This window comes from Lepisosteus oculatus, chromosome 13 (assembly GCF_040954835.1).
Source record: "Lepisosteus oculatus isolate fLepOcu1 chromosome 13, fLepOcu1.hap2, whole genome shotgun sequence".
Taxonomy (NCBI): Eukaryota; Metazoa; Chordata; class Actinopteri; order Semionotiformes; family Lepisosteidae; genus Lepisosteus; species Lepisosteus oculatus.
This window is the reverse complement of record NC_090708.1, coordinates 15,468,161-15,756,518: the sequence shown is the minus strand read 5'-3', so window position 1 is coordinate 15,756,518 and position 288,358 is coordinate 15,468,161. Positions and strand designations below refer to the sequence as shown.

General features: G+C 37.6%; 9 protein-coding genes across 18 annotated transcripts in view; 5 read left to right on the top strand and 4 right to left on the bottom strand.

The window, feature by feature from the left end:
- xrn1 (5'-3' exoribonuclease 1) overlaps window positions 1-4,336 on the bottom strand; it is a 30,190-nt gene extending 25,854 nt beyond the window's left edge. Inside the window, exons 1-7 of one of the 2 annotated variants that reach the window (XM_015361300.2) lie at window positions 3,955-4,336; window positions 3,057-3,289; window positions 2,857-2,954; window positions 2,638-2,747; window positions 2,395-2,505; window positions 1,944-2,029; window positions 1,768-1,855 (exon numbers count right to left, since the gene is read on the bottom strand). In XM_015361300.2, the coding sequence (XP_015216786.2) occupies window positions 1,768-1,855; window positions 1,944-2,029; window positions 2,395-2,505; window positions 2,638-2,747; window positions 2,857-2,954; window positions 3,057-3,289; window positions 3,955-4,029 (801 nt within the window). In that variant the 5' untranslated portion in view covers window positions 4,030-4,336. The remainder of the gene's footprint in view (window positions 1-1,767; window positions 1,856-1,943; window positions 2,030-2,394; window positions 2,506-2,637; window positions 2,748-2,856; window positions 2,955-3,056; window positions 3,290-3,954) is intronic. The other variant, XM_015361299.2, reaches the window with a different exon arrangement.
- Window positions 4,337-5,566: 1,230 nt separating this feature from the next.
- On the bottom strand, window positions 5,567-32,197 carry atr (ATR serine/threonine kinase). 2 transcript variants are annotated; one of them, XM_015361349.2, is made up of 47 exons: window positions 32,018-32,197; window positions 31,749-31,840; window positions 30,766-30,909; window positions 29,479-30,368; window positions 28,467-28,645; window positions 27,357-27,545; window positions 26,772-26,980; window positions 26,372-26,524; window positions 25,198-25,396; window positions 24,782-25,032; window positions 24,235-24,422; window positions 23,766-23,866; window positions 23,264-23,435; window positions 22,521-22,691; window positions 21,919-22,113; window positions 21,503-21,688; window positions 20,904-20,999; window positions 20,083-20,213; window positions 19,622-19,765; window positions 19,209-19,302; window positions 18,969-19,094; window positions 18,340-18,546; window positions 18,000-18,113; window positions 17,648-17,763; window positions 17,426-17,543; window positions 16,437-16,574; window positions 15,590-15,797; window positions 15,089-15,267; window positions 14,645-14,809; window positions 13,491-13,582; window positions 13,218-13,309; window positions 12,883-13,060; window positions 12,537-12,710; window positions 12,193-12,352; window positions 11,656-11,841; window positions 11,116-11,258; window positions 10,716-10,813; window positions 10,368-10,600; window positions 10,151-10,285; window positions 9,662-9,862; window positions 8,978-9,121; window positions 8,410-8,560; window positions 7,394-7,550; window positions 7,142-7,295; window positions 6,365-6,516; window positions 6,159-6,264; window positions 5,567-5,942 (listed from the first exon to the last, which is right to left on the bottom strand). In XM_015361349.2, exons 1-47 carry the CDS (start codon window positions 32,071-32,073, stop codon window positions 5,769-5,771), a joined length of 7,941 nt encoding a protein of 2,646 aa, XP_015216835.2. In that variant the 5' UTR covers window positions 32,074-32,197; the 3' UTR covers window positions 5,567-5,768. The 2 variants fall into 2 exon arrangements, with proteins under 2 accessions (XP_015216835.2, XP_015216836.2); XM_015361350.2 differs by having other exon boundaries at window positions 24,782-25,029.
- A 48-nt stretch (window positions 32,198-32,245) lies between these two features.
- Window positions 32,246-53,684, top strand: LOC102697378 (plastin-1). Of its 3 annotated transcripts, none has more exons than XM_069197238.1 (17): window positions 32,246-32,289; window positions 39,016-39,091; window positions 39,829-39,938; window positions 40,279-40,442; window positions 41,544-41,673; window positions 42,012-42,144; window positions 42,542-42,623; window positions 42,973-43,138; window positions 43,477-43,619; window positions 44,178-44,273; window positions 45,846-46,041; window positions 49,409-49,487; window positions 49,621-49,735; window positions 50,490-50,623; window positions 52,273-52,396; window positions 52,515-52,639; window positions 53,207-53,684. In XM_069197238.1, the coding sequence occupies exons 3-17, from the start codon at window positions 39,869-39,871 to the stop codon at window positions 53,343-53,345; spliced, it is 1,896 nt and encodes a 631-aa protein (XP_069053339.1). In that variant the 5' UTR covers window positions 32,246-32,289; window positions 39,016-39,091; window positions 39,829-39,868; the 3' UTR covers window positions 53,346-53,684. The 3 variants fall into 3 exon arrangements, with proteins under 3 accessions (XP_069053339.1, XP_015216568.1, XP_006637877.1); XM_015361082.2 differs by lacking the exon at window positions 32,246-32,289 and adding an exon at window positions 32,885-32,958; XM_006637814.3 differs by lacking the exons at window positions 32,246-32,289; window positions 39,016-39,091 and adding an exon at window positions 32,902-32,958.
- Window positions 53,685-55,384: 1,700 nt separating this feature from the next.
- trpc1 (transient receptor potential cation channel, subfamily C, member 1) lies at window positions 55,385-73,048 on the top strand. The gene is made up of 13 exons (XM_006637709.3): window positions 55,385-55,945; window positions 57,418-57,572; window positions 58,426-58,527; window positions 59,124-59,326; window positions 62,241-62,372; window positions 63,324-63,519; window positions 64,719-65,055; window positions 66,214-66,353; window positions 67,245-67,397; window positions 69,241-69,425; window positions 69,707-69,908; window positions 71,516-71,710; window positions 72,357-73,048. The coding sequence occupies exons 1-13, from the start codon at window positions 55,780-55,782 to the stop codon at window positions 72,582-72,584; spliced, it is 2,394 nt and encodes a 797-aa protein (XP_006637772.1). The 5' UTR covers window positions 55,385-55,779; the 3' UTR covers window positions 72,585-73,048.
- Window positions 72,934-85,876, bottom strand: pcolce2b (procollagen C-endopeptidase enhancer 2b). Of its 2 annotated transcripts, none has more exons than XM_015361348.2 (9): window positions 85,784-85,876; window positions 83,137-83,245; window positions 81,703-81,958; window positions 79,803-79,927; window positions 78,896-79,032; window positions 77,934-78,097; window positions 76,584-76,667; window positions 75,742-75,909; window positions 72,934-74,092 (listed from the first exon to the last, which is right to left on the bottom strand). In XM_015361348.2, coding segments are annotated over exons 1-9 (1,185 nt in total). In that variant the 5' UTR covers window positions 85,786-85,876; the 3' UTR covers window positions 72,934-73,952. The 2 variants fall into 2 exon arrangements, with proteins under 2 accessions (XP_015216834.1, XP_006637876.1); XM_006637813.3 differs by lacking the exon at window positions 85,784-85,876 and adding an exon at window positions 83,700-84,013.
- Window positions 85,877-87,265: 1,389 nt separating this feature from the next.
- u2surp (U2 snRNP-associated SURP domain containing) lies at window positions 87,266-103,436 on the top strand. Of its 3 annotated transcripts, XM_015361275.2 has the most exons (26): window positions 87,266-87,364; window positions 88,782-88,880; window positions 89,689-89,803; window positions 90,052-90,173; window positions 90,292-90,359; window positions 91,380-91,468; window positions 91,601-91,636; window positions 91,739-91,821; window positions 91,955-92,120; window positions 92,649-92,860; window positions 93,637-93,680; window positions 95,898-96,002; window positions 96,221-96,287; window positions 96,391-96,551; window positions 96,945-97,107; window positions 97,280-97,359; window positions 97,446-97,533; window positions 97,790-97,930; window positions 98,055-98,229; window positions 98,806-98,895; window positions 99,768-99,831; window positions 100,257-100,419; window positions 100,512-100,622; window positions 101,273-101,391; window positions 102,117-102,284; window positions 102,916-103,436. In XM_015361275.2, exons 1-26 carry the CDS (start codon window positions 87,320-87,322, stop codon window positions 103,052-103,054), a joined length of 2,913 nt encoding a protein of 970 aa, XP_015216761.2. In that variant the 5' UTR covers window positions 87,266-87,319; the 3' UTR covers window positions 103,055-103,436. The 3 variants fall into 3 exon arrangements, with proteins under 3 accessions (XP_015216761.2, XP_069053408.1, XP_015216762.2); XM_069197307.1 differs by lacking the exon at window positions 91,601-91,636; XM_015361276.2 differs by lacking the exons at window positions 102,117-102,284; window positions 102,916-103,436 and adding an exon at window positions 101,731-101,945.
- A 10,033-nt stretch (window positions 103,437-113,469) lies between these two features.
- On the top strand, window positions 113,470-140,061 carry chst2b (carbohydrate (N-acetylglucosamine-6-O) sulfotransferase 2b). Its single transcript, XM_015361237.2, has 5 exons — window positions 113,470-115,719; window positions 122,721-122,791; window positions 125,901-125,973; window positions 139,260-139,338; window positions 139,414-140,061. The coding sequence occupies exon 1, from the start codon at window positions 114,111-114,113 to the stop codon at window positions 115,500-115,502; it is 1,392 nt and encodes a 463-aa protein (XP_015216723.1). The 5' UTR covers window positions 113,470-114,110; the 3' UTR covers window positions 115,503-115,719; window positions 122,721-122,791; window positions 125,901-125,973; window positions 139,260-139,338; window positions 139,414-140,061.
- On the bottom strand, window positions 117,898-208,360 carry LOC102696986 (sodium/hydrogen exchanger 9). Its single transcript, XM_015361236.2, has 16 exons — window positions 208,058-208,360; window positions 205,573-205,775; window positions 199,961-200,038; window positions 199,548-199,624; window positions 188,365-188,480; window positions 181,031-181,136; window positions 176,627-176,765; window positions 173,915-174,020; window positions 171,567-171,655; window positions 166,210-166,323; window positions 162,963-163,074; window positions 162,473-162,626; window positions 129,981-130,029; window positions 129,091-129,173; window positions 120,758-120,863; window positions 117,898-120,159 (listed from the first exon to the last, which is right to left on the bottom strand). The coding sequence occupies exons 1-16, from the start codon at window positions 208,287-208,289 to the stop codon at window positions 119,962-119,964; spliced, it is 1,962 nt and encodes a 653-aa protein (XP_015216722.2). The 5' UTR covers window positions 208,290-208,360; the 3' UTR covers window positions 117,898-119,961.
- A 5,092-nt stretch (window positions 208,361-213,452) lies between these two features.
- Window positions 213,453-239,562, top strand: dipk2ab (divergent protein kinase domain 2Ab). Of its 3 annotated transcripts, none has more exons than XM_015361306.2 (4): window positions 213,453-213,687; window positions 223,631-224,494; window positions 233,206-233,509; window positions 237,892-239,562. In XM_015361306.2, exons 2-4 carry the CDS (start codon window positions 223,841-223,843, stop codon window positions 238,221-238,223), a joined length of 1,290 nt encoding a protein of 429 aa, XP_015216792.1. In that variant the 5' UTR covers window positions 213,453-213,687; window positions 223,631-223,840; the 3' UTR covers window positions 238,224-239,562. The 3 variants fall into 3 exon arrangements, with proteins under 3 accessions (XP_015216792.1, XP_069053551.1, XP_006637874.1); XM_069197450.1 differs by lacking the exon at window positions 213,453-213,687 and adding an exon at window positions 215,853-216,026; XM_006637811.3 differs by lacking the exon at window positions 213,453-213,687 and adding an exon at window positions 215,853-216,306.
- The last annotated feature ends 48,796 nt before the right edge of the window (window positions 239,563-288,358 follow it).

Sequence of the window (288,358 nt, the reverse complement as noted above, 5' to 3'; positions counted from 1 at the left end):
ACATTTAATTCCACGTTCTTATGTAGTTTGTCACATTCAAAAACTTCACACAGATACACACAATGAATAAGACCTGTTTTTCACCAGTTCAAACTTAACGATAAACTAAGAATCACAATCATATCATTAATGCAGAGATGCATAAGCCAGCAGCCATATCACCCTGCAACTCACAACTGGTAACCCACTGAAGCTAAGCAGGTGTGAGCCTGGTCAGTACCTGGATGGGAGACCTCCTGGGAAAAACTAAGGTTGCTGCTGGAAGAGGTGTCAGTGGGACCACCAGGGGGCGCTCACCCTCCGGTCCATGTGGGTCCTAATTCCCCAGTATAGCGATGGGGACACTATACCCTAAACAGGCGCCGTTCTTCGGATGAGACGTAAAACCGAGGTCCTGACTCTCTGTGGTCATTATAAAATCCCAGGGCGTTTCTCGAAAAGAGTAGAGGTGTAACCCCGGCGTCCTGGCCAAATTTCCCATTGGCCCTTACCAATCCCTTACCATTGGCCCTTACCAATCATGGCCTCCTGATAATTGGCAACATTACTCTGCTCTCCTCCCCACTGAGAGCTGATGTGTGGTGAGTGTTCTGGAGCACTATGGCTGCCGTCGCACACTCGTGGTGGTGGAGGGGAGTCCCCATTACCTGTAAAGTGCTTTGAGTGGAGTGTCCAGAAAAGCGCTATATAAGTGTAATTAATTATAATAAGAGAAAGCACTGCAACAGTTTACAACTTTATTCGAATTGTATAACTAACTGTGGTCTCAAAGCCTGTGACTCGTGCAGGCCACTGTTTTTTTCTAAAGCAAAGCCACGTATTTCTTTTAATTTCCCAAAAGGAATTACAAGGCTCCAGACTGGAACCTGTGACACCATCTATCTTATATTAAAAATTGATTTTACAATGGCAACCACAGACACACATTTTAAGACGTAAAGCTCAGTTGAAATATTCTAAAACTGAAAAGGGATAACAGCGTATGAGAACAGTGACAGCATGCAAGAGATAATGAAAACATCTCTCTGATACAGTTGGGTCTGCAACCACATCTGTCATTTTCCTATTCCTAACCCCTGTTCCAAGAGGAGGATACAAACAGTAAATTCACATGCCATAGCACATGAAAGGTACTGACGTAACTGATATATTAGCAGTGTTATTAGATATATTATCTTGAACTTGGAAAATGTTCAAGATAAATCCTTGCCTTTTCGCCCCAAAAGATCCCAAAGCATTTTACACATCATGAGGTGATACATTTCACGCACCACAGATGTGCACCATCTACCTCTCTGATGCAAGGAAGCATCGCTACATTCCAGACCAGTTGAGGAATTAAGAAATTACTTCACCAGTTAAATTAAATGGAGGCCTTCAGGTAGGCCAGACTGGAGTAAACGACTCACCCCTGTGAACAGTGCCATGGGATTTTATTTAAAGTAGCCAGGACTTTGGTTTAACGTCTCATCAAAAGGACAACTGATCAATATAATTGTAAACTGGTTTGGAATATTCTGGCCAAATGGATGGATTTAGACCCTGCCTTGTTTACCCTCCATACTTATGAGACCAGAATACAGAGTGGCAAGACTGCTGTCAAAGATATCCTTAAATAAACTTTTGCAATTCCAGTTTCAAATAAAAAAAATAAATGAAGCTCTTCTAAATATGCTATGGAAATGCATCACAACGAGCAACCAATATTTTAAAATAATATACTGTGTATATTTCCAAGGTGAAAATAATGAGTTTATTATTACTTACCCGCAGCTCTGAAAATTCATAGTCGATGTACTCTCTCATCAGGGACAAGTGCAACAAGTGAAATGTTGTCTCTTCAGGTGTACTTATTCTATATAAAACAAAACACGCATAAGTGTCAAAAAGAGAAGGAGCAACATGAAATTCAAATATTAAATGGCACTGACTTATGCACTTGCCTTTTCTGTGACTTTTTACCACCAAAACGAACTTCTTCTCTCAAAAGAGAGAAGTGAGGTTCATGGCTTGTCAACCCAAGCATTATCTACATGGAAGAAGGAAAAAGAAAATGGTATAAATATTTAGCCAGCAGGTAAGAAAAAGTTACTTTAATTCTACTGGAAACATTTATAATTATTTTGCTCTGACATTTCATAACAGCTCTTAGGTTTACATTTTGGGAAGACCTTATACTACAATCTCAGTCTGTTAATGAGGGAGGTTTAGTGACAACTAAAGGTACTCATGATAGTTTTATTAGCATCCTAAAATTATTTAATAAGCACTTTTATAACGAAAGTTGTTCAATCCCGTAGTTCAATTTTTTTTAAAGGCAACACCTTTAAATGCTTAAAAGTCATGTACAATCAAATGAAAATGCATGCATTTTTCAAACTAAAAAATACATACCAGATCAGCATCCAAACCATAAAGACAGTGCCTGGTATTGGGGTCATGGTCTGGCCTGGCATTTTCTGACCGAATGAATTCCATGATTTTGTGTTCTCCTTCTCCAGGGGTCTGTACAGTAAATAAATAGCAGATTTGTGATCATAATACCTAGCATGGAAAACTCTCGAGACTGCAGAGGTACACCGGAACATAAATCACATCACGTATCGAATTACTCTGTTTCTCTATTTAATTATATACCTCATGACCGGAGAGGTAAACTCGCACCCTCTGCCATGATTTTTCTGTGGATATTTTGTTATGCACAAAATACTCCAGCTGCTCCTGGAGTCTGGCCATAAATTCTGTTCCTAAAAAAAAAAAGAGAAAAGGCATTTGAGGGGTACAGTACAAACATGTCAGAAAACAAGGCAAAAGATGAGCGAGGTGTCAACATAGCCCCAGCTGTGTAGTAGCTACCTGGAGTAATGCAGTTGGAGTCAAATCTAGCCTCTGTAGGAAGAACTTCTCCTTTCTCTAGGGCCTTCTTAATTTTATCTTCAGCTTCTTTTGCTGACCTTCAAATAAAACAAAAAAATAAAAACACTGCCCATAAAGTATCAACCTCCCAGACAGACTACCTTTGAATCCGTGGTACACGAAACAAACCGTGTTGTTACCTAAAGCGCCTTCCGCGCTGTTGGTTCATTTTTGCGCGAGGAGCCACTCCATCCACGGCCATGAAGAAGACCTTTCTCGGCTTAATGATACGAAACAGCACTTCCAGATAGTGAAAAATGTCGGCAAATATTTTCTCTTCTGAGATTCGGAAGTGCACGTCTTCATCATTGGGGTGGGAGCACTGATGAATAATGCCATTCATGTCCAAGTACAGGTTGTCAAATTCAGGAATCTGAAGCAAGGGACAGAAACAGACTGCCTTTAGCCTCTACCGGGCAATAAAGCAACATTAAGTCGGTCGCCTGCGCCTCAAAGTGAACTGCAACAATGTCGCTGTTTCGGCTGTAAAGTCTACGAGAGTGCGCTCTTAAATGAAGCTTTAAATATAAAAACTAATTTACAATATTTCCCAAAGCAAAATAAACCAACGTGTTAGCCGCCCTGGATAGAAGCTAAAAATAATAAATACATAGAAAAGGCGACCTCTGTAACGAGAGAAAGAGATAAGAATATCGTTTAGATGTATTGACTACAAATGCAACTATGAGGATTATTACTGGTTCTGTTCGCAGCAACAGGACAAAATTACATATTGAGCATGTTTTTACAAATCAAGTAAAACTGCTGTTGTCAGGGAGATACTAAAACCAAAATGTCTTATATTTATTGTATCTACTGTATTCAATTGCAGATGTTTCCGCTCATAAAACAACTTTAAAAAACAATTGCTTCTTAATGACAACAGTCATTTATGCGGTCTAAACTAAACAGAAAATGAAAACTCATACTGAAGCTCAATTATTTTATAGAAAAAATAAACAGACAGAGCTATGCAATTAAATCAGAATCAGAAGGAAGGGTTGTATGGTGTAACTCGTAAGGCCTATATATTCTTACCTGATGTTCCTTAACAACTTCACTCAAACAAGGGTATCTCTCCGAAATCCATCGGTAAAATTTCGGTACACCCATCCTTACCACAACCTCGTCCCGAGAGATTAAAAAAAAATGAATTGCAGTGTTGCAGTAAAAGTTTATATTCCTACGGAGGCCAGTTTTTATTTTTGCTTCTATGCCAGCGGGGAAGTGCGGACGGTCAATTCGAAATTGCTGTGACGTAAGACTGATATGGATACAGTACAATGCTAAAATAACAATTCATCAATTTCCACTAAAAGACTTGTAACGAAATTTCATTTTTTTCCTAATCTTTCGCCAAGATTAAATAAAGCAAGAGCTTTTTGTTCAAACGTTAAATTGTTTCCCTTTCTTATTATTTGTCCGACAAATAATCAGTCCCGGACTGCTTCGACTCACAGTAAAGGTTCCTATGGACTTTAAAACTGTCAATTACTGCCGTTGTGAGATTGTTAAATCTGCGGCGGCGGAGGAATAATAAATAAAAGTAATAAAACCAGTGCTAAATAAAATAAATATTAAGGTCATATTTAATCAAACACGGTGGATTAACAGTCCTTAAAACCGCAGACGACAATACAGTGGCTAGGATTGTCCACATTAGGACAAATAAAACTGCTGATGCGTGTCAGACGATGGGGTAAAGTAAGGCATTCAACAGAGGATAAAATCTAGAACCCCTTAGAATTCGGGTGTTAGAATGACAAAGGGCAACACCTGCACTATTCCGGAAAAGACGGCTCAACCTCGCCATCTCGTCAAAAAGACTGTGTGATACTGTTCGGTTTACTGAAAGTGAACTTTATTACACATACTTTGACCAATTGGGCTAGTATTTTGCCCGCACCAGTTCAACACAACGATGCCGAGTGATTAGCGATTTATTAACTGTATTTTTCGTGATTGAAGTTTTGCCATGTTCAACAAAGTGGATGTCAGTTGAATGGTAACGTTTTAGTGTTTCTGTTAAAGGAACGCGGATGTCAGTTGAATGATTTTTTAGAGAATGTTCCTGTTAAATTAAAATTATAGTAACAATAGTAACATCTTAGAAATGCATTTTGAGATAAACATTTAAGATGCCTTTGTAGTATTTCATTTTTCGACCTTCACTGGAGAATAGAAAATCTGTTACATAACTGGAATAAGAAGGCCAGAATTAAACTGCACTTAGTCAAACGTCGTGTCTGTATAATAACAGAACTTATCCAGGAGATACGGGATATTTCATGAAGTCCTTCAAAAAGTGATGAGGGGGAAATTCATTCAGGAAGGCTTTGGAGGGACTATTGTTATAAGAAAGTTTTGGTAATTTGTGTGGAGCACTAGATTACACTAATTTAAAAAAGAACAGGTTTTCAGTAAATAAAATCAAAAGATAATGTTACTTTTCTGCTAAAAGATTTTTTAAACATGTACATCTCTCAAGAAGTTCACCACAAGAATCCAAGACAGTGTTTACAACTTGTTGAGATTTTTCAATGTCTCTCTGAGCTACAGTATGTCTCAAACCCAGACAATACTTCAAAAGAAAGAGCTAAAGATCTTAGTTAAGAAATCAGATCTGAAATTAAGGGAGGTGCTTTGAAAATTTTTATAGAACTCTTTTATTATTGTGGTTATAATGTAACACGTGAATTTACATAACAGAAATAATGTCAATAATTTCCAAACAGATTTGAACACCGCAAAGAAATGAACACGCCAGTAGAAACATAAATGTTTTTAATAAAAGAAAGTGAGGAATGAATTTGCCCTGAATAATAAGTGCTTATTTGAGACACCAAACATGGTCACAGGTAGGGAGCCCAGCCCAGGTACATGAGACAAAGCAGTTTCTCATTTGTGGCTTCATCGATGAGGTAGTGAACATGGCCTTCAATGGATAGAGGCAAACCCATCACCTTGTTCCTGTTCTTGATAACCCCCTGCAGCCTCTGCTCTATATCAAGGACATGGGTCTTCGCCTACAGAAAACAAAGAGCAAATGTCAACAGTGCAGGTATTTCCAAGATGCTACCACTCGACAATTCTGTCAGAGAAAGTTCAGGTATTGCTGTGTACAGGAAATACAATAGACAATTCAGTGATTGCGTTTGACACCTGTCAAATTCATTCACCCTGGCTTGAAACAGGAATTCAGAATACAACATCACATCACAGTTGTCTGTGAAACGGCATACCTTTTCATTAAGGATTTCTCCGGATTCATTGACGTGGGCTTTTGTACCTCCCTTAACAGGTTTACTCCACTCCACCAACGGATCATGAAGGAAGGTCTTCAAGACACTAAGAAGTTGGAAAGAAACGAGCACAAAGTTCAAACACTGTACTTCATGAATGGAGATTACTCAATGTGTGTAAACCCACAGAGGGAGGAGGTTCCTACCTCATTAACGGCTCCCTCTGATCCCGCATTAGTCGGAGGGTGACCTCACAGGCTTGGCGGAACAGACCCTCAGTTCCCATGGGGCCCATGGCGTGAACCATATTCTGTGTCAGTCGGAAAGGCACTACTTCTGGGACTTCAAATGTTTCACCCTATCACGGAAAAGAAAAGGCTCAAAATTCCCTGCATGCACAAAATGAGCACCTAAAACACGGTTATTCATTGATGTCATTCCTTTTTTCCTTATTGTATAGGGGTTCCCAACCTCCCAATAAGGACAAGCAACATTAGCAGTAAATCAGATTGAAACAAAGAATATAAATTATTCCCTGAAATATATTTGCTGAAAGAAACTGGGCTTAATAACACCTTAAAAACCTTTATAACAAACCTATGCAAAGGACAAAAGTTTGTCTTTAAGGCCTTTGAAGGATTTAAGAATAGAGGAATATGGCTCAGGTGTCACCACTTGATTGTAACAGAATTCCAATTGGAACATACTTCACAAATGAGGGGAGACCATATAGCTAGGTTGGTTTTCTATCACTAGGGGGTTTGAGGATGTTTTGGTGAAAGAAACTTCGGTACTATCTTTGACAGCCCATCTGGGTAGTTTGTTGCAGATGTCTAGCGTATCCACTCCATTTTAAAAGCAATTCCCTTATTTTTGTCTGTGCAGCATTCAGAGGTTGAAGTCATGAGCCAAGTCTTACAAGGCAGGTGCCAGATTGGGTGGGTATATGATAAAAACACACCTGAGGTAATATGCGCACACACCTTATTAAAGAGACAGTTGAAGTCCACATGCACACATTCTCCTGTTAAAGAGTCAAACAGGATGTTTTCTCCATGTCGATCCCCAAGTCCCAGGATGTAGCCCACCATTGACATCACAGCAATGGAGCGGCAATATGCAGATCTACTGCTGTACCTGTAACGAGACACCGTTCCAGGAACTTGCGTTACATTAAAGTGATACGGTTTCCCTCAAATTGTTTGAACAATTTAAACAGATGGAATGGTACAAACCATGAAGTAGGATCAGGGAACGTTCTAAGGAACCACTCATAAAAGACTGGAGGGTGTCGGGGAACGAGAACATTTTTGTGCAGTTTCAATTTTTCCATAAAGGGGGCAGATTTTGGCAACATGTACTTGCGTAACTCCTTTCCACTTAAGTAAATGCCTGAGGAAAAGCAGATCATTAAAATATTTAAGTGAGAAAGAAGAAAATAAGTTAAGGTGAAAGTCTATCATCATTCACATGGGTACTAATAAACTGCAAAATACAGTATGTCATAATATGAAGACCATAAAGATTTTCAAGTCTAAATGTCAATGGTGGTTTACTCATTAGTTTCTCTTCTCAATACATATTTCAGAATTTCCCCTTTAAAAATGTTTAAAATGAGATAATTTTCCTGATACACCCAAATGCCTTTTTTTCAATTCTAGCTTCAGAATCAAATATTTTCTCTTCCCATTTAGTCCCATCTAACTATATAACAATGTAAATATGCAACCATCTAACCATGCACCATGTAATAGCATGACTTTTTAAAATAGTGTTATGTTACACAGATCTAATCATATAAACAAACATCACAGTGTTATGTACAGGTTTTTGATGCAAACTGACTTCTGAAATTATAAGTGTATTCCATGAATTGGCACAATTATAGTCTACATTTATTTTAAATCACTTACAGTATGTGTCAGTTTCCACAATCTAAATTTAAGCATCACTTTTGATTTGCATTACTTCTGAAATAACACATGACTGAGCACGTCCTCACTAATGCCTTTTGATTTAGACTTTTTGCGCTTGTTTTTGTCCTTGTTTAATACCACTAATAGACAATTAGTGAATAAACTTTAGTGAATTTAATTTAAGTTTGTGTACATCCACAAATAACAACTACTTTATTTGTAGGTGTACTGTATATTTACTGCCTTCTTATGAATACTGACTTCTTCAGCAAACAACAGCTTTTCATATGATTCAAATTTCAAATTGCAACAGTTTAGAAATGAATGACATGCACCTTTTTCTTTGTACAATTTGTTGAGGATGTGCCTCAGCCCTGCTGTATTGTTCACCCACTCAATAATCCCACATTCCTCGTTCAAGGGGATGACAGCATAGGTCCTGATGTGCAGCTCTCTCCTCCTGGACTCTGCATCTTTCCTCAGACACTGTAACACAGGGGTCGTGTTTTGAAAAAATCAGCTTACATTTCCCAGCCTTAAACACACATTTTCTGCTTAGAGAAAATTGATCAACAGCTTTAGAAACAAGCATGCTTACTTCTATACCTCTTTGACAAATTCTATCTATAATACAGTTCACGCAGGATAATATGCAAGCCAATTCTTATCATCAGTGTTACAAACTTTAAATGCTGAACACAGAGAAATTTGCAGTGAAATTTGTATAAAAAGTGCATGTATTTATATATTTTTCTGGCCTCCTTTGTTATCAGTGTTAACAATGAGAAAGTAAATCAAACCAGTTATTTAATCAAGAAGCTCTTGACTGAAGTGAAATATTACAGACACTACTAGTCCAATAACAAAGGCTGACTGAATCAATTTTGCCAAATCCTGCCCAACCTTGTTAATGAGGCAATTGAACTCCATAAGCCTGCAGTCCTTCCTCAGATCGTCTTTGGGTTTGCACATCATTGTGTAGAACTTCCCATCTGAGCCTTTCAGCGAGATCTTCTTTGGCTTCTGGAGAGAGGCCAGGATCTCGACCTACGGGGAGCAGAAACATTTGTACACCCCATTTAAAAAAATTGCAACATTAAAAGCATAAATGAGGGTGGCACAGTGGCACAGCGTATAGTATTGATGCCTAATAGCACTGGATCCTGGGTTCGGTTCCTGCGGTGCTATCTGTGTGGAGTTTGTATATTCACGTGGGATTCGTCTGGGTGCTCTGTTTTCCTTCCATGATCTAAAGACCTACTGGTATAATTGGCTTCTGGAAAAATGAACCCAGGTGTGAGTGTGTGCATGTCTGTGTCAGTGTGTGCCCTGTAATGGACCAGCATCTGTCCAGGGTGTATCCCTCTTTGCACCTGTTGCTCACTGGGATAGGCTCCAGCTCCTATGTGACCCTGAACTGGATGAAGCAGCTGGAAAATAGATGGATGGAAACGTGTAAATGAATTTAGGACCAGCATAGCCACAGGAGAAGGGGGAGAAAGCCACTTCACTGAATTCGTCTGTGGTTTAAGAAAACTGGACTGGAGCGCAGGTGGTCCCGACTCTCTCCTACCCTTCTACCCTTACCGTATCATCGAAGCCTGCAAGGTACACCCAGTGGCCGGGGAAAGGGTCATGCTCTGCGTTGGCCCCAGCAGTCGATGGCAGAGTGGGCATCATCACAGACTGTAGCGGAATAAGGATCTCGCTGAACGTGGGCTCCTCCACCAGCCTCTTCAGCATTTTGAAGTGGATGCCCATGCTGAGGGTGGTGCTGTTACCATCAACCTGAAACACAGCAGAAGGACATCTTCATTCTGACCCACCTCACACATGGGGGGGGGGGGGAGCCACGAGATGCTGAATAGCCATCACTGGATAAAAGCATACGGACAGCAGATGACAACTGGGGAAAAACATAGTGGTCTGCTTGTTCACTTTACACAGTAGTAGTTATTCACAAGACCCAGACAAAAGCAGTAGTAATTATCAACATTTGTACTCGGACTGCTAACACTGTTGTACGACTACAGTGAGGAAGACCAGACAGGATTTTAAATGATAAAAGGACGATACCGGTTTGTTGCTTAGCTCCACCAGTTTGTCAGTAAGCTTAGTGGCATCTTCTATAAATTTCTCCAGGGAGTCCTTCAAGACAATCGCCTTTCTGAAGATTTCTTTGCATCTGGTGACACGCATTGGAAAAGAAGACTGCGAAAGAGAAACGGGGACGTTTATGTGAAACACAGTGAAACAATGTGGGCTTTGATTTGTTTTTGACCACTTCACTAACCTTAGAAACCGCAGTCATCATCCACATGGCCTGCTGTGGGTAAGCCAGAAACACTTTGACAATGATGTCCAACAGCACCGTGAAGACGTCGTTATTGGAGTGGCAGATGCGGGAAATCAGCTGAGAGAAGGCGGTCAGAAACTGGTACGGTGCCAGTTTCTTGGTGTGTTCTGTGATCACCGAGTTAATCTGTGCGAGTTCGGAGCACATTTGGTTGCGGTCAGCACGGCCAGCTGCTCAAAAGAAACCAAACACCTTGTCAAATATATTAAAAAAATACATTACAGGTCTGTAGCTACCCAGTAACTGTTACAGCGTACAGCTTTAGAGTAAGAGTAACAATCTTACCTTTCACCCATTCGGAAACCTTTGCACCGAAGTCTAGCCATAGGGAAAGCATTCTTGGCATTGCTTGGTAGATGTACTGATTCCCGAACTGCAAAGCCCTGCAACACAGCAGTTAGATTGGAGAAAGCAATGCATGAATTTATTTTCTGTTGCAGTGTATGTTTGTTATCCATAGTAATTTTCCTCATTAAGCAGAGACTTTTGTTTTGTTCTCGGCATGAAGAATGGGATATTCTGGGACAAAGTCAGACCGCCCTGAATACGTCCGTAATAACCTCTATACATAAAGAGGAAGGAAAATTCTTCAGTTGTATTTACCTGTAGAACGTTATTTTCTGAAAAGACTGTCAGTCCCAATGCAGGGAGGATCCAAGGTACTCTTTAAAAGCTAGCTACTTACTTGCCAAAAAAGGTGACAATGTAACGAATCACATTTCCTTGCTTCTCCATTTTGTTGTCTGTAATCATTGGCATCAGTTTATCGTAGTATTTCGCCAGATAGAAATTCCCATCTTCCCATTCTGGCAAAAGAGTGGTAACATCCTAGAACAGGTAGAATAAATATCACTACACAACTGACTGTTTCCTTATTCCTTTTCTGCAAAGCTAGAAACAAGGCAAAAGAGCAACAATCAACTTAGCATAAGAATGGGAATCACAAGCAGTATCATATGTTGTATATAAAAGCGGCTTCACAAAATGAAATTACTCTTTAGCTATTAATAGCTACTTCAGATTATTAATGTTGTATTTCATCCATAAGAATGAATACTAAAAGGATGTCAGCCAGTAAAAATTAAATAAATTTAAACTGATGTCATCTGTAAATGTTGCCAACACCAAAGGTTCAAACCTTTGCTTGTAATCTGTTATGAATTACTGAAGATCAGAATCTACAATTTGCTGTTACTTTGAGATGCTTCCCAGCATTTTCTATTACCTTAAATACTTTCATAATTGCATTGCTTTCGAAGTTGGCCGTTTCCTCCATGAACCGTCCCACCAGAAGCATTGCCTTGCCCTTGATCTGTGTGCTTTTTGAATCAAGCGCTGATTCATCGTCACCTTCAGGAAAACACTGCTGTACTCCCTTCTGCAAAACGATCAGGGCTAGATGGACATCACCCTACAATGAAATATAAACTTGCTAAAGAATCTGTAACCTGGACGCCAGTCCATCTCAGAGCACACACAGTAACAGACATGCACGCACTCACAGCAGGGCCAGTTTTCCAGAAGCCAATTTTTACCTACCAGGATGTTTTTGGACTGAGTTTTGAGAGGAAACCACAAGTCCACAAGTTAATGACTAATAATCCAGTACCTGGCGTTAGGTTTTCATTGTGGAAAACATCTCTTCCTAACATGAACCTTTCATCATGTATGTGGTTGATAACCCAGAAATAAATTATTTCTTAAATAATGGAGCAAACTGTTCTTTTCTGAAGATGTGTAAGTCAGGTAATATTCAGTTTACCTTGGACCAATGACATTTTGCTTTCTCCATGTAGAACTCTGATAGTCTAGAGTGTTCAGCATTGAGGAGAGCATTGTAGGCCGTCTGGTGACGCCCTGCTTTCCTGGCCACTCGGGCGCTCTGTAGCCAGCACTCTCCTACCAGTTCCTCATAACCGCGCCTGTAAAAAAAAGGGTACATACTGTACTGCCATTGAGTTAATTTAATCACATTATATTGCATTGGCATACCACATACACTGCAATGGGAAAGCATTAATATAAAAACACCAGTGTTGTGTAATTTATTTTAAGAGAAACAGAGATTAGAGGCAGTGTGCAGGATAGTATTAGCGCAAAACGTACTGCTTATTGAAGCTGAGCAGGGCTCGACGCAGAGCAATGATTGGCTCCTTGGCCCGGAAGGAATTCTGGGTCATCTCCAGACGGGCCTGCCAGTTGAGTGTGTGATCCTTCTGCTTGGAACTGTCTTTCTGCTGCTCCATGAAAGCATGCTCCAGTTCACACAGCATATGTAACCTGTTTAAGAAAAAAAAGTCTACCTAAATTAACTCTTTGCTTCTGTTCTTTGATGTTACAAAGGACTGTCTCCAACCACTTTTTTTCAAACACCAAAATCACTCTAGCAATCAGTTTATTAAACAGTTTCATAATGTTCTAAAATGTTTAAATGTCACCTGAGCCACAGTACCTAATAATATACTCGTATCCCCTCTGATACGTCCCGCATTCAAAGCTTGCTGCAGACAATGGAACAACCTGCTCTCTTCTGACTATTTTGAGCTTTTCATAAAATGTTTCAGCATCCTGTTTTTTGGCTGCAAGCAACAACTGACCAAATCTCACACTCCAAGTGCTGGATTTCTGATCTGGAAAGAAAAAATACAACTAATCAGAACAACTGATTATAGAACTGATAAAACATGACAACATATTACAGCACGGTTTATGCATCCCTGTAGTCCATGATGATATTTTTTTTTAGCTTATAAGTTACTTGCAAATATCAGTCTTGGCTCATCTTACCTGAAGCCAGATAATCCTCCAGCAAATCCCACTGTGTTAGTTTCCAGGCTGCTTCAACTCTGTATTGGTTCAGCTCAGACTTCCACTGAGGTCTAAAAGCAAAAGTCAAATTTTTCTGCAATAGTTCATTTTTCAATGTGTACAGTTTCTTACTTCAAGGCATGCAATGCTCTTGGTTACACATGTTAAATTGCAGTCGGTAAAAACAAGATTTGTTACCAAGGACATAATGTCACATTACAATGTGAATAAATGACTTATTTTTATGGTTACCTGTTAGCAAGCACTCCATTGACTTGAGTAATAGCTGTAGATAGCTGCCCCAGTCCAAGCATAGACTTCATTACCCCATGATAATGAACTATCTGCAAAAAAGGAACAGAACTTAGTAAAAACATTTTAAATGGTGTCTTTTGAGCTGTTTTTTATACAAATTATACAAATCAAAAACATTTTGTCTAAACTGTATCATGCTTTATGACTGTCTTTGACACTTAATCCTGTTGCTTTAGCTCAGCCATAAGCACCATCATCATTAAACATGCCTATCCCAAATTTCACACAATTCTGTTGCTGTATGTGCTGAAAAAGCAACCAGCAGAAGGATAAACACAAGAAAAGAAAGTAATTTGATACACAACCCTTGAGAAGACATTTACTGGATTATTTCATGATCAAACTGGTCCAACTACAAAATGCAAAACTATTCATGCAGGTAGATAAAACAAACTATAAATACAGTACATGATGGGAAACTGAGCTAGAAGAATCTCTTAGCTCTTTGTGTAGGAAAAGTAAATGATGTGTCAACACAATGAGGCAAAGTAATTAAAAAGATAAACAAAATGTTAAGTTAAAATCATATTTAATCAAGAGACGTTACGTTAAAAATCTATAAAGTGTCACATTTAGAATATTATGTATAATTTTGGTCACCCATGTTATGAAAAAGATTTTACTGCTCCGCCATCAGTCCAGAGAACAGCAAACGGATAAATTCCAGGGCTTAATCAAATGTCCTACACTGACAGGCTGAAAGAGCCGAACCTTTTTAGTCCTGAACAGAGAAGATTACAGGGGACTAGATTCAAGCATTCCAACCCTCAAGGACACTGTTAAAATACCCCATCCAGCGAATTTCTTCAGAATAAACAATTAAAAAGGAGCCGGAGGGCACAAGTGGAAACTACATGCAAATGCATTTAAAACTGTGAACAAGAGGCTCTTCTTTACCGAAAGTGTCATGGGAGTAAACTACCCAGCCACAAGTCAATAACCCAGTCACCTTTTAAAAAAAAGCTGTATGAGATCTTTGGATCAATCAACTACTCACGACCAACCAGTCTAGATGGGCTGATTGGTCTCCTCTCGTTTTGAAGTGTTCTTCTGTTCTATTCTGAGGCAGTGCAGGAAGAAACAGTTCCTACCTGGTCCGGCTCCAGCTGAATTGCTCTGTCGTAGCAGGCAGTGGCATCATGCAGGAGCCCGATGCTCTCGTGCTCGAGAATCTGCTCTCTCAGAGAAGGCTCCTCTTTCCGAAGGGCATTCACTCCTCTCACCCCGTCAGGCTCATGCATAGCTGCATAGAGTGTCTGACCAATGGCCCAGCAGAAGAAAAGAACGTGAATTAATGTGAATTAACCCGATACCCTAGAACTGTTAAAGATTCACAAGGACTATATGCTCAGAACAATTACCTGCTAGCAATCAAATAAGCACTATGGCCTAGGTGGCCTCCTATCATTTGTGAGCTTTACAAAGCAAGATCCTGAACTGGCAAAAAGATCAAACTTACTTAGATGTAAAAAATCCCCAACATGTCCATGTTTGTGATATACAGTGGTCACATAATTCATTCTATTGTATTTTACCTGCAGGAAGGTAAGATGATTGTGTATATTTTCCTTCTTCTCGATGATGAAGGACTCGAAGTACATGACAGCCCGAGTGTAGGCTTTTGAGCGGAAAGCAGCTTTAGCCAGGACGTCCTGAGGTATACGGTTTAAGAAGGAAACCACATTCTCATACTCTCGGTTCTCTGTGTCAGACACTGGAGGAGGGTGTAAAAAGAGATGTTCAAGGTAATCTGATAACCAGCTTTGTAGGAATTTTCAAGGCTTTGAACAGCTGACCATAAATGTCAGGATACAGTTTGGGGGTAAACATCAGAGTGATCAGTGTTGGAAAAAGAAATAAAAAGTTTTAGATTTGTACCACGAATGTTTATCAGAAGAGAAAAGCACAGATACTTTCACAATGTCTTCTCCCTGTTGTTTTTTCCAAGGATAAAAAATTAACAAATAAATACACATGAAAGAAGCTTCCAAAGATTAGGATCGTCGCAAGAGCAGGAAGGACAGAAGTGGACTCACCACTTAGCTGTCCATGGTCTCTGCTGGAATGTCCAGCAGACTTTTTGGGGTTCAGAGCCTGGGACTTGTGTCTGGCCCATTGTGTGAGGTGGTCAAGCATGGAGAACACTGTCTGAGTGCTCAGCTGACTTAACCCCGAATCATTCTCCTGCAGCTGGGCAATGCGAGAATCACCTTCATCCAGAACTGCCATTATTTCATCATACACCTTAAAAAACACAGAGAAGAAGTCACCAAGTGCAGATACCTGTATTAGATGTATTCTGAGGCCAGACAGGGAAAGTGCAAAGCAGAACACCATTTCAGGCGAGAAAATTCAGAAAGTTTAAGAGAAAGATAAGAGATGCTATGATTTTAATGCAAGTCTGCTCAAGGTTTCTGCTAAACCAGTAAAGGCAACAGACTTCAAGTTGAGACTGAACTACATGGCCTAGATTGGAGTTCAAGTATGGGTCATGTCGTTAGCTGACCAGTGCGATTCCCGAAGAAGAACCATACAATTGGCAACGTACTGCAAAGGTAGGGTTGTGATTAGTCAGCCAGAGTACTTGGGACTGTCCTGCAAAGCACAGCTCCAGTGATTTGCTGTGTGCCTATTGGCTTCCAGTGATTTTAATTAGAAAGTGGCATCCTCTCCAATCTGTGCTTCCTCTCCTGTGAGGTACTGTACAACATGTCAAATAATCAATGGACATGCACATGATCATTTTGTGCCTTGCATGTGTGCAATACCCTGTGTTACTTCTGTCCCTATGAGATGTCAAAGCAAGGTGGCCTTTGACAGTAAGAAAGGGAGGCAGTGCTTTCAAGAACCTTGAAGAGCTAGACACATGGTCTCTCATCATACCTCCTGCTGCTCCTCCTGCGAGCACTGCAGAAGCACGTACACCAATATGTGTGGAAGGAGGTATATGGTCATTGTGTAGTCATACTTGATCACATAACCGCAACAACTGAAAATCTTGCTTGCACGTCCATGCTTGATCTGCAAGCAAAAACAGTCCATAGTTAATTGCAAAAAATCTGTCAATTACGATATTAGACAAAATGAATATAGCACCATACATGTTAAGATACCAATTTATTTTTCACAGAAATCTCCACATGTAATCACTAGCACAAATAAAATGTAGATGTTCTAAAAGCAAGGGTCACAAAGTGAAAAATACCTAGTAGCCACTGATCCAAGTTTTAAACCTGGAATTTTATGTTGCGCAGACAAAGACTGGCTGCAAATTTTGTAAATACAAACTCCAGTCTGGGATTCAGCTGGATGCTCCTACTGAGACTAAAAACTCCACATGGATGTTTTAGGGGCAAGGCCTTAGTCTTTCATCCATTTTCACATGTTAAACACAGATGAAAGTGTGCCAATTGTGTCCAGATTCACAGCACAGCAGATCTATACATTCATAATGTAGAATAAGGAATCCTTTGCAACTCCACAGCCACCTGGTGATGTTATAGGCACGAGGAAAATGAAAACCAATGGCTGCAAAAGATGAATGTATTTTCCTCTTAGATTACACATAGCTTGAGGCAATGTTATGAATAACCACACACAGTGGACTCACTGGCATCAGACACTGATGACTTTCTGTAATGATTCTCAGAGAAAACAAAATCTCAACCATCAAAGGGAAAGATTTGGTGTCATTTGTGGTAGTTTCATGGCCTTTATTATTATTTTTATTACATTGAAGATCTTATTTGAATATTTATGTGCATAACTGAAAAAAAAAATAATTCGAGTTTCAAATCATGATCTACACAATCCGTCCTTAATATATTAACTTATGAACGCATTCAACCAGCAAACCCTGTATGTTGCCTCACCTTTGATATCAGATAATCTGCCCATGTCGCAGACCACTGTGCAAAGCTGTTCCCACGCTTACTTAAGTAGATAGGCTTGTCCAATTTGAATTTCAGCTCCTTCTCACAACCTTTATATCTGCAAATTCAAACAATTTACAAATAGGAAGTGCAGTTCAGTCCTTCTATACAGACACATGAGTCAGTCAGACCAATATCTAAAAACAGCAACGTTGTAAAGACCTGGTGTTGAGATGTGGTTCCAATATTTCTTGAACCTGCTCTGGAAAACGCCTCCAGAGTCTTCTTCCTGGACTGTCACTTGCACCTTCTTGGCATTCATATATGGCAAGGAGCTCCTGCAAAAACATTTCCAATACTTGAGAAGGAATGAAAACTCTGGACTGGAGAGTCCCGATACAGCCATTGCAGTCTTTGCTTTAATCTCACTTGAGCTTTTGACTGCTGAGATCTTAAAAAATCCTGGCAAGGTGAAACAAAGGCCACTGTAACTCTCTGGTTGTAAACTGCACAATGTAAAATAATTTGACAACCAAGAAGTTATTGTTGTGTTTCTTTTTCTTCCATGAATTACCTGCATAGCGTAGGCTGCTGCGTCCTGGGCCTCAGATTCACCTGATTTTGCAAGAAAGAAACCAGTCAGGTCTCTCAGCAGCTCAAAAGCAAAATTGGGATCATCCACTCCACTCTGCAACAGTGAAAACATAATAGGTAAATGCTGTGATAAACACTAACTTTGCACTGTTAAACATGAAAATAACACAGTCTTCTAAGAGTCTTACAATTTATGTTGTCATGTAATATCTATTATTTACTTTGCTATGGTCTTTTAAAAAAATTAAATAAACGCATTTCTCCCCTCAGATCTAAGAGTTAAAAATGACATTTTGCACTCTGGTACAGCATTACAGTACCACGAAGGTGGAGCCCTTGCGCTGCGTCTCGGCGGTAGACAGGTCCAAGCGCCCGGGGTCGATGGCTCCAAGCTCCCCCAGGCACTCCCCGCACAGCAGCTGGGCCTGCGGGCAGACATCCTGGCAGCTCCTCAGCAGCACCGTCACCAGCGAGGAGATGATGGGCTCCACCGTCTCGCTGTCCATCACGTACTTCAGCAGCTTCTCCTGTTGGGCAACGCCAGCGCGGCGAACAGCGGCGGGTCAGGCTCCGCTCGTTTGACAAGCTGATTTTAACGCAGTGAAGAGGAAGCACTGTTTCACACAGGTTTACCCGACTTACACAAATTATATAATAATGTTTCTTTATTAGCCCCTATACAATTTCTTGCATTAGGAATTCATCTTTTCGCATACCCCAGCTTTTCTCCATGGAGACACAGACACACAGACAGGGGGTCAGAGCGCAGGGTCTGCCGTTGTACGGCGCCCCTGGAGCTGTTGGGGTTAAGGGCCTTGCTCAGGGGCCCAACGGAGTAGGATTCCTCTGCTGGCCGCGGGATTTGAACCGGCAACCTTCCAGTCACAGGCCCCATTACACTCACCATATTTTAGGGGGGGGCACAAAATTAAACTCAGCTGGCCATTACCTGGTTCTTGTACATCATCTCCTTCAGACTGGTGAGAGCGTGAATGCGCACATCAACATTTTCATGCTGGATGGCTCTCATAGAGAGTTTAAGAGCAGTCTGCAAGTCTGTACTCTTTAAGGTTTGCTGAAAAAAGATGCAGTAACACATTCATTTTCTGTACTGTGCCGTAAAAGAAACTTTAACTGAAGTATTACGGTTTTATCCAAATAGCTACCTATATAGGTGACAATTACTAACCTCCCTGTAGTCCTGTAGAACTTTATGGATCTCTTTCAATTCAGGATGGTCGGGTAAAAAATAGATCTCATGCAGAAAATCTTGTACCTCATCCCTGTTGGAGCAAAAAGGTGAAAGGTACAAGGAGCAGCATTCTCAGGGTGATAAACATTGTAAGTCTTATAAATGTAGAAATGTAACAGAAAATCAAAATGATTCCCTTCTCAACCTTTTGAGCAGTTTCCTGACTTCATATACTTTTGCATGTCAGGAATTCTGCTATATTGGACGGAAGAATATATATAAATTGATAGAAAATGTACTATGATGCATTATCTCAAACAGGTAAAGCTGAAACTGCATGCTAAGATTATTTTAAAGTGCACACTCTCACAAAAAATAGGTGTCCACACAATTGACTCCATATGACGTACCTGTTTTCAACAATAAGATAATGAAGTATTACAGCTGCCTCTTTGGGCTGAATGGGGATGAGAGGCAGCAGAGCCACAATCACGTGGCTGAGAAGAGGTCCCAAATAAGACTTTTCCAAGCAGTGGACAAAGCAGTCCCAGGACCTCAGAAGGGAAACAACAAAATATGATAAAACACATTTCCTACTACGAAAAAGCACTAAGAATTCATTTTTAATTAGTGCCTGTGACTTGTAAATAACAGGACAAGAGATGAATAATGGAGCATTAGATCTTTTCTTTGCATGTTTCAGTGGAGGGTTGATACAGCACACAAAATTACTATTAACCACATCAAATACAATGTACACTAATATACTCTTTGGTGTCAAGTGTAAGCTTAAGAAAGTAATAGTGTGTAGTAGTGTAAGCTTAAGAAACAATAATAACATTTTACAGATTTAAATATCACAAAGTCTTACTGGCAACAGAGCTCTGGAAAATCATCTTTGTATCTCAGGCCTGTCCTCAGAGTGGTCATCATCTTCACCCTCACTGAGCCAATGTGCTTGGGCCCCATCAGCTTCATCAATGCCACCAAACTCTTTAAAGCCTGGACAAGTGACCACACGCATTTTTTTAGAAGGAGCTACAATTCAGCGCTCACATATATTAAGGCTCCAGAGCACAGAAGTCATTATGTTCCAAGAAAACTATTTTTATTAATATATAATTTGGCTAGACATAGGCTAACACCCTTACTCTTTTCAAGAAATTACCTGGAATTTTGAATGACCACAGAGAGTCAGGACCATGTCTCATCAAAGGACAGTGCCTTTCTACAGCATAGTGTCCCCATCACTATACTGGGGTATTAGGACCCACACAGATGGCGGGTTGAGTGCCCCCTACTGGCCCCACTAATATCTCTTCCAGCAGCAACCTTTCACAGTCTAACACCTGCTTTGCATCAGTGGGTTGCACTCTCTGAAGAGACTGTACCTGAACATTTCCCCATTAATATACTTGCCAAGCTGTATATGTACTGTATTTGTACAGTAATTAGAAAATACATTAACATTTTAGAGTACAGTGTCTCTATATACAGTATGTATTCACAATAGTGTCACCTCTATAGCGTATACAGTATGTATTTACAATATTTTTCTTTCTTTAGTTGCACTTAAAATTTTCACTTTTATTAGGTCTTATAGGCTGTTGCAGATGAAATCTGAAACTGGAAACACATTAAATTTCCACAAATTCTAAACATCCACCCTGACCAGTGTACAGCTGTACGTACCATCTTCTTCTTCACATTCTCCCCCAGATTGGACCTCAGTAGCTGTCTGTTGAAGAAGGCCAGGATGCCCAACAGCTTGGGCTGTAAATAGTCTGCCTGCACAGGAGACAGATTAACACATTAAAAAAAGACCATAAAAGAAACGTGAAGTCCCAACAGACTGAGAAAGTCTGAGAAATGCCAAAGCAAAATCTACCTGTGCAGTGCTTGTGTATTGGACTGTATTTTATTGCTGTCCTGTTTTTTTTTCTGTTCTCTTTCACTTCATTTCTTTGTGGGAGGGGGAGGTCGTGAGAACAATTCAATCCCTTTGTGCTGACGAAGGACAAAAGCAAGTTGACCTCTGCCCCAAGATAAAATATGAAGTGCTAACCAGTAATCAGGGATTCATCTAATCTTAATAATAAAACTCCTCAAGTTTATTCCGAAAATGCTCCTTTAAACGACGTACGGGTGTGTAAACTGCATTTTGCTTACTTGAGAAATGCTGTAAAGCATGTTCACAGGTTAGACGATGGCTATTAAAACGTCTGGCTGCGGTTCCATGTAAACTTTAAGAGCCTGCAGGGTTTCGCAGCCCCTTTCACCCTCAGGTTTACCATAAGCTCCGCTGTGGTAATATCCCGTGGTCCCTGGTAGGGGTCATCACTGGAGGCGAAGGAGGCCAGGATAGCCAGTCCATTGAAGACCTGCTGGTAGTGGTCCCCGAGCCGCAGCAGCAACTCGTTGTGCAGACCCTGGAAATCCTGTCTCAGCAGACTTCCCAGCTCTATCTCCGTCTCGTTCTTCAACACAAGGAGGAGCAGCGCTGTGACTGCCAGCCACTTTCACTTACAGTCTGATGCGATTTAAATTGTCTGATTTAAACACGTTACGTAACAGTAAAACCCAAACCAACATTAGCCATATTTCCATGAAGGCGGAGGCATTTGAAAAATCCAATGGACTTCAATGCTAGAGGCACCATTCAAAATGAGAAAACTCAGTTAAAAATCAGCTGAGCGGATGCAGTTACCTTGAGATAGTGGAAAGCCCTTTCCAGCTCGTCCTTAGCACAGGAACAGACCAGGTGGGAGAAGATGAACTTGAAGTTGTTGATGAGGATCTCCCTGCGGTTGACCTTCAGCTGCTTGGCGATGGTGCGGATCAGCGCGGAGGCCGTCAGGCTGGCTTTGGCAGCCAGGTAAGGCAGCAGCTCCTGCACTGTGTCCTGCAAGAACAGAGCTGCCTCAGATCGCCAGTATACAAGAAATACAAACCGGTGCCGCAGACATACTGCAAAGAAAGGAAAACCATCTACAGCTACTTTAATTAAAAAAAAAACACTATTTTCCACGGATTAAAACTTTAATCTGAGAATAACTTCTTCGTTGCATAACATTCTCTAACATACTAATGAAACTCTTTGTAGAATAAGTGTGTAATCAGAATAAAACCCTGTATATTATATAAGTTTAGTGGGTCACTCCCTAACAAGTTCCTTACAGAGCAGCTCCTGGGAAAGTGGATTAGCCAACTACTTAGAATGTTCAGTAAATGTATTAAAACATGTTCAATCATGTCAAACTAGAAAAGGGTCACCAGTAACCAAAGAATAACAAGCCACTATTCACTTACACTGAGGAAGTGATTGAGATCAGGGAAGTCAAACACATGGGCCACCTGAGAGAGGATGTCAAGAGCTAGCTCTCTCTGACGGGAGGCCTCTTGCTGCAGAGACTCGCTGCTCTGGTCTGGTGTGCTGCTGAGAGCTGTTGCATGTCTGGAGTGCAGAGACTCCACCAGGAACTGCCAACATAGGAGAGGAAAGATATTGTTGTGTCGTTAAAATCCACTGCAGGGGTCTCCAACCCTGAGGCTGGTGTGAACCAATTCAATTATTCTAGTCGTCCTACATCACCTGCTATTTAATGATTAGGAACACTTACTTAAGCAATTAATCAACTATTGTTTCAATGAAGTGAACATTGATCTTTGAGGGGTGATATTCTGGTTTTTGTTCTAACTGATCTCTAAATTACTTAACTGAACATACCACCTGTTTAATCGATCATGGCTAGCTTATTCCAGGCTTTTAGAAATTGATCACTTAAAGGCTATCTATTGAACTGAAGTGGGACTCACCAGGACCAGGGATGGAGACCCCTGCTCCAATCAGAAAAATGTTTTCAAAAGAAACAGCTTTCAGGAAAGCATAACACGGCAATCAATCATTCAGTAACATGAAGTGCTCTGTTTTAGTATCTGCAAAACCCATCTCCAAATAAACCTTGGTTTCCATCATGTTGCAGTAGTAAAGAAGCAATAAAGTAGCTACATTCAACACTTGATTGTGAGCTCATATGTTCTCAAGACCTTACCTTGCAGACAGGGTTTTGGTATTGCCTGAAGAACAGCTTGAGCTTCAAGCCCTTGGAGGCAGCCAGGGCTCTGATCTCAGTGTATGCCATCAGCGAGATGAGAGTGGACTTGGACAAGAGGCAATGCAGGAGATGCAGTAAAGCAAAAGATACAAGATCTCCTTTGGCAGCTCTGCAACACACCAACAGAATAACGTAGCGTGTTTAAAATTCCACAGACCACCGGCATGTTTAAATCTGATGTCTTCTTACCCAGTTGTCTGAGCAAAAGGTCAATCACATTGTGAACAAAACTGAGAATCCTGCAAGGATGTGGGGTGGTTTATATTGGCAAACCGTGCTTTTAACAGCTTTCGAACTCTTCTGTTTTGAAAAATTAAAATGGGGGAAACCAAGCTGCCAGCCCACGTCTTCGATTCACTCACTTAAAACGAAATATATCTGAATACTACACTCAGTTAGTAGTGCTCTCCTTTAACAAAGGGAAACAAATAAAAAATACCTTCCGATTTCTCCCGTGGTGAATATCAGCGTTTTCTTCAAATCATTATTTCTTGAAGTTTTGGAATTTGTATAAGCTTCTTTTATTTGGGATACAAGCAGCTAAAATTAAAACATATTGAAGTCAGTCATGAACATTAATGAGCTGATAACGAGCAATGTCATGCAATGTTGTCCAGCCAAGCCACATACCCCAGTTTCTTGTTTTACTTTTAAAGAAAGCAGGTCTTCAATTACAAATAAATGTCTTCTCACAACCCAACATATTTAAGATTACTTTAAGGCCAAGAAAATTTCTTTTTAACTGCTGTCAAATAAAGTACATTTTTAAGTACATTAGGACCAACTAGATCATACTATGCGATACACAGCAGGGGTCTGTATTCTCCTGCTTTTCCAATTTGTATAACCTTTCAGCAATGTTTAAAAATCAATATTTTAAAACCGTTCAAAAAGCCAAATGAATTTACCTCTTTGAGACAGCCTTCGCTGGACCAGGATTCCAACATGTATTTGATTTTTTTAGCAAACATCATCCTAACCTCTTCCTCTGGATCCTGTATAAGGTTGACAAGAGCGCTTAGAAGGGCCTTTGTGTCCGGATCGCAGTTTCCGAGGTTCACATGCCTGCACAGGTGGGGAATGTTTTCTGTAAAAGCTGAATGGGGGGGAAAAAAATTGACCCACACCGCCAGAAAACATACTAGCACAGGAGAAGAAAAGAAAACAGAATTCCGAGTAAATATAACTTTAAAAGCTACTGTACCAATTCATCTAAAACATACCTAACGAGTCATAACTTTTACTAGAAAAACTAACAGACCACTGAAATCAACTGCTCCAGAAATCATCAGCCCTCAGAGTGGGGGCAGTGTTGTCCATGATGAGCATTTATTGGCAACACCTTTTGAGGTAACTCCAGTAAATGGGTGAACAAGTAGAGGATGCACACATGAATATTTTTAACGGCCCAGAAACATTTTGTAACAAGCTGAGAAACAGCTATATTCCACAAACCTAGTTTCACTGTACTGTCCATCTCAGGCTTCAGAAGTGCTGGGAATGGAGTGAAAATGGAAGCACTGATTGTGGTCACGTTCCTGGAATGGGCCGAGTTCATAGTAATGCAGCTGCAGAGGAGGGTCTGGCCAGTGGGTTCCTTATGCGGGATCCTGAGCTGTGATGCTTCTGAAAGACAGCATGCCAGATGGCCAGTGATTCCAGCCAGTTCTTTCTTCACCAGTACGGAGTTATCCTGGAGTTTACTTCTGCACCAGAAACAAATCAGAAATGATTAATTGGAAACAAACACACAGTTTTGGCTTGTCAAATCAGGATAATCACTGCAATTTCACCCTAAAGTGTTTTTATTTTTAAAAAACAAGGCATTGCATGATATCTAGATCTAGTGCTTTTGAAATGATAATACATACAGCAAAACCTCATGTATGAGGCTATATGACTTCATGCCCAGGTGATGGAGCAGGAAAGGAAATCCTTTCACTGCACTGGCACGGACATCATCACTTTTACTTTGCAGGGCCCAGCGGTACACTGATGACCTCCAGTCACTGCATGTCTTCTTCGGCAGTAAAGACAACAGATACACACAATGTGCCTGTGCCTGAAATGCTGTAAAAAAAGTTCAAAATTAATTAAATACTTGTAAAGAATATTTACACCTAGGGTATTTTCAACAGGAGCTTAACCAGATAAGGTTGTTGATTGGAGAGCCTGTGGAGATAAGATAAAATGAGATAAGATCACTTTATTGGCCATATACAATTTCTTGTACTAGGAATTTGTCTTTTCGCATACCCCAGCTTGCTCTCCATGAGACATACAGACAGGGAGAGAAGCTTGGGGTCAGAGCGCAGGGTCAGCCATTTATGGCCATTTATACAGCGCCCCCGGAACAGTTGGGGTTAAAGGCCTTGCTCGGGGGCCCAATGGAGTAGGATTCCTCTGCTGGCCACGGGATACGAACCGGCAACCTTCTAGCCACAGGCGCAGATCCTTAGCCACAGAGCCACAGCCCTTATTAAGACCTCGTCCAGAGTTCTCTTGTTTGAGTTTGGATTACATCATTCAGCATGGTTCTACAAGTGATGGGATACAGTTTTCTGCAGATGGGTCACCTAGAGTGTCCTGGCTTGCCATGTTGCCAGCGAGAGATGTAGACTGCCCTGTAGCTCCGCTAAGTGATACTAACTCTCCCACGGCATGGTTTTGCTGAATGGAAAATGAATGGTATATAGCTCTGACTGGGCACATTTCAGATGAGAAGCTTACAGTCTTCGTCCCTTCCTTTAGGACACACAGATAGCAGTGGAAAGCTGAGCTAAATAGCTAAGTAATAAAATGCGATCCCAAATCTCGAGTAAATTGAGACAGAATTTGGCATTTCAAAATTAAAAAAAGAAAGGTCTATATCAAGATTCGTTTAAAAAAATCCATTAATTGAACTACTTTACACAGTGTTTATTCAGGCAACAAAATTCAACTCGTAACTGCATTAACAAAAAAAACTGACATTCTTTCAGAGCATTACGAAATCCCTTAATTCTTGAGAAAAAATCACAAAACAAAATTACCCACTGCACTCACAAAAACTGCTGGACAGCTTCTGACTTAAGCCAATGAGGTTGGAGGAAAAGCCCGCTGATTGAAATACAGGCTGTGCGGAGTACTCCCATATCCATGGCAATGACAGCAGAGCGCAGAGGCTCTTATAAAGACCCCCGTCACCCTGGCTGCTCACTACAATACAAGAACAAAGGATGGAAACGTTATTTCATTGTATTTAGAGCAGGCATTTTGAGAGCAGAGAATGAAGAGAATTACAGCTAAAAGTCTGGGCGCCCTCATAGGCTCTAAAATGACTTTCCTTTGTTTGAAGATAGTAAAAAAAAACATTGTAGTAAAAGTATGAAAATCCCTCTCTTGCACTAATACATCTTCCTCATCTTTCAGCGGTAATAGGCCAAACTGGGCTCTGTTACAGTACCATTCATGTAGAGGATGGCGTCAATGATCTGCACAACTCTGTCTGCTGCCAGCCCCAGTTCGTCTGAACTGCTGGCACCTCCCAGCATGGCCCTGCAAGCCTCTACAACCTGGAACATCATCTTAGGATGGACCCAGATCAGTTGTGCTTTAGATGATGGATTGAGAGTCCCCGACGTCGCACTGCTGTAGCCGTTGGCCTTCACACCTCTGTAAAACACGGACACACATGCAGATAGTTACTGAGCCAGTTAGTTAGTAGTAGTTAGTATTCGCTGATGTTACATTAAACTTTTAAGTAATTCAGGTAAATAACTGATACAGACACATAAACGAAATAGGGAGATCTTTCATTTTGTCAATTCAAATTTGTATCGCACCCCTATCTCTGACTCCAAAGGAGTTTTACACAGAAACCTGATATTGGACTGGGGCCCAGCCATCAAATCATAGCACAGGGGCACAAGACAATGTGCTCTTCACAAATCACCTCAAGCTTCATTGCATGCTTTTGCATGGAAGGTCTAGGAAATGGACTCCTGCTACCTCCCCCAGCTGCAAGCCGATTTACAAGTGTCCAGTGTACCTGACTGCGGTGTGAGAGAAGCAGTGACAAGAGCAAAGGGCAGCCAGATGTAGTATGACAGCTACGCCCTCCAAGGTGCTGAGTGGGTCGGGTCTGGACTGGTCCTTCAGTAAGGATACCATTGCCACCAGCTTGCTGTCAATGGCAGCCCAGATCTCGCTCTTCCCCTTCATCTCCACCAGGTCACAGCTGAGCACAGACACAAACATCAGAACACGGCAAGTGGTACTAAAAGCAGCAAGACAATCAGATCCTCATCCACGTGAGATTACAGTATGTCACTAATACATGCATTCCTCAAATACATGACTCCTGAATAGTGTAGTCCTTGCCTTAGCAAGCTGTAGTTTTCGAGTTTATTAAACGGCACATTGATTCAATGACTTGGAAGGACCAATACATCAGTCTATGTTTCACTCATCTAATACCCCACTGATTACTATAAGCTAAACTGTGCCAAACCCACCACCACAGGACCACTGCTTGCATTTCAAACAACGCCTGTTGGACCAGTGGGTTCCAGCATTGTTCAAGAGGACACTTCTGGTTTTCAGTCCCAGAGAGCTCCCATTAAACAAACTTGGATCAGAGATACAGTAATTATATCAAAACAGAGACTGCTAGCCTATTCTGTACTTAGCTTCAAGCCAACAGAAAGTTTATAAATGCTGTATTAGTAGAACAAATGAGTGTTTTACACAAAACAATATCTATAATCACATTAAGTACAATACCAACAGACTATGGGATACAAATTCTGAATTTTTGTATTCATGATGGGCTTATTAGATTCCATACTTGAATCAGGCATTTGTAATAATGGATAAAAACCTTAACACTACTGTATCTCACTGTGTCCTTTTGATTCTAATGATTCTTGCAGGTTGCGAAAGGATACTTTCAATTATTTTCATCACAGATAAACCCTGAAGTAGCCAAAATCTGAATGTCTGCTTTTTTTCACCGCAGATTAAGAAACCAAAAAAACAACTGATGGAGATTCACAGTTGTGGGTATTTACCATAAAAGGGCTTCTTTCTGAAGGACTGACAATAGGATGTAATTATCAAAGTAAATAAAAGCAACACTAAAACAGTGGAGCTGTCTTACACCAGTGAATTGTGGGGATTTTTAGCAGGTAGTGGAGAAAATGATAAGCATGGCCTCTTGGCTGGTTTCTCACTGCCGCTTTGACAATTTTCATCCGAGTCAGAAGAGGCGTACTGGTTTTCCAAAACAGTGTTCATTTCCTCCATCTTCAATGCGACATACAAATAGCTCACCAGGAACTGAACAAAGTACACAACAGAAAATAAGAATTAATATGCTTTATTTTGTCAAATACCAAATAACCCCCTCCCTAACATCTGTTTAACCCTCCTATGGGAAAAAAAACAGTTTGAGCTGTCTACCTCTATCTGAAAACTCCTTCATCAACTACAGGGCGGTTTTCACTACCCCCTAGGTTTGTGGTACATAGGCAGGGATGTAAGGAAATTGTAATTCAGAATTAGGACTGAAAACATATTTCTCTTACTTTGAATTACCCTGTACATTATTTGTAGATTCATTTAATGTAAAAACTCTGAATACAACAACATTTCAAGCAGTGAAGGCATAGTTTAAAAAAGAAAACCAAGTTGCCAAAGTTAGGGAATTGTGCTTTTTCCTGCTTTAAAAAATGTGAAAAACAAGTCACCATTCACAGCTTTACATATTAATGATAAATGATGGACATTTTAAAGTACTGAATTTAATTTACTTGGAATAACGCACCTATGTATTCTAACGTAGTTCAGGTGGGTAGCTGTGTCAGCATGTGTAGGCTGCAAAGGAACAAGTTATAGGTTTATTCCATGCTGAAAAAAAGAAGAAAGAGAACACAACGTTTCGGCCGTGGAGCCTTCTTCAGGTGTGCCTTCTTCAGCACACCTGAAGAAGGCTCCACGGCCGAAACGTGTTCTCTTTCTTCTTTTTTTCAGCATGGAATAAACCTATAACTTGTTCCTATGTATTCTAACACCCAAAACCAAAAATGTGCACATGCAAAGTGTGACATTTTAATTTGCAGAAATATATAAGCAGGATCAAAAAGTCAAATTACAAACAGTGCCTCACTAACCTCCTGGTGCCTCCGAGCTCCAATCATCTCGATCAGGGCTTTGCAGATGCCATGAACGCGTTCTTTTCTGATCTGCTCTGCCGACTCGTATCCAGGGGGAACAAACTCCAGTACGAACCGAAATATTTCGAGGAGGGCCGTCTGGATTTCCTCCGACTCAAACCTTTCCAGCAGCCCGTTCACAACGAGCTCGTGGAGCTTCTCCAACACCACGTTCAGGTAAACCCGCTCGAGCTTTCGGTGCGTCTCCGGTTCGTGTACAAACACTAACCGGGTCAGCCTGGCAAACTGCTTCTCAAACAGCTTCAAGGCCGATTTGTCAGCCGTACTGAAGGAATGCAGCACCTGGAGAAAAGCCGCGAAGAAAAAATGTGCGTTTTCTTCGGGGAAACCACCGAGCTCCACAACGCGAGAGATCAGTTCCATGGCTCTCCCCTTTAATTTAGGGCTTCCATACTGCATAACAGAGCAGCTCAGCTCCCAAATAATGCTGACCTCTCTTCTAAAAAAAAAGCCATGAAGGACGTCTGCCAGAACGGTGAGCACGGTGCCTTCGAGCATTTCAGCAGAAATCACTGATGACAGCTGAAAGACTGTAGGCGTCAAATAGGTGGCGCAACCTTCTGGGATCACTGAAAATCTCTCAATAGCAAAAGGCCACATAGGAGGCTTTCTGCCGCAAGTACTTCGTGCATTTCGCTTATTCAAACAGATCAGATCCTGGAGAAGCGCTAAAAGTTCCTTTGACAACATTCCGAATATAACAGGGCATTTAACTTTAAACAGCTGCAGTAAGGAACAGATGACGCTGGCTATCTTCTGATGCAAGGTCTCACACTTAGGGGCTGCAGCAATCCTCAGAAGTCGAGTAATAATCCACTTACTGAAATCTTTAAAACAAAAAGAGAACACTGACTGAAACCACAGAAATCACCGAACTGTAGTTTCATTTAACACAAAAATAGCTGCAGCTAAACTTTACTGTCACGTGTTTTCATTTACAGACATACTGGAAGTACAGGAACTCAAATCTGGCTGTCTGAACCCTGGAATTCACAGGATGTCTTAATCACTTCTTAATTAAGTAAATGAGTGTTCAATATATCCAGAAGCAGCAAATCAAAGAAGTGCAGTTTAACCAGCACTGTTAACTGCCATTAATAAGTAAGTGACTTTATTGGGTGGAGATAGAGGGGACCAACGATGATGTCTGTGACAATACATTCCAAGGTTCATTCTTTTTGACATTAGAGTTAATATATTCATTCATCAAAACACAAAACTCACCAGTGGAACTGTTTTCCATATCCTTGAATTGGCAGGCAGGGTTTCCAAACATCAGTGGGGATGACTTTATGATGTGTTGTATGAAGTCAAGCAACATCATGCAGGCGGTCTGTGGAACATTCTTTTTTGTCAATTCTAAGGCAACTGAAAGAAGAAAGTTTGTAAGATTACTCATTAAATTGTATTGTTTCCTTCTTCTATTAATTTATTGGCTAATGATGCTGCAGGGATCTTATGTTTTGAGCACTGTAACGTGTTCCTCAGGATTTAAACTCTAATGTGCAAAAATGAGTGCAGTGCAGGAGGTTTAAAGAACTGAGCTTCAGAGCAAAGACAATGTTTGTGTGACTTGACCTCTGAATTATTGGAATAAAAGAGTTATTGTTACAATTAAACTAACAGTATCTGCTGATTACTTTAAAGATTCATTAAAGGCTTTTTTGCGATTTTACATTTTTTATACCTCAATCCGAAATAAAAGTCAACTGACAAATCTCATTATCTAATGCAGACAGGATGTATTTCTGCAACAACAATTTAGAAGAGGGTATTTTTGGGATTAGCACCTCATCTTAGGTCCTCAACATGATTTTAGACTGGAGTGACTTCGTTTGGAATTTGCATGTTCTCCACAAACCCACACTGCTTTTTGCCAGCGGCTCCAGTTTCCTCTCATCTTCCAAAGACCTGCTGCTTTGTTGTCACAGGGTACACAAGCACAGGAACGATTCAAATGCACCATTTTAGGTAGGTGCCTCTAAATTGTCCCCAAGTATGTGGACTGTACAACTATCTGGCGACCTATCCAAGAGTTAGATCCGGCTTTGCTTCAGAGACAGCTGACACTAGCCAGGAACGAGAAATATTTTCTGAAAAACTTCAATAACTATATTTTCGATTTTTAACACTTTCAGGATTTTAAAACGGAAAGCTACGTGCGTGTTGTTTAACCTAATGAGGAGGCAAACACATTTTCCACTTACCCAGATTTACGTCTGTCAATATCCTGTCAATAAACTGGCAGAGTATTTGTCTGGGTTTCTGGACAACACTGTTGTACTCCTCCGGGGGAGCGCTACAGACAAAAAGAAGCATAATTTATTAGCTAAAATACGTGGCTCGTTAAAAAGGATTGTCATATAATGCAGTGTATAAACTAAAAACCAGGTAGTTCACGAAGTTAAAGTTATTTTGTTAGACGTCAGATCTCACAGAATGAACTATATTTCCAAGATGAGTTAAGAACACTTACCTCCCAAGTTCCTGCAAAGCAGGAATCATGGCTGCCATTTCTAAGCCTTGGTCCATCTTTGTGTTTTTTTAATAATGTACATTCAAAGTGGACGTAGATATATTGTGTGCACTCTTTTGTACATTAAGTCAGCAGCATTTCATGACCACACGCATATCTCAAAACTTTCGCTCCCTCGCTGTAACGCAGCGGTACGGCATCCAGCGAGGGACAAATGTCTTCCCAGCAAGAGCAGAAGTGAACTTGAAGTAGTCGTCTGGGACACAAAGCGTGTGAGTTCCGTGTGAGCTCGCATAAGCTTAAACCTAAGACTGTGCAATTTTTGGCTTGTTTTAAGCAACTTTAAATCATGACTGGCAAGTGGAAAAATGTTAGCCTGCTAAAAAGTAACGGACTGATCTGTTTTATTTCGAAGGCACCGAGAGAGCTGTGGCATTTTGTTTTATCATTAAACGTCATACTACCACAAAATTCTTTCTTTCACCGATACCTCATTGGTATACTGTACAGTTCTTTACTAATATGATCCACAGACATGACAGATAAAAAATAACATTTTATATTTAAGAGAATACATACAAAATACTACAGTAGGTTTTATAGGCTGAATCATTTGCATACCTGTATACAGTATGAGTACAAACATTTCCAACTAAATGTAACGCTTTGCTGAAGTCGACACCCTAGCTTCTTTCATAAACTGCTGGATCAGATCCCTGACTAACCACGGACTGAATGGCCTCTTCTTATTTGTAACCTATCTTGTGTCCTTAGGTCAGTGCTGTAATTCAGTAGTCGATGAGGACGTGGAAATCAATGAATAACAGATCAGTGGGTGGTTAGTGTCACACAACGTCCTCATGTTTTGTTCCTTATGTCTCTTACGTGTCTAATATGCTTCAGGAAACATGACAAGTGGAGCAGAGAACTGACATAGACCTGTGAGTTGTGCTGATATTTAAGTGTACTGTCAGAGTCATGTATTTTTTAAAATGCAAATAACTGAGGCAAAGACCGTGTATATAACCAGTAGGAGTGGTGAATGATCATAACTTTGATGTAGAGTTCCTGGTTGTAATAAATTAACATTTCTGCACGCTTTGATAAAAAGTAGGTTGTTAGAATAGATTGCCTACACAACTGAAAGAAAAGTTTACCTTATAACGATACTGATTTTGATGACAGGATAACTACTAACCTTTGAAACCCTTTAGCATGTACTTCACATTCTGTTTAGTATTGCACTAATCAAGCAATGTGAAATGACTGAGATTGTCTACCATTTTCTCTTAATATCTTAACAGTGTCACGCCCTCTGCAGCCAGAGGGCGCTCCTTCTCTGACCTGTCCCTAGTTTTCGGTCTGCTGTCCTTCCTGTCCCTCTCTTTCCCTTGGGCTATATATTTCTGGGTCTTGCACTCTGTCCTGGCTCAGCATTGACGTTCGGATGTCCTGAGACCCGCCTAGGACCAGGGCGCCCCACATCCGCTCCCTGAGGGCATAGGTTTCTATACGGCATTCCTGAACTCTTTGCACTAATGAGCCCGGGCCTTTTCCCCGTCTCGCCGCTACGCATTTGGGTCTTTTTCCGCTCTCCTGTTCCCCACGGTTAGTCCCTTTGGACATCCGTGACAAACAGTCCACTTGTTTTACTTTGTTTTGAGTTTCAGTTGTCTTTGTGTTTGCCCAGGCCCATATGTGAATACAGTCATATCACTTTTCAGTTACTTGGTTTCTCAACTGGCCAACAGGTGTCTTTTCTTTCGGACATTTGCAGTACTGTTTATTGCTGAATCTGAGGGAGGAGGTGTCGTCTTCTTAACAAACATTTAGGCTTCTGCAGAATATGCAGAGATAGAATGATCCTTCAAATTATGGATTTTGTCATTGTCAGCTGTCCATGCCCTATCTCAGTATGCAATGGAGCACATTTATTGATCATTTAAGCCACTTAATTTTACCTTTTGCTGCATGTTAGAAACCCACGTGGATTATGAAAGTGTTCCTGTACAGACAGTGAAAGAGCATTTTCTATTTTTTACCCCCAGTCCTTTCCATTATAATCAGTGAGAGACAGGGTATATACCTGTTGTTTGGACACGTGTACAGCGCATAAAGTATACACATGTTTCTGTTTAGTAGGTTAGTTAGGAAGAATCCACAGTGAAATGGTTAAGTCTCTACAAAGATGTTTAAAAAGTGGTCACTAATAAATCAAGAAGGAAATCTTAAATGCTTCGGTGCAAATCTTTGGAGTTATCAAATAGAAAATGTTGTGGTTTGGAAAATAACATGTATACTTCACATTTTAATGTTACTCTTTATTAGTTTATGCATTTCTGTAGACAATTCCATTAACTGACATCAATGCAATGTCTACCACACCTTTGTTAATTTAAAATACATCTGATAGTGCTTTCTTGTTCTGAGGGAAATTAAGTATCACATCATTATTAAACACCAACTGTTAAGGCAACTTCACCTAAGACGAGGTGCACTATGCAAATATACTGAATTGTACATTTAGTTTTTTCAATCGCTGGCGATAAGTCCTAATAGTGGATCAGAGATAAATAATTTGGCATTGCATCAACCAATTCAACAGGTAACTAAGTGCTAGCTGATATTACAAAATGCTTTATTGCTGACCAGAGAGTAGAAATATTAAGCACAAATATAAAAATATTATTAGCTCAGAAGTTTTTTTTGTTGTTTTATGGCCTATGGTGTAAAATGGATTATTTTACTTATGAAATTCATGACTTGATCCTGTAAGATTAGTGATATAGCCATGTGATGGCTTACAAGGGTGAAATACAGTAGCAGCAGCACTCATCCTGTGGTCTGTGTGGGTCCTGATACCCCAGTATAGTTATGGGGACTATATTTTGCCTGCCTTTTACACTCTACTGTAAAATGGCACTCTCCTTTGGATAAAACATAAAACCAAGGTCCTAACTCCCTGTGGTGGTTAAAAATCCTAGACACTTTTCAAAAAAAGTAGGAGTGTTACCCTGGCCAAATTTTCCCCCGGATTTTACTAATCATGGCCTCCCAATGATCCTCATCTTATTGGGAGGATTGGATCCACCAGGATCATCCTGGTGGCGATACACATTGGTGGTGGAGGGGAGTCCCCATTACCTGTAAATTGCTTGCAGTGAAGTGTCCAGAAAAAAAGGGTAAGGATTAATATTAGTAGTAGTAATAGGAGTAGTAGTAGTGGGAGAAGAGACTTGATTTCTGATACATACATGATGTGTTTCAATTGGCTGGAATAATACAGTGCAGTGTGCCTGTCCGATGTTGATCTTCTCTTGAAAACCACAGAAAGGTGGCTCTGTGAGAGGCTCATGGGCAGGTCTTCATGCCAGGTGTCAATCTGTCAGACTCTGTCCACAGTTACAGTAAGTCTGAGCACTTTTATATATACAGTGGGTGTGGGTTGTGTATCCATGGAATGTGTTCAGCATAAGCTTGTGGACTAAACAAAGTGGCTAGTCTGTGAAAACTATTTTACCTACATTAATTGTGCTTGGGAAGGAAGAGAATTCCTGTATTCCTATAATAGGAATTCCTATAATAGGAAATTACAGTATGTTCCAAACAGATTAATTGAAAACAGTGACAAATGGTGTTGTGTTTTATGTTTCATTCAAGAAATATAATTATGTAGTACTACTTTATATTAGGGGATGCAAATAATACTTCATATGCACATACAAAGGTGATGCAAATGCGTATGGAAGTATTTTGTATTTATTATATTTTATTTATGTATGCATTTATGTATTTGTATTTATTCATTCTATTTTATTTGGATTTGGATGCGTTTTGAGGTATTTGGATTCAAAACATGCCATGTACAGTAAATATTTCTGGTGAATTTATGTGTTAATGGCTCCATCAGGGCCACAAATGGCCAAAGGCAGAGGAAACATTTGGTGTGCATTGTGTGATTATACTGTATTCTGAAGGGAAGCCGTAGGTAACTGATCTGCTCCACAACCAATTAATAATGCATGCTGTCTATAAAGTTTACTACCAGCATCAAATAGCCAAAACCTTCAGTACTTCTTTTCAAAAAGTGAACTTGCTCAGGATTAAATAACAGAGCACATGCACAGCTACTTTGGTGTTTAGCAAGAGCCAGAAAGAAAAAGCTTGTTCATTGAATTAGATGATTTCAAAGGGATTGCTAACGAGGAGGTTGTGGCATCTATGCTGCGCCTGTACAAGCTAGAGTTGCCAAGATAAGATGCCATATTCCAGTCCTTTGTTCCTGAAACACAAGCAAGACCTCAATGCTCTTTAAAGACCTATTCACGGACTTTAACTTTTTGGTAAGCAGATTTTTTTGTAAGCACTTAAAAGAAAAACATGTACTGAACGATGTTATCTGGTTTTCCATGTTCTTTCTTCCTTTTATCTGTCACCTTACAAACCTAAAAATCCACCAACAAAGACAAAATTCTAATCTGTATCAAGTGGTGAATTGCACAAAGTTGTAATTAAAGCTGCTAAAGCCGATTTCTAACAGCGATATCCTTAGCTGAACTTTGGTGTTTAAAATTTGCCTTGTACAGGTCACATCATACAGTATGAACTAAGCTATCTGTGTGTAATTGTTTTGCTGATAAAATAAGAGAGTAAAGTGGCCAGCTGAAGTTTCAATAATTACTTTCCTTTTGCATCATAAGCCTATATTAGCAATTGTTTGACCACAAGGCTCTTTGTGTGTGTGTTCATAATTGTTTGCGTTCTCTTAAAATGTTCCTATGGTAGTTAATTCTGTTTCACTTTCTCCATTTTGCATTAGATTTATTGTTTGTGACTTCTGTTAATTGTCCTTAAATGTCCTATTTTTTCAGATCTTATTCTGTGCATTGGTTGTGCTGTAATTCATGCTATTTAATTTGAACTGTATTCCCAAAGCAGCGTGGTGCATTGTTCACACAACAAGTGTGTGTTTGTCTTTCTTTAGTGTCGTATAAGGTTACATTTTTTTTCTTTAAATAGAACAATGGTGGACAAGTAGTGCTTCTACTTATGAATTATGGATTATGAAGAGAAATGTTTTTTATTTTAGTTTCTCTTCATTTTCACTCAAAGCAGAAGTGGAAAACTTTTATGCTCAGATCAAGAGCACATTACAGCAGGGGTACAGCTCTGGTCCCAGAGAAGCCAGTGCAGCTGCCTGTAGCAAAAGTAAGAAGGGGTTGGTTCCCCACATCGTGAAAACGCATACAGAGCCATCTTATTGTGTCAAGTAGGTTTAATAGTATAAATGGATTTTAAATCAACATATGTGGAACAATTTAATTGTCACTGGCTCATCATGTGATGAGAGCTTGTTTAGAAATAAATTTGAATATCTTTCAGTATCCGTGGATTTTGATAGATTAGTTGCTCAATAATATATACAGTACTGTAGTTATAGGGGTTGTCTTTCTTTAGAAATAGCTGATTTGGGGTGATCTATAAAACCTCCTGGATTAGAGCTATGGATTCCGGTTCACACATCACCACAATAACTTGAGACTTGAATGTTGGATTTAAGTTTCTTGGAAAACACTTACTACTTTGATGGAACTCTAACAATAAACCTAGCCAAGAATAGAGTTTGACCCTAGGGCTGGCCTGTCTTTAGCTGGAAACTTTGGTGTGATCCTGTTCTGAGCTTTTGTCTCTAGTTTGGCCTAACATGTTCTATAGCTAAATACAGTAACTAAGAATACTCTTAATACAAGTGCAGACAAAAACTCTGCAGGCTCCAGATACCACTCAAGTTGCATAAGATATCCTACTTTAAACATCTCAATTGAAAGTTTTTTTTTAACTGATTGTATGCTCTTCCAAAAAATATTTTCTTTGGTGCTAATACATCACATAAGTTTCTAAACATAACTAAACAGAAGGAAATAATTAAACAACAACATCCATTCTCAGTTATGTATGTAAAAATGGTCAGTAAATGGCACATGTACTGTATATGCTTTTGTCATATTTAGTGTTTACCTGAATTAAAATACACATAGAGGAAATGAAGAAGCACCAAAAATGAGCCAGATATCTCCTTTTTTCTCTTAGTTAATCTTTCCAGTTTCAGAATCCAGCACCATCTAGTGCTCGTCTAGAAGACAATACACCTCTGCAGTAGTGGAGGTGAGATATTGTAAATCATGATTCTCTAAAACAGCCATTCTTTTTCTGAACTGTTTTTCCAGTAAGGAGCTGAGCCCATCCCAGCAAGCAACAGGCACAAAGTGGGATACGCCCTGGATAGGACGCCAGTCCATCACAGGGCACGTAGGGACACAAACACCAGGGCCAAATTTCCCAGAAGCCAATTAAACTACCAGCATGTCTTTGGATTGTGGGAGGAACCCAGAGCACCTGGAGGAAACCCACACAAGCACAGGGAGAACATACAAACTCCACGCACATAGCAGCCCGGGTGCGCAATTAGTCCAAGGGCCCCAGCGCTCTGAGACAGAGCTGATAACCACTACGTCACAATACCTCCCGAATCTCTGGAACAGTTATATTAAAATTTAAATGAACAAGTGTAGTCTCATTCTTGGGCATTTCATGTCAGGAAAGTTTGTGTTTTTCTGTCTATTAATCAGCTTACTTTACTACTGTGGGTAAGAGTGTAGACTCTTTATTTGCTTCTGCACACTGCCAGAACACATGATTTCAATGTGCAGTAAATGGTGCCCTTTAAAGCTGTACCGTGGCAGACCCTGCTGACTTAGCGTTAAAAGTTAACTCTTATGACTCCTGCGCTGTTAATGGTGTGTCAGTGCCACACCTCCAAGGTCCAGCGGGACAAAGTTGCTCCGCCTCTCCTGCCTGGCACCGTACCTTCCTGATCAGCAGGCTGATTTAGCGCAGCTCTCTCAGGAGTCGCTAATCCCTCGCCCACTGATTCCTTGCTTTGCTCTGTGTAATCTGGACTTTCTTGTCTCTGGATGTCAATTGGGACCACCAAACAGAACTAGAAGGAAGAAATCATCCCTCACTGTGTAGGAAAGTGGTGTTGCCTGCCTTGGCTTTCTCTGAATACCAAGGGTATGTATGAAAGTTGTGCTTCTGCTGATCATTTCACACACCGTTTCACCTGAAGCTCTGTTCTTGCTGTGTAGATGTTATGGGCTATCAGCATCCATAACTCAGGGGAATAACCGAGATTTCATGATTGATTAGGTCAAGGCAAGTGAACGAACCATGAAACGTCTTCCAGGCTGCATTCCCTGAAAGATTAGCATTATTGTGTCCTTTGTAACGTCAGTTTCAGTTAGTGTTCTACTGTATGGCAAACAAAATTGAAGTTCAGCAGTAAGATAAGACAGTGGATTGGCACCAAAAAAGTGAATCAAAGTACATTTTTATGGCTCTCTTTCTCTTTCTCTTTCTCTTTCAAGTAGAAAGTCATCTGAAACTTCTGTTTTCTGTAAGCAAGTGTAAATTCTACATGCAGTTTAACTCAATACACTAACTCAGGAACTCAGGAAACTGTGGAAATAAACAATTCAGGTCCCCTTTGTGATAGTTGACTAATTTATTTTATAATCTTTACAATTTTTTTTAAATGTTAATCTCAGTGGATAAACAGCATAATAATTTATTGTCTGTAAGAAAAGCAAACAAGAACATAATCTGATTTGTTTGGCAAAACCTATTGCAGTCACTCCCTATGAGATGTGTTTTTCAATTCATGTGCCAAAGACAATTTTTTCCACCACAAACTTCCATCTCCATTTCACATTGTGGTTGTTTATTGAACTCATTGCAATTTTCTGCTTCAGGATTATTAAACGGTGAGGGAAACACTTGGGCTGCTGGAAGATGGAGAACAATGTAACACAAATCTCACGGGAGGACCTGGAGGAATTAAGAGAAGCTTTCAATAAGATAGGTGTGTTAGCTACTGTATTAGAATACTGAAAGCCAGAATACTGGATAAAAAACACAGGCTTGTCAGTACCTTATAATTTTCACTGTTCATTTGCAGTAATATCTTTGTGCATCACATAATTGCTGAATTTACTGCTGTTCAGGAGAGGATATCGAACCTTCCTTAGCACAGTTGCACAGATGTATTTCTTAGTTTGCTTTTCTTGAATCTAAATAGCCATCTATTCATTGGTGAAGAACACCAGCTGTTGCACCGTAACCAATGTATTTTTTTGCTGCCTTTGTCTTTGACTTCAAACATGTCAATATATGCAACCTAATGTGCTATATTTCCTCCACAGACATTGATAACAGCGGCTATGTCAGTGACTTTGAACTCCAGGAGTTGTTCAAAGAAGCCAGGTTCTCTCTTCCAGGGTTTAAAGTTCGAGAAATTGTGGAGAAAATGATGGGGGCTGGGGACCACAATAAGGATGATAGGTTATCTTTTGAAGAGTTTGTATCGGTAATCTCTTTTTAATTGTTCTCCATTTTGTAGTGCAGTGTCTTCTGTTGTATTCCTTGTAGCTTTCTTACTCAAAGCTATTGTGGTGCATGGTGCTACAGTATGTATAAGATTAATAGATTGCCAGCAGCCATATCACCCTGCAACTCACAACTGGCAACCCACTGAAGCTAAGCAGGTGTGAGCCTGGTCAGTACCTGGATGGAAGACCTCCTGGGAAAAACTAAGGTTGCTGCTGGAAGAGGTGTTAGTGGGGCCAGCAGGGGGCGCTCACCCTGCGGTCTGTGTGGGTCCTAATGCCCCAGGATAGTGACGGGGACACTGTACTGTAAACAGGCGCCGTCCTTCAGATGAGACGTAAAACCGAGGTCCTGACTCTCTGTGGTCATTAAAAATCCCAGGGCGCTTCTCGAAAAGAGTAGGAGTGTAACCCCCGTGTCCTGGCCAAATTTCCAATTGGCCTTACCAATCATGGCCTCCTAATAATCCCCCTCTATGAATTGGCTACATTACGCTGCTTAGGGAGTTTTAAACTTAAAATTTGACAGGCCTTCTGATTCTGTGTTTCTTTTCATTTTCAAACTAATTTTCTTGCTGAAACAAAGTTCTAGAACATGACTGTGAGAAGTAAGACTCTCCTCTCTTAGTCCACTGCAGTGCTCAGAGGCTGTGAGTAACATAAGAAACATAAGAACTGTTACAATTGGGAAGAGGCCATATAGCCCATCTAAACTCCTCAGTAGTTAGTAGCTAATTGATCTAAGATTCTCATTGTGCTGCTTAGTGGAAGACATAATGCAGTGATTCCCTGTGAGGTGGGTTTTTTTTCAAATTACAGTATGTGCCAAAAATATTTTTTTTCCCACTAGCATCAGAACACAACACAGAATGCACAATCTTAAGTTTACTGAGGTAGCACTACCAATGTCTTTCACATAGTATCTTGGAAATGTGTCTACAAGACTTCTTCTGATATGTGCTCAACATTTAGGCAAAAGAAAATGGTAAAATCCTGTCTAATATGTTGATAATGTGAAACCTAAGTAAAAATTGCCCAAATATCTATTGCATTGACTTTTGTCATTCTTGTTTTTCACACAGATCTACCAGGAGCTTAAAAGCAAAGAGGTCAGAGAGTCATTTCGTAAAGCCATTAACAAAAAGGATGGAATTAGGTCATTTGGAGGGACCTCTGGTATATCCAGTGAAGGAACACAACACTCGTATTCTGGTAATGACGAGTGAAGAGTGCAAATTTGCTTATGTCTACGTGTGGGTGTTTGAGTTAAATGCAAGGTCAAGCATGAAGAAGTGTTTCTGGAGTAGCCTGTAATTGAGAGCTGAGGTGAAAAAAGTCATTAGGTTGCACTGTGTCATTTGTTACCATTGGAATAATGATGTCCCTTGGGTCTGCTCGTACACTGAATTCAAAGTCATTTTCCTCTGTAGTGTTCTCCTGTGGATTTTTCCAATAGGTTAATTTCATGGTGTGTGATACTTTGTTTTCATATTATCCAGTATTTACAGCATGACCATGCTGATTTTTACTCATGGTCTTTTTTCTTTTAGATGAAGAAAAAGTTGCCTTTGTGAATTGGATTAACAAAGCTTTGGCAGATGATCCAGATTGCAAACATTTATTGCCTATGGCCCCAGAAAATGAGAGTCTTTTTAAGTCTGTGAGGGATGGCATACTTCTTTGGTAATTATACCAGAAATGTTCATACTAAAATAACTTACAGTATAAACCATGTGTAACATAATGAGCACTGGAAACTTACACTTCAAATACGCATGCTGTTTATGAGAGAGATTAGTCTTCCTTGTGTTCCATCTTCTTGTACCTTAAAATCCATTGAAAAAATTAAAGATGATTTATGACCACTTCCTGGTGGCATCTCTAAAAATATTATAATTCCATGGTATTAAATTCTCTGTACATTAGGGTCAGCGGAGACCGAATTCTTTGTCCAATTGCATTGTACTAAATTATAGAACCTTCTTGACTATCTTAATCTTTTTCTCATATCAGATATAATATCAAGGTTTATCATTTATACTTTGCACTGCACTTAAGTATTATGGTGTTCTCCTTTTAGCAAAATGATAAACTTTTCTCAACCTGATACCATTGATGAGAGGGTTATAAATATGAAGAAACTAACAACGTTTACCATTACTGTAAGTATTCAGTTTCACAATCTTGGATAATATAATTTTATCCTAACAATTGAACACACATTAATCTTTTAAATATGTCACTTTTTAAATATGTACAGTTTTACAAATGTACAGTATCTGTTAAATAAGGCATAAACAGATACAGTGACTGCATTCTACTGTATTTCAACTTAATTAATATATAAACTGTGCAAATTGATGTGTTTGCTCATTCTCCATTCTCCATACCTTTACTGATATCATTTCATCTTTTTCTGCTATTAATATATCATTCATTGTCCCACACCAACCAGATTGTGCTCTAGTTTCATCTGGGCAGTGAATTAGAGAACCCCCATTTGTGTTACAGGAAAATTTGGTACTCGCTTTGAATTCAGCTTCTGCCATTGGCTGTACTGTGGTCAATATTGATGCCCAGGACCTGATGGCAGGAAAACCTCACTTGGCGCTGGGTCTTCTGTGGCAGATCATCAAAATTGGCCTGTTTGCTGACATCGAGATATCCAGAAATGAAGGTGAGGCCAGTTTTTTCCTGGCTCATTCACAGTAATTAGGAACACAACTACTCTCGATCAGACCTTCTGAATACCGGACAGAAGAGGCAGCTTGGGAAAATTACCATATGTTTATCAGGAGGTCTCATTAGTCACTTGCTAATGACTAATGTGGGGGGTGACATCACCAGACCCATTGCCTGTCCGCTCAGTGCCCCATCGCTGCCCGACGGGGGCCCTACAATAGCACGCCACTATGTGTGTTTAGAAGGGATGTCATTGAGTAAAAACTCTAATATTGTGGTCCAGTCATGTTGGACGTGGCAATCTGTCTCATCCATACCTCTGCTTGTCCCCAGCTCTCATTGCTCTGCTGGGGGAGGGAGAGGAGCTGGACCAATTGCTGTCCATGTCCCCAGAGGAGCTGCTCCTGCGCTGGTTCAACTACCACCTGGCCAACGCTGGCTGGGAACCCATCAGAAACTTCAGCGATGATATCAAGGTGCTGCCTGAAGGCTTTTGAACTGATTCCATTTCCAGCTCTTTAATTGTCTAGGACTGGCAAGGACTCACGCTTTGTTTCTTCTTTTTCACTTTTTCTAAGAAAAAAGATACATAAAAAGTCTGTTTTGTATTCTTGAACTCCTCTGTTGTTCTCCTCTTATGTGTGTTGGATTTTGTCGCCTTCAGCTTGTGCTTTTGTCTCTCTCTAGCCATCTTTCTGTCTGTTAGGAAAAAATTGTCCCCCCTCCACCACTGAAAATATATACTTACTTAGCACTTAACCAGGAGTGATCTGGGGCTTTGGAATCAACTAACCTGATTTAATGTACCTTATCAGTCTTGTCCTTCCTTTCAGATTCAGCACATTGCACTCAGCAACTAGGTTCACTTAAGTGTAAGTTGTTTCACATAACAGTACCGTGTTAGTTAGTGTGAAATATATTATTCTTTAGAAATTGTCAGTTTGCTATAAAAATGCTTCTCCCATTTAGTCATCAGCAGAGCCAACCTGTGGTTTATCTTGTCTTTTGTCAACTAGTGTGCATGTGTATTTTAGGATTCCAAAGCCTACTTTCACCTACTGAATCAAATAGCACCCAAAGGAAACCATGACGATGAAATCAGGATTGATATTGACATGTCGGGATTTAATGTAAGTGAAGGAAGAATATTTTTCATATGTATCGACAATGTATCGCAGTGAAATATGTAATCTCCTAATAAACTAAACCAAAGAAAGAAAACAGGAGACTATAATAATTCAGGAGACTAATGACTTAGGTGATTTGACACCAGTCCTTGGTGCAGAGAGTACTCTTTGCCTTTGTTGTTTCAGTTCTGTGCTGGAACATACATGATACTACAATAAATTCACCTTGGTCAAGTTCCACAAGTATTAACTCCTCAATTCTCTTAATCAATCCACTTAATGCCTCCACTGGATAAATGTAATATTTTAGGAAGATGTAAAGAAGCTCTCATTGTGATACTGTCATTTGCTAGACTTGGGAGAGTGTTTAGTCTAGGTGAAGGAGGTGGAAGGAATAGTAGAAGATAGTGCAGTGATTAGGGAGCTCTCTGATGCAGCAGATACTGCTAATGACAAGCAGATTGACTGAGAACTGTTATGTATATAACAAAACAGGGTGCCTTTTTGGACTATAGGTGCAGGTGTGATTCTCTTTAATTAGTTCCCCTGTATCTGAAACAAGTACCCTGTCTGTTCCAGAATATACAGCTGCTTAGGGAGCAAATCTTGCCAGGGGATATAACGACATGTCCCACCACACACTATGTCCATTTTCTGAAGTTCACAGTGAACAATGTGTGTGGTGGATGTGTACTGTATCTTTATCACTTTTTCTTCTGCCAGTGCACAGTAAATAGATGGGTGGCTGGATACTGTACATTGTAAAGAAGCCTTTACTATTGATAAGTAATGGTTGATATGCTCAACAATCTTAGAACGTAACATATGACTAATAAGACATTTAAGACAATAACTTTAACAAACAGCATTATGCAAAATCACTTTTAAAAAAAAGACAATAGGCCAGCCAAGCATCCATATCATTTTACGGAAAGAATCGGAAATAAAGTTTCAGGGGGAAAACCATACATGTCATGTCATTTGCCAAACCACTTTAAACCACACGGTGTTGCGGGAAGCCAGAACTTAACCAGCAAGCAACAAGCTCAAGGCAGGGTACGCCCTGGAAAGAGCGCCAGTCCATCACAGGGCAAGTGCAAGCCAATCATACATGGGGACAATTTTGGAGGCCACAGTAAAGGGGGAAATTTGGCCTTTGACAACGGGATAACTCCCTGCTCTTATCGAGAAAGAAAACCATACATATGAAACAGAATTCACATATATTTATTAAGAGTATTTTTATCACATAATTGTAATGTATTTGGAAAAAAATATACACAACTTGAATCTGAAACCGTTTGCATATGTAAAAAAATCTCCTCCCTCCTTTCTCCCTTACCCTGTCAACACGCAGTTCAAATGCCTAAAAAAAAATAAAAATAATAATTGCTTACACTTATATAGCGCTTTTCTGGACACTCCACTCAAAGCGCTTTACAGGTAATGGGGACCCCCCTCCACCACCACCAATGTTCAGCATCCACAGTAAATAATCTGAAAGATTGATTGGAAGGCAGGTTCACTGCCACATTCTGACAGGGTCACCTGCTGTAACTCTTTTCTTCCCTTCAGGAGAGAGATGAGACTCAGAGGGCAGAGCTCATGCTTCAGCAGGCAGCCAGGCTGGACTGCAGACAGTTCGTCACCCCAGCAGATGTCATTAATGGGAACCAAAAGCTTAACATGGCCTTTGTGGCCAACCTGTTCAACACCCACCCTGCTCTAAACAAGCCACTCAACAGCGGCATCGATTATACTTTGTTGGAAGGTAGGGGGATCCAACCATTCACACTACAATGGTCTATTTCTGCTAACTTTTGTTTCTCAGACGTTTCCTGTCATAACACAGCAAACCACAAGAGGTCACACACCACTAGATTAACCTGCACATTAAACCCTCCTTTACAGTACTGTATGTAAACGTAAAGAAAACCAAGAGCATTTTGCTGCAAAGGATAGATTTCTTTCTGCTCAGATTCTTGTTCTTAAATGATTACCACCTGATTGAGCTGTCTTGTGTGCTTGAATGCTGCATGCCCCTTGGAGTTTCATACAGCCCCTCTGATTGGGAAAATCATTCCTGATAAAATAAAGGGATGCAGATTACTTTTGGCAGGCTATTAAAACTGGACTGTTTAACTCGACTGCTGTTAAGATTATGTGCATGAAAAGTACTATGCGATTAGATACTGCATGTTGTTGCAAAGTAATTTTGTGTAAGGAAACTAAGTCTTTACAGCTTTTTCAAAGTCTTCATAGCTTTTAAAGTCCTGAGTCTAGCTGTAGTGGTATGTTGTCATAGACCATATGTTTTAGAATGTCTTTTCAAGTGGAGCTCAGTGATATTGGTTTTCATGTTTGCAGAAGTAGAGAGTTTGTCCAATAGCTCAAATGTATTTGTTTGTCTTTGTTTTTTACCTTGTGCTTTACATCTCCAGAGCTGACCCCTCCCATTGTAGGTACTGTGTTTAGTCGTGGTCTGAACTGATCTTCTCTTCTACTCCTCTTTTCCTTTTCCATTACTATTTTCACAGAGTGAAACCCCATTGGTAGCACAGAGGTAATTCCAAACTGTTAAGGTTTAGGGTTAATATCATGTAAGCATCTAATATTATTTCCAATTTGTCAGGAAAACATACTCTTTGCTCACTGATGGGATATTTCTGATTGGATACTCTGTATACTCTAAGCTTTTACACTTAAGTGTTATTATGTTGGCACTATATAATATACTTAGAGCTATTTTGCAGCTCAAGATGTCAAATAAATATGGTAGTAGATAAACATGCTGTACTGACTGCTAAATAGAGCTTACTGTGTCACATCTATCTTACAGCAGAGGCTGAGACATTTTAGGTTGTTGTTAATGAATCTTAAACTTCCATCATCACTGAGTGGCTCTTCAGTAAAAGATTTGCAAACATCACATTCAGTATACACAGACCTGCCAAAAATGTAAGAGAAGGCTTGTGTATGTGTAGTGCTGTATAATCATTACACTGCCATGGGAAACATCAGAGGTTGCCTTGAAATGCTCCCTAATAATGCTCACACAGACCATTTTGCTAAATAATTATGATTTTACTTTACCGTGACTATATCAATATACAAAATACCAAAAGTTGATGACCATACTGTATATCTTTCCCTTTAGCATGTTAACATGAGATTTCTGAAGCCTGGTGTATGATTTTAGTTTGAAGAAAGTCCTGTTTTCTTTTAGGTTTGTACTAAGCATGAAACAAGGACGTGTTGTATTTTCTGTGTGAGTTGTGGAAACAAGCCGGCCTCTTCTACAACTCAGTTATATCTTGCTCTTGCAGATATTCCACTGCTGTTCTTAATTGGTTTGTACCAGCAAGGGTAAAGGCTCATTAAATATCAATTGAGGCTGTAGTTCTGCTAATCTGCAAAGAGTTCACCATACAGAGAACTTCACGTGTGGGGTTTTAATAAATAGCCAAGGACTATTTGAAGCTTTGAAGCACTATTCTTTAAAAGTCCTTGTCAAGACAGGACTGTTCTTTATGCTTGTGCACATTCATCTCTCAAACAGTTAGCAAAGGTACTGTAGGTCAAGGCATGTCATCCCACAAGTGTGCTTTGCAATCTACTTCAGATACTTTATTTCATCAGCCAGTCACGTATACTCACATGGGTATAATAATTTTGATTGCATGCCCTGGAACAATTTGTTGCTTTAAAAAGGATATTGATTTCTGGTCTGATTTTATTTGATGATGTTCCCGGCATCAATTGTGTGTCAACCACAATCTCTTTATCACACCCTGGCATGGGTTTTAAAAAGACGACTATGTGATACTGTAATTCAGAATTCAAGTAAACTGCAAATCACAACAGCATAACAAGTCCTAATACAAACTAAAAATATGTATTTCTGTAATAGATATGCTAAATGCGGAATTACAAATGAAAGGTGTACACTTATTAGCTCATTTTTTTATTAGCACAATTAAGGTAAAAGAATTACAGAATTTAGATACTTATTATAATTTGAAAGACACGTGGGCATGTAAAATAGAAACTGAAGTCTTTCTTAAAAAAGACATCTGCATTTGTTTTAGATTTGTTTTAATGTCTTACTTTGTACTTACAATTTTAGAATGTGCTTGTGTGCTCTATACTGTAAATTATTAACGTGGTCAGGTGTTGAAACATTGTCATCTAGAGGTGAAAATTATAATCAGGATTCCCCAACCTATTTTTATGGTTACTTTCTTTGGCTCTCTAAGTGAGGGCACATCACATCCTTTTGTAATTTGTAATGCCCATCCCTGCATCATGGTATACAGCTGCATACTGAAAGATTGTTTTCTTAACACCAGTGGAGGTCAAACACAGAGAACTGGAGGTCTAAAATAACAGCTGTTTCAGAGAGCATATCAAGTTAAACCACAAATCTTACCTTTATTTAATTCCTACGGGCCTTAGTTATAATACATCTTCTTTAATGAAACCTTGCTTTAGTAGTGTTAAGTTCACATGACTAGAACATCAAATATCTGCAAAACATACTCCATCTAAAAGCAATGGATTGAAGACTCAAAGCAAGCAGTGGACAGTAGCTGTCCTGGAGAAAAATGCATGTAACAGATCTATGTATGTTACACTCCAGGTTTCTTGCTGTAGCTACATTTGGTGAACCTTCCCAGTTGAGACACATATGAATTTGCTTTGAAGCTCTACAAAAGTAGTACCATTTTCCAACCCAATAAAAACACACAACATACATTTGAAGAGAAAGAAAATAAAGGCAGTGACTGAAAATGAGGCAGGACGTGCTAAATTGTTCAGAAACAAGGCCAATACAGTTAAACTCAATTTCAGTCTTGTGGAAAAAAAGAACATTCCCTCTTTCCTATAGTACAATGAATATCAAAGTACTATTATCAAATATTTCAGTGGGTGAAGCATAACAAGTTTTCACCTGGTATAATACACAAATACACAGTTTGTCAATTCAAAGGCTAAGAAGGCCAAAATGTAACAGAATTTGCTAGCAGGAACAACCGACTTTGATTTGCTCTTGCCTAGCATTCTTCGAGCATTCAGTCTTTCTTTACTCGATGAGCCCACTCCATTCTGAATGTAATACTTGGTGTGTGTCATCGCAGGGGAGACGAGAGAGGAAAGAACATTCCGGAACTGGATGAATTCCTTAGGGGTGAACCCCCATGTCAACCACCTGTATCGGTATGTTACTGCTCTTCTTACAAGCATGAATAAGTCACGCATTTATTCATATACAGTATATAGCAGAGGTGTTGACCACTTAATTATCTAACTGCCCATTGCTGTGTCTGCAATGTTTCCTGACACATCACAGCGATCTCACGGATGCCTTAGTGATCCTCCAGCTCTATGAAAAAATCGAGATTCCTGTGGACCAGCGCAAAGTGAACAGGCCTCCTTACCCTGCGATAGGAAGCAATATGAGAAAGGTGGGCACAGAACTAAGCTAAGTGAGCCATTACCTCTTAACTGCTTTCCATACCTTTTCTCTCCAGATCTGCAGGTTTTTAAAATTACAGCTGTTTCAGGGAGCACACCAAGATCATTTACTAATCTTCCTATGGGCCTTGGGCCTTCCTTTGGGTCTAATGCATCATGTGGTTAATACAACTTTTACATATTTTAACTCCTTTCCTTGATACTGATTGTGTGAACAGTATACATTTTGAATGTGTCTATCCTGCACTGGCTGTTACAAACAGTTGATGCTTAAAATATTAATTCTACTTATTTCCTGGTTTGAGTGCAATGGCCGATAAGAGGAGGCCTTCTTATGATATGAGATGTTATTTTTTAATGTTATGTTTGGCAGGAGAAGCACATTAAAAAAGTCTTACAACTCGCCTCCTTGTTCTGAGTTAATGTAGTTAATTCTGTCCAGAATCCAAGACCTGTAACGATTAAATGTTGAAACTGTAGAGCGATTAGAAAAGAAAACATGTTATACAGGCAAAACCATTGATTGTGTTAAATTAGCTTACATGTTTATTTACATACTTTTGCATAGTCATAAGAGCTGTATTGCTACTTAAACATGTGTCCTGTATTATTGACACTGGTGGTTTTTTCATTTTGTGAAATGATTCAGATCTTTATTTTAGTTTCATCTGTTGATATTCTGAAGAATCCATGATCCTAAAATCATCGTTTGGATTAATGTATTTCTTTTGTATTATTTTTTAGCTTGAAAACTGTAACTATGCAGTTGACCTTGGGAAAAGAGAAGCTAAGTTCTCTCTGGTTGGGATTGGGGGAGAAAACATTAATGAAGGCAATAAAACTCATACTTTGGCTTTGGTCTGGCAAATCATGAGAAGGTATTTTTAATCATTCCTTATAAAATGCAGCTTATTAACTCATTGTAATGTCGCACAAAGGAAAAAAAGATCAAATAAACTCATGAGGCGATATGCTAAAAGAGAGCAATAAAAAAATACATATTCAGAATTTGTGTGTAATATGATGTCTCAGACATCAAATTAATGATTTTCAAAAAGATGAAAATTAATAATCTGAGATATTTTGTTTTTCTAACTCATATCGATTGCATTCCCAAATTCAGAATTAAGATATTACTGATATTACTGACTAGAATCAGGCTGGGGAAGTGCAACCAGACACATTTTCATGCTACACTGAAAGGCTAAAAATTGAATATTTTTGGTCTTGAACGGAAAAGATTGCAAGGGAACCTTTTATCAGGGTTTCAAAATCCTCAGATCTCTGACAAACTTAAACTAGTGGACTTCCTCAGAATTCAGAGAGAAACATGAATCACAGGATACAAGTGGAAACTATAGTGATCTCTATTTAAGATGAAAAAGGGAGACAATATTTGCACAAAGAGTTGTGGGAGTCTGGAAGGAGCTATTCAGTCATGTGGATAAAGCAGACAGGCTGGCATCTTTCAGGAAGTGGCTGAATGAGAGCCATCACTTCACTTGAATGACTTCACAGCTAGCAACCAAATGAGCTGGAAGGCTGAAAGGCCTCCTTTCTTTCGAAACATTTCTTATGTCCTTGTGGAGTAGTCAGTTGTTCAGGCTCATGGTTACCACTCCTGTACTGAACAGGGGAGAATGCGTATGTGCAGCCCATCGATCAGAGCTATTAATCTTTTAATACTTTGCAATGTCCAGAGCTGCAAAGGAGAGGCTAAATCCACCAGCATCACTGCAAGTGTTGTTGCAGGGCAAAATGATTCTAGTAGTAAAAGAATTACTCTAAGGACAATAGGAATAGGAATTTTGTCCAGATGTATTTACTGCAGCTGCTTCAAAGACAGCTCAGCTGGCTTTCACCCTCCCGGCTTCAATGGGAGGGATTGAGACCCAGTAGAATTGTCTTCAAACCTGTATCTTTAACAGCGTGTTGGACCAATGCAGGAGACAGATACAGAATGCAAGTTTTCAACACCTTATACACAAGTAAAAAAGTTACATTTCTCAGTATAGATAAGGGGAAACGGCACATATCAGTTATTTTCCAGCTTCTCTGACCTTGATTTTCTGACTAATGTTTTGATGCCCAAGATTCCTGCTATCTAGCTTCTTCCAGTGCTCCTTTATTTTTTCTTACCCCCCTGTCATTAATTTGCACCATATCCTCCAGTGTCCTCCTCTGCTCTACCTTCAAGAACCCCTTCACTGGAGGAGAAATGATTGCCTAATAATTCGTAAAACTAGAAAGGAGTCATGTTAACATTACACAGCAAGCAAAAATAAGGTTTACCACATAATCCAGGTGAATAAAACCAAATTTACATGTATATTGTATTGTAATTACCAACCAAAATAAATATTTTAGAAGCCAAGATGCAGACCAGTTTAATGGCAATGATTAAACTAGTACATAAAACAGCAGATATAATTCAGTAGTGTTTTGTGTAGAAGTAAGTTGCTGATCTTGGTTCTTAAATGTTAAATTAAATGTAATCATCATTATTATGATTTATTTTTTATTTTAGGTATACTTTGAAAGTTCTTTCTGATCTTGGGGATGGAGCAAAAGTCACAGATGAAATAATCATTAACTGGGTGAATGCAACTTTACAAGAAGGCAAAAAGGAGACCTTTATTACAAGCTTTAAGGTAAATGGATACCTGTGAACCTGGAACCTATCAAATGTATTAAATCAAAAAACATAATTTGCTCATGATAGTGCTACATTTACCTACCAGTCTAACATAATGAATCATTTGTTTTTAGGACAAGTCCATCAGCACTAGCTTGCCTGTGATAGATTTAATAGACACCATTGCCCCCAGTGCTATCCGGGAGGAAATGGTGAAGAGAGGGAATTTTTCTGATGAAGACAAGCTCAACAATGCAAAGTAAGAGTTGTCACTCACAAGCCTTGCTACGTCCTGTACAACATCTCTGAAAAACAAAACAATTTCTTGAGATTTAACTCCTACCGTGGGCAGAGAGTGAGGGTGTGAATTACCAGTTTATTTATTGTTTCTTTTTGTTAGCAAGGTATCTTTAAGCTTTAAGAACAATAGTATTATTTTTTTCATGTTCATTATTTCTGTTGCCAAACTTTTTACATTCATTGCTTATAAATCCACATTTACATGTTTCCATACTGAGCACTATACATATATATTTTAGGATTGTATTAATATAGAAAAGCTGAATATATACTGCTTATACAGCTGAATTGGTGGTGGTGGAGGGGAGTCCCCATTACCTGTAAAGCGCTTTGAGTGGAGTGTCCAGAAGTGTAAGCAATTATTATTATTTCTATTATTATTATTATAATACTGTACCATGAGCAGTATATCTTTGGCTATGTTTTTTTCTTTGTGTGCCCTGAAATGATTTCTCCAATTTTTTTTAAATTCTGCTTTTCCTCGTCGTCTCTTAATTCACTAGATGGTTTTACTCTTTTGGCACAGGTATGCAATTTCTGTTTCTCGGAAGATTGGAGCCCAAGTGTACGCGCTGCCAGATGACTTGGTGGAAGTGAAGCCAACGATGGTGATGACGGTGTTTGCCTGTTTGATGGGGAGAGGCCTGAAGAGTGTCAGAAAGTGAACTGAACGTGCTTTACTCTTTTACTGCCACTCGAAGTCCACTCAAGCATAGGGCCTTTACAGTTTCCTTCACTTTATCACAAACAATTAGCATCTCTCCATCGCAATATTAAAAACACTGACCACAGCAAATCCGTTTTCTGTGTTTGAAAAGAAATCCTATTTTCCATTTGTTTTTCAACTGAAATCTTACTTTCTTAATGAGTCAATATAAGGAACTACTGTATATCATGAAACTGCCACTGATAAAAACAATATATTAAATACTGTATATCCTGCTTTTAATTTTTTTTTTCATGTTGCTTTTGCTCATTAATTAGAGCTCATTAAAATTGAATTTACAGAATGATATAATCTCTTACATGTTCTCCTTTTGAAAGCAGACAAATACCCTAATCCAGGAGTGTCAGAATCACATCCTGGAGGTCCAGTGTCTCCTGTTTTTCCTTCCAGCCTGAGTAATCAATTGAACAATTAACATGATTTTTGTCTTAGTCAGATATAAACATGATATTACTAAAGATATTTTACAGTTAATGACTCAAACCACACTTCATTAAATGCACAATTACCTATAAAACACCATGGGGCCTAGTTAGACACATTGCAATTAAGCTGCAAATTTGATTATTATTCCAACAATGTAACTCAGAGCTCAGGTGGAACAAAAACCAGAAAACAAGAAAACACTATGCCCTTAAGGAATTGAGCCTGAGACCTCTGGTTTACAAGACAGTTCACAGTCCTGGACAGGATTTGTTTGTACAGTAAGTAGATCCTTAACTGTCACATTGATATCTGTTTTCCAAATAAAGTAGTTAGGGGATTGTTTATACCATGGATACGCATATTAAATATGCTTGAAAGGGAGGCATTTTTTTCTGTAGCCTCAATTAGTAACTGTAACTGGCGAAATGAACAGCTTCTAATATGATAATATAATCAATTGTTTATAGTTGTAGTTGAAACATATCTATAGAGGCAGTGAGCATTCCCACTCTTTGAGAGCTTCCACATCAAATAGTCTTCTCCAAAGCCCATCCCTTGCTTCATAGTTATCATTAACTCCTCAATTGTACAGGCAACAGATCAAGTGCGGTCACAGATGAAAAGAAAATAGAAAAACCCATACATCTCTTGAGGCCCAGACAGTCACAGGTCCCTCACAGCACTTTGATATGCTTAGACAAATGATGGCTGGCTCCAGTCTTTCTAAGAGTGTCCTAATACTGTCTCACAGGAGGTTATATACAGAAATTCTCCTCAGATCATCAGGTACTACAGATCTTGGAAGAACAGGTGTTAATTATTAATTAGCTCAAGTAATTACCCTCAGAACAAAAAACAGAAAACACTACAATGCCTGAGAATTGGACACATGTAAAACTATCCCTCCCTCCCTCGACTTAAAGAAACAAAATCCTATTATTAAACTACGAGATATTGTATGTTCTACATTATATTCTTACATAATCACACTATCTTTCAACACGGCCAGCTGCGCTTCACTGTTTACATCTTTTACAGAGATTGAGAAGTGCCGTCTTGAAAAAAACATTTTTCTAATAATTAAACCTTGCGTACCACACACAATCTTTGGTTTTGATCTTATTTTATTCAGTGCAGATTAACCAAAGTTATCGTGAGGGTGAATGAAATAATTTTAAAATATTTTCTACATGGCTCCCTATTCTTCGTGTTGTTGTTTTTTTAGTCCACTAACTTCCCTGAGTTCCAGCCTTGAATCGCGTCCGCAATTCAACCCTTTTACCACAAGAATGAAACAAGATGGTTATCATTTCATTATCAAGGCCAGCATCCATACATGTGGTGGTTCTCTGATTTTGAAAATATGTCTAACCACGAAAATGATATTAGATTTTATAAAACATAATAGATACAAATATTTAAAAACAATTTATAATCGAATCCTTTACACAGATCAGCTGGATCTGTTAGCAGCAGTGACGCTTATCGCCGATATTATATAATAGTCCGTCTCTCAAGATGTTGCACCCTCAACATGAAAAAGCAGGTGAACAATTCACATGCGCAGAACACTGCAGTACCACCATCAGGACCAGTACGTCGCCAGTTCCATAGAGAGAAGTTGCTCGTATCATTTCTTTATCTTGCGCCGTTATATAATAACGTACTCATTTTCAAAGGTAGATTTAAGGTTTTGGTCAAAAACCAAAAAACAGGACCTGCACTGCGAACATCGCCGTGAGGATGAAAACGAATTTCACAAATAAGAACAATTACAAAGCCTGAAGCGTGGATATCTTAATTCTCTTCAAACGGTGTCTTATAACACTGCAACTCCTGATGCTAAATAAGGAGCGTCGTGCTTAAGAGGTGTTTTTCTATATTTTTTTCTTACAACAAAATCTGAAGGGGTTCTTCATTTAATGGACGTTACTGTTTAGTGTGTGATGCACATCAATGTATTGCCGTACTCGTTTTCTGTCATAATGGCTGCTCTGTACCAGAGCACGGATTCTTCCTCTCCGGATAAATATCTCGCACTCAAGGATGTGAGAGAGGTAAAAGAGGAGACGACCCTGGACGAAAAGCTGTTCCTCCTTGCTTGTGAAAAAGGTAGGAAACGTCCTTAACGCAGGTGCGGTTGTTTGAAAGATACTGGAGTGTATAAACAAACGACAACTTTAAATTATTAAAATATTATTGATGTGCAGTCAGTGACAAGCCTAAAGCTTTGGTTAACAATTTTTACCGCACGGGACTTTTAAAATACGGGTGACACTAAGCAGATCAACCTGCATGGACCATTAAAACACTGCAATGCGTTTAAGGTAATTTTTTATTCCCTTTAATATTTGTCCATCCCGAAGTTCATTGCTTATAAGCTTTTGCTTATTTTTGTAATCATAACATACAAGAGTATGATTTTGCGTTGTTTTAACGACACAACCACTGTGCGATCCTGATGCTAACTATAAAGTCGAGAAGAATCAACAGAAGTAATTTATTTAAAGGCCATATGTAAAATAGTTCAGCTCTTCACTTCGGAAGCTAATGGTTCTTAATAAAGAGCTCAGCCTTTTCTTTTCACAATATCTTTGTACACCTCAAAGGAAAGAAAACAACAACTCCTCCTGTAGTTCTGGGGGTATACTACAGTGATTTACGGTATACTGTATATTGAAGCGGCTGCTATGCATTTTATTATTTATTTATTTCCAAGTGAACTAAAGAATATGATAAAATATTGTGATAAGAATGAACATACTGTATGAAAGTCAGGGTATGTCAATTTTAATCACTGCATCCCATTCTAAAGCAATTAAAGTAGTCTATTTGTAGATGAAAAAGTACCTGAATACATTTAAAGCAACTGCACAATATCTATGTTTAAAGTGCATCTTTGTTTACATCTTTATTGCTAATGTTTCTGCACGTGTGTACAGTATGTGTGCAATTCATCTGCCACGTCCAGCTGGTAAACTACTGTGCTGTAGTGAAATTTACCCTAGGGTTAAATGTTCCATGTTTTCCTCACTTTCCATTTAAAATATAGTTTTTGGACGTCTTCAAATAATTACTTGTACCCATGCATATCCATGACATTCAAATATCAGGGCACATTGGACTGTGCTCCTGGTAAAAATATTTCAAGGTAGGTTTGTCAGCAAACCTGCTAGATGAGTTGACTGACCAAAAAAGTGGCTGTTGCAATAAATATTAGACGTCTCCTCTTTTGGAGCCTTGTGAGTGAGTGAGAGAGAAGGTAGGGCCGACTTTGAGGAATAATAGCTGTTGGGTTGTTCTATAATGTTGTTATTGTAGTCTAGCATATTTATATCTAGGAAGTCCTCAGCCAAATGAAGGATAATGACAGAGGGTTTTACGGTAAAACATAATCAGTTTAGGAAGATTAAATTTGGACACTGACCTCGAAGAGTAATGTCTCAATGCTTGGTACTTGCTGCCTATATAAGTGCAGAGTGGAGCACACACAGTGAAACCAGCATGGTTACTGGTACTTTCACTTATCGTACCAGTGGCAGAACTTCTCAAGCCCCACTGACCCTTCTGTTCTTTCTGTGAAGGTGACTATTACATGGTGAAAAAGCTCCTAGAGGAGAAGAGACATGGCGATTTTAACATAAACTGCGTGGATGTGCTGGGGAGAAACGCGGTGACGATATCCATAGAGAATGAGAACCTGGACATACTGCAGCTGCTTCTGGATCATGGCTGTCAGGTAAAAAGAGAAAAAAATGACAACAGTATGTGTTTATAGCCTGTGGAGACATAGCAAACTATTTAACAGCCTTTCATTTTGAGTAAAAAAAATCTTACTGTGAAGATTGTGGCAGATATCCCCCGAGTGGCCCAGAAAAGGAATTCATAAACAACCTTTTTTAAAGTGCAGATAAGCCTGACCCTGGCGCGTCATATACAGGTCTGGTTTTTGTTCGTCTTAACATTTAAAGTAATGTGACTCTCTTGCCCAGACCTTTATTTCAGAGGGTAGACAAAGAAATGTGATTCAGCAGTCGGACTATGCCACATTTGAAAAGAGACATGTTGGAAACTCAAAGGGAGCTTCTTTTATTTAAGTTCAAGGCTTGGTTGGAAGAGAAGTGTGGATTGGGAAATGGACTCTGAAGTTGGATCTCCTGTCCATTTTCTGGGAAGCTACAGGGAATTTCAATTTCATCCCAGCTGAGCTCTCACGTTACAGTCGATGGTTTCAATTAAGTCAAGATTAAAGTGATTTTTAGCTCCTAATTGAAAATCTGTGTGATGAGTGCCCTCTAGTGGTCAATGGTAAAGGGTCCTGTTCTAAGAGTGGGCTAGGCCCTTGTCCAGAGGTTGCTGGTTCCCACATTAGACAAACGCCACTGAGGAGGAATGATGGATTAGACATTGACCACTCAGCAATTTGCCAGATATATGCAAGGTTAGTCCCATTACTGAAAGCTGCACACGCCACACTTGACTATACACACATGGATGATTTTTTGTGTGATTTTGCTTTGTGCGTGCCCTTTGTTGACAGTAATTTCTTTGTTTTTTTTGTTGTTGTTTCTCTTCTTCTTTTTTTTTGATAGACAACAGATGCACTGCTCGTCGCTATTGACTCAGAAGTGGTGGGAGCCGTCGATATCCTGCTCAATCATAGACCACGGAGGTCCTCCAAACCGTCGATAGCAGTTAGTGCTTTCTGTCCCGTTTTGATCTAAGGGGTTTTAAAAAAAAACATTTGTGATCATTATGCAGTAGAGTTATCATCTTAGCAAGTATGCAATGGAAATTGCAGAAACCCTTAACATGGAAAGCAAGGTATTTTCATTAAAGAATACAGTTTAATCAGTTACCCCAGCATTGAGATCAATTGTTTTTTCTCTATATATATTGTTTTGTTTAAACCATCTGTGTGTGAGCAAGGAAAGGCGCCTGGACAGAGTTGACATTTTCCTATGTTCCTCTCCAGTTGTGAGCAGTCAGAAATAAATCAGCCATCTGGTCTTCATTTGATTCAACTGGAAAGAAAACGGCTCTAATCAGATCATCTGAAATCAGGCCCTATGTCAGAGTTTGTTTGCTACACTGGGCTCCACCTTAACAACTGGAACAGGCAGATCGTACTGTTAGCCGAGTTAAGAGGAGAATACAGATATGAAAGTGTGTAGGGAAACTGCCAAGATATGCTTAGTAATACTACCATACTCAAGGAAGGAAGATTAGGCATAGTTCATTACCGATGTGGGTTGCTCTTAACACTGTTCTGGTATTCTTCATTTCACAGAAACTGATCCACCGTATTCAGAACCCAGAATACTCCACGACAATGGATGTCGCCCCTGTCATTCTAGCAGCTCACCGAAACAACTATGAGATCCTCACCATGCTGCTCAAACAGGACATCTCCCTTCCAAGGCCTCATGCAGTCGGCTGTGAGTGCACGCTGTGCAATGTCAAAAACAAGAAGGACAGTCTCCGCCACTCCAGGTGCGTAGACAGTCCCCGGGACACGGTGTTGTCTGTAGGGGTGGTGGTTTTCAAGCTCGGCACACGCAAAGCTTCAACCCAGTTACCAGTCACAAAATATACACTCAAAAAGTATGTAAAAGGAAGTCTGTTGTATTTCCCATGTGATACAATCACTGGCCCCCCTTACAGCCATGGGCTAGATGATAAGGAGCAAATGCTAATGCAGTAGTTGTTGCAGTACAGCTGGTGTAATCCCTTAAGGAAGTTTGGGTATTTAAGGGTTCCAATAGGACCTGGTGGACGCCTTTTGTTTGCAGGAGACAGCCTTCTTCTTCTACTCAAAGGAAATCTGTCACTAAACAATGGATTTTGTAATTTGCTATCTGGGGGTAGGTCAAAGTTATAATTGGGTCCAGGCTTCGATCTCAAAACCAGTTTATCAATTGATTTCCAATGTCATTTTTCAAAACAGGAAACACACAGCAGAGATACCTCAGTAAAAGCACCTGTATCTACTGTCTGACTGACTAGTGTTATTTTTAGTCTGTTTTCCTTTCCAGATCAGATTTGCAATAGCCTTCTTAAATAGTAGATTACAGTTATATTGTATGAGGTTTTTGCCAGTTATGACACACTGAAACTAGTTAAATATTGTAACGGAACGGGGGCTCAGGCGGGCGCCCTTGCCGCATCCAGTCGAGATGGGGCCGACCAGATGCGGCAAGGGCGCCCGCCTGAGCCCCCGTTGCGTTACAATATAAAGGAAATTGTGAAAACAATTAACAGAGAATATCCAAAGTAGAGAAGTTTCAATAAACATTGTGTCCTTAAAGGAAATTTGACATTTATTCTTATTATTCCTTGGCTGAAAAGGTGCTTCCTTTCTATAAAATTGTACTGCTCTTCAAAAGTACACAAGTGTCATAAAAACTGAATTAAACCAGAAGGCTTCACAGGATTACAGTAGCTCTTAAGTCTTTGGAAGAATTTGTTTACCTTCCACCAAAAAGGCTTTCCATCAGCACTTCTTTCAGAGCAACAATGGATTCAATTACTAGATACAGTATGTATGCTTTACTTTCAGCTCTATTCCCCTTCACTTCAAAAGGTAAAGTGAATTATTTACTTCTTTATAATAGACTGTGTTTTAACATGCCTTAGATCATTCATAATGATGAAAACCCTTCTGTTGTTAAAACCATGAAAGAAGATGGCTTAATTAAGCATAGGTCTTTTAAATGTGTCTCTAAGTGTTGCTGAAGTGTGTCCTTTAAGGATTTGATTAAATATCAGTCAGGATACTGTCCAGTTAGATAATGAAATCACTTTTCAAGCACAAGGGAAACACAAATGGCCTTGGTAGAGATTAGATCGAACTTCAGTGTTTATCATTTCTTGAATTTAATTACTAGTTAAGTATCATGTTATTGTGTATAGAATATGATTTTTTTCCATTTAAGTTTAGAAGAAATGTTCAGAAGTGCAGGGTTGCAGTAAGGTTTATACTGGTAGAGACAGGCAGAAACCTTTATAAACATCTACCTTTTTTAGCATTGTGTTTTTGAAACCATGTATACACACAGAGTCCATACTCTGAGGCTAAAGGTTTTTCTGAGGGAATCTTATCTTAATTTCCCTGAATAGTGAAGTGGACAGAGAGCATGTGATACTCATCCCGTTGAGAGAATGCCAGACCATTGCAGGGTGACTTCCTGAAAATGTTTGTATCCATCTGTGTCTCTGGGTAGATTGGAGCAATTATAGCTAAGGGAGCAACAACAGTGACCATAGCCAGGACATGACCCCGTGACCTTGCAGTTATGAGCCCAGTACTATGCTACCCCTCAGTACTAAATACACTGAGGAACAAGTGGAGAACAAAGCTGGATAAGTGATTTGTGTGCTCTTAATGTTGACTTTTCTTCAGGTTTGCTAGATATTAGAAAGTTAAAGTGCTACTCTAGTCTGCTCTCACATCTGAGGAGCATAATAGATTGATTACACAGTTGAGGGTGCAAAAAGGTAAAATTTATTGTCCACCATATCCCAAACCAAAAAAGGGTTTCTAGAGAACCTGGAATATGTTTGCAATGCCTGGTTATCTTTTCAGGTCCAAAGGTATTGTTTACTATGGATCTTGAAGTTCTTAAATGAAATTAATCAATATAAGCAAATGTTCATCAGTAACAAACTTTTAACCTCACAGCTATCTTATCTTTAAATATTTAAGAAACATTTTCATTATAGTTAAAAATGAAAATGTTATTGTCATTCATTTGGATCCTTTCAAAATGTATTCTGAGTATGATTAAAGAGAAGGCTTCATTAGTGTTGTAACAGTTTTTAATGACATTTATAAAAGTATCTGTTTCTTAATTAAAGTCATGCTTGTATTATTTATGACATTTTGTTTATGGTTTTATAATGGACCTCATTAGAACTTTATGATTAATAATAATTTTTAGCCCCTCTAAAATAGCAAGACAGAAGGCAGTCTCTTCCTGTAGTAAATCAAACACAAACAGTTTACAAGTATCTTCAGTCTGACTGCTAGAATGGCTTTAAGCCAAATAGTAATAATGGCTTCCACTTACAAAGTATGCTGTTATTCCACAACACAACAGTTATACTCAAAGAATTCAAGCCATTACCAAGGCATAATGTCAGAGCCTGTTTTTAAGAATTTCATTATGAACCTAGAATACAAAATGGAGGACAGTGTGAGTCATCTATCCACTCTGAGTTGCTGTTAACCATAGCAAATATACTGACTTGCAGCGACAGTACCTGATTCACTTGTTGTAATGCTACATTTAGACAAGTGAACAAAGAATTTGTTGCTTTGTGATTTATTCTCACAAACGCTCTGTCACATGAGGTTAGAAGCTGTGGATATCTTATATATTTTTTATCTATGTTTTGCCTTTATTAGGTTTCGTCTGGATATCTATCGTTGCCTGGCAAGCCCTTCTTTGATAATGCTCACTGAGGAAGACCCAATACTGAGAGCCTTCGAGCTAAGTGCTGACCTGAAAGAGCTCAGTCTTGTGGAAGTGGAGTTCAGGTACTTGTGATTACAACAACAGTGGCAGTTTGCTAGGGAAACACTGCAGGATGGCATGAAAGGGAAATGAAAAATATTGAATTTGCACATGGATGGTGGACTTCTAAAAAATTGTAAACTGCATTTTTCATTAGTATGTTAATTTAAGGTTATACTGTGTGGTGACACAGTGGTTAGCATTGCTGCCTCACAGTGATGGGGACAGGATTCAATTTCAGATTTGGGTTGCTATTTGCATGGAGTTTGTACTGTATGTTCTTCCTGTGTTTGCATGGGTTTCCTTCAGATGTACCAGTTTCTTCCCATAGTTCAAAGACAAACTGGTAGGTTAATTGACTTCTTGGAAAATTGTCCATAGTGTGTGTGTGTGTGTGTGTTTATGTCTGTGTGTGCCCTGTAATCTGGACTGGCGATCTGCGCAGGGCCTTGCACCCATTGCTTGCGGGTACCAGGGGTTAATCCTTCTGGGGGTAAAAGGTTGGCTGGAGTGTGAGGCTGACCACATCACCTCCACCTCCAGTGTCGGATGGTCACGAAAAATGGTGGGCAAAGGCCCCATGGGCCCTGATTGCCTGAAAAGGGACTTATCTGCTTTTTATGTGCAAGTAGTAACCACAGTTGTATCTTTTTTTTTCTTGATTAAATATACAATATAGGACGTTTCTGGATTTCCTTAAAAATATCTTTCAGCATTGGTCTGTCCTTTAGTGAAAGTGTATTGAGGGAATGTGGAAAACATACATTATGCAAATTTATGTGATGCTGGCAGCATATTAAACAGACATTAACACTGTATTCATGTAGATTTCCCACTTTGAAACTGATGCGGCAGTTATTACATTCAAAAGTCCCAAACCCCCTAACTGAAACACTGCTTGTGACTTCTCTCAAAATCAGTCTGGGCTGACAGGATGTAACCACTAAGGGTTGTCCCTGTGATTTTGGTGACAGGAATGACTATGAGGAGCTGGCGAAGCAGTGTAAGATGTTCGCCAAAGACCTGCTGGCTCAGGCCCGCAACTCTCGAGAACTGGAGGTGATCCTGAACCACACGTCCAGCGACGAGCACGTGGACAAGCGGGGCCTCCTGGAGGAGCGAATGAACCTCAGTCGTCTCAAACTGGCCATCAAGTACAACCAGAAAGAGGTGTGTTCTCCATGAGATAGCCCACCTTGACCTCTGCTGACAGAAAACACAGGCAGAAGGTTACAAGTGTTATCATTGAGATAATTTGGAGATTATCATGGTGTTATGTAAAAGATACATGAAACAACAATGCTTCGCTTCAGAGCAGCACACTGCAGAGCAGTATTGTAGAAGGCAGTACAAGTGCTCAAATAACAGACATGGGAAAAGAAAGGATGATTTCAAACAATGCTAAACCCCACCTGAACCGAGAAATGGGATCTACAGTACGTTGATCAACTAACCATCCACCTATGGAAAAACAGCAAACAGCAGGGCCTAAGTTTAAATACAGAAGATGAAAAAACAATTTGTCACAGGGAAAAAAATAATCTGAGCCAAAATAAATCAGCTGGCTTGCCCTGACTCCGTGGAAGAGTCATTTGCTCTCTGTAAGACAGGATAGTGTGGTATTTTGTTAAAAAACTTAATAGGAAGTATTGCTTCCTGCTCTTAATACCCCAAAGCACTGTAAAAATAAATAAAAAAAGCTGTGTTGAGATTGTTTTTCTTTCATGAGGATCATCTTTGGTGCCTAGTGATAATTTATGGATGACCGTCTTTGTTTCGGTGTGTTGTAGTAATATATCACACTGTTGTAAGCACAGTTCAGTTGCCTGCTGAGAGACAGATGCTGCCATGATCAGGTTTTCTATTCGGTTTATGACTACACACATACAAGAATCTCAGCAAAGCCCTTGCAGTAAGAATATTTACCTTAGTTCATCAGTTCAGAGTGTTCAGTTCATGCTGTCTTTGGTAGTTACGAAGATTTGTTGCTCCGGAAGCACTTTTGGTTTTGCACAGAAGTTTTTGTAACAATGGTTTACTGCTTTTCACTGCTTTTCTTCTCCATAACACTGTAGGATAATGAGAGTATTGATATGTGCACATAATTATTTGGTATGTGAAAATATTCAATTTTTTAAAAGGGTGAGGAAAATCTAAACATTTTACACATAATTTAAGAAACCGTGAAATGGCGCTGCACGTGTTATAAGACATCTCTTCTAGTTCTGTTTATGCAGGAATCTGAATTACTGCAAAGTTATGAGTAGAGAAATTATGTAGCGTTTTCTACAATCCAAGGAATGTTTCTAACAGCCTGCCTCTCACACACTCTCTTCCCTTTTTCCCCTCTGTCGGTCCATCCCCTCCAGTTTGTGGCCCAGTCAAACTGTCAGCAGTTCCTCAACACAGTGTGGTTCGGGCAGACGGCCAGCTATCGCCGCAAACACACGTGCCTGAAGATCCTGACAGTGCTGACTGTGGCTGTGCTCTGGCCCATCCTGTCTGTCTGTTACCTGCTGGTGCCCAGGTCCCGTGTGGGGCAGGTCATCCACACGCCCTTCATGAAGTTCATTATCCATATGGCGTCTTACTTCACCTTCCTGCTCCTTCTCAACCTCTACTCCCTGGTGTACAACGAGGGCAAAAAGAACACCATGGGCCCAGCCCTGGAGATGATCGACTACCTGCTGATTTTGTGGATTATCGGTGAGGCACTGGTTATGCGTCTTTTCTCCAGGGCTGAGGGGTTGAATAGTTTGTGATCAGGGAAGGCTGTATTCTCAAGTGTTGAGTACCCTGCAGAATAGGCAGTCTTAGATATCTTCTACTTTGCAGTCCTCTCTAAGACACCAGTATCCGTTACTGTTTTTTGTTTTCTTAACTTGCGAGTTCCAGTGCATATCCCGAGCTCAATGAAATCCCAAATTGTTTGCATTCCCCTTTGCAAAAACCATAATAGGAAACCAAAACTACCCCACATACCTAGAAGGAGAACTTTTGGTTGCTCATGCCCTGTGCAGCCTCACAGTGGTATGTGCCAGATGGGAGAGATTTCCACTTCAAGGGCTCTTCTTACTAGAGCTGTTGTGGCAGCCTTCCATTCGTGTTAGATGTCAGCTAAAATATAAGGTTCAAGTCCTGTGGTGGTGTTCTGAAAAGGAATGGGAAACTAATGCTTTGGGAGTTTAAAGCATAACTATGCAACATTCTGCCCAGCTGGAGATGCTTATGTATTGTGAACATTCCCACTAGACTCAGTGCATAGTATAGAAACAATAATGTGAAGCTAAACCTGCATGAATATTTCTGGATCAATGTGTGCATTGTTGAAGTGGATATTATTAAACTCAGGTGAATATCTGAATAATTATCTTATTAAAAGGGACTGCACGATAGGAGTCACACTTTATGTCTAAAAGTCTATATATATAAACCTATATATGAATTAGGGTGCAGTACCTCACATAAGGTTCAATAGCAGTGTCTGCATGGACTTACTATGCTATGATTTCACCAAATCAATATATAGTTACAAATGTATGTATATATTCTATATGCTATATATAATAATATATTATATGCTAAAAAAATAACCAGAAAGCATCAGATGATTCTTCGGTTTTCAAAGTTAGTTTTTAATAATATGTAAACATCTAATTTCACAGTTTTGAGTGATGATTACACTGACACATACATTTTCCAAATGGCTGTAACTATGGACCCCAAGGTATCATTAGGGAAATTACTTATAGCAAAGGAAGGAATCAGGAAACGATTGCAAAATTTCCCAAATTAAAGCACCGTTGTGAGAAAGTTGTCTTTCGTCATTCTGTAGTATGTGGAAAATGTGTACTTCTCCCTCAGGAATGGTGTGGTCGGATGTGAAAAGACTGTGGTATGAAGGCCTGGAAGATTTTTTGGAAGAGTCTCGCAATCAGCTCAGCTTTGTCATGAACTCCCTCTATTTGTCAACTTTCGCCCTCAAAGTGGTAGCACACCACAAGGTGAGTTAATCTCAGACTGTCTGAAAGGAGCTCAGGGGATTCATAGACCATTACACCTTCTGATGCTTTACACTCAATGTAAAGCCATGCAGGAGCAGTATTCCACAAAATGCAGCATTCTTGCACTAGATTTTTTGTGAAGTTCACACGTATCTGTTTTTAAAGAAACAGCACTCAATGGCTACAATAACAGCTTTTACATTTGAACATTTCTAATGAAAAATTAGGAAAGTTGTAGGAATGCGCAGCAGCTGAAAAATGTATGGAAGAATATATAATAATTGTTATTGTTTGGAAAATGGATAGATGGATGTTATAAGGAAATGGATTAAATGTTATATACATTTCTGAATAAAAGTCTTAAAAAGTACAATAGGTAATTCCAGATAAAGAGAGTATAATATAATTGATTGGCAATTCCAATATCGGTAAATAAAAATGTGTTTAACAAAAGCAGAAAGTAAAAGAAAGGATAGATATTCCATGAATAAAAGGTAGCATAGTAAAGAGCAGTTTTCAAAAACCCCTCCAGTACAAGCAAAAAACAAGGTGCCACATTTTGTTATGACCTTTCTTACTCAGATATATATGCACAGGAACACAGCTGGGTAGAATATCTGCTGTGATAGAGAATTAAGAATAAAATCAGCACACTCTGTAAATGTACTTCTCTTTATTAGGCAGTTTAGATGTTTTGCCGAAGTGCCAGATATGCCAAAACCTGTTTTGGCTTAGTCAACACGCAACATTGTTCTGTTGATTTGAGAAAATAAAATAAGTCAAGTCATATTGATTGTAAGGCTGATTATTTGCTGGAAACATATCCAGTTTTTCCTGAGGAAATCTCAGGAATTTCTGCATTTTTTAAAGGCCTCCCATCTTTTCTCTTAGTTCAAAAACATACAAAACACAGAAGACAGGAAGAACTGGGATGCCTTCCACCCTATTCTGGTGGCAGAAGGACTGTTTGCCTTTGCCAATGTCCTGAGTTACCTTCGCCTCTTCTTCATGTATACAACCAGCTCAATCCTAGGGCCCTTACAGGTAAGGCATTTCCAAATCACAACATGTACGTTATACTCTAACTGGGATAATAAAAACCGTATAATGTAAAAAAAGCTTTTAGAAAAGAATTGTTTATAAACTTGTCACGCCATGATGTTGATAAACTGTAAGTCTTTCTGTCTTCAGCTCTTATAGACAACACATTACACTTGTTGACCTTTCATGAAGGTTTTACTCAAGAATTGATTGAAATGTAACATAATATGTAGAGCAGAAAATAACTATTATTTTGGCGGTCTGAAACTCGTTTGTTTTGAAGTGGAGAGTTGTGTGCCAGGTATATTAATGTACACAGTCCCTGGCTAGAATAACACTGTCTGGCTTCTTTGGACAGATAACAGATTTACAGGGCAGAGACCCAGAGAGGCAATTATTTCACAAAACTGGTGATTTTTATATTCCTAGTGCTGCAGAGACAATTTACAGTTCTTAAATATTTTAAGTGTTGCTTCTTGTCTAAAGAATCACAAAAACGCTCCGCCACCGAGAGAACAATTTTTCCCCAGACATGGTCAAAATGTCTGGACTGGGTGTTTTAGGTGAACTTGTGTGATGTGAGTTAGGATCATAGAGAGCTTCAGGGTTACAGGGAGAGAGAGGGCTTGTATGTGATGAAGACTTAATTCTTGTGTGCAGGATTTGAGTGGAAACTTAAAACCCACAGCTGTAAGAATACTCAGAAAGACTGAATCATTCCATTCTGCATCAATGCACTGCACCTAGGGATTTTTCTTGTGACCCCTACATTCCTTCAATATTTTTTACAGTGGAAAAAAAAGATCTGTTATTGAAGACTGGCAATGACTATAGCTGCAAGAGTATTATTTTTTAAAATGCAACAGAAAGAATTGGTTTGTTAAACTCTATGCTGAGTTAAAACTGATGCCTTTTTGAATGCAGGAATTGTGGAGCGAATATTTAAGAATCAGAAGGCAAATAGAAGGTCTTTGTAGCCTTAGTCAAGATTTTTATTAAAAAAAGAGCAAACCATCTTTGGATTCATACACATGGCTGTTTTAATATAAATTTGTTGAGGCTTCTCATCAGTTAACCTTGTGGGCCTTTCATTGGTTCTTTTAAGCCAGTACGAGTGAGTAACCGCCCCTGTCTCTGACGGGTAAATCGTACCATTCAGAGCTGCACAGTGAAGCTTGTGTTTCTTGAATCCTGCATCTACCCCAGTCAAGCGTTTATGGTCTTTTCCACAAACAAAAAAGTCATGATGCTGTACTTTTCCTACGCTTTATAGTGATTTGTACCAGGAATCTAGAACACAAACTACGGTCCACTGGCTTTTCAGATGATGCTTTGTGTTTTGCTTGAACAGTCTACATTGCATAAGAGTCTTAAGACAGACTAAAAAAGAAACTTAAATGATCACTTCAGTGATTTTTGGAGACATGTCATGGTTACCAAAATCAGATGCTAACAATATTAGTTTATTTATAACATTAAAAACTACGTTCTCATGTGATATAGCATGTTTCTCTTTTTCAGTTTGTTCAGTGGCATAACTTCACTATAAAACAGCCATTGAGAAACAGCTCTTTGCATTATCTTTTATTCTATTCTCTCTCACATTTGTGCTTCTTAGTCTAAAATCAACAGTGCAAATGTAAGCCTGTTTTAGCCAAGATATTAATATTAATCAGATGCTAACAGATGCTAACAATCTGTCAATTAGTCAGAAATTCAGTCTAAATGGTTGCTTGTGTTTTAAAATAGGTAGTTGGAGACTATAATGTGCATTGTGTATTATTGGTTACATACCATTTGCTACTGGGTTGTGATGACTTTTTTCTTTGGTTATAATCTTCAATAGATTTCAATGGGACAGATGCTGCAAGAGTTTGGCAAGTTCCTGGGTCTGTTTCTTCTTGTGCTCTTCTCCTTTACCATTGGTTTGACGCAGCTATATGGCAAAGACCAGAAGGACCCCAGCAAAAGTGGAGGGAAAGACTGTGAGGGCATTTTCTGTGAGCAACAGAGCAACGACACATTCTACTCGTAAGCTGGGATTTCTTTTTATGAAGAAACGTATTTATGTTGAATGGAAAAGCTTCATAATATTGCATTACTACTTAAATCCCCAGGGTCCATGTAGGTGCTCAGGATACACAAAACCACGCGATATACATATTGTATCTGTTGTATTTGGAAATATTAAGAAAAAGTCCATCCTTCAATGTTTCTGTAAGTGTTTTTTGAAGCGTGAGAATGTGTTTAAGATTATTTTAAAATGTCGCTTCATATTCAACACTAAAGCACCTCTTGATTTCCTCTTCCAGGTTCATAGGGACCTGCTATGCCTTGTTCTGGTATATCTTTTCACTGGCGCATGTTGCACTGTTTGTAACGAGGATCAGCTATACCGAGGAGTTACGGTCATTTGTTGGTGCCTTGATTGTTGGCACATACAACATAGTGGTTGTGATTGTCCTGACCAAGCTTCTCGTGGCTATGCTCCACAAAAGTTTTCAACAGATTGCGGTAAGTGAAACAACAGGCCCTAAACGCACATGCCCTGCCTCATGTAACGGAAGCTCACTTCATTGTCTCCTGTTCATAAAAGACATCAGGAAGCAGTCCAGAAAACAGCAACAAGATTCATTCCAGGTTTTAAGGAGATGATAATGAGAAAATAAGATTTTCAGTCTTAGTGGACGACATTTAAGGAGATGCAAATGACAACTCCAAAATATTGCAGGGTCAATAAGCTTGATCCTAATTATCACTTTTTTCAATATAGAGAACATTCAATGTATGAATTGTCAGGGCACATGGTGAAGGCAGAGACACTAGGAAATTTCAAGTCAAGACCTGATACGGTGATTGATTGGCACAATGATGAGCACTGATGGCCTGAATAGTCTGTTCTTGTCATTAGCTTTTAAGTCTTCTCAATGCCTGTGAAAGTAAGTTGTATTAGCCAGCCTGCGCCTCTGTGTAATTGCTTTCACCTGTTATGAATTCCATCATGTTTTGAAGACAGCATTTGAAAACAGGTGATTAGGTAGCACTTGGGTTATTTGTTACAAAGGATTTCAGCCAACTGCTTTCAGTGAACACCACCCCTCATCCTGGAGAGACCCAACCCAGCAATTCATAAACATTAGGAACACTTGTAAGTTATTGATCAATTAAGCAACTAATTGATTTAATTAAGGGAATTGTGGTCCTTTAGGGCTGAAGGGTATATTGATTTTTACCACTTATTATCTCATAATTGTAAAAATCACACTTTAAATTTTCACAATTTAATTGTTAGAGGGCTTCAGAAATTGATGATTTAATGGCTACCCATACAATCTGCTGGGATGGAGCTCCCTAGCAGCTGAAGTATAGATTTCCTGATCTAGCTACTTGCAACACATGTGTCTGAAGTGTCCAGATATTAAGCATCTCATAGATCCAATATCAAATCATTTTGTCCAGGGGACCTGTCATGTAGTAGACAAGGTGTTATTATGTTATGCTGCCTCGGAGCTGTAAGATGTGGTTACTGAAGAGGGATGAATATTTCTTGCTTTCAAGCCATGCGTAGGCACAGCGTTTATTTTTCTTAGTAAGAAGAATACTGTACGTCAAAAGGCTAATGGATTTTGTTTAGCAGTATCAATTTTTAAAGTCAAAACATATTTAGCTTTCTTAAAGCCAAGGTTGGAAATAATGACACATTCAGAACCGTCTGAAGGAGTTACTGTCCTTTATGGGAAATTGGTACATTTTCTGCTTCAAGAAAAAACCTGTGTTCTGGTCATAGATCAGTGCTGAATGACCCAGCTCTTGAGAGATCTTTGTACTATTTTTTGTATATTTGTTTGCTCCTTTGAAGATTTTGAACACATCCAGTAGACTCTCAAGAGGTCTAGACAAGGAATGTACCAAAAGCAATATGAATAGTGGATTGTGGATTTATTTTTTCAGTACGAATCACAACTGCTTTCATGTGTGCAGCACACAAGATGCAAAGTAAAAAGTGGTCTGGTTGAAATGCTATGCAGCTGATGTTAATAAGCCAGTTAAAAGGAGTAATGACATTGCTGTGGTTCATTATAACCTAACTAGTGCTCCCTTGTCCTGTTCTAATGCTTCAGAACCACGAAGACAAGGAGTGGAAATTTGCCAGGGCCAAGTTGTGGCTGAGCTACTTTGATGACAAGTGTACACTGCCTCCTCCCTTCAACATCATACCTTCCCCCAAGACCGTCTGCTATCTCGTCACCAGTCTCAGCAAATGGATCTGCTCTCACACCACAGCGGGCAAGGTCAAAAGACAAAACAGCCTGAAAGTAAGTGTGTGTGTGTGGGTGTGTGTGTGTATAAAAAAGGCCCTAATTGCACGTCTGTGCCTAGCGGCCACCTCCTTATTGCAGCAAGCTGGAAAATCCCATTTCATTTAAAAATCAATGGGGCTTGGTATTTTTCAACAACTTTAGCAAGCCTCTAGCTCCCCAAGTCCCTCCCCTTCCCCCTCTATTTCCTTTGCAGTGGTGAAGATATGATAAAAAACTTTCTGCATTTATCGGTTTCTTTCGTTCATACAACAGCAGAGATTTCATTATTTTCACATTACTGTATATTGTAACGTACTGTACTGTACTACCAAAAACCACTGGATACAATGGAATTCCAAAATCTTTTTAAAAATTCCACGTCAAACACAGTGAACTACACAAAATTGCATCATAAAAGCACATATTGAACTTTAAAATCCGTAACTAACATACCTACTCATCATTAAGAAGAGATGAGTGGGAGTATTGGAAAGTACCTAAATAATTTGATTCTTCAGTAATTTGCGGAAGACAAATCCGCAAGCACAGTTAAAACACGACACCAGACAAGATTTTTTAGATATTTGCTGACCTCCTTATGTAGTTTTCGCTGTGTTAAGAGGTTAATGAATAAAAACTAATACATTTTATTTGTGTCTAGGAGTGGAGGACCCTGAAACAGAAACGAGATGAAAATTATCAGAAGATCATGTGCTGCCTTGTGCACCGATACCTGACTTCCACCAGGCAGAAGCTGCAGAGTACAGATCAGGCCACAGTGGAGAATCTCAATGACCTCAGGCAGGACCTTTCCAAATTTCGAAATGAAATGAGAGACCTCCTTGGCTTCCGAACCTCCAAGTATGCTATGTTTTACCCCAGAAGCTAATTCCTTTCTTAGTCCTCGGTGAGATTAAAGCCAGATTGTCAGAAGATGTCTCTTTGTGCTGGACAGCAGAGAACGTTGAACTTTACCTGGAACTCACTGGAGCATCTTTCTTATAAAGCCTCTGAAGATGCCTTCCTTGTATGACATGCTCGTGTTCCTTGGGCTTTTTTTTAACTCCTACTCTTTTCAACGAAAAGATCAAATAAAAATTTCGGAAAACACTCTTTTCCCACAACTTAGTCTTTGCTCTTTTTTTATTTGCAGGCTTTGGTAATTATTCTGAAAGAGGGATGGAACATTGATTGTTATTAAGGAAAGAGCAAAAAAGAAAACCCCAAAAAACACAAAGGAAGTTTGTGTGGAGTTTAATTAAACATTGTAGAGGTGTTCAAAACTACGTTATTGATTTCATGTGGTTAAACACTGACACTCTGTTGTAAATAAAATATGTTGGCATCCCTATACAGCTTTGAACAACCAGACATTTGTTATTTCCACAGACAACACACATTTACAAACTTCTAAGTCTTTAAAACAAAAAAATATTCTAATTATAATATTCAGGTAATGGAGTAAACTGCAATAGGTGAAGATTAAGACAATAAAGAGAAAACACTTCTTGTCAAAATGAACATTGTGAGTGTTATTGTCAATAACAGCTATTTTAAATAAAAAAATAAAAGCTTTAACAGTTATCTGTATAGGAAAATATTTAATTCATTCTACTAGTCTTATTACAAAAACTTAAAAATAGGTCCTATTGCTGCACACCCCAAAGATGACTTGATGTCTTTGTGTACCTAATAAAACAAAAAGCTTTTTGCCCTGACTGAAACTATAAAATTGCTTTTTTATTCAGCAAGATATGGCAGACGTGATGTTTTTTTTTTAAAGAATAATACACCTGTAGAGAAAACATTGAAATATCTTATATTATTGCACTTTTCATCACCACATAGAATACTTCCCACACAGTGTTCTTTAAAATATCCTGCAGGGAGACTGAGGGAGAATAGCTTCTAAAAGTTGCTTCATAAAATACATACAGTATGTATACAGTACTTATAGGCCTGAAACACACTGGTAGAGGCCCTGACAGTGAAAGAAAGCATAGCTTATGTTTCTTGTTCCAATGCAGTGCATCTGGACTCCAGGTTTCCCCAAACAAACAAATTCATTAGGGAAACTGCTTTACTTTCAGAAAAAAAAATTCATACAGTGTGAACAAGAAGATGACCCAGGGCTTCTTTTGTCTTTTTTAGATTGCTGTGTGAACGTGTTCTTTGAATGTGGCTAAAACCATAGGGACAAGCTCACAGCAGGAGTTATGGTAAAGCTCTGTGAGAGAGGTTTTCAGGGCAGTCTCAGTTACACCACTGGACACCGTTTGTTCTTCAGGTTATTCAGAAGCCTCTGGTTCTTAGCTTTGAATGCCACGACAAAATTATTTGGTGCAATTTTACCGTATCCTTCCTCATCTGCTTGGCCCATGAAGAGGTAATTCAAACCTGGTGAGACAAAGCGTAAAATCAAAGACGTGCTTGCTGCATTACAAATGCATAACTGCCTGATTAAAACAGCGTTGTGAAAACTGGAAATGTTGTACAAAGAAATTTCCTATTGTATGCTATTTTAATTAAATTATAGGAAAACAATTTTTCCTGTCCTTATCCTAGTTAAGAATTTTACATTAGCACATTTTAGACTAGTAGGTGTCACAAGGAGGCTGTTTACGATATTTTCTTTGTACATATCCCAGCTTACTCTGGGTTTACTCTTCAATGCCTGCAACAGCTCTGAGATGAAATACACAGAATTTGTACATTTTTCCAGCATATGAAACAGGTTGTGGGCATTATGGGCAGGAGTTTTCCTCAACCTGAAGCTTCTAGCCGTTTTAGGGTTGCGGAATGGAATGTTTAAACATTCAGATATTTGACATATGCCTGAGAGCTATTTCTATTTTTATATTCATATATATAGGTATAAATGTATGCATATGGAAGTACAGTATTTGCACCCACATTTTAAATGGATTCACTGAAACAACATACCTACCACATCTCAAGATGAATGAGTGGCCCAACACACTTGGAAGAAGTATTAATACAGTGAAACAAACTGTATTCATTGTAATAAAATACTGAATAACCTTGTTCCAGATACTTGGCCTAGCTAAATCTGCAACTGTACATAAAATGTAAACCTTGCCCAAAATGTTTTTGGCTACAATGTCTTAACCTGGGGTTTTACAGCAGTTACATCTGTTGCCAGCCTTTGAAATTGAATCAATTTCTCATTGGGTCCAGCTGGATAAAAACAGCAATGAAGAGAAAATTTTCAAAAAGCCACACACAGAAACATCAGAAACATGAGGTTCTCCACTCCAGCCTGAGGGCTTGTATTGGCAAGCTCTAGTTAGCTCATCTCAACGTATTCAATATAAGCGCACAACTATTACAGACAAGCATCTTTCCTTTTGTTGTATTTTACTGTTTCTCATCATACAGTAGGCGCAAAAACAGGAGACATTTCACTTGTGACTGAAGCACATTCAGACAAAGCAGCTCAGGTCAGTCTTAATTATCAAGAAGGAAAACTCCATCCAAACTCCAAACTCCATCTTGAGAAGACTCCATCTTCTCAATGTCACTTTTGAATGTTAGTAAGAATAAAATGACTTCCACAGGCCCCTGTACTGCTATATATTCATTTATGCTGGGTTATTTTCTGTCCTATTTTCACCCTCGTTCACGCTCATGCATTATTTACATGAAGACTAAAAACAAACCTTTGTATGATTGGATTCTGAACTCAGGACATTCTGAAAGTGCCTCAGATTCACTGTGCTGCTGTAATATATTTTAGGGGCTATTAGTCAGAAATAAGCAAGCGTAATTTTTCTTTTTTTTTTGGTTCTCGTAGTTTGTGGCTTAGAAGACAGACAAATGACCTCACTGAATCCTGTAAAAATAACACCGCTGTTTTCCGAAATGTCTGGGCTTCATTGGGTGACTAAGAGACATAAAAAAATAAGTTCACAGAGACTGTGGGATTCATCAGAGCACCATGCACCATGACGCCGCACCAACAAGCGTACCATCCCATAATAAAGGAAAAAGAGACACCATATGCTTTGCGTCTAGTCTCAGCTCACCCCGTCTGACGAAGGGACACTTCTTGCACAGAATGTGAATTTTGGTGCTCATGTTCTTGCCAGCCTGCTGAATCGCCAGGTTCCCCTCTTTGTAAACATTAATGATGGACACAGTGGCGAACATGCTGCCCCCTCGTGTCACTGCTGTTATGACTGTGCCTGTGATAACTACAAAAAAAGAATAAAGCAGACAACAACTTGGGTGAAAACAAAGATTTTCTGTTGGTTGTTTCTTCAATCCGAATTCTCACTTCACGTGATCACAAATGGTTTTCAGTCTACCAAGTGTGTGGAGGACACTGACAATGGGTTCCAGTCTTGGCTGAAATGTTGCTAACATTTACTGTAAGCTGTAAAATTACTGCTACAGGCAGATATTGAGATAAAAAAAGTCAAAAATAATCGGTGTGAATAAGTAATGAAGGACACCCAAGCGTTAAAACATTTTCCATATGCAAATCCAAGAAAACACTCTCAGAAACGGCAATTACGTATCTAGCACATTTGATAAACATACCCTGGAGACAAAAATATAAACTGTTCCAAGATGAACACTGGCCAGTGTAGTAACTGAATAAACACCTTCATTTACCAACAGTTTACCCACAGTTTAGCAGTCCTTGTTTACAGTAAGGAACTGTGTCTGATATATAAATCCACTGTTCCCACTCGAAATCCTCAAGGAATCTTTTGAGACGCACAGAAGCAAACTGGAGGGCCAAAGATAGTAATGCATGAAAACATGCTCTTGTTCCATATAGAGAAAACCTGTGTACTTTCTCACACATGGACATGCGCTGTCCCGACTTGCCTATCTGGCTGGAAAAGTAGACGTTTCTTACCAAAGCTGCTGGAACAGTAATTGCTCTCAGGGGTACCACTCCTTTTGCATTTTTGCTGGCAGAGTGCTACAGAGTACTTTAATGCTGTGGAGAATCACACACATACATGTAAAGATATTTAGATATATACAAAAAGAAAACAACAACATGTTCTTTCGCTCCATTCTCACCTTGTACATTGTAATCTGCTCTTTTTAATGTTGACTCCCCTGCTATAATAATTAAAAATACAACATATTTACCAAAGTTGCCATTCTTTATTTCTGCTGATTGGGTACTATCAGATTGTTACATGTTTGTATATTTTAAAGGTTGCAAAAATATTTCTGTTATTGCTTGTGGATAAGCAATTTTGTATATTGTATTGTATTTCGTATTGATACAAGGTTGAGCTGCAGAAAAAACAATTGGGATGCTAAATGGAGATTCTGACTTAAAACAGACCCAAAGCATTAAAAAATTATTAAGATAATAAATGGCAGCATTAGTACAGAATGACATCATTTTAGTGGCTGCCAAACTAATGGTATTAATTTGATATGGTACAGTAGGTTTTGGTTTGTACACATGAAAACAAAAGTCATGGGCCAATTTACTCTTCACTGTGATTTACATCAGTCATTCCATTCCAGTGCTGTTGTCCATCATTTTATTGGAGATAGGGCAGACAGACATGGACACGTCCCACACATTATCAGAATAAACTCCAGCTGAGATACAGACACTAGTCACACGGGTCAAAGTTTTCAATAAGTAGCTCTCCTCTTGAGATATAAAATCTTAATAAGCAATTTAGATTACATAGAAGAGCTTAACATTAAAATATAGCCTAAAATCCTTAGCTGCTGCCATTAAATAAATCCATGTCAGGCACAAAACAGGACCTAAATAATAGTGTGATAGAGCATAACATCTTAATAACTTCTACATACTATCTAGGCTCAAGAAACATTGTACACTTTTTACATTTACCAAGAATTCTGTATTTAGAATTCATCCTAGTAAACAAAATTTATCCCTCAGCCTGACTTGGTCACTTGGAAATATTGTTTAGAAAGATTTTTCTTTCCACATTCATAGCAGCAACTGAGATTAAAGGTCCATCAGGCATTCCAGCTACATTGTTTTCATTTGCTTGATTAAACAGAACCCTAGCATATACACTTTATGAAAGTGGATGAAAAGAAAGGATTTTGGAAATTATTTAAGACTTTCTGTTAAATTACATTTTTTTTAACTTTTTGACTCTTTATGGGACCTGACTACTAACTCCCAGAGTAAGATGTTAAGTAGCAAGAAAAATAACCGAACAGAGATGTGAAAGAGCAAAATGAAAACCATAGTACCTACGTGTTGCTCTTGTAGTGGCCAGCGTAGTTGTCATGACAGGAGGTGCTGTCATTGTGGGATATTTCTTGGGCCTGAATTTGTAGTAGCCGATGAATCCATCAGCTGTTAAACTCAAATCTGACAGGAACTGGATTAGCAGCTCGTTTCCATCTGAGAAAATTGGTCTGATAGACAAAACAAAATTGCAGAAGATGAAATGAAATGTACAAATTATTTTCCTGTTGCAGGCTAACGTTTGATCTTATGGGGATTTGAAAAATATGAATCAGTGTATCACAAGAGAATTGAGATTGATAATGTATGTTTAATAACTGGAGATATTTTAGCATGCAGCACAGCTTTAACAAGGAGACTGGAGAAACAGGTGCAGTACAGCTGGAGCAATGCTTGTAGGTCCTTACTTTAATCTTTACTTTAGACGCTAAACATACACAACTGGCACAAAATGTGGTTCAAATACTACTTGTTAACCTGACTCCATATATTATACTCAGCAAAATTGCAAGGAAATGCAGGTGCAGTAACACTGTTTAGCAATTTACTTCAACCCAGGATTTATTGTAATGAGCACTGTAATCTCTGTCCTACAGCACTTTTTTGTCTTGTCTGCGCAGGTGAGTACAACTCAGAGGAGTTAGGTTTGAAAAATGACAGAATATAGTAGGCTGCAAGCTGCATAAAAGGCACAGTGACAGGCTAAACCTTAGGCTATAATATTTCTACCACACAGAGCATTTTATAGAGCTAAGCAAAAACTATTGTAATAAACAAAAGGCAGTCTACAATCCACAAAGCAGCTAATTAATGGAGAAGTGAGCAGATACTTAGAAAGGGGTGTTTGAGGGCTCTGCTGCTTGGGTTGAGCGTGATGTAATTTGACCAGTTTAGTTTGTTGGTGTCATAGGGATCTTCTAGGTAACCAGACTGACCCACCATATTTCAAGTACAAAAACTGGACCTACGGTGGAGGGCTGTCTCCGCAATACTTCCCGATTCTTCTGGCATCGTTGATTTCTCCACCATTGAAAACTGCAACATAGTCGTAGCGGCAGTAGTTGTCTCTCTCCACATCGAATTTTTCAAACTTCACTTCAATAATCTGCGCAAATGGAGAGGAATCATCGGGACAAGTGCAATTTGCAGATGCTATTCAGAACAACTAGCAATGAGAGAGGAACTTACAAAAAGAGACGAGCCTCACGAGTTAAATAAACAGACCTACAGTTTATACAGTTAGTTAACAGGAGCTCTGGTTTTCTGTATGTGTTAATATAAAAAGAACATATCTTTCCCATAATCCCCCACACATAATAACATAGTTCAGCCCAGTCAGTCTGATATCTCCACAATCTCCAACTGGCTGATACAATATGTCAATGCACATTTTATAACACTACTACTTTATAGCACTACACTTCAAACAAACAGAAAGTCAGAAAACATCAGACCAGCACTCGTCTATGAACTTTGGTTGCCTTTTTTAACATTTGGTTGAAACCAATACATTGCTTTCATTCAAGAAATGGCTGGGTAAGATCCTTGGATGAAAAAAAAACGAATAACTACCAAACAAGCTAGATGGGCAACTTACCTTCTTTCACTTGTATGCTTTCATATGTTCTTATATTTTACTTAGCTGTTAACTCTAAGACTGCTAAGGTAATATTTCTAAAAGTACCACATGTTCCTTATTATAACCTCCCAATTTTCAAACATAGCTCCTCAGATTCAGGAGCTGTTCTTAAAATACTGATACCAGAGTTTGTTCAATACTTCCTATTGGATATCTATAAAAAGTTTATATCAAAAAGTTGCATTTCGATTATATGGTTATAATTCATGCAATCAACCATAGTGTAGCTATTTTACCTGGTTTTTTGGTGCCACAATGTGCCAGGAACAGGAAACCCCTGCTGGGTAATCCTTATCTGGCCAGTTTGGTGTTTTAAAAGACCCAGAAGGTTTGTATAAGTGACCTCCACAGTACTGATCGCCTGGAATTAGAAATAAAACAAGAATCTTCTCTGATACATGAAAAACAAATCTGCCAGAATGTTGCTGATGTATGGTATTCTTTTAACCACGGAACCACTGAGACAATGCAATCGGTAGTGGAAAGAATAATGCTAAATTTAAGATTTTCTAGTTCTGCATAAGAGGCCTACTGTAGAAACACACCTGTAAAAATGTAATTTCAGCAGGACAGGTGGACACATAAAAAATCAACACAGAAATCTTGTGTCAAGTGGCAGAGTTTTGAATACGCCATAAAATAAGTTCACTGGTGAAAACTCCAATTAAACAAGAAAAGAAAGATCTTTTTTTAATTTTGCAGAAAACAAGCACAGTGCAAGAAATCCTTTTTATCTCACTCATCTCTATAAACAGTGACAATGAAAGAAAATAGGCTGGATTTCAGTAAACCTCTCCACAAGACCAAGAAAGTAACCACATATAATTTTTGCAGAAGGCGGATCTCTCAGACTCCTAAAAATAACCTTGGGTTCTTCTGGCAAAGACAGTAATTTTTAAAACTATTGAAATACCTCATCTTTCCACAATTTTACAAAAACAAACACATCTATTCCTTGTGGATTTCTGCACAACTCAGAACATGTCTCAAAATAGGCAAAGACATAAGTAAAGAACATTGTTTAAAATGTTTATAGAAGATGGATTTAGGTTCCATGATACTATAAAAAGGCCAGGGTCATAAAAGGAAACAGACCTGTTTGTTGCTGAATAAGCTGGACCGTAAAGTTTGTACTACTATCAGATGGGCACCAAGCTGTCTGAGCTGTCTACATACCGAGCAAATACCCTGGTATTAAAGTTGCTGCAAGCACTGTGAGAAACTGACCAAACTTCCCTGCCCAATGCACATCAGCTTGGCACCAGTGTGCCACTACAGTTCTCTGAAAATTAATGTGAGAAATTCCAAGTGATATAGTGAAGGGTTTGGCCACAGAGTCTTTCCCAGCCACAAACCTCTAAATGACAATTTTTTTAACATGTACCTGTTCCAATCATCTCCTGCACCATCAGCTTCCTTTTACAAAAAATCTGTGCAAATCATTTAATTTGTGCAGTAAATCCACTGGGTGGTATGGTGACATAGCAGTTATCATTGCTGCCTCACGGTAGTGGGGCTTCGGGTTTAATTCCACATCTGGGGTGCTGATCTGTGTGGAGTTTGCATGTTCTGTTAGTGTTCACGTGGGCTTCCTCCAGGTGCTCAGGTTTCCCCCAGACTCTAAAGACAGACCAGTAGGTTGATTGCCTTCTGGAAAAACTGGTCCTGATGTGAGCGTGTGCATGTCTTTGTGCCTGCCCTGCGATGGACTGGCATCCCATCCAAGTTGCATCCTTGTACCCGTTGCCTGCTGGGATAGGCCCTGGCTACCCCACAACCCTGTATTGGATGAAGTGGCTAGAAAATGGATGAATGTAAAACCACCTGTGATCGTCTGCAGCCTTGTGATGACAACTCATGACACTTCACGAGGTTTAACGCTGCAGGATCCCCAGCCATTATTACATTTTGTGCTAAAACATGACCCCTGCTACAAAGTTTACTTACCTATGAGCTATTACCATATTGCTCACATGAACTTGTTGTTGAAATACTTCTCGTTCGCTTTCATATGCTTAATTGAAATAGTAAGCCCACTTACAGAGGCTGCAGAAAGGGAGGCTGAATGAACCGTAGTAGCAGTAGCTGTTGTCTCGCTAACTCCGAACTGGCACAATCGCCAGCGGCTGCTCTCACCTCTTTCGTTAGGCTCAGCAGAGGAATACATGGCAATAAAGCCACTGCCAGCTGTGTTGGCGTCAGAGACCATCTGGACCAACATTTTGTTGCTGCTGGAAACAAGGGCCCCCGGCCTGAAGGTCCCACAGAATCTGCCAAGGCGATGGCCGCTTGAGTGCCCGCTGTACACATCCACATAGTCGTAGCGGCACAGACTGTCACTTTCCAGGTCAATGAAACCAAATCTCAGGACAGCAACCTTCCCTTCAGGGACCTGCACGGGACAAGTATAAAAAGGTATGATAAAGCAAAGCAGGGCTCTAAAAACCAGCAGGCCGTTTTTTTAAGGAGTGCCCTCTTTAAAACTGACAAACCAACAAAAACTCCAGGATCCAACACATTGTCAGTACGTTCAGGAAATGTATAGAAATGTATGCAGGGCTTTATGTACACTATATATCTCCCCAATTAATAGAATGGATATAATGAACAATCCTGATGTTTAATTGAAGAATTCCATAACCTGCTATTAATCCGCATAAACATGCCACAGGCCACCCTCTAAGACCTGGTGAAGATTGATCACCCAAGCAAAATCTTGTACTCGTGGACAAGTAATGGGTATAAAAATTGAAACGCTCAAACTTCATTTTCATTCAGAATGATAAGAAATACGACCTCAAAAATGTATAATGCCTAAAGCTTTAGTTCTTATTCTGCGGGATGCCATTTTTAAATGAGGTTGTAAGTCTACAGCACTTAACGACGTTAAAAGTTTAATCACATAAACCTCAAATATGTCCTCGGGGAAAGAAGGTTTTGCAGCTGGCAACTAACAGCACTTAAAATTACAAAGATATTACAGAAGCAGTGAGAGTTCGCTGGTTCAATCCACCACTAGACAACAAAGCTGCCCTGACATTGCACAGTACAGTACTCTGAGGACGACAGGTACAGAAGGATACAATGTTAAAGAGGTGAAGTGGTTACGTTTTTTCATTCTTCACATAAAGAATGAAGAACCTTCGAACTGCGAGACAGAAGAGATTTCAAGAAACAGATTCTGGGGAGCGTTACCCTTTAAAAAAACAGGAACTCTGCCATCATATTATTAAGGCAATGCATTTAGTTTTCATTTAATTTAGAACCCCCTGATAAATATCCCATGAAGACCGCACAAAGGCCGCATACACTGAATTTACCTTAAGGCACAAAATACCTCAACTTCAAGCTCACTGGAGAGTTCACGGGTACAGTAGCTATTGCCTTTTAAAAGTGACTAAATGCCAGATCAGCACATACAGTATCATATGATGAATTAGCTTCACCCATTATAACGCACGTCCGTTAAACTCCACGTTTTAACATATCAAACTTAGATACTTTAAAGTACTAAAAGAGCAAGTACTTGTTTTGTGTATGGAATGGTAAACAGTTTACAGTCTTGCTCACCGTAATTTTCCAAACGCATTTTGTATTTGGTGGGTATACCCCGGGGTATCCCTCGCTACCAATGAGTCCCGAATCCGCTGTTACATTTCCACCACATGTGAAAGAAGGCCTGCAAAACAATTTTAAATGTGTTAAGTTGACATTTAAGTACTGAATTAAATGTTATACGAGGTAAGAAGCTATATCGGACTAAAAAAGGATAAGATGTAAAAATCGAACACATTTTTTAACATAACTTCAAGGGACATAACTTCAATGTTGGCAAAATGAAACTGGGATTCCCTGTGCATAGGCTGTACATTACCTGCCAGAATATCGAATAATATCACCAACGTCCCGTAAAACGTTTTGCCAATTTCAAATCATACAACTCGGCTCAAACTCGCTTAACTGCCCGTCGTGCCAAGCTATGCCCTTTGAAGCTCTCACCATTTGTATAGCTCATCCAGTCTCGTCCGCTTATTTTTTACCTAATAAACTGTTCGTTCCTTCTAGCAAGTGGCAGGAGACCGAAACGCAAAGACGTTCTAATTCAGCTGAAAAAGCTTTTGTATACAAATTACCTCCGAGGTTGAGACTGCGCAGAGACCCGCGTATGCAGAAGCAGCATTAAAACGCACCAAATGATTCTCTTCATTCTTGGTGAGCTGGAGCAGGCAGCTATAGGTAGGTAGGGTTTAAGCTGCTTGAAGTCCGACTAGTGTAAAGAAAATTGTAGCCAGCTCCACTGTGAACACGAGTATTAAAAAGTTCCTTGGGGGAGTTTCTGCGGCTGCAAACTGGTGTGGATGAATATAGCGTTTGTTCCTAGGAGCAGGAGGGAACAGTCTCCTCACGAAACAGCTGCCTCCGCTTTCCAAAACCTCGGATCAAAGACTGATCGAGACAGAGTCTGAAGAGGACACCCAATACTGTCATTGATGGAAGGACACCTGACCCTATAAAATGAATGAACACATTGCGCTCTGCCCTCTTAAAAAAATACCGCCGGCCTATGTTACTGTGTCCCGGCTTGAGGTCATCTTTCTTTCTTATGGAACCGAAGAGCAAGACAGATTGTCGAAACTCTCTTCTTAATGCCCTTTGTATTATCAATGTCAAAACTGCACACACTATCATATAAAGGAAAAAAATACACTTACAGCTTTATATTTCTGACACTATTAACACAAATGCTGTCCCCTCCAGAAATTCCAAGTAAGCTATTCAGAAAATAAGAATTAGAGCAAGAGTTGTTCATCTTGAAAGTGATCGTTGAATACGATGTGTTCTGACACCAAAATTCAATTAAAACTGTCGTTTTAGGTGCTTAGGTTTAATTACCTCGCTTCCCCGTGGACACAGTTCTCCTAAGTAGATATTTGCGAATAGATCTATTCCAGAGGTAGCATATCTGTCCTGGATGAAAAGTGTATAGGCAAAAGCCAACGTGAGCGTAGTATACTGTAGAATCAGGTGTTTTGCTTCGTGAAAGGCAAGCCGTGTGTTGGCCGGACATGGTACAGAAGATATTTTCAGGCACTTTAACTTTCATCTCGGCATGTGCTGAAAACAGGAAAACTATCCTTAATATTTTGCTGAAGAGACGTGAATGAAACCCAAGTGTTTTATGTTTAATTTGTAAACTATGTGACCTCAGAATAAAAAAATAACATTCAACCATACACCTGCTTGATTATTTATACTTATATTTTAAACTTTACATAATATTTCAGTCGTATTTGCATGATAATATGCAATTACGACTGATTTATTTTACATTATTAAGCAGACCTGAAATATGGGTAAAATAAACATTGGTATCGTCTAAGTTCTTAAAAAATAAATACATTATAAAAGCGCAGAATTTTCGGAATGGTACTGTATGTATTTATAGCTATTTTGCAAAGGCAAACTAACTTGTTTTTCCAGTATCAAACATATTAAGTTGTTCATTGTAATACAAATGGCTCCACCTGGTGGTAGCATACGATAATAACAAGTATAAGCTTTGTGCCAACTTAGTTTCTAAAATTGGTCCTGGAGCCAGTCACAAACCAGTGAGTATGATTGCTCTGCCTAAATCTTCCGGGCTTATTAAAATTAGAAACACTTGGAAGGTACTGATCAATTAAGCAACTATTTTTGTCTATTTTAACTATTAAAACTATTTTAAAGACTCTGGTCCGTGAGATCAAAAGGTTCTTCAGATTTTATTCCTTAATGATCACCATCCATCCATCCATTTTTTAACCACTTCATCCAATTCAAAGTCGTTGGGGGTCAGAGCCTATCCCAGCGAGCAATAGGCACAAGGAGGGGTACACCATGGACAGACCCACTCATACTAGGGCCAGTTTTTCCATCAGCCAAGTTAACCTACCAGCCAGTCTCTGGACTGTGGGAGGAAACCAGAGCACCTGTTGGAAACCCATGCAAGAACAGGGAGAACACACAAACTCCGGACAGCCCTAATGATCACTTTATTGCTTCCTTAAAAAAAATGCATTTTCAGCTGATAGGAGTTAAGTTGTCTTTAGAAACTAACAATTGAATAGTTCACTATAAAACCTACACACAAACCTCTACAGACTGGAGTGTAAACAAAGTGTAAACAGCCTTAGGTGTAAACAAAGAATTACCCAGCCACAGGTCAGTGGACGCTCACATTTGGAATGAAGAGCCCCTCTGTGCGTTCTGGAAAATACTCCTGCACTGGTTCAGCAGGAGAGGAGTTACTGTTTTGCGCTGGTGACCTTTGCCTTGGGGAAAAGCCACAGGCTGTTTACAACCCTTTTGGTCGGCCTTTAATTTGACCCACGGGATGCATGATGGTCAGGGCAGCCAGAGACAGTACCTTTGCCAAGACAGATCTTTTTTCAGCCTGTTTACACCAGAGGCCAGCTGTTGAAAGAGGGACGTTTTTACTATGGAAGATGGTGCCTCAGCTCACACTTTCACCACTGGCTTACAGCAAATTATAAAAAAAAAAACTTCCATCTCAGAGCTTTTCAACAGCCTTGCAAACCAGTATGCATGGGAATTTGTAGATTTGTATTGATTATTATTGATCCCTATACAATCATCCCCTAAACACACTGTATGAAACTGTCTCACCTGGGATCTTACAGGCATGGACTGCAGATGTACCATTTAGGATTCCCGATCTTATTTCAATTTACTCAATGTCTCTAGAAATGTCACATCCTGCCAAGGGTGATATTAAAGTATTCACCCAATTCATACTATGTGAGATTCAGAGAAATGTCAGACCACAGTCCTTGAAGGTCACTGTTCTGTGGGTTTTCATAAACATTTTTATATTATCAACTGCATAGGATTCATATGTGCTAACTTTGTCAAAATGGAGCACATGACCTGATCAACACATACTGTACCCTGCCAAAGATGTAGGTGGAAAATTTAACAACAGATTGGGACTTTTTTAACTGTTCGACTTCATATGTGATATGCCAGTGTCTTATCTGCAGCACTTTGTGGCTGAGAAAAAAATGAGACAACTTAAATTCCTGATGGGAAACAAATAGCTTTTAAGAGAAAACACATTCGAATTCCATTCCATAACCTTCTCTGAGATGATAAGCGGGAGGGGGGATACTTATACAGAAAAATCCATCAGCTCAGTCGTATACCTTTATTTCAGTATTATTTTATTCATACTTATTTACTAAGTATTTATTGATTTATTTCAGTAATGAAAAGTGATCATTACCACGATTACCTGATTGTACCATTACCAGCACTGCTCTCTTATGAACTCTCACTGCTCTCTTATGAAATGATGTATCCGTCATTGTTCTGTGCCCTTCTCTGCTGGGTAGCAATACGTTTTTAAAAGTAAAATCAGATAAAGCGTCCGATTTTTAAACATATCTGTACGGATTTTTATCAATTTGATTCGAGGTCTTAAGACATTAATGCCAGGTGTTATGTTCTAATGTATCCTATCAGATTAAAATAAAGTATACATTATTGCTTTTCGTCGTTCTTGGCAACAGTGGCTTATATTATAAATAAAGGTACCGGGTGTATCGTTAAGGCGCTTGACTCCTCCATGTCAACACTTTGCCCGTCCTCTCACCCATCTATATATCGGCAATCGACTCATTGAAAAAAGCCTCCGCTCCGCCGCGCTGTGATCAAGTATTCGGTGATAGATTACGCGAGTGAAGGAGGAAGGAAGATGGCGGACAAAACGCCTGGCGGTGCGCAGAAAGCTAGCGCAAAGGTAAGTTAATTTCCTGGGGGATATACTTAAAATAAGATGGCAAAGACGAGTCTGAATATTAGTTCAGCAGTGTTTGAATGTCGTATTTTGCCATAGTTGTATTTGATGTTTGTGTTCGTTGGCCTGGTATGTGACAGTCCTGGGACGAGCATTGTGCGGTCGTGCAGGAAGATGGAAGGCCGAGGGGTTTCTTTACGGCCCAAGCAGTAGTAAACGTGCGTCTTTGACCAAGGTGTCCTTGGAAAAAATATTTTCTGTACAGTTTGCGTAACGCTTTCCAAACGCTTTTCTGAAACTAAATAATGTACGCCTGACTGCTGGAAGATCTCCTTTGCAATCTTAGCCCGTATGCTTACCCCATGCCTGTGTTATGTACAGTATGTACAAACGTCTACCTTAATAGTCTCCCATGAATTGATAGTGGGTCTCAGTTGCGTCGTGCAATTTAATTTAAGGATCCGGTCGAACTGCCATACTTTGTTAATTTCAGATTATTTGTTGTGGGATCTTTATTCAAATTTAGCGCCAGGTCGCTGGCTGTTCCGTCTTTCTAGATTGAGTTACTTAAGCTGTTGGCCAGGCTTTACCGTGCATTTAAGGGCTTATGTTTATGTAGCCAAAGGAATAGTAAGCCGGTCTCTCGATACGAGGCCTTACTTATATTAGTTTTCTACGATTTCATTAAAAAAGTTTTGAGTTTCCGATGTCGTGAAGTGCCGCTCATTATAGAGAGAAGCTCGGTTGAGCGGCACTGCATGTTTAGGTATGTCCGTAGTGACGTTTCTGCATTAGAGCTATATGTGAGGATGATTATTTCTGCGGTTTTGGCTTGGAAAATCTTACCTTTTTTCCTTTAAGTTTTCAAACTTAGGTTTGTTGTATTACGCGCGAACACAAATTAGAATGGGTCTTTTTTAGCACATTTTTTTACTTGCGAGCTGCTGCACTTTGAAAACAAACTTTGCGCTGCCCCCATTTGTTTCCCTCTCGAAACTGCGCGTTTGTGACATCTGCGCTGGTCTTTTTAACACTTTCTTTCATTTTAAAATGCTATAACCGTGGAAACCACGATTTGGAGTTGTTTGAAGGAAATGGATGAGTGTTTTTTTCACTCAACATACTGATAAAATATGAATGTTTGAAATATAACGAACAGAAATATTTGAGACGTCCTTACTACCATTAATGCATAAGAAGCTTGTTTTAATTTTTGGGGGTAAATATTTTTTTTAACTGTTCAAAACTCTACCTTCTGTCGACCCAAAATGGTTGGGGATGGATTCAGTCTGAAATGATTTTCATACGTATTCCAATGAAACTTAATATTGGTTATAACAAAGATTTTTTCGATTGTACTAGAGCGACGTTTTGTCAGATATGACTGTTTGTGGGTCATGAGTATTTTAATCTATTTCAGACTCTATTGGAGAGCAAGTTAAAGTCCTTCAGTATTGGCAAGATGTCTGCTGCTAAGAGAACTCTCAGTAAGAAGGAACAAGAAGAAATTAAAAAGAAGGTAAAAGTTGCAAAGAATGGCCTCCACGTTACTTTCAAACACTAGATGTTTTTGCCGTTTTTTAATGTAGAAATATTTTGTAAATTAATCTTTTTTAAATGAGCAATTAACGATTAGTAATTTAGTGGGGCACTAACCGTTCAGAAGTTTGTTCTGTTTTTTTTTATTACTGTAATTTAAAAGTTTGTGGCACGTATATTATCACCCCTTATTGTGTTGGAGTTGGTGATGTTCCTGGTATAGCTAGTTCAAAGCACCTTCAGATGAACCCTTTTGTAAAAATCTCTCATAACTTTTCATTAAAACATGTATTGGTATTTACGAGTTACGTAGTGTGGAATGTATGCCAACTTCTGATTTGGCCCGTTTTTTAAGCACTCCAGTATTTTGCAGTGAGGTATCACGTGTAATAACACGATGAAGCATGTAATTGCAGATGGTATTAAAGGGATGTCATTTACATTTGTTTCTGCTGCAGCATGAAAAGAAACCTTAGAACATGTTTCTGATAAAAAGCATTCTGTCCCATTCCATAGATGATTGTACCTTCGCTATTTTTATAGTCCAGCATGGGCTTTATCCATTTTAATTTTCAATAAAATAAACTTCATTGTATGAAATGCATTTTGTTTTTCTTTTATTCAAAATTCTGACGCTGGGAAAAGCGTCTTTGGAATCTCTGTTTGTAGAAGCTTTCATCACGAACTTTCATGCGTTTCAAATTTCTGTTCTAAGGTAGTGGGTGTCTGATTGTAGTAAAGTATGTTTACTTGGGACAATGTCGTCTTGCACTTGTCTCTTGTTTTAGGAGGATGAGCGAGCAGCAGCAGAGATATATGAAGAATTTCTTGCTGCGTTTGAAGGAGGAGATGGAAGTAAAGTGAAAGCTTTCGTTAGAGGAGGCATTGCAAATGCATCAAAAGGTACGGCTAATATTTCATGCTCTATGTCTCTATTTGTAGAATGTTAAGCATGAGGTGCACAACAAGAGCAAGGTGCATTTTTTAATCTTTTAGCTTGTTACTTTAGAAAGGGATTTGAAAGAATTGCTTTTGGGACCTCATTTTGTGAAGTAGCTTTGGTAACTATGATTAGTATCGCTTGGTTATATGTTAAGTTTCTTATTGTGTATGGATAATTAAAAATTATATGATTTTTTTTTCCTTTGCAGAAGAATCTGAAGCAGATGAGAAGAAAGGCAAACTGTACAAACCAACATCTCGTTTTGTGGAGCCCAAAAGTTCTTTGCCTGTTGAAAAACCTCCGCAATTTTTTGTACACGATAAAAGGCCTGTAAGTACCTTGTAATACTGCTGCTTTGTTGCTAATTTAGTTTGAACCCATTAAAAAAAAGAAATATTTTGTAAGCCGCTGGATAGAATATAAAAATAAATATGCTTTTCTTTCATAGTCATTAAAGAAGGGAGAAAAGGAAAAAAAGAAGAGCAATTTGGAACTCTTCAAAGAAGAATTAAAACAGTAAGTGTGGTCTCTTCTGTAGAGCTCAAATTGTTTCGTTTGACATTCTCTTTAAAATGTCTTTTGGTTTCATTCTTTGCAAGTTTCCCTTGTCATATTTTAAATCTTCCATAAACTAGCTTATTAAATAAGGTGTTTTTTGGGGTCACTGATCTGAACTGGCATTGACCATAAATTGTTGCAGATGCCTTACATGTGATGTAAAATAAATTACTTGATTGTTTGATTTCAGTTGTAGTTCCTATTTTTAACAAGATATTTAAACTGTTTGATACCAGTGGATATCAAGTAAAAGAACATCTTGTTGAATTACATCAAGAATATTGTTTAATGGGAAAAGATGGTGGTTACTTGCCATATTGTGAGCCCCTTCATGTCCCTGATGATTTTATTTTTAGATGCAATTCGATTCTTACAGCAAGAATTGCAGAGTCGATGATATTGACTCTTACTTTATAAACTTGTTAAACTGAGAAACATTTGAAAGACTACAAACTCTCTGTGTGGAACAGAACCATACCAACATTGTATCTGAGGAAGTTACTGCTATTACAGATTACTCAATCATCAAGCTGGTGCTTTTATTCAGTGTAATTTTTAGTACTATTGTACAGCACAATACAACGTTATATAAAATAGTTAGCAGAGCTGTTTTGTACCTTTTAAAATTACAAATTAAAAAACTGGCACTACAAAAATTGTAAAATAAATGGGCTGTTTCCTGGTCACCCACAGAAGGTTTCTCTTCCCTGTTATACACAACATATACAAATAGCACAACTTGTTTCAGGCTTTAACTAATTCACACGGACTAATTATAAGATGTGATCAAAGTAAAGTTCAGGTTTAAGCTTATTTGTTGGAATGCAGCACCTGGTCATTTGAAATTGCAGTTTACTATTCTTATAAGAGAAATATTAAACATAAGAATGAAATTTGGATTAGTGAGTTTGATTACTGTGTGCTCTTTGTTCTTATTTAAATTATAGCATATTTAATAACTTGTTTTTTTGTATTTAGAATTCAGGAAGAGCGTGATGAGCGACATAAGATGAAGGGCCGAATCAGCAGATTTGAACCTCTGTCTAGTATGGATGCGAGACGATCTTGTGAGTAGCATTTTTTTAAATACTATTGAGTCTCCTTATTTCTGTTAGTTGTTGGCCTTCCCTGTAGTACCATAGTGTCCTCGCTGTCGTTATATTGAAACAACATTTTTACTGCTTTTCTGCTTCTTTTAGCGGATGGTTCTTCAAGAAGAAACCGTCCGTCCAGTGGTAATTTAATTTTACTTTGTGGCATGCTTTTCGTTTGATATCATTTGATCATGCGGCACTCTCAACTCTAAAGAAATAAATCGCTTTGTTCTTGTTTTGTAGTTCTCGATGACTCCGCGCCCGGTTCGCATGATGTTGGGGATCCTTCTACCACTAATTTATATCTTGGAAATATAAACCCTCAGGTAACTGAAATGCTCTTGACTGCCTTTGAAATGGATGTCTGAGGACGTTACCCCGATAAGTGAGAGAACGCATGCAAAAGTGCGATTCTCGGTTGCCGGAAGAGTTCAATCAGTTGAGGTTTTTCTTTCCTAGATGAATGAAGAGATGCTGTGTCAGGAGTTTGGCCGCTTTGGTCCTTTAGCCAGTGTGAAGATCATGTGGCCAAGAACCGATGAAGAGCGTGCTAGGGAACGGAACTGCGGCTTTGTGGCGTTTATGAGTAGAAGAGATGCGGAAAGAGCATTAAAACATTTAAACGGTAAGAAACTAGTGTACCGCATAGGAAACAGTATCCTTGATTTTCATGGGAATGTTCTGATCTTTTAGTGATGTAGTCTGAAAAATCTCTGCGTGAGAACAGGTTTTGAAACGATGTCATGATTACGTGTCGTTCGAGTGAAGAGCTAAAAATGAGTTGTTTCCGAGTAGCGAGGACTCTGACTTGAGTGCTGGTTGAGCTCTATGGCCTTGGCTTGATGGGTTTGAGCCTGGGTTCCCTGGGTGGGAAAGTTGATGTATGGCCAAAGCTGCCTTGGCTTTCTGACCAACGATAGCCTCTGTGGCACCACTTCTCCTTCGGGCACGGAGGAGTTTGCACCATGCGAGGTCACGAGTGGGAGGAGCAGGTCGGTCTCGGTGTCTTGTTCTCGCTAGAGCAGGAGCCGAAGCTTAGAAAACAGTTGGTACTTCCAAACAGGTTGCGGATATAGAACAATAATTGGCCTTAGCGTGTTGAAGTGATTTGATGACAGGCCGTCATAGAAGTCTTTTGTTTTATTCATTCCAGGAAAGATGATTATGAATTTTGAAATGAAGCTGGGATGGGGGAAAGCTGTACCAATCCCCCCTCACCCCATATACATTCCACCTTCCATGATGGAGCACACCCTTCCACCACCTCCATCAGGGCTTCCTTTCAATGCACAGCCAAGAGAGAGGTTGAAGAACCCCAATGCCGCATTGCTCCCCCCTCCCAAAAACAAAGAGGAGTTCGATAAGGTAATTTAGTACGTTATGCATGGGCAACTTAAGTTATTGTTGAATTTTTTCTTTAAGCAAGTGAAATCTGGTAAGATTGTAAAGCCTTGCTTTTCAGAAATCCTATGTTTATCTAAATAGAAAAAAATCCCTCTTTCATAATAGTCATTTACGTAGTGCACTATTTGTACATAATAACATTATGTTCCCAAACATAATGAATACAAGTAAACAGCTGTACACTGCATTTTTTTAAAATCTGATTTTTCAAAATTTAAAATAAGAAAAATAAAATTGATATCATTGCTAGTATGGTCTAGTATGTAAGGTTAAATGTTCTGTGATTTTTAAAAAAAGGTAAGTATGGAGGTCATATTTTTTATGTAGTTATTTAAGTGTCTTAGGTTGTTGTGCTTATTTCAGTATGTATTGATTTATGTACATAGTATTTTGTACTGTACAGTAGCACTTAAATTATTATGGTGAAACACTTCTGTAGCCTTAAAGAGGCATTTCAAGGAGCTGAAGTAGTTTTCTAATGCTAGTGAAATTGCTCAGTTAATCTGTAAATTGAAGTCTAGGCATTTGCATTATAACTGAAGTAGTTTTCTTACATTTTCTGTTGATTGAAATATGCAGTGCAGGGAGAAGTTAGCATTTTCTTATGTGAAAACTGACAGCAGTAAAGGAACGTTTGTTATAATATGCAATTTTTAATGCATTTTATATTTTGCTTGTTGCTTGTTAACAATACTCACATATTCTATGTTTATTATCTGATGTGACTTCATATACAGACTCTGTCGCAAGCCATAGTCAAAGTGGTTATCCCAACAGAAAGGTACATGTTTTTCTTTTTTTTAAATTGATGTAAATTGTAGAAAAACAAGTCCCATATAACTAAAACAACTTGGATTAATTGGGCGTTGCATGCTACTGGAGGTTAGTTTGAGTGAGCAATAGTTCAGGTTCAACACCCCACCCCTGCCAGATATATGTCCTGATAGTTCCTGTGGGCAAGCTAGGGGCTGTGTACTCCACCAGTTTTTTAATAAGGATTGTCCAGCTTATTCATAAATGGAACACAAGGAAAACAAAGCTTGAAATTGAACAGGAATATATTTGTAATGTTTTCCACTGTTATATAGCCTTTTCGGGCCCACTTTAGTTAGTATCTAAAATGCAAAAATAGTATAAATCGTATTATATTGTTATAATATCAGTGACGTTATAATTGTATGCACTAGATGCTTAACGTAGCAGTGAGTTCACAGTCGACAGAGCAGAAATAAGTCAGATATCATTTAAGCATAAATAGCACAAGATCCCTCTTAGAATTAAGGCTAGTTTATCTCAGCCGTTCTCTGGTGTTTCTTCGTATTTCATTTACATGCATAAAATCAGGATTTACACCTTATTTTTACACTAATGGTCGAAGTTATTTGTTTGCTGTACCTAATTGCAGTGCTGTCTTAGCTTATATTGAAAAGAGTCCTTTCCCTTTTATACTATTGCTCACTCTTAACTAAAATCCTCCTGGCCTCTGTCAGCCAAGCATGGGTAAAATCAAATTACCTATGCAGATAAATCCAATCCCCTTATTCTGTATGACCTTTGACATTGGCCTTGGTGAGCAGCACAAGTTGAACTGTCTGCAGCAGCGAGGGACCAGAAAAGCGTCATGGGATGGATTGGGAAAGTATACAGAATTTTACCTGACATTGGTACGATCAGCTCCAATAAATGTGATTGTGTTGTAAATGAAAGGCATCGTATGTTGTTTTGTTGGCCACTTTAGGCTAATTTGTACATTTTACCTAAATTAATTTAAATAGCACATTATTTTTCTTGCTCGTCATCCACCTTTATTCACTTCCATGCATTCTTAAATCCTGTACATTTTATTAGTCACATTTCAAGAAGCCGCAGCTGTCACTGTAGAAAGTCTTAATTTAAAATTTAGCCTATTAAGGCCAACAATTCTATATTTTTTAAATTTAAAATCAGAAAAATTGCATTGAATGATACTGGGTTTTTAGTTTATACTGCAACAGTTTTAATTGCTACAGAAGAGCATTTGTTGTAGTTATTTCCTGCTTTTTTTCACTGAAGTTCTACATTTAAATTAGTTCTACGTTTGCACATTTATAAATTAGTACCTTTTCACCACACAATGTAAAACAGTGGTCAGACAGACAATTTAATGCTTGTAGCTTTATACTACAATTTGTGAAGAGTTATAATGAAGTTCCACCTGTTGAAATAGTTATTAAAGGTCATGCTTTATTACTTATGAATAAATTCTTTAATATTGATTTAAATAAATATCTTTTTAAGTAGGTATTGGGTTCAGAAGGATTAACGTTTGAGACATTAAGATTTTCTCTAATGTCCTTTTTTGCTCTTCAAGTATTAAAATTTGAGAATGTGTAGTTTCTATTTGTGGTTTGGATATTATACCATCATGGAAATAATTCAAGCAAAGTTGGATTTTATTTATTTTAAAAGACTGGCCCCTGCTAGTCATGTTTTATGCATAATGCGTATGTTTGCTACCTATTCTTAAAAATGTGGTTTGCAGTTGTTTCACGTCAATAAATTTACACAATTTTACCTCTTAGTGTTTTGTGCTTCCAATGTCGATTACGTTGCAAAACTGCAAATTTTAGAATACTGAAGTCCGAAACATTATGATCTTGGCTGTCTTTGTTTTTTAAGCATTAAGCTTTGTTAGTAAGTTCACCCTAAAATGTTACATAGAAATGGCTTGGAAAATGAAAATTGGCTTTTAATTAGTTTAAAACAATTTGGTCTGACCTGAATTAATCTAGTAACACGATGCTTAAATTTCTAAAAGGTTTTTATATATTAACATTTCACTTAATATATACTCAGAAAATGAATTTGAAAGTAAATGTTTATCCATCCTAATTTTGCTTAAATTTGGAAGATAGCCAGAACTGTTCCATTAGTGTGGTAGAAATGTGGAGTGGAGAGAGTGCTTTGGATAGAGATTAAGATTCTGAATGTGTTTGCTTTAACTGTGTTTTTCTTATAGGAATTTGCTCTCTCTGATACATCGAATGATCGAGTTTGTGGTGCGTGAAGGACCTATGTTTGAAGCTATGATCATGAACCGAGAGATTAACAACCCAATGTTTAGGTTTGTACTTTTTTTTAAATAGTTTTTTGTCCTACATCTGCGTAGGACCATTCATTCATTTTACAATAGAATCGTTGGCTTGAATTTTCAGTTTTTGTAGACTTCACGTGAGCCTTGGGTACCATTTACCCAGAAAAATAATCCATTTCAATTGAGAAAAGCGTTGCACCAAACATTAGTCTTTATGTCCTTTTATTTTGTTCCCCTCTTTAAAACAGGTTTCTTTTTGAGAATCAAAGCCCGGCTCATGTTTACTACAGGTGGAAGTTATACTCCATCTTGCAGGTAAGTTGTTTAATTGGTCTGGTTTCTGTTTTTAATTTTTTTGACCAGCCATTTTTAATTTTTTGAGAGGATGTACTGAACTGGTTGCAATGTTTTTTTACAGGGAGACTCTCCAACTAAATGGAAGACGGAAGACTTCAGAATGTTTAAGAATGGGTCAATGTGGCGTCCGCCTCCCCTGAACCCATATCTGCATGGGTCGCTTGATGATGAGGATAAGGAGTCTGAGGAAGAGACAACCAAAAAAGGCTCTCTAAAAGAAGAGTAAGGATTTCTCAAGGACGTATGGCCCTTGTACAGTCTGCAACAATTTACTGGTTAAAGCTTTTGAATTTTTTTCAATTATGTCATTGCCCATAATCTTTGTCAAATGATAGGTTCTGCCAGATGAGCAGTTTCCCAGGCATTCACACATTTTTTTAAACATTGCTTAATAGTCCTAGCAATAAGTATACCCGGGTTCAATTTAAAGTAATTTAAATCGTGATGAAAATGTTTTCCCTTACTGGTGATTACTAAAATGAAGCTTGCCTAAATTAGCTTCACAAAACATAACACTTCACAGAGATTCATGTTCAAGAAACATTGTGTCAGTGAAGACGCAGATAATTAACTTCACAACTTTAAATCTAACTTAATTTGTTTCTCATTCTGTAGACAAAGAGACAAATTGGAGGAGATGTTGCGTGGCCTGACACCGCGGAAGAATGATATAGCTGATGCGATGCTATTCTGTCTGAACCATGCAGAAGCTGCTGAAGAAATAGTGGAGTGTATTGCTGAATCATTGTCTATACTGAAGACTCCACTGCCAAAAAAGGTGTGTTTTAATACTGTTATGCTTCCACTTGCTGTGTAAGATGCTTTTAAACTAGTCTTAAATTATTCCTTAGAGTGTTATTTTGGATTTTTGTGTTTTTTATTAATGCACGTTGCGTTTTTTGTAAATTCTTCACTTTGGGACAGGTATTCATTCTTTTTTTCTTTTTCAGATTGCACGGTTATATTTGGTATCGGACGTGTTGTACAATTCATCTGCAAAAGTTGCCAATGCTTCTTATTATAGAAAATAGTAAGTGTGCACTGAAGTCTACAAACTAAAATGTCACCCTTGGTTTTAAAAACATAAGGGGTAAAAGTTTACATTTTTTCTTGCAGCTTTGAATCTAAGCTCTGCCAGATATTTTCAGACCTCAATGCCACATACAAGACGATACAGGGCCATTTGCAATCTGAAAACTTCAAGGTATTTGTTTTTCTTCAGGATTAGTGAATGCATACGTAGATAAGGTGATAAACTGATTAATAACTTTTCTGATCTAGGATTCTTCCATTGATCTGTGATTTCATACTGAGTAATATGAGTAGTGTCATAGAGAAGCATTAGTAGTTAAGCTCAGCTATGGAATATATGACATTAAGAAGCCATTCTTTCTGTAGTTCATTAGAATCATTGACACCTCAGCTAATTTCAAGTTTTTCTTTTCCCACACCAAACACAGCAAAGAGTTATGTCCTGCTTCAGAGCATGGGAGGACTGGACTGTTTATCCTGAGCCGTTTCTAATCAAACTCCAGAACATCTTCCTTGGTCTGGTCAACCTCAGTGGGGAGAAAGATGTCGCTCCAACTGTTGTCGTAGAGGTAGATAATCAGAAGAAACACGTTTCGTTGTTCTTTTGTGTGTGTATGTGTGAAGAGAAGCCGTTTGCAGTCTTTATGATTGCCTGTTTGCTAAAAAGCATTGCCTTCTTTTTGCATCTTGCAGCCTGAAGTTGCCGAAGATCTTGACGGGGCTCCTATTGAAGAAGAGCTCGATGGGGCTCCACTGGATGATGTGGATGGTGTACCTATTGACACTGCGCCCATAGACGGTGCTCCTTTAGATGACCTAGATGGAGTTCCAATAAAGACAGTAGATGATGACCTTGATGGTATTCCTTGTAAGTCATGTTTTTGCTGCCGAACCTTTTGAAAGAAGTCATCCCTCTGCTTATTGTTTAATGTTTTTTTGTCACCTTTAAATACATTCTTTACTGTTGTTGCTCATGAATTTGAAATCGTGTCTGCAGTGAATTTTTAATGTAAATAAAACGCAGACATTCGAAATGGAGCCATCTACAATAAATGAATAAGTAGTGAATTTATGATTTTCCTAATACAACTAACAGCTGAACACAGCACTGCTGTTACAGTGACTTTAGGTGTCTAGCTCAACTAATCGTAAGAAGTACTTTCTAAAATATTTTTTTCAAGTTATCGGAATTGAATTTTGGTCGTGGTTGCATTTGTAATAGAAATTTAAGAACGTAAGGTTGCAAATGAGAGGAGGCCTTTTGCCCCATCCTGCCTGATTGCTAGTAGCTAATTGGTCCAAGGATCTCATCCAGCCATTTCTTTAAAAAGGGTGGGTTTGCCGCTTCATGTTGCATACTTTGACAACCCTTTGCATAAAAAGTGCACCCTGCTCTCAGGTATAAGTGCCTCTACAGATCATTTCTTTTGTTTAAATTAATTAGTGGAAGCTCCTAGCCAGTCAAAGGAACCTGCTTTTAAAATGGCGCCATCTAAATGGGAAGCAGTAGATGAGTCCGAACTCGAAGCACAAGGTAAGACTTTAGCTTGAAAGTTACTTTCTGAATCAGATGGACTTCATATCTGAACCTACAGTCCTCATTCACACTGAGAAATAGGAAGCATTGTTTTCCTTTGCATCTGATTTGTATAGCATTGGTTGCAGGTATTAAAAATGTAGTGTTATTCTGAAAATGTCTTGTTCTTTAGAAGCATTTTCTCTTCATCTGTTTTTTTAGTTGTTACAATAATGTAACGATAATGTGAACATAATACTGTATTTAGAATTTGGAGGGAAAGTGCCATAGTGTGACAATACTCTGGCTTTTATGGTTTCTGTTGAAAATGTCCAATGAATGTTTATTTAAAAGACTGGTGAGGCATCATAGATTTGTGAAATGTAAGTAAACTTTATATATGCTCACTGTTGAAATTAGCAGAGCAAATTACTGAGACATTCTTTTATTTTGTGAAAGATCTGACTTAATAGTCACTTGTAAGTTATTGGGTACATATGTTCTTTACATCTGAAGCAAGCTGACTCGCACAAGTTTTCATTAAACCGTTAATTAACCTCCAATTTATAACTGCTCTATTTTAGTTTAGGCACCTAATTTTTTTCAACAGTTCTGCGTAGGTAAGGGGGAAGCATGTTATCGGTGCCCATTAGCTTGTTGCCAGCCTTGCCAATCACCAATTTGATGAAAGGATCCTGTCTTGAATCAAATGGATTGATGTAGGCTGGCAACAACTAAAAAAACAGATGAAGAGTACTTTAGTTGTAATACCTCCTTTACTAAAAAACATCTTTGGATCAAGACACATTATCACCCCAGGTTTTGCTCATCGATTCATTTTTTTCTGGAATAAAAATTAATTAGCTTGAGTTGGTACTTTGTTTCCTCAGCGGTTACAACATCAAAGTGGGAAATATTTGATCAGCCCGAAGAATCTGAAGAAGAACAGAAAAAGTAAGTGAAAATTATCCTTCTTTGAAATCTGATTAAAAAAACTAATTGAATCAGTAGGCAAAGTTATTAATTTCCATTATCATTGCATCCTGCATTCTAATTTGCAGTGGTGCGAAAGCAGGCTTATCAGGAGATTGTCTTGGGTACATTACAGTGTTGAAAAGTATTGTATTTCGTTTCCAAATTTCTAGAACAGTATTTTATGCCCTAAAATGACCCTAAAATTTATTTTATCAGCACTAGACTGTATAATTTGCAAGGTGATATTTAAAGATATTTCTCATCTTCCCACTCACATTATTGTGAACATAATCTGTGCCAATTATATACCTTTTCATAATCACAAGGGTAATGTTTTCCAATGTTTTCATTTTTGAAGCTTTGCTTCTTTTAGTGAATTTTTATTGTTCACTTTTCTTCCATAGGGAAGAAGAAGAAACTGACGATGATGATGATACCAGGAGTTCTCGATCAGAAGAGCAGTCGCTCTTTTCCAACCCAATAAAAGAGGAATCCTCCGACTCCAAATTTTCTGGAAAGTACTCTGAAATGAGTGAAGAGAAGCGTGCCAAACTAAGAGAAATTGAGGTAAAGGCGGAGACCATGCCTCTCAGGTTTCATTTTGTTAGTTTGTCACATCAGCACTGCTTGGATTTTTACAACTTTCTATTTTCATACAGCTAAAAGTTATGAAGTTTCAAGATGAATTGGAGTCTGGGAAACGACCCAAGAAATCTGGACAGAGTATTCAGGAGCAAGTGGAACATTATCGTGATAAACTATTGCAAAGGGTTGGTAAAGCAATTTTAATAATAAACATTTTTACAGTTGTAATACTCCATTTGTTCCTACCCCTGTTTTGTAATCGACAGAGTAGTCAGATCTAAATTATCACATTTACAGTTCATCACCATATAATTTCTGTTGTAGGATTTTCTGGATTGCCCACCACAAGGGGGCACTAATACTGTATTTCTAAAAACCTTTTTTTGTAACTGCAATGCCCTATTATATTGTTATATCAGATTGTGGAAAGATGAGTAACGATGTTAAGCTGCACAAATATTGCAACCCCCAGTCCCGAGTCATTACAAAGGGAAATATTGTCTTATTCTTCTTCATTGGAATTTCAGGTGTAATATTTTAATTGACTGAATAAGTAAAACACAGGTGGATAAACTAAAGTGAGACTGAAGCCAGTGAAAAGGGATTAAAAATAACTTAATGTCAAATTTCAGTTGTGCGGGGACCAAAGGTCACACAAGAGGAAGCTCCCTAAGCTTCTGAAGGGCGGTTTTCGGCCCGCGAGATCAGTACTTAGAAACCTGAAATTATACAGTAGTATTAAAACAAGGTTCTCCCCTCTCCCGTAATGTATTAAAAATTAAATAGGAAAACTCACATTTTATTTTTGCATATTCTGCTTTGATTTGCATTCCAGGAAAAAGAAAAAGAAGTGGAAAGAGAAAAGGAGCGGGACAAAAAAGATAAAGACAAATCAGAAGTTCGTTGTAAAGAAAAGAAGGAAAAAGATGATTCAACGCCAACCAGAAAGGAGAGGTTAGTTGTTTCGGAAATACTTAAAGAATTTAAGTATACTTGTTCAACAGACAGTTGGACTAATTAAAAATATTAATAGGCAAATTTAAGTAGTCTACATTCTTCTGAAATTTTATAATTATTTTTCTCATGGCTTCCGCATCACTCACATTTTACTCTTAATTCACAGTATTTAGTGTATTAACATCCTCATAAATTATGTATTCGGGTTATATAAGCAATAAAAACATTGGAGATGATAACCTTTTAAATCTACCTTGGAATGATTCAGGGATTAAATTTTAGACTTCGAAATAACTCAATTTAGATTGACTGGTAGAGCTGTTGTGAGTCTGACAGGTGGTGTCCTGAGCTGGGAGTGACAGGGATCGCCTAGTTGGCAGAGCATCACTAGGGCACAAGTCTCCACGACTACACAGGTGCCTACTTACTTTCAGGCTTGTGGTGATATCAGTGAGGTCTGTGCCTTTCCTCCCATCAATGTCCATCTCCAGTTGGTGCATGTCTGGCCTTCCTGGTTCTCTCCATACATTAAGGAGCCATTGCTCTGACCCAAAATGTGAAGGGACTGTTGGCATTTCCAAATCAAAAGTAGTTAACTGCAAAATGCAAAAAGAAAAATACAATGATAGAAGTGGGGTCACTAGTTCTTACGAATTATAACTGAAATTATCCCAGACGAGAAGAGTCCTGGATTCTCATAGCATGTATCCTGCTTTTTTCAGGAAACGAAAGCACAGTGGGTCTCCCAGTCCTTCCCGGAGCAGCAGAAGGGGGAAGTCCCCGTCCCCTCGGTCTGAGCGATCGGACAGGTCATATGTAAAGGAGAGCTCTCGGTCTAGGTCCTCACATAAAGATTCTCCAAGAGACACTAGTAAAAAGTCTTCAAAAAGGTATATGACTAATGTAGTTCTTGCACACAAGAAACAATTTCTGAGGTGTTACTTTTGATAAATTATTTTGCTGCTATATGTATACCCTGTATTGTCTCACCACTGTGTAATGAATAGAAACAAAAAATAGTGTTCTGCTCCAATGCATACTCAACAGTGCATCACATCCTGTCTCCACTGCCTGAGGGAATAGTATAAGCTGTAAGGTGCAGTAATGTAATTTCTCTCAGGTTATTTGTTTTTTGTAGTTATTGCATTTGTCACATTTCTGATGGTGGTGGACCTAACAGTTTTCATCTGAGGCTTAATGTAACTTGAAGCCAAACTTTTAATGCATTCATTAGTCAGCTTTGTATTTTTTTTATTTACATCAGTATTGATAAGAGGGTCTAAAACCCTTTGGCTAATACAGATTAATCATTCGGCAGTTTGTTTAAAACGCTGAGTATTTGCTCAAGAATATTTTAGATAAAATTGTGGTTTCTTATTCAGAAGCAACATTTTACATTTTCTGTCCTAACCCTACTTATTAACCTCACAGACATTTTGGTTGTTGGTTAATGAGATCAAAGGACTATTTTTTTCTATAAATCCAAAAATAATCTCTCCCCCCCCCCCCCCCTTCATTTAGGTCACCTTCAGCACCCAGGACACCCAAGAGGTCTCGGCGGTCTCGTTCTAGGACACCCAAAAAATCAGGCAAGAAATCCAGGTCATCATCCAGATCTCCACATCGGTCTCATAAGAAATCAAAGAAAAGCAAGCACTGACGAACAGTGTGCCACCCTCACCCCCACCCTTAGCTGTGATGTAAAAAGTTAATGGAGTTGCAGTTTTGTTACGTGCCTGGGAAAATTGTAAAAATAAAAATAAAGCATTCCTTCCCCCCACTCCTTCCTTTTTTTATGCACGTATAACCATGCCGTGAGCCCTCCCTTTCTGTAGAGCCAACGATGTTTTATATTGTAAAATAATGAACTTACCTTGTGTTGAATTTCCTACATGAGATAGATTTAATCATCCTTGTTATGGATTGAACTTGTGTATCTGGTCTCCTGACAGTAGTTTTATTTTCATGATTGTCAGTTTTTTCTTTTTTTGTAGTTGACATGAACAGGATTTAAAATAAAACATGAAAACCATTTGTTTTAATTGTGAACTTTTCCCTTTTTTATCAAAAATAAGGTTATAAATGTCTTCTGTTCATAACCATTTCACTACAGTATCAAAGTGTAGTTTTTCAGATTTATTTTTTTGGTAATTTGGTTTTTGCATGTTGCTGATAGTGAAGTTGGACAGATGGAGAATACATGGGGTAAAACAGTTTATGACGAGAGAAACATCTAATTGGTAATTGATAAAAATCCTGTAGTGAAATTCACTCAGTCTAAAACTTTTACTTCAGTTCAAAACCTTTAATCAATTATCATTATAGAACTCATTTTGGTAAGGTGTATGATTAATTTTGAAGAACAATTCCCATGAATATCGGAAGTTGAGGTATTGTGTTTAATAGATGCAGTAATGCCTTTAGACAATTGGAAAGGGGAAACCAGATTACTGACTGTTATGGTTAGAATTTATTTTTCTAAATTGGATAGAATCTACACTATATAAAGGTAAAGCTAATAAAATTAGCTTGATTGTTGAAATTTTTTGCACTGGTATTTTTAGAATGCATAATATAAAACTTCTGCTTTGGCTTATTCTTTCTGTCTTTAAGGAGCAAATATGAAGTCACATTGTTTCATAAGATTAGTTTTTTAGCTGTTTCAGCAAAACAAGATAATGTTAACATAACTATCTACTCTACCCAAAGGAATCTGAGTGTGCTTCTTGTGGGACACATGAGCCAATTACTGCATATTAAAGCTACCTGTATATTGCACTTAAATTGATGTACTTAGAATTAGTGGTTTGCCAGTAAATGCATCCTCTTATTAAACTGGCAATGATGCAGAAAGGATTGTTTTGCATATTATAAAATGCATTTCTTATGTGGGACTTTAAAGTTAAATGTTGTGTTTTCTATGTATATATGCCACAGGAGCTTGGGTTTTATAAAAGTAACAGGGTTACACTTGTGCATCCACTGGTTCTAATGACTGTTCTGAACAACATGAGTGAAGCTTTGAAGAATACAATGTTTCTTCAATTAAATATTAAGTGTTATTTCAAATGTGACTTGGCTCTATCAAGGCAGCCAAAAAGTGCAATTGCACCTTGGTTCCAAACTTCTTCCAGAGATCCAGAGATTTAACACAAAAACGCACTATTAGCTGCAAAGTTTTGAATTGATCTATTGCGTAGCAGTTTGTGTTCATGCTGAAGGTAAGGGGCTCATTAGAAAGGAAAATAAACAGCAGTAGCTTAATTGCAGACATGACTGGTTGAAAAACTGCTATTGTGATTTTGATTGAAAAATGACCTGCATGGTTCCTCCAATAACCATCCATACTATAGTGTTCTTTACAAATGGAGAAGAAAAGAAAAGTTAAGTAACAGTAAAGAGATGCTACCATAGAAACAAAAACTGTAGTAATGGACAGAAGATGCTTAACCACATAATGTGAAATGATAGAAAGGCTGAAACACCCTGTTAGTGTTGAGTGGCTCATCATACTTGAGTTGTACTGCATATCGGTGATAATGTCACTCCTTGCTGATGTTTGATTCCATCTGGATCACAGCATATAGGTCAATGGTCTCCCAAAAGACAAAGCCAGAAAACCATCTTCAAATCTGGAGACTTGAGTGCTATGCTGTTGTTAACAATTTAACAACACAAAGATATAATGTATCATCACATCAGTAAACAGCTGTTGTGTTAACTGTACTAATTTGATGTCAACACTGCAAACATAAGATAATCAGAATAAAATAGTTTTTACAACTCTCAATCTGTTTGCCTACATTGCCTTTCCATCAGTTGTTTTTGAAAGGGATTTTAAGCACCATGTTACTCTCATCTTGGCTTTCAGATGACACTCGGCTTTTCTTGGTTTCATATTTCATGTTACTTCAAGCTCAGTTTTTCCTCAGGAATTTCTTTTGTTTTTTGCATCCCGTGGACACAAAAGCCCCTGTCTGTAATATCACACAATCTCAGTGAGATTGGACACTAATACAGCCCTACTGGAAAGGAAAGCAGTCATGTGAAGATGAGAAAGCCTGCTTATTTTATAAACCCATGGACTGTATGTGAGAGACTTGACATCCATTAACTGTCAGGAAACAAAAGAAGTGGAAAATTTTGTCTGGTTTCATTTCTGAGTGTGAATGTTCAGGTAACTCTCGAACCTACCCTTTTCATAGAACACAAACAGCTCCCCCAATTACTAATGCAGTGTATAGTAATGGCCATATTCTCTGTGATGGCAATCAAAATCCAAAAACAATCATTTAGATAGAAATTATTAGTATTTATTACAAATGTTAATATTTTGCCTACTTTCATCTTGGTCTCCCCATCCATAAGCTCATATAGCATTAAGTATTCACTGCTCCATTCTCCACTGGAGACTTTAACCTAGTACTTCTACAGTACATGTTACTATATTTAAGCTTTGGATGTTGCTTTCAGCAGCACAAGAAACTTAGCTAGTCTGGAAGTGGATTTGCTAAACAAAACAAACTCCTTATGTGTACAAAAAAACTGCATGATCAAAATTATTTCAGAAGATCCTGTCATACCTAAATCCACAATAAAATCTGCTCTGCCAAATTGTTTCTCTTCTGGTGATTCCAGGAAGGGTTTGGGTTGCTTGTGTGATAAGATTTGATTTCCAAAAAACTTCACAAAATAATAAAAGAAACTTGTCAATATTTATGCATGTTTTTAGAAAAATAAGGTATGGGTTTTGGATAATTGTGGCATAGTGGTTAGCACTGCTGCTTTGCGGTGCTGGGGCCCAGGGTTCAATTTCATGTGTGGGGTGCTATCTGCATGGAGTTTGTATGTTTTCCCTGTGTTTGAGTGGGTTTCCTCCAAGTCCTCCAGTTTCCTCCAGGAGTTCAAAGACTTATTGGTACTGTAAAACCAGTAAGTTCCAAAGGTGACCAGGCCTCCCAGAGCGACGATCGTGAAAAAAACCCAAGTTTACACGTGGATGTAGGTTAATTAGCTTCTGGGAAAATTGTCCCTGGTGTGAATGTGTGTGTTTGTGTCTGTCCTGCAATGGACTGGGGTCCCAACGAGGGTGTACCTTGACTTCCCCCATTGCTTGCAGGGATAGGTTTAGGCTCCTGTGCAACCCTGAACTGGATGAAGCACTTAGAAAATGGATGGATGGAATTTGGACACAGATTAAATTTTTTCGGTGTCAATTTGATCACCTTGTCATTAATGACTACTCAGGAATGCTTAAGCACCTTTCACTTTATTAGTGAAAGACATCTTTGATGATAATGGAATTTAGCCTGTTTAATGTCAGTCTGTTACGATCCCTGCCTCTCGGCAACAAAAGAGGCAGAAGAAGGTGTAGCCTTAGTTCATCAGTCCACCTATCACTGTACGCGTTCACCACCACACCTCCATCTCATCTGGTATTTAAGCATTAGTCTTTCCCTACCTCCTCACTCAGTATTGGTTTCCCTTTCGAGCTTCTTAGTTGCGCTACGCCTTCAACCTCCTTGTACTGTTCTGGTTCCGATTTTGGTTTTTCCCCTTTTACTACGTCTATTGGATTACGGCTCGGCTTCGGTTGCCTTCTTCTAGTTTGGATCACTGGCTTCCCTTGGACTCTCGGCTCTCTCCTTCGGCTACAGTATTGGGATCACGACTCGTCTCTGTCGGCTCCCGCAAGTGGGTTCACTACTTGGTTTCGGTTTCACTGGCCGAATCCTTAACACAGTCCTTAAATAAACAGAACGAACAACACAAAAAGGAATATATCTTCGTTTTCAAGAGAGCAATGTCTTTGTTCAATGGTGGGTTAGACACTCACTGTGGGGGTGTTCATTGCCAGTAATTTTTTAACCTGGTAAGACTTTATATTTAGGCATCTGCTGAAAGATAAGCCATGATCAGGGAGACAAATCACAACAGCTCTTCAAGTTTGATATATCATCATCCAATTATGATGGCCTGAACAGGAGTGTCAAGAGAGATTGCTAGTCTAATCGCTTGAAGTAATTGATGGCCACCTGAATGCCCGGCACTACGTTGGTCAATTCCTGGTTATCACACTTTTTGTCATTCGTGAGGACTGATCATGGCGACAACATTCCAGCAGGAATGTTCTGCAATGCATGTTCCTTATTGTTTGTGTACCAATGGCTTGTGATATAAGAATTTGACAGTTATACCACAAAATAGCATCTGCAACCTGGAGAGAAGCGTGTCCAGTAGTAGATGCCCTGTTGAAGACAAATGTTATTCAGAATAATTCATTTACCTATATCATATCTGTTCAATACAATGTCAGTGCACAGCCAGGAATGCTGACTGCTCATTGAAAAACCCTGTTGAATGCCCCACAGCTGCTCTTAATTAATAATTACCTCTGAAAGGAAGATATATTCATTACATATATCATATTAACACCTGAAGAAGGCTCCATGGCTGAAACGTTGTGTTTTGTTTCTTCTTTTTTTTCAGCATGGAATAAACCTGTTCCTTTGCAGCATACGCATGCTGACGCAGCTACCCACCTGAACTTCATTACATATATCATTACAGGTGTCCCTGGCCAAACAGGATCAGCTGGTAGAGCAAGTCATGGGAGAACGTTAATCTTGGTGCTTGCTGATGAATGGCAAGTGCTTGGACTAGGCCATAGGACTAGGAGGCTTTAGCCCTATTCAGAGTGATTGAACCAAGAGGTATCTGCAAGGTGGAGTAGGGATGCTTGAGACAATTGTGAAGGCAGGTGTTTGGCTTCAGTATACTGTACTGTATGTAGCTAGTTTCACAATAATGGTAATTAGGTAGAGCTGTGTATGATTGACTGTTGCTATCCCTCCTTATAACTACCACATTTAAGGGTTAAGTGAGTTCAAACTTCCATTATCTCATTGCAAAAGGGAACCGTGCTTATTAAAGTGAAGATTGAAAACTGGTTGTGCAACATTAAATTGTTAGTTCAATGCATCACTGTCCTTGTGTAAAAGACAATTCTACTTGGTTTCAATAGTAAACTGATTCTGCGCTTGTTGACTTAGATGACTGATTTATTTAAGGGGATCCATGGAGACTTGAGTGAATATGAAGTTGAGTATGCAGTCTTTACTGAGAGGGGACCATCCTTAGATCTAAGATCCTGTAGGATGTCTGAAAGAGAAGGATTGACCACTTATATATGTGAAAAACTGGTGTCACATTACCAGTGAATCGGCTGGTACTGAGCCTGCTAGTGTGGGTATCTGCTACAAAAATTATGTTATAATGATGCATTTCTGAAAATGAGTATTCTACACAATGTTATTGTATTGCTTATACACAACACAAGAAAATATTGTAGGATATAAAGCAAACAAAATTTAGGTTGATAAAGACTGTCTGAGACCGATTTTCCAGATTCATGTGAGCTATTAACTGTTCTTGTAAGGATAACTTTCAAGGAATTTTCTTACTGCTTTCCCAGTCTTGGCCGCACTCTAATTGGCATTTAAGAGTTATTTCATCAGTTATGTTGTTTCATAGCTCTTGGCTATGCAGATTAAAAAAACTGATGACTTTTCATTTTCCAGCATTGAGGTCTGAATGTAATTACAATCTGACTTGCTTTTGTCGTGCAGCAAGTTTCTTATATCCCACAGCAATAATATGGCAACTGCCATAACAGGTTATTGCCATAACATATGGAAATTGTTAACAGTTCTTTACAATCCTGAATCTTTAATGTATTCCTACTTTTATGCGACAAATTGTTTAGGTCACTTCATGTAAGAAAATAAGGTGGTACTGCTGATACAAGAGATTTAAACACTGATGCGAAGCTAGAGAAGAGATGATATCATAAAAAATGATGTATCCTGTTAAGCATGTGGCTACAATCACTTTGCCCATGAATAGACACCCTGTAGATATCAAAAGAAGTCCAAAAGAATCAAAGTATATGAGAATGATAGGACTGATTTAATATTTATTGTCTTACATGAAATCTTAAATAAATGTGTAGAACTTAATTATTTTTATTGTATTTAAATATTTTTCTTAAATATAAAAAAAACTGCATGACATACTCACTATAAAAATAGTTTTTGACACCTGTGGAAGGAATTACAGAATGAGGGAAGCTGCAAAACTGAAGTTTCTAAGCTGCCTGACAAGTCAGAGCAAACACCTGGCATTCCCCAGAGGTGCCGATAAGGACTGAGCCCACAGGGTGTTTATACAGGACACAGCTGAAAGTTTCAGCATGGGAGGACATTACTAATTTGGATGACACTTTTATCGAAAGCCATTTGTGCCCATTTACAGCATACACCTCTGTATTTTACTGGAACAATTTGAGTGAAGCACCTTGCTCAAGGCTCCAAGGGCGGTGTCTTATGTAGGATTTGACCACATAGCCTTCCAGGTCTATGTCCAGAATCGTAACTGTTGCTCCACACTGCTGCCTGTAGATATGCTTCTGATTTGCTGCTTTCAGATTGGGGACATGCAACAGAGCCACTCGGTTTTTTGGCAAGGTCTGACAACCACAAATCTCTGGCTCTCCCTCCAAGTCCCAGTTGATGCTTCACTGGATTTTTGGAACTGAATGTAAGAGATCTCGTCAAAAGTGACAGATTAAGGTTAAGGTTATTCCTCATTGTTTTGTCTTACTTCCTTAATCCTCAATGTTTTTTTTTCATTTCCTGCCATTGATCCCAACTTTAGAAAAAGGAACCATACAAAAGCTTCCTCATACATCAAGGCCTTTTCTTCTCTAGATTATATAAATGTTTAAACACCTGTGTAGCAAAATGTCACCACATCTCCCAAAAGAACAATAACTGACATGGCTGTTGTTCTACAGATCTGTTGTTTTTTGTTTTAGCAAATATTTGTCCTGAAGGCATTTCCTTCTGCATCCAATTTCTACCGAGTGGGAAGGCAATCCTTTGGGTGAGTGTTTAAGGGGGAAAAAAAATTAAAAGACTTTGAACATCTCTTACTAAAAGCGCAGAACTATTCTAAACAAATCTGGCTTGCTATGTATGTGTGGCGAGTTGTTCCCACAAGCGTTCATTAGGGAATCAATGTGAAACATGAAAAACAAGGGTCACATCATCATAATTTCTTGCATTGAGATAGCGTCTTTCATCCCCAAAGATCCCAAATTGTTTTACATGTAGGAGGGGACTCACTGTGTCCACCATTGAAGTGCAACACCCATCCGGGTGACACACAGCAGCCATTGTGCGCCAGGACTACTGCACAGAAGGTTAGGTAGAGAAGTAAGCACTGCACCCAATACAAGTACTTACAACTACTTTCATGTCAAATACAAGTGAAGTACAACTGCTTCACCAATTGAGTAAAGGGGCAAGTTTAAGAAGGCCATATTGTTCCAGCCCAGAATGGAATTTTGCTGGGATACCTGAGTTCAAACCCCAATAATGAACAGTGTGCTGAGATCTTCAATGACCATGACTCTCTCAATTATTGTCACCTCCTCTAACACCGTGCCTCCAGTCACTCACTTGGGCAATGGTTTGGAATGCCTGTTGCCAGAAGAAAAAAAAGCCACCTACTGATGTGTGAACACCACACAGCAAGTATCAAACTAGTTTCTTTAGAGGTCTGTCATCTGAGATCTAACAGGGTTCAGTCTTGTTTAGCTGTGGGTATATGTTGAGATAAGGCTGCAAACTAAATGCAAATTAACTTTATGTGAACTGATGTAAATATGTCTCACAGTATTGTAGGCAGATGAGTTTATAATCTCATCACGATAGCCTGACCATTTTTAATAGAAACTTGTGCAGCTTTTGCTACTGTCCAAAATATTTGATTATGGTGGTGGAATGAGCTGAATTATTAACTAGTAGCACTGTTTATATTTTGATAAATTTGCGTTCTTTCTTTAAATTTAGGGCAGCACATATTTAGTTATATCCTAGAACTGTCAATGCCAGTGGTATGTGTGTTACATACACAATCTATCACTACAGATTTCACATACTGTATTTATTGAAATATTAAGGAATTGTGTTACTCTGGTTACACACTGTATATATGTTACTATGCAAATGTATCGTTAATGGTATTGTCACAGTAAGGTGAACCCTCTGGGCGAGGAATGTTCCTGCCTCGTGCACGACTACGCCACCTAGCAAATCGGACAGGGTGCTAGGCCCCCCTTATTTCTCCACAGGTTCGGTCTATCTCACCAGAATAACCAATGCACTCACAGACCAGCAAATAGTCATTAGTATCAGTTAAGTTCCCTTTTTATTTTCTACAGACATCAACTCAATCTGTTATTCTAAGAAGCATAAAAAAGTAACATCCACAACCACAAGAGAATAGTTCAAAGGGGCACAATGAAATCCAGAGGGACAGCAGTCCTTTTTTTTTGTAAAGTACTGAAGGGAGGCCACTCCCACTGTTCTTCTTAATATCGGTGGAAGTCGTTGATGGCTTGTAGACGAACAACCACTTTAAGGAGAGGGGTATCACCCAGTTCAATTTCCCGATCTCCGTTCAGGTTACACTCGAAGTCCTCCCACGAGCTCTTCTCTGTTTCTGCTCTGTTTGTATCCGTTAGCTGGGCCGGGTTCTTTGTCCTTTGCCTTCAGGTATTAAAAAGTCTCTGTACAGTACCTTTGTTACAATGCCAATGTGGCCCTGTAGTTGTCACTTCCTGGATTAATAGGTCCTTGCCTCCGTGGTCTCCCACTCTGCAGCTTCACTGGCGCTGCCTGTGTCGTCTCCTTGGTCCAGTGGGAGTGCCGAGGCCCCTCTGTCCTGTCTCAGGTGTTTTTATCCCTCTGCTTAGCCAATCCCTTTCAGGGGATTTTCCACAGTCCCTGGAAGAATCGGGTTTGCCCAGTATTTTTCCAGGAGGAAGCTTGTGTTGATGGAGGACTGTGGAGGTGCCGAGCTAGGTGTCATGGGACCTTACCAGTTCACTGTTCACTCTCCGGCTCTCTCTCCTCCTCCCTTTGTCTGGCTAAACTGGCTCAACAACTCATCACACCTCCAAGTCTCGATACCTAATTGTTCCTATTCATTGGGACAACTGCAGTCGGGGCGATTGTTGTCAACATTGGTGAGAGGCAACAATGTTGCCTCTCACCCTCCCCACCGAGTGAGAGGCAACATTGACACCAACCTGGAAATCAACATAATCTAATCACTCCCAGCCTTTTACTGCCTCAGTGGACCACATCCTGCAACACTATCCCGGAAACTCAGCAAGTACAAACATGAATACTCATAAAGATTTCTGTCAAGTGCAATGATACAGATGATTAAACTTTAATTTCTGTTAATTTAGTGCGTTTTGCCATTATTTCTTTATTAGAATTTTTAAAACTAAATTCTGTTGTTATACATACAGTCAAACATTATTTAATACCCATAAATTATCAAAGTGTTTTTTGTTCTGCATCAGCAAGAACCCCGACTGAGCTGTGGGACAAGCACATTGAAACAAAACAAGATTGTATTGAAAAGAAGCACTGAAGGCATATGGCTCCACAGCCATTGCTTTTGCAGTGAAGGCATTTACGATTTTTTCGGATTTTAGTCTGCCCATGTTATACATATTTACAAAATATATAACTCTTATAATTATTAAGAGACATGTATTGAAGACGAACTTAGTAGTAGCAAAATGCAAGTAAAAAAACAATAACATAATAAGGAAGGGTAGCAATAATAAAATGGTTTTGGTTTTCCTTGGTATTCTTATTGTTTTACAATTCTGTGATGACTTTTGAAAAACAACTCACTGACGTTCTCCTTCTAAAAAATCGAATAAACTTCAGAAAAACGAAAAAAAAAACACAACAAACGACGTTAGAGATTCGTGGATCCGTTACTTTTGTGGGATGTCAGCACAATACCTCCAAATGTGCTTAATAAAACATCAGGAATTAAGACAAAAATATTTTTGATAGTCAACCTTCTGTGCCAACCACAAGGTTCGCCAACTGCAGTTTTACTAACCCGGGGCTCTGGTGTGTGAGTAGGAAGGGGACCGACAGACGTGGCGGGCAACCAATTGGCTGCTAGACTTAAACGAGAATCCTGTTCTCTGCAGCAATTGAAACAGAGCAGGGGAGGGACTTTGCTTCTCAGATCCCGATTCAATCAGTCCAGTTTCAATTAGTTACAGAGCTAAAGCACAAAAGAACGGGCAAATAACAGATATTTTGCAACAGAAATGGTACGGCTTGAGGCTACGCGCCGCACGCAGGCGGTCGTTTTTCAAGGATGAGTTGAAGAGACTCCGCGTTGGAAGCTGATGTACGTAGCCATAATAAACATTCTTTCTACATTAAGCGATTGGTCTTGATCCGTTTTCATATATTTGACTCTCGGCTGTGCAGAAGGGGCAGCAAATTGCTGGTAAGGAGGGCGCTAATGTATCTTGAAGACAGGCCGTTTTAGTCTTTTCTTAAGAAACCAGCAGCAACTTGCACTTTAATGGATGCATTCTTGTTTTATTTTCATGTTGAATGAGGAGCCTTGCGCACTGCAGTAAACCAGTCGCTTTGCATTGTATTTGGATGGTAAATCTGGCGTTGAATAAGCATTTCTGGATTATCTAACCTGCGGGCTTTCGAATTTTTCATGTGGAGACGCGCTGTGCCCCCACCTTAAACATAACATGCTTTAAATATTGAAAGCAGAATTGGAATGTAACGGCCCGCCTTTTGATTTCATAAATGAAAAGCAAACACTATCAACAATTTAAGTTTGCACCCTGGGAAAAGGATGCAAGCTTCGGGAGAAAGCTCAAAACCTACCGAAATCGCACCAAAATAATTGCTCATCCAGGTCTCGTGATGAAAGTATTACGCAGAAAAAGGATTGTTTTGTTTATAGCCTACTTTTTACTGCTCATTTTAACCATGCTGAACCTGGCGAACTACAAATGGACTAAAGAACCGCAGCAGTGCAACCACCAGATGAGAAGCACTCCGTATCAGAGCAGATCCGATATCCGCTTTTTGTACAGACCATCCGTGGTGAAGAAGAGACAGCTCGTCTATGTCCTCACTACTTGGCGGTCTGGATCTTCTTTTTTTGGAGAACTGTTTAACCAAAACCCAGAGGTTTTCTTCTTGTACGAGCCCATGTGGCACATCTGGCAGAAATTGTACCCGGGGGATGCGGTTTCTCTACAAGGGGCAGCCAGGGATATGCTTAGCTCCCTGTACCGGTGTGATCTTTCCGTTTTTCAGCTGTACAACACTCCCGGGGGCAAGAATGTTACTTCTCTCGGGCTTTTCGGTGCAACCCTCAACAAGGTAATCTGCTCTTATCCTCTTTGTTCTGCATTTAGGAAGGATGTCGTGGGCATGGTGGACGACAAAGTGTGTAAAAAGTGCCCCCCGCAGAGCCTGAGGATACTAGAGGACGAGTGCCTCAAGTATAGTACTGTGGTGATAAAGGGGGTACGCATTTTGGATGTCAATGTCTTGGCACCACTGATGGAAGACCCCTCTTTAGATCTGAAGGTGATTCACCTGGTCAGAGATCCGAGGGCGGTGGCAAATTCGAGGATCAAATCGAGGCACGGGTTGATCCGTGAAAATTTACAAGTGGTGAGGAGCAGGGACCCCAAACTTCGTAGGATACCATTTGTGGACCCCAATCACAAAGTAAACAAAAAAGAAGGGTCCGATTACCACTCGATCGGGGCGATGGAAGTTATTTGCGATCGGACCTCCAAGACATTACGAACTGCTTTGAACCCACCCCACTGGCTCAAGGGGAAATATATGACAGTGCGTTATGAAGATTTAGTTGAAGATCCCGTTAAAACGGTTCGGAATGTTTACCGTTTTGTAAATCTGTCTGCTAACCACGACATAGAGTCGTTTGCCCTCAACATGACGAGCGGTACTAGCTCATCTTCAAAGCCATTCATCGTTTCCTCTAGGAATGCCACACAGGCGGCCAGTGCATGGAGAACTGTGTTAAGTTTTCAACAGATAAAACAAGTGGAGGACTACTGTCATCATTCAATGGCCATGCTAGGGTACGAACGTGTAAGAACAGCTGGAGAGGTAAAAGACCTGAGCAAATCTTTACTGACAGTTCCCAGGCTGTGAACACAAATCCACCAAAGACAATGCGGTGCATAGACGTTTTAAGTTTAACAGAGCACTGCTGTTCGTGGAACTCAAAAATTGAAGCTTTATTTAAAAAATAAACCGTTAAATGCATCTGCGAATCACACGGGAATGTATTTTTTTTTATTAACTCAAGAACTGCGGTGTTATGGGACCACTACGCATTTAGTTTGACAGTGAGAACCCTGTTTAAATGGTAACTTTAGTCTTAAAATCACAATATTTGTTTGAAATACAGGAAAATGATCAGATATGTACTGTATGTATGTTATTAGCACTAAGGAGTGGATGTTTTGGTTCACCCTTAAAACCGCTTTCTTTAAATGTTTCAAAATTTTGCCCGAAACACAAAACAAAACAAATGACTATCGGTAGGTTTTACATCCATACCGTCTGTAATAGTGCAAGTTGTGAAAGAATTGTTTGAATACAAAAAAGATAAAGTTTTCAGCTGTTTGTTTCTATTTGTAAGTACGCCGGGTCACTCCTAACAGAGACAATCATTAAAGCCGTCTGCAATTATTTTGTTGTGCAATAACTTGGCCTTAAGACGTGCGTTTCTTAGTGTGCATCCAGATCAGAGTCATGGCAAGTTGAATCCGTTTTTTATGCTTGTTAAGATACATTATAAATGGAAAAAAAAAACAATATGAAAACGTTTTTAAAATAATGTAATAGTAAATAATATTCCATGTCGTCCCTCCCATTTCGGTTTTCCGTTTTTGTATTTTTGTAGTCGAGTCAGTTTATTCCTTCACGTTCCTGTCAAATGCGCTTTGTTTTTTTCGACAAATACATTACGTTTGCAATCGTTAGTAAAGTTGCTTCTTTTTAGGCTATGAGATATCAAACCAATTTTAAAATGCTTTGCGTTTTTATCCCTTGGGAAGCTAATTTTAAAAAGCCCATAACCGAAAAGAAACCAATGAGTGTAAAGCTTATCGAATAAGAGCGATTATTCATAAATGTAAGCAGATGCGTTTTGACGTTGAAAAAGGCTCCTGTTAAATCGGACAAATATACTTAATAGTAGTAGATCTATGTATTTTAATACATGTATAAGATCGCATAGCAACATTTTTTTTACCTTGGTTTACTAATTTTTATGTTACTCGTTCCCAAGAATTCCAACCACGCCATACACTTAATAAAGAATCCTAAAACGGGGTCTTTTTAGTAACTCATCTGAAAGACGTGTTGTTTTTTTTTTGGGGACTCGAAATTTAAATGAGAATCTTTTTGATATAAACCTCCTTTTAAAACACATGAAAATACAACAGGTCTTGTAGTGCTGTGTTGCACTGGTATAATGAGACATGCCAAAAGCAATGCGCCGTGGAATGAACATACACAAGAAATTTAACTATTGGTGTTGTTAATGTGAGTGTGTTGTGACAGGCATTGGAGAAGTTTATTCCTTTTTTTTACTTCTGCTTGTTCAGGACAGATAATACTGCTCTCCATCTTGCCTCTTTATAAATAAAACTAATTTGGTGAGACGGTGCTGCTTTTCTGGTGTTTGTGACATACGTGAACTGGAATGCAGGATACTGCTTGTGTGCTGTACTTTTTTAAACGTGCAGGCCAGGGCGTTAAGAGCTCACTGTGAAGGATCTCGGAAATACACGTTTAACGTGATAGAACAAGTAGGGGCTGTGCTCTTGAGTCAGTTGTTCTAGTAGTTTTAACTGCAGATAATGTTCTGCATTATATTATTAACAGTCTGCATGTATGTACTTTATCCCACCTCTTTAACCATCTAGATATGTTAATATGAGAAAGATGCAGGGAATGCAATTTGCACAGTAATGTGGTACATCAACAGCCTGCTGTGGTATGCATGTTGAATTGCCTGTGACATATCACAACAAAGCATGGATTTTGCATGTAAAAAGCATGATCCTTAAGAACCACTCTTTGGTGTGTAATGTTTCCAGTAACATTAATTAGGCTGTTGTGACAATTAGGTCAAGCAGAGCTTGACTTTGAACACTGCTGCCAGTGTATACATCTTTATTAGCCACCAATCCGTTTAAAAGCAATTACTAAACCCTCTTAACGTTTTGTCTGCCAGCTCACTGGGCTGGGCAGAGGCAGATGAGCTCTAGGGTAGCATTCCTTGAATGAGAAATTAGAACATCTCTTATTTCTACACAAGTGGTGGTATCAGGAATCTGTAACTTGCTTGTCATCTGGCTTTCTCATGTGACTGTTGAGGAGGAGTTATGACAGACAATGCAAGGTTTTGCCTTTTTTTCTGGATCACAAAGGCTGTTCCACAGTTGGATAAGCAGCTGCATAATTATGCATGTAAACAAGCACTTTAAGTACCTGAGGATTGTTTTTAATAACAAACTGCAGTACTATACAGAGGTATGGCCCAGAAAAAAATCTTTATAAGAAAAAAAACAAATATTTCAGAGGGTTGTTAAATATTTCAGAGGGTAGAGGCCAGGGTTACAGTTTTTCACAGGAATGTTTCACAGAAAGCTCTTGGTGACAGTTATTTAAATTGTGTATCACACCCTTCACAGGATGTTCACTTGTCTCTAAGATAAAAGCAGAATTCACCGTGACATTAAAACTCTTCCTCCCCACCCTTTAGCATAGGTGAGTTTTTAATCTTTTCCTGAAATAGATATAAGATGCTACAATGTCATATCAGACAGACTCCAGACTCTCATACAATCCTATCACATTCTGCACCTCCTTTGTTCTTTACCAATTACAGTCTAGTGCTGTGAGGCCGTTCCATACAGTGCATCAGAATGCAAATGTACTTGTTTTTACATTATTGGGTCACATTTCCTTTTGTTCCCATTTTGGTGTTATGACACTTGCCTTCAAATCAGCATACAAATTAAATATTTACCTTTAACAAGGAACACAAGACAACTGGGAGTGTATGGATGTACTGTAAGTCACATTGTACAGCTCTGATTTCAGGACTGCATGCACAGAGTGACGGAATACATTCCCATGCTGCATACTCATTGTATATAATGCCATAAAAGTACATGTGCTTAATGTACCAAAATAAATATTTAGAAATGTATTTATTGAAATACATATTTTGATTATTCAGTACAGCATCTGAAAAAATAAACAAGATTAAAAGTATTCTATTACAAAAACATTTTTTACCCTCTTGTATAAACTTCTAAGGCAAAATCAGTTACAGTTCTGCAGGTTTTTCCTATTAAATGACAAAATGTGTATTTTGTAGATTCATGAAGAGGTCATTAATTGAAAAATTCAAAAGTAAAACCGGCTTGTGCTCTTTGTGCCTGAAGAGAAACACTGGCAGGATTTCAAAATAACAACCAAAGTTAAAAAACAAACAGGATTTTTAATTTCAAGTGCTCATGCTTTGCCTGCTCCAGGGGCGCCGTACAATGGCAGACCCTGCGCTCTGACCCCAAGCTTTTCTCCCTGTCTGTGTGTCTGTGTCTCCATGGAGAAAAGGCTGGGGTATGCGAAAAGACGAATTCCTAATGCAAGAAATTGTATAGGGCTAATAAAGAAACATTATTATTAAAAAACATTATAACTTATAATTTAAGAAAGTACCAAGAAAACATTTTAAAAAGCATGTTAAAAAACTTTACATTTCCATACATGTTTTTAGAACTTCAATTCTAAAAACTTTATATAATAATAAAACTTTTTGCTTTCTGGTGTCAAAAACCAGTTTTATTTTTTTTGAAAATCTGTACCTGAGTAAGGTGTTTTGGTATGGGTTAAAACATGTTTATCTGCTTGATTCTGTTTTGACTTGAGAACGTCAGACATGTATTTCACATTTAAGTCAATGAAAATGTTAAACACAAGAGGTTAGATTCTGCTAAAATCACGTAATTCTCTATTATTCACTGTAGTATGTTTTGCACCTTGATCGGCAGACAACAAAATGAATGGAACTGACAACGGCAGTCACCATTTTACAAGTTGGTTGACATAAGAAACCAAACAGAAGGTGATAATCTGTTTTTTTTATAATTAGGAATAACGTTTAATGGGGGAAACAATGTTTAATGTGAAATGTTCTGGGTTGGTAACTTCACCATGGGCATTTTTATGTTTCTTCTCCAACGTAGTACCTCTTGAGAGAAAAGAGATTTGAAGCTGAGATGATATACTGTAGCACATTTCCATTGTGGTATGCCATAGGAAAGACCAAAGAACATTGTGCACTTAAAGCATGAAATTTAAATTTTGAATACAGGCTACAAAAGATAATATAACAAGAATAGCATAAAAAAAATTTCACAAGAAAGAATTGATGAGGATTTAACAGAGCAACAATATGAAGGGAATTATTCAATTCTGGATTTAGTAACCTTAATGCAAATACTTTCCTAATACAGTACATTGACTGCTGTGAGCCTGAATGCATACATTGTGTGTATGCATGTTGCATGTCTCAAATTTGGAATAATCAGCACTGACTAGACAAATCTGTGACCCCTCCCAGCCCTAAATCGCCCTCCAGCATGTTTTCAAGACTTGTGGATGCTGAGATCTTCTCGGTATCAGTATTTCTTTTCTGGTCAGGAGAAGCTGGCATGCCTTTATTTTCCCCATTCAGCCCAACAGAGCTGAAGTCTGTCTCTGTGTTTTGTAACTGCTCTTGGTTCTGTGTCAAAATGGAAAAGAAAAAATCTTTATGCAGACTTTCAAGTATAGTTAATATTGAAACAATTAACTCTGATTCAGCACACTTATGTAGAGAAAAACGTTATGTGAACATTTATGTTATGCAAACATGGTGAGAAACTGGCACGCCATCACAATGCCTTAATATGGTTATCATTTTTATAATTCCTTAGGGATCTTAAGGATGTCTGTTTCAGTACTCTGAGGTGTTCTGAAGGCTGTTTGGAAATTACAGACAAATAAGTTAGCTGCCACTCAAAATAATCACTCAAGTTTGATTCTAGACCATATGGCCGGTGAGTGCTAAATTTTTTGTTATGAATTAACAAACCAAAAATCCACTTTTAGACTAATCACTGACTAAAACATATAGAAGATATACTGATATAAATGTATAAAATGTGCTTTTTTAATACATAGAGTCTTCTGAAATCCTAAAGTGATTTGGAGCCCTGCTCTATCTCATTTTCCACACAGAAAGGCACCTTCTTTCTGTTGTAGGTGTTACTTATTCTAGGTTGTGTCTTTAGAAGGTATTAAATTAAGGAAGAACACAATGCGATGGATGAAGATCTTACCTCATATGCGTGTGGGCTGGTCAGGAGTTTTGCAAGAGGTCCACACCACAGGGGCAGAGTGGAGGTCAGAGGAGGTCCAGAGTGGGTCAGCAGTGGCTTCAGATATCTATTGCTCTGTTAAGATTTTTTTAAATTAAATGCACTGTCTGGAGCTGTCAGGATTTTTGATAGGCATTCTAAACAGATCCTACTAGTTGATCAATTCCTAATGAACAGACGCAGGTGAGAATGACACTATCGGACATGCCAAGAGTGAATGGTTTTGCTTCAGTGCAACTGAATGATTGCAGCATCTAAATTTGGAAATTTCTCCAGGTTTAATACCAATTACAAATCCTATTTGACCTTTAAGAGCTGAAAGCAAATGTACAAATATGTTCTCAATAGAAAACTGAAATGATTTAGCCAGTGATTAAGAGCTCAGCCAGAGCAAAAACCAGAGAACAAAGTGTTCTTCCAGGACTAGGGCTAGAAAACTACGGTTCTGTATGTTGTTGTTGGTTGATGTTTTCTTCCTGTTATCCAGACTTATTATAACAAATTACTGCGTGAACAAGGGTACCTGATTAAGGTTAGATAATGTTTTGATGAAAGATCCAAAGATGGAACAACTTGCCTGATAACGAGGTTAAAAAAATAAACACCACGTTAAAAAAAAAAATCTCTCTACGATGCTTACAGTACATAGAAGAATTATCATGAAAAACTGAAAATTCTAAGTATTTCTGAAATGTTACTTGTTGATGCCATTATTTTTTAGTATTAGTATACCCTATTTATAATATGCGCAGAGCAGTACAGGTTAAAACTATAAGAGAGATGGACAATATTGAAATTAGTTTATTTTTCAAATTAATATTTGAAAGCCTTTGACCTTGACTCTTAAGGTCTCACATCAGTAGTTTTAATTCTGTGCTGCTGAGCATAGGTAGTAAACATTTCATGAAACACTGATTCCTTGGGATTCTTCAAAAAATGTTTGTATGAGATCCACAGAGCAGTAAGCTACCAATAACCAAATAACCAAGATATGCATCCTCTGCTTTGTCCCTATTCTATCTAAAGTACTTATTCTCAGGAATGTTTGACCTCTTATCTTCTAATGATTCAAACTACTTTTGATTTTACTGGCAGGACCTCTAATTAAAAGATCAGATCGTCTGAGTGTTTCTTGGAGAAAAACTCCAAATTCTAAACTGTTAGCTTTTGTTAAATTTTTATTGTATTCTTCAGAGTTATACTATTCATGCCAATTAAAGTTCTGAAGAAGGAAACCTGAAGTATAAAGAAAAATATTATTTCTGTAACTGAGACTTAAAAAACTACAAAAATATTTGTTGAATTGAGGGAGTGAAAGTACCACAATTTCTGTTATAACTGAGGTAGCTGGGCTTCCTCTAGAGAAACAAAACATAATAAAGAAAAAAGAAAGAAGAATGAAAAAATAGGAAGTATCCATCCATGGGAAGATGAATGAATGCAGAGTCAAAAAATAAAAGACAGAATCATGTATAGTAAAGTAAAATAAGCAACAGATTTTCAACCTGATCATGAAAGTTTAAAGGCAGGGTTTTGGGTCAACAAAACCTGATTGTCTAAAAACACAATGTAATTATATCTGGTGTAAGTAAAGTAGTTTTGATTTCATGCCTTCAGCTTTTAACACTGTTTCATAAAGGCTGATTAAAATGAGATGTTTTAAATTACTGATTCTACCCTATCCATGTGCAATTTAATATAAATGACATAATCTGACCTGGATCAATGACATATTATCAGTCTTTTACAATCAACATTACAATATGTTTATATGTGCTCTCAGCAAGCCTTTATTGACATTATAGATTTATTTACCAAGTCGCTTATCTTGTAACCTAGCTGTCGAATAGGCAGATGCTAAACCTTACTGAATGTGCTGATGCTGAATAAATCTTGTATGTTAATTCACTGTAAATTTTCATAGGGGCAGCAATGAAAGAGAGGGATCAGTGAAAGCGACCACAGAAAAACGTCTTGCAGTGTATAAGAATGAGGGTGAGCAAGAAAGCACATTATTCCTGCGGATTTTTTTTCATTTTAGTCTGTGGCATTTTATTGAACAAATATTCTGTTAGTTTATTAGCTAATGTTAGCTATGGAACTGTATGACATCCCGAAACATAGAAAAGTAATAGTTTTGCCATTCGACTTTCAGTTTGGAATAGTGAATATTCTTAATCCAATTAGCACTGATAAGAGACAGCCTGTGGTTCTGTGTTACACAGTACACCAGCCATAAGAGTGTGACTTTAATCTGTGTACATTTTTATAACAGATAGTAATGCAGTACAGGAAGTCATGCTGACGCTACTACATGAGTCAAAGACATTATGTCTCCAAGAAATGTGTGTGGAGAGGATGGGGGCTTAGGGTACTGTTCAAGTGATACAGTAAAGAAAAAATACGACTTGCATGTTATATGAAGTAAGTATTCAATGAGTTAGCTGACACCTTCCAAGGACAAGGAAACTCACTTTCTACATGTTTTTGTGTATTTTTAATGTATAACTTATTTTTATATCTAGAAAAGTTAGAAACACCAAGTGTATCGATTTGGCTTTAAGGCATACCACAGGAGAGAACGAGACATGCATCCCTGACTCCCTCCTGCCATCAGGTACACTGCAGGCTCCACAGTGGCTGACAGGAGAGTCACTGTGGATCATTGCTGACATCACTGCAAGCCTGCAGGTGCCCAGCAAGTCGCAGTGTCATAGTGCACTACTGCTGAAGAAACTCGGTCACAGCTGGTCAGTGACATGACCCAGAATGGATGACCAAATGTATCTACACTAAATTATGGATTAATCGCTGTTTTCATTTCACAACACTAGGCCACTCATGGATTCTGGTTATACAATCCCTATCCATGGACGTCACTGCTGACATCCTAGACAATCACGATGCATGACTTGCCCTTCTGGACGACAGATTTAATGACTGAAACATTTTAGCGAAGCACAAACAATAACACTACAGTGACATTTACAACCATTTAGATTCTTGTTTGTATGGAAAGTGCAGAGAACAAAGCACAATGATTAAGTTACCATAGTATCCTGGAGCTCATATTCTCTTCTGCCTGGGGCAGAACATCATTTCCTCATCACTTGTGCAGTTAAACATATCGGCAGCTGAGAAATCACTTGGGTTCGACCAAAGCACTGCCAAGATTTTGTTGCATAGGCTAAAATATTTTAGATAATGGGCTAATTGAATAAACTTTCTTTAGATTCAGAGAAAAACTGTGAAAAGCGTTCTTCCTAGCAGCGAGTCATCCACCCAAGGTAGCAGTATTCCCAAATGAATGGTATGAAAGACAAGTGATCAACAGTTACACTATTTGTACTGCTGACAAGTATACAACAGCGCAGTCGAGGCTGTAATTATGGATATCCTTGCAGAAAAAGAAACTGTTAGACTAAAGGCTGTTAAACTGAAGGCTGAAATCTACTTGCTTCAGTCAGTTCAGTGCCTTATATACATAGATTGACCTCTACAGTCTTCTCAGGGCTCCATCTCTTCAACGGTGCTACTGGTTGCAATAATTAAAAATAACTTCATCGGCTGCTTTGCTTTATATATAATACTTGTGGCTCTAAGTGTATGTTTATTTTGCAGTCTGGACTAGTCTGGTATGAAAAAATGCTGCAAAGTAGAAGCAATCATCATTTTGGCACTGTCACACATCTACTGTAGCTTAATCTGCAAAAGAATGAGCTCCATTTCAGCTGCAATCAATAAATATCTAAGGGATTTGGGAAGTGGAATATCAGCCACCTTTGTCAGTTTCCAACCCAGCCCTCGTTATCTGCCAGTGAAATAGAACTCCTGCCCCTCTTTTTTTCCCGGTTTACTCCTCCCCTCTTTGTTCCCTCTAGGATTCTTTGGAGCTTCTTATTCCAGGAAGCCTACCTGATCTAGATTCTTTCTAGTGTGGGGGAGCTGCAGTTCCAATTTCTCAGACTGGTTATTAAATCTCAGTGAAAAAATAAATGAATTGGTGTTATATAAACTTTTAACAAATTTCGAATTAAGCACAGAATCCTGAACTTTGTGAAAGGACTGTAAGTTGCCATGTTGTTGAAAACCCCTGGTCTCGCCATGAGTGAGAGTGAGAGTTTGTGTGAATTGTGATGTTAAATGGCCCTTCCTGCTCACTAGTCACTGTAATGACCAATGAAATGAGATGTACAAGTGAAGAAGTACAGGTGGAGCAGCAGATATTTTACCACAGAAATGTTCCTATGTGTTATGCACTGAAAGTTAACGAGTTCCATTTATCGGCAAAACCATGTTTCATCGGAATTAAAAGATGAATTTGCAAGCCTGATACTTTACAATGTCATTGGGCCACATCACTCAAAGTTTTGTTGCCTTGTTCTGAGTCGCAGAACATGGTGCTGTGCATACCTGAAAATTTCATTTATTTTGTGATGTAAATTGGACGTTTTACAAGTTACTGTGTACATTTGCACTGTGAAATGCACTCATCAATGTTCATTCTTTCTAAAGCCAAAACATAAAAACACTGTTATATACAAAACAACACAGTTTTACCCGTTGTTTTGTAGCAGAGGAACAATTTACATTTTGAATATTTTTGTCCAGCGACAGATTACAATCTAAAAATATTTGTCCAGCTCAGGAACATTAGGGATTATTCACTTTAGAACATGCAGTATAGTTTCTTCAGATCCTTGGGGGAAAAAAAACCTCACAGTGTTACAGGAAATAAAGTGGGTCAAATCCCATGTTCAACACTTTTGCACAGCTTTAATTTTTTCAGAGTGAAAAACAGGAATGAATAGCTCAATTCCCCCTTAATTTGTTTCTCTTGCAGCAGGCACACAGAATACCTCTCCTTTTGAAGAGAAGCAATAAAAATCCAAGACAAGCTGCTCTAAACCAATATATTCAACAATATACCTGTCAGTAACCAGGCTACAATTATACACTGACTTATTTCTAGATAAGAATTTTGCACAATTTCCTAAAGTTTCAATATGCAATATTCCTAAAGTTTTCAAAATTATTTCAAATAATTGCTTAATTTCTGTAATAACTGTGACAAACATTTTATTTTCTTGATGGATCTCTAAAGAGGGGGTGTTATGAAAACATACTCTGTATAAGGATTTGAACAGAAGCCCAGAAGACTTCTACACCTTGCTACGGTATGTACATGTGACTCTTACAGTATGTCGCTCAGATTAATTAGCTTTTAGATTTCAGAACAACTTCTTCGGAAAAGGGATAGAAACATACACAAGGCTGTGAAGCAATATTCATTTCAAGAAACTATGAAGTTTACCAGAAGCGTATGAGACAACAGAAACGAAAAAAATCACAGGAACATGAAGACACATGTTTATCTGTTAAATTCAAATGAATTTTAGATTGTAAAAGTCACAATGAAACACATCTCTCTTGCTCACTTACATTGGGGTCTCTAGCTGTGCCAGTGTTTCAAGATTAAAAGCTATAATACTCGCACACCATAATTTACTTTGGTAGGTGTTCCTTCAAATTCTATTTAACCAGAAAAGAAAAACAGAAAAAATAACGAGAGTAAAAGCAATACAGTCCTTATCGGAACTAGAATAAAAATTATAGGGTTGTTTTTTGGGAAATTATGGGTTTATCTGCACAATAGAACAATAGACTATTAGAAGAACCTTCTACAGCAGAATACTGTGCACAAAAGCTGCTGAAATCAAACCTATAATTTAAAAGTTATTACTGACACCTAGGATACATTACCTAACTTTTCTATTTCTGGTTGTTTTAATCTTCTTGATTTTAAGGTTTTATTTTATTTTAAGCTAAGATGGTGTCAAATTTTTGCATGTAGGAGTAACTCTGAAGAATAACTGTGTATAAAATATTCAAAACATAATCAGATGAACAGCTTCCAGTGTATGTCTATATTATATACTGTATTATGAAGGGGTTAAATAAAATCAACATAACCATAAGCCTAAAGTATAAATGTTAGTTCTGAATTTCCTGATAATTGGAAATTGCATGTTTTTAAACAGTTTACATATTCTGCACTAAAGCCTTGGATGTCAGTCCTCTCATTGAACCAGTGCTTGCTGCAGTTACTATGGTAACTCAGGACAAGATGCCCTAGAATATGAATGGGGCCAGACCAACTGGGACAGATGGTGTTAATCAAAACCTTCTGGGAGATGAAAAAAGGGAGAAGTGAACACTTATCTTAAGCCTGTATGTTACCAGAGGAATGAACAGTGGTACATTCTGTTTTCCCCTAAGAAAAAAAACATTGGTTCTATGCAGACAATGGTCTTGGTGCAAATACTTGACCCTCTGTCTTGCTTAACTGAGAAATAATTCACACACATCTGAAAGTTATACTCCCTGTAATATTGGCATCTGTAGTTAAGTGTGGTTTGGGACAGACACGAAATCTTCTTTAAACAAGGTCAGTGGAGGCTTTTTGTACAAGAATATGAAATTTAAGAAAGGGGCTGAGTGCTCGACTATAAGATTCTGACCAAACTGGTATATACTGTATCTGTTCTTGCATTTCCCATCAGATACCGGCTTTCGGATTTATGGGCACCTGTAGTTCCTTCTCTGAGAGGTGGAGGAAGGACAGTAATAGTAATTGCACCTGTAATATAACTGACAAAAATTGATAGCTCCAAACTCCAGTGCTGTGGTGCTCACCAATTTCCCAGGATCACTTATTCATTGGATGTCTAGGGCATTCACTGTTAGCTTGGTAAAGATTTATAAAAAGACAACATATGTTTGAAATTAAAAATCCCCAAATTTACAAAGTATGATAATCTAGCAAAAAAAGACTAATTAACACAGGATAATATATTATTTTTTGCTTCTCTGTTTCTAGAGCAGGTCGTGGCATATGTAATATAGAAAGGAGGGCACATGACAAGAATGGTTATATACTGCAGGTTAGTCAGAAGCAGAGAAATACCACTAATTTTTCTTCTTTAAAACTGAAATATGCCTTTTTTTCTTACCACTCAATTAGCACTGAATGGGATAATATGTTGTCCTTGTCATTAAAAATGCATGACATTTCTGCAGAATATAAGACATAATTTCTAGGTAATTTGAATTTTTCATCGCAGTTCAAGCAGATGCAAATTACATACCATAAAGATTCTTCCTGCAGCTTCAATGTGAAATATTATACCACATTCAGAGGAAAAATGGTGTGATCCTAATGTCATTACTTCACTGATTTTATTTTTTTCTTTATAGGGACGTAAGAATATGTAGAGTACAGTTTCATCTGTTGTTTTACTTTATCAATGGTGCATAGTAGAGTTATTCAGTCAGCTGAAGTGAGATTCCACTCCAGTCACTCCAGCTCAGCTCGCTGAGACGTCTAAGTTCAACAATAGTAATGGGCTCTGCGAACGAGCTGTGTGATGCTCTCTCTACAGCAGACGGTGTGAAGTGTAAAAACAAATTAAATTCTTGGAAGACATTAAAAAAAGAAAAGATATATTTCTACATACCATCGGACCTGTAGCAACCGATGGTAGATACTGTATGTTCTTGGCGCAGGCAAAGCAGAGACTAAAACAGAATGTATATCCTGGCAGATCAAGAGTGAGAGACAGACAGAAACCTGACCTGGTGTGATCAGGCAAGTCATCCTTTGAGAGTATTTATCTTAACATCAGAACAGATAGCCTTATAAAATGTAGCAACCAGTTTAATTACTAATGCTTGAAGGTACAATGCCTCCATTATCTTACTAGTAAATTATCTTTCCTAAATAAAATAAACGGGAATATACTGTGCAATACTGTTTTATTATGAGTCTATCCCTATTGTTCTACTGTGTCCTTATTAACTTCCATAACCCCCGATTGCTGAAAAGCACAAAGAACCTCCTGTGCATTTGGGTTTCACCTTTTTATATCTTATGTATCCAGCCAAGCTACTCAACTTTTGAAAATGTCCAGGAATTGAGAATGAAGACCCCAGTCTCCAATTCCTGAAATTCTGTCATGGAAAGCAATAGGGTTATGAGGGTGACTGCCCTCTGCCCTGGAAATTAGAGACATTGGGAGACCCACTTATGATAACACACAATTGTGGGAATTCACAGTGGACAAGATGCCGAGACAGCCCTGTATATGAGTGCTCCATAGCAACAAGATGCCATCACGTTTGTTGAATTTCATCATAACAACAACACTAAGCTACTTTGAAGCATTGGTTGATGTTCTTTTTCTTCACTAATTACCTCTTACATATGTATAAACAAAGACACAATATAAGGATACTTATGATCTAAGTTGTTCCATATTCTCTGAAGCCAGGGGTTGTCTGGCTGTGTGGTTGGTGCATCCAGTCCCTCAGTGGCTGTCTGAAAAAAAAATGTATAAAAGGGCTGTTAGGAGACGTAGACAAAGACTAACTGCTCTGAGCAGTGAGTCAGGAATGGAAATGAGTGTAAAGTATACCTGACTTCAATAAGTGATATCTAATGACCTTTGCTGAGATACCCTGGTTGTTTCATGAATAAGAAAGCCCAATTCAGGACAGGTACTTTGGTGGCACAAGTGGCCTATGTGCAGTCTGTCTCAGAGAAGGAATACGCGTGAACCCTCAGAGGAAGCCTTTCAATGCACTATTGCACTTTACATTAGCATTTGAAAAGTCTGTGGACTCAACTCAATAGATTTCATCTCCCTTCATCAAGATATCATACTTTGCTGTCTCCACTGATAAAGCCATTAAGACATAAAAGCTAGCAGAATAGTTTATGCTGCTCTGCAGATAATGATCGAATCAAGGTCAAACAGGCGGATGAAACGGAACAGAGGCTCAAAAACCCCTAACAATTTAGACAGGAATCTCCGCTACTGGAAGGACAACAGGACAACTGAGAGGACAACATTTAAAACAAAACAGACAGCATTTGCAGTGATACTTCAATTGAGCGTTAGGACTTCTTTCATTTTTTACATAATGACAATATGTCACGTTCAGAACATTTCTCAAATTACAATAAACAGAAAGCCAAATTCATCTAATGTATATACACACTTATGTTCACTCACTAAAATACATATGAATTCCACTTTTTAAGCTGAAATATTTACCATATTGGTATGAGGTCACATATTACAAATGTTCTAAAAACATATATACAGTATGACCCATATTTTACCTGATAAGAAAACTCCACTTTCATATCTTCATCAGGATCAACATCCACCCTTTTAAAAATAAAATGTAGACAGGTCAGTTGTGAACCCATACATATACTCATACCTGTAGGTCAATTGAAGGATTTTAGAAAAAAACAGCAAAATAAAACACTCACAATATTGTGTTTTATGTCAGAAAGGTATTCAAGATTGGTGGCTTACTCAATAGTATTATGGAAACTGCATGATATGGAGTCAATTTTGTGAATTAGACCTGGGTGGCATGTTAGCACATTGGTTAGCATTGCTGCTGTGCAGTGCTGGGGCCCTGGGTTAGATTCCTGGGGTGCTATATGTCTGAAGTTTGTATGTTCTTCTTTGGTTTGCGTGGGTTTCCTCCAGGTGCTCCAGCTTCCTCCCACAGTTCAAAGACATACTGGTAGATTAACTGGCTTCTGGGAAAATTGGCCTTGGATATGAGCGTGTGTCTGCTCTGTGATAGATTTGCGTCCCCTCCTGGGTGTACCCTGCCTTGCGCCCATTGCTTGCCGGCACTGGCTCTGGTTTCCCCGCAACCCTGGAGTGGAAGAAGCTGTTAGAAAACGCATGGAAGAATGAATTAGCCCCCAGGAGAGCAGACCTCCATGGCCAAGTTCATTAGACACCAACCTGCTTCAAGCAGCTGTGTCCTTCTAGCACACAAGCCGCCTTGGGCACACACTTCTATATAGACCACATGTAGAAGCCATTCTCCACCCGTATCTGTTACCCGGATCCCTTTTGCATGTGTGACAAATATGATTGTTTTACAGCGCAGTTTTCATTAATTATTTGAATCGGCACCTTGAATATGCTGGTTCTCCCAGTCAATAAATATAATGCTAGAAAACTGCAAGCAGTTTCAAAAGCTTCCAAGTAAGAAACAGTATCATGAAATACTACAGAACCACGTGATCATAACAGGTATTGTACAGTACCAGTTGGCAGTGTAATTGTAACTATAATGACTCCAAGTTTAGAGTAAACTGTTTTGAAAAAGAGAAGTTAGCACTACGGGGTACATTTTGCTAAGCAGGTGATGTCCCGTTGTAGGTGCACAATGTGCTTTAATGTGATTGAGTGTTCCAGGTTTCAATTCAATTGGTGCTGTGACTCCCAAAGGATACATGGTTTGAAAGCAAAATTGCATCCAGGCTAACATCTTGGTTTCAGCAGGAATCTGTAATTGCCACTATAATGATATATACCAAATATTGAGTTAATTCACCCAACAGGTTTTGCTCAGGAGTATCAATAACTAGAGAAGAAAACTGGTCAGGTGGTCATCCTGCGTTAAACAGGAACCCTATTTTGCTACAGTGTAATTGCATGGTTATTAGAATCATACCAACCAGGCTTGGGGCTGACTGGCCACTTTTCAGGTGGATTTCTGCCCTGCGCAGGCTGGAGCCAGGTCTAGCATGGTTAACACAAATATTGATCTGCTCATTCTCTCAAGCAGCAGCTATCCCTTAACAAGCACCTGTAATCAGCTCTTCTTCCTGAGACGTCAGTAAGCTTTTTCATAGGTGGTAGTCAATTAGAGCACAGCTGATTACATACATATTTCGGTGGTATGTTTCTGCACACAAAATTGAGTACAAGAGTACAGGGTGAAGAATTGTGTAATTATTGCTATCCAGCTCAAGAAGTTAAAAAAATGTTCTTTGGGGTCATTTAGTTATTTGTTGTTCCAGTATTTGCAATTTGGAGTATCGGTAACACTCAACCAAGAAGACCTATAATGAAAATGTGACCACTTAAATGTAATGTCAGTGTGTGTCGGATTTTAACAATTTAGAGCAAGGCAACGTGTCAGTGTGAGAGCTGCAAATGAACAAGTAGAGGTTAATTCCATGCTGAAAAGTTCAAGAAACAAGAAAGAAGACAAGAAGTCTGCACTGCTGAAATGAGCATGGCAGTAAACTCTGCTGGTGATTGCAATTGATTTAAACTATTTCAGGATAAGAAAGCCTTTTCTCAAAGCTTGTCTTTTTAGCTTAATGTCTTCTGGAACTTTTGGAAAATCACAGCTTAATACATTTGTTTTTAAGATGTCTGCCTAACTTGTGTGGAAGTGTGCCTTTGTGACAGGAAGTGGAAACAAGAATGCAGTAAGTTTTTTAATATTAGCGAGTGTGAGTGTGGGGAGGGAGTGGAACGCAAGAAGGCACTGTCCCCTGAGTTCAGATTATTTGGATACATTCCAGGAAAAGCATATGAATTTAACATTTCAAAAATAAAAAGGTGCTTTTTCACTGCTCTGAGGGTGGTTTTCTACAAAAACCATTCGACATAAATACTACAGCACAGCTGTGTGAAGGTGCTGAATGAACATATACTGCAGATATTTGAATACCTTTTTTGCTTATTGATTCTGAATTAAAAATTAATTGAATGTTTAAAAAGATAAATTAAGAGTGGCTAATACAGAAACAAAAAAGTAGTTATACATTTTGTTCCACAGGAAGTAGGGGATTTTGTTTTGTTCCAGGGGGGATTATGGGTGTTTAAACACAGAATCATAATTAAATCGACTCCAGCGTGTTATGCAACTAAGATATAAGATATACCAAGTGATGAAAAATAAATACCCTGCACAATTCTGCAGTCTGAACTGTGGAGGAGGATCGAGCCAAGTGTCATTCTTAGCTTGGAACCTTAGCTGCTTGTTTAGACAATGCATCTGTATAGCAATTATACTGTTTTGAGCATCACTTAAAAACATGTGCAGGCAGAGAGTGCTGGGGCTTCTCAGATTGCTTCTAGGTATTCCATCAGCTGTGGGTCTAAGTTTACTTCCAGTGAGGGGCCGAGTGATGAATCTTTGATCAAAACCCTGCTTAGAGAGTGTTTTCATTTAGGAACAAGGAGGCACCAACAAGAAAAACACAAGCACCTCCCTCACTGGAAAGGTTCTCTCTCAACAGGAAGGAAACGAGGGCTCATGTACCCAAACAGAGTTTTCATGTATCCAACAACATCTCTTGATAGGTCTGTGTGCAAACACTGACGGAAACAAAAACGTTCAATGTCTTCACATATTAAGCTAATCAAGAAAAAAGGTGTCCAATAATAATTCTTGTTTTAGAATTACATCTCAATAGTGAACTATAGAGCAGCTTATTTTGGGGGATGCTTGGCAAAACAGGACTAACTCTCTCTCCATTTTCTGTAGTAAAAATGAAGACAAACTGTGTGAAAATACAGTTTATAGCTACTGCTCTCTTGTGTGGCTCTGGCTGGCAGCCATCTGTAACTCTGTTTTGTGTCACAACAGAGAAAACTCTCTCCTCAGATATTAAATATTTTATTGTGGTTTTTAATAGATGTGTCACTCTTACATTAAACAGGCCTTTGAGATTAAGCCAGCAATTTAAAACAGGGTTGCAAAATTTAAATTATGTACAAAGATATCTGTTTATGTGTAGCAATAAACCTGAACCATAATCATGAAAACCAGTGATGTGGACTTAGACTCCTTTCACTTTTAAAATGCTATATATCTTACCCATCTCCTTCAATGCACCCTCATTATAGAAAAATATTCATCATTCCATCCATCTCATTTAGAATACCACAAAAAGCACTGCTTAGTGTACTTTAGTAAAAACTCAGATCATGTAACCCCTTTGCAGAAATCATCTGTTAATTATATTCTATCTCAGACATTAATGTCCCTTCTTTCTTTTCCATTTTTGCAGATGGTCTGCTAGAACCTCCAGTACTTGTTTTTTAAATGTGACCAATCACAGAATGCCTGGGAGTGGGAAACAGCTGTGTGTTTCTTGTGGTGTATATAATGAAAGTACACACTGAGAAATAAGACGGGATAATGCACAAGGCAGGATGTTAACTACCCTGACAAACCTGCAATAAATGATGTAGCATTGGCAATAGGTTTTGTTTAGCGCGAGATAACCGGCAGACTTTTTAAATCACAATAACTGTTCTTGTGTAATTGCTACGAGCAGCGATTCAGTTTTGAAAACCCTCCCATCAATTCCCAAAGCTGTTTGTGCTGTGAAAAGCGATGTGTGTCAGCCTTCTAGTGTGTGGAATCAGGTTGGAGCCAGGGGTTATGCCACCAGCTGACTGTGACCAAGGCTGCCCAAGCACAAGCACACAACTGGCAGAGTGCCCTCAGGCCAGAGAAGGGATTAGTCAGTCAGGGCTCTCACTGACGAAACAGCGACCCATGGGACTTCTTGGGTGCCTATAGGTTTGTAGCTACTGTACCTCAGTCCAGGACTCTCCTGAGATTGGTGCCAACACTCCACTAAGGCACTGCAGAGCTGGCAGTGTGTCATTTTCCCTGTGTAAAGCAGGAGTTGTTACTGTGATGAGCTGAGACGCAAAGAAAGATTCCAAAATCGAGTGAGTATAAAATTAAAAATAGAAAAAAAACAGTTAAAGGGAGTATGTCTCACTGGTATTTCTTCACTTTTTCTCTTCTCGAATTATTAAACCTAGCTCTGTGCCATTGCTTAATCTCTTCAGCATGTTTCTCAGTACTGGTGCAGCAGGCAGCCATTTCAGGTTCAGAAGATGTGTGAAAAGTAAGAAGCTTTGTTCTTTCTCTCATTCCTCAAAGGTTCAGACCAGTTACAGCTGATTACAAACACTGACTAAAATTACTAGTTCTGCTTTTTACAATCTCTACTTTGCAAATGAAATTGTAATTAATTCACCTTGCTGCTGGCTGAATGAAAGACCCTTTAGTCCCATAGGGACAAAACACAATTACTTATATATCTGGCCTCCTGTTTTATGTTAGAAACACTTGTGGAAGCTTTGTATAAACCGGTGATTCTTATATCATACATAAATCGTGTCAACCTCGTGGCACCTCACAAAAGACTGCTTCGTCTACATATGATACAAGCACGTGTGCATAGTAATTTTAATTACAAGATTAAGAAAGTCCCACTACCAACCCAAAAAAGCAAAAAGTCACCAAGTAGCTCATGAAAAAAAGCAAACACTGAACACTGGAATGTAGGTTAAATTTGACTAACGGGAAATAAAAAGACTAAAAAATCCTTAGAATTTACTGGTTTATGGTGTGTAAATGATTTAATGGGCAAACTCACTAACACATTTGTTTTTTTTTCTAGAAATCCTTTCTGAATAAATGAAGGATATTCTGAATATTAAGTTATAGGCTGGCCTCTGATACCTGCACAATTAAACAGCAGAGCTACCATGGGATCTTGTGTCTTTCTGACAATTGTACCCTGGCAGGAGTTCAGTATGCAGTACACTGCTTGTTGAACAAGCTGTGCCAGAGCAAGCTACTGTTAGTTATCAGGCTCTGTGCTTGTATGTGAATAATTAAGATAGAGTTATGTACTTATGCATTTTTTTCAAGATGAAATAAACTGGACTTGGAAACACAGAGGATAAATTAATTTGAGAGACTGAGACTGATATTTCATTTTTCCATGGCTAGAAAATCTCCACATCCTTATTCAAATAAAAGTCTTCCTCTGCTTTTATTTATACTACTTCTGTCTTTAGACTTTAGAAAAGCTGTGGTGCAAGTTGAGAGCGCCTTCATTTAAGTGAAATATATTTTCCCCATCAAATAAAGACATTTTTAGAATATAAAATACCAATACATGCATTCTTTAGCATTATTCATTACCTTCATGTTAATCTTTTTACTTGAATTTTACTTGTAGTAATGAATGAGTTTTGTATGCATTAATTTTCTTTAAACAGAAGTCTTTACAAAGTCATGCATTTTGTATCATACAGTGCCTTAAGTAAATTCCTGCTTCCCATTCACATTCTTAAATGAAAGAGTGTTCAATACATGCAGAGAAATAGCAAATAGACATAAGCATGGTTAAATATACAACATACGTACAGTAATAGTTATTATATTAGTGAATAAACTAGTTTTAGAAACAGGGTTATTCTGCTAGTAGAAGATTCTGATTTTCTCAGCATCATGCTATGTGACATCTTAGATCAAAAAAGTTAAACTTGGTTGAGTGTGTGCAGGTTCTTCATGCAAGAAAGTATGTAAGACCATGTTTTTTTTCTTTTTGTATCACCAGGATGATGACATACGATTCTAAACCACACAAATTATACAGCACTGATGCTTGTTTAACAGAAATTCTGGGAAAGCCATGAATTATTTAGATCAGCATCAACTTCTGTTTAAAAATGTTCAGACTGGACACAAAGCAGCAGTTTGGTGTTCAAACTTAGACTATGTATCACAGCAATAAAAACAAGATGCTGTATATGGCATGACAAACTAAGGCTTGACGTATTAAGGAATTCTGGCTGATGTATTACCAACAATCTCTGAACATATTGCTAGATACGACTGCCGTGAAAATGAAAATAACAAAAAATTTGAAAGGTAGAATAAGTACATGCTAAAACCACAGCTCAGAAACCTGCTAAGCCTTCAGGCAAAAAGGAATTTGTATTGTTTTTATGACAAATGTATATTGCATTTTTAAATTACATTGTTGTAAAGGAAGATTGCACTGTGTCAGATAAATAAATCACAAAATATTTTGTTATATCCTACACTGGAATAAAAACCCCAACAAAAGCTGTTATGTCAGACACACTTAAAAATAATGTGAATAATTTCTCCCTACAGTACCTAGTGGGCATGTTACTTAGGCAGTGTGCAGCAGTGGCTAAGGGTCTGGGCTCATAACTGGAAAGCTGTGGGTTCAACTCTCCAGTGGGACACTGCTGTTGTACCCTTAAGCAGGGTACTTCACTCAGACTGCTCCAAAATACACTGCTGTACAGTTGGGGACAATTGTATGTTGCTTTGGATAAAGGGGTCAGCCAAATAAACCAAATATATTCTTTAACATTCCTGCTACAGCTTGAATATTCAATGCAAAGCCACTGGCTTGTGGAATCTGCACTGGCAGTTCTACAAATCTTGAACAGCTCAACTAAAAATTATACAGTACACCTTAGAAGGAAAAATACACAATGTCTGTTTCTCTGCTGGATCACTCCTGTTTACCTGTGTCATGAAATGGGAGAGCAAAAGGGAAGAAACTATGAAGGGTGTGTTAAACCGGTCATTACACTTAATCTGGATGTCACCACTGGTTTTGATTACTCTACAAGCTGTGTCAATAACGGGACAGAATGTTTCTATGGGGGGGAATCTACAGAAAAGAAGACTGAAACCAGCATTACCTGTCAGCTTGGGTGTCAGGTAGTCACAATAGTGGAGATGAGGTGCCCCAGGCAGAGAGTGAGTATTTGCCTTCGCTCTCATGCTATTTGTGTCTTTTTTTTCCTCGAAGTTGCTGTGAAACTAATAGGCTCTATTCACTGGAGGGTCAGGGGTAATTACTAGCGCACCAGAGCTTGGCGATATAGAAGCCTTCTGCCTGTTGTCAGCTTCCTCACGGGAGCTTGTTACCCACCCCTTTGTGATTTAACAATCCAAAAAAAGAGAGATGAACAAAATGGAGAAAACCATATGGAACAAATCCACTATAACTGCTGAGTAAAAGCAGTTTATACGGTTCACATCATAAGATTCTAGGATAGAATTAATTTAGGTTGGTGAGCAGAAGAGAAAATGCAGCTGCTGCCTTTATTTTTGCAGGACGATATCACATTTGCAATCTGCTTTCACGTACAAACTCAGAATTCTCAGAAACAACATTACAATCTGATGAGGTTTAAAACATTCAAGGCATAGTGTGTAGATGAGTTCACCCTACTGGCCTTCTTATAAGGCCTTCTTGGCATGACACGATTTCTTATAATATACCTTTTTTTTCAATAAAAGCTCTAAAACTACCAAAAAAGGCACTAAATAAAATGTGACATCAGCTTACAACAGGAAAGGAGTCAGAACTTTGAACAATGAGTGTCAGAGAAATGAGCGCCTTAGACACGAGACGAAGCCACAATAACTGTTTACTTTTCCATGTTGTCAAGGCAGGGTTAACCCTGGGGGCTTACAGTCACCAACATACTGTAGAAGCCATACGCTGCTGTTTCGAGTCAAAGCTTTGATAAAAAAATACGGTATTGGTATAAATCAAATATGAAATGTAATGTTTCAAAAGATCAGTACCCTGACATTGGGTATTTGAATGCTTTGTAGTCAACCAAGGGGAAGTGACGCTACTGTTAAAGCCTGTTGTCACATATTGCTTATTGTATTGCTCTATTGTACTCCCGGCTTTTAAACTCTGCAACTACCTCAGCATCTAGTAGGCGTTAACCTGCTGAATCCAAGTGACGGCACCACTGGAGCACCACATATTGGAACTGTGGGTGTGTACGGACATCGCAAAGCACCAGAGCCTGCATGAAAGGCAAACCAACACTAGCAAAAGACCTTTTAACAACAAGGTGTTTAACACGACACTGTTACACCTTAACTTTACACCACAGATGTTGGCACAGAACCATGTAAGCAGTATAATAGTTCTTTGCTTAAATAAAATATATTATTTTTGATGCGCTGTGCGCAATCCAATAACCATCATAACTTGTCCTTCTCTTGCATACTGTATAACCTTAATTTGCTATTACAGTCATCTTGAACCTTAAAAATGCGGAAGTTGGTAGTTTCTTTATATGTGTGCCATCCATTTTGCGATACTGTATCAGTCATGCTTCTGCACTGCAGCAACTTACATTTCTTCTGTAATGTCCATTGTGATACAATTGTGATACTTCAATGGGGGTGAAAAAATAGATTTACTTTTACAATTATACCAACCCCTGATGACTTTTCTAAGCTAGGCAGTTTTTGTTTATGAATTAACTCATCACCAAAGCACCAGACAGTAGTCTACAATATATGCTTAAGTCCTCATTGATGAATGTATGGAACAACAGTTTAACTGCTTTATCATAGTTCAATATCTACAAGCGTAGAAACCAGCATGGGAAAAACATTTTTTACACATGAAAACATAACACTGTCCTAGATACAGTACTGTATGTATTTTTGATGTTGGTTTTCACTACTGAAAAACAATGTGTCCGATTATCATTTTGAATGCTATTTTTTAATAAAATGACCATAGTAGGTAACACCACAACATTCTAATAATTGTAAACCTTTCATAGTCAGTTTTCTTTGTTTGCACTTATAGTTGAAGCAAAAACATAGTAACATTCAGCCCCATTTTACAGGTCCATTCTATTCTGACTTGTTTATTCTAAACAGATATGACGAGGCAGAATGTTTTGACTAATTCAGATGCCTTTTCTATATTTATTTCTATCTTTCATAGCTAATTTGCCAACAGTAAAGCATCATGGATGTCCAGCTGGTAAATGAACCTGACACCATCTCAGTCAGAGACAATAAAGGTAATTTTTTTCACACGAAATTCAGATCAAATTAACCACTCCTGCCACACCTATAATATTCTTTTTAATCCCCAGGAAGTTGTACAATCGTTTGCCCCCTGAGCCCAAGGCAAGGAGCTTCATCTCTGGGGAGAAACCAGTGACTCAGCTCTGTTTGTTACTTGAATTCTCAGCTCTGTGTCTTGTAGCACTTACCAGCACCTTTCTGTTCCTTCCTGACCTCTTAACCAGTGCATCAACTATCTGATACACAGCCGATAAAAAATTAAAGATACACATTAATTATTAAGAACTGGAGATATTAAATTGATTTTAATGCACTGGGATCACTGCTTTGCTCAAGGCTAACCTGCCTGTCTGAGGTGCATGCCCCACTGGGCTTTAAAAACAAATCAGGTCCATCTGCTCCTCTTTCGCTGACCTCCAACATTCTCTGGCCAATGCATAAGGCTGGAGTCAGAGCCAACTTTAAACCAAAGAGGAGTCAGAAACTTTCTGTATGCTATTCCAGACTGTACGCAGAAGAGCAGATGTCCACTGACAGGCCTGCCAATTAGTTTTCTTTGCCCGTGAGACATTGTATTCCTGGTTGCTAAAGCACACAAAGTATCAATGGACAGACTGCTCATCAGGAAGTTGGACTTCATGGGGAAACTGCAGTAGTTTGGTGATACGTGAGATTAATGAATATATGGATGATATAATAAAATTCAGAAACTGTGATTGTTTTTCTTGACTACTGCTGACTTATGCTCATGTTGCAAAATGTTGATACCAATACAAAAATATTACAAAAGCACAGAGAATCAGTCCAAATATATTTGTTTACTGTAATCTGAAGTCCCTTACTGATAGATTTTTAACGAACCAAGATTCTCAATAGAATGTATTTATAGAGCTGGGCGATGGTTAACATGAGACTTACGTTTCAAACCTTACGCTGTTTATTTCATGCCATAACAAATGAAATCAATAGCCAGAAACAGCAACCAAATTAAACCCTGCATAAGAAAAAAGATGAATCAGACTAGAGACAGGGGAATCACACTGAATAAGGGAAAATTGAAGCACAAATTAGAGTAAAACAATCTAGTTTTGTTTGCCCTGTATTTTTGGAGCCTGCAGCCTGAAGATTTTCCAAGTCCAAATCTTTCATTTCCTAATTACAAAAAAATGTTAGAAGGTTTAGATGTCAGGGGGAAATTAAAGATAAAAAGGTCAATATAGTTCATGTAAAGAGCAACCTTCATTATTGACATTTGTTACTTAAGGAGAGGAAAGCACAGGCTCTTGTGGCTATTGTTATTATGTGAAGTGAGCTATTGATGCTGAATAAACTGATTAATTTATTCAGTAATACAGCCTGTAACCATTATTAACTCGAGAGTAAAGGAAAATTATCCAAGTATACTGTATATCAGCAGTTCTAAGTCTGCTAATTAGGCTGATTTTGGCTGCTTCTAATTTAGGCGTGCATTTGTGGAATATACTGTAGACTTTAGGAAAAAAAACAAATATTGCCTAAGAAAAATAAAGAATGGTTCAGAGGTGGACTGGTATTTCTGATTTGAAGGCCACAGACAGCAGTGATACTGAAAAAGTTTGATAACTGAATTGAAATAACTAAATTCTCCACTTAAAAACCTCAAATTGAATGGTGTTGTATATTTGTTTAAATTAAATACATTGGAATTTCTAGAAAAATAAAGGACTATTTTAAAAAATCTTTATCCAATAATAAGAAATGAAGATACTTGCATGGCAACCGTATATATTTGTGTATTAACAAGTTCAAGTGGAAAGCTACGTACTTGGCAAAATGCTCTAACATCTTCTGGCTCAGTCTCTAAAGAGTGCCTTTTAATTGCTGCTGAACTGCATTCAAGTGAAAGGCATTCATGCTGGATTTTATTAGCACTTAGGAATTTCACTGTGATTTCTCATGTTTTCCTTTCTTCTTGTGTGAAATGCAGCAGCAATAAAATGCAGCTATTTTAGATGCATCTAATGCCACCTCCATCTGTTATGGAGACACAATGGTGTCACTGAAGACACACAAGGAACTTTGACCTTTAGATAAAATCCAGTGGTTACCAAGAGACAAGTTTAATTTGGTAATTCATTATGGCAGCTCAATTTCACCTTTATACAGGAAAAGCAATGAGACAAAACGAGTTTCTTAAATGTGAATATCTTGAACACACATAGGACTATATGATATAAAAAGAAATAATATTCAGAAGCTTTTATGTGTAGTGACTGCTGTAACTTGGAGTGATGTTGTCTCATGGTTCTTAGTACAATGCCTTTACACAAAGATGTCTGATGGAAAATGTAGCCTTCTTAAGTCCTTAAGAAATTGTTATACTGTATAGTATAATATAATATTTCACTGTCTAGTACATTGTCACGAATTGTGTTCCCATAACATGCAAGAAAATAAGCAGAGTAGATCTTCTGCTGCTCAGAAATGAGAGATTTTTATTCCTAAAATGAGAGATATGGAAAAGGGGTGAAGGTGAACATCTCTGAAACCAACGGCACTCATGCTGTGCTTCTCAAGACTCACTTACAAAACTTGGAAGAATGACCTTGCGTTGTTTGCTAGCTGAGACATGAACATATACAAAATCACTCTCACAAAGTCAATTAGAGATTACACTGGGCAAATACAGTAAAAGTAATGGTAAGGTGATCAACAGAGGTCTCCCGTCCCAAACAGCAGTTTATTCGATACGACCTTCTTCTTCTAAATCTTGGGATTTTCTGTCTTGTGTTCTTAAATAAAAATCTCCTTCTCAGACATCACAATGTCGCTCTGATTAATAGTGTTAATTTAAGAAGCTCTTCTGTTAAGAGTGTCGGTGTCAGAGGAGGAGCCAGTGTCCCAGGTGCACACACTCTTCGTGGTTAAAAAACCCAGATGCTTGTTTCGACACTGCATGCAATTCAGGCATTTAGCAAATGGGTTTGTTCTCTTTCTTTCCAGACATGCACATTTGTTATTAATTTATAAGGATTCTACAGAAAAAGAGTCAGTAGATTGAAATTACAGAACCAAAAAGGAAAAAAAAAACCTGTTGGCACTAAGGGTTACCACAGCTTCGCAGTTCATGCAGGGTGAAGGTACAAGAAATGCTTGGAGCCAAATGGCAAATAGAATCAGGTCTTAAAAATGGGAGAAATTAATATGTCCAGAAATATAAACAGGCGTAATAAAAGCACTAATGAATAAGGGAATGGAATGAGTGGAAGGTTTATAAAGATACCTCACACAGAACAAATGAACGAGTCACAGAGACTAACAAAAAAACACTGTGGATTTTATTTACAAGTGGAACATCACTTTAAGGGAAACTGACAATGAAAGGCGAGAAGTGCTATTATAAGCCCCTTTCTAAAGTAAGAGAGGAATGTTTCTTGTGAGGGGAAAAAACATTAACAATGCAGAGCTATCGTGAAACACCTTGAAATGCTTCTAAAGCCTTGTGCTAGGTTGATCTGCTTTCTAGTTTTCTGACATTGTTCTTTCCAAGACTCCCAATCAATGGAAACCTCATCCTCAGAATCATGCCATATATTTCAGATAAAAGGTCAGATAATAAAAGTCTTCCCTTTATTTCCAGTAATCTGAATTAGTTTCAAAAAGCTTATTGGGTCCTAAAATGTTTATTAGACCAGCCCTGAACAGATTAAAAAAAGCACAATATTATTGTAAAAGCAATACAAAAGCAAATTTGTCAACAGAAGTACCATTGTTTTCAAAACCCTAATATATGTATGTATTTATTTGACAATAATTTACCTATCTACTGAAGCTCTCTGTTACTTGTTTTTGTATTTGTTTGTACAAATTCCTCATTCTATTTAAAAAAAAAGTCTTCCTCATTTCACTGTCAGGGTCTCTGGAGCTCTGCAGCCCTTCCTTTCCTCCTCTGTTAGGAGGCAATTTTATGTATAAAACACATTTAAAAAAATGAAAGTATCGAGATTTTATATCTAAAAATAGAAGAGCTAAAATTAAAGGCGCCTACGAAGACAGAAACCTGACAGAAAAAAATAAAAATCTAGGTGATGAACATCGTTTGAAATCAAAATTCTCAGAAGACTTTTAATTTCCTTTCCTCCAGCTCTCAACTTTCTGTGTTCCTTTTTATTGCTTAAGCTGTAGAGCCGTGGGTGAGAGTTACTTGTTTCAGAGGTATGCGAAATAACTATCTCATCCAGCCATTTCTTTAAAGCAGCCAGGGTACTGGCTTTGGCAACATGCTGGGTAGTTTCTTCCAGACACTTTAAAAAAAAAAGTAGCTCCTGATCTTGGGTATAAATACCCTTCCCTGGAGTGTTTCACTATTGTTTTCTGAAGAGGTCCAATGGGTTATCTCAATGGCCTTGAGGGTTGTGAATACATGAATAAGGTTATTTTAGCCCTCACTGTAGAAAGCTTAGATTCAGTAGAACTACTCTGCCAATAGGCTACCACGGATTTAACCACACCACCTTCAAAATTAATTCTGTGGACTGTATAGATACTCTCACAAAACACGTTCAATTTCAATATCCAGGATCAGCTATATTAGTGGCCTCAGAGATAGCTGATAAAGAAGCAAACATCTAGAGGATATTAAAACAAAATATTAACAGTGGCTCTACGCCTCATATGCTAATCTCCCCTAATAATTATTTATGGAGCTATCCCTTCCTGAGAATGTGTCTGGGTAGTCTCCTCTAAACTGATTCCAAACCAGCAATATATTTTGTAACAGGGTGATTCAAATTGTACATAACATATTAGATAAAGCTTTACTTCTGCCTACACAAATATTACTCCCCATGATCTAAATTCTAAACTTTTAACTATATATACACAATTTCTGTTTAACTTCCTTATTGGTTCCCTGCATAGTGTAGAAGAAAATGATGTGTCAACATAATCACCTCAGTCTCTTTCATACCTTCTTGATTCTCTGTTTCACATTTTATAGTTATTATTTAGCTCTATTCATGTAATACGTGTTAAATTTAATCTGTCAGGTGTTAGCTCAATCTTAAATCTTAAAATCCATAGTTTCTGCATTTCTTTTGCAGCTTCTACAGTGTTTGTTAATCCCGCTATTCTGATATCAATGGTGAACTTGACTAGTTTACTAACAAAAACAGTTGTTTGACATCAAACTCCATTGGTGCCAGTGATTAATCCCAATCTCCGCAAGGAAAATTATAATCCAATCTCCCATGATAACATTTTATTCCTTTATACATATATTTGTGATTTCCTCATTTAAGTCTGCATTCTAATTGATAGCTGAATTTGCAGACACCATACTGCTAACACTATGTCCTTTGAATTTATGTCAGACCCATATAGATTCTGAGATCCCAGATTCATCTAGATTAAAGTCCTTGTGCCTGAATGCTCTTCTTGATGTATAGTGCCTCATCGCCAACTCTCCTCTTTCCTGTCTCACTGGAACATTGTGTATCTGCTAATGTTGTATTCTTCACCATCACTCTCTATTAACTATGTTTCTGCTATTTCAATCACATTATAATCCAATACAGTGGTTTGTATTTCTTGCAGCATTCCTTATACTCCTGGCATTTAAATATAGGCACTTAATTACACGGTTCTTTGATGTTTAATTTTTCCCCTGGGGTTCTTTTTTTGTTTCTACTTTGCAGATTTTCTTTGGTTTCTCTCCCCTTTTATTTTACTTTAAATCCTTTTGAATATTGAGTACACGAATGTTTGAAAATTGAATGCAGTTTGAACATCATATGGCAATATTTTTTATTTAAAAAAACATTGTCTTCATAATTAATATGTACCCAGGCCAGGGATCTAAGCATTTATATGAGAATAAATCCAGGTTTATGTTTTTGTCCCCATGCAGTCTTTCACAACCATTAAGAAGTTAAACAAGAAAACCTTTTTTCCATGTATAGAGCCATCTCTGGTAGTAGTAACGTTTTCAATTACAAAGAAAACCAAGATGGTTTTATACTTTGAAATTGTCCTGGAAAGTTTTAACAGTTTACGGACACTAGAGAGTCACAAAGAAGTGCATAATTTTTCTAACCCACCTCCACCCCCCCAACTTTGGAAGACTTTTTTTTTTCACTCTCATTTTAAGAAGTGCATACTTACAAAATTGCAAATATTCTTAGATATCTCCAGCTTTTGTCAGTAACCTAGCAATAAATTAAAAATAAAAGTCCTCTGATGCCAGTACTCTCTAAATATCAGATTATCAAGCATACAGTACATGCAGTACAGCTAAAAAAACGTATCTGTAAATTTGCTATCTTGGTTACACATCCTGTTAGCATGCAGTGCCACTTTAAAAAAAATTACTGCTAAAACAAAAAGCACTTTGGCCTTATTAAGTGCTCCCACTTAAATACATGGATGATTCAGTAAAATGTATCTAAATGAAAGCAACCACACAACTCATGGAAAGCATCAGCAACTCACAAACTCACAAAGTCACCAGGATAAAGAGTTTATCACTGAATTAATCCTTTGACCACCTTTTAGTTCTTATGCCGTTTCCTAGATTATTGTACATATCTGTCTCGGAGTTGTAATCATAAAATGAACAAACATCAGCTTTGTTAAAAGTTATAGTTGTTACACTCCTTTTACCACAGTTCACAATAATAAATGGCAAAATGCTTACTGAGGGTACACAGGCTTGTTAAGCAAGGCTTTATAAAAACTAGATAGTGCAGCCTTTAAATTTTAAGTTATTTACTATCCACAGTGGACTATTTAGATGGTTGGGAAATAATAACGGGGCTGCAAGTTTTATTTTTCAAACAAATGAATACCACAAGATGAGATAAACTGCACTGACTGAAGCATATTGCAGATAATAGCAAAAAATAATAGAGTACATTAATTCTTACATAATTGTAATCGATACTGACTTTTTGATAATTGATATTAACTTCTTTTGTGACTTATTGTTGGACTGACTTACCTACGCTCTACTGAATCAATGTTTGCACAAATTGATTAAATGATAAATTGAGGCAGAATGCAGAATGCGCAGAAAGCAAAATGCTTTGATGAAATTGAAATACAGGAGGTTCATAGTATTATTAGCACTATAAAAAATCAGCACCCTGAAGGATAAATAACAATCTAAGCTTCAGCAAAGCCAAATAACATAATAATGATTTGAATAATAAATAACAATTTTAAGTTACTGCTGCTATAAGTTCTCCTCATAAACAGAGAGTTTCTATATGGGATTATGAAACCCACTGTGGCAGACTAAAAAATGTCGTTAATTTTCATAATTTTCATGTTCAAACCCATGAAAGATATTATTGAACAAAATAGCTTTGAAAAACTCATTAACCTACACAGCACACCCCTCAAGCTACAGTGCTTTTCACCATATCAAAGCGACCAGAATCAGAAATTGCTTTTTCGATGCATGGCTTTCCAAAATTTCTGGAAACCAGTTTTTCCAAGTAGCCAAAATGAAATCTAAACACACCATTTGATGGAATCCAGTGATTTTGACCTTTTCAAGCAAGGGTTCCTGTTTTTCATATTTATTTTTAATTTGTATTGTATGTTTTTGCATTATTTCGGTTGTTATAACCAATGGTTTGTCTTGCTCTCCAGTTTTAATTGCTACACCTGGTTGTGTAAATAAACACATTGCATCTGGAATTTGTAACATGCGTTTGAATGTGCAGTGCTGTAGTTTTTATGTAGCCGTTTGGGTGTAGTGCAAAATATGTAGTTTGTATTTAGGACCTGTGAAAAGATGGTCAGTTGTAAAATGCAGAGATTTGTTGCTAGACACATTGTGGAATTAAAAAAAAAAAGTAGACCAGGGATGGCCAACCAAATGCAATCCACACGTTTTATAGATCACCCTCAAATCATCACATTACAACCACTGATATCTTCTCCTGGTTTTGTAGAGCTTTCTGGTTTTCTTGATGATTTGATTTGAATCAAAGTTTCACTTAATTGGCCATAATTACCACTGCATCCAGGTTTTTCCTCATTGACAATTGTAAATGACTGCAGTCCTCCAGGACTGGGAGGAAATATCACTGTTTAAACTTGTATTACTTTTGTTAAACCAGTGATTTATATGGTCAAGTTGTTTACAGATTATTTAAAGTGAAATACCAAAGTACCGCAGCTCTATTTACCACAGCTTTGTCATCCCTGACTTAAATGATTTGATCAATTTACTAAATTGATTAAAACTCACATGTGTTCTAATTGTTCCAAAGAATGATTTCAGGCTAACTTGTAACATTTGCTGAATTGTGGCTTTCTAGGACTAAGACTGGGTAGCCTTGTATTAGACGTACTGTATGAGAATTAGTGGTCAAATGTGAAAATAAATATGGACAAAAAAAAATATGGAAAAAGAAGAGTTCATGTTAAAAACATGTGCAAAGTCAAAATTGTCTTCAAGAGCATCATAAGTTGATCCTTGTCTGTCAGTGCATTTATGGTGTTTTACAGGGCCAATAAAAAGCCCATTTCAAAATGTTCACCTTTTGTTGCCTTAGAGCTTGAAATTCAAAGTGCATTAAAGCATTAAAATATATTTTCACGTTTATCTACACCTCATGTCCAACAAGCCCAAAGTAAAAAATAGTCTAGAATGTTTTAAAAAGTAAAAGCAATACAAATTTAAATAGTAGCTTGGTTGGATAAGAGTCCACCCCCCTCTTGTAAGAGCAATCCTTAATTACCTCAGGTGTAATCAATTGCCTTCAAAATCATACCCCAAGTTAATTGGCTTCCACCTGTGTTAAACTGTAGTGATTTTAATGATTTCAGGATAAAACCAGTAGTTTGTGGAGGGTTCCTCTGTCTGGAAGTGTATTTCAGAGCAGAGATAAAATTGTGGAAAGGCAGAGATCGTCTGGATGGGTATTGAATTTCTTGAATATCGCTTGGGGCATGGTCAAGATGATTATAAAGAAGCAGAAGGTGTATGACACCACCCAGTCCCTGCCTAAATCACACCCTCCACACTTGATGACAGAGCAAGAAGGAAACAGATCAGAGAGATCTGGAAGAAGTTATATTCGCTATATTAAGGAAAATGAGGAATCGGTTTCAGAGGTAAAAATGCCACAGTGGTGTTGTAGGGCATTGTGCTGTATAGAATGTTTATACTGTATTTTGATGTTAGGACCCTACACATAGGCATGAGACAATAAATTATAACGGGGAAAAAAGCAATAAACGAGTCCTGCAGGTATCCTTCAGAGGGAATCAGAAATTTACTAGTTAGAACTGAACGATTTTCCTAGGGGCAGATGATGTGCTTGTCAGAGCTTTTACAGCCTGAAGTTACTATGTCCAAAGGATGCCACTATGTCGCTTGGTTTAAAAGGCACTGTGTTGGAACTGGTATATCATCACGTTATGCAATGCAAAAGAGCTACTGAGGCATGAAGGAAAGAGATAACATAACTAGACGCCAAACCATCTGTCCATGCAGATAGGAGAATGCACACTGGCCCTGTTAATTATGCAGCTGCTACCGAAAGTGAAACAAGGTGATCTGGGCAAAGTCCGACTGTCTGAAATAAAGAAATTGAACTAAACACATTCCACATGAAAGCAATCAAACATTGAAAGTCAAATTCACAAAATTCACTAAAAAGAGAAACAAATGGAAGCTTTACTGAGGCCACTCTTCTGCGGTTGAAATCCAAATAATTGCCTTCTTCAAGGTGCTGTTCATGCCCCCAGTACTTCTCAACTCTTTTTTTTTAATACTGCCTTTTGTGTTTCCATGGAAATCTGATCATCACAGCCACCGCAGCAAAGAAAGCCGTGGAAAAAAAAGTTCTCTTTCAAAAAAGTTTCTGAGGTTTGTCAAGAGGAAGCTGTCTCTCCGAGCAGCATAAAGTAGAACAGAAGACAAATATTTTAACAAGTACATTTTTTCTTCAGTTTTAATGAATGTTCTTGTTTATAAATAGACAAAGACAACTACTGAGTAAAAACAGCAAAGTGTTTACAGTGTAAAAATTATCCCCAAAAAGGCACAGTCCAGGGGGATTCGCTTGCCTCTGATACAGAAAAGGCTATTTTATTTTTCTCCATAATAACTTAGACTGCAGGGCTTTCAGCATTTTGATAAGAGATGACTCGATAATGAATAATCAGTAATTACGCTTTGTGCTGCTGAAAAGGCTACTGTTCTGCAGTTATAGTCTAGATATATAAATGGTATCAATAAAAATGAGGCATGCAGCCCAGGCTTTCCCAAATATAAAAACCTAAGTAACTTATAGTTGAATGAAGGAGGGTTATATCTCTTTATTAGTATTGTGGGGATAAGAAGAATCCACCTTAACTGATGTTGAGGGAAGTGATAAAAAAGTAGCAACATTTAGTTAACTACAGTACTACATTTTTCAACGAGAGGAGGAAAAATACTGCATATTCTTTTATGCAGTAACTCTACTAATATGGATTTAGACAAGAGGAGAAAAGGAACATGTGGAAAACTATTTGCTGTGATATGATACTTATTTTCACAAAAATATGACAGTATCAGTGCAGTATCAGCTGCTGCAACACCAAATTTTGTTTAATTTCAGAAAGAAGTAAATGTTATGAAAGATTAATAAAATTGATTCGGATTTGAACATGTTCTTCATCATAACATCTAACATGATGAAACATTACCTTAACCCATCTGTCTCTGAAGCATACCAGTCAGCAGATTTGAAAAAAAATGGTCCTCAAACCAAGAAGTATGAGCCTAAAACAATCAAAACCATTGAAAGAAGCTCTTGGAAACTGATTATCTTCAAGAATGCGTCTTACTTATGCAAATTTTCAATCAGCTGAGAAATGCTGTAAAAATATTTTTTTTTCTCAATGAGCGGGTATTCAGGCCAGTGTAGGGTTTCGGTTCCAAGAACCATGAAATTTTGACTCCAGTTACAGATTTAGTTTACTTTAAATGACAAAATTTAGAAAGTGTACCCAATAGAAAAGGTTTTCTACCAACTTTTGATCTGACTCAATTTTAGAAAACATAGGTAGCAAAAAAGGTTGCAGATAGGAACAAGTTATCAGTCGTCCTAAAGTTCCCTTGGGACCCAAAATCCAGCACTGAGCATAGAAAATGTCTAAGTACTGTGGGAATGCCAACCCTAACCCTAGCTGGGGTTTCAGCTGAGCAATCCAGAAATCTGTCTCTGAGGCCCACCAGTCATCAGATTTGAAAAAATCGTCCTCAAACCAAAAGGAAAAGTAAGCCCAAAACAATCAAAACCATTGACAAAAACTGACGATCGAAACTGATCGTCATCAAGAATGCGTCTTCTTCAGGCAAATTTTCAATCACCTGAAAAATGCTGTAAAAATAGTATTGAAATGAGCGGGTATTCAGGTCAGTGTAAGGTTTTTGTTATAAGAACTGTTAAATGTTGACTCCAGTTATCCATCTAATTGCACTTTACATGACAAAATTAAGAGTGTACCCAGTAGAACAGGTTTTCTTACAACTTTTGATCTGACTCAATTTTGGAATAAATCTAGAGCTGAGCTTAAAAATTGTTTAAGTAGAGAGTGAATGTTAACCCTAACCCTAGCTGGGGTGTCAACTGAGCAGTTTTGCAATTGATATGTGAATTCCTCTGGCATCTGATTTTGACATGTTCCCCCAACCAAACACTTTGAATGTGAAATAATCAAAAGCATTGATAAAAGCAGTTCCAAATGTACAGTATTAGATTCTATAATATTTGCTTGCAGTTTTTGATCCCACCGACAGTTTGGGGTTAAAATTATCGAGCGGTGCTCCTCGTCATCCAGGCACCAAAAAGTTTCAGTCAAAAACATTTTCAGATAAGAGCAAAAAAACACCATTCCTAAAGCTGACTTGGGCCCCAAAATTCAGCTCTGAGTTTAAAAATGCTTTAAGTAGAGAGTGAATGTTAACCCTGACCCTAGCTGGGTTGTAAACTGAGCAGTTCTGCAATCAATATGTGAATTCCTCCAGCATCTAATTCTGACATGTTCCCCAAACCAAACACTTTGAATGTGAAAAACTCAAAAGGATTGATAAAAGCTGTTCCAATGTAATTCGATTTTATCATGTTTCCTTGCAGTTTTTGATCCCTCTGACAGTTTTGGGTTAAAATTATCGAGTGGTGCACCTCGTCATCCAGGCACCGAAAAGTTTCAGACAAAAACGTTTTCAGATAAGAGCAAAAAATCACCTGTCCTAAAGGTGACTTGGGCCTCAAAATCCAGCTCTGAGCTTAAAAATGCTTTAAGCAGAGTCTTAAGGTTAACCCTAACCCTTGCTGGGTTGTCAACTGAGCAGATCCGCAATCAATATGTGAATTCCTCCGGTATCGGATTTTGACATGTTCCCCCATCCAAACACATTGAATGTGTAAAGCTGTTGCCCATGTATTAGAATCTATAAATTTTGGTTGCAACTTTTGATCAGACTGACTCAGTTTTGGGATACAATTACAGAGCGGTTCACCGTGCCATTCATGCACCGAAAAGTTTGAGACAAAAACATTTCTTAGATGGGTGCAAAAAATCATTTGTCCTAAAGCTGACTTGGGCCCATAAATCCAGAGCTGAGAGTAAAAATTGTCTATGTGCTGTATATAAGTTTTCTGAAAACATCAGTGGAAATAATCAGTGGATCTGCCTAAAAAGTCTCAACTAATGCAATGTAACTCAAACTCAAAAGTTTTGCCCCAAGGTTAGACACAAGTTTTATAAACCTAAAAAACAGATTTTTTGTTATGCAAAAAGTTCTGTAGATATATAATCTTTCTGTATGCAAACTGTATGCATCTATTTATATCTAAATACAGATAAATGATTGTAAAAAACTAGGGAAGAATGTTAAAAAGAAACTACTTTCACAATGTAGAGAAAGAAAGCACTTAAGAATGATATTTTTTCTGAGTATTTTTAAAAGCAGCAGTGCTGTTACACGGAATTCGTGCATTACCAACTAAAAATGAGAATCTAAAAATGCAGGTAGTTTCTTTTTCAATGAGGGCACTCCTTTATTATTCTGTTCTACTGCAGGTATACAGAGTGATGCTCATGCCAAGCTTGTCAATATAGATACTAATCCTGAAGAAAGCAGTAGGAACCATCCTCGTTGTTGGCTTGTTCAGAGCTTTAAAACGCGAAACAGAACTATCTGTGGTGTGTGTCGTGTTGCCGACTGCAGCCATGAAAACAAAAAGACCTGGCTGAGACGCTGCATAGCCAACTACAGTATGTGATGTTGCAAAAGCAAGCCCTCAGAGACATTGGTTTTCACTGTCAGGATTTCAGTGTTGTCTAATTTGTGGGATACTGGAGCCCTTAAAGTCCTTCCAGAAATCTTAACACACAGTATGCTGTTCGTGTGTGGCTATATGGCCTGTGTTTGGGAATTCAGCTCAACAAATGGTTTCGAACTTTATCTGCTACATTTTCAATGCCGCTCTGTATTTTTCCAGTGAAAGAGACAAAACAGTCTTTTCAGTTGCTAAATACATGCTGTAGAATATATTTTTAGAAATCAGACCTGATGTGCAGACAACAATACCTAAGTTTTTTTTCATAACCTACTTCTTCAAACTCAGTGTTTCACATTTAATATTTGAATATTATGGTTTTGTTACATGTGTGTAACTCTCTGCACTTGTCTGCATTAAACATTATCTGCAAGATGTATGCCCACTCTTGGTTTTTAGTTAAATCTAATTTTACAGTGTTTGCTAATCCTCTTAATTTGGTACTGTATCATTTGAAAATTTTACTCGTACACATTATTTGCCAGAATCTAGATTACTGAAATGAATTTGAAAGAGCAGTTTTCCTAATACAGATCCCCATAGTACTTCACTAATTACATGAACCCAAGTCTGAGCATTATCTGTAATTAACCAGTTCATAATCCAATTATGTACATTTCCTTTAATTCCCAAAACAGGTATTGTGAGAATTAATATTTTATGAAGAAAATTCCTACTGAAAATCTAAATTTGTAATATCATGTCCTTAGTTTGTGTCCATTACTGTTGCTGCCTGTTCAAAGAACTCAAGTAAAACCAGACCTGTTCTAAATCCACATTGCACTGACCCTTAGGATCCTATTTTCCTAGAATCTTATTTCCATTAGTTCTCATTATTGTTTCTAAAACTGTAAATGTACTAGATGTAAGACTTATTAGTCTGCAATTACTACTGCAGCTTCAGTTTCGTTACCCATATGCTACAACATTAGCAATTATACAACAATGGTTGCTGCACCTGTCTTGAGTGAGTGCTGAAAGGGTTTTGCTATGGACCTATGAACAATGCCCTGTTTCCTTTTTTAAATGGAAGAAAGCCATCTGGACCTAGAGATCTGTCTTAAACTCTTCAAGTACTGGTACTGTATGTTCACGCCTCTATGTTATTTCTACTTATGACAGAACTTTGTCCTTCTTCGGGATGAGGCATGTTGTTGACTCATTTCTTAGTGAAGACCTGAGTGAAACAGTCACATCAGCTGTTTCCTCTTCACCATCTAACAGTTTTCCACAAAGCATCTCTGATGCTGACACTTCATGGTTTGCTTTTCTATTGTTGATATAATAATGAAGAAACTTTTATCTGTTTTATCTTCCACTGAAATATTAATTTCTAATTCTCTTGAGTCTAACACTCATTTGTACCTGTGCTTGCAGTTCATTAAACATGGTGTAAATTTTTCCAAATTAAATAAGCCATTTGAATTACTTGGGATTTTATCCTTTCAATTCTGTCCTTTTGGGACGAACCTGTTCTGCCTGCCAGGCTTTTTTAAACTGCTGGCATCAATGCTCTGCTCATTCTCTACTTCTGCTTCTTTAAAATTCTCATTCCTTCATAGTCTGTAAACTATGAGCTGTTAAACTTTGTTTTGGACTCTATTTGTACTGTTTCAAAATAGATTTCAGGGCATAGAGCCTCCTATGATTGCCTGGTGGATCTCTCACCTCCATTTTTCTCACTCTGTCTAGATTCTTTGAAAACACCAGATCAATGCGTTTTTTTTTTGGGTTCACACACAGGTTTACAATAGAAAAAAGATCCATTCACAGATCATTTCATTCTCCCCTTCTAGCACAATATGTGACTAGGTCTCTTTAACATCTGAAGTGTTCTCATTATTCCTTGTCTGTAACCAGCTCTCTCATGGGTGTTGTGCTAATCCACTGCTGCTTCTTCATGCCCTGTGGTTCCTCTTGTTATTCTAATCATTTTAACCTGGCTCACACTGTGACAATAAACACGGGGCACAGAGTGATGCCTTTTGGCTTTGGTTTAAATTGAATTCAGGGAGAAAGTCACAGAGACATTCAATAGTTTTGGAGCTACAGAGTAATTTCTACTCATGTATTTTTACTTCAGTAAAAATACATGAGTGAGAGACTTTTTTTAACAACTTAAAATAAGTCCAACTATCTTAGGTGTATTGAAACTGTACTTGTCAGCTCAACTAGAAAGTAACTGGCACAAGCTACCCGTTAATGCTGCTGAAGCAGATTAGCTAGATCTTTCAGAAAAGAGCTAGAGGTTTCATAAGCTACTAACAAGAAAATGAGCAGAGTAGTTTGTATGGCCTCCTACTATTTTTCTATTTTTTTCTATTTAAGCATGCTCAGTTTGTGTCCCTTACTGCTGCTGCCTGTCCAAAGAACTTAAATAAGCAAAACAAGACCTCTTCTAAATCCACATTGCACTGACTCTAAGAATCTTATTTTCCTAGAATCTTATTTGGTTTAGTTCTCATTATTGTTTCTATAGCTGTATATGTACTAGATGTAAGACTTACTAGTCTTTCTAATTCTCTTGGCCCTTCTAACACTCATTTTTAAACTCTGAAACGTTTATTAAGAACTATGAAAGAACTCATGCTTATTTACAAATATGCCCCAAATAGAAAAACTGAAATCAATCAGCCCGTGATTAATAACACAGCTGGAGCAAAAATCAGAAGATGTAGTATTCCACCACTGATCTAAACACTAAGATAGATGATAGATGGGTATACAGTATGTAATCCTCTCAACTGTTTGCTATTTCTGCACTTGTGTAATATGCAAAATTACAGCCTCTAGATATATTTCTTTAATAATAGTAATAATACATTTATAAAACAAAATAGTGAAGTATAGGGAAGTAATCACTCCATCCATGTGATTTCTTTAAAAAACACAGCTAGAAAAATAGTTGAGCTTCCTGTCATTAGGCAACCCCATTTTAATTTATAAAGAGCCATGATTTACCAATTGTAATAACTATTTTTTAGACAGACACAGTAGATAACCAAACTGTGGTACACGTACTGTAGTCATGCAAACTTGGAAAAAAAAACTTTTTTAAAACAGGAAAACTCTGGACTCTGTCCAGTCAAGGAGAAGCCCAAAGTAGACACTATACCCTGTAATGTAAAACACTCTGCTCCCCCAGGCTACTCAGGAGTGAGACTGGGCATAAGATAAATACCAAAGAGAAGTAGTCAATCAAAGAGAGCTCACTGGTGTTGCATTTTCAACTCAATACCTCTCAGCACGTTAGATGCTTTAATCCACAATCAGAGCTTGGCGTTTTACAGTGAGCTACCTTTTTTCAAAGACAAGCAATAATGAGTCCCATGTGATACCTTTTTGTTCTTATAAAGTGTTAGGAGCAGAAAGACAGGTACATTTCCTTTTTAAGCCTGGAGTTTGTGGTGAGAGAGCTCTGATATAATTTTTTTAAATTCCAGGTTAGGCATCTCAATGAATATGAATAAAATGAAGTACTGAAAATAACATTTGTCAGACTTGTAAAATCTCTGTTAAAGTAGTTTTGTCCATGTTTTTTGTAAGAAATCTACTTTAACATCATTCACATAAGGAAATAATTTATGCAAGCATGCTAGATTACAACTTATGAATAATCATGTATTTTTTGTTGGTCAATTAAAAGGGGTTATTTCACCAGCCAGGTTTGAACTTAACAGTTTTTAATTTTTGTTTTGCACACTTTGTATTTGCATGAAGCCATGCCCCAATAGAAAATAAAGTATTCTTAGTTCTTTTCTGATTTTCTTTTACTTTGGAGAGCTAAGTGAATTTTTCTATGATGACAAAGCACATGTCAATCACAGCCAGCCAGTGAAATGGGATTCTACTCTCATTTAACTTTGTTTCTTTTGAAAACATTTCTTGTATGTCATCTTTTATTTATTAGGTTATTCCTGTAGCACAGCACGGTAACCACCAAACAGAATAGAAAAGGAGCTGAGAATGTGAGCATGGGCATAAAATAACATCAAACAAAAAATAAAACAACACTGTTGTGGTTCAGATATCAGATATTCAGCTGTTTGAGGACTAAGAGTACTCACATTATAAATAACAGCATGAGGAATGCAGATATTCTCACAGGACCACGATAAAAGAAGAACAATTATTTTGTCTCATAGTAACTAGCACCTGGCACAACTTGATTGCAGCTATTGTTTGAGAAAGCAACATTTACAGATAAAGAATAAAATATGATAGATCCCAACTTTTAGTGCCAATGTTGAGTCTGGTAGCCCCTTCATCACTGGGCTCTGTCATTAGTCAACAGCAGCCACTGTTTTCTCAGCAGAGGAATACAATAGGGTGAATAAAGGGAAGAGGGTGGTTTGGTGGGTTCAAAACTGCTCAGGATATCATTGGCTTGCTGTGCAACAGCAAAATCCTTGGCTTGATGGAAAACTGTAAATTGACAATGTTGCGGGTGATAGTAATCCTGCTGTAGTTACTGTGGGATTCGAAGTGTGAAAGCTCTCGACAGAGTGTTTCAGAGGACGTTGTGCAAGTCCATCTTTCCACAGTCACTAGCAACCCATCTACAATCACTGCTAACTGCTAATCACTGTTACGAGTTGCTGTGTGTCATTTAGTGTGAAAAATGGCAAATGGCTCTGACAATGCATGAAGTTACTGTGCAAGTCCTCATTCCTACCAGTTTCAATCTGACAGAATTCCATTCTTTGTGAGAGGGCTCTCCCTTTATTCTTCTGTAGAGTTAGACGTTTGCCCAGAGGACCCCTGCTCAGTGGGAGGTTGCTATGAGGTCTGCAATTGCTAGTGGTTTACTGGACCCACAGGGGAAAACAGCTGAACAGATGCTAAGGAAAAGGGGTGAAGAAGTAGCAAAGAAAATTCCTGAGTGAAAGCTAAACATGTAGTAATATCTCAGACTTACATTAAGTGCTATAATGTAATATAAAGTTATTTTCTAAAATAAAGGGCCTCTAGTCGAAAGAAGTAACCCTATAGTAGTGCTTTAAAAGTAAGAGGTTTAAAGAAAGAAGAAACAAAATGAGTGTAGTTTGCTTCTCTGATCATTTCTAACAAAACAGCAATATATCAACAGACTTATTTAGACATCAATCACATCTGCTTTCCCTTGTATTCCAATGTTACCGTTTTCTTATTGTGCACTACACTTGTAAGCCTAGTAGAAAAAGAAATGACATGAAAGCAAAAAACAAATTACTTTATGTGTTCTGCCGTTCCCCATGGCAAAGAACACACACCTACTGTAATATTGTGACTAAGTGGATCAAGACAACACACAAGCTCATTCTTTTTAAATGGCAACAGCCTACTAAGTGGATTTAAAATTTGTGTCTGTGGCACATTAGTCTTTTGGGGTCATGTGTTAAAAAATATTAAAACTATATGTAAAAGGCTGTAAAATGATGCATCTAAATATGAAGAGAACTTAAAAATGGAATACAAATCCCACAACAACAATGACATATAGTATTATGTCATTGTGGCAACAGCTGTTGCCATGAAACCTAGAGTAATATTGACTAGCTGCGAGCCACACATTTCAATTGCAATTAATTAAAAAGTATGTATATACTTAGAAATCATATGCAAAAAGTATGTTGAAAACTAGTTTGTCCTGTTCAAACTATATAAACAACATACTGTACATTCTCCATAAAATGCAATATCCATTGCTTACATATGGTGTACAGCTCACATCCTTGACAACAGCATTCCCAAAAGGTTTGATTTTCTTTATTTTTAATAAGCACCTGAACAGTTTCCTGCATTTTTGACACAATGTGCAAACTACATGGTCATTAATATCTGGAGGTATCTAGGTTTTCATTAGATCATTGTCCCAGATCACTAAATAAAACTTGTTTAACTCTCATGCATACAGTATTTGTAACAGGTGCCTTGAGGGTTTGTACTGGAATTATTCTGACCATGATTTTTATAAAAATACCAAAGTATAAAAAATATAATAATATTATATATTAAAACATACATTTTTTAGATTTTTAGCTTATATTTCACCCTGCAACTCACAACTGGCAACCCAGTGAAGCTAAGCAGGTGTGAGCCTGGTGAGATCCTGGATGGGAGACCTCCTGAAAAAACTGAGGTGCTGCTGGAAGAGGTGTTAGTGGGGCCAGCAGGGGGCGCTCACCCTCCGGTTCATATGGGTCCTAATGCCCCAGTATAGTGACGGGGACACTATACTGTAAACAGGCGCCGTCCTTTGGACGAGACGTAAAACCGAGGTCCTGACTCTCTGTGGTCATTAAAAATCCCAGGGTGTTTCTCGAAAAGAGAAGGGGTGTAACCCCAGTGTCCTGGCCTAATTTCCCATTGGCCCTTACCAATCATGGCCTCCTAATAATCCCCATCTATGAATTGGCTTCATTACTCTGCTCTCCTCCCCACTGATACCTGATGTGTGGTGAGCATTCTGGCGCACTATGGTTGCTGTCGCATCATCCTGGTGGATGCTGCACATTGGTGGTGGTGGAGAGGAGTCCCCATTACTTGTAAAGCGCTTTGAGTGGAGTGTCCAGAAAAGCGCTATATAATAAGTGTAAGCAATTATTTATTATTATTATTATTATTATTATTATTATTATTATTATTATTATTATTATATTTCATTATAAGTCATCACGAACAATACCAACATTCCTTCTGTAGCAACACATTTTATTGAACATCCTTGATTCCGATATTTACTAAATCTACTTATTGTCAAATAATCAGCTGTTTCCTTCCAGACAGCCATAACGATAAAAGGCTACTTTTTTACAATTAAGTACGTATCTATCTTCATTATCTTTCAGCCTAAAACAAAAGGTTTAATTGCAGTAGAAGATCACAGACCTGAACTCCACCATAAAGAAAGAATAAGATCAGAACAATGCAAAATGTATAAGACCTATGCACGGCGGTTTCTATAAACTAGACATACCATTTCTCTTGTAGACATTAGATTATTAGTAGTAGCTACTTGTAAGGGTTGTGGACAACTACGTACAAAGTATGGATAGTAACAAAGATAAAATGCACAGACTTCAAAATCAGCTCTCAATCTTAGATCTCAAAAAACATCAATGGTCATTTTGAGCAGTCAGCTCCCATCCTCGTCCACCTGTTTCCTACGAATCGAATCACATAAAGCTCTAAACTCTACGTCTGCAGATTTCCAATACTGCTATTTGTGATTCACAGGAGAATCTGAGAGAAACCCAGGCAGATATTGATGATGCTATTGAAATATTTCAGGCCAGTAATGGGTAATCTGGCAGCCTTTTATTTCAAAGAAAGATTGTATTATCAGTATTCCCAGGAGAAAATATGCAATTGGTTGGATAAACATGTCTCCCATACAGTAAATGAAACATAAATGCATTACAGAAAGCATTACCAAACCAAATTGCTTTACTTAACAGTAAATTGTGAAGGCTAGATTAAATATAAAATTGTGATTTTATACAAATTACCAGTGCATACAATACATTTTAAAAGACTTCTCCTTTGACGTCTAAAGGAAATACTGACACCACTTGGCTTCATTGCAATTGAATCATTTAATGCTCATAATATTACACTGCCACAGCACAATTCTAAGATGTGCCACTCAAACTGTATTTTAATCATCTTCAGGAAATAAGCTCCATATACTTTTTTTCCTTTTTCAAACGGCAGACTAAGATGAAATATCTTCAACTCTGCTGTAGATAGCAAGTCTTCCTTTTTGTCAGCATTACTTAAAAGTTCCACTCAGAATAAACTCAGATAATCATTTTCATTCCTATTCCTTAATGAGCAAAATAGTTATTCAGACAGGCTGTAGTGAGTACCACATGTCAGTGCCTGTCCAATGTACTTTAAATTAAATGCAGCATTTTCCCCCAGCTTATACTTACTAGATGAACACTGACACCAATTAAGAATTGTTTGGATAAATGTTTACACTACAGTTAGGTCTAAAGATCCAATGGTAATAAAATTATGTTCATCTTCCTCTTTAAACCAAAGACCAAACAAAATGGAAATTTCACAGAGAAAGGCAGCATTAGTGCTCCGGGTTTGTACTTTGTTGTTTGTTTGCAAATGTCAACTAATAATCATTACATATATCACTGATGTCTATTGTTAGCTATTTATAGTTTGGATGTTATGAATGTTTGGTCTCATGAGAGGTACTGTATATTCAGTTGCGCACATCTGACCTGGTCTGATGATGATATACAGAACCTCTGATGTTTCAAATGAATGTTTTTTAAGTATTATGTGGGAGTTTTCCACACTTGAGCTTTCTGGAACTGCAGCTGTTGTTACATTATATTTTATTGTACATCCCCGCATGAAGATCACAACCTTAAATGACACAGAGGACATGATGCTAATATTAGACTCCCATCAAGCAATTGCATTATTAATTATTGCTTCTGAAACATTCAGATGTTTCAATATATTTGGAGGAGGACTGTGGGAGGAACAGAAACTTCTGACTGAGGAAAAAGCTTTTAACGGTTTGATACAGGGCTCCGACAACAGCTGTGTGTAAACTATTCGATAAAATCCACAAATTAGCAAGGGAGGTGTGATTTGCAAGATTATAAACCTTTATCAAGACATTAAATGAGATTTCTTTTATGGAAATGAGTCCCCTCATATCCATAAACGAAACAAAATCAGATGCTATTAAACATCGTCAAGCATCAATTTTAAAACAGCCACAAAACCTTTTTTTTCATCGGACTTGCCTATTTAGGTCCCTTTTGTAGTGACACAGTAAACTCCCTTGTATCTGGAAGAAATGGGGTTGAAGGTGTCCCAGCATCAACGATTTTGTGGGTAGATGAGTTTAAAGAAAACTGATATGCAATGACAGCCCACCTAAATCATAATGATTAGGACAACACCACAATGATAAAAAAATCTGAAATTAAGTCTTGTAATATAATAATGTAATGAAAATATGGTAAAACAAAAATCACCATCACCATCCCCTGACGAAGCTTCAGTAATGTAATAAATAATCATGGGCACTTAAGTATAAATTCACTTTTAATTGTAATACCTAACATGAGAGTGAAAAACCAATTTCTTAACATAACAGTCCTTAACACTAAGTCTTTGCACATATATATTTCAGAGAACTCAGGTTTGACCTTGTCAGAGTTGTCAACAGAAGAAAAACCTGAAGGCTAAAGGAGAAGAGCGTTCAGCAGGTGTCGGTGGAGGAGAAGGCTGAGTGGAGGTTGAGGGATCAAATACTGGATGCAGGATCAAATACTGTTACCAAGCAAAGCACTGTGATACCTGCAGGATTCCAACTTGAGCCAAGATTTTTTTATTCTTTTATTGTGATGTTCTTATTTATCATTAATTTCTTTCATTTTGTTTTCTGGGTGCTTGAGGTTTTGGGTGCATGATTATCAGATACAAGAGAGTTTACTGTACTTAAGTTGTCTATATCAAAGTGTACATACAAGAGATAGAGGATGCAGTGCAGTACAGATGCCAAAGGACTACATTTTCTGATTCAATTAATTGTTAATTCACATTATTATGTATAACAAAACCTTCAACAGGCCTGGCTTCGTCCTGTACATATACGTCATTTTAGTGTTTCTGCAAATGCTTAAAATTGCCCGGTAATAACGTTTTAGATGTTGAGCATCTCAAGCAAATTTTATCTTCCCCAAGACTGAAAATAAACCATGTAACTGTTAAATCAACGGGCAAGCTGACATTATTTAAACCCTTTTGTATCTCCTGTACAAAGCCAGAACAAACTAACCTGATATTCAACACCGTCAACATCGGATAGGTGCCGCCACCTAAGATCCAGACTGTGAAGAACACAATGAGCAGTGTTGTGGTGAGCATGATCTGTCTCGCTTCAGTGGAGGTGTCCCGGATCGCCAGAGCAAAGGCCACTGCTCCCCGGAGGCCTTTGGGAAGTCACAAGATTGGGATATGTAAACATGGGCTTCCTGTGTTGCTTTCTTAGTTTAAATCAAATAAAAAAAACACTTTTGCCCTAAGACTTGTCTCTCCAGCAGAAGCCCCTGCAATTACTCAGCACAGAATGAGAAAGGTGGAAGAGCTCTTCCAACAGAAGCCCCTTGAAAAGAGCCCTACAGTACATCATTTAACAGTGTATCTCAGGCCTTAAAATGATCAAAACACTATCAGCAAAATTGCCTTCTTCAGACACAGACACATACTTATGTCCTCCCATCAAATTGCTTGAAGTCCCAGAAACGGAAAATTACTCCACAGCGTACCTGAGAACATCATCATGTGTTGGACTTTCGGGGTGATCTTGTTTGCTCTTCCCAGATTGAGCAGGAAGGAAAGTGGGTATATATTGCAGGCTCTGGCAACAAATATAGACAGCTGTAGGATTTAAAACTTAAGGAAAACTTAAGGAACATTCTTGCTGGCCATATTATAACAAAAACAATTCATGTAACAAGCAATGTTTTAGCTATGAAGCCTCTAGCCTATGTTTAGTATACAGTGGAACAGAACGAAAGTGCTGTGTGTATTATACATGCATGTACATGTCTTTGCTTGAAAAAAAGGAATGTTTAATAATTCCACTGCAGGTCCCTCATGCTTAAAGCCAGAGACATGTTGTATAAAGCTCTAGAAATATAGAACAATTTAAGTATTAAATACAGTACGCTTTCTCTCCACATAAATGGGCTATTGATTTAAATGTGTTAAGATGCTGTATAACACTTTTAACCTTAAGGAACACTTAGTGGAACAAGTAGAGGGGATATTTAACTTAAAATATTTCATGTAACTATCTCCTACTGCTTTAATATGTAACAGCCTGTTTTATTAAAATATCTAAGGAAAAAGCTGAACACAAATTCTGTAGTTTTATTCCTAGATTCGGAAGTACTTTCTGTTGAGAATCCTGGCTACATGAGTTAGATTTAAACTTTTCTTTTGAGTACTATTTCCCTTCCTGACATGCTCATCCAGTTCTTGGAGTCCTGGTGCCTTCTGATATCACTTTTAAAGCCTAGTGAAGTTATCTTCATCAAACGTGAGTCAGATTATAAATTTGTCAGGTGTTACTATGGAGTACACACTGTGGATTCATAAGAAATGTATTTAATAAGATACAGTACATATATAAATATATGTAGTGAGAAATGTACAGGGAAAAGTAATGTTTTGTATTTAAAACAGTGGATACTGAAGTGAATCTGCAGTGAATCTCAAACCCGAAAGCATTCCTGTCCTTTTCATAAATCAGTCTACATCTAACTTAGCTGCATAGTGTACCTTAGATTCTAAACACTGTATAGCTTGAACATCTATTCATAGTTGAAACAGGAGTGGCTGGAATATCTATAGTTTTGTACTTAGATCAAACTGATTCTATCTTCACTTCATGGTTTAAGCTTTACAGTAAATAATCTTTTGGGGCACAAAAATATATTTAATTTAATTTAAACTAATTTCCTCTCATTCTGACTAATTTCACCTATAATTTTGACTGCCATTATTTTAGATAAAAGCTCTTCATCTCAAAAAGATAAAGGATTTTACTGATCTACATAGCCCACAGTGTATGCATATCTATAATCGGATATGTATTTTCTAAATCCAGCAAGAAAAACATCTCTAAATACAATTTAAGGTTACTCTTACACAAAAAGAAAATCTTTAAATTATATCAAATATTTACCTTAAATCCAAAGACAAATAGATAGGATCAGCCTGGCTGTCAAAAATGATTTTTATTTTGGCTTTACAAAAGGCATTTGGAATAATAATTACTGACCATCTGGGTATTAGTCTTGCAAAGAAAACCTTTTTGGATGGTTGCCATATCAGACTGTCAGGAAACTAAAGTAATATACTGTACAAATACAACAGCAATAAAAGCCACATGAACCAAGAATCATTTTCTTTCCCTCAGTCAAATTAAGTTTGGCCTTCCAGATTGGGATGTCAAAATACCAGAGTAATAATCTTAGTGTTGTTCAATCTGAAACTAATGTAAAAGCCAATATCCTCATCTGAAAATGACAAATAATAATGAAATGTCTTGTGTAAAAAAGAGAACTGCTCTATAGACACAGTCACAGGAGAAAAAAACACTAATTAACTTTAACAGATTTTGTCAATACTGATGTACAGTACCAACCTGAAATTGATTAAACAAAATTATTAACTGTTATAAACTTCTTTATGAAGTTAGCCTGATAGCCTGAGGAATGGCATTGCTACCTTATAGCTCTGTGTGTCCTGTGTTAGTGGTCTGGGACTCCTAAAAATAACATCTTTCTATCCTCTCTGTGTAAATGTAGGTTCTTTCTAGGCACTTTGGTTTCCTTCCAGTGACATTCTGACCGCGATTAATTGGTTTTCTAAATGATGCTCATAGGCTTTTAATGGGCTCGTGTCCCACCCAGTGGAACAGCAGTCAGCCTCTGTCTCAGCCTCTGTCTTGCAACATAGGCTTCAGTAGGCTGTAAGCCTTACCAGGGTCTCCTCCTGATCATACATAATAGATTATACACATTAGAGAATGTCCGCACATCCACAGATGAAGCTGGAACTCACAAATACTGTCAACATCTGTCAAAAATTACTTAATTCTCCTTGAAATGTTACTACATTTTACTAGGATGAGTAGGTCAGCAATGCTCATTAAAATAAAACATAATTGATTTACAAGTTATGCTAAATAAACACTATTTATTAATCTAAATAAATTAGTGAATACCACTAATTAGTGTTTCAATCTAAGGGCATGAATGATTTTGTGTGTAATTGTAAAAACGCCCCTCATTCAAAAAACTCACATACTGTATGGAAATGGAGTGCACTGACTCAAATCAATATTTTATTTTCGACAGGGAAGACAGGGAAATTAACGCAGCAGAGAAAAAGGATTTCTGCAGGGAAAAAGGATCAGCCTGTAGAGATGTTTTGGAAAGGAAACTGTCAAAATTACTTGTTTTAATTAGATTTAGTTAAATCTAATTAGATTGAATTAGAAACCACTTAAAACAGTGTTAATTAGCATTGTTCAGTCAAAAGAAAAACCTTAAGCTTGGTTCCTATGAAAATTGCCCTTCGGTTTTCTGTAGGTTTAAGGGTGTTCACATAGAGCAACCTATGTAATACATTGAAATCAATGGTGTCATTAAATGGAAAGTATCCATGTATAACACTGAAAGCATTTAATACTCAAGTTGTTTTGCATGTTGCAGATTCAAGCACCATGATTCCAAATTATGATTTTAAAGTGCAATAAGACAAATACAAACAACATGAAATACTTAATAGTACAATATCACAGCTTAATGGAATAATAGTCTCTCTCTAAATTATCAATACAGCTTTATATTAAGAGCCAAATATCAAAGTCCACTATTTTAATTTTACATGCTTCAAATATATATTTATATACAGTAAGTGTTTGTATTTTCCTATATTCTCTTTATAAACACTAGCATTGGGGAATGTGATCAACAACTCAAAAAGCCCCAGAAAGGATACAAAGGCACCTGTGATGAAGATTGAATTGAACCCGTGGTTTTGAAATGTAAACAGGGACAATCCCATGTAACAGAAAATGAAGTTCTCTCCGATGAAGTTCATGAATTCAAACAGCTGTGAACAATAACCATTATTCAGATATTATTTAATTATTAATAATTAAGTCTATAAATAATGAAAATAATACACGAGAAAGGCAATGGTAATGAAGGAGAAAAAACATATAACAAGCATGCGCATACCAGGAAAAAACTGACCAGTTTATGTCTGAACATATCCTGGAAAGGGGATTGGAAAGGGGATACTTGATAAAGTATTAATAAAAAATCATAAATTTATAATGACTAGAAGTGTTTTGCATATTCCTAATAAAGATGGTTAACATGTCAGAACCAAAATGAAGTGCAAGAGAACAATAATGATATGTCTGGTATTTAGAACTTTACAGGAGTCAGTAAAGTTGACTCGTTACTTATATGAAGGTTAAGAATTTTGGGTGGCGTATAAAGCCAATATTAAATATACTTGTAAGTTTAAAAACAGTAAATAAAAGTAAATAAGACAACTGGATATGCTCACTAACCAGTTCACACAGGTGTGCTAGACACACTTTCAGAGATTAAAATATTTTGTCAATATTTTTTATTTTCTGAACCGACTGCGTAAATTGACAGTGCGTAAATTGAGAGTCGACTGTAATTTGCTGTTTGTTGGATCTCTGACTAAACTTTTTCTCTCCATCATCCGATTCTCTCCTTGGTCATGTTCTATAACTCTTCAAGGTGTAAGGTGTACAACAGTTTGAAGGAGGAGAACTCCTTCAGATCGTTCAAGGTCCATCCATGTGTCTCAACTAAGTGTGCTCTTCTATTTTCTATTGAACCTTTTCATCAGCCCGGTTGCTTTCAGGATGATGTGCTTAAGTTCCTTTAGCTTCTTTACTACCAACAGGAAAAGCATCATGGATAGCTGTACCCTATGTCTATGGTACAAATAGGTTTTAACTCTACAGTATCTCTGTGAATGCAGGGGATGTTGAGTGCTACAAATGGACAATGGAATGGCATTACCATTCATCTTTTCTGGTGACTGACTGATCATAATAGTGCCTGAATTTTGTAACCCCTTTATGCTATGGGAAGGTAATCTGTAGCCACTGAAGTGCGGTGCCTCTTGAAGTATCTGCACATCTGCCTTTATTTCTCCAACGGCAGTTGATCAATTCCTTGTTGCCACTGGCTGGCCTCTTGTAGCCATTATTTGACCTCATGTTGTTGGCTGTTTGTTGGCTTTGTCTTGGCTGGATTGGCTGGAAACAGCTGTTTCAATCATTTCTTCAATGTTATTTTTTCCCAGCCTGCACAACTTATGCACACATTCCACAGTTTAAATCGTGCAGGGAAGTGGTAATATGTGTGACTTTTAATATGCAGGGTGTTACAACATAAGACATTTCAACTGACAGAATCCAGTCTTTTATGCACTGTTGCACAAGTCCTTTTTCATATCGTAGGCGTCTTGTCAGTTTCAACTGGTTGAATAACAGTCAACATAAACAATATTATTATAAGAGAAAAAAAAATCTCTCTGCTGGAGCACTGAGCTCTCTCTGTCACCTGGGTAGCTAAGCTGCTTAACGACTATTACAAAAAAATCACAGAAGTTACTTGTAGTCCAAAAAAAAGTCCTGTACTGTCAGTCTTTTCCTTCTTAAGCCAAAAGTCTGATCATTCAAATACAAAAAATAGATAATTCCCTCAAGTTTCTGCCTTTCAAGGCAGAACAAAAAACTACCCTCCTTTTCCTGCTGTGTATCCCTGTCCTACAGGTCACTTCTCTGAGGTCATAGCTGAGTTTTCCTGGACCACTTCTCTGGGCCTATCTTACTCCTCCATGCTTCCATAGCTACAGAATTCCTGCACTGATTAACCAGCTGCCAACAACCTTTGTCTTCAAGGAACAGGATAACATACTGTACATACTTGTAATAATGCTTCCTGGCAAAGAAAATGTTAAACAAGGAATAAGCGTTTTTTAGATATAAGATAAAGAAAAATCCCTAAAAACTCTTAACAGGAAGTATTTCTGAAGGTTAATTCAGCCTAATTATCCAAAATCAAAGCTAATTCGGCTACATACAGTAAATAGGTTTCTTCCTCTGAAAATGTAGTACTGCATGCTTTCAAACTGTGCTAGGTCATTTTAATGCCAATAAACATATTTCACTTTGCATTTTACATAAATAATAGTAATGATTTTTTAGGTAACATATATCAGATGCTTCTCAAAGTCACTTCTAGATCCTCAACTGCAGTATTTTGCTTTCCACAGTGAATTTCAGATGTCCTTGTGTAGTCAATAGTCATAAGGTGCTTTTATCTATTGGTGTCTGTCAGATGAAGACTTTAAAGGAGTGGATTTTTACATTGATGTGCCTTCTTCAGTTCAAGGAAATTGTACATAATAATTTGAGATTTAAAATGTTATTTTCCAGTTGCCATAGCTGCCATTAAAACTGTTAAAAATTATTAACACACAAGTATTTCAGTAGATGGAACTTTTAATTTATGCTATTTTTTTCTCTCCTGGAATAGAAACTATAATAAATACAGTATATTTAATTATTTAAAATTCCATGTAAATCCTCTGTATGTGTTACCATCATATCTATAGTGTGATCTATAGTGTAATCAGATACTGTATTTGGATAGGGGCTCCTGGCACTCATTTCTTTGTAGTTCAAAGCTTACCCCACACGTTATGAAAGCAAAATAAATCTCTTAAGCTTTAAAAGTAATGAGTGCAGAAAGAATATGGCTTAAGAAAAAGCCAGACTTCTATTTGTTATTAATGAGCATTACCGCAAGAAGTGAAAACCACATCATGTCTCACACTTTTCTCCATTTGCCAGTATAGTTATACACAAATACATAGCAAAATTGATTAACAAAGAAACAATGCAGCATTTACATGTATATAACTCAGCTGTTATAAAACAGCCAGCAACAACTTTTCTATTTTAGACCAATTACTAATGTAGTTTAGTAGTTTAAATTACAAATTTAGTGCAAGAGTTAAAATGCTTTCCTATATAAAGGGAGTCTGGATCAAGTTTGGAACAAAACAAAAAGAGCTAGATCCATTGATTTTTAACTTTTCCTATGTTCTTATATACACAGCTTAAATCAACAATATTCTTATCTGGCCAAGACCAGTGTCTTTATCCTTTATTGAGTAAATCACACTGACAGCAAAATCAGTAACTTTCCACCACTCTGCAGAACCTTAAAATTGTCTGTTTGGCAAACAAAGGCACTTCTTTTTAATGTGCTGAACACACACTGCTATCAAAGATTAATGAAACGCTAATCCTTGACAAAAGAGCATCTTAAATCTATTGAGTCAACATCTCTGTCTTGGCACACATGAAAACTGACATTCCCCTCTCCAACAAACACTGATGGATGCAGTTCTGTTGTTCATACACTATGATAATGTTACAATGAAATGAAGTTAGATATCTGATGGGCTTAACTCTCTTAACCCTCCTTGGCTGATCTAAACATAAAGCAAGAGGTGAAGCTGACAGAGAACACAGCTCATTTTGGAACCTCTTGTCACAGTATCTGTCACTCTTCCCTTTTCATTTCTTAATTTTCAAAAATAGAAGAAATGGAAAAAAGCAACAACAGATGCAAAATACAACCACATCCAGAAAACAGGAGTGCACAGAAAAAAAGTAGAAAATAGAGATCATTAAGGAGGCTGTAAAGGTAAGAAAAAGTGACTGACCATGGTGTCAAAATTTATGAAAATAGTACATTCATTGGGTATCTTTGCTTCAACCATGCAGATACTGTAGACACCTCTGTGACAGAGAGTGTAGGGAGCAATCTTCAACTGGAAACCCTGGAATGGATTGACTATGTGCAAGTCTAGAACGGATTAGCTGGTGTGCTAGATTTTTAGAAGAAAATATTTTGCCAGACACCATCCCAATCAGCACCACTATCCATCTTGTGCTGTTCTCTAGTTTAGATGAGAGAATGAAGTCATAGAATAAAACTAGACTACTTACAGTGACCATTGAAACAATTTGATCAGCTACTGATATTCGGGAGATGTGATTCTTTGTAACTCAGTGATGAGGAAAAGCTGATTTTTTGGAGATGGTCTCGATCTCTCTCCATTTAATAATTAGAGTATAATGTGGTTTTCTAAAACTAAATACATCAAGTACTTTGAATGCCCTAAAGATCATGAGCTGATGATTCTTTTCAACCACATTTAATTATTAATGTAGAATTAGTATGTCCATTACTGCTGAAAAACATTTCCCTAATAAACTGAAAAAGCAGCATAGTTAAAAAAATAGCATTCTAGATACTCTTTGAAGTGAAGAAGGCTGAATTCAGCCTACACATAGCCTGAAGTCAGTGTAAAATAAATGAGTTTTTTCTTGTGATTCAGTCAATTGGTGAAGAAGATTGTGTGCTACTTTTCTCTCCATCTGCTGTGACCATTTTAAGTAAGGTACAGTACACTGCAACACACAACAAGGGCAAAGTAACTGAGTGAAAGTATGCACAGTGAAACTTTCTTAATATCAGACTTAAAACTGGTAATTAAATCTCCTTTGAATCCACTAGAAAATAATAACTAAGAAAACATGAGCTGAGCAAGACAGATAACATGCAAAATTTAATTTTCAGAACAGGAAAGCAATATATGTTTTAAATTAGTTTCCTCTCAGTATCATTTAATGAACACCAATCCTCATTTGTATAATTTATTTAGATATGTTTTACACATACATATTACCACAAATCATTTCAAAAGTAATTTTAAAGTTAATAAATAGGGAATCATTTTTTAGATTTAAATTAATAATTAAATTTAGACATTGTCTACAGCATCAGAGCCCTTCTGTCTGGTTAAAATGCTGGTGGTGGGCAGGCAGATGTGGACCATGACATCTTCGCCCTGAATGACATTTCATGAGATTCACATACACCTGTCAGAAACAACACTGACAAACTCTTTCTCCAAACAGCGAAACATTGCTTAAGCATCTATTTTAATTCAGGTTGGCGACAGAAGTTACCGGATTATTTATTAAACTGTTTCTTTTAAGGCAACATTTTGCATTTTTATTGCGTTTCCGTGTAAGTGATTTGTATCACAACACTTTGGGGACAATCAAGCTTTCTCAACTGCCTGTGTTAACATTTTTTGAAAAGTGCACATTAGAGGTAGAAAAGTAACATACAGAATGAAAGAAGACTCCATACACTAACAGTAAAGGTATTTGAAACACCTTTGATTGATCCGTGTACCATGTTTAAGAATTCTCTCACCTGCTTTGTTCTTCCTTTGGCTTCAGTAGATAGATTGTAGTAAGTGTAGCGAGCTTGAGTAATACCACAGGAAAGAACTGCAACAATTCCTACAGAAGAAAGAATGGACGTTTATTGAAACACAAGGTTGAAACATTAATAGGCCTGAACTGTGGTACAGGTGCTAAATGTTGTATTTACACATAAACATCATTTGCTGCAAATCAAGTTTCATTGTGATTTATTTTCTCTGTACTAAAGCGTATTTAGTTTATTTTCAACTACAGCACCAAACGCGAACGATCCACTGCTATAAAACTCATGCACATCTTTAAGACCAGTATCAAGTGTAAGAAACTTAATTTTATAAGTTACACTATAACCGGAGTGGCTTATAACCTCAGAAGGTGTTAAGTTTTAACTTCCCAGATTGCAACACATAACACAATTTGGATTTTCATCACAATTTGTTCAACTTGTTTCATACATGGAATTTTTGGTTAACTATTTGGAGCACAAAAACTTATTACTGAGATTCTGGCGTTGGAAGCATGATCATCACATTTAGGGATTTCAATACCCAAACTGAAACTGGGAGAGATAAACAAGTTCAACAATATTCTGATTAATTATGATCAACTTCATATCTTATTAGACTATATGCAAATTAAGGGACTTCAAAATAGATAAACTCCATTTCCACAAATCACCTTCTAAAGCCAATGTTGGAGGAATAACTGTGGGAAAGTTTGTATAAATGTCTGTTACATGAATATATTATTAGGTCTGAAATAGTCTAATAACACTCCTGATTGTGTTTAATGAAAAGTACACTGAAGAAGAATGAAGTCACATCATCCAGCTAATTACTGTTTTAGTTCAATTGTGTGTTTCTTTACATTAAAATGTGCCTTTCAGAACAAGAAAATTCCATCATGACAGATTTACTACTCTACAAGAATTTTGACACTTAGCATTTACTAACTTACACATAGCCTACATTGGTGTGTTCTACCATCATATCAGCCTGATGGTAAAAACCTGATCACAGCTATTCTTGTATAGTTTACCTTGAGGTGTTAATACTGTATATGGTAAATACTGTCTCTAAACACATTTACTAATCAAACTGCACTGATTCATAGTCAGGTTGTCCCTGTTATTAACATCATTTGATCCCCTCTTCACAGCCATAGAGCTACAGTAAAAGCTCTCTTTAGCACTATAATAGTGTATACTGATTTATCTGGATTAACTATTAGCTTAAATGAAATGGATACAATTTCAACAGAATATCACCACAGAATTGTTTCTATATAAAGAAGAGTAGAACAATGCAAAAATGTCTAAGACTTTTGCAACTTTGTGAATTTTAATAATTTGAACTCGTTTATAGCTAATTCCTAATGAAAGGTAGATCCAAGATCTTCACAAAAAAGAAATAAAGCAAATAAGATTTATTATCCAAGACTTCAATTAGTGAAATTCATTTAATACATGTGTTCATTTTGTAGCTTAGAGGACTCCTACTGACAGTAATAACCTAATTAAAAGTATGCTTGTGCTGTCTTGCAAATATTATAGATAACCTCAAACATCCATAATTGGAATTGAACCTAGTAGAAAAGCACTTAAGCAGTCTTATGATGTTTTGACTTACATGGTTTTCTTAAAGTCTGAAAGGAATTTAATAGATGAACTAATGTTTCTTGGAGATGTCTAAAGCCCAGACGTTAATATTAAAGGTCATATTGCAAAGAATACTTCAATATTGTTGTTATCCCGACTAATTTTTTAACAAAGTAGATAAAAATGCATACTACTGTATATATAAAAGACTGAACAGAAGGGTTTCATCTTGTGTTTGTACCAAGAAAAGGAATGATTTTCTAGCTGGACATTTTGTAAAGTGACCTGAATAATGTTTATTTGCTAACATTACTTTTCATTTATGATTTGAACTAGGAAATACCACAGGTATTTGATTTGAACAATGAGTTGTTTTACAGCCCAATGTATACAAGAAAGGCCAAAGTAGGACAAAGCTTTGAGTTACTTTATTGACTAAAACATTGGTGAGGAAAAATCAAAATGAATAAAGGAACCCCGCAATATGCCTTTAGTTAAGCCATTAGAACCACTTGGGCTGAATGCCCTTGCAAAACCTCAAAAGAGTTTCCTGTCAAGTACTGTAAGTAATACAGACTTCCAGAGAGGTGATTCCTTCAAAGCAGGTGTTACCTTTTTAAGCCTGCAGTTCCAAGTGTGATCAAATTATGAAATAGTTCAGGCTCCTGAGACAAGCATTGGGTTAATACCTGTATGTCGTGATCCCAGAGCCAAACTTGAACTGACTGTAAGCTACTTACCACTCAATCCACAGGCCTCAGCTGAGAGAAACGCACTCCAGGACAGCAGGAAGAAGAGGCCAGTTTCCAGCATTGGGTATTCATACAGTCTCGTAAACTTAGTCAGGTAAGCATGAGAGGTTAAAGAAAACAATATATATCCGCACATTCCAACTTGAATACATAACTGAATCTTTTCACTGGGAAAAGTTTAATATGATGCTTCTTCAGTTAATGCATTATGCAGTTTCTCTAGAGAGGCAAAGTTAATTAATTCCAATAATTACCAAACTTACTCTTCTGTCACACAGTTGTCTTTAATTCATTTAGTTTTAGTCTGTTCGCAAATCTCATTCACATTCTGCAGCATTACTCTCACAAGAATGTGCATTTGTACAAATATTCAAGTATTTTCTTTTAATTATCTTTTTTTTGTTTTATTTGCACAAAAAGCATTTTATTTGCACATTGTTATTGATGATATTGGTAAGTGAATCAATCAGTAAACGACTGATTGATGTTGATTGCCTGAGTTATGGACTTCAACATTACCTACAGTATTTAATGGATGGACAAATCCAATGGTTCATTCCTCTAATTCTTATAGGCATCCTTCAGGAAGCAAAATGACTGAGACCTAGAAAAAAAGCCTTTAGGATGTCTTATCCAAGCAATATGTTCAAATAAGCACAATATGATATAGATTTAAGTCTAAAAGCCATTTCAAATAAATTACAAATGGAAAATTGAAAGATTCCCAGTAGAATTTGTCTCCTCAGATCAATGACAAGGAACCTGACTGCTTAAAGGCTGTCCACTCATAGCAGTAAAATAAGACTGTATTTTGCCATGTATTCAAGCTACAAGATCTTAACATCATCTCTCACAATTTGCAACACTTTTTAGGATAAAATGCCCTCCTTATATAAACAACTTGAGATTATATTTAACAATAGAAACACAATATCTAAATGACAAAGTTTGAACCAGCCACATTAAGACAGTACAGAGAATGGTAGGTCAAAACATTGAGCAATCTGAAAAAATAAATCAGAAGCCTTTCTGGGAATAAACATTTCTATCAAAACCGTAAAAAAACACTGGGCCCATCACTTAGAAATTTGCATAAATTCATACTACTGACAACAACAAATGTTAGTTATACTGGATTTACAGTATGTGTCTTATCAAACATTGTAAAATTGTATCAGGATGAGAAATATAAAAGTACCTAATGTTAAATATCAAAGAAAAAATAATCAGTGATGAGCTGATTTCTGCAGAAGGAAGAAGTATGGTCCTTTGAAAACTTACTAAACAATTTCATAAGAACTGAATTCAGCTTTTCAGGCTTCGATCGCTTCATCAATTTAATTTTTCACAGGATTCTATTTACAAAGAAAACAAAAGCGAAGCAAGGTTACACAGCTGATCGAAACCTACTCAGGGACACATTCTGAGTTATTACTTTTCTTAACACAGAAAATACAGAAATAAACTATTACCAAACTATAACCAATCTAGAAAATGATCTTATATTATTTCACCGCCACTATATAACAGATCGTCATATTTAATTCGTATTCTAAACAATTAAACATGTTTAACATGAAACATCATTTAAACACCATAAAAATGCAACATTATATTCACAGATAGCCAGTTGTGGTGGTTCAGACATCTGGTGAATATGCCCCCCAGTTGCCTTGCTGGTGATGTACTGGGCACAAGTCAATGGGAAGAGACCCCAGGGCAGACCCAGGAGATGCTGGAGGCATTACACTATATCCCACAGCTGGCCTGGGAGCACCTGGGATTTCTCCAGGAGGAGGAGTCAGCTGTTAGAAAATGGGATGGGCTGGCACATCATATTCCAGATGTATATTAGGCAGCATTACTTTATTTTGTATGTTTTCGCTATGCCGTAATTTCTGTGAACCAATTCAATCACAAACATTCAACTAGCGATGCTCCTCCATCCAATCTATAAAGCAAATGGAAAATGGTCAATATGGTGGTAGCTCATGTTCACATAATAGTACACACCTATTGAACTCAATCCACAGGTGCTCAAATGATAAAGTCCCTTAAACAGATATTAAGACTACAAGTCACTTTGTTTTGTAAATTATCCCGTAATTGAAGACAGTATCCTACTGTTAGATTTTATACTACACACTTACTACTTTTTGGAAATGATCTCTAAGATGAAGAAAATGATCCTCTTGTTGTCTTTTTACTTCATACTTGCTACTTTTTGTAAATGATCCCTCAGCTGAAGACAATTACTTGATTGTTGGATTTTTAACAGGTGCTTCCAGTCAGTATGAGGCACTGCTGGAGTTTAATGACAGTTGGAACAGCCAAAGCTTCCAACTGTCATTAAACGAGGCAACATTCCCTGGTTTCTTGTTCACCGAGCTGTGAGATTGCTGCACCGTTGACGTGCGAATCTGCCTTTTCATCACCTTCATGCGTGCAGATTCGCAAGCATACATTTCTTACTACGTGTGCATTGTCACACTTTGTTACAATTCACCTTCAGAAGTCAGGGAATACTGAAAGTATGGCACAGGAATATCAAAATCTGTTACAATGGCACGCTCATCATTCATCATTCTGATGTCATAGTTAATAATTAGCGTAAAAAAATATGTAGAGTTTCTACAACGCTATAATAAATATCATTCTAATTTTGAAACCTGATGGCGGAAAGACAGGTGAAAAGGATATCAAAGCTGTAATAATGGTAAAAGCTGATCCAATGGCGAAAGAGCCAGAAACAATTCCAATGAATTGGCCAATGGAATGGAAGAATGCACTTCCATCAAAGGCATAACGGTCTCCTCTTGGGCTGTAGGCTGATATTGAACTGAAAAACATTGAAAATACATAATGAAATACTTAAAAAGTGACACCTTTTTTGCAGTAGACTGCTGGAAAAATTCAGGAAAACAAGTGAGGTAATGCACTGCACCCCATTTCTTGCCATGCTGATTCGAACTAATGTGGTTTGAATAAAACAAAAATCAAAGAAAAAAATATTCAACAAAGCCAATATTTTTTACCAGATGTTTTTTCCTGGACACCTTTTTTGCTTTTGCTTTTCTCTCACAGAAAACGGGGGAAAAAAGTTGCACAGAATTCTGGAATACAAGAATTTTATTTAAAGCCTCATAAATATTTGCTTTTCAGAAATGAGTATTTGCCACTTAGAAGCACAGATGCTGTTCAGGGATGTACAGTATGTGGTATCTCAGATGGAAAAATGAAAGAAGGCTTGTTGTAAAATGTTTTAACGCTACAAGTGACATTCATTGAACTGTAAGAGAGCTCTCCCTGGTGAAAAGCCAGGAGCTGTTTAAAATAACTTTGTCTGTGATTCCACTTGTTTTAAACTTTACATATGCTAAACTGCTCAGTCTGTGAATGTGACAATTACAACTCCATATCTATCATGTCATCAGCTTTTCCTTTCCCTGAAAACCTGAAAGGAACAAAGTTATTGAACTGGAAGGATTCTTCTGTAGTTTCAGTGGAACAAAGCACTTAAGTTATTTCTAAACCAAAGATATTTACCCTTAACATATTTTAGAGACGTAATTATTTTCTTTGTGAACTCAATTATAAAAAATAAACCTTAGGATTTTGGATTACCTTTGAACTACTAGCAGATTAGATTTTAAATTACTAAAAGTGAACACAGGAGGTCAATAAAGTAGGTGTTACCTGAAGGCAGTGTACTCAGAATTAAATAAAGACTTCTGTTAGTTCAATAAACTGAGTTTTTAAAAGGTGATGTTTAAAGGGTTTATCGGGATTCTTATATCTTCTAAGCTGAACATCATTATTACCAATTTTCTTTCCATAGCTTTTCCACTGTAAATTACAGGCTGTTTGGCTTCTGCTGATTTTGATAAATGCCGAGAAAGGCCAGCAGCAGCAGCTCCAAAGATAGCCTTGCTTTTCCTCACCGTAGCGGAGTACCAACACTTTATCTTGTAGACAGGTATGGTCAAGGAATTATCTTTCTCTGCCACACAGAATTCCTGTATTACAACAGCTTCAAAGCACAAATGTGGTTTGTTGTAACAACAGAGAGTTCATGCTGAGTCTACATAAACAGTCTGAATGCTTGATTCTGCTTTCCTTTGATTCTGCTTTGTATTTTATCTTCTGGAGTTACACCACGAAGGAAGCTGAAAGTCACACATCATGACATCGGGAAAATTAGGAGCAAATTCTGAATGCGTTCTCTAGCATCCAAATAAATTAGCAACTTGATATTCGACTTCTCCTTTTGATTTTTTTGGGGATTCAATATGGTTTGTAAGAAATGTACAAACGTAAATAAAAAACAAATGAAACCTATTTTTCGTGCCTTGAGCCTTGAGCAATAAACTGAGTGTATTGTAGTTTTTCTATTGCTTTGGCAGCATTTATGGTACTTTTCCTTAAACAGTTGGGGCTCTTATTCAAGGGTGGGATTCATGACATTAGGGGTCTTGTGGTTTCTGAGTCATCTTGCTTAGGAACAAGAGCATGAATGTTGGGATTCTTTTTCTGGAAATTCTGAGCTAATAAATTAAAATCCTAATATCAAATGTTGGGCTGAACATTGCTTTTCAGGCTACTTCATTAAGTTTGGGCAGCAGCTTAACATTTGCATCCTATTATTCCCTGAACATACAGTATCCCAGGGTCCTTTTCATCATGTTTTCTTAATTAAAAGGAGAGATGCAAATGAAATTTGAGTTAAATTGTTTTTGTTCAACGTAGATGAGATGAACAGATCAAGCATCATACATGCGATGGAAATATCTACAGAATTTAGATACTACTAAATATCTACAGAATATCTTCTGTTTAACACGCTGTTAGCTGGGAGCACTTTGTAATGCTAGGTAACAGTCTGAAGAGCTGCATCGCCAGGAGTGTTGGTCAGTGGACCATTCCTGTATCCTAAACTGTCCTATTGTCCATCCATCTTCCGACTGCTTTATCCAATACAGGTTTAGAGGCAGTCTGAGCCTATTCTGGCAAGCATCAGGAGCAAGGAGGGATAAACCCTGGACAGGACGCTAATAAATCGCAGGGCACACAAAGACACAAACACTCACACTCACACCAGGGCCAGTTTTCCCACAAGCCAATTAACGTACCAGTATGCCTTTGGACTGTGGGAGGAAACTGGAGCACCCAGAGGGAACCCGTGCAAATATAGGGAGAACATACAAACTTTATGCAGATAGCACACCAGGTCTGTATATGAACCCAAGGCAGGAGTCCAAACCACTGCCCCCCCCCGTCCTATTATTTCATTTTTAATTGATTCATATAAACAGAAAAATATAGACTGTTTCTAAACCAATAACAGATTGCCATCTTCAATCTGTTATTGGTGATGGCCTGAAATACTTCATTTAAAGAATCAAAAAGGAAAGTGAAAAGATGGGTCTCCACCTCAACATCAAAAGACGAAGATCATGACAACAGCTGGAAATGGAGCAGTCAAAATAACCATCAATAACGAAGAGATTGAATGCGTCAAGGTTTTCTGCTTCCTGGGATCCGTGATCGACCAAACTGGAGACTGCGGCCCTGAAATCAGGCGACGAATAGCGTTAGGCAGTAGTGCGATGCTGAGCATGCACCAAATCTGGAAGAGCAAAGACATCAGCCTCACAACCAAATGCAAAATGGTCCATGCTATTGTGTTCCCCATATCAATGTATGGGTGTGAAAGCTGGACCCTGAAAAAAGCTGACCGAAAGAGGATGGATGCTTTCGAGCTATGGTGCTGGAGAAGACTGGTACGGATACCATGGACAGCAAGGGTCACCAATAAAGAGGTTCTGGAGCTCATCAAGCCAGAAATTTCGCTTGAGGGAAAGATCACCAGACTCCGGCTCACTTATTTTGGTCACGTGATGCGATCAGATCCATTGGAGAAAGCAATGATGCTTGGAAGGATCAGTGGAACAAGAAGATGAGGCCGCCAAAAAACGCGGTGGCTTGACGCCATCAAAACAGACACTTGCTTAGGCATAGAACAGCTGAAAGAGAAAGTCCAAGACCGGAAAGCGTGGCGAGAGATGGCCTATAGAATCGCCGAGAGTCAGATCCGACTGACTGGATAACATCATCAAACCAGTAGATCTACACCTTAAATTTCTGGACAGGCCAGCATAAGATGTTTCTTTTTTTACTATGGTCTAAAAGCACTGGTCCACAACTTATGCCTTTTAAATGTGAGGTTTATTTAAGCATGTCTCCGATTTTGAAACCTGGCTGAAAATGCAGTATTTATTCAAGACTGGCATTATATTATGGGAGGTGTTAATTTAAGGCAATATCCTATTAACAGCCACACCTCTGCTGAACACTAAGAATTTTTTAAACCACTCATGAATGTGTCCATGATAGATAGGACAGTCAATTTGTCTCTAATATTCACCTAAAAAAAATGTTCTGCCTTACTCATGGGCTTAAAAAAGGCAATAGTACCTAGTCTCAATTCAAGCTCTCCCTAGGGAGATATTTATAGGGTAATACATTTTAAAACAGTTGCTGCACATTTTCATTTAAAAAGCTGTAAGACTGAGTAAGAAAACAGTGTTAGTCCCAGACAGCCTGAGTTATTTTTAGGCTTGTTAGCATTTCCAGAACCACCAGTGTACTCATTAATAAGGCAGTATATTGGGCATAAGGCCAGTCCAAAGAAAATATCAGTCACTCAAATGAGGGGAGAGCAACAAAAAGTAACTCCCTTCTTGGTTCTCAGTACTGGCTCTTTTTTAAAATTCTTTTTAAGGGTTTCATGTGGATCTCCTTGCTTTCTCTTTCCTTGTTTTCTGTTATTGCCGTGGCCTTGTGCTGAGGATGTGAGGAAATACTTGCTGAACTGACCTCCCTGTTCTTTGATACAATACCAGTTCTGCTACAAAAAGATCCATCTTGATCAGATTTTCAGATGATTAAAAGAAGCCAGCCAGCCAGCAATTGCATTTAGTCATGCTATTCAAAGTTTTACCCTTCCAGCCCAAAAGAAAACAACCATAATATATTCAATTAACCTTTATCATGGTACATTGTTCACATTTCCTCTAATATAATGTGACAAGCTTTTGTACTCACTATGTTAAGACAATGGCAACAGCATCATTCAGCACACTCTCTCCAAACAGCATTGTGTACAAATTTCTGTCCACACGAAGCTCAGAGAAGATGGCTAGAACAGTCACTGGGGAAAAAAAAAAGATTTTTAAGCATTTATTTTTCAAATACTATAGTTAGTGTGAAAGTTTTTATTTTTATTTTGCAAATATAGATATATGATGACAGAAATCAAGCTTTATACAGATGAGAAGTTTTAGCCAAATGCTTATTGCAAGCTCATGACTACATTAAAAAGAAATAAATGAAACACAAGAAAGCAGTGATCCATACATAATGCAACTTTCAATTTGTATTCTGTTAAATATGGGCAGAACTGGAGATTATTAAACATGTGTCTGAATTTTCAAAAAGATTTAGGTGTTTATGCTGACTCCTCTTAAGTTCAAGAGACGTGAACTGTTCAAATTGAACAATGCATTAGTAAGACTTCATTTTGTAACCATGTAACAAAACGATATTGCAACTGCAATCATTTCAGAGTTGAACCACCAGGTTAGTTTCTGCATTTCAAATAATTTTCCATTCATAGCTAGGTGATTACAGTTATAACAATTTCATTTATGAGTTCAATAAAGTCTAATGTAAATATAAAGTACTGTAGCATGCATCTAACAGAGCAGAAGCAAAAAAAAAAGGAGAAAGCACAGGAAACTGATTTAGTGAAAGGAAGAGTAAAAGTAAAATATATATTACAATTTTTCATAAAAAGACAGGTTAAACTGATTTTTTTAGCAGAGGCTCCTACTGTATGGGCAATGAGTTCAACAGACATATTGCCGATAACCCACTGCATGGTGATCAGAAGCAGAAGACCTGAATCAGCAGATCTCAGATTTAGGGTTGGATTGTAATCATGTAAAATGTCCTTAAAATTATTTAGCATTTAAAGAGAACAGACATTAAAGTATGCACTGATGTAGAGTGCGTTTTGTTAGCACACAAGCTATATAATACTCTACATACTTTAGGTACTCCAGTAAGTAAGGCATAATAGTAATCTGATCCTGGGGAAAAAATAGATCAGTAATTTCAACATCAGATAAGGTATTAACTAAACAGTACTACTCAGGTGGAAGATAAATACCCATGTGTCCCTAGGATGTACTTTAATGATAAGACTAAGGTTTCTAGCTTCCATCTAGGGTTTGATTTCAGCACCATTAACAGCTACACTGAAATTACCATCATCGGGAAAATGATGTTGGGTGCCTACAGTATATGCATAACATCAGTCTCGTCAAAGTTTAGCTACAGAAATGTATCTTGTTTTTATATCTTAACGCAGGACAGATGCTGGTGCAGAAGCTGCAGCACGAGTATCTAATTTAGTCTGCAAATAAAATTGGGTGTCACACAGCATAGCAGGGAAGCACAAGTTTTGGAATGGCGAATGATCTGCCCAAGAAATAACATACTGTACCAGCATATGAGGCTACATACTACTTTAAATACCAAAAGGTAAGCACAGAGCCTTATGGAACACCCTGAGCAAGCAAGACAATAACCCATTGAAAACAATCAAGATTTTTATGAATTGTCTGGTAGGAATAAAATTAGATCTGTGAAATTTTACAGAACTACTGCAGGCAGATTTTTTTCTGTGTGAACTTCCCGGAGGAAGCACTTAAACCCAGAAGGAGAGAAATATTAAGTGACCTTGAGTCAGAAGCCATCAGCGAATCACTAACTACCTTCACTACCTTAACAAGGGCCTTTTCAGTGCTATGTCTCTGTCTGACTGAAACACTGACTGAGAAGACACAATGATCTGCTTTGCAGAAAGGTAATTATGGAGGAACTTGACACAGAAGTACTCAAAATCCTTTGGAAGAGCTTTAAAGACTGTGAACTAGAGGCACTTCCGTACACCACAGTATGTGGGAGTCTGGAACACGTTACTCAGCTGTGTAATTAAAGCTAATACCCTAGGATCACTGAAGAAATGGCTGGATCAGATGTTTAGTATAATGATTAGCTTCTTGCCAAATGACATGTTCTCATGTGTGACCTTTGCTATGTACTCAAGGTCAGAAATATCTGTGCATCTATTAAACTGCTGGAGTAGTCTGAGACTCAGTCAAGATATATTTCCTTGAAAAGCAATTCTTTAATTCTCAGGAATCTGTGTTAATAATTTGGGGTTTCAAGCATCTTAAATTTCTCTTAAAAATGTTAAATACAGTTCATTATATATTATAATATTAAACTATTATTATAATTTATTTTTTAACATTTATTGCACTGATGAGGACAGAATTCTGGCAATGTTTACCATAATGATAATGTAACTATATGTTATTTTTAATCAGTTGAAAATTTGTAAATAAGGCATTGGATTTACTACAAAATCACATTTTGTTTTCTGTAATGTGCTTTCTCTGTCCCTCTAGCTATACCACAGCAGTTATATTTAATAATTACAGAATACACATCTTTTCACAGAAACATCTACAGAATAATGTGTCTTCTTTATGAAAGTGTCAGGTTCTGCTGGTTGCTACAAAGACACAAATGACAGGCCAATCAGTTCATACCAGCATTACAAAGCAAACTTATTTTATATGAGATTTTGTTTTGTGTCCCCAGTTATATATTTTTCAGTATTTGGTGTTATATTACATCTGCAACTGGGATTCTTTACAGTTTTTTAATGTTGTGCTCACTATGATTTATAGGATAAAAACAGTCTTTTGTCATATTTGTTTAAAAGTGACTAATAGTTCTCATATTTTAATACAATAAATACTGGGCATCAGAAAAACACTAGAATTAAGGAAAACTTGAGTCATGGCCTGTTGAGTGCAGTAAAGTTAGATCTAGCAGAATAAGTAATGTGTTAATTTTTCAAACATTTCTAAATAAAATATCAAATTATGTGTTTGAGGCACAGTCCAGATTCAAAACACTCTACATACGGTGTATATCCTGTAGTAGCTAGTAAGCAAATGTTGTGGGCTGTGATTTCTGAATGCTGGTTAATTTCAGGAAGAAGCTTCTTGCTTTTCCCCATGTTTTTATACCGCATCTCTTATTTCAGCACCAGTCATTGACAGGCACAAAGTTGTTTTTAAAATCTGGCATCTACAGGAATTGCAGCAAGAATAGTAGATTCATCTTTTCAGATCTCAGTTAAGCAAGGCTGCGGCTGGTCAGTACTTACTGCAGATCAGAGACCTCTAAGGAATAGGAGGTTGCTGCTTGAAGTGGTGTTGCTAGATTAGTAGTTGTTGCACCTGCCTCAGGTACATTTTTAACCAATGCCCCAGTCTGGTGAACACTGTGCTGTAGGAAATGCTGTCCTTTGGCTATGATGTTTAACGATGTTAACGATCATTTACATCGATTTGGCTATGATGCTATGGCTATTTGATTGTTAAAGATCTCATGGGACTATTCCTAAGAATATGTGTGTTAACTGCAGTGTCCCCCCTTAATTCAGTTTGGTGACACAATTACTCATATCTCTATCTAACCTGCTCTGTAGTTGTGGGGGATCCACATCAGCGGTGGATGAAGTTTGTCTCTTCTTATACTGTATGTAAAGAACTTTGTGATCCTTTGAAACTAAAGTCTCTATATTAACACAAGGGGTTACTGTTATTAAGTCTCTGTGCATTTTAGGGTCACTAGCTAATCAGACCTAACAAATGATAAACTCCATGATGATATGCTGCTGGGTTAACATACTGTACATCAATTAAAAAAATAGCAAACATTTTAGCCTATGAAATGCACAGATATGTTTAACCCATATGTTGCAGATTATGCTTATGATTGCCTATCAGGAATTGATTCTGAAAATAGATTGACATGAAATATGTTCAAAGAGAGGGCATACAGTATTTGAAATCCATTATAACTACATTTTGCCTTCCATAGCCAATCAGCACTGCAGTACTCTGTGAAGATCAAGCAGAGGCATCCCAATCACACTTCTCTCATGACTAGAATGCATGCGAAGTAAAGTACCTTCTCTCTACAGCACAAATACCACAAGAGACTCTCTGATAGGAAAAAACACACAGCAGAGCAGGCTGCTGGTATCCACAGGGACCTGAAGGTACATACAACTACATTTTTAATTCTCAAATTTAACCTGCAGAAAAAAATCAGTGTGAAAAATGATACTATGAAAGTTTAGTATTTTTATGCCATTCTTGAAACCATGACTTTGTGGTCCCCGCTGGTGAACGTCCAAAGCATACTGTCAGCTGTTTGATGTTCACGTCTCCATAGCAACGAGATCTAGCTGTCTACAAATCATCAGTTTCCACAGTAACACCATAAGGGAAAAGGATCGTTATTTGAGAAATTTTACATAAAAAGTGTTTAGACAGGACGGCGTTATGCTTTTATTTACTCAATGTCTAATTACAGTCAATCTGGCCACACTAATATTCACACGTTGTTTTTGTTATATAACTTTTATTAATACCAGATTTTATCTACTGTCCCTGAGGAGAACACAGAATATGATGCAAAAATATAAAAACCCTACAGCATATAATTCAACAAAGACTTGACAAATATACATATTCTATGCATTATAAATCTATATTAAGAATTATTTCAAGGTACCAACTGAAATAATAATAAGTATAACAGTAATAATTGATAAATATCTTAATTATGTAAATTAGCAGATATTTTTCTGACTCATTAGTTGTTGATAATCTCTTGGCAATCACATCAGAACATGCTAGTGGAACTAATCATGGTTCAGGTTACTGAACATACTGTATGTAACAGTCAGATTATCATCCCCCACTATTAATTCCAAAAGGTTAATAACCTTGAATATGACTCTAGGGCTTAGACATATATACCCGAACTATAATGTCTGTCATGCCCTTACCAATATGGACATGTCTCTTCATGCCATGTAGTTAAAATCAATGCCTCCTCCTCTATTTTCAATAAAATCAATGCTTCGCACCTCATTTTCAAAGAGTCAGTGAGTCAGCACATCAAAACAGATCCAAGGCTTATTTTTATAGAGTTCAGACATGAACATAATGGACACTGAAATAATAATAATTCATTTTAGGATTGACTTATTTTTTGTAAATTCACAATATATGTTTCCCCACAACTGTCTGATATAATTATTTTGCCCTGTCAAGGGTAACAGACGAGAAGAATAGTGTATTGCTTGATATTGAGTCCAATATATTAGTGTAGCATTACATCCCTTTATCCTGTAACTCCCACTGATCTGTATGGAATTCAGGAAGTGGGCAAATGCCGTTCCCAGGGATTAATTAGATTCAAGAGCCAAGAGACAAATAAGTGGCTTCTTTCAGCAGTTTGCTTTTAAAAGTAGCTAAAGTAAGGCTTGATGAGTCTCACTAGGTTGTGTAGGATCTATTGAAACAGTTCATTTCAGCTCTTGCTCAGAAGAAGGATCTAGACGTTTCTGCTTTTCTTCACATGTCATTTGAAGGTGCATCTCTCTAATACATATGGTATTCAAACTTCAACAGATGATCTGAGCTTGAATATGATTAGTGAATAGAATTTTAGATTGATGGCAACATTTATGATGATAGGTTACATTGAATGCAATATTCATGTCAAACTTTTAGATGTTCTTCAACAGAATTGTTTAATGAAAGGATTTACCAAATCAAGAAACATTATTTAAGCAGGCAATAAGGGAGCCTGTTTTGGGATATGATATTCGTTGGCAGCTTGACTAAATCCATTATTGGTCCTGGATGTAAATTTACAGCTAAATGCCAATGCACACAAAACATAAAGCTAACTATTCTAGACAGAATCAGCAATTCAATCTTCATAGTGGCATTACAAATAAACCACAAAGCTTACATAAACAAGACTCTGGCCTTCATATATCAGAGCTGTCGGATGCTGCACACAAAATAAAAGCAAAAAAAGTTTCACTGTGACTTACTGAGAATAAACATTAGCTGGGATGTATGATTTCTGAACAATCTTAGAAGATAATCCTCGTGTAAACTCTGTTTTAATCTTAAATCTCCATGGTAAGGCACAGATATTTTTTTTTATTCTCACAGACACACGCAAGTTGGTTTAATACTTATTGTATAGAAATGATCTGCATAGCTACACAGCTGCTATATTTGGCATTGCTATGAAGGTGCCTAAAAATAAAAAGCAGGTCTCCTTGATATCTAAACATGAGATCAAATCAGCATGCTCAAGTATTCCTCTTGTCTGCTGGGGTTCATTGTGGGAGTACAACTGAGACTAAAAAGGTGCAATATTCTTTATTTCTAGAGGCCATGGATCTGAAATTAACAAAGTTCATTCTTTCATAAATCTGCTAGAAAGCTGTGTATTAAAATGTATTTGTTGACATAAACTTAAAATAGGAAAATAGTAATAACTGGTTCTACCACATTTAATGTCAAGACACTAGAAGTGAAACCATAGGTCCTACAGTACATAGCAGCTGAAACCAGAAAGCATTGCTGCTAATTAGTTAACATTCGAATCAGACTGACTTTGCATCTCATATTTATTAGATGACCGGGCATGTACAGAGTATAAAACATCTAAGTTGCTGTATTGGAGCGAAATCAAATGCAAGAAATGCAATATCTATGTTCACATTCTACAGAACTATTTTGGCTTTGAGGAAGCGTTAGCAGATCCCGTTTACAGTAGACTGCTAAATAGCAAACAAGACAATGGTGCCATTATAATTGCTCTGACAAATTAGAGAGATACGATCAGTTCTGCCTCGTGCTACATGCTGTCAGGATAGCTTACGCAGGTTACCCTAACCCTCAGTAAGATCAGTGCTGTTCTGATAAGTATCATTTTCACTTTAGGGATTTGACTTTATACCTAACCGCTCTAATACTAAACCTGCTATGTCTGTTTGTAGAGAACTTATGAGTTTCGAGAAGGATTGTAAGAATTGAGAAGTACGATGCAATTCCTGCAGATCAAGACCATTCAAAAGGGAAGAAGAAGCTCAAGGACTTAATCAGTTCAACTATTACAAAATTAATTAACCCCTCCTCAGGTGCCCTTTCAAGCTCCACTGCAAAAGTACATTTTACTCTGCCCAGCAACAGAGCTACATAATTATAAAATATTAATTTAAGTATCTTATAAGTATGACCTGATTCAAAGAGTCTAGCATACTAGACAGCCATTCATGATTAACTGTATGAGTTGGTGAACAATGTTAAACATATGGCAATTAAAAGCAAAGGAAGCAAAATGAAACTAAAATATAATTTCTGCTTTCTAGGAGAATCAGGGCATGTATAGATGTTAGGTATTTTAAAACAGTGTACCTGGATCAGTAGCGGACATCAATGCTCCAAAGAAGAGGCAGTCTGTAAGATGGAAATCCCCTTCTTTAATGTGGCCAGCATGCACCATGAGTTTAACAAAGCCGTACATACTACCCCTGTTAAGAATGATATAGTCAGTTCAAGTTGGATTGAAAAAGAAGTGTTCTTCATTTGTCTTTTCATCACATTGTGATGAAAGATTATCACAATACAGCAAACTGAACTAACTCATTTATGTTATAGAATGTTACAGTAAGCTCTGTACTATTGTAATTGAAAACAGGACTGGTCATTTTATTTGGTAATTATTTGGTTATTTGGTCTCAATGGCCAACTGTTCTTTAATTGCAAAACGGCAATCTTACATTAGTTATGACTTAGTTGTTAGATAGTAATAAAATATACAATTGTGTATCTGTATTACTTCACTTTAAACAGAATTGATTTTGTGCTCAATTGTGCTCTTTCGATGATCAAATCACAGTCCCATGGGTGAATTTCAGTAGAATTTCATTTCATCACAAGAAGGATGAGACGTGTCAGTATGACTGTTTCCTTGTTCTATGTAGTTCTAGGAATAGCACTGACACACATGATCCTATCACAGCATAAAGGTCTCTTCTGTTTTAAAGGGTATTTTAAGAAAAGTAAACTGTGACTTTCAAATGATTAACAGGTTTAATTAAACATTCACCAGCAATTCTAAAATAATGTTTTTTCCTCGAAATGCAAAAGCTGTAATCTATCCTTTAAAATGGAAATCCTACCGAAATGTCCTATGCTTGAGTGGTTTTAATAAAATCTCATTAAGTGATTCTGACCCCCTGGTTAGTTTGTATATTAAATGTTTACTAGCTGAAGAACTGGGAGATAGATATTTCTGATAATAAGATAATTATATGTATATGTTAATTGGAAACCTAATTTTATAAGAAGTTTCATGCTACAACTGTAAAAAAGAATTCTCTATACATCATAAGTGCATAGCTGAGACCACATTAATTATATTTCCATACACACATAATTTAATATGCGGAAACCTGCAGTCTTGTTTCAAACTAATTCCTATGTTAATTCAAGCAAACACAAAGTCCACACACTCAAAGGGAGATATAACAAACATAGAAGTGTTGTTATGTTTTGAATGATTCAAACTTATTAATATGGAACAAATGAAAACATTTCTTGCAACATAACATTTTTTAATCATTCCCCTCTTGAGGATATGAGCTTACTAAGAAGGGTGCACTGACATTATTAATTAGCACAAGTGGAATCTGAGAGGAGGTCAAACACTAATCACACACACACACATCTGTACTACCTATATGATCATAGATAACCCACCTATATATAAATATTCTGCTTCCTGCTGCTTCTTGTGTCTTGTTTTTGCATCCCTCCCTCCACCCCACTTCTGCCCCTGCAGCAGCTCCCTGGCTGATCCCTCACTTAAGGAAAGGGGGGTTCGGACCACCCCATCATTACAAATGGGTTGTCGTTCTCCTCAGCGAGATGAGTCACCCCAATGCAGCTCGCTGTTTAGATCATGCCTCTTCTTAAGCTTAATTAGGGGCTAACCAAGCTGCTGTTGCTCATTTTGGTGATCACTGCTCAAGCACGGAATACAGACAATGCTTTGTCTAAAATAGTATTTAATCATCATTCATTGACAGCATTTTCTGCATAAGAGTTAGAATTAAGATTTACAACTAAAGCCATCGGCTGTTTAGGAGTTTCGGACCTACAGTAGAAGGATCAAACCACGCCATATTTCTGGATTTCTGAGCCAGACTTTGAGACTGTCTCCATAATGACAGTATTGATGTGTATTATGTTGGAAATTCAAGCAATACAAAATACAGCTTTGATGAATATTTCATGGGTTTGAAGTGAGATGGAAAGAATAGGTATTTATAATACATGAAGGCTTAATTTCCATATATTTCCAAGGGTCGTCCCAATGTCTGCTTTGAAACTTCAGAACTTAACAAAGAGATCTTTGACGGGTTGTATTTCTAATTGGCTGAAAGGATGGCTTTATCCAAGAATTGTCCAGCGCCCCAAACAAAGTGCACAGCTGTTATTGTGTCCACTTTGGTGGGAAACACAAGCATTTGCCAGTGCCCGTACAGATCTATATGTTAGTATGTGGGATACGCATGTACACATCATCTTTTTATTTAAATATATTGACGTATGTTTGGAGTAAGAGAAGCAATAAAAAAAAGAAATGAAAGCGGAATCAAGGTCCACTAATAAAAATTGCAGGTAAAGGCACCTTGTAAGAAGAACAGACCTTCACTGGACCAAGGCAATTACTGAACTGGAATCCACAAGACCAAAAAACGATCAAGACGAAGGCCTCCTGTAAGATGGCAAGGTGATATCGCTGAGCCTGCAGGTCATAGTTAAGTGTTCACAGAAAAAAGAAAAATCACAGAGATGACTGAATTGTGTAAACTGACCCCTCACACAGTGAAACCTGAATTTGTTAGAATTTATTATAAATATGACTAACCAACCAGTCAAACAAGCGCTCAAAGATGTGATAACTATGGCCATCCATTTCACTTTCTAAACCTATCTGTTAGGCTTCACATGCTGAATCACTGTGGAAAGTAGTGTCAGTGTAGATAAGAACAGATTAGAGAGGAACGCCAGCTGACATTCCACAGTGTGTGAAATCGTGAGCACCAATGGGAAGCTGCAACTAGGAACTATAAGAGAGGGACAGCACTGGCAGGCATATTGGCAGTACTCATACTGGCAGAGCTTATTTAAAAAAATAACCAAGACTTCAAAGAAAATGAAGTACTAATCCAATAACTTAACTAAACTGTAATGGGTGTCTGTCGTTTTAACACGTTACTTCCTATTTCTTAAAGTTATTTACTTCCTAAAGTATTTTAAGAAGCTTAAGCATGTCATTAAAAAAATGTTTTCACCCATGATGCTCTAGTAGCATAATTGTTTACACAAGAGGTGTAATATTACTTTATTGTATATCTCAACTGTGTGATATACAATAAGTTTAAACAACATGGGCAGTATTATGGTATGAGAAGTACCACTTTGCACACTGTCTTGTTAGAAACAGACAGCACTGCTACAGTATGTGGTGATCTTGATCAGAACACGAGATGACATCTCTTACACCTTGAAGTAATAAAAACATTATGTTGGTGTCTTGAAGATCTGCAATATCCTCATTTGTAATTAAAGAGTAGGCTGTGCACACAACTGATAAATTCCAGAACCAATTTTGTTTATGAAATGAGTCAAAGTAATGACTCATTAATCTGAGGCAGACATGTAAATTAATCTGGGTTGGGTTTCCACTACTGTATGTGGGAAACACATTCCCTTCTAGATCCTGCTGCCACAAACAATCCCTCCCATTCCTCTGGGCCTTAAAACTGATGTTGGAACTTTGTGCTGAATTTAACCAGGCTGAGGGTTGAGATTCATAATAACAAAGCATAAGGGAATTTTAATATTCCTGTAATTTATTCCTTACTGTTTATCTTCATACCTTCTCCGCTTTCTAAAAGACCACAGCTAAAACTGACAGAACATTCAGATATAGGTGCATACACAGTATTTTAAAATGTCACTTATCATAATAGTTTTTACCATATACACAGAGCTACTCTAACAAGTGGCTGGTGGGTACTGCAGGATTAGTAAATCCCAGAGTTTCTTTCTTTCAATGTGGTGGCCTTCATAAGAAAGCAGAGCAATATTTGCATTAAAAGCCTCATTTTATTATATTATTGCTAATAAAATAAATATACAACACTAAATCGAAAGACCTACCTTGTGTAGACTGTGTATATGTACACATGCAAATACTAGGTACTGTATATATGTGCATGTATGTGTGTGTTTATCCATAAAACTGTAAGCAGAGACCTAATTTAGGATATCTGGTAAGCATAGAGCAGACTGCTGGCTTTGACTACGCACCTGCAGTCAATTAACTGGTTCCTGCCCTGTATTTCTCTATAAACTATAAATAGAGACATTTAAAGGCTCTGAAGGTGTGTTTGGCTGTAATTCATGGAGCTAGTGTCTTTGTTTTCTTTTTATTATTACATTTGATCCTGATATTATCTGGTTATACTTTCTCTTGTCAATAAATTCTCTTGACATACGTATACTAATCAGTAGCCCATTTTTCAGTATGCACATAATATCTTTTGCCTTTGCGAAAAATACTGAAGGAAAAGAAAATCCAAAATTCACAGCAACAGTTCTTTATTAATCTGTAGCAGAGAAACAAATAACAGCTGCATCAAGTGCCAGACCAGATGCATCAACTGTAAGATCTGGAGAAGCAAAAATCAAAATAATAAAACAAGGAAATCTGCCCATATAGATAAGGGATCAATTTCCTGGCTCTACTCCCCCCCCCCACCACTACCACCACAACACCGGAACCAATGACACTGTCTGGGATATTCATGTTTTGGAAACGAAAATGTTCAAACAAAATTCAGAAATATGGTACCTCTCCACCGATTTGCATGAGCAGGTTGTCTGGATGTGTAAAAATAAATCTGGTGCCTGGCAGAGTACAAGTCTGAGGCTGCAACTGAAAAGCAGCACTGCAGTGAATTCAGCATAGTAATTAGCAGCTCTCTATTGATGTGTTTCAGGAAACAGCTGACCTGCATCAAACAGTGCCTGGTGAGTGTTGTGTGGTTCATGAGCGCCACCTAGTGTGCCAAAGAGAAACACACTGAAACTGATGTGCATGTACAGTAGTGATGAGAAGTGCTACTTTCATTTCTTTATTCAGATAATTATCTCCTTAGACACAAGCAACAGGAAGGAAAACCTTTGAAAAAAATAGACTAAGAGAGAGTTGATTGAAAATATGAAATTTTAAACCGAACTGTTGTTAAACCAAACTGGTAAACCAATAAATATTCTAAAAAAGTTATTGTCAGCTCAAATACATCACATCAATTGTAGCCTTTTATTTGCTAAATGGTCATAAACGTTTCTTAATGGGACATGAAATCTGCTGTTTATCCACCTTTTTAAATGCACATCAACGCTGTGAATGTTTTTTCAACATAAATATAAATATGATCACCACAGTGATTAGGGGAAACTGGAGACAGCAATAGTAGAATGTGGTATTCTTATTTTTCTGAAAAGAAAATGAGAAATTTGAAAATTGTTTTGAATGAAAAAGATGAAAACACAATATTAATATTAATAACCAGTACATTCTACTACAGTTAAATACTACATTAACTGCAATTATTACTATTTTTTTGTCTCCTCGTTGTTTTAACAGGTCTTCAATATTGACTCAACCCCTCTAAGGCTGTGATTTGTCTTGACACGTGAAAGGCTGAAAATGACTGAGCTCACCAGGAGCACTACTGTAATTACATTTGTCTAGCACTTTTCATCCCAAAGGATTTCTTCACCTGCAGCTCACCAGGAGGAGGAAGAAGGAGGAGACCCACTTCCTCAGCATCTCCTAGGGGACGCGTGGCAGCCATGATGCTCCAGCAGCCTGCCTCACCACACAGCAGATGAGGCGGAGAAGTGAGAAACTGCTTCCAGAACTGAATTAGGGGAACTTCAGGAAGGCCAGATTTTATAATCCCCGAGTAGAATTCAGCCAGGATACCATGGTTAACACTCCTACATGTACACTCCCACTCTTCAGTAACATGAGGTGCTGGACTTTCTTACTGTAGGTCTGATCCAACCCAGGAGGCTCAGAAGGCTTTAAGCTGAGCCACAACCTACAGCAAAAAGATCACACCTGCTGAGCAATTAATATCAGTCCTCCAGAGGCATGCTTCTGTGCATCTCACACTATAACATAATTTTTATAGCAGATGGGGTTAAGGCTGGAATAAGCTATGCGATTATCAAATCGAGCAGTGAATGATTTTAACTCAGAATTGAAACTGGAAAATTCTACGATGGTTTACAACCTAAACGGCTAAACCCCTGTGGCCTGAATAAATATACATGTATGATGATGGAGTTTTGTGTTTTCACACAGGTGGACTGTCCAGTTTTTCATTTGGAATCTTTCGCACTGCTTTCCTTAAAAATCCAATGAAATCCACTAAGCAGCCATTTCACCCTGCAGCTCACAACTGACAACCCACTGAAGCTCAACAGGTGTGAACCTGGTCAGAACCTGGATGGGAGACCTCCTGGAAAAGCTAAGGTTGCTGCTGGAAGTGGTGTTAATGGAGCCAGCAGGGGGTGCTCATCCTCTGGTCTGTGTGGATCCTAATGCCCCAGTACAGTGAGGGGGACACTATACTGTACAATAGGCACTGTCCGTCAGATGAGATGTAAAACTGAGGTCCTGATTCACTGTGGCCCAGGGTGTTTCTTGAAAAGAGTGAAGGTGTTACCTCGGTGTCCTGGCCAAATTTCCCAGGAAATTTGGCCAGGACACCGAGCAATCCCCATCTATGAATTGGCTTCATCACCCTGTGCTCCTCTCCACTAATAGCTGATGTGTGGTGAGCGTTAAGGTGCACTATGGCTGCGGTCGCATCATCCAGTGGGGGAATCACCATTACCTGTAAAGAGCTTTGAGTGGAATGTCCAGAAAAGCACTATATAAATATAAGCAATTATTATTCATGTGAAACAAAAATAAAACATAAACAGACCAAGCTGTAGCTCAGAATCTGTCAGGTCATTGTATAATTATAATGATTATCCATCCATTCATTTTATAACCATTTCTTTCAATTGTGGGCTGTTGGGGAGCTGGAGCCTCTCCCAGCAAGCAACAGGCACAATGCAGAGTACACCCTGGACAGGACACTAGTTAATCACAGAGAAGACACACAGACACACACCACCAGGGCCAATTCGCCCAGAAGCCAATTGACCTACCAGTATGTTTTCAGACTGTGGGGGACACCCACACAAACAAGATCCAAACTCCACACAGACCACAGATAGCAACCCACGTCTGGAATTGAACCCAGGGCCCCAGTGCCGCCAGGCAGAAATGCTGACCACTGCACCACCATGCAGACCTATAGTCATTGTGTTCCAAAATAATTCCTTAATAATAATAATAATAATAATAATAATAATAATAATAATAATAATAATTGCTTACACTTATATAGCGCTTTTCTGGACACTCCACTCAAAGCGCTTTACAGGTAATGGGGACTCCCCTCCACCACCACCAATGTGCAGCATCCACCTAGATGATGCGACGGCAGCCATAGTGCGCCAGAACGCTCACCACACATCAGCTATCAGTGTGGAGGAGAGCAGAGTAATGAAGCCAATTCATAGATGGGGATTTATAGGAGGCCATAATCGATAAGGACCAATAGGAAATTTGGCCAGGATGCCGGGGTTACATCCCTACTCTTTTAATGCCACTTTGCCTATCTCAATAACTGCTCCTCTCAGTGCAGCTTCCTATATGCAGTAAACAACCTCCTTCCTCTTGTACCAGAAGGCAAGGCAATTCTACTAACATTTTCTGACACATGCACAATACAGGAGGATCCACTATAACGCCTGTGCTGAAACACTGGCTTTGGGCTCTTAAAAATACAGGGAAAAAGCAGTCTCTTGCTAATCACTGGACTGCAATATTTTACATTCTGAAATGCAAGTTTAGCTCTTCTGTCCATGATTGCTTGGGAGACCTTTGAACTTTAATTAAGTTGAGGCTAACTGAACCTTATAATTGAATTGCTTGCTTGATTAGGCCTGATTGGGCCTGAATCTCCACTCAATCCATGCTTTAAAAACCCTGGCCATCTGTGTATTGGTGCCTGGAAATGTAACAAGCAGAACTCTGTTTAGTCTCCCCAACTTGCTTATTTCATGGTTGCTTCCTTATTCCAGACTAAACAACTGCTAATACAGTAGGTGTCGAATGACCAAACATATAAAGGAAACAAGGTGTTGTTCTGCAGAATACTGTATTTCACCAAGTTACAATTTAATGCCCCCATGACCCTGTATTTCGTAAAGCAGTTACAAAGCAGATGGATGGACAGTTAAATGCCTCCTTTAGAAGACTGGTTCTGTACTGTCCACTTTCCATGGCTTTTCCTCAAAGGAGATGTGCTGTCTGCACATGCAGCATGAAGTGTAAATTGCTACTGACTGTGTCCAGGCTACATTTTCTCAGGCATAGCTGAATCTATCCATCTTTTCCATAGTATCACTGAAATCTGTGCAAGATTTTATATCTCTTATTATTACACGATAAACTGAGACACAGCTGCAATACCCTACAGCTGCCACCCACCTCAGATAGACCCGAGAAAAAGCAGTGAATTTATTTTGAAATGTCATACAGTAACTTACAATGGAAAGGACGAGTAGCAAAACATGAATCTATAAATTAAAAATAGAACATAAAATATAACAAAACACTTGGATTATTTCCAAATATTTCTCTCAGGAATACACTAAAGCATACAACCAAAATTTGAAGCAGCATTCAATCTTTTACTAATTAAAAGGCTTTTATTTGTAATTCGTCACATACCATACTTCCCTGAAAATAATTTAGAAATGAAGGAATACTCCTACACATTTCATACTTCTTTCTGGAGACTTATTTATTTTTATAACCCATTACAATCTGGATTCCTGGTTTAAAGCCTACAGCTGTGATTATGATATTATGGAAAATATAGTTTAACTTAATAATAACATTTTACGCTAATCTAATTAATTTGTTTTGAATGTGTGAGAAGAATCAAGCATAAAACCTATGAATTTGTTAAATATTGTATTGTTTCATAAAAAAAAACTGTCAACCAATGAATATGTTTGAGTTATCTTAGTGAACAATACTGCCAATGTTGGAACAATAACTATAACATGTTTCCTCACATTTTGAATATTCTGGTCAATCTAAATAGACATCCCAGTTAAAACTGGAAACAAAATATAGAATCAGATCAGAAAAGAAGATGCTTCATGTGAATATCACAAGAACTAGAAGTAAGAAACAGCCAAGTTTTGCTGTGCTTGGTGAAATTAAAGGCTCTTGATTTACTTCAGGTAGAAAAAAAGGTTTTGCATCACTCTAAACTCAAATAATTTAACACTGTATAACCTTCAATTTCTTGCATGTGAAGATGAGGCGTTGCTGTACATGATCTCTACAGCTGCAGATCACTTTCACAATCTGTGGTAATTTTCACAGCTACACAGCACTCACAGCTCTTTCCTTTAGCTGACTAAATAAAATACTACCCCCTTGAGAGCTATTCTAAGCAACAGTCATTTCACGTAATTATTTCTGCATGTTACACATGAAAGTAGTTTAGAAATATTCTGCTAGTGGCATTGTGGGAAAAAAAAACGGTTCTTTGGTGCTGTCAAAATTACACATCAAAAAAGAAATACTGGTAGCAGTGCGAGTGGCAGAGTGGTATCCTGATGCCTTACTGTATGTGCCCACGCTATCCTGTCACTGTCACTCTAATCCCTAAGTGGGAGATATTGGGGGGGTAAAAAGGTGGAAGAGCAGCAGTTCGATCATTTTCTGATTTTTCCACAACAGTGACTTCTTGTAGTCAGCTGTGTTGACACTGTCAGCTGAGTGCGCCCTCACCTCGTACCACACATCCACTTCCTGTCTTCGCTCCTTATTATCGCCCAGCAGGGAGCACTTCATCGGCGTAGTGTCACCCTGTTGCTGTTTGTCACGAGCACATGCCTTCTAACGCGAGCTGTCACTACTACTCACTGATTTTGGCGTGATTTTCTGTTGCCCGTCATTTTCATTCCTCTCCTTATACAGACTGCCAAAATGTATCTGTGTCTAAACGATCATTCCTGCATTTACCTGTTGACTTACTGCACCATATTTTAAAGTCCCTCTTCGCCTGCCTTGCTCACACTTTGCCAATTTTAGAAACCTCTCATACTCATGTAAACTGGCCCAGTGAATACAATTGGTTGTGCTGTTAATTGTCCAGAACCCAGATCTACAATTTGGGTTTCTGAAATGATCAGCATTTGCACATTCTTGACTTTACTTTTACTCCAGCTACAAGTTCTTTATTATTAGAAATGCAAATCCCCAATCATTAGAAAATGTCATACAGTGGAAAGAAACTGCATACTTTAATTAAACACCAAAGCCGTTACTTGCCATGTCCTGCATATTGTTTTTAGTTATTGATGTTTGCAGTGAAGACTGTCTTTTATTTCAAGTTTAGAGAGGAAAAGTGACCATCCAAAGTTTCTTTCCAGGGGGTGAGCAGAGAGACAATTCAATCCTTGTAGCTCAATAAGGAACAGATTCCTTCAGACACACAAAACTGCTCAACAGGGACCTGGATCCCAGTGTTCTGACAGACAACAGGAGGCCTTTTCAGTCTATGGGAGTTAAATTGCCTTGTCTGTTTGCAAAGATAATATTAGTTCACTAGGGGATGAAAAAAGCTTTCCCACAGAATACGTTTCAGCCCTGTATTTAAATAACCAGAGAAAGCTGACCTCCAGTTTGAGTCACTGGAATCTAATTCTGCGTTATGTGATTTCACTCATTTTTTATTTGGTGAAATGAACATCAAATCACGTGTAGCACTCATAATTGAATGCAACTGTAATATACTTGTATGTATAGTAAGTAGGATAAAGTTAAACACAATTCCTGATTGACATAAATATCAGAAAAGGAATCAAGTCATATATTGTTATAAGATTTAATTTCAGGGTAGTATTGGATAGTATTTTTTTATTACAACACTGAAAAAAAGAGCTTTTAATATGTTTTCTAACTGAGTATGGTATGTTTTTAGGCAGTGTAGGTGATTTGGTAGTATTTAGTTTTGCAAATATGTAGCAACCCGTTTTTAGTGAAACACAAAGCATTCTACTTTAGTGAATCTACTGTAACAGTTTGATGCATTCACTATTGTGCAATACTGTGAAAGGATTTAACGCCCATAGTACCTTGTTCCAAATCGGTTTCATTGCAATTCAATGTTATTTATGACAGTTTTCTTTGTGACCATAGCTATAATTCTGAACTTAAGGCTAAAATAATGCTTCAGGTAAAGCTGTACAGCTAATAATTTTCCCTAGAAGTATAAATCTGCAGAAATAAACAATGTTACTAGCAAATGGCACTTACATATAAAGAGCATTGCTTTAAAACCTAACTGTTAAGCATGGATACTCACCCAATAACAGCACAGCTGATCAGAGTCCCCAGAAAGGCATATGTTAACACTGAGCCAAAGTTGTGGAAAAAAAACTTCTGGAAAGAACAATAAGAACCATGATGAATTGACCTGTGGGCTGAGCCATCTGTTGGCCTGTGCTCTGTGTGGTATCGCACAGCACTCAAAGACGGCTCACTCCAAAAAAAAACATTTAATTTACCCAACTGTTAGAGCCCACCCCTTGGTTTTCTTCCAACAAGACATGTCCAACATGTAAGCCATGAAGAACAGTTCTGGTAAACGCTCAAGAGGGAATCTGCCTCAACTACAAAGTAGATCAAAACAATTTGCTCTTTTGTGTATTATATTTTGTATATGCATATAAAATAAAGAGTCACTTGACAGCAAATGTAAAAAAAAAACTCACTTACTTGATTTAAACTATATGCCCCATAAAATATGATTGGTGGTAGCAACAGATTGAAGAAAACTTCAGGGTCAAATATCATCTGCCAAGAGAAAAAGAGCCACATGACTTCAACGCTGTGCCACAGCTGCAAGATCTGTATGTTTTAACCCAGGTAAAGTATGAAGCTTTACAAACGACCTTCAGTGTGCAAGGCAATGCTAATAGCTGCACAGAAAAATGTACACAACTGATAACTATCCTACAGGCATTTTTAGAACATAAGGTTTCACTTACATTGCAAAAACGTAATGCTTTGAGCTTAAGAAAACGTTCTTACTTTAATGTACACTATCCGACAAACAATTTTGCTCCTGAAGCTAAAGATAAAAGATCTCTAGAGCTTAAAACTGAAATTTAGATTTTGACAATGTTAACTCTTTAAAAATGTAAAATAATGTTCTGAAATTAAACTCAAAAGGAAAAAATACATATGTATGAAAATATATCTTTCTGTGATTTTCCTGCTTTTGTTTTCAATATTGGTAATGCAGACACCAATAGCATCTTCTTAAAACACCATTATAGTAATGGACTCCCGAAGATCTAACAGTATTGCTTGAGACTGTAACCTCATTAGTACAGGAAAACAATATCATCTAGACAACATTGTTTTAGATGAGTGTTCTGTGCATTTGACAGCTGGATTGACGTAACTGATATAGACTATGTAATCAAAGAATGTGCAAAAAGCAGCTATGCTTACTTTCATTAACCGTGAATGATCTACTGTAAGAACAACAAGGTATATACGGGTATCTCCATATAACACCTTAGCTCAAGTAAATAGAATCATATCATTACATGCTACAGAGAATTATGATGTAAACTGGATAGCCGGATATTCAATTAAAAAGTGTAATAAAAGTGAACAATGTCTCCACACAACAACAAAAATAGGATTTTGACTAGAATACTACAAACACAATGAAAAACAAATATTAAAATATATGGAGCACAAAGGTACAGTAAAAATCCTAATTGTAAAAATTGAACCACTTATTTTGAGTTATGACAGCTTTTTCTGATAATGGTATCTCAATCTAGAGGAAATAAAATAGAAATAAATTATGAATAGATTAATCATACATGAATTCAGCAAATGTAAATTCTACTTTGGAATTACCACCAGATACCAAACAAATAAAAAGGCAACCAAAATGTGTTGCACGTATATTTACATAATTCATTTGAAATGGAACAAGTAATAGGTTTATTCCATGCTGAAAAAAAGAAGAAAGAGAACACAACGTTTCGTCCGTGGAGCCTTCTTCAGGTGTGAGAGAGACAGGGCAGTAGGCAAAGGTAAAGTAGCGAGAGAACAAAGGCTGGGAGGGAGGAGGAGTGAGAGGCGGGAGCAGGGGACAGAAAGAGAGGCCAATCAAGAGGTGTGAAGTCAGAATGGGTGCAGAGAGGTGTGAAATGAAACTTCCAATGAATGGAGAAAATTTAAAAGAACAGTAGTCTGTCGTTAAGAGAAGGGAGAATGTGTGATCCTAGCTGCAGAATAATTTTGGTTTCGGTGGTCTTTCTGATGTATGAGTTCGGAAAACTGTCTTTGAGAACACAGACGGAGAGATTAGAGTGGTCTTCACTTGGAGAAACAGGAAGGAGACTCGGAGACTGCTCCAGAGAACACGTCAGGGCTGTGAAGATTAAAGATCTCTCCAAGCCCATTGTTTCTCATTTCACCTCTGACGGCCACGACCACTCTAATCTCTCCGCCTACACATGCCGACGCAGCTACCCACCTGAACTACATTAATTTGAAATGTTTTGTATTACACTTGTGCTATTGTACAGCACTTTTATTTTCTTAAAAGGCACTTACAAATAAAATCATGTTATTCTGTTGATGATAATAATAGTGATCAGGAAGCTTCTGGAGATTACGATTCATTTATTAGGATATATCCCCAGATTCATTCCATCCACTTTATACATTGAACTGTAACTTTGTCACAGTTACTCACATCTATTGTTAATATTTTATGTACTGTATGGCACTGTATGTTAATGCTGATTTCTGTCACATTGGTACACAGGTACAGTATGTGAACTAACACCTAGCTCACAAGTCCACATACAATTAGTAACACGATATAATAATCATGCAGTAAAGAACTGCGGCACTGTGCAAATTTACACAATCCGTTACTTCCCTTCGTCAGGGCCATTGCCATGGATCAGGAGAAACACATTTCACCACACAGAAGATTTTTTTTTGAAAGGTGGAAAAAGGCTGGTGGACAATATGAATATGCAATGTGTTCAGAAATTGCGAATGCCCTCTCGCTATTGCTACATGTAACAGTCGTTTTTAAAACAAAATTCAATCCAGAGGAGTAATGCCAAGCAAAACCACATTGCTGTTCAGCATCTCACGTCACTTTTCTTCAGTACCTAGACAGGCAAAATAAAATAACCTCCATACAGTATATGTCATTTAGTCGCACAATCTGTTAATGCTATGTCAAATGTCACAATTGGACACACTACTGTTCAGTATGTCCACATGATCCCATTTATTGCTATCTGATCATTCTGGGTGTGCACTGACTTTGACATGTTCACCAAGAAGTCACCAAAGAACTGCTCTCAGCACATCTGCTGTATATGCTCAGTAATATTTCAAATACCATTTTTGTTTTTGTGTGTGAAATCCTGCTTAGTTACATTGAACATTCATCATTTAAAAATACAAAGTGTTTCTACTTATACCAAGTGAACATTTAAACATTGAAGTTTAAAATTAAAAACTACCATTACATCTGCATTATATAACTATACAGACAAATCCTATTCTGATTACACTACAACCATGCACACACTGCTTGAGAGTGGACAGTGTTTGGGACACTTGAAAAATCATTTACACATCAAAGCATAGTTGACGACTATAGGCTTTGCATGAAAAGCGCTCAGGCTGGAGCATGAAATGACAGCTAAGGATTAAAATTTAAATCAAATTCCCCTGGGCGATCTATGCTGTAGCAACATAGCATTAATACATACAGTATGATAAAAGGATTCACTGCTGACACTATATCAGTGTCACACTTCTGAAAGACTGAGGAATCTACAGGCTATCACAGGCTAGTAGCTACAATGGACAGCATGGGTGTGGAATACTATTTGGATTGAAAGCACAATCCCTAAACTTATATTTAGCTAACCGATTTGAACTCTAGTTTACAATATCCAGAAAGGCAGAATACAACACTGATATTTCCATTGTTTTTTTTCCACTCCCAGTATACCTTTGATGAAACTACAGAAAATGCTGCCTTAATTGTGCATTTAAGCATTTTTATTCTATTAAATAAGATACACATATGGATTGATCAGACCTCCTTCCCAACTCTTTTTCTGGGCAAGTAATTAGGTTTACTATGATGTAATTTTAATCTTTCAGACTTACATACTATTATCATTAATCAGATATAACTACAGTAGGCCACTAGGTTGTCTAGTGGTTAAGAAAACAAGATTAAAAGCAGATGACTCCTGTTTCACATTCTGGGTCTGCCACTTTTGTATTATGCTAAGCAAGTTCTGCTCTTTGGAGAAATAAAAGTGAGGTCCTATGTGATTCAACAGCAGCAATCACTGGCACAATGTCCACCTAATAACAGATCTCGTTAACTGCCTTGGGAAAAAACATCCCTAATGTTAAATGATTGATCTACAGTATTTTACAATTCACACAGAATATCTAAACAACTGCCTTTAATGACAGAACATTTAAAATATCAAAATCTCCCCCTGGCAGGTAACCTAAGGTCCAAAAGGCAATTGGATGATATATATTTATAATGCAGATCTCAAAAAACAAACCACCTACAAACCATAAAAGGAAAAAGCCATTTAGAAGTTGTTAAGCCACTAAAACACAGAATGTGTATTACATCTGTTAAAAATGCATGGAACTTAAAATAAAACCCTTAATTGTCTGCTTTATTACTTGTAGGAAAATCAATAAGATAATGTGTGGTGCCATTAAACAGAAATATGTATATCTGGGCCACCAACATTTAAAAGTCTATTTTAATTTGGTAACAATATGCTCAGTTAATTGCAGAGACAAAGTAGTCAGTAATGTCTTCCATTACCATGCCTGCATTAGTCAATAGGATATAAATTGCTGGTAGTGACAAGAAGTATCCACATGGAAAAAATATATTACAGATTTTAATAACCTTTGCCAAATAAATGAAACTCTTTATAACAGAAACTAATAAAAGGAAAGTAAGTTATGCATATTGAAGTGATTTTATTTTTGCAGGGGTTTAACAATACAGAGTATGGGGTATACTGCACTAATTACCACTTCACCAGAATGGCTGTAAAGTAAATCAGACTACAAAATTTAGTATCCTATTCCCAACAGGCCACAATCTAATGGACTCAGTAATGCAACGAAATCCTTATCTTTCAAAGTGATGCCCATCTGGAACACTGCTTAATGACATTTACGGTGTCCCGGACTCAGCAGCACATGAAATGGCCTTTGAAGAAGTCTCAACTGGATTGTTAATAAGACCACTCCATCGAATGTGGATGACGAGCTCAGGCTATTAAGGAGAACATAAGCTTTCCTGAGGGAACCGTGAAGTTCATTTTCTTCGGGCCCCCTGCTGCAACTGTAATTAATAAATGAAAAATGCTTACTGGAGCAAAGAAATAGTTGGGATAAATCTCAGTGTGCCAGGTCATATGGTGAGATGCAAATTTGTATATCTACCCCACTCCCGCCTGCAAAAGATGGCCACAGATGATTAAACACTGAAACTTCCGCTATCAAGCTCAATGCTAACTCAGATCACATTGAAAATGAGTTTGGTGGCCTCCAGAAGATGTCAGATAAAATTTCAGAAGTGCTACATAGTTGGAAGAGCCCATTGGTTACAAAAATGGTCAGCTATGTGGGAAGGGCATGGAAGTCGTACTGCAGTTCCACTAAACCTGAACTGGCAGGAACATGATGAGGGCATCAGCAGTATTTCCGTTTGTGTTGGAACTCCAATGTAGAAATGTTAAGCACCCCCGTTTCTGGAGTTATCGGTTTTTATGCATTAATTTGCACAAATATGGTCAACGGTGAAACATATGGTATGAATGTAAAAGATGCAAAGATGCAGACATGTAGACACCCAACAGAAAATTAAGCTCCAGGTCTTTAATGTAACAACATGTTTATGGTAATGCTCTTTTGAGCTCAAAAGAAAAAAATCCAGGCCATATCCCTCTTCAACTAGTAATGTGATGAACTAGCACTAGTTTTGACTGTGGATAATTCAGTTGAAGCTTTACATAAATAGGAGGCGATATAGCAAGGGAGTTTCCTCTGTCAAGGCCCGAAGTTCTTCTCTGTCATAAACAGGATGCTAGGCTGATAAAAGCGCTTGTGATGTAATTTCGCCTGGTGAATGTCTGTCTTACTGTGCCACCAGCCATACTTTCCCACCATTTATGTTCTTGTTCTAACTTGTCCCCTCTGCCCTGAGGAAACGTAACACTTAAAGACACCCCAAGAGGGATGGATATAAAAGCAGTAAGCAAATGTGAATGTCTTACCTTCTGGAGTATTGGGCTTGCATAGAAGCCTTCAACCTTGCGCTGGCTGACCTCTCCTATGTATTTATACTGGTGTATCTGAGCTGTTACATTAACCATAAGGGAGAGAGGTGTACTGTTCAGGCTCCTGCACTCGTGCACCTTAGCAACTTCATGGCTTGATGGAGAGACAGCGTATCGAAGAATCAGTCCCATTATTAAACCTTTAAAAGAATAAACAATGGAATAAAAACATGAACCAACTTCTATTTCCTTTAAAGAAGAAATCAAAAGGCAATCTAAACATACATTTTTATAACAGTCAATGAGTATGCAGGACACTACAATTTCCATTATAATTTGTAATATAATATCATAGTTAGATTAATATACATTTTCCAAAGATACAGAAAATAGATAAATATATCAGGTAGAAGTGCATTAAGTATCAGAAAGAGAATAAATGTTGCACATTCCTCACTGAGGAAGTGAATGCTATTTTGTTCAGGAAAAAAAAGACAGACAAGGTAATTGTATACTAAAAGCTTTTAAAAACTAATGTTTGAAAATTATGGTTTTGTTCAAAAGAGAACACTGTATTTCATCCCACGAAGATTTATATCTGAGATAAAAGAAGATTACTCAGAGCACTCAGAGTCTAGAACACAGGTGATGTGTAACAGTATAATTTGCTACTGGACTTCATTGTACTGTACATATCACACTGAGCAGACTGTGGGGGAATACAGCAAAAGTCGTTGTCTGAAGCACTGAAGAAACTTTAGGATCACTGAGTCTATCATTATGTATTTCATTACCTCCAAAATGAACTGCTTCACACTGATCTAGGCTCTGCTGGCACACAGACAAGCCTATGATTTCCATTATTTCAGTGAGTGAAAGACTCTTGTAATTTTCCTCTGCCATATAAAAGGAGGCAGGCAGATGCAGGGGATAATGGAAGTTAATACTGATGAAATGGCAATTTGATTTCCCTATGGGAGAATCATCTACAGGTCTGAATGTTCACGCAAGGCCTAGCAAATTACAGCTTCCATTAGCACTCATAATATATGTATCTTATAACAGCAATCACAGTAACAATCAGGGTAAAATACTACTTATGAAAAAAAAACTGTACTTGACTTTCATTTTTTTTTATTTTCTGAAATTTTGGAAAAGCCAACCATCTCCTTTATAATTTGAAAAAAGTATATAAACCCAAATATACTTATAGAATATACAATACTATACAATCCTACAGCGGAGATGGGCAATGCCATTCTATAAGGTACCTCAGCTGCTTTACTGAATTAATTATTTGGCTAGGATGTTTTTTATGTCTTAATCATTTTAGGACTGCAGGCTTGCAGTATCCTGTCTGGAGACACCCACACCTGCTGTGCAATACATTTGCCTTAGAAAAGGCATTACTACTGATGCACAGAAATGTATTAAGACTTCTGAGACTTTTCTCTTACTAATAATTATACCCAGTAGTTTTGTCCATTATGATCCTGGGAACATGGAAAAAAAAAACAATGAAAAGCTGCTTTCTCTTCAAAACTTTTTTTTCTTGTTTTTCATTCTTGAAAAATACCAAAAAATGTTTTGAAAAACAGAATGCCTTGCACCCTTGAAAGTAATACCTTGACCATGTAAGTAAATGGATATTATAAATGATTTACTTACTGTATTTCATATAGAAATACAGTTTTATACCATGCAGAAACATCAGCTTAACAGGCACCCAAAAAGAGGCTCAAGAATTCCTAGTGCATTACACTGTCCATTGTCATTACAGAATGACAAAGACACTCGCTGACCATTAGAAACATTTCAATTCATTCTTCTTAAATGAAACTATGATATTAATTTGTGACAGATGGCTAAAGTACTTTATTGTGATCATTGTACTAGCAATACACACAGTGTTTTTAGGCCTCGGCCTCTAGGTGAGTTTATGACACCTGTACAGGATTTTTTTCAAAATTTAATTAATTCAAAACAAAATAAACAGACGAAATCCCATGAAAGTAAAAAATCGTTTAGTTACAAACATACTACCTTCATTCTAATTAAACACATTCAAATAAAATTAAACGTGTATCATGTTAAATAACAGTTGCAAACACAATGGAGAAATAGTTTTGAGAACTAGTAAACACTAGTTTCACTAGTTTTTAGTAAAAACTTATCTGGAAGAATAAAGAACGACATTACTAAAAGCAAAGGCACCGTCAATAAATACACTAATACAATTTATTTTCAAGGGTACGAGTATTTCCTTTATATCTTACATACCTTTATACGTCATTAGTTGTACAGACGTGAACTTGAACAAGTGCAATTTTTAGTCTACTGAACGTTGAACATTACTTTGTAAAAAAACAACAAATGTCATAATTTGGAAGTCTGTAAATCGTATAAGATGCGAAGGACTTAACATAAATTGAATAAAAGACATCTACTTTTTAAATGTAATTAATCTTTCTGCATTACTTACCATAAAACATTGCTCCGCCAGTTTCGTGAAGAAACCTAACTTGACGTTGCCTAAATAACCACATCGTTAAAATTGTAAGTATCAGTAAGAAATTCAATGCAAGCAGTTCTGCGCTCTCTTGGCGATGACTTTTCTCTGTTATAATCATTTTGATACCCTTGGTGAGGAAAAAAAAAGATGATCGACAAAAACAATTAAACAGTGCCGAACAATATAGTAGGAGGCAATACATCCGTATTTTGACATAGACCCTGTCAATCAGACATATTGCATAAAGATGAACCAGGATGCAAGCACTCTGTTCGGATAAGCAAACCTGCACCATGCAGAGAGGCTGCAAAGGCTTCTGGTATCTGTAGTCCTTAGCGCTGCACTGTACTTTTTATGCAAAGATTCAAAACTACCATTCTCTGGGAAGTGTTCGTTAAAATTGTATTGATTTTTTGTTTTTATTCAGCGCCAGACCGGCTTCTGGAGAACCCTAACAGTGAGTTACAAAATAAATTCACTCCAACACTACTATGCCCATGTTAAATATGACTTTATACAAATTTTACGGGGGAGGGAAACTGGGGAGGGGGCAGGGGGTTGTGCGCCAATCGTTCGAATAATACTACTGTTGAAAAAGATCAAATATCAGGCATAATAATAGTTGAAATGCCAAATACTGTATAAATCTTGCAGAACTAAATGCAATCCTATTAACACAAAAAATTGTGCATAACTCTTTGCATGCGTAACTTTTTTTTTATCGTGGCACTCATTAATCCTAATATATTCTTAAAGTTACGAGCTATGGTCAAATTCAAAGACAGCTGGAAGTACTTGGGATATGCATCCAAAAGCAGGCTATAGAAAGCAGAAGCTAAATCTGTAACTGACTGGGTTATAAATAGGAAGTGAATCAATTTCCTCTTTCCAAAACTACAGTATGATGAGTCACGCAGGGTGAATAAATAACCCCTGTTTTAATTTGTTATAATCAAATCATTTAACTTCAGACACGTAGTGCAATACATAAACATCAACTGTATCAGTGCAATATTTACATGCATTAACCTGAAACTGCTGACCTTTTTATGTCTGCCTGCCTTTTTTGTATATATTTTAACAGCGTGTGCTTCTTAAAGCACAATGCTTACTAAATTAAATTCCCCTCTTCTCATAAAACAAAAGCAAAAACATAATTGAGGGCTGTGAAGCTTTGACTCCAGCACGGTAGCTGTCTAGCTGTCTGGAACAATGCAGTAATGTTGTGCTTACAGTGGAAATAAAATTAACGGTCAAATATACTTTTTTATGAAAGGATGACTTCAATTGATCTTTTTGTAGGTGGGGGTATTCTGATAAACCCACTAATATCTTAAGTGGATACACTGAAAATAGGACAGGTATACTGGATTTATAATTCTGAATCCTGTTTTTTTAAAATACCAATTGCATCCCGTTAGTTCTTATCAAGAAGTGCATTTAATTATGTAACGCTAAAACAGACTCCATTGGACATTCAATATTCTTTCAAAAAAGAGGCTCACAGATTCTGGCACTTGAAATGAACGCCTTTTTAATGTCTTTCTGCAGAAAAGGCTGTTGCTCAACTGTAGCACATGCCCTCTGGGCCTCCAGTATAGATTGGGTCTCCTCTATTTCTCAGTGCCTTTAAGGTGCCTTTTACTCTTGTTACACTTTTATATTTCTATCTCATCTGTCATCACCACACACTCATGACAAGCAGACCTCTGGCATTTCTGTCTCAAGAGCGTGCCTAATTAAAAATGCTCTAACTGACAGTAGGACCTTACAAATGCAACAGCAGAATAGCTCAGCTGAGAAGCACTGCACTGGTATATTTAGAAACTTGTAGTCCTTCATACATCACTGCTAGTTATTCTTGCCCTTAAGCGCTGGATGTTTTCAAGCTGTTAGGTGACATTACAGCAGATAGAGCAGATATCTGGCTTCATGCTGTTTGGGTTCTGTTTTTCAAGACCAAGAGCAAGAGGTCATCTGTGAATCTCTCCATTTCTGCTAATAGAAAAAGCAAAAACACTTAATCTTGCAAGAAAAAAAAGATTTAAATCAGTATTCAGAAGTTTGTAAAACTGAAGCAACTGCAAAATGGATCTTTGCTCCATTTTTAGGTCTCAGTTACAATTTCTTTTCACTTTATTCATTGGAAACATGCACTGGATTTCTAAAGTGAGAAACCGCCCACATACCCAGCATGGCAGACTTTGTCTGGAGGGAAGGTGGCCTTGATTACCACCTGTCATGCCCGCTGGCATTACTGTAGTCATTAAATTTCCATTACTTAGTCATCATATTCCTTCCCAATATCGGAACAGCCTACAGGTTTCTGTGCACAAGGCTGTACATTATGTGCCAAAATAAACACAATAAGAAATCAATGTGAAGAAATTGCCCAACGTTTCAATAGACTGCTCATAAAACATTTAATTTTCTATTTATATAAGTGATTTGGAGATTATATAGGCACAACAACACTGACCTTCTACTATTTGCATTGTATGTAGAAATCTAGAAGTGTGTTTTTTAGATGTGCTTTATAATTTATTGCAGCTGTTGTACGCGTTATCGTACACAGGGTGTGAGTCTGCCAATGTGCAGACTGGGAAAATGGCAGCAAAAACTCCTTGCTTTGGCCCACAGTATAAAAAAAATAGAGATCTGGACAATATGAATGCTTATTTAGTTCAGAAGCCACATGGCTGCAGTAACTATAACATTTACTGTGTGTTTCAAGTACAGTCATTCAATAAATAAGAATAAGCTTAAGCAGAAGTTCTGCTGTTGAGCACAAAGAAGTTGCACTCTTTAAGTCAAGGTGCACAATGTGACAAACGTGTATCGCTTTGAAGTTCAAAATTGTCTTTTACTGTTTCTAGTGAGTGCAAAAATGTGTGCTTTGTCCTGTTATCAAAGCTGTGGGAGGAGAACTAGGAGGATTTACAGTGACATTGCCATTGGAAATGAGTTCATTTGTTTACATTTCCCGAAGCCACTGAAATTTGCATGTTAATTCAAAAATATTTGAATCCGGTGCTTTTTCCTGTTCATTTTTAGATGCTTTCTGTCTTTGGTTTTAAGACCAAGCCTTATTATACAGGCTGACATTTTAGTGTATGTAGAATTAAGCCAGGTGAAGTCTGTATCAGTGATCCATTCATTTAATAAACTTTAAATGCTTTAAAATGTCAACTTGAAGTTGAGCTTTGAAGTTGGCAATATCATGTCCAGAATTCTGCAGCTCTAAAATTACTCTGTATCACCACATAACACTCATCCTCTTTGAATTGCACAGGCTTCCTGTTAAGTGTAGAGTGGACTTTAAAGTTAATTTGCTCACCTACAGCATGAGGCACTGAATAGTCCAGCTCCGGGCTATCTTAAGGACTTATTATAGGAGCTTAGTGCAGTTCTTAGTGAGAGATCTGCTGATTCATGCTTGGTCAACTCTACTGAAGACCAGGCTCACAGGCCACATGAATGAAGCATGAAGATGGCCAGAGATGGTCTTCTCATGCTCTGCACCTCATGTGTGGAATTCATTGCCCAAACAGATACCCTGCGACTGCTGATGTTTTTAAAATGTGCTTAAAGACCCATCTTTCCACATTCCACATCAGTGGTTTTCTTTATTTTTTACTTATATGTATTATTTGTGTACTGGTTTACAGCACTTTGAGTTTTCTTGAAAAGCTCGCAGAAATGAACTTACATTCATATTATTTTTAAACAGAATTTAGACATCATGTAATTGCCTCAATAAAGCACTTTAGTATGTTGTACTAATATACACTTATAAATACTTTTTCTTGGAATTATAATAACCAAAGAACCAGATAACCCACCTATATAACATGTATAGCAGAAAATGTAAGTATATATTGATTCTTCTAAATTTTAATCAGAATAGTCCAGGGAATGTTAAGATTTTACTTTCTTTATTCATTGTGATCATTTGTAATACACCAAGAGTACCACTAGAGGTCACTAAATGCCTATGCGTTAAAATGTTTTTTCATTTACCTAAGTATTTTGTACGAATTTAATTTACTTTTAGTTACAATTTAATGACTACCGCCTAAATAGTGACTAGACAGCTTACTAACAACTTAGATATCCTAATTGAATTGTGTCCTTTTTTGTGTTAGAAAATATTTTTTTTAAAGTATTAGGGGTATGACTCGTCCAATCAGTTGCAGAAACGTTTTTCAGTTTTTAAATTTTTGATACAACAAATATTCTTGGTTATTTTTTAAGAAGTGTGATTTCCACAGCCCAGAACTGTAAAAGACAAACTATAGAGCTAACAATACTGAGAGAAAATATAGTTCAGTGAAGAGAAAAGGTTCGGAGTGTGTTAATACACAAATACTTGGGGAAAGGCTTCCACTCTTCGAATTGCGAGAAAAAAATCCAATGGGACATTTTAATGTATTTCTTAACCCTTTAAGAAAGCAATTTTATTTTTTGTTCCAGACTTACATGCCTTTTATTGAAAATCACCTGCAGTACCATGCTTTAATGCAATACAAATACTCATGTTTACTTATGCAGCAGTGGTACTGCTTTATAGCCAGATCTGTACTGAAATTATCAATATCATTCCAGATTAATACTGGAATGGGAGATCACTTAGAAAAATTCAGGTTGCTGCTTCAAGTGGTGTTGGTGGACCAGTAGGTGGCGCTTTTTCCTGTAGATCAGAATTACAAAATCAAGTATGATAATAAGGGCCATGAGTTTTGTCCTTTAGATGAGGCATTCTAATTCTGAAGGGTCATTAATGATCCTATAGAACTTTTCAAAAGAGTAGAGGTGTTAAGCATGGTGTCCTCGATAAAGACTGCTCTGGCCTTGTACAGTCGGGCTCTCCTAGTTACCCCTTACTTCAACTGATGAAGCATTGTTGCCTTATAGCACCGGAGATGGGTTTAATTCCAGACCTTGGGTGCTATCTTTCTGGAATTTGTACTGTATATGTTCCCTGTGTTTGCGTGTTGCTTGGGTTTCTCCAGGTGCTCCGGTTTCCTCCCACAGTCCAAAGACAGACTGGTAGAGTATGGCCAGCAAGGCCAGAGTGGTCTTTATCAAGGACGCCAAGCTTAAGTGGCTTCTGGGAAAATTGGCCCTGGTGTGAGTGTGTGTGTTTGCGTCTGTGTTGCTGCTCCTACGATAGACTGGCTTCCCATTCTGCATATATCCTGCCTTCTACCCTTTGCTTGTCAGGACAGGCTCAGGTTCCCCTGCAACCCTGAATTGGAAGGAGTAGCTACAAAATGTTTGGATGGCTGATTGCTAAATCTGTTGTTAGTGGTTAGCTTTACCCTGCTGATGATGTGTTGTTGCAATAACAATCCTACTCAGTACAAGAGGGACCACAGGTTCAGACATTTCGTGTCTCTGCTTGGCTGAGGAGCCAATGGTGTGAAGCTGCCATCTGTGGGATTATAACTGAACACCTCTCAGTCAGATTCGGTCTGAAAAGTTTTTGGTGGATAATGGCTACCATGCATAACCCACTTCGGAGGTGGATGAAGAGGGTCTTATTCTATGTGTGAAGTACTTTGGGAGCCTCTGGGTTAATAAGTACTACATAAATACAGGTATTATTATTATTATTTTTAATAATAATGTACAATGCTTTTACTAAGGTGTTGCTGTGTTTTCTTATTTGTTTGTATGCTTTTTTGATCATGGAACAATAAAAATAAATTGTAGATAAAATACTGTTAGTAAAACAGTTTAATTTCCAGATATGACAATTGTATGCTTTTTAAAAATGAGCTCAAATAGTCAGTCAGCTCTAATAGTCAGTTCATGTTGGGTCTCAGGGTGATGACAACTTCAATGTGCCCAAAAAACCCTTTAAGTGAGATGTAAAGCCTGATCAAGTCATTTGTCTATCCATTACTAGAGTGGTCTTGTTTGAGTCAGTGTGACAGCTGATGTTTTCCAAAACATGTTAGCTGAGGTGTTTTACTAATTGTTTAAGAAGTGTGGCCTTAAGAATAACTTTGACCAAAAAGTATTTTGGAACAACAATAAAAAAACTGATAGAGCATTTCACTTTCCCTTGCTTCTGTCCTTTCTTTATAACTTTATCATATAATGTATGTTGTCTATGTTGCTTCTTTAGCTTTAATTTGTCAGGTTGACAAATAATTATTTTAACAGATTTATTTTTTGAACACTTAGAAAAGCAAAATAAATTTTTTAGAAGTGTTGCATTTCTCTTAGAGATTCATACAAATCCAATATACAGTGAAGTTGGGATATTATTATTATGTAAATGGTGTTTTAAACCCATCCAAGTATTGATAATACTAGGCAAATATCTAATCTTTCCTCAGCCAAAGCATTAATAAGACCTAATGGGTCTCTGAAGCACTACAAGCTATTGTTACAGATTCATACGAATCCAATATACAGTGAAGTTAGGATATTATTATTATGTAAATGGTGCTTTACACCCATCCGAGTATTGATAATACTAGGCAAATATCTAATCTTTCCTCAGTCAAAGCAGTAATAAGACCTTTTCTGAAACACTACAATCTATAGTTTTACTTTAGACAGAAAATGATGAGCAGGAAAGTTTATTGGTCCTAATTTCTCTCTCTAACACTCTAAAATCAGATTTGCCTCAGGGTGCAATCTGACCAAATATTCATAGGTGACTTTCTAAATTGGGACATTACAATGTACAATACATTGTTTAGGGGATAGTTTTTTTATATAAGACAATAGCATCCATTTTGTTCGATAAGCTGTCCAACTTAGCTCTTAAATGCATGTGATTCTGGTCCAATTTCAGCTTCACACAAGAACACCATACTCCCATAGAATGTATTTGGGGAATGATATCTGATGTTAGCAAAACAAATTCCACTCTTCCCTTTGTCTTGTCTCAGCTCACTAGGTCAAGCTAACTTCTAAATGTTCCTTGGAAGTCTCCCCCAACCTTTTTGGCAAACAGTCCAAAAGAAACTTCCTCTTTCAGAATTCTTCTATACATAGTACAGTATGTGTTGGTTTGCACAATGAATACAAAAGTTTTGCCACTGTTGAATCAGCTATGCAGTGAAATAAGAATACACCACCTATTATTTATGATTAATATGAAGTTTAAAATTAATAATAATTGCTAATATTTGAAAATTTAAAGTGTGTTAATTTACAAGAGTATTCCTAAATAATTCCTCTAACACTCATGCATTACTATATACGGTCGCTCATACAGTACTGTATGTACGATATGTACGGACTACCTCAGTTAATATCGAATAAAGGTGTTGATAGCGTTACTTTAAGTCCCTGGTTTCAAGATTCGAAATCTTCATTGCTCAATCGGAAAAGACTCATGATAGAAAATAAACCGTTGATATACTGTAACTCGCAGGATTGTAAACGTACAGGCACTTATATTGTAATGATAAGGTTATGATATTGTCCAAAACAGTCATTAACCTTCTTTCCATTTCATGCAGGAATATCACAATATAGTTTCTGGCACCATCAGACTAAGAAACTGCCAATTATTTGTGCGTGGGTAGTTAGGGGCACCCGAGGTTCAACGACATTATGGAAAAAATCTTCTTTAGGAGATATTCCACATAGGATTTAACCTTTAAAGAGCTTTTCAGTAGCGATTTACCAACCAATGACCAGCCAATTTTACTGAGGGAGGAGGAGTTGTGCCTTAGCAACGGTAAACCGATCTCCTGGAAACCAGTAACGTAAAGGGGCAAGGAGGGTCGTAAATGCTAATCGTGTACTGTTGGAAAAGTCGGGATAGGATCCATTGTGGTGCTTGTGTGAGTCTGAGTGAGATAGGAGCAGAAACAAGCTATACCCGTAGAAGCAATACGAAATCGGAATAAAGAGGGGAAGCTGCAATGTGCGAAATAAGATCATCTATTAAAAAGGACAAAAGCGACTCATGGTAAACATTAATCAGAGGGAGAGTTAAGAAGCGACCTCAAAACCGTTTATTTCTTTACAAGCCAGCTGTTATCTGGAGGGATTTTTGAGTTTGTTTTCGCGAGTAACGCTGGGCATGCATATTATATCTACTTTAGTCCTTTTATTTTCGTCTTAAGTGCTCCAAGGTGTCAAGTCAAAATATTCAGCTGCAGTTTGGAGAATAAGCCTCGCGTTTGAGTGCTGATTTGAAACTACAGTACTTCTATATACAGCAGAGAGTCAAGAAAAGTCGAATGCAGGTTTGTTTTTACTATTTCTTTCATGCACTGATGCTAAGAACAATTATAATTGTGTAAACAGTACAACTTTCGTGCAAAGCAATGGAAAAGTAAAAACGTTTTAAGATATCGGTAAAAAGGCTAGATGTCTTTTGCACTGCACACCTCAGAATTTAGTTGAAACACGATATGCTTTGCTAGCGACCGTGACGAAATCAGAATGAACTGCTCACAGTATTGTTCTTGGGGGCGAAAAGTCTAAAACATATGTTGCAGAGCATGTTTGTTTCAATAAAAAAGACGATGAGTGATGTGGCTAGTTCTGTTCCAACTTCACAAACCCTTTATTAAAGTTCGGTTTTGCGTTGGAACAACGCTTCTCGAAAAGGACAAATCCTAGAAAAGGGGGAGAGGATGTTGCATTTGGGACTAGGTTAAAATACAGTAGCGAACATGCGAAGTGAAGTTAAACTAAAGTTGCCGTTCAGAATGATCAAAGCGGTAAATTCTCATCCTCCGCTGTTGGTTAATGCAGATTAGGTTTTGAAACGGAAGATTTTCGCTTTACAAAACAAAACGGGGTGCTCACGGAATTTGATATGAAAATGTTTTGTGAATTCACCCGGCAAATGAATGGACTACAGTTTAGTAAGAAGCAGCTTGAACTGGATTTGAATTTTAAAGTAGACTTAAATGTTGTTGTTTTCCTGAAAAGTCTTTGGGAACTTTGCCTATTTAAACCTGCTCTTACACATTTCGTTGTTTCCGAAGCTGAGATAATATTAGTTGATTTTGTTTGAATGGAAAATCGCATTTAGCGTGCGGGTATCACAGGCCTGCTGTTTTTTTGGTAATGATTCCTGTCCTTTGATGTAATGATTTACAGCGTGATGGTTTTAGACAAGGGTTTGTATATGCATGTGAAGACTTGAAGTTTTTTCAGCGTGCGTTGTACAGGTTGTTTTTCATCTGTGGGTGATATTGACAGATGGTGTTTTAACCATAACACTGAACGGAACAAACAGTTCTCTGTTTTGGTTTTATTTTGAAAACAATATGTGAGCAGTTTGGAAATAACATCCGCACAGTGTAACAGTTTCAGATTTCGCTCCATGGTTCTGAGAAGCTTAAAATATGAGGTAAGGGTAAGAAAAAAGTCAGCTATGCACTGAATCCAGGAAGGGACCCATGCCAGTAATTCCTCAACAAGGTGACAAATCCTGCCGTCCGCTTTAGGACAGATTTTTGATTCATGTTTGCCAGTTTGTGTTGGAAACTTTGTGACAGCTTGAGCCAGGCTACAGTTGCAATTAGCACTTCTGCGCCACATCATAACTTTACTCTGAAAAAGCGCGGGTTTTCCGCAGGGAAATGCACCTTCGCGAACTGTACCGAAGTTCATAGACAATTCAAGTCGTTTCTAAAGAATTGCACCGTGAAATATCGTTCCCTCGTCTCGAATAGGTTATTTGGATCAATTCAAGAACAAGAACTTGACTTTAAATTTAGTGCAGCTCCTACTTGAGTCTTTGTTCTTCCGTAACGCATAGAGGAATACTCGGAGCTCGAGTGCTTTTCTATACAAAACGAAAACATTTCTAATTATAATTATAAAAGAAAATTTATAAGCACAACAGAACAACCCCCCCCCCAAGAGTTTCTCTTAATGATCTGGATGGTATTTGTGGTACAAAATGGGGGCAGATGTCAGAAACAATTCCATCACACTTTTGATTTCTTTTTTTAAAACTTGAGGAGTTTCTTATCTCTGTGTGCTACTGCATATTAACTCGAAGCGATGAATAAAACTGTTCTTTTGTATAGGAACGCCTGGTGAACCCTTTAAAAGGTTAAGAATGAAGCAGAAATTGTTTTTATTTCAGGCTTCATTAAATATCTTCCCATTATTAAAAAAAAAGTCTTCTTTGATTTTGAATGTGGTGCATACCATTTTCACCAGACAATCCAAGAATGAATGTTTCTGAAATATTTTTACAAGATGTCACAGAATTGCCTTGTGAAACAGTGCATATTACATTGTCAGAAGAGACAAGATTTACTTAGTGTAACCACTGCAAAGTAGTTCTATACTGTATTCCAATAAATCATTAAGATTCTAATAGAAATGTATGCCATTTTAATTATTTTCCAAGTTAGGAAGTATTGAATTGCTATAATTAGTATTGTTAGAAATAATTTGACAGTTTTAAAAAACATTTCCGGCACTTTGGGTAATTACTGGCAATTACGGAAGGGAAATATTTCTGGCAATAACTGATAAATGGAAAGTAAAGAAAACTTTAGATAACAGGTGTAAGGTTTTAACAATTCTTTATATGAAACAAAAAAAAACTGACCAATGTCCTGTCCATTGCCACTTTCAGTAGTGCTGCAAGTCATTTATAGAGTTATTTTATAAAGCATTATCGGAAAAGGTAAGTTAATGAGGATAAGTTAGAGACAGGACTGCCACATTTTAAGTTTGGTTCTTTTAGCTTAGGAATTATCTTAGAAATATTTTAGATGTCTTGTGTTTTAAAACCTGTTTCCAGACTTCTCAGTTGTTTCATGTACTATTGTTTATTTCTATCAGCTCCTGAACGTCCACAGTTTTGTGCCTAAGCTTGTGAAAGGGAGGGGCAAGACAAGAATCAATAAAACTGCACTGAGCAGTGGGTAAAATTAATTTTAAGCTTAATTTTGTACTTCTTAAAAGTTGCACGATTTTAATTTTTAATTTTATCATTGCAGCTGAATCAAATTGTAAGATATTGGGGCAGTGGTTTAATTCGCTCAGCTCCTCCCTTTGTAGATTCAGCTAATGTGCACGGCATAGAGTTAGAAAAATTTAATTTCGTAATTAAGGTTTGAATTGACTGATAATCTAGAAGCTGTGTGCTGCTTTTTTCGGTTTTTAAATAACATTGTCAATCAGATCCATGTATCTCTATCACAGCAAATGTTTGGAAAATCCTGTGAGATTCTTTAAATTTGAAAATACAGTGATAATGTTTTTATGCAATGCTTGAATCTGTTTATCCATTTACAGTACTTGGATGTGGTGTGTTTAGAAACGCATATACCGTAGACATCCCTATCAACAATAATTCAAAGCACTGCAGTCAATTTTTGAAAAATGCTGGATGTTTTCAGCTATTCAGCATTTTATTTTTAATATATGGTTTTGCCAATTAGGCAGGCTTGTGAGTTACAGGTCTGTTCTTTGTATTCTCTACCTACAGTATCTGCCTATCTCCTTGGCATTCATTTAGTTATCATTTTTTGTTGTTTGTTCTATTCTATGTATTGCTCTTGTGCGTTTTAGGAAAACAGGGCCGTTTGCAAGAGAGAGACTGAAATGATGGGTACAGTACATGTATCATCTACACTGAAAACTATCTATTTACTCGAATAAAGGAGCCAAAGTTGTGGAAATACTGGCTTTTTGGCCTTTAATATAAATCTTAGTGTTTTTGACTATTTGCTTTTTATTCGGCATGTTTTACATGTTATCACTGAGTCATTTTTTGTCATTTCCATCTGCTGGTTAAGTCCTACTGTAGTCTGTGTGGCCAGATGTTGATTGGGAAAATGTGTACTTCGAAGAAGCTTTCATGAACTAGTTTTTGCTCTGTTTTGTGGACAATGTGCAAGCATATGGTATGTTAAGCATGTTTAGGAACTGATTTGCACTTGGCAGATTTACTATGATGAAAATTGATTTGGCTCTTTCTTCAGAAACTGTAATAAACATTAATATAACAGGGACCATATAACAGCATGGGTTTGTCCATGCTGTGAGGGTTGATGAAAGTGAAATTTACATTGCTTGATGGCCAATGGTGAAACATAAAAAAATACAAGACAAAGCCAGGTTATATAAAGAAACAATTTTTAGTTTTGTCTGCTTTTTGATTTGAGATAGTACAATGGTCTAACCAACAGCTGAAATGTTTTTTCTCTGTTCTTCGGTTTTGAATGCATTCATGGTACAGTATGTACAGAGACTGGCAATTTTATGTTTAATGTGCCCCAAGATGACCTTCAAGTTGTTTGAACATTTCTAGACCTGCATTGTATTGGAGCTCTAGAAATTAAATTATGTATATTGGCTCTGTATATATAGTGTTATATAAATGAAACTTTTACAGTTATTAAATGTTTTTTTTTCACAGGAGGCAAACCTACGCACTACCTCTATTGTGAATCCCTATTTCCCTATTAACTGCAAAAGAAGCAGATAAAAGTGATACAGCCTTGGATTAGGCTTTAATTGAAGACTGATAGTCTCTGTAGGGGACTCCTAATGTCTCCTTGTATTTGACCTAGTGAAAGTTCTGTGTTGCACTTAACACCAACTGTTTCCTACAGCAGATGTCTAATAGCAACCCATAGCAATCGTGATTACATTTTTGTAAATGTTCGCATTACCTTTGTAGATAAGTTTAAAAAATACAACTTGTCTTACATGTTCTAGGCATGTGCTATGTTCAGTTGATAGTAAGGGTAGACTTGGGGTTAATGTTCTTAATTGGCTTCTGAAGACGCCTAATGTCCTGTTAGACAAGGAAAAGCAGTATAAAATCTGCTGGGAGGTCACTGTATTTTCTGAAATGAAGGTTAGCATATAAATGGAAATGCAGAGCAGTACGAATTTCCATGCTTTTGCTTGGATAGCTGGAATTCTGGATTGCCGCTAGGGACATGGTGTTGTACAGTATGCAAACTAATAGCCAAATAATTCATAACGCTCTCATTCTGATTTTGCATTTACAGTGGGCTGTTCAGCCGGTCACAGCTTGCGCATCTCACCTGAAGTGACTTGAAATATCTGGAAGTATACCTTAAATATATTGCCAATTCAGCTGTCTGTTTTCTGTGCCTGTTGATTGCTTTAAATTTAACAGGTTTAAAGATTGTGTGCAAACAGTGCCCGTCTCAAATGCTAAATACTGCAAGATAAGGTGTGGTGCTTGGGGCATTTCAAGCTATATTTTCTAATCTCCAGTTCGAGGCTCAACACTAGTGGAAGTGTCTCATTAGTGGTATTCTTTTTGTAATATGAATGTGCCATTACTTTTAAAGATTTGTTCAAAATGCAGAGCTTTATAAAATTTAGAACTCTACATTTATTATAAAAATGTACCACTGTCAGAAGGGAATGCTTAAGTAATAGGAGGCTTTTCTTAATCCACTTATACATACATCTTCAGTAAAATCTGAAAAGTATCTGAGCAGTCCATTGTGCAGATATTCTACTGACCTTCAGATGCCTTGACTATTTCACAAATCATTTTCGTGAGTAAAATGGACTTCTCCTTGAAGATCTCTGAAATAAGGTTGTAATAGGCGTGTTGGGCTTCAATTTGTGTGTTGATTCGAATTAGTAGCCAAACATTAGCTGCTAGGTGTGATGCGCTTTGTGGAAAAGCAAGTAGAAGACCTGGGGGGGATCAAACTTTTGAAACAATCTTTCCAAGCTCATTAAATTCCTTCCTGCAATCTGCACTTTTCAAAGTGCTTAAGGCTTAGATTGCCAGAGAAGCATGCGCGTTAAGACGCGTGATAACGGCAGGTCTCGGTTGGAATGGCAGCTCTCGAAGTCAATAACTCTTGTTTGGTCATGCTTCTTGTTGCCTGTAAGCAGCTTCACTTCTGTTCTGGTGGAAATTAATTAGGCCGTCAACACTGAAATTCCTGCAGAAACACATGTAGACCTGCCTCTGAAGGAAAGATTAGAGATGAACGCACTCGGTTTTCTCATTTGGATCACTTTGGAAGTGTGAATAATAAAGTAGTGGCAATTTGTCTGGTAATATACGGGATCTTTACTGACTTACCGTTTTTTGCCAACACTGCACATCTATGCAGTTTTTCACTGTCTCCAGTACCTTGAATGCCTGCCTCACAAAGTTTAAGACCGTGATAGGCAGTGTATTAAAATCAGTTATTATTGCCAGGTGCTTCTGGGATCATTTAGGTAGCCTGTCGAAGGCTTCCCCTGCCCTTTCTCTAGTACAGCATCTTAACTGCTGGAATAATTTTTTTGGCAATAAATGTCTGTAAAAAATATCCTTTGCAGCTGTTGGTGTTAACATAGAATTATTCATCTCTGTGATAACACCCTGATCAAAGATCAGTTAGTGCTTTGAACCTTCTGCAGTAACAAAATATAAACGTCTGCATTCATAGTAATTGCTTAGATAGACCTTACTTTGTTCCACGGGTGAATCGGAACAATCCAGCTAATGTATACGAGATGTCTCCCGCAAAACCTCTAATGAATATTGATGCCATCAACCCAATCTGAGCATCTATAATGTGGGCATTTTGTGTTGTAAGGGGGTATGGCCATTCTGCAGTTGATAAGGAATGGTTAGTGCATGACTGAGGCTTAACTGGATGTACCTAGAAAAACAAAACCTTTTCTTCATAAGATCAAGTTCAGCAACACCAGTCTCATGTTTTGCACACAAACGGGAGTACTTTTTTGTGAACAGCCAGCAGTTTCAGTACTGTTCCAAAAAGACCGATACGCCAACCTTTAGTATATGGTACACAAAAAGCTTATATTCAGACCCCAGGCTATTGTCTTCATAAAACATCTGTTTCAGTGTTTTTAAAACAGAGTTTAGAAATCTTTTTTAAATGTGAGCTTTCACACCCTGTTTATTTGCTGTATACTGTATTATTTTTCAAAAAAGTAGCATCAAACAAATTTTCATTAGTATGTAGTGCCTACTGTCAAGATTGTTTGATAAAGCCAAGCTGCAGTTTAGTACTGTGCTCCGTCATGTTCCTCTCAATTCTGAGGAAACCAGATTTAATTCCTGATTAGTTTTTGTTGTACCTTTAACACATAGCACAACATTAAATTGTGAGTACAGTATGTATTCTGGATGAATTGTGAATTGGATACTGTTTAAAGGACATGGACTCCAGTACACATACATATTACAGGTTTGGAGATGTCATGAAACTGCTGCTGAAGAGTGTCCAGTAACATAGTCAATGCAGTAATTAAGGTTGTAAGACCTGTAATTCCAGGGGCAGGGTGCATTTTGGGATCTGGTTTCAGCTCACAAACCAGTCTAGTGAGTTTTCTTGAATTACCCAAGAAATGCCATTTGTAAAAAATAATACCCCAGAAAGCAGATGTAAAACAAGAGCACACAGCAAAGAACATTTTATAAAGCAAGATGTGCACAGGAAGTGAAACTTGATGTAGCTGTTGGATTTCAGTGAATGTTGAGTTTAAGTTCATTATGCCCTATTAAGTCAGGTTGTACCATTGTGTTTTTTTGTTTTCTATGGATTTAATATTTTTCTTTTTCTTTTCTTCTAGGCTGCTGTTGAGTTTTCATATGGCGGGCTTGCAAAACGTCTGAAAATATGGGGCACATAGTTCTCGCTGCAATACGACTCCAGCATTGCTTCCTAAATAAAGAGCTGTAGACTATGAACAAGAAGAAATCTGGGCCTGATTAGACATGATGGTGAAGCTCTAAGGCATCATCAGACCTTCCCTTAGTACCATACAGTGTTATGTGAGACCATGCTGCGCCTCCTTTCCCTCAAGTTCGGCCGTCTGTACCGATGCCTGAAGTTCCTGTTCGTCATTGGTTTGTTCGTCATCCTGCTGATGAACACTCACAACTTGTTTGCCTCTTTCCAAAAAAATGAACTCACGGACCGTCGCTTCATCAACCTCAACAAGTGCCCCGCTTGTTTTGGCACAAGTTGGTGCCGCAAGTTCATGAATGGGCAGATCTCGTTTGAGACATGGGGACGATTGAGATTCCTTGACTTTTTCAACGTGAAAAATGTCTATTTTGCACAGTATGGGGAACCAAGGGAGGGGACCAGGAGGATTGTTCTCAAACGCCTGGGGTCCAATCAGGAGCTGGCGGAGATCGACCAGAAAATCTGTAAACGAGCCACAGGTCGACCACGCTGCGACCTGATTCAAGCAATGTACAAGACTGAATTTGCTCGCCTAAACGGGGATGTTCGGTTACTAACTCCGGAGGTTGTAGAGGGGTGGTCAGATCTTGTGCACTGTCCATCTCAAAGACTGCTGGACAGAATAGTAAGGCGGTATGCTGAGACTAAAGATTCAGGGAGTTTTCTGCTTAAGAATTTAAAGGACACTGAACGTATGCAACTGTTGATGACCTTGGCATTCAATCCAGAACCCCTGGTTCTTCAGGTATGTCCTCTGTGTTGTCTTATTTGCTCTGTTTGTTTGACATAAGGCTGTTTACTTTGATCTATGGCCAGTAGTATTCTAAAACCTAATCATAAGATTTGTGCTTGCTTTGCCCTAGATAGTAGAGCAAGTAGAGCAGAATCTATCATTTTTTGTTCTGCAAATAGACCTTGTCCGGAAGAGCACCTGGAAAATAAGGGGTATTTTTTTTCCTTTCGTTTTCTTGTTCATACCATTTTTTAGGGTTTTAAGGCCAGCCAGTAATCCATTCCTGCACAATTATTTATTTCCTGTGTTGACTCTTAAGTGGTGATGTCTCCTTTAAGTGAAGTCATTTTATCTTGAAGCACTGCATATTTAACAATGCATTTATAGCACTTTTAATTATTTAGGCTGTGCATCTGTTAATGGTAGCTAAGAATTTCTGTGTCTCAGCCATGAGATCTGTAGTATGAGAAAAAATAACCACAAGCTCTGAAGGATATGGAGGAGCTTTGTTTATTGGAATGTCTGTATTTCATCTTAAAGGTTAGTCCTTTTCCAGAAAAAAGGAAGTTGTACACCTCCTATTGAAGGAGATTGGGATAGGTTTATGGTGCTTTACAAGATGGAGAAGGGCAAATCGCAGGCTGATTATTGAGTGCCTCTGTGCCTTTAGCTGTTTTTTCGGCTTAAAGTGTTTTTTCTGTTTATGACAAGAAACACAGGGATTCGTGCCAGGGTATTTAGAATTGCCTTTAGAAACTGAATAAAGGATCGTCTAACTGTGTAATAGCCAGTGGCGTTCTTAGTTATGCCAGTTTTCTTTGCATTTGTTTTTCTTAAATGATCCATTTTTGTGCTGTTCTCAATTTTGAAAGACTAGAGTTCTGCATTGTTTGCACAAGAGGAAAAACCAAATTCTCTCAAATGGATGAAAAGTGTTTAAAGGAATAATATTAATCGCAAGCAGAGGTTAAAAGGATATAAGACCAAGTGAGGTTGAAAATAAAATTGCAATGGTGGTTGCGTTACTTAATAAAAGGTTTTTTCAGTATTATTAAAGCAAAAGAACAGTAAAGGATGAAGTAAAATGCATCCAGGATAGTGACAGGGAAACTTTTAGGTAACAAAAAAGAAATAACTGATGTATCAAATTAGTCTTTGTCTTGGTGTTTACCAAAGTAGAAGCCTCAGACTGTAATAAATTATTTTAGTAAAGAAGCAGCAAACGTTCTGCAGATACTAGAAGCTCGTAAAATGTTAAGATTAATAATTTGCCAGGACCTGATTGTCCTGTTTCCTTAAATACATGCTATTCATAGACCATTATCATAACACTCCCAGCAAGCGCTCAAGACAAAGGTGGTGCTCATGGACTGGAAAATTGCTAATGCAGTGGCCACCTGTAAAAAGGGTGACAAAACTGAGCCAAGTAATGGATTTAATTTTTGGTTTTACTTCTGACTTTTAAAGTTATTGAAATGGAAACAATTGGAATTAAACCAGAGTATCATTATAATGGAAATAAGATCCTAGGGGATAGTGTGTTAAGGTTGGTCTTGCTTTATTTATGAAAAAGGAACAGTAGTAATAAACCATATGGTATGATCATTCATTAATGATTTTCTGAAGGCCTTTGATAGAATTGCTATTAACATTCCCAAATTACAAGCTGTATGCATTCATGGTAATGTGTGCTTGGATTGCAACAAGTCATTGGATAAACAAGTAGACATAAGGGGTGAAGGTCCTGGTTTGGGTGAAGTGGAGCAGGAATCTGCATTAGGACATCTGCTCTTCCTAATCCATTCCAAAGATCTAGGTTCTGGTATAGTTTGTACACTAGAGAGTTTCCTGATCACGCCAAAAGGGAAGTTTTACAAACGCTGTAAAAGTTGCAAAGGAAAATTAAAATGCTTGACAAAATTCAAGACTGGGCAAACCTGGCAGATAACATTTAATGCTGACAAAAGAAGAATATATACTAAACTACAGGTACCGAATGGAAATAAACTGCCCTTAATGAAGCTTTATATGAAAATAGGTGTCTTTATTGCTTCCATAGTAACATCTAATTTAGAGAAATGTGCACAATTTTGGTAATCACTCTACAACATATTGCTGTTCTAGAATTAGTCTAACAAAGAGCAACCAGATACATTTTTAGGTTTAAAGGAATGTACTAAAGTACAGTAAAGTCTTTTTAGTGTTCAACAGAGAAGACTACAATGCGAACTGATTTAAGTACTCAGTCTTCAAAGACGCACATAAAACATAATTGATGGCACACTTTTACACGGAGGGTTGTGGGAGTATGGAACAAGCTACCCAGCTATGGTTTTGAGACTGATACCCTGCCATCTTTCAAGGAAATGCTGGATAAGAGATTGGGCTAAAAAAAATGTATCTGTACCCTTCTGTAGCATCTATTGTATACTACATCAAGTGAAATGTCTGCCATATTACATTTTAAATTACTTATTACTTTACACACAATAGGCATAAATAACATCATGCCATTTACATTTAACCAGTTTTCTTGCAAACTAATATTTAATGGTGAGCCAAAAATGCAGCAAGATTGGATTAGTTCAAAACAACTTACATTCACTTGGAGGCCACAATTACTGGCAACAACTTTTTTTGTATAAGAAACCAGACTCCCTTTGTCAGCTGAAAAAAATTCTTTGTGTTATAGTAGGCTTGGCAGACAGTGGGGACTGTGTGCTCAGACGAATTGGAGTACAATTTCCCTGCTTGTAAAGTCATGAGTAGGCTTGGCTGCTTGGTTTTGAGGGGGAAAATATTTTTGCAAAAAAAAATAATGACAGAACAACTGAAGCCTTGTGAAATGTAAATCTCTAAATGCAGTGTATTTTTTTTAATCCAGATATGCCGAATACTGTTAATGAGCAGTTATTTTAAAGTCTCTACAGGCCTAAATCCCCCATCCCAACCACCACCAAAACATTCTAAAACTTGAATAAAACTCCTGCCCTGCACAGAAACATTAACAACATTACCCGTTTATTTGACAGGAAACCTTAACTGGCAGAAATTCCTCAATTTGAAAGAGCTCCTATAATCGGTGTATGTTGACTGTTCCCTTCTTCCTTTTTCAGAGTCTTCAGGCCCATCTGTTCAGTCATGCTGAGAATAGTACATGACATGTTTTTGCGGTTACGTCAGTCAAATGCATTCGTTTTCTACAGACGAAAACAGAACATTTCGGGTCAGCTGTGATGTTCTGCTTTTAAGTTATATTGAGATTAGTATCTCAAAACAAGTAGGTGTATTGGGGAAAAAAAGCTCTAGGGTCTTAATTTAAGAACTGCAAAATCAGGAGTTGTCAAAAAGCTAGTTCAGTTTTTCATGTAATATCTTTCTATGCCCTATATTAATTGTTAAAGTACTGTATGTGCTGTAACTGACTAATAGTTCTACTTTTGAAATCGCACAATATGCCACAGACTTTCATGAATATCCATATATTCTGAAACAAGCATATTTTTTTTTACAGGCGCGTACATGTTCAGTTTTAGAAAACTGAATTTGGTGCAGTCAGAAGGGAATTTTAATCATTTTTAGAAAACTCGAAATCCACTGAAAAATAAAATGTAACACATACGGTTTTTCATGTTGATTAATCCTTTTTTTCCATTTCTGAATTAACTCTTAACCATTAAGGTGGTTGATTTATCCTCATGACTGCTATCACAATAGCATGTATTAACTAAATCAGTGGAGAAATACTGATAAATGACAAAAAAAAGGCTTTCTTGCTATCAGTCTTGAGATTTTTAGTAATCAAAATAACTTCACTAAGTTTAACATCAGCACTTTTTTACCATTACATGCTAACCACCTGCACACCTGTGGCAGGTAGATTTCGGTACATCGGAGCACTTTTTAGCAGTAGATCTTGTCGCTGAGCTGTTTAGATGTATGCTTACTAGCAGTCAGTGCTGACACTATAAATTGGATTGGTTTAATTTTGACTGTAAGTATATAATGTGTATTAGGCTTCATATATACAGCACTACACCAGTGGTTCTAACACTTATCCTGGGGGATTCTTGTACCATCTGTTTTTTTGTTCCAGCTGAGCTCTTAATCACAGGCTGTTTGATTTCAATTGTCTATCTAAGGTATATTTTTAAACTTGCTTAGAGCTCTTAAAAAGTTGAATGGAATTTATAATTGGTCCCCATCCTGTACCAATTTGAGTCTCATAACTTGTTCAGATATGTTGCCAGGAAAACACTCACTGTGGTTTCCTGATGCATTGTCATTCCCACCTGCTATTATAATCCAAATGCCTATTAAGAGCTGTTCAGACAGAAATAAGAGAGCAAACTATATTTAATAAAGTGGCTGAGGAGAAATTGGATAAAGGTCTGTATGTGGAACAATGTACTTGTGGCAAGGTATTTTTGATACCAGGGACAGAGTGTAAAAACAGTTAAGCAGAAGTCTAAGTGATCCACTTGCTAGTTTTCTTGCTAAAAACATCAGCCAGCAAAGGTGAAACACGAGATGTATGTGAAATGGTTTGTGCACTGTAGCTTAATGTCCCCAAATGCTTAAAGGCTTTTTATTATTCTAGAGAGGCTTTTGATTTCGGACTAAAGCCAGTTGATGTGAGATGGGGAAATATCTGAGACCGTTTTCCAGCTGCTTAAAAACTTTGGTTTGTCTCCCTGGATGATGGTGTAGAGAAAACTGATTGCCTGCTGCCTGGTGGTCCCAGGGACTTCTCTTTGAATAGATTCTACTGCCTGTGAACCAACCTACTCTGCATTTAGATGCTAGCTGTTTGGTTAGATTAACAACGAGTAACTTCTAAGGAGTTTTCTGTTTGGGTGTTCTTTTGCATCTTTTGATATTTACAACCAGCCATGTGTTGGTCAGTGTGATAATTACTTAATCTCAGAGCCTGAAGACACCTGTCTACCCCACCCCATCTCCCCCGCAAGAGACATACTTTACCACTTATTTCCTAATTAAAGGGTTTGTAAACATATTGAAGGTTGAGGTCAAAAACCAGATGGAGGCTTGCGGAGCTGCAGCAAAGGGAGATAAAAGAATGTCTTAATGACAGATTTTTTATCCCTCCCCTTCTTGGTTGCAGACATTATACAGGAGTGTCATTTATCCTTAACAGCTTACCTGGCACAACAAATACTGACTGAATATAATTTGCACAGAGCATTACAGTTTGCAGTTAAGAGGCTTACACTTTCTGGTTTATTCTTTAACATTGTGAACGTGATGATTTAGGAATACTGGGTACAGCTTAATCTGTTTTCTTGTTTTTGAACAAGTCTTGAAAAAGATCTTTCAGAAATTGCATCCAGGTCTTCTGTGCACTTCTGTCCTTCAACACTTCTCTTGCTCTACGCAAGCATGATTCAGTCATTTTGCATCAGTGTGCATGTTTTCCTAAATGTGTATGCTTTCTTTGTACTCTGAAGTGTAGCAGAGTTGCAGGCAAGTGCAGGTTTTTGTTTTCGCCAGACAAGCCCAGGCAGCGTGTAGTGAGTGGAGCGTGCCAGCAAGTGGGTTTTGAGAAGTTTCCACTGGGGCACTCCATTCGTTCTGGGCTGGTTGTGGTTACATTTTTAGTAGGTAAGAAAATGCCACAGTAAAGGTGGCTGTTATACCCCCATAAATGGAAGGTCAAGCCAGTAAATTCAAGTCCGGGTAAGAGATTTTAAAAAATGGTTATTTTGCACAAGTGGAGCAGCTGTAGAAGAGAGGATTTCTTCCTGTAGGGATGTGTGGCGAGAAACCTGGGATCCTTTTTGTTAAATGATTGTTTGGTGTGCAAGACCAAATAAAAATTCCTTCTGGAATATGTATAGCATATTTATGTAAAGCGGTTTTTATCCTGAAGCAGATTACATGTAATTAATGTAATAAATTATATATATATATTTTATTCCTCTCCAAAGTTCAGGACCTGCCAGTGTTCCACCCATATCTATTAACAATACCTTTTCATTTCTACAGTATCGGATGCCCCTATGAGGGAGTCAGGACAGCACATGCTTTTGTTGTTCTCTAGCCTAGTCTCAAGTAGTTTTTCATCCCCACTTTTGCACTGTTTTTTGGAGGTTCATTGTTTAACGGCAGCTTGCTTGTGTTTGTATAGATTATTTTGGATCCAATAATTACTGAATACATGCACAAAAATGTGCGCTGAATGGTAATTGTGAGTTATCCAGAAAGTTCAATCATTTTATTTGCTATTTCCCACCATTTTTTCCACTTAGGGGGAAACAAAAGCTACGTTCACATTCAGACCTGTAATTGTTGAAAGCTGTATGTAGTCTGGCCTTCTTTAAAGCCATGTGCTTTTAATAAAACCTTTTCTTCTCAGTGTATTTCACCTAAATGTCACAGCATGTGAAGCTATTACACTCAAGGACATCATGAAAAAGAGGCTCAAGGGGTGTTTGTCTTTGGTTTGGAGAACTTTTCCAATGATTACTAAAAGTTTAAGGTTTCATTTAGAAATCTTTTACTGTAAGAGGTTGCGATAGACTTCAAGGAGAGAAGGGAAATAACGTTCTCAATGCAGCTTTAATGGGTAGGTAGGATTTCGTACAGGAGTAGTAGAGAAATAGACCAAGCCTATTGCAAGAAACTTGCACCAGAAAATCAGAATCTTGATTAGATGGGAAACTTCATTTAAAGGTTTCTTTGTAATTCTCAGGTTAAATCCAATATATGAACCTGGCAGTCTTAGGCACCATTTTCATAAATTGATTAAAATTATTCTCGATTTGCTATGTGTCTCCCCAGAATAAAGGCTTCTTCTGCAATGGAAGATTTAAGTTCTGCCATTGAGCTCATTTTTTATTGATTGCTGTTTATGACAGACAGGAAATATTGATGTAGCCTGTGTGGCGCTGCAAGATGTTCTCCTGATTGAGATTTTGAATTCCAGGAAATTACTTGGATAATTGAGCCTAGTACAGTTCATGCAGTTATTTACATTTTGGACATGGATCACACCTTTGAGATGCAAGATCTCGGTTCAAAAGACTTCTTGTGAAGACAGTTGATGTACAGTATACATCCGATTGTGCTTGCTGTGTATAATGCCATTTAATCTACCACATGCCTTCTCTCACAAATCATTTAAAGTTGTTTTCCGGTTTCAGCTTGCATAAAATGAATAAACCCAATAATAGTATGTCAGCTTCCTGGTTGTGTGCCTCCAGTACATTTTCAGGAGTTGCGTTTTGCTGGGTTTCTTTTAATTGCCAGTTGAATCTTGCTTGTTGTCCCTGAGGTATGCTTTGCGTCTCTTTTAACAGGAGACCTCGGATAAACAGTGAATTAATATCTTTCAAAGATCAGGCAAAGTTTCAGGGTCAGTGGTTAACTTCATGTTCAGAATTTTCAGAATACCTAAGAGAATGAGCTTCATGTTGCTCTTGTAGGAGCGTGAATGTCAGCAGAAAATTCTGTACAACTGTGCCTGAACCCGACACTCCACTGAAGAAGGAAAGAAATAAACTGACTTTACTGGATAACAGCTGTTACCGGTTGATGAGTGAGAGAAAAGAATTGCATGTTTTTAATTTTTTGAGGCTCCTTATGACATTTTAATGAAAGCAGCCATTAATATTTAAGGCCACTCATGAAATTAAAGCATGCCCAACATTGAATTTGATTTCCATTAGCTCTAAAGGAATATTATTAAGACTTGGTTGGTGAAAAGTAACACCTTTCCATTTTTTTGGCTTGTGCTTTTATTTAAAACAACTTTCATTTGCATCCCTTTATACAACTGGCTATTTTACTGGAGCAGTTCCGTTGAATAACCTTGGTTAAATGTGCAAAGGGATTACCTGGGATTTGAACCTGCCACCTTCCAGTGGTGTGTGTCCAGAACACGAATTACTTCTACTGATTCCCTGCACTGAATTGCTGCATGTGTCTCAGGAAGGGCTGAAGTCTTATTTCCACAATCGGATGGCTCAGGTGTAAAGAAATTCAACAATATCATCATTAGAGAAATGGGATAGTATAGCTTTAAATTTTAAGGTAGGATGTTTCCGTTTCTTATAAAGTTTTTGCTTTCATCTTTAATTGGTTTGGTTTCACAACAACTTGGTATTAAAGCATGAAAAAGCAATGAGGTGAAAGCTCTGGAGGCACTCTGGAATGCGGTGAATTAAACTAATTCAGGTTACTTTGGAGTAAGCTTGTTAATATCGAGCAAGAACGTTTGTGTGCTTATTTATATTGCGTTGTGGGGTATCTGAAAGATCTAACTTTAAAGGTATTTGTCACTCACTACTGGTGTTATTTCTTTGTTGCCAATGCCCCCATAATGTTTACAGGAGTAATAAAAATTCCTTCTTTTTAAAAGCATTTTTATTTTAAAACTTTTTATGGTATTACTCATAGAGCTCACTGTGCAGTATTTTACAAACCAAATGTTTAAAATAAATTTATCCAGGACATTCCAGTAAAGCCTTCCTCTTAATTACTTGATGTGTCACTTGATTTTGTGTGTGCTTTAAACCTGATTATATATTCATTTTTTTTCTTAAACCTTGTAGGCTTCATGTAGTGTCTTTTGTATTGTATATAAATGAAGCCCTTGTTTATGCAGCAGAAAGGCTGGGATTTGTGCAAGACTCATGTCGGATGTTTGTGCTTTCTGCATACATGCTAATTTTAAATTGGCAATGAATTATTTTTTTCCACAGAGTTTCCCTTCAGATGAGGGCTGGCCTTTTGCAAAGTACCTTGGAGCATGTGGGAGAATGGTGGCAGTGAACTATGTGGGAGAAGAGCTCTGGAGCTTCTACAATGCCCCCTGGGAAAAACGGGTAGACCTGGCCACACAGCTGATGGAAATTGCAGAACAGCTCACAAATAACGATTTTGACTTTGCACTCTATCTCCTTGATGTGAGCTTCGACAACTTTGCAGTTGGACCCAGAGATGGGAAAGTCATTGTTGTGGATGCCGAGAATGTTTTAGTAGCGGATAAAAGATTAATAAAACAAAGTAAGTTCTCAGGTTATTTTTATACTTGTAGATACTTTGTCACAGCTGCCTTTTGGTGCCTCTCTGAGATAGCTGAGTTAAACGTTTCCTTATTTAACATAAAACTATAACTTTAAGGATGAGTCATCTTCGTGTAGACTATTATGCCAGAAGAGATTCTGCTAGTACTGGGACATCATACTCTAAAATGTCCATTTAGCAATACTTTGGGCTTGGATCTCACACAAAAATACCTGGCAGTATTCTCTGGTCTCAAATTATTTTTTTCTCTTTCCTTGATTGATAAGTGTAACGTTTCCTTTACATAAGGGGGTTGGGGGTATATAATTACATGTAATGGAATGAGCGAGGCGAAATGCCAATCTGTTAGGAATATATTGGGGAAAAGCACACACCAAGCCTCTCAAATTGGTAAATTTTCTTCTTACTGCAGTGCAGTGAAATATTGGTGCCGGGACTGTCACACATCATGTTATTAGTTTAATACTAATTTAAAGTATAGTAATAGTAAATGTTATTTGTATATAACCGGCATTATTTTGGGCGTTTTGGGCAGACTTAGATCTAAGTTAGGCATTTATTTCATAGATGCCAGCCTTATTAATAATGCCAACAACAGAAAGGAGAGCCAGTCTGAAATCATTAAATACCTAGGCAGTGTATCATGAAATGGCTCTCTACCCAACACATCAATTGAAGAAATTAGCGAGTTACTTTACAAGTCTGAGTGACTATGAAAGGGTTTGGTGTACCAGGCAAAATATCATCTTGTGCCAACGTCTAGTATGCCTGGCAGGGGTTGCCTGCCAATTAAGGATGGTTAAACATTCCAAAACTGAGAGGTTGCAGACAGCATATGGAAGGAATTACATGGTTCCGTTTTTAATTTGAGTTTAATATTGTAGTGTCTGAGTATTAATATTTATAGATAGTTTTTAAAAACTGAAGTACAGTAACTAAACTCTTCTTTTGTCATTTGTTGTTGTAGCTTGCTTAATGTATAGCTCTAAATTAATTCACGGCACTGTGTTTTATGTAATATGTGCTAACAAAACACGATCGTGCCGTCTGTGCTTTGATATGGTCATATTTTGATGTATTTTGTAACCACCATTCTGTACAATACATTAATAGAAATCGAATGCATAATTTAGCTGCCAGTATTTTATGTATTCATTTCACTATAGTACACAATTGTATACACCAGCCCCCTAAATTAAAGGTAAATCTACTGTATTTAACAGTCTAGGGAACAAATATTATTAATTAGTATTGCTAACTGTTTTTTAAGACTGCTTTTATTCCCAGAATGTATACCCAGATGTTTCAGTGTGTTTTGGACATTGCCTTGGGTATGATGTCTGCAGTTTTCCTTTGTACATTATAGGAAGGCATCTTTTCATTCTCAGGAGCCTCCACTGTGAGGACAGGTTGAAGATCTTGGCAGTGTAGCATTGTGGCGTTGTTATGGATTGTGCGATTATTACAAAGGGTCATATTGCATTATGAACTCCTGTTCAATTTTTATTTTGTTTAATTCCAGATTTCCTCTTTTAAGTATCGAAGAAAAATCCACTGATTTAACAAATCGCAAGAGGCTTTCCGTTATTGAGCACTGTGTTCTGCTGTCCTAAATCATTAGAATTACAAATATTCACATATTGGCCAAAGTACAATGTTTGTAATCCTGACAGCAGATGGACATTATGTATCTCACATGTGCAGAGGCTGCTGTTCCAGTGAGTAGCACATGTGGGCTTTCCTCAAGATGTGCTCTACTGACAAAATTGGCAGCATTATCGTTTAAAGTTCACTTGAAAGAAGACCATGACAAAGTAAAAAAAAAGAAAAAGATTTGAATATCTTTGTAGTAGTAATGCAGTTATTGTTTGAGAACTTCTGTTGCAAATGCTGTCCATTTAAGGCTTTAGGCACAAAATGAAAGAGTTACAAAATGACACCGTAGAACAGATATATAAATGTTTGCATTTTATTTATGGGAAATGCTATGAATGTTTAATTTAAAATGTTAAGTATTTAAAGTATTTCATGCTGCACATGAAATTGCCCCAGATCAAAATCTGACTTTGTTTTTTATCTCGGTGTGCAAGGGTTTGAGATGTTTATTACATTCCATTGGAAATACAAAAAAGACCTAAACATTGTGATTTTCTTTGTTTAGTGGTTCTCATAACGGAATAGTAAACTGGAAATTTAAGGTTGTCTTGTTGCGGTGTAATGAAAGCTATTTTCGAATGACTTAGGAGGGTTTCTCAGGAGATTTGGGTAAGTCTTTTGAGTCAAACAAATTAAAGCCATGTGAAAAGCATACAAATTCATTGAAGTCCTTTTCATTTACTTTAAGGGATGTTTGTATATCTCTGGGATTCAACTAAAGTATGTCTCTTAAATTAATTCTGTAACCCAGTATGTTTTGCTTGACTGGTTTAAATACATAAAAGCCTACATTTCCTTAGCTAGTAAATTTGAACTCTGACTAGAGTAAGTAGTTTGGTGTTTAGGCTCTATGGGTGATCTTTCACGAATGCACAGGAATACGTCCTGTGGAAAGTTGTGTGCCTTTTTCAAGTCCAACCTTTATTAATGCTAAGGAAAGTGTTATATGTGGGTTTTTAGCATTTCAAGTTAAGTTGTATGTATACAGTAGAACGTCTTGTTCTTTGAGGTTTGTTAAACTAGCCCATAGAGACTTTATTTTGTACTCCATGCCTCTTAAAAAACTTTTTGCACTCATACAGAAAATTTTAGAATGTATTTTAAAAATGTGATTTACAAGATGGTTTGAAAACCGCAAATGAAACTCAAGGCGTGTTTGCAAATTGATGTTTTGGGGAAGATGGGAGCAGTTGCGGACCTCTGCGGCATTCATTAACAGCTCACGGTGTACAAGAAAGCAGCTGAGTGGGTAGTTTTGGCAGCTGTTGCATTTTCTGAAGGCAACCATCATCAGATTTTTATGGCTAGAGTAGGAAGGAAGACAATTGTGGTATTCTGTTGACACGGCACTGTCAATTTCAGGATATGAATTGCTTGTGAGAGTGGGGTTGCAGTAAAAGATTAATTGGATTCACCCCTGCAACTTTGACAAAATGTTTAGAAATCTGTCTCCATCAGTGCTCTTCGTTGCTATTGATTGACTGGAAACAAGGCAGCATGGCTGCACGGTGTCTGTGGAAAAGCAAGACAAATTGTGATTGTCCAGATTGAAATAGAGGATTGCTATAGGACAACATGTGATGGGAGATTTGTATTGATTTTTGTGTTACTTTAAACCGTTTGGAGTTATTTAAATTGAATTCGTTCTAAGTTCAGAACTGTATGCAAGCCTTTCTGCCCCATTTCCTCCAAAATTTACAACTGCGAAAAGGGCTTTTTAAAGCATAGCAATGGAGCAATTTATTTGATTATACTAGTGCCATGTAAAATACTGTACACGGCCATCCCTTCTTTTGATTATTTCTAATATGGGTACTCTCTGGTTTTTGTAAATCCGATTTGGTGTAAAAAGTGGGGCATGTAGCTCAGCCTTATTCGGTATTTCCTCATATGTGTGTCTTCTCTCACTTGTGCGGTGTCTGGAACAATTACCGCAGTGTGCTCACAGTGTTGCCCCATTAGTTGTGGCTTTAAGTCGGTCTTCTAATGTGAAAGATGCGGACGACGTGAAAAAGTGCCATATGAGTACTCTGCGAGGGTACAGTTTTATTGTTGAAGTACTGGACGGTATGCTACAATAATATTGTAATAGTGATCTTGTATTACAGTTCAATGATATGTTGTAAATGATAATATACCATATAAGAGTGCATATGGGTACACATGCAGGTATGATAACTGGCAGTTTAAGCTCTTTGTGTACTAACTTGCTCCGGCCTCTTAATAATGTTTGTCTTTTATGTATTCAGTTTTGTCACTTTGACCTAAAGTGTCCTGTTTTGTAGCTTATTGAATGGTGGTATTTACAAAGTCAGTTGCTATGAATTGTGTGAAAGTAACACATCCTTCACCACTGTTGCATGGTTGTGTGAGGTTCAGGTCATAGCCATGCTTTCAGGCTTAATGAATCCTATCCTTAGCTTCTCAGTCACATTAAGAGAATGACCACCAATGAATGTTATGGCGTGGTCATGAAATATAGGTTTGAATTTTTTTTGTTTGTCACCCAACACTCGCACAAATACTGTTTGTCATGCCTACAACTGGAAGAATCTTTGTATTTTGTAGGAAGGTGCTGATTTTCCAAATTACTCAAAACATGCAGGTCTGGAAGTAAGTGTATGTATGCAGATTTTTACAAAAACTTGCCTATGCTGTATCATGTGCTTATGGTCCATATCTTTTATTTCTGTCTCTCCCTACAGATAAACCAGAAAACTGGGATGTTTGGTATGAGAGTAAATTCGAGGACTGTGACAAAGAGGCCTGTCTTTCTTTCTCAAAGGACATTCTCTGCTCGCGCGTCACAGTGGACCACAACTACTATGCCATCTGCCAAAACCTACTTTCTAAGCATGCCATGTGGCGTGGCACCACTGGGGGACTGCTTCATGACCCTCCAGCAGAAATAGCCAAAGATGGACGACTCGAAGCCCTGTTGGACGAGTGTGCCAACCCCAAAAAACGCTACGGGCGATTTCAGGCAGCTAAAGAACTACACGATTACCTTGCGCAACTTGGCAATAAAGCAAGGTAGTGAATGGAGCTGTTGGGCTTTTTGGAGGCTCTGTTTTGAGTTGTCTTTTTTTTTTTTGTGGTTCTAAACTGGGCAGCATTGCACAGTCTTTTCCCCCTCATAAGTCAGCTGTTTTTTTTTCAGTTTCTTCTTTTGTTGTTGTTATAAGAATTGAGTTTTTGTATTTAAAGGATGACTATTATGAAGTGATTAAAGTTTGCACTTATCCTGAGTGTTTGCATTTTCTTTAACTGGAGGGTGAGTGGAAGTTCAGTGTACAGCTGGATAAAATGCTGAAGGCTTTATAAATGCCACGCATATTAGAGGGAAGTCACAGTTATAATAGTGCTCAATTTTGAATTTGATTCCTCTTATAGGCGTATCTTAGCTGGTGGTCCCTTTTTCTGGTGGGCTACTTTAGATAAGACACTCATTTCTTTTAATCTCCACTGGTTTCGTCTGTAGAACTTATTGAACCTTTTGTATTTTTTTTTGTATCTGTGTGTAAAATGAGTTTACATTACTGTCTGTGTGGCCTAGATGGATTCTACTGGTAAATCCTCTGGCATTTGACACCTCTGGGTTATTTAAACAGTCCTCCCAATACTTGAGACAAGGATAATTGTGTGTCGTGTCACTTGACCTTTCCACCTATGGATGGCTGGAAGTGGTTTTTATTCAATATTGTACAGTAGATCTGTGTTTACTTCTAGTGTCCTGGAATGTGGCAATCAAAAAATATGTTGGCGACAGAGAGCATTTGAAAAATTGTACATAAGGGGGATGAAATGCTTATGGGACTGTGAATTCCCATGTATCACAACATTTGTGCATATACCAAAGATTCTGGTTATATGTATCCTAGATCCCAGTCTTGCTTAAAAATGCCTTTTTATTTTGTGCTCCCTAATGACTCAAGTGTAACTTATGTAGGAAATGGGGTATGAGCATGTAGTGAAGAAATTCATCAGTAGAAGAAACTCCTTGTGCTTTACCTATTAATATTTGATTCAGATGGTTTCACTTGTATGTACTGACTGAAAGCCAGAGGAAGTGAATATGATGAATTTAAATGGTGCGTTTCTATTGCAGTTGACCTGCACTAGGCTTTAATTAGCTTTGATAAATGGCTGGCATTATACAGCTTTCCTCTGGTCCAATAAGTAGTAACCCAAGACTGTTGTCTTAAAAGGGAATTTATACCTGACCACTTTTTTTAATGGGTCTAGCAACATTTGTTATTTTGCTCCTTTTATTTAAAACAAAAAGTATGTATCGATAAATATGTTTACGATTTTCTTCGGGTAGCATACAGTTTAAGAAGTTACAGAGGTTTGGAAATAAAGGTTGTGGATTTTCACAGGTGTTCTAGCATGATTTATTTCACCTTCCTACTCTCTTCTTGTTGGACCAGTAATTTACAACTCTATTTTTTGATGGATGTTCCATCATCCACTTTATACTTTATAAATAAGCAAACTTATTTTGTTGCTACTGTAAATTCCTGTGTGTATTGGATGTAAGTTAAAGCGGAAATAATTGTTTGCTTAATGGCTTAAATACACTAAACACTGTCATGTAAAATGGCATTGGAGGTAAAACCATTCCCCTTCTAAAATAATGGATTTACTTTTTTTAATACAGGGGGAAAAAATGCTGTTTATATGGAAAAGCAATAAAGCACATTTTTAAGTAACCGTTTAGTAGAAGTGCAGTTTGCTTAGTTTACCGTTTCAGATGCCAGTTTATATTATCGATTCTTAATCCAGTTTTTGCCCCATAAGGATGTGGTAGCGGACATATTTTCCAGTGTGAGTTTGGGAAATTTGTATGTGCATAAATAACTGTCTGCTTTTGTACTGTAATTTTTCATTTGAGTATTACATCAGCAATGTCTGATTTTACTGTGCCTTTCATTAAAAAGTTGTATTTACAACTTTTAGTGGGTTTAAATATTAAAAATATATATACATATCTTAAGTGTATGGACTTTTTTTTACTCCATTTTTGTGATATGGAGTTTAATGTGTGACAGTTTGTCTTTTCTAGGTGTTAAAAAAAGTTTTTAAAAAGTTTAGCGCTATTTAAATAGATATTTTATATTTCTGGCTTTCATGAAATATGAGTCCTGTTCAGGAGGCTTCTACTGATAGAGCGGTCTTAAGTTCAAGTATTCAGCGAATCATCTGTGAACAGGAATATTGACTGCTGGGTGAGTATTGAATAAAATTACAATTTTGTAAAAATAATAACACAGCTTTTGTGATTAGGGATTTTGGTATTTTCTCTTGTTACTATAGTTAAAATGAGAGGTAATAAACTTGTTCCCAGCAATTAATCTTATATACTATCTGCAAAATATATATTGGGCAAATAGGAAGTTGACCTATCGCTTTGTTAATAAAAACTTGCATTTTAACCTTGTTTGAACATTTAAAAAAAACATTACAAATATTAGATGTTAAAGCGGAGACAAATCAGCTTGTGTTGACTACAGATTATGAAACAGTGTTTATTTTAGAATTAAGACACTATCAGTAGGAGCAGAACAACCTTTCTTGTAATTTCCTGTATGTCTCTTTGTCAATGTGCGTTAATGTTAAAAAATAGATTTTTACTGAAAAGGATCAGCATGATAACGAAGCTTGTCTGCACAGTCTGAATTGCAAGTCCTGTAGTTACATACTTTTTGAAACTGTGAATGTACAGTAGGTGGGGATGAGAGGCTTTGGCTGAATCCATTGACTTTTTGTAGAGTTTCATTCAGTCTGCAGGCTGCAAGTGGGTTTTGATAAGGTGGGATAAACGTGTTGAGTACATTTTTCGAGTTTGCAAAAAAGTGTTATTTCTCACTAAAGAGAGCAGCCATAGCATTACGCTTGTCAGATTGAGGTGCCTCTAACAGAGGTCTCAGCTGTTGCCATAAATGACCTTGGTCCCATTTCTGAGATTGTATCAGTGCTATCTGACACAATTGAAAGCAGTTCATCCACTTTCTTACAACAGCTCTAAATACGTCCTTGGTAAACTTGGTGTTTGTCGAGAGTCCAGAAATGAATAAGTGGTTGCTATTTTATGTGGTTTTCTGTTTCTGAAAGTGCCAAGCAGTGCTTTAGAGATCCAGACAGCAGTTTTGAAGTCCAGAAATGATGAGATGTTCTCCAGTTAACCATTGGACTTTGAAACATACAGTCTTAGAAAAGAAATATGTACCCTTTCCTGTAAATCATTATTGTTCTGGTAATTAGTGGTGGATTATATAATTCCCCAATTACAACTACTGAGCAAGTTTGTGTAGTTGTTTTTCAAATCAGTATTCAAATGCTTATCTTGGCATCTAAATTTTCATTTGAATGTTCATGTGCATGATGGGCTTATTTAACAGCTGTGATCATGATTAGATTAAATTTGACAAGTTTTTTCAGCGTGTTACTGAATATTGATCAATCTATAACTACACATAGACAAGTCTTTGTTTTAGAAGAATCTAATCAGACTACTGCTGTCAGGTTCAAGGTGAAGACTGAAACAAAACTGAATAAAATCAGTTTGTGACAGCACATTTGAAAAGGTTATGAAAGGGAAGTTTACTGAAATTCATATTTAAGGTAATTGGATTTGCTTTATTTCAAATGCTATTTATTGGGTGTCATTTTAGGATGAGCAGCGCTGGAAAGTGTTTTACAGTGATTTACTGTATATTACTGTTTTGTAGATAAGATCTAAAACTGGATTTGATACGTTTTTATATGGCACTCCTATGGTTCCTCAATGAAATTGGAACAACCAGTATTTTCCACTTGACTTGTTTCCAACCTGTTGAACAGGTTTGTGAGAACAGATCTTCCTCTGCGAAATCATAGCTTCTGGATTTTATCCTGCTACTTGTTTCTCAAGAGCTGATTGCTAACTATTGGTGTATGTAGCCAGTATAGTACCTTACTAAGTTTTCAATGTCAGAAATGTGAAAACTATGTTTAAGCATTCAAGAAGCTTTTATTTTTATCAAAACACCAGGCTTGAATGGCTTCCTTGCATGACCTTATTTTCTCACATACGGTAAAATTGTAAAAATGCAGTTTCCTTAAGAACAAAAATTTAAGATTTAAAGATACAAGATGTATTTTTTTTTCAGAAAAACTCTAAAAAATGCTGTGTATGAATAGCCTATACAGTATAAAGCTTTTAGTAGCTTATAGCCTGTGAACAAAAATTTAGCAAACCATGTCTTTGGCATGATTATTTCAGCACTTACTGAAAATGAAAACAGTCATCAAACACAGCTCAAAAATAATTAATTGTAGTGATTTTCATGCTTTCGGTTTTTTACCTGTTTGATGCTGACCATTTTGAAAGAAGGGATGGGCTTCTGGAGCTGCCAGAATGGGTTCTGCTATCCAACTTTGCACAGTTTAAATGAAAGCCTTGAAAGAAACCGAGGCTACTTCCAAGTCAGCCCTGTGGCTGATCCTAATTTTAAAACTTTTCAGAAGCCGGGTTTATAAATCATTTTATTAAATGCATGTGCTGCACTTTACTAAGTTGTTCAAAAATGCACACATTCTGGTTTACGGTAGACATTTAAGTCAAAATTAAGAGTTTGTTGTAAGGTTTCTTGCAAAAACTTTTTGTCTTTTAGACCTTATAAGTTCCATTCTACTGTAATACGCCTACGCATGTTTTGAAACTCCAGCTTTAAGATCACCGCATTTTACTTTAAAGTTTACCTTCACATTTCTTCTTATACTGCAGCATGCAAACTTAAAGAACAGACCTTAATATAGTACTTTGCAAACAGGTGTTTCAGTTCTTACAAGGAGAATGATAAATTGATGGGATTGTAATTAAAGACTGCAGGTCAATTTATTATCAGTTCTACAAATACTGACGTGACAAGGTTTCTATCGGAAGATAAATGGCCTGGACTGAAACATTCATTGAATCTTTTTTTTTGGTAGCTGTCATTTACCCTTGCTGCACAAATGCAAAAACAACTGAATCATAAAACAGAGATATACATCTTCAAAGGCATTGGCATCGTTACCCCGATGGACTTTTTAAAATCAACAGTTAAGCAATGAAACAACATAGGTGGAAACTACAGGGAAAGGAGTTTAGATCTTAAAACAGGAGACACTTTGGGTGTGTGAAACAAGCTACCTAGTCAAACAAGCTACCTAGTTCTTGAGGGTAATAACCTGATTTTGTTCAAGAAGTAGCTGTATGAAATTCTTGAATCACTTGAAACTGAAACGAGCAACGAGCAAACATCTCGTTTGTAACCTTTATGTTCTTTAAATAACAGGATGACTGAAAGAAAATACACAGCAGGCTTTTCAAATAGATTTATGCATTCCGTTTATCGCCAGGAAGGGCTTTAATAAAAGTAGGATATCATACAGCGTAGCACAGTATCGAAAAACTAATGTTTGAAGCAGCTGCTGTTCCATAAACCTGTCCCAAGTATACCAGTCTCCTGTCGATATCTTATTCTGGGCATAAGGATCATATCTCCCCGTTCTCGATTACTGAAGAGAAAAGAAAAATGAGCAATGATAAAGTAAACCTTCCTGAGTGCTACATTCGTGCTTACTTGATGTAAAGTCTATTTCATGGTCTGTCAGGTCCTGCAGAAGAAAGACATTTTTAGAAAGGGAATAACCCATTTTTTGAGGGAAATAAATCTGGCCACTGTTGCATATGGTTTATAAATAACAATATGTGGATCTATTCTAGTGTTTGCAATATATTATTTTTGTGATAGGGTTTTCTAGTTTGCTTTGGTAATCTATGGGAATAGAGAGTGCAATGTCAGAGGGAATCTGAGGAAGCAGTGATGGAAAATTACTTGATGGAAACTAAGGGAAGGAGGAGAATAGCTTTTTTTTCCTTGACTGGGTGAAAAAAAACAGAAAAGTGAAAAGAAAATGGCTGAAAGCATTACAGGAACAGGCCATTTTACAGAGTTAATGTAGGTTTAGAGCTCCAAAAGCTCTTTGAAGATGCCCTAAATAAATGTTCAAAATTGTTGATCATTGATCAACTCATTGATGACTATCTGTTTTAAAAATTGTCTTCAAACTAGAGACGAAGCATTTTAATTTTTACACATCATTTTCTTCTGAACTGCATGTGTGAATGTGTAGCATTGCATTCAGTTGTAGTCAACTGTCTTTTATTTATTTTTTAAAATGTTTTAACTGATCAGTGATTTAGAAATAATGGTTAGCCTGCAGGATAGTGATTCTCCTGGGAAAGGTTTGGCATTTGGCAGCTTCCTGGTTCTGGAGTTACTGAATGAAGAGTTACTCTTGGAGAAGTCAAGTTTGATGTCTGAAGAGCCTTAATGGTGGGTGCTGGAAACCGGATCTGATTAATGACAAGACTGCAGACTCAGGATAGTATAGAATATCCAATATAAAACATGTGTAATATCTAATTCTTATTGACAAAGAAGAACTGTTGCTCTTTGCAAGCCTCTTATGGACAAGTCTGTCACACTTACATTAATTTAGCAGAATATTTTGCTCTGTAATTATGCTGAATTCTCAATACTGTCTCTGCAACAGAGAGACAGAAGCCACACCTTGACAGCAACAGTATAGTATTACAAATAAAATGCTTGAGATCTGATCTTATACAGTTGGTAGCACTGTAATAATGACAATTTGTGTCGCAAGCAGCGGCATTTGTGCGTTCAGTAAGTTTTGCCGAAGTGACCAGTTTCTTTTTGGCACAGATATGACTCCTTGATTCTACAGAATACTGTTTATGCTATACAGCCTTTTAAATCTGAAGTTACTGAATACTGATGGTAAAATAGAATCTTCTTTAAACTAAGGCACACTTGACTTAACCATGAACAACAGCTTTAGTCTCTTTTATGATAGGCCCATCAATTTGTGATGCTTCTCTAAACTTGACAGTGCATTTTAAGCTAAAACATACTACATTAGACAGAGACATTTGTCTTAATTTCTGTAACCAACACAAAATCATTAATATATAAAAGATGTAAACTTTCAATGTCTCATTAAGGTTAAAATAGCCTTAGGTTAAAGTGGACTGGGTGCTCACTGTCAAACCCTGTAATCTCACACTCTTCCTGTTAAGTGCACAGTATCATTATTTTCTAGACACTACCTTGAATCAATTAAATAGCAAAGATCTTTCAAAGTATTAAGCTCCAGTGATTATTTATATTTCAATTGTCTTTTGGCTTTAAGGTGATGCATTATGACTGGATCATATTTATTATCGTATTTAATTTCATGTTGAAAGTGTATTGTCTTCCTACCCATCTATTTGCATGTCAGCTAAAAAGTATTCATTAGGAAGACACAATACAGATTTTACATTTCCATGTGTCATTTTCTGTCATAGTGCCTCAGCCTTCGTAAAATTTTGTGGAAATTTTGTTCTTCTCTGTATTAGCAGCCAACTTGACTAATGTCAGCTGCAGCACAAATATTAATTAAATGCACTTCTTTTATTTCACTGCATCAATCAGATGCTACTACATATGATATATTCTCTTTTGATGTAAGAATTCAGGTTTATGCAGCTCCAGCAACAGTGACATAAAGTACATATTATGAGAGGGGAAAATGTTTCTCAAACATTGTTTCATATTTATACCTGTCAGGCAAATAGTTGAAATGCTTCATTTCATTGGAATATATTTATTCATGATATTTTTTCAGGTGCCAGGAGTGCTCTATTTAACGTGCTTCACCAGGGAACACAATACGTTTTTGGAGAAAATCTGAAAAGTGGATCTTGGTATATTAGACAAATCTGTAAGATCTAGTTTTAATTTTTTTAAATAACACAACAGTATAGAAAACATTCCGATGGACATTTAATAAGGTACTGTACAGCAATTAGAAAATGAAGAATTAAAGATAAGGACAAAGTGATCCAAAGAACAAAGGGATGACTGTTGGATGGTGTTTGGATAAAACAAAATAGACAGTGTTTCTAGGGACCTGCATACATTTTAATCAAACTCCAGATGATTCCCTTGTAGTATTCTGGCCTTTGACTACTGGGGAGTTCAAGCTGAAATAAATGGACTTGGTCATGAAGAGTGAAATATTTCAGTCTACGTCATAAAAAAACACGACCAAGTTCTTTTCTTCTACCTCTGATTGTCAGTTGTGTTCTGGATCATTATCCTGTTGCATGATCCTCTTTTGGCTAAGATTTAGCTGATGGACAGATGGTTACCCATTTTCCCCTAGATTGCACTGGTATAGAAAGGAATTCATGGTGGATTCAGCGATTGTGAGGTGTCCAGGAATTGTGGCTGCAAAGTAGGCCCAAATCTTCACTGCTCCACCACTATGCTTGACAGTTGGTATGAGGTTGTGATGGTGATACACAGTGTTTAATTTTCACCAAACATGTCTCATCTGTCCAGAGGAGATCATTCCAGATGTCTTGTGGTCCATTCAGGTTTGGCAAACCTATGCAGTGCAGCAATATTCTATTTGTTCTCCTGGCTACTCTTCCACAAAAGCTATTCTTGTTCAGACTTTTCCTAATGGTAAAATCGTGAACTCTAACATTATCATATTGAGTGAGGCCGTTAGATTCCTGGATTAAGTTTTGGGGTTCTTTGTGATCTTTAGCAGTATCATAAGGTCTCATCTTGGGGTGAATTTGCTGGGATGCCAAGCCCTGAATAGGGCCACAGTCTTGAACTTACTCCATTTGTAAATTATCTTTCTCACTGTGAAATGACAGACTTCATATTGTTTGGAAATGCCCTTATAGCCCTTCTAGACTGATGAGCAGCAACAATTCTTTCTCTGAGACGGTCACAGATATCTTTTGACCTAGGCATGATGTGTTACCACAAACCTAAATTCTCTAGACCAAACTGACAAAGTTTCTAATTTTATAAACAGGTAGAAGCCCTTCCCGATGATAAACTATGTGGCCTTGTTAAGCAGCACCTGATTTCACATAAGGCTTTTGAATGCTGACTGATTTTATTGTTAATAAATAATGAAATTTGTGTTATTTGTCACCTGAGTTTTATTTAGATTTATCTACTGTTAAGGATTAGGTGAAGGTCAGATATGTCTTAATACAGTGTGTAAAACCATTGAATCTGAAGACGGTGTACATTCGTTTTCACATCACTGTATCTATATTGTAACGCTTACGGCCGACAAGCACTGTGTGTAAGAGCCGGCGTACCAGAGCGGGTGACGTCGCCGCCCTTCCCTGTGATAGCAGGACCACAGCTACTGGGCTGTAGAGAGATCTCTCTTTAGCTCACGGGGCTAGGTCGCTGCAGAGAGACGCAGAAGTCCCGGGTTCGAGCCACCTATACTTTGGGCCGACCAGATGCGGCAAGAGCGCCCGCCTGAGCCCCCGTTGCGTTACAATATCAATACTGATCAATCAGTTTATACATGCAAAACATGCATAACATACAGAGTCCCCAATAAAACATGTCTCATGCTTCCTGTGGACTGTAAACTAGGAGCAGACCAGACCAATTCCTTGTTGTTATAAGAAAGAAGGCTGACAATCCCTCCAAACATGGCTTTAGGTGCACATGCCTTAACTGCATGGCTGAAGGTAACAATATACCTGCCTAATGCATCTCTTCAGGTCAAGGTCACAGTGAATGGATAAACTAATAACGGACAGGATGTGCAATTCAGGCTGGAAAAAGCTATTGGACTGCTGCCCTGACTACATCTCACATAGGCTTGAATAAACTGCTGTTGATTGAATAGTCCTGTATCTACATGGACATCTGTGAACATCTGGAATTGGTTCTCAGACATGTTGTACAGTAGTTGTAATTGCTATTGGGCATTTTCTAATACTTTGTTGAGGCAGTATTTGTGGAAAAGAAATATTTTGTAAGAGAACTACTGAGCTAACACATTTTAACTGACACTGATAATGAGATTTTGAAACAGCTTTAGCTAAAGCTAATGTTGTGTTAAAAACAGCAGCGACAGCATTCATCCATGATCTTCCGTGTTATGAACTATGCAAAATTTAGGTACTGTAGATTCTGAGAATGAAAGCATAGGTAATTATGCCCACATCCCTCTCTAAAATGAGATTGTTAAAATCAATATTAGTAGTATATTTAATAAGACTGAAGAGCAACCTCTTTTAACTGTTCAGATTATGTATAATGACTACTAGCGACAGATAACCTGTACAATGATCGCCCACACAGGCTACAATCCCCACTACATTTGAGGATGTTAAAGAGAGAAAGCAGAGAACACTGGCACTGAGAAGGGATGTCCCTTTTCAACAGCAATACGCTGCAATGCAATACCTCTGAAAGGTATTTGTACAAAAATGTTGCTTATTACTAATGTAGACCCACACTAAAAAAAAGACTGGAAAGAAAATCTCCATATTGTCATCGCTACACTGCAAGTGGCTTAACAGTGGATGACGGGGAAAAAACACTTTGTAAAAGCTTACTGTTTTTATATATGAAAGCTAGAAAAGTTTTGTTTCATGAAATATTTCAATTCAAGGTTGTATATGAGTACTGTACTGTATGCCACAGTTTCCATGGCAGTTCATTCTTAAATATCGGACTTTATTCACAAAATGACAGATTTTGCAAATGTCATGTTCAAAGTTGTATATAAAACAATCAGTGCCATACTCTTTAGTGGACTCTGGTATAGCAGTGTTAAAAGGCAAAATACAAAACAGTTTATTTGGCTATATACACTGTACATAAACTGATAGAATTTGTGTAGCAGGTTTAATCCCCATGGCCTAGTGGATTAAACACTATTTATGCAATACACTGTACAGCCTTCTTTACAAGTACAGCAGGGCAAGAGGTTTGCAGAAAAAAGAATTTATGAAGGCACTTAATCAAAACACTTATTTCAACAGATTGACCATGTTTGCAGATTAATCTTGAGACCTTTGCTAAAGATCAAGAACTACTGTTTAATTTCTCATGTCAGCAGCAACACTCTGACTGTGTTTTATAATCCTGAGACAAATTGAACAAATGAACTAAAATGATAACATAAACATAAGGCTGATTGATTTTTACCCTTCCCTCTGTGTGTGCTGCCTAAACAAATGTCAGTGACATGTCAGTAGTAAAATTCAATTTGTGTTCGGTGAATTAGTTTTGTGAATGCTAAGAGAAATGGCACAGAAATGGAAGTTCTTAACTGAAGTTCAGAATGGATAACGACATACTGTACAAGTCATTCTTACTCAGCTGTTTTAAATCACAATCATTACCAGCTTTTGCTGTAGACTGAGTGTTTATCTCTTGCACACACCTCTTCTCACATTTTTTTTTCATTAATTCTAAACATGGACTGTGCTCTTAACTATAAGCAGGATAGCTAAATCAGATACAGTAGAACAAAAGAGAAACCATAAAACATGCTTCTTGTCTCACATTTTTCATGCCTAATATGTGGGCCTTGTGTTTTTCTGTGTTCTCTTCTGCTTCTGTTCTCCAGTGTATAATTCAGCCCCAAGCCCCCCCCCCTCTTTGCCCCTGCTGCTCCCGATGCCATCTTCTTGGCCCCGGGTCTTTCCGGCGTCCTGTCTCTGGTTCAGACAGCAGGCGTCCTACAGTTTATTCTATCTCTGGTGTCCAATTCAGCCTATCTTCCTCCCTCTCAGCTCCTGCTGCTCCTTATGATATCTCCTTGGCCATGGATCTGTCCGGCATCCTACCACTGGCCCAGCCAGCAGGTGTCCTACAGCTTTTAAGCTTGTAGTCTGCTTTTCCTTTTTATTAATGTTCACATTTCCATACCAAGACTAGTGCCTTTCCATCTCTATTTCTGCATTGCTGGTTTTGGGATTGACATGTTTTAACTGGGGGGATCAAGCCTTCTTGTGCTATAGGCAGGAGACTACCTCTTAGACAAAACATTATGCCAAAGCCTACTAAAATACTCAAATAGTAGCAAAGCATCTGATTCTTGGATGTTGTTATTCCCCATGAAATGGAAGGTAGTAGGGTAAGTATACGATCATTGTGGTTTCTATGGAGTTCATGCATAAGGTTTTGCACAGAAATTGGAAAAAAAATCAAATTTTTTATATATCATGTAATTGGCAATACATGTGAAAAACAAGTAAAGTGAGAACATATTATGGTGTGTAGCATTAAGTGCACAGGCATTATTTAGGGAAGTTATAAGTTTAACAATGCTGAAAACCCAAAGGAGCTAATATTACATTGCATTACTGCATGTAATAATTGATCTCTCAAAGGAAAATACTGTACTATCGCCATTTCACACAACAGTAAGCAAAGCTTTGAGACACAGAAGAAAGGTTATATATCACTCCTGCTTTACAGACAGTGCTGTCTTGGGACTTCTTCCTCAGGTTTCAGTTGTTGCATTATACTCATAACATTTTAATGATGTCCCATTACAATGACAGCTAAGATATTTAGCTAGCTTGGATTCAAAATCTGAAAGAAGCATGCATTTACTCAGATCACAACAGTTCCAAAAGGGCATTTGTTGTTTATTTTGTTACTTTTGTTGTTTCTTTGGTAATTCAGTAGTATTTTACATAAACGGGAATTCTGTTTTTCATGAGTATGTGTCCAACTGAGCCATGAACAATAACAATATAATTTGGACCTGGACAGCACATACACAACTTTCAAAGAGCTTGTAATATTGTGACTATCAAGAGTGCCTAGGTATTAGGGTTAGTGTAAGCCTACGTTGTCTGTGATGCTGAAGATAATTTACAGTCTTCTTACAATGCAAATTGGTAAAGATATTCATATTCACAGCCTGTGGAAATTGAACATCAATTTCAATTGAAAATCATATAAATGCAGTATTGTGCACTAGAGGTCATTATAACATGTGGTGGTGTTCTATAGTAAACCTCTGTGTTATTCTTTAAAGACAAGTTAGAGGGCAATGGGAAAATGTAAAAAAAAAGTGTTTTTATAATAATATAGAAGTGAATAGCCTAAGGTGCTGATAGAGCGAGCTGTGCTATTTAATTTGCTTTAAATTATGCAGAGTCATTTTGATCTCAGAGATGGTTATTGTAGTGATTTCACTGCACAACATTTTCATTTGAAAGACTGTAATTTTAAAGACTTGCCTTCATTACAGGCTTCCCAGAAAATGGTTTGAAAGTGAATGGAAACCTTTGAAGAGGCACAGTTGTGCACCTTTTTTTAATGTTCCATAAATAATAATTTTCCATATGACAGGGGAATTGATTTTATAAGGTGGCATGTTTAAAACAACCACAGAGTTTCTGAATCTGAAAACTGTGTAATGCATGCTTTGAAAATATATGTATGTAAAAAGTACCTACTGTAGTTCTGGATTTCAGGGTGGAAAGCATAGTAAACAGTATCATATGAGTGATGAAATACAATTCTAGACTTTTCCATTTGTGCTCATTAGTAGTTTTGTGAAATCAAACACAAAACATGTATAAATTATGAGGTAGTATTGATTTGAATTCCAGTTGCTGCTACTTTGTGCTTAGTGCTATGCTGGTCTAATTGCATTAAGGTTATCGTGGGATTTTTAGAGCTAAACATAGTGTCACAAATGATACCTGCGTCATGTATCTTAGACTTCTTGTCTAATTAATTTGATAATCCTAGATAGTCTGCATTGACTTTACTGTACCTTTGAGACACCATAGGGAGCCAAGACTAAAGACAGCATTTCCTTTTTATCTCACCACTACATTTGAATTTGAGGAGAGATCTTAAGAAGAGAAGCAACAGTATCCCCAAAATGAAATAATGAGATGTAGTGTTATGAATTAATTGTATCAATTGCTGTTTTTCACTGGCAACAGATTGGAGTGTATTTGTCATGGATATATATTATAGCATGTAGTGTCAGTGTGATCTGACAGTAATGTCAATAAAATAACAATTTAAAAAAATATATGAAACCCTACAGCTGTCGGAATTGATGTAGGATGTTGCAGGAGATTCTTGACAAACAAGCTGCATTTAAGTACATCGGTCTTTCTTTTTAGATAAAAGATATGTGATTATTGCACATTACGTCCACAGTAGACTTTCAGTCATTTGTTGAATGCTGTCTCTAGAATGTGTGTCTGGATACAGTTAGATGTAGTTACTGTCTCTAGCTGAGTGCAATGTTTAGTGATAAGCAAATGTGATCACAGGACATGGTACACCTGTTTTAAGTTCATTCAACTCAAAAAAAGAAATGTACGTTTGGGTTAAGTAGATCATTTTCTTGGCTACTCACTTCAGTAAAATGTAAAATTTAAATTGCTTTTCAGTTAATATGCTGCAAGTTGCATATACTGTAGCTCTTAATGAATCTGGATGGTAGTGCCAAATATTGCCCGCTACTGAGACCCTGAAGGCGCGAAGGCCAACTCTTTCTACCCAGGCACTGACAGCTTGTCAGAACCAGGCAGTGCAATCTTGTGATGGGCGTGGAGGTGACAGATGGACACTACTGTAAGATATTATGAACTTACTTGCCTAATCAGAAGAACGGAGGGGGAAGATAGGGCATTCAGGATAAGAGGCTTATTGAGAGAGCTGTGGCTTATTTATGGAAAGGCAAAAAATACCCTCAAGGGTTCTTTAATCCACAGAGGGAGTTGTTACACTGAGACACTAAATCTGACAAGACACATTAGGAGAGAGCTGCCTCCTTTTTAAAAGAATGACGAGCTTTTGACATGTGACAGAAAAAGATTTCTCTTAAAACCAGTAATCATCACGCAATGATGGAAAAATGGCGCAAAGCTTTGCCACATACATCATGTTCTGTGGCAATTTTCTTCCCACTGCCGTCTTGAAGATTAATAATCACAGTTGATCAGACTGGAAAAACAAGCATTCCTAATGACTTACAAAAATAGCTCTCCCTGTCACCTCCTCAACCTTGTCTTTATATTTTAACTTGCATGCAGAGACAAGTCTTGTATTACATCCTTTCTTTTAAGCAGGCAACCTTAAAGACTTACAGAGTTACACCCTTAAATGAGTAGGTAAACATATACACCTTTAGTAGTTCAGGTGGGTAGCTGCGTCAGCATGCGTAGGCTGCAAAGGAACAAGTAATAGATTTATTCCATGCTGAAAAAAAGAAGAAAGAAAACAACGTTTCGGCCGTGGAGCCTTCTTCAGGTGTGAAGAAGGCTCCACGGCTGAAACGTTTTTTTTCTTTCTTCTTTTTTTCAGTATGGAATAAACCTATTACTTGTTCATATACACTTTTAGTCTTGGTTAACTGTGCACAGACTGTTTTTTTAGAAACAACTTTTTAATAATTTAGTTATTAAATGTTGGGTGGGAAACAGTATTATACAATCACCAGTGACTTCAGTTATTCAGCCAACCTGTATGTGCCTCAATTAACAAAACTATTTTAGGGACCTTTTGAAGGTTCAAGTTTCGTACAGATTGGGAAACAGATCTTGTCATGGACAAGCCAATGACCCTTTAGTGTGATTATGTAAGATGACACAGGACCTTGAACAAAGAAGATTAAGGACTGCAATTGAAGAGCACTTTATGGTACAATATTGCATAAAACCTGCATGTTTCGACTTTTAAACTTAGACGCTTCTAGTGTTTGTCAAGTACTAATTTAACTGAATCTTGACAGATCTCATTGGCACCCAAACCTGTTCATCTTATAAACATCAGTATCTCAGCAAAAACACTACATGCATGCAAATCCATGCAATGGCAATGTATTACTTCCTACCCATTCTTCTCTGCTGCGGTTTTACTAAAAAATCTCCCCAGCATTTCACTGTGTCTCCAGTTCTGTCATCCCGACGAGGACCTCTTTGCTCCCTGCCCGCCATGCCCATCCTATACTTCATTCTCTCTTGTTCATTTTGCAGTCTCCTTTCTGTCTGCCCTTTCATTTTTCTCTTTCTGTCTCTTCAACGTCAGGCATCCTACCTATGTAACAGCATGTTCTTTTACTTCTCTTCTCTTCCCCTTCCCATGTCCTCCTCTTCCAGTGAATGTTTTGCCACCCTTTTGTGAAACCAAATGCACACCACGGCTGTCAGGTTTTCATCAGACTCAGGTCTCAGGTCCAGGCTTCTCATTCACAGTCCTTGCTGTCCCCACTCATCCAAATACAATCCTTACTCCTTCAAGTATCCTGGGCAGCAGCAGTGATGTGTTCCCTTCTATTATGGCATCCTACCTGAAGAAGTGTCAGTCTCCTACTCTCTTACTCCCTGTCGTCGTCTTTGTCTGTCCCATTCTCAATGTAGGGAATCCAACCAGCCATGACCTTAACCCCAGTGAACCTGACGTGGTGTCAGCCAACTTCCTGGCCCAGCTCTTCAGACATCTGCCTTCCTTCTGTGACTCCTTATCTTGCTCCACACCCACTTTCCCAGCTTATGCTATTTCTCGCTATAGGGTCTATATCCCCCTACGTCTACGTCAACAGATAATTGAGAAACTGGACCCTTTCAAAAGAGTCTATCTGAACCAGAAGCCTTCATCCTTGACATTGCCCTTCACTTGGCAGCTCTGCTTTTTCCATTACTACAGTGTTAAACTTGTGTCACAGTCCACCTTCAGCAGTGGATCCATTACCTACATGCCAGACTGCTAAATATTGACTTCTGTAATCGGTTTTGCTTACTTACACCACATTGCCTGCATTATTTGCAACCCCTACTTTCACACCTCCCTGCACTCAACCTCTGTGATTTCTCTGCCTCATTGACCTCTTTCTCTTGTTTTCTGTCCCTCACTTCCTCTCTCTCCCTGACCCTCATCCCTCTTTCATGTCATAGGATGCTCGAAGTTGCTTCATCACCTTCTCAGGGGGATGTCAAGGTCATACCAACTTTAACTCCATTGGTTTAATTCCTCATCACGTCCTCCAGCTGTTGTCCATTTACCTCAGCTCCCAGCTACTCTACTTCAAATCAGTCAGCCTGTCAGTCAGTCTACCTAAATGACAATGCTCTGCATTGTGCCATCATTGACCACACCATGTATTTTATCAAGGTGGCAAGGCGAAATACCTGTCTTGAGATGGACAACGCTAATGCCTTTAAGCTAATGCCACTGACCAAAAACTCTGTCATGTCTTTGGAGAGGGGATGATAAAACTGAGGGATCAAACATTTATTTCTCTTATTTCGCTAGTTTGCTTTTACTGTGTAAATAGTTTACTAACATTGTTTTACTAACTATCCTGCTAGAATAATGGAAAATTACTAACTGCAACTTAAGTGTGAGCTGGCTATGCGCCTGGAACGTGAAGGGCAGAGCCACATCCGGGCAGCCTGAACAGAACTGAGAGCCCGATATCTGTTTAAGCCATGATTAACAAAATTTCAAAGTACATACAGTCTGCTTAAACAATGATTAAAAGGACCCAAAAACATTCTTACAATTCTTACAGTTTATCACGTACCAAGGCTAGCTGACTTGGCTTTACACCATATATGCCATGGAATTGTACTGAACCTGTTCTGGGTGGGCTTTCTGTTTGGGCTTTTTGTATAAAAAGCCTCCTTTTGTATCAAGAAGTTGAGTCAGTGCTTCATTGACTTTGGCTCCTGTATGAATACGTAATAAAGGTAATGTCTGCTTCATACACACCCGGATTGTGTCTCCTTTGTTGTACAAAACAGTTTTGGTGCTGCGAGCGGGGTACCCCCGACTGAAGGGACTCCAGTGGATGGGGGAGAGACAAAGATAGGCGTCACTTATGAAGAGGTAAGGACTCCTCTTTTAGAAAAGTCCCTTCTTCTCTCCATATCGTACTGCGGGGATTTCCTGAAGTTGAAGCGGGTACAACAAAAAGTTGAGGTGATCCAGATGGGCAACCAGCGGGGGTAGAGGAAGAGGAATTGCTGAAGGTATAGCATTGCGCCCACCGCTTGGTGTTGCGTTAAGACCAAGATTTAGCCCATCTGGCACGCGGTATGCAGTACAGTTCCAAGTGTTGACTGGATTGTGACTGTTGGCGAGCTGTAGTTGTTGCACAGTTCGGGAAAGCTGGGATTTGGAACCCAGTTCGCGTTACCGAATTGATTAGTCCGTCAGGTTGTCTCGACTGGGGGATTCCGTGGGGCATGTGGGAGATGTGAAAATGGGTTGGTGTCAGGAAAAAGGGATGGAAGAGTCTGACTGGATGTCAAAGAAAAAGAAGCTTGGCGAATGTGAGCATAAGCTCAAAGAGAAGTATGGATTGTCAGATGGAGCTTAAGGCTGTGGCTGGAAGCAATGAGGTTTTATTTGCTGAAAAATTAGAGAAATAGAAATAATAAAGCAGGAGTTAGTAAAGTACCATAATGTGCAAGAACAGAAAACGCTTAGATTATAAACCCAATCACAACAAAACAAACAGTATTGTACAGTCTGTTTTGTTAGATATAGTTTTGCACCTCCTACAGTGTGAAAGGCTTGAGGCTGCAGGCCATACAGGTTTTCTCCATTTGGAATCCTTTGCAGTGTTTGGGAACCGCACCACATCATTATTATTGCTCCTTTGGGGCGTCCATACACAGAAGAAAATCACTCCTTGTTTATATTATAAATAAGGACACTTCAAATTCCCACACATTGTAAACCTTGTAAATCTGTAAACCCCTCGACAACCAATTCATGCTGCTCATATTTCCAGTTACTCACCCAAATTGACAATTTCCAAAGTATAAGGTCTTGCAATTCTTCGAGAAAGGCGATCAGTGTTTTTTTTTTCAAAATTGTAATCCTAAATTCTGCAGAAGTGGTTTGAGGTGCCTCTTTGTTCTTTTTAGGTTCTAATTTCCTCGTTTTACAGTCATATGGTTGTCCCTCAGACAAGCACATCAACAGGTAAGCCAAAACACTTCATGCCCAACAACTCAATAAACAATGTATTTTCTTATTGGGCTCACTGGACTTCAGTTTAACATCTTGTCTAGCTCATCCTGATCTCCACATTGTGGCATTGGTTATAAAAAAATTCAGATTGAAGAGTCTTTCCTGCTGCTGTATCAACACCACTTACCCCATCACTTCCCACTTGTTTTCCTTGGAGGATTCCCATCCCAGTACTGACCAAGCCCAGCATTGCCGATCTCATTAGAGATCAAGCTACAACATGCTAAGAACAGTTTTTAAGCTTTTTAAATTCTGTTACACCTTTGTATTTTTGAACGTCTTGGTAAGAGGTACTGTAGGTAGCTGTAAATGATTAATCCAGATGATCTTTGTGTTAAAGGCTGTCAAAGCTAAAAGAAAGCAGGTGTGGATTTTATTATTTTTCTGTGTCATACCCATGCACACAGCTGCTCTCATTCAGAAATTAATATAATCAGTGTTTATATAAATCTCTGCTGTATGACTGTATGGATTGTTATGTAGCCTCAAGGGTAAAATCTGCTTATTGATAATAAATCAATAGTGTAGCTCAACTTTTCTGAAAAATGTATATAGGAACTTTATTTAAAAAAAAAGAAATGTTTCACAAAAAATTGGGTAGTAAATACTTCGAAGTATTCGCTCTTCACTTTTTCTGGGCTTATAAACAAGAGTTTAATTTATATGATTTATTATTTTCCAAGTGAGCATATCTTTTCTTAAATGTGTACTTTTTTTTCCTTTAGGAAACAGAGCAATTGTATTTGTTAAGCCTGCTTTTTTTTAGATTCGATTCTATCTACCCATTTCTGTTGGGAATACGATTACAATGCCTGTGATCTGCTCATGCATTATTGGAAGAAAGTATCCATTGCTGGATCAGACAAAACAGGAGCTCAGGTTTGCCAGTAAATTAGGTCTCAAAATCAGTCAAAAGCATGACAGCACTCTTATGCATTTAGAGATGCTGGAGAAAAACAGTTCTACAGGATTATGTCTGAGGTTCTTTGTATTATAATAATAATAATAATAATTTATAATAATTGCTTTTCTGGACACTCCACTCAAAACGCTTTACAGGAAATCTCTTCCACCACCACCAATGTGCAGCATCCACCTGGATGATGCGACGTCAGCCGTAGTGCGCCAGAACACTCACCACACATCAGCTCTCAGTGGGGAGGAGAGCAGAGTAATGTTGCCAATTCATAGATGGGGATTATTAGGAGGCCATGATTGGTAAGGGCCAATGGAAATTTGGCCAGGACACCGGGGTTACACCTCTACTCTTTTCGAGAAATGCCCTGGGATTTTATAATGACCACAGAGAGTCAGGACGGTTTTACATCTCATCCGAAGGACGGCGCTTGTTTACAGTATAGTGTCCTGGTCACTATACTGGGGTATTAGGACCCACGTGGACCGCAGGGTGAGCGCCCACTTTTGGCCCCACTAATACTTCTTCCAGCAGCAACCTTAGTTTTTCCCAGGAGGTCTCCCATCCAGGTACTGACGAGGCTCACACCTGCTTAGCTTCAGTGGGTTGCCAGTTGTGAGTTGCAGAGCGATATGGCTGCATATGTCAGAAGCATTAGAATGAATGCTATCAAATTTGATCTCAGGACATGTCTTTGATGTTTTTGCTCTGTTTTTTCAAAGACAATTACTGATTGTTAACCTTGGTCAGCTCTGACTTCCCAAATATAACACTTGTAGACCATGACAAACCAATTCAAAAGACCCAGAAAGACAGCTTTAAATGCGTGATACCTTCCCTGAATTGAACATACTGAAAATCATTACCTTATTTGTTGAAAAGCATGTCACATTTTGCACAAGGTTTAATTCCAAGAGTTATATTTTATTTAAGGACTGAATTTTTAGTACAGAAATATTAAAGGACAAATATTGTAGATACAGTATGCAGTATTTTCATTTGCTTTATTTTAGCTAAAACTTGGCCAGAGATCAAGATGTTTCATAAGCAGATAACGTCTGCAATTTCAGCCTGGAATACTGATGTTTCTCCATTAATACTAATTTAATTTATATAAATTTCGTTAATTACGCTGATAATGATGTTCATTTGAGATTTTATCACTCATTAATTTTACCATCTGTCAATCTTAGAAGCTTGACTAAGAGACTGTCAGTATAATGCATTAAGTAAACAGATTACATACCAGTGAGATATTACACTTCCTTTAATTTCCTTTTATTAACTGATTGTATCTTACCCCTCTGTTGGTATTAGATAATGATTTCATCCTATCCATATATATTAAATGTTAGCTTCATCAGGCTTTGTGATTACTGTTTTAAATGAAAGTAACAACCGAAATGCCTAGATGCAATCCTATTTAACACTAAACTTTCTGTACTAGGACAGCCAGTTCTTACTTTGAAGAATTATGAAGCCACTTAGTCTGGGGTTGGGAGCTGTGTGTGCAGTAGGGCATACCCTACTGATCGAAGAGCACCCTGTCAATGAAAGGTTGTCACAACCGTTTCTGGATTGTTTTGTTTGTCACCAGGCCTTGAACTCTCAAGCAGTTTTAGGCCAAATGAACAAAGTGTTCCTTTGTCTTGACAGACTGGTTTCCTGATCCCAAGAGGTTAATGCACGCTTCTTAATTAGGATGAATAGTACACGGGATAGGTTTATTGGACTGGAGGGAATTGAACTTTCTCTCCTCTGCTGTTTTGCAGACATACAGCACATGTTATTTGAGATGACAGAGTTCTATGCAGTGTGCTTCTGCTATTCCCTTTGTACTATGTTTTTTTTTGTAGGCGAAAACTACCAGCACTCCTTCTGAAATGGTAATGAATTCCTATTAAAGCAACCACAGTCTGTAGGTTAGAGTTAGATTTATGGAAAAATATCCGTAATATATGGCACTTAAAATAAGGTAAAAAAAAAAACAATAAATGTTGCACTTTACAAAATTCTTGAAAGTGGGAAGAAATAATGCCATTATCAATGGTTTCTGGAAATTTAAATACAGTTTGAAACCATCACTGTGGGGCACCTTTTCAAGTTGTGACAGACAATGCATTTGGGAGATAATTGCTTCAAACAATTTGCTTTCTGCTCAACACAAAGACATTAACATAATGCACCTAGTAGTTTTCTACAGACAGATGCCATTCAAGGTATTATGGAGAAGATGTTTATTGTTGAGATACTGTATTTATGATAACCTACACTGTAAGTATGGCAAATGGCTGCAGCAAATGATGTTTCCTTTCTCTTTAAATATTAAACAGTTGCATCCTGCGGTACACAGTTGGGAATTAAACCTATAATCACTTAACAATTAAATTAAATGAGCCTTGCTGCATAAAATTACCTATGAAAATGAAGGTCTTCCAGAAATTTGGTCTTATTGTGTTAATGAAAAGGGACTTCCTTTCTTCGTTAAGTACAATGTTAAGGATATTGTAATCAAGTCATCCCATAGTGAGAAGAGAAATCCATTTTGGCACTCTTGACTAGATTTAATAGGAAATGTGAATAGAATTATCTATATATAAGGACCCAATGAAAATTGAATAGTTAATTAAGATATTGGAAGACCACTCGTTTAAACACAGCACATAAATTTACTACAATTTCTTCACGTAAATAACAATTGAAAGATTACAATTTTTTTTTCTGATAAATTATATATACTGTACAAGAACTCAACCTTAATCTCAGTTGCAATGAAACATTAAAGAAAAGCTCTGTGCTATTGCCACTGCATGGTACCAAATTGAAGAAATAATAAATAATCCTTATAGTTAATCCTTTCTGGACACTCAACTCAAAGCACTTTACAGGTAATGAAGACTACCCTCCACCACCACCAATGTGCAGCACCCATCTGGATCATACGATGGCAGCCAAAGTGTGCCAGTATGCTCCCCACACACCACCTATCAGTGGGCAGGAGAACAGAGTAATGAAGAAAGTTTGTAGATGGGGATTATTATTGGTATGGCATGATTGGTAAAGGCCAAGAGGAAACTTGGCCAGGACCGGGTTTGACACGCCTGCTCTTTTCAAGATATGACCTGGGATTTTTAATGACCACAGACCAGAAACTTGGTTTTACGTCTCATCTGAAGGACGGTGCTTTTTTCCAATTTAGTGTCCCCATCACTATACTGGGACATTAGTACCCCACACAGACCACAGGGTGAGTGCTTCCTGTTTGTCCCCGTTACACTTCTTCCAGCAGCAACCTTAGCTTTCCCAGGAGGTCTCCCATCCAGGTACTGGCCAGGCTCACACCTGATTAGCTTCAGTGGATTGCCAGTTGTGAGACACGAGGCAATACACTGACAAGTTGCAGTGCATGTGAAAGGTCAATAAATATTTTTTCTACCATGTTGCAGGTTTATCAAAAGCAGTGACTCAGATGTTAAAAGAGTAAATATAATCAACCATTTCAATGTTGTGAATACTCCCACAGATTAGAAATCTGTTCCTGAAAGAAGATACAGTTGTGTTGTGCTCCAATTTCACAGATGAATAGAAATTCAATGCTGTATATGTGGTCAGCATCATAAACTCAAAGCATGAGCAACTAAACAAAAACATTGTTTAAAATGTGATGCATATTATACGAATAAAGTCGCTTAGGTTATTGTGTGTAATGAAGTATTCACTGTATAACACATCATTAACACATCTTAAAAGATCGGTTCTCAAACAACAGATACCAGCACCATTAAAGTTGCATTTAAAGCTGACTTTTCCCATCATTGCAGTGCAAAGAATACCTGCTGCACTACTGCAGCCAAACATGATTCTGTGATTTTAAAGACAATACATACTGTATGTGATACTGGATCTGCTGTTGTTATTTAAGTATTCAGCTAGTGTTGTTATTTCTGTGCCCAAGAGAACTATTCATTTACTGCTCCCATGAGTATTGCAATGAATATTTACAAAGCAAATTATTGATATTGTAAGTTTTAAAAATAAAAATATTTAATATGAAGAACTCATCACTGATACATACATGCATGATGCATATATTTAAATGTGTATATATACATTTTTGATTGCACTTGTGTTACCCACAGATCAGCTACTTAATTAAGAGATGAAAAAGAAAGACATGAGAGCTCTGTGGTGCTTATGAGGAACATTTCACGGCAGGATGTATTGACAATGTACTATGGTCTTATTTAACAGAAGTTCGAGAGGAGTTCAAATTCTAAACTTACACTTCTGCAGTCCCATGTATAAATACTTGCTGGCTGCCCACAACCTTTTGTGCATCTTTTCTGACACATGACTTTTTGGTCTTTTTGAAGATGGACATCTATTGCACTAGGTGTTGCTGAGACCTTATCTTTGTTGAGCTCACCCAGACTTCAGATGCTTTATGACCTCCTCTCAAACAAGCAGCTAGCTCTTCAACCACACATTCTCCATTGAAAATAATTGTTTTTTTTTTCACTTGTCATGCTGTGTGTGCTTTTCTTTGAGTTCTCCTGATGTCCAAACAACCACAGCCGTTTTGTCTCTGTTTCCCTAATCCTGCTCTCGCCCGTCCCCACACCTCCCGCTCTCTGTTTCTGGTCAATCATGCCTACGTCCCCAATCTATACTTGTTGGTTCATCTCTTCTCTTTCCCCAGTCCTCTTTTTCTCTGTACCCATGGGAACCCTGCTAGTTGTTTACACTCAGTTTGCTGTAAGGGTGTGAACACACAGCCTCAGTCCGCACTGTCTCGGTTGCAGCCCTGGAATCTACTGGTGATGGGCCCCCCGCCACTCTGTTGGTGTCCAACTGGTGTCAGCCCTCAACTCTTTCTCCTCCCCAAGCTTCCACCTGTGAATGTCTCTCATTTTTCTTCTTCTGTTGGGTGTTCTGATAGGCATCCATCCTCATCGATTCATTTCTTGCAAACAGCAGCAAGTGATAAATCACTACTGGCTCCTGTCCTGCGTCGGCACAGTTCACCTCCGGCTGCTCTTCTGGATCGCTGCTGTGTCTTCCGCTGCCCAGCACTGAGTTCCAATCTCGAGCGAGCTAGGCGTTAGCGGCTGTACGACCTCCACTGACGTGTGTTCCATCACCTGCATCATATGTGCTTCTTTTAAAACTTTTCTTCATCAGTGTTTCACTGAAACATTGCATATCCGAATCTACTTGATCCAACAAAACTGAAACCTGCATCATATGCACTTCTCCTTCACTCTGTACTAAATTGTACTTTTTCTGATCTGTTCTTGTGAAACTTGCAGCCGAATAGGCTCCATGTTTGATGAAATCTGCATCAGTATTTTGGGGATCCTTTCGGGAGTTGTGACATTTTCAGCCAGTGCTCCTACTCTATGTCCTCAGCCATGCGAGTTAATGCCAAAGTATTCAATGTTTTGCTTCATTGTAATTAGAACTGCTAAAATGTTGATTGTAATGTGGTACAATGGAACTGGAATAACTGTTTCACAGGGGCTTTATAACTTAGTTATAATAACAATAATAACAATTTTTAACAATTTAAACCATTTTTAAAAGACTCCAGCCATAACCTAAACATTACTTGTAACCTTAATGCTAACTGCAATGCGACCAATAACCCTAACCTCAACTATTACCGAATATACCGTATACTATACTATTATCCTGAATACTTACACAACTGTTGTTATGTCTTTTTCATCAGTTATAAAAGATAATAAGAACACATCATAGTGTCCTTTATTAAAATATAGTATACTGTATGCCCATTTTACTGGTCAAAGTTGGCTATGTCCCACTGATGTGCCCTCATACTGTAAGTGCAAAACTGCAATCTGTGGTTGCTATGTTTGACTTTATGAGAAACAAAATTACTGCTGTTGGTTTCAGTATTCATTTGTTGTGATTTTAATGGCTTTCAGTGTATATGTGAAGTGGAATTAAAGTTTGTTTAGGTGGTTTTGTTTTCTAATGTTATGAAAAAGAGCTAATTATAATGCACATTCCCATAGTTTATCATGACTTAAAAAACTGGTCTTGTAAAAAAAACAAACATAATCCAGTAGGACTACCTTTGTTGTTAACTTTGTTAGATAGTCATATACTTAAGTAAATAGACAGACTGACAGGAGGACAATGTGGTTAGGGTGCATTTTTTGTGCCGAAAATTGCATTGTTATGATTGCACTGTTTCTTCAAATAAAACAACTCAAAACAGGGAACTGAAAGCCTTTCCTTAGAAGGCTATAATTAGCTAGACATCAGCACTATGCTTTGTGCTAGCTTTACAGATCTGCCTTAACATATTTAATGTTTTTGGCCCATTTTTCAAAGCGACTGGTGATTCCAAGTGGCTAGCCCACATTTGTAAACAATATGTACCTTCAGGAAAAGGTTACCACGGAAACACACTGGCATTGGCAAGAATAAGTGATGCTATTTGCCATAACAATGCTATTACTTCGCATAGCATGATTCTTGCGGCTTAAAAAACTATTCCCTGAGTGAAAGGCGCAGTGAGAAATAATGTAAGCTGCATCTTTTGGTCACTCCATTAAGGAAATATTTTTAAGCTACAGGAATCACGAGCAACTCAGATGGTTATTTTGGTGTGATAACATTCCCTGAACAATTGTTCAACATAGAAGCCAATCATTAATACAGACCTGATTCAAAAAGATTTCTAATGTGTCAAATTAAATGTGAGTTTTTGAATATTTAGAAGTACATGGATGATTTTGTTTTCACATGTTAGGAAGGCAAGCTATTAAAAGAGAGGACATCCACATAATCCAAAGGCCTCTCTGAGGGCTCCAGAGCATTTCTTAGTAAACAAAAAGCTTCTCAGTTTGAGAGTGGGATAAATAAAAATTGCTTTGTTCTCCCGAAATGTCCATTTTCAATGATTTCAAACACAAGATGACATAATCTTTGAGGACAGACTTTTTTCTTTATAGAGCCACTGAAACAGCTGCTAAACTAATTATGAATGAGCCACATTTTAACTAGCATTTTAATTAACATCACTGTCAGGCTTCAGCAAAATGGAAAATAAAAAGGAGAGAGTCTTCCAGAATGGAATGTTTTGAATTATATCTCATTTTCACTTTTTTTTGACGGCTAATTATATATAAAAATGTTAATGCTAGGAAACAATAAGCAGAGCTTCAGTTTTCACAGTAAGCCATGAATTTCTGCAAACAAAAATGTCACAACATTTATTTAAAATAAGGAAGAAAAAAGGTGTGTGGGAATGTTCTTTTATGAAGCATTTTCAAGTTTTTAATGTCAAATCTCAGTCAAAGCCTCCTCTAAGAGTAAAGGATTAAGTTCTATAGTCTATAGTCTTCTGGGGCTCTGGAGTTTTATGTTAAAATCTGCATGATATCAGTTCTCAGTTGTGGCCAGATTTTCCTTGTTGTGAAGTAAACAGACTGAACACTGACATGGCTAGGTGGGCAGGACATAATCAGAAGGGTTTAGAGCTATAAGGGCTGGTTGCAGGTTCATGTCAGGCCTTTGTGACAGTGTTGAAAGCCAAGGCTGTTTCCATCTGCAGATTTGCACCAAAATTCTGATATTTTTCCTTCCTCGACCTTAGTGAAAAAAGAAGAAAAAGCACATGGCCTAGATGAAGCTCATTTTTTGGGAAAATGCATTTGCTATCTTGCTATTTTGTATTTTTTTATGTATTATTTTAAATTACATAGCATTATTAATATTTAATTGATATGGAGTTACAAAACAAAGTCAGCCTTTTAAATCAGGGCTAATTAAATTAGGATTAATTGAATATTCAGCAACAGGACAGCACTTCTTACAAGAAAATGTGTAACAGAAAAATAGTCTATAATTCAGCACCTGTATTAAAAGGTATTTTAAGAGGAGCAATGTGCTTTCAGCTGTCGTCAAAACACATCATGTACTGTTACAGTTATAACCTTGAATTAAATTAAGATTTATGTTTATGTAAGATTTATATTTGGAAAACATGAAGTATGGTACTGCTTACCTGAAAAAGTATAAAAAATATAAATCAGAACAGCATTCAGATTTGGACAGCATTATTAGTATTTAAGTGTTCTTATTTTAATTAATTAATATATTCTACCTCAGTTATCTTCCATATTACAAGATGGTGCTCACTGACTTATCTAATTTTAGCTTTAAATAAAATTAATACGGAACATTCTGGGGGATGATAAGGCCCAGTTCCCATCAATTGTCTGCTCTGCACTATACAGTAAATACAGGCCTCTAGACTACTATTTCCAGGTGGTGTCATTCTAGCACCAATTTGCCAGTCAATTCACCACTTCACTTTTAACTGCTGCTTAAAACTGCTTTTAGGTAGTTGTCTTCAAAATTAGCCTTTACACTGTACTTATTTTAAAGGCCTAACCTTTGTAGTGGATTTATCTAGATGATCAAGTTATTAGGAAACCTAGTAAATAAAATACATTTTAGCCATGATCTCCTTCCTATCCCTGCTTGGTTATTCACCTGTCTTCAAGATAAGGGCCTTCAATTGCAGGACTGTTCCTCAACCCAGTCCCGTAGCGTTTAATTTCAGCAAAGTTAAAGACTGTCAATCTTTAAATGGAACCATGGGTTTTTGAAAAACTTTTCTGTACTGTAACCATGATTGTTTCTTTTGTCACTATGCCAGTAACAATACAATGCGCCATTTTAATAGATTAAAAACATGATGAAGAAGTATTATTGACTGAGTAAAATCTCCTGCAGGGTCTGACATACAGTACATGATTTTTCATTAGAAAAGGATTACATCTATTGGACTAACACCAGCAGCCTTTCAACTGATTGGGTTGCTTAACGTTTAATTCCATTGTGCTGAATGTACAGAATTCTTACTTTTAAAAACATCAATAATCTGTTCATCAAGCCATATTTGAATATAACTGCCTTCATATTAATGAATTCTGTTGCTGTTGACAAACTTTCATGTTTAAACTGAATAAAATAAAAAATGTAGGATGTATCTTATACAATTTAGCTTTACAGGAAAACAAATTAAGATTAAAGTTAAAGATTTACCTTACTCAGGAAAAAATACATTTGGGTTTTAACTTCAAAATATGTATTTTGAGAAGTTTAATGCATAAATATAATTGATTTAATATGGTATACACTATGAAATGCAACATAATTGTTATGCTTTTATTATCATCAACCACATGAGATATCATGAAAGTTGAACGCCTTGTTAGACAAGTATTCTTAAATGTGACAGAATGTTAATAAAAGGTTTATCAGACATAAAATAAGTATAAAACTGTCTCACTTTGGTGATCTATTGCTCTGATCCATATTAGCAAAATTAGAATTGTTCTTTAACATTTGTTAATAATGTTTGCATGTATAAAGTGGTATTTTTGGTTGATTTAGTTGGGTTGTGGCAATACTGTCAAAAAAGGAAATCTGTCTGCTGACAGAGAATTACGCATTTTTAATTGGGACTATTAAATGGGACTACCACCCCTTTTGATTCAAGTCTTCTGACTCTGGCCTTGCTTATTCTCATTTGCATTTTAAGGGATTTTATTTTTGTTAAAAACTCTATATTAAGTTGCAGTCATTGAATTGTATCTCTGAGCTGTATAGATTTGCATAAGTACTTAAACTTTAAACTCTCATATCTTCCTAAATGAGAAATTCATATTACTGTAGCCACAGCACTGACTTAAGGAGATTTTCCGGAGGCATAATCCTTTCAACTCTATCTTTCTCAGAGAACATCTACTCCAAAAAAAGAAACAAATTCAGAAGAGATTAGTATGTAGGACAAATAATGAGCCTTTGTGAAGTAATTGCAGGTCAAACAAGATCTGCATAAGATTTGTGTGCCACCAGAGCTTAGCCAGGGAAAACAAATTTCAACAAGAAAGAGTTCGATTGGATATTATTGATGAACTACTGTTTACAATAATATTAACCCGAAGATAGTTATACACAGCAATATTAAAGTGCACATCATCAGAAAGGGCAACACCTTTAATGTAGATCAGTAAAAGTTATCTGGTCCTTTAATTTGAAAGGCTGTTTAAATCATTATTTTTCAGCAATTATACCCAGGAAATAATTGATCATCAAAGTCAGGGCCAGGTGAAATCTGTATGGCTTTGGACTGTGTACAGTATAAAAGAAAATAAAATTAATATCAATCTTAAAATATGAAACTGGCACAAATTAAAAATTAATTAACATTCTTTGTATTTGTGATTTTGTAATTATGTTAAATTGTATTTCTGTTATACATTGAATCAATCGACATTAAGTTCTTTATCTGCAATAGCTGCCATGGCCCAAAGCATAACTTTGTGGAGCTCTTTTCTTTTACTGTAAACTTTAAAGAGGATGTGATTGTTTAGCCAAACCAAACCTGAGCAGTGGAACTTCATTTTGGTGTGGATAAAAAGTAAATCATTTTATTGTCTGCATTTGAAAGAAGGTAAAATTAAATACATTTTGAACCTTCTGTACATGTCTATATGCGAATCTACTCAAATATGGTAAAAGAAAAAAAGGTTTAGGAGAAGGCATCGTAAAAATATAAAAAGGGCAACTAAATGCACATCCTTCATAAATTCAATATTAATTTCAGGGAAAGTAGTTCTGTGAGTGGGGAAATGAAGACTAAAAGCTTTTTAAAATGCTGCTCAAGGTGATGTACTGTAAAGAGATGACAGTCTATTTCCTTTCATGTCTTACGATGAAGGTCCTGATACACTTGAAAGAAAAGTGATATTACATTTACTGACAAATTACCACAGAGTAATGGTCCAGATTTGAATCTTTAGATTAACAAATTTGTATTTTTTCTATAATGTAAAGATTTTTGCATGCAGGAGATTAGTTTTCCTTTACTTTACCCTTTTTGGCTGGAGGAGAGAGTATGATTGTTGAAGAATCTGATAATGAATAGACTGTAAAAAAATCTTAAAACTGAATGCAAATCTTGTGAAATCCTACACGAATGCAATACATTTTCTTTAGTATTTTCAAAGAATGCATTCACTTTGTCACTTTTGTGTTTTTTTTCCTTTTAGCTGTTTCAGTATATAAATTATTTCATAGGATAACAACTGCAAAAATGTCTGATGCCTATTTTCTTAGAAATTGTCTGAGAGAATTATAGTTTATTATCAGCTCTTAACTGGATGAACAATTAAGTAACAGCTGTTTATAACAATCTTTGAAAATTGCCCAAAAGAATAATTTTAGTGTTTAAAATTGTTGATAGCAGTCTTTGGTGGAAAATTACTTGATGTGACACAGAGAGAGCAAGATTACACTAATATGAGATTTGGAAAAACTATTAAGCACATTGTGTAGGTACACTATTTAAAATCCTCATAATTGTTTCTGGTCTGATGACTGGAAGGTAAAACTGGAAATACTGTATGCAAACCTCCCTTATCCATCTAAAAACAAACCTTTCCAAAGATAAATTAAGTGCAAATTTGAAAAATGGTTGTACATGAATTGCTTATTATTATTATTATAACTCTCCTCCACCACCACCAATGTGCAGCCCCACCTGGATGATGTGACGGCAGCCATAGTGCGCCAGAACGCTCACCACACATCAGCTATCAGTGGGGAGGAGAGCAGAGTAATGTAGCGAATTCATAGATGGATTATTAGGAGGCCATGATTGGTAAGGGCCAATGGGAAATTTGGCCAAGATGTCGGGGTTACACCCCTACTCTTTTGGAGGAACACCTTGGGATTTTTAATGACTACACAGAGTCAGGACCTCAGTTTTGTGTCTCATCCTAAGGACGGCGCCTGTTTACAGTGTAGTGTCCCCGTCACTATACTGGGGCATTAGGACCCACATGGACCGCAGGGTGAGCACCCCCTTTTGGCCCCGCTAATACCTCTTCCAGCAGCAACCTTAGCTTTTCCCAGGAGATCTCCCATCCAGGTACTGGATGTTGTGAGTTGCAGAGTGATATGGCTGCTGGCTAAAACCCATATTAATATTAATAAATGCTAGGTGTGAAACCACACTTAAGTTGTAATAACTTTTAATAAATTAATGTAATTAATTAGTCCTTTAATGCCATATTCTGTGAAGAAAACGATAAAGGAAGAAAAATCTTGCTAGTACAATTGTTGTCCTTTTTTAATATTATTATAATTTTATGCTCTGCGATGTGATTTAACTACCCTGCTGGCAAGTAAGGTTATTGAGAATGATGGAAATTTTGTCAAAAATGACTCATTTTGAGAAAGACAACACCTTTCACACCAAAGGCATCATACATTCACAGATAAATAGGGGGGGATGTGTGTTTTTTTGCCTCAAATGTTATTATGAGGCAGATAATAGGAGGCAGAGCATAATGTGAAAATGAAAACAAATATTCTGGAATGAGTACTGGGCTTCACACAATTAAGTTAAAAAAATCCCCTTGGATCTTTGACTTAAAACTGTTATAGTATGTTATGAACAGTTTGAACCTTCGGGCCAGATCACTGAACTGGATCAGTCAAACGTCTGAGTGAACGTGCAGGAGAAAATCACATAAGATATAATGTGTAGCAACAGAGAAAAATCAAGACCAAAAGCAGTACTGTAGGGTATTAGTATACATTTTTTGATCTCCACAGCTTGATCGTTTGTGATGGAGAGGAAAGATTCTTGGGCTTCATGAAGGCCAAGTATAATCTGAAAAGTGTGACATCCAACATAAAATGTACTCTGATAACTTATCTACTGTATATATTAGGGTGTGTTTTTCACAACTTATGTTTTTATCCAATGATGCAGTCAGTCAGTTACAGAGAATCAATATAGAGCCTCATAGTGAGTGATCATTAAATAATCATTCCATTGTCTTACTTTAATCATTTCAGTTAGCCTTTCTGGTCATTACCACAAAGTATGTGATTAACAGATTAATTAATTGTGCTAGAGTTAGCTACAGGCATTTATTTACCCTTCACATTCTTATAATTATCTACAGTATAACAGGATATAAACAGATGTTTGAGTGGTTCTATTTCTTTCCAGTAGTATGATAGACATTGTTTCAATGCACTTATTAATCCATTGTAAAAGACATTGTACAAATAAATACATTTCTTTGATAGTTGAATTTTGGCTTCTAGGCATATGTAATTTATCAATAGAAGAGGAAATTTACTATAATTACAGTATTATTGGTAAGTTTCTATTTTTTTGCACATCATAGTTCAGGAAATAATAAAATGTACAGCAAATGATAACTTTTTACCATAGGATTTTGATATTTAGCTTTTTATTAGATTTTATTGAATTATGATTGAAATATTAAAACGTCATAAAGAGGCTTTATTACTTATTTATAAGATTAATTATTGCATATAATTTGTTAATATCTTTATATGTTAATATATATTAACAAATGTATTCTTTGTTAACATATATGTTAACTTTAACATATATATTTTTGTTTATTTCCCTTTCAATTAAAAATCCAGCCATTAGATGCCATCTGACGCAACATCCTCCTCTTACAATGCAGTGGTGATATGGTTGCCCATCACAATTTTTCTCCCCACTGCTGATGCATCAACACATCTTTTGGATCCTCTACTGTACTGTATATACAGTTCTTTGAACTACACTGATTATAAGTAAACAGCAGGAGTCTCATCCTTGACCTCCATCCTCTTCAGTGCTTTGATGTGTGATGTTGCTCTCAATGCACATTGGAACTTGGTGCAGTAGTTCAGTGCTTGATGCATAAAGACACATGGTGTTGATACCTATGATGCGTGGCAGTATCAATGCTTGACGTGACACGTGACACTGCCTTCAATGTGATTGATGAATATCTTTGACACCTGGCAATTGGTTAATCGTGTTGCCAATGGCTTAACCCACGACTCCCAACACAATCATCGATGTTTTACACGCCAGACACATCAGTGCACCATGCCAACACTTTGACACTCAACACTGTGACAGTGGAACACACCTCCCACTGCCCTTCCCACTCCGCGGCGCGTGGGAATGTGCAGCGTCCACACCTGACGCTAATCAGGGTTGCGCTTTAAGATCCCCGCCGTAGACGGCATTCATGGTAGAACTGAATGTGTTCCTCGCTGATCAGAAAAGGATTTCTCTCCTATACCAGAAAACCGAAACTTCTGCAGACCGCAGGGAAGATAACATACGCTCTGCTGGTGTTCAGGCAGCCTCCTAACACTACCGACACTATCACAACCGCTATAAAAGTGCATCAGCTCTTGATAAGGGACTTTTAAGCATAGCACTAAAATTTCTTAAACAATACAACATGCAGTAATTTTTCAGGCTGTACTGGATAAGCCACAGTAAGTATTTTAAATAGTGAATTATTTGTGGAAAGCCATTTACAGTTCCTGTTTACAGTAACTACCTGTGGTATACCTTTGGGACAGTGCCTCCCTCCAAACGTTCTTGAAATGCATTGAGTGCTCTTTACACACCCTGCTTGTGTGGTATCCACGTATTGGGCAGTCTGGTGCGCATGAAGAGTGGATTCAGATCGAAATTGAATGCTGGGTTATTCTCATCTTGGGTTTTCTTAAAGAGAAAGTTGTCATTGATCTCGGAGGTTCTGAAAAATAGTGATGGGGCTACTGATCTTGCAGGAGGAGAATGGGCTGGGTGATGTGCCATGGTCTGACTAGATAATGTCAGTATACATGTTCAGTGGAAAGGCATTTTAATTAGTGGTATTTGCCATTAGTTAATCAGTGCATTTCCATTACAGGGAGTTAAAATTATAATAATACCCAATGTTTCCTTTCATGGACTGACACTGCTGTGTTAATTTTTCTGTATGTACACTATAAAATTCACAATTGAGCATTACAATTGCCAGTAATGTTTGGCTAAATTTGTTCTGTCCTTTCAATTTAAATGAAGAAAGTTTAGCATGTTGAAAGTGTGGTATCAGAATAATGATTTATGTGATTATCAACATCTTTTATGTGATTGTTTTTGTAAAATCTAGCATTTACAGTTGTCATTTGATGAACAGTTGTATGTTTAAATGTATCTTTTTAAGAAGTTACAATAAACATTATGCACAGTTAACAGTAACATATTACCTAAACACTAAAAATATATTTTATATAGAATTCAGGATGTCAGTAAGATCTACTATTAATAGTTACTATTAAAGGTGGTAGAATGTTTTCTATTTTACAAGTCAATTAATTCTGTTTTAATAAAATATTTAAATAAAGCAACATCTTTTGAAAGATTACTTATTCAAACATCTAGTAGCAGAGGTCATGAAGTCCACTGTTTTTAGTTATGTATTTACAGTAACATTGTTTTAAATAAAATTATTTCAGAAAAAACTCATGCATGCGTAAAATGATTTGCAGTAATTTGTTTTGTTGCACATCTTTATTGAAGTTATTAACAGATTTTCCACAGTTATATAGAACAGGAGCACTGTTCTGTGGCCATGCCTTCATTAGTTTTTATGTTGCTAAATAATGAAACTCTAGTGTGTGATTAACTATATCTGTAGGGAGCCAAAAAACATTCTGAAATAATTTACATAAGCTTCATTAAGGCTATGTGCTCTTTTTAAAATCAAGGTTACAGTACTTCAGCGAAATTTACTGCACTGCCTTACGATCAGCATGGTTTGACATTTATATGTTGCTGCTTGATCAAATAGTGATGTAAGTTCTCTATAAAGCAATCAATCTATCAAAACCCTCAGTGCAGGATGAATACATCCCAAGTCTGAGGCTATTTTTACTTAAAACAGAGCTTAAGCTATTTTTTAACATTGCACACAGTCCAGAGACTTTTATGTACACTGTATATATGTTACATATATCTACTGTATGCAAAGGTGAAATATTTTGTGTATTTTAAATCATTGCATACTTTTTCATGAGCATGTACTGTAGTCAGCGGTGTCTTGCACTAGGACAGGGAGTACATACTGTACTCATCACAATGTCATGAGCTACTTGCAGTGGAAACGAGAGCTAATTCTAACATCTTCGTAGGGCAGGGAAAGGAGATGTTTATTAGTCATCCCCTATCACAGTGGATGCCAAAGGCTATAACTCCAGCTTTCTGTGGCAAGGCCAGTTTATCTCCTCCCAGCTTATTTGTTCTTGTCAGTTAGTGGTGTTCTTAAGATTTTCTGCTTCCAGCTTCTTGTCTTTTCAGACCCTAACCTCTAAACATCTGACAGAAGAAACCAACAACCATTGCTGAGCAGCCAGGACTTTGTGGTCTAATCCCACTAGTACAGCTACATGTGAAAATGGTTGCTGTGTATGAATTCAATTGCTATGTCTGCAATTAAACAGTATTGCACATTGCTGTATGTAGTGAGAGATGATAGTGGCCCATTTAACAATACCTGTGTGTTCAGTAGATGCATTTCACGAATCCAGTGAATTGTGTATCATACTGTAGTTACAAAGCCTCCTAAATTCCCACCACCTAGATGCAAGTAGATAATGACAACTGGGTTGCTTTGAAGGACAGGCATTTGTTCATAATTTTTAGGAAGAAGATGATTTGAAGCAGCTGTAACACCTACTGTATTTATCTTGAGTCCTCTTTATTTTTAGTGGTTTGGAAATCAACAGGCAATATAAATTAAGAGAAATGTTCTTTAGAGAAAAGTACTACAATAATCCACAGCCCTCACCATAAAGTGAGGGGTCCACACAGATTTGAATATAGCTAGTGGAACAATTACTTGTTTGACCTGACATTTAATTTAAAGCAAATCTGTTTTTCACTCTTTACTTTTCAATTTAGAATACATATACAATTCTATTCTTCTTAAATGGGATACCTCATTAGTGTTCTGTATTTTGTATCAACTAATTAGGAACCATCAGGTGTTAATTATCTCAGTTTGCTGCCACAATATTTAAATGGCTCAGGGGATAAGAATGCAACACATTTTCCTCCAGAAAGGTGTCCTTGTTAGAAACGTATATAATTTCTACATTTTTTTCTGCGCTTAGTAAACTCCTGTGCCGTACTATGTGAAAATCATATACTTTGATTCTAATTAGTCACTACTATACCTTTTGTTTTAAATAGTTTCCCTTTGTTCAATGAATTGTAGTGTCATATTGTTGCCCGGGATAAATCTTCCCATAACACATTGAGAGAATTCCTACAAATGTATCAGTTTATCACTTTAGCCAATCTAACCAGTTCCAATCCATCAGTTATCAGTTGATACTCATATACTGTACAGTACCAGAATCTAAGCAAACTGTGCACACCATCAAATGCATGTTGCTTTTTCTATCTCACTCTTATTAAGAGGTATTAGTGGGGCCAGCAGGTGGCGCTCACCCTGTGGTCCATGTGGGTCCTAATGCCCCAGCATAGCGATGGGGACACAATACTGTAAACAGGTGCTGTCCTTCGGATGAGACGTAAAACCAAGGTCCTGACTCTCTGTGGTCATTAAAAATCCTGGGGTGTTTCTCGAAAAGAGTAGGGGTGTAACCCCTGTGTCCTGTCCAAATTTCCCATTGGCCCTTACCAATCATGGTCTCCTAATAATCCCCTTCTATGAATTGGCTTAATTACTCTCTGCTCTCCTTTCCACTGATAGCTGATGTGTGGTGAGCGTTCTGGCGCACTATGGCTGCCGTCGCATCATCCAGGTGGATGCTGCACATTGGTGGTGGTGGAGGGGAGACCCCATTACCTGTAAAGCGCTTTGAGTGGAGTGTCCAGAAAAGCGCTATATAAGTGTAAGCAATTATTATTATTATTATTATTATTATCTGTTAAAAATAGTAGAAGGAGTGAAGAGATACATTCAATTATCAGTTTCCAAAATCATTGGGAAAAACTGTTGCATTTGGAAATTAACAGTTGGTTGATCACAAAAATCAGTTTATGTGTCAATCCTGCTATCCTGTCCAAGTGCTGGAAGATGTTACTGTTAGTCAGGTTGGGGTACCATGAAGATTAAAAAAATATGAACATACTGTATTTCACTACAGATTGAGATTGTCAGGAAACTATTTCTTTAGACAAAGTTCAAACAAAGTCAGGATCCAAAGCAAGCATCTAACTTAATAGTCTAGGTCAAAATATTATTATATAATAATCTTTCCTTCTCAAATATTAAAAAAATTAACTGCTGTCAACAGAGTCACAACTTGTTTTGTCTCATCTGAAGAATAGAACGCAAGGGAGGTTAAGTATCTTGCATTGGGTGGCAGAATCAGGGCTTGAGCCTTGTAATAAGTCTTTTTTCCTGAATCCTTGGAATAGCTGGACTTTTATACACCTATCCATTACCTACGAGTATTGTTTACAAGTGACATAAAGCATGTACAACCCTTATCCTGGCTTGTGTCATTTCATTATCTTGAAGCTGAGTTGTGCTGAGGAGTTAATTACCAAAATATATAAATGTGTCAAAAGTAATAAAGTCAATGTCTTCTCAGTGTAGATCCATACTAAATCAATTATAGGACTGGAAACAGGACTATGAACATGACCCATTAAGCAAAGATTTATTATTACACCACAGATTTGTGGAGAATGACCTTGAACGAGATGGGACAATTTTTACGTTGGATATTCTACTCCTCATGATGTGTTTGCTGATTATGGCAATGTGGATTTTGACATAATTCCTGCATCAATATGGAATTTCATACATTTCAGAGTTTCTTTTCTGCAACTCAATCCATTCTGATGTATCACTTGTTAGGTCAGCTTCCCATTACATTGTTTCCTGGAACATTTCATCAACATTTTGGGAGCTATTTTGTCACATTCTGACATAGTTCCTAGAAATCTGTCTTTTATAAACACCCACATCAAATACACCTGTAATTGTAATGAACTGTATTTCTTTTTTCTTCCAAACTTCACTATGAAACTGAACAATGGCCATCAGAAGAATTTGCAGCAGTCTCTGCTCCCGATCTTGAACATGAAAGTGTCTGGGTCTTTATGGGAGGGTCAGGTGATGGAAAAAGTGCACGTAGCACTGGTGAAGTGTGACAGGCCATCTGCTGCTGTGCCTTTAAGAACACACAGCTGTGAGGAGCTGGTGCTTCACAGAGCTACAGCTGTAGGCGGTGCTACTAAAATGGATTCCTTGCTCCTCTTGCAGGAGAGGAAGGTGGTATGAATGTGCTGTAAGTGCAGTGTTGCTGTGAGTAGGATCGCCTGGCACATCAGGTCTAGCCATCCCCGAGCTACGGAGGTACAGGTATGTGTGAGAAGTGGGTTGGCCTTGCCATCTGGGACACTGTTGGCCTGTGAATGCTACAGAGGTGATAATAGTGTATATGGCATGAAGGAGTCTGTGCCAGTGCTCTGTAAGACAATGGTATCCATCAAAAGGTTGGTGGCATGATTTTTGCCTGAGATGTGGCAGGGCTGCACAGCAGGGTGCCATGGACTGTGCAAACCTATTGGAGTGCATGGTGTCAGAGACCTGCGTCCGTGACAGTGGGTCAGGAGTTTAAATACTGTACAAGAAACAGCAGCAGTGAACGGGTATCAATATCATTGTCAGCACTTCTTTAAAATACAGCAAAATTAGGATTAATTACTCAGTGCTAATTTTTCTTAATAGGAAAAGACGAGACATCTTTAGTACGAAGTAGTTCCCAGTCCTTTGTTTGGTATGAATTTTTCCCTTATCCCCTCATTTATAGTGACCTTAAATGATACCAAACTAAAATGACAGAATAGTACCAATTGCTTCAATCACATTTCTCTCTTTTGACCTGAATCATGTAGATGCATAGTAGTTTTGAATAAAAATATGATTTGCTAATCCCAGCTAGTCAAAGAAAATAAGCATAAACTTTGCAATTTAAATTTATTAAACCTGTTGAATTTGATCAGTGCCAACAGCATCAGTTTTTCAGATTTTTTTAAAATCCCACTTGCTTTCAACAACAAAAAGGTAGATTGGTTAAAAATGTCTTTATACTTAATGCAGGAACAACATTTGAGTAACTGTAACATATAGTACTAGATAAAGAAATATTCTATTCCCTGGCAAATGGATCTTTTGTAACCCAGTTACAATTCATGGAGATAAATGCGACATCTTTGTCAGTTGGGTGGAAGAATATTTCTTCTGCTTCTGTATTGGCTTTGTACAGGACCTCCACAAGCACTGCACTGATGATCATCTCAGTATTGCCACCTGCTCCTGCAGTCAGTTGCAGCAGTTCTGCATCAATTCACCAACTTCCTTCCGTCTCTCAAATTCACTGTCAATGCATCCTTTACCATTATTCCTTTTCTAGACATTAACTCCTTTATTAGCTCCATTATTACCTGGGACAAAAAACTTCGGTGTATCACAAACCCACTGTTATTTCCTATACAAGAACTCGCATCCAAAACACACTATAAAACCCTTGTCCTTTCTCTCCATACTTCTGAATGATGCTACGCAGTCATGATACAGATTTTCTAAACCAGGCCCTTAAAAAGCAATGTTCTTTTTTGTCACAGGCAGAGGTTACTCTTAGACTGCACTGACAGGGTGCTGACACGTGCCAGAAACAGCCCATGGAACAGCAGGGAATTTCCACACCCAGAACTGCTTTCCGCAAGTGCTTCTGTTCCACCCCATGATATTTTCTATTACCAAGGTCAGCAAAGGAAATTTCTCAATTTTACAGGATGGCTCTTTGACTGGAACCATTTTTTTTCCAGGCCCAGGAAGCATCTAATACCACTGACCTATGTTACTGTATCTTCTTATCTAAAATTCCCTTAACCACACGAGCAGCCATCCACACCATACACTTTTTGCAGCATCAGAAGCCACTGCATCGCCTGCCAATACAGTACATATCAAGTTGCAGTCACATACATGGCTCCTCTGGCCATTTAAAGATCACCCAGAATCAGATTGATTACATCTCTTGCAAAAAGTGCCCTTCCATTTCATTGGTGAAACAGGAAAAAGACTGTACAACTATTTTGGGCAACAAGTAATAGCAATGAGGATCAAAGATCTGTCTGTGGTTCTAGGACTTTTAGGGCTCTAGGATAGATATCATACCTCTAAGTCAAGATTATCCTGAGACTGGGACCACAACATCCACTCGCTCTCAATGATAGACTGTGCACAAACCTGCTTTCTGAATTGATTCTGAATATATACTGTATATTACACCCATTTCTTCTGTAATGCAATAGTTGTGTTCCTGAAAACAACTTTAGAGTTTTCGGAGTTCAGAGTCTTTCTGGCTCAACAAGAATTAAAGGGTTAGAGGAGTATTTTTATCACTAATGTTTGAGAAACTGTTGTAGAGAAGGAGAAGACAACGATTTTCGTGAGGAACTTTTTTAACCAAAACACCCTACCAAGCCCAATGGCGCGAATAATGTCATGTGTAATTTAGTTTCTCTCATCGTTTTGTCACATTAAGCTTTTGTTCCAAAGTCATTGCTTTCCTTTTTTCACTTACACCACATGCACTAGCAGAACACTTCATACAGTCATAGTAACAGCGATATTTATATCCATGTTTCCAAGCTTTGATGTGCATAAGCCCATTGCTGCCATCAAGGAAAAAAAACCCTCACCCTTATTTCGTAATTACGAGATAGTAATTATCATGTCCTTTGTGTGATCACGTGAAAGCACAATTGTCATATAATACCAACAGTATATTGCTATGTGCAGACTTGCAGTTTTAAGCAGTGGAACTGATTGCACTATTAACTGTTCATAACGGAACCATCGTTGCTTTGATGTCTAAGTCCCATAAAACTTGACCTCATGCTTATAAATGATTCTGTTTATATTTGCTAAACAATGCAAGATCTCATTATGACTAAACCCCAGTCAAAAGTAAATCCATACAAATTCTTCAGCGCTAAACATGGACACGATCATTAAACCGAAGTGCCATCCAAGTTCACGATAGCTTCTAGATGCGTTCAGTGCACAAGGTAACAAGTTGTACATACACTGAAGTAATCATTGCTACAGTATCTCGCAATTACGAAATAAGGGGGTGTTTTTTTTCCCTTAGTGGCAGCAAGTATTCTGTATTGATGCATATGCTGGCGCCAATGGAAACAGTGGTGCCAATGAGAATCTGCCAGCAGCACAAGCATGATGAGCCTGCTGCAGAAACAGTTTTTACTTTTTCGCGTACACTGTACTTGATTTGTTATACAGTCAACATGCACTTGCATGTTATGGAATGAACGTTCTGTAAAAAAATATAATAATAAATTTGAGTCATGAAAACTCGCGTTACAGCAGAAATGACTTGGTGACCTCTTTTGTACAATGCACATTTGGCGGATAGATTTATGGTACTGAAATATTGCCTTAGATGTCAGGAGATTATTTTAGGAGCTAACAATTATGCATTAGTGAAGCTTTAATAATCCCTTGTGGTAACCACAAGCTTTATTTTCAAATAGTATCCCACTTTTCTATTCAAGAGCCTGCAAGATTCATAAAACTGAGTAAAACCAATCACATTACCTCTGGGCATCTAATTGGACACAGCCGCACAGAATATGCAAGTTTTATGGAGAAGTGCTTCAAGTGGCACTAACATCTAAATCACTTTAGTGCTAATGCCAGGGTTGCTTTCAACGTTTTAAACAGCTTCTTTCCTCATATTCTACTTACAAAAACTCTGCTCTGTTAATACTCCTAAAACCATTTTAAAGAAAAAAGAACAGCATTATCAAGAGCACCATTACCCAGTGGTTGCCAAAACAAGCAAAGCATTTTTCTTTTATTCTCACAATACAATCAGCACTTTTAAAGCTTAACATAAAAATCACCCTCATTCTCACCCTGCCATTAAAACCTTCAATAAAAAAGTAATATTTTAAACAGCTGAACGTCTTGTGCCTGAAATTACATGACTCTAGTTTGAAACATTTTTTAAATGTGTTTTATAATGGGAAGGATACATTTTTAAAAAGTAAATAGTACAGTGGAATGTAAAAAGCCATGCAAAGTCAGAAAGATTTGAAGATAAAATTAGAAGTGACAAAAACTGTTTCCTCTACATTCCTTGAGCAGGAAATATTCAACAATAATGTTATGGAGTAACAACACATGACAGAAAATGTAAACTGAGAGGAATCTCAGGTTAATTTAGCTTCAAATGAGAAACTTGAGCATCTTGTCTCCATGCATGATTACAACCCATTCAACCTATTATCATGTTTTGCTGTGAAGTGGCTGGTTTGAACCCTATGCGAGGCAGTAGTAGGTCCTTTCCCGAAAGGGTTCCGTTAAATACAAAAGTATCCAAGTCCGAAAAACGATAAGTGAAGCCATAATCGACGTATAGAGCAAGAGTTTCAAGAGCCAAAAAGTCAATCAGAAGAAGAGTGTCTTTCCAAAAAGGTAGGATGCAGGTTGAGCTCGGGAGAAGGTACCTCAATAGTGAGCGGAGACTGAGTGGAGTGAGAGGGTATAAATAGGGAAGAGTGTGTGGAATGATAATTGATTAATTAGTGCGTGACTGTCTATGGTGAGAGGTGCTCGTGGGTATGCGGTGACGTCTAAGTGCTTGTGTGTGGTTTGTGACATCTATAATATAAAGCATATGTTGGGCCTTTAATTTTCTAATTAATATTTAATTTTCAGCTAGAAAATACAAACTGTGAATGTTACCAAAACACTAAAGAAGCTTTTATGTCTTTTAGCAGTTTGTTATTGTTAAGGTTTTTGTAATGTCCCATCTTCTTGTGTTGTATTCCTATCATAAAACAGGTGTTAAAGATGAATACGTTCTGTGAATTATGAATAATACTATAGTCTTATGAATATGACCCCTTGTGCTTTTTATTGATTATTTCTGCATTATACTGCATGCTGGCCTGTGTCAAAAAGTGTCAGCTAGTCTCTTTTTGTTTTAAATAAAAGGCACTACATGAATCCCTATTCATTAATGACCATTCCCGTCTCTCTACTCCCAAGATATTTGTTTTCCATGTATAGATTTGTGTTTAATTTTCAAGACAATGTGAGTATCATCACACTGCAATAAATCATTAAAAATATCTGCTTGTATACTCTAGTGAATATCTGAATATAATCCCTGAGCTGTCTGACAAATTGCATTGGCAGTCTTGTCAAAGTATATTAACAAATCACTTCACTATGCCTATAGTATGGACAAGAATATCTGTTAGCTTCATATTGTGTCTGTACAGAATATTCACATAGTAATTGCTTACTAATTACATATGTACCTCAAGATATGGCTCTTGAGTTTTAAGGCTATGAAATCTGTCTCCCTTATATTTCTGACCTCGTTACAAATTACACCCCTTGTCATATGCTCTGGTGCTCTGATCAATCTGTGGGTGATAGAGCCTTACTCTGCTCTGCACCTGGGCTGTGTAATACTCATCCCTACGAGACCAGGAATGCTGAGACTCCATCTGTTTTCAAATCTCGCCTTAATACTTAACTATTTAAACTGGACTGTTCCTATAATTTTTATTAGATGTATTGATGTGATTTGTTTGTTTATATTTAAGTTTTCTTTTCCTGGGTTTTAATTATACAGGACTTTGACCTATCTTTATTATGAAAGGGACTTTCTAAACTGAAATTTAAAGAAAATACAAATCAATTGCATTGAAACAATGCCTAACAGGACTATTATTATTTATAAGCACTCACATATTTAGTAGGTAATTTTATACTTAATGTGGAGAGTTAGGGCAGCACAGTGGAACAGTTGTAAGCATTGCTGCTTTGCAGAGCTGGGGTCCTGGGTTTGAATCCTGAGGTGCATGGAGTTTGTTCTCCCTGTGTTTGCATAGGTTTCCTCTGTGTGCTTTGGTTTCCTCCCACAGTCCAAAGATGTACAGTACTACTAGGTTAATTGGCTTCTGGGAAAGCTGGCCTTGGCATATGCAATTGTGATGCCTGCATGTCTGTCATGTGATGGACTAGTGTCCAATCTAGTGTGTATTCAGCCTTGTGCCCACTGCTTGCTGGGACTGGATCCCTTGCAACCCTGAATTGGATAAAGTGGTTAGAAAATGGATGGATGTGGAGACACTAAACATTCAGTTTAAGGGGGACACAAGACAGTAGACCATTTCCAGTCCCCTATTTGCCCATAAAGAAATGCCGTAGCATTAACAGAATGCTATAAGTAAATATAATATTTGTCTCTGGCATTTTGAAAGCATGGACAGAAAATACTGGAGAAGCTTGGAACAGCACCTTAGTGAAGGATTCTGACTGCTTGACTCTATAATATTCCAATGTTTATAACACTGCAGAGACATTGAGGATTTAATTATGAGCTAGCATTGATTTTTAAATCTTATCCACCACAGGAACAAATGTATTTGTGTTGTTTATTTTTTTAGAATCTAGACTTCACTCATACAAAATAAGTTGTCATTGCTGTCTATAAACCTTTTTTCCCAATAATTACCCCATGGAGTTATATAAAAAGCTCTTACATTTGCATGAAGTTATTTTTTTCAGTAGTACTGACTATTTTAACTATCTTAATTTCTCCATGTTTGACAGATGAGCTGTATGTGAAGGAAGCGTTTGGCACTATTAAGCTTCGACGCCTTGAGGCAGATGGTGGCAATATCTACTCTGAAATGTCTTAACTATTATAAGCATAATGAAGATGAGTATCTAGAGCTTTTTTTCACATCAGTATAAACTTTAGAAAAAAAATAAATGTAGATTTTCTTCCTGATTCCAATATGGTAACTGTCATTAACCACAATCAAAATGACAAATAATCAACAAATGACTAGATAAAGACAAGCTCGAAGGTTTATCTTTTTCTAATCTTGTGAGAGTTTAGAGTAGATATCACTGTTCACATTCAAATTTGTTTTAGTTTCTAAAATGTCAAAATTCCTTATTTAGCCCTCAGAATTTCAACAAGTATTTGAACAAGGCAAATCCAATTGTGCAAAATATATTTAATGTAATTGAAACAATGATGCAGTCAACTTGGTGTGAGAAAGTACTCTGTGCAATTAAAAATTGATTGAATTGGATAGATACTCATGAGAATATTTTCCAGAGCCTTATAGGTTATAAGGAGCACACATACAATTTAATTTCAAATTTATCACCTCTCACAATCCTGTGGAACCTATACATCAAATGTGGGAGACTGATGTGAAAATCTGAAAACAATTCAAAAGGTGCTATTTTAATAGCTGGAAAATTTAATTAAACAGATGCATTACACTCTTAATGGCACTACGATATAAGAACATCCTTTTAAATCCCATTTAAGCTAATAAAAATGGAAGAGATTTAATCAAGCAATTAACTTGAGAAGAAGCCAAACAAGCCAGGTACGATGTTTTTAATCTCTGATTTCTAAAATTCTAATTTTAATGAACATATTTTTTTTCTTAACGTTTGCGTATTATTAAATACCAGTAAAATATCATTTCTTGGATGCTATTAAGAAAGAGAAATAGTAAAAACATTTTTCTGGATTAAAAAAGTATTTAGAAATGAAAAACATTATGATTTCATAATGTGGTTGAGCATGTTAAGAGACAGTTTCTATTGTCAAGTATGAAAGAAACTAAAAACTCCCTCAAGCCATAGCATTTGTTCTCTGTTATTCCCTGTTCTCAATTCCAACAGGGAAAGAGTTGAAAGTACTTTCAAACTGTCCCCCTTTCGTCTCCATGAACCCCTGAGCAATATGAAAGCACACTGCACTCAGGCTGGCAGCACGATTCTTCATCTCACACCGAGAGAAATTGGTCCAGCCTGGTCACTTTGGGGGAGGGAGGAATGAGCACAAATTGAATGCAACTGGATGTTTTCTTCTCCAGGGACTGTTTCCTACCTTCCTCTCTGTCAGCCCTCTCCACCATTTTGATCACTTATTAAAGCTTTTTCCTTCTCTCACTTCTGTGTCCTCATCCTCCATTGTAATGCTGTGAATGTATTACCAACTCTTTCCTCCACTCTTTTCTCTGCTTTTAACTACTCACTCGTCTACTCACTCCCCACCCTGCACGCTTGTCTGATCCCTCGCTCTCCCCTGTTCTCTGTGTGGCCAGAACCACGTACAGTAGTGCCCCTCTGAAAACCGATGGAAGAGATCAAATTTGCAATTTAATTTCTACCTCCCCAGGTTTTGCCTTCTCTTCCTTCCTGCACCCTTCTCTGATGACCTCCTGGCCCCATGGTAAAAAATATACCAGTTATATCGAGCACTTGTCATAGAGGGGCAACAGCAACACTCAAGAGGCGCATAAAGGTGCTGCTCAGGAGAAAATGTGACAGTGTACTCCAAGAAGGGAAGTTCTTCATTCATGCCAGTAGAGAAGAAGGAGTAGCAATGCCCTGGAGCATCACTGAGAGAGAGAGAGAGAGAGAGAGAGTAATGCCAAGTTGCCAATCACCACTGCATGCACACCTGTGCTAGGGAGGACAAGAAGGGAGACCAGGGAATGCACACGGAAAAGGCCTCTCATGAAAGGACATCAGGGATGGTAGAGGGAAATATTCAAGCAGAAAGGGAAGTGAGAAGTCTGATTCTGTTTCTTTTTGTCCTCTCAAAGGATAGGGAAGAACCTTCTCAAGGGTTTCTGAGAAGAAAACTCAATTATAACAAACAGCAAATCCCATAGAGGGGGAAGTCTGGATCCTTCTGGAGGGAATGTGACCCTAGGGGAATGTAGATCTAGGGAAGTAGGACCAGGATATACAGTCTGCACTATATAAAATTAGGTACTCTATACTGTATAGAAACATCCATTTTCTGACCACTTCATTCAATGCAGTGTTTTAGGGGAGCCAGAGCTTATCCCAGTAAGCAAAGGGCGCAAGGTAGGATACATAGTGGATGGGACACACAGGGGACATGCAGACAGACACACACTCACACTAGGGACATTTTCTTCGAAGCCAAATAATCTGCTGTACCAGCATGTCTTTGGACTGAGTACAGAAAATGGGGAGAACATACAAACTCCTCACAGATTGCACTCCAGGTCCAGAATTGAACTTGGGGTCCCTGCTCTGCAGGGTAGTAAAGGTAACCACTGCGTCACTGTGTCACCCCTAAAATAAATTATATATACAGTACTGTATACTGTGTGTTCGAATATAAAAATGCAAATGATTAATTCTAAATAATCAGTGATTAAAGAAGAAAATTTAACCACAGTTCAGCAACATTATTACAATGACACCATGAGCCGTGGGCTGCAAGGCAGAGAGATAAAGTGTTATTCACACACACCTGCTGTGGTGTGGTGATGTTGCGACAATTGATATAAACAGAAATGGGAGAAGCAGTTTGTATTAATCGAAAGTGAGCCTGAATGGTTTTTCCGAATGTGCCTGAGGAAGCATAATCCGTCCAAAGAAATGGGTTTGCAATGTTTTTTTTATTTGAAGGTTTTGGTAACAGGGAACAGTTAAGTTTATGATCACATCAACTCTAACTGTTTTGTGTAAAAATGGAATTAAATGACATTCAAAAAAGATCACAGACTTCATAAAGCGCTTTCTAATTCCACATTCTACTTCCTTTCATGTGAGAGAGTGTAGCTGATGAGCCACACCTGGACTTGGCTAGACAGCATGTTCAGGAGACTTGACTGGGTTACTGACCCACATGAGAATGTGGCTGCATGGCTTGCACTTGTTGCTTAGGCAATTACTCAGTCACTGGCCCGTGGGATGCCTGTTAAAGACAGGAGACTTGGATCTGGTCTCCACAGCAGCAGCATGTCTTGAGGCAAGCCTGTGAACTTTGCATTATCTTTCCTGGTCACCTCAAGGTCTGCACATTCAGACTTTTATCTACAAGCAGTGTGGAAGACAGCAGATAAAAGAATGATCTGTCCCAAAATTAACAAATGGGAGACTTACAAGGAAGACTTTGTTTTAGAAGTATAAAAGAGATTAGAATGAAGACTGAATACCAGCGATTTGAAAGTACACTCTTTTGTTCTGATAAAGCAGAATTAGCTGTTAATTACCAGGTTGCAAGACAGGTTACTTTTTACATAAGGCTCTCTTAGAGAACGGAGTTCCTGCCGCTAGGCTTACTTTTTCAATACATACATAGTAAAGTTGTGGATGCCAAGAGTAGAAGCAGCTAATTTACTCTGGTGTGATTATATTATCTCAACTTCATGGTGAAAACAGGAGCACTAAACAATTAAGTGAGGACAAACAGATTCAGCACCCTTCTGGGTATACTGTTTGCAAATCAGCTGATCAAAAAAGGCAGAAGCATTTACAGGATGTCAGCTTTTTTCACAAAAGGCCTTTATTCATTTTAAGTAGTCCATGGTATGAATTTTATTATTATGAAAGTGTGCTGAGAGTAGCTGGGATACATAGCAGAGGTGCTGTAATAAACTTTAAAAGGCAATGAAAATATACTTGCATAACACGCTTGATTCACCTTTAACTAAAAATGGTGAAGTAGTTCTCAGTAAGAAGCAGATGGAAGACAGGTCTGTTTACATGCCTTTGCAATATAATATTTTCACAACAGAGTGCTGGCAAAGCTGGACAAAAAAGTGATCAAAAATAAGATTAAAATACCATGAACTGTGAATAAGAACTGGAACATAACCTATCCTTTTTTTCCAATTCTGTTTATTAAATATCACAGCAGATAGATCCATTTTTAAACTTTTACATTTTTTAAGAGAATAACCATGAATATAAAAAAAGAAATGAAGAATGGAGTTAAGGGAAAAAATAAGAGTGAAAGAGGAAAGAAGAAAACAGAAAAAATAAATTAAAAACAAAAACAGGTACAGTCGCAGCTATGTCAGAGGTTACTATTTAAAGGCATAAAGGCTATAGCATAGTTATATACTGTATAATGGCTTAGGAATATATATACTGAGCTCCTCTTTTAAACCTAATGCTCTCAAAGGCTTATCCCACAAATCTTTAAAACGGCCCAGCTCACCTTTTGGGATGAATCTTAACTTTTCCAAAGAGATCAAGTGTCTTATTAGTAATTCCCAGAGAGCTAGAGAGGGAGGCTCATCACCATCCCACCTGGTCATGATTGCCTTTCTTTCCAGCATCAGGGCAGGCTGGACTACTTCTCTATGGTTCAGCAGCTGAACAGGCAAGACTCCCAAAATGCAGATGAGAGGATGATGATCTAACTGTATTACACAGATCAAAGATATTTTTTACATACCTCCCACCAGGACCTCTGGACATATGTACATTCCCATAGACAGTGAAACAGTGTTCCAACTTGTGTTTTACATTTAGGGCAGTTAGGTGATGTGCCTGTGCTAAATTTGCTATAGATCTATAACTACCCTTTTTAATTTGT

Bases quoted from the DNA above. Each gene is read 5' to 3' on its own strand.
- atr (XM_015361349.2), bottom strand. From the start codon at position 32,073: ATGGACCAAGGCTTAGAAATGGCAGCCATGATTCCTGCTTTGCAGGAA. The intron at 22,114-22,520 runs GTAAGTGAATAG...CTGTTCTTGCAG, and splicing joins ATCTCAATCACTTCCTCAGT to GACACAGTGCAGGAGCTGCT. The intron at 15,268-15,589 runs GTGAGTCCACTT...ACCCTCCTCCAG, and splicing joins AGACCATGGACAGCTAAGTG to TGTCTGACACAGAGAACCGA.
- LOC102697378 (XM_069197238.1), top strand. From the start codon at position 39,869: ATGGAGAACAATGTAACACAAATCTCACGGGAGGACCTGGAGGAATTA. The intron at 44,274-45,845 runs GTAAGTGAAGGA...TCTTCCCTTCAG, and splicing joins TTGACATGTCGGGATTTAAT to GAGAGAGATGAGACTCAGAG. The intron at 49,736-50,489 runs GTGGGCACAGAA...ATTATTTTTTAG, and splicing joins TAGGAAGCAATATGAGAAAG to CTTGAAAACTGTAACTATGC.
- trpc1 (XM_006637709.3), top strand. From the start codon at position 55,780: ATGCACATCAATGTATTGCCGTACTCGTTTTCTGTCATAATGGCTGCT. The intron at 55,946-57,417 runs GTAGGAAACGTC...CTTTCTGTGAAG, and splicing joins CCTCCTTGCTTGTGAAAAAG to GTGACTATTACATGGTGAAA. The intron at 58,528-59,123 runs GTTAGTGCTTTC...TTCATTTCACAG, and splicing joins CCTCCAAACCGTCGATAGCA to AAACTGATCCACCGTATTCA.
- pcolce2b (XM_006637813.3), bottom strand. From the start codon at position 83,773: ATGAAGAGAATCATTTGGTGCGTTTTAATGCTGCTTCTGCATACGCGG. The intron at 76,668-77,933 runs GTAGGTACTATG...GATTCTCCACAG, and splicing joins GGCCACTACAAGAGCAACAC to CATTAAAGTACTCTGTAGCA. The intron at 74,093-75,741 runs GTGAGCTGAGAC...TTGTCTCACCAG, and splicing joins GTGTCCCTTCGTCAGACGGG to GTTTGAATTACCTCTTCATG.
- u2surp (XM_015361275.2), top strand. From the start codon at position 87,320: ATGGCGGACAAAACGCCTGGCGGTGCGCAGAAAGCTAGCGCAAAG. The intron at 97,108-97,279 runs GTGTGTTTTAAT...TTTCTTTTTCAG, and splicing joins AGACTCCACTGCCAAAAAAG to ATTGCACGGTTATATTTGGT. The intron at 98,896-99,767 runs GTAAGACTTTAG...TTGTTTCCTCAG, and splicing joins GTCCGAACTCGAAGCACAAG to CGGTTACAACATCAAAGTGG.
- chst2b (XM_015361237.2), top strand. From the start codon at position 114,111: ATGAAAAGCAAACACTATCAACAATTTAAGTTTGCACCCTGGGAAAAG.
- LOC102696986 (XM_015361236.2), bottom strand. From the start codon at position 208,289: ATGTATTGCCTCCTACTATATTGTTCGGCACTGTTTAATTGTTTTTGT. The intron at 171,656-173,914 runs GTAAGTAGCTTA...TTTCTTCTGTAG, and splicing joins TGAGGCCTGTGGATTGAGTG to GAATTGTTGCAGTTCTTTCC. The intron at 129,174-129,980 runs GTAAAATATGGG...TTTTTTTTTCAG, and splicing joins AAGTGGAGTTTTCTTATCAG to ACAGCCACTGAGGGACTGGA.
- dipk2ab (XM_015361306.2), top strand. From the start codon at position 223,841: ATGCTGCGCCTCCTTTCCCTCAAGTTCGGCCGTCTGTACCGATGCCTG. The intron at 224,495-233,205 runs GTATGTCCTCTG...TTTTTTCCACAG, and splicing joins CAGAACCCCTGGTTCTTCAG to AGTTTCCCTTCAGATGAGGG. The intron at 233,510-237,891 runs GTAAGTTCTCAG...CTCTCCCTACAG, and splicing joins TAAAAGATTAATAAAACAAA to ATAAACCAGAAAACTGGGAT.